A 239,835-nucleotide genomic window follows, 5' to 3' on the forward strand; every position below is an offset into this window, starting at 1 on the left:
AACGATCGTACTCGAGTACCGTAGTTTTTTAAACTCCACCTTGGCCTAAAAGAGAATATCAAATGACAAGCTATAAAGAGAAAATTGTCTGGGTTGGTACGAGAGGTCGATATGTCAGATAGCGGTTCGGTAATCTAGAGAGCAGAATAGTATTCATCCATTAGAACATGCCTGTAATTCAGCCCTCACCGCAAGAGGTCAGCTATAGTCAATTAGTCAGTTAATTGCACCTCCCACATTAAAAAGGGCGTCCAGAGATCGCCTTGCGATGGGTAATTCTCTAGAGCGCTTTCACGACAGTCAGTCAATCGATCGACAGATTATATTTTCACCAGCCCAAGACACACACAATACGATGTAATGAGCAGATAGGGGAGGGGGCGCCGAACGACCGACCAACCAGTTGGGGTCTCTCGAACAGGCATCCACCTCGATCTAGTGCCCGATGTTATTCTTTCTTCGTCGGTCCTTTTTTAGAAGCTATTTCATTCTTCATCCGGTATTTTTGTCGCCATAAAAACAACTACACGGGAGACGAGTAGCCCAGAATAATCTCCGAAGGCGGGAATCAACCAGGGCGACCTACTTGCATGGCGCCGACGCCTACCACCACAGTTTCGATACAATCGAACAAATTTTGACTGAGGTCCTGCCTTACAATACTCTGACTCTGATAGAATACACTCATTTATCCTCCCGACCACAATCAACTCCGCTCGGGCCTATATCATGGACGGCTGACCTCACATCGCAAAACGCTGCATTAGTCGTCAATAACACACCGCACAGGATAACGCGATAGTCACTGGGAACATTGGTAATGAATTTATTTTGATTGCATTTCATATCGACCATGAACAGCGTAAAAGAGAAAATTCGCCATCCGACGACAGACCATGATAGCATTCACATCGCGCGAAAACAAGAACAAACAGCTCATCCAAGACCTCGAAACCAAACGCAAACAGTCGATCGACCGATGCCAAAACAGAGACGCCATTGCAGTAATTAAAAATCAAAACGAGGTCCAACACATACGTAGCCGGGTGCAATATAAGCGTCAGCGTCGAATAGTGGAGTTTTGAGCTCACCGCTCCATCGACAAAGACCGCGCACCGATAATAATCTGCGACATTTTAACGTCAAAAAACATACCCTTCCCGAGTCTTGGCAGCAATACAACACCGGTAAGTGCAAATGGCTAATTTTTCTCCGCTACGGAGAAATACCTCCGCACGGAACTGCGACGTTAACAGACTAGCAGAATAAGGCAACAGATAGCGCGGCGTAAAACGCGTGAAAAAATACTCTGCGACTCCCGGAACGTCAGGCGTCGAGCATGTTTCCTGATAATAAGCAAAAAAACAAACAATATAACGGGTAAGACGCAAGAAAAGGATAGAAATTTGTTCCGAATCTCTTTGTCATGATACGCGGGTGGCACGACGAGGCTAGACATGGGAGGACAGCTCTCGGTTTTCTTTCACGACTGAAAAGGAAGAATTACTTTTTGCGTACATCAATGCGCATTCAGGGGCCTTCCGTTACTGATACTGTCCGAATACCGCCGGCCGGAAAGGGGCGATTACATTGCCGTCAATACCTTTTCACATCCAAGTTACAGAGTTATGCCAGAGTTAGAGAATGTTTTGCCTTCATTCACTCCACTCAGTACTCAAGCAGGTTTCGACTACTAGCCACTTCTTGGTGAAGTGTGTCAGCTATCAGACCACTGCCACTTCAACTTATCAGCAAAACTCACTTGACTTTTAAGAAATTGTCATAACAACGGAGCGAAACAGCCCTGCATCACGGCCGATTGAACGTGTTTACTGTATTGTAAGTTGCCACCTCTGATTAATTGCCACTAAGAAAACGACTAAATCTACTATTTGAAACTACTTCAGGTCGTGAGAGAGTTGTTTTTAGTTGATATCATGATCCCGCAAAACACCATTCACTAGCGCTCACCTTCAAGCTCTTCATAACTCGGCAACTCGGAGACGTGTCCAAGGGCTTCACTGTACGAGGGCGGCGTACGCTTCTTCTCGGGCGACCCTGAGCAAGCGAGACAAATCAGTCTTTAAATCACCGAGATATTAGCGACGTAGCGCGTTTCGGTAAGATTTTTGACTACTCGTAATTACCAGAGAATAAAGACGCATGGGTGTATTGGCAAAGGCCTGTAAAGCTACTTAATCTGCTTTAAGCTAATAAAGAATGGCTGGGGTAAGGCTACGCCTCGTTACTTCAATTTGAGCCTGCTTCTTACAACTGTTGCGGTCGCTGAATTGCCTATATCATCATAGACCTAGAGCTATATTCCTTTTGTCTTCCAGTGCTGCAAAGTTCTATGAGTTTTCCAATGTAAATAGATGCGATTTTGAAGTAGTATAACTATATCGCTTGAAAGCACCAAATTGATCCAGAAGATTGCACAATATCGTTGAAGGCCTTACGAGATCGCTAAATACAGTGTGGTATATCCGTTGCTGTAGATAAATAGAACCAACTATGGCAGCTATATCCAGAAAAGTCGCATTAGATATGACCGAGAGACTAGCCCCATCTGGCGCATACAAATACGACTCCTAAATGATTGAATCCCGTAATTAACATTTTTTACTTTTGTGCACGCGAAAAAATTTCCTTTTACGAAGCTTGGAAGGCAAGGTTACTTACAGATTACAGCTTATTTGTTCCCCAGGCATCGAATGACAGGATTTCTTACCTTTACTTATCCCGTTGCGTTGAATGTCGGAAGGCGTTTCGGACGATTTTGACGAGCTTGTCGGCGAGACTTCGACTGCGGTCAGCCGCTCGTTGATCGATTCCAGGCTGAAATTTAGAACGCAATATCTGAAAACGTTCAGGTAGCGGACCAACGTGACAGATTAGACTATCTGCTCAAAGTCCGCCACCGTTGACTAAATCTACATTGCGAGACAACTTATAGGAACATTTTTCAATCCTTACGGCTTCGACAAGTGGTATAGACACGTTTCGGAAATTGCTACTGCTAATTGTAATCTAGTATAGCCGGCCCCAAAGAATTTGTGCTTGAATCTGCTCCTATTGTTTCGTCATTTTATCAGGGCGTAAGAACTCAAAGCACAAGCATCCGCACTCACTCTTCAGTAAGTTGTTGCAAACCGCCGGCGTCTTTACTCTGCCGGTGATAATGAGACGTATGATTGGTTGTGGCGTTCGGCCTGCTAGTCCACACTGTTAAAACAAAACACCAAGGTAAACCAAACGCGCCAAAATCAGACTTGTACAAACTACTGTTCTTCTTAGTAGTTCTAGTTTTAGTTGAAGTTGCAGATTTTGTAAAGCGAGTAGTTCTAGTTGCAAATTTCGAAAAGGGACTGGTCATAGTTCGGCAATTTGAAAATTTTGATAAGTTTGCTGAAAAAAGTGCACGACCATACCTTGCATGGCAAACTGCTGATTCTCCTTATCCAAATCGGTCACGGACCACTCCTGGGACTTGCGTCTCGAAACCGGTTTCGGGCCCGCCTTAAGCGGCGACCGGACCGACCCGAAATCACCGTAGTAACCCCCCTGCGTTGGACTATACATATTTTGAGTCATGGCTATCTGCGGATTGACCGGGTCACTGTAGCCTGCCCCGACTGAATACGAGGATTGGTGTTTCGGCAGTTCGTTATCGTGGACCGGATACCGGCCCATAGGGGCGGCGTTGTTCTGATGTAGCGGCAAGTTATGGGGCCTGGCGGGGTACGGTCTGTGGTTTGGCGACGGCGGGTATGGCCTGTTATAGTCCGGCATGGCAGGTGGACCGGCCCGGTCTAGGATAACATACGTGTCTGACGACGGCGTGGTCGGAACAGAGTGACCTCCACTGTAGGCTACAACCGGGGATGACAAATATGGCCTGACTGCCGGGGAACTGCCCCGGACAAAAGTCCTTTGGTCTGTTTCCGTGTATTCAAACGTGTGACTAAATTCTTTTTTCGTCGCGTAAACCTGCCCGGGGCTTTCGGCGGGGCAGTATTCTAAATTGTCGCCTTTCACGCGAAACGACGTTTCCGGGTATTCCTTCATTTTCGGAGGGTAATAATATTGGAACTGCGCCGGGGCTTGTTGGTCGGGGTAAAAATACTGCGCCTCGGCGTGAACGATCGGGGCTGAATTTTTTCGGAAATTCGGGTAGCCCCGAGGCTGCTCGCCGACGGTGTTGGACCTGGACCGGTGGTGGGGGTGGATTTCCTGCGGAAAATGCCCGGTCGTTTTCCTCCTGGCCAGAGGGTCGTATTGTTCGGCAGGGTAGGGCCGCCACTGATTATTCATTTGCTCGTAGTACCCGTGTATATCTTGGTAGGCGGGCGGCTTTTTGTGGCGAAGATCTATGTCAAAAAGTCTAGCCTTCTGGGATCGGTCGGCCGGGTCTATAACGGCCGAGGGGTGGTTTTCTTGTGTCAGCGGGGCACCCCTTATACCCCTAGAGCCATATAAAAAAGCTTGCTTTGTGTCGTCCTTGTCCCCGGTCTGCGGCCGTGCCGAGTCCAGGCTGCTGCTCGACGAGTACATCCCGGACCGGCCCAGGTCCGGGTCTTTCTTACGGTGGCGCCTGCCACCGTCCACTCGATCATCTAAAGACGACCTCGAGTTTAGGGACTCGCGGCTGCCTCGGACACCTTGTTTTTCGCCTTGGTTTCGGCCGGGCTGACGGAGCTGGGCGCCGCGTGGGGCAGGCGGAGGTTTGCTGCCCCGGTCGGTCTTGGCGCGGCCTTGGCGGGGAGGATGGTGGTACATGGCTGTGAGAAAGGCGAAATATGAGATTAGAAATATGCTGCGAATAGCCATTGCCATAAGAATGGATGGGCAAACTTGGGCAATTTTTTTTGACATGTCAAAATAAGTCCAAATTTTGGTGTAAAGTCAGAAATTGTTTACAAAGTAGATGTTTGCACTGTCAGTGAACTTATCATTTGACATTTAACAGCTTGTAGCCTACTTTATAGGCGGCATTATCTGTTCATTGTGAATCAAAAATGATCAAATGAGACAAATAGGCTAACATGGTGTTATGCTCAACGTACCGCAATATTCGAACTGAAGCAAGACTGCTTGGGTATTTGTTTTTCTATCAAGAAGCGCATGATGAAAAATTGTGACGTAGACACCATTGTCAGAATGAAGCGACACGGTGTGTCGCCAGTGTTGCCGGTCAACAACTGCTGCTGTTGAACGTTCTTTCTCCATCTTTGACAAGCCACTTAGTAAGGACAGACAATTTCTACCCGATAATGTAGCTAAGTATCTTTCGTTGTACTACAACAAATTTTAATTATTCTACCATAATGCGTGAAGTAACTACTGGAATTCTTCATAGGTTCAGATTCAAAGTTTTTTCGTGTGAAAATTTGTCAGTTTTTGAGTCAAAACTGTTTCTTAATGCCAGACAAATCCAACCAGAAATGAAGATAAGTAGTACAATTATAACATTATGTGCGAAAACACCTAAATTACATACATGAGGTCAAGTTTTTTATGGTAAAAATATGTCAAAATTTGGATTTTTAGGTAAAAAAAAATCGCACTAATTATACGTAGTAGCTTTCGAGTATCACTCTTTATCACGTCATAAGAGTGTTGTTGAGGTGAAAACATGAAACATGTACCTTTTATGTGTGAAATAGAAAGTAGCATGGGGTATGTTTACATCACCTTTGCGATAATCACACAGAGTATATATACTACACGAGTAATCGGTATCAGCTTACCTTTATTATTGCTGTGATTGTTGTTTTCATGCGCGAGGCTATGCGAGCTGTCGCTGCTGCTCATACTGCCCTGTAAAAGAAGACGTGTTCGGATTAAGTGATCGCGAGCGTTAACATTCGAAGACAAACACTGGACTTCCCCCCCCCCCCGCAGGTATCGAGGCATAAAGCTGTAACACTGCTTCATGGGGAATGAGCAAGCCCCCCAGTACACTCGATGCAATATTGAGCAGTATAGAAGCAGGGTCATGGCCAAATGTGATTTCATATTTTTAGTGCTTGGTTAGTCTTCGGTATTTCCAGAAGTTCTAGCATATTACTATCAATATGACAGAAAGCTTAAGCGATCTCTTCACCCCGATTATTAATATACATTGCTCTTTCCAATTCTCTACTAGTTGCTGACGATTACCCCTGACGGGTTCATTTCAATGCGGAAACACTATGAAGCTGTATATTGAAGTTATGTACCTTCAATAAGCTCTTCAAAACTGAATGTGCAGTAGCGCATATTACAATAAGTCACAACTGCATTCGAATTGACGGTTACAAAGTTGTTCGATGCATATAATCCGTGTATTATATTATCATACAATTTGGCCATGACGTCTATGTATTTTCACGGCCAAACATAGTGTGGCCGTAATATATGTACAGATTTGGCAACCCTGTATTATATTCATAGATGATTCATTACCTTGGAAACAAGAGTCTCGTGCCTGTTCTGCGTTCCCGGCGACGAATGCGACGAAGACAGCTCCTGACTGCTCATCGATTCTGTGGCGCCTTCCTTGGAACTTTGCTTGCTGCTCGGATAGGAGCTGTTGTCGCTCTCTTCCGATAGCGCCAGAAGTTTCTTGATCGCGTGCGGTGAGCTAGTGCCTGTCGCAAAGAAACACGGAGAGATATCAGAAATCCGTTTCAGCACGAGAGTATTACCACACGCAAAAAAACATGAACACCGAAAACTCAAAATCGATTCTAATACTTTTAAAAAGTAGTAGTCTCAGCAAGTAACACTGGCGAAAGAATCACGAAAGCAATCAAATAGAAAAACACATCAGCAAGACGACTACGGCTCAGCTCACCAAACTTTGGCAGCGACGAATTGGGCACCTTCTTCCTCGTGACCTGCGCCAGCATGCCGGCCGGCGCGTAAATGTGCGGCTCAGAGTTGTTCCTGCCCTGCGACGAGGCTTTCGCGAGCGAGCTGCCGGGCGGAAGGGTTTTCGAAGACCTCGACGGCGAGTCCGTCTTCTCCGTCTTTCTCTTCAGGTGGGCGGAGGACACTGGGACAAATCAGACGTGGTCAAATTAGTCATAAGTAGAATTAGCGATTTACAGGCAAGTAAAGCTAAGTAGGCTAATGTAATTCTGCCAGACATGGGATAAACAAACTTACTGGTGACCGGCTCCACTTGCTTCGACATCTCCATCAATTTCTCCTCGTCAGTCTCGATCGAGAGGTTGGACATGTACTGCTTCACTCTTCTGGCGTTGACGGCGTCCTCGTACATTCTACACAAGGATTGCACGAGTGTCAAACACGGTCGGACGCAGCAATAGATGCCCACACACCAGAGATATTCTCAGATTTACATAGCAAGCGTTGAGAGGGTTAGCAGACTACTCGTAAAATCAGATTATGCATCACACAGACCCTGCGCTTATTCAACCGCACCAGCATTAGCATAACATTACCCCACCGCACACTAGGATTCTATAGAGCAGTGGACGGCAACCTCTGGTTGGTGAAAAGTTTGTATGCTTTTACAAGTTATGTGAAGCTTTGGTATCATAGCGGTCAAACATCACTGATAAGTGCAAGTTTTTGCAAGCTTTTTCACACTTTCCGACAGCTTCCTAAATACTCAGAAGTTATGTGGTGCTTTCAGCTGCATGGAGGGATCTTTTCACGCAATTTTTTGCAAGTTTTTTCGATTTTTCCAATTTCTTACTGGAATTATTTGACACTATATGTAAATATATCGCTTCAATATTTCACTGTCGTTTAAATTTGAGGTCCTTTCTGATTTGACGTACATTCAGGCTAGACCGCCGAAAAATATATTTTCACTGGGTCAAGTTTTTCAGGCTATTGATTTTGTTGAAGTCGCCAGCATTGAGTTTTGCTACAGTGCCTTGGATACGGATCGATTCGAGTATCGAGTATCCTAATAATTTCAAGGAACTTGTTCATAAATGCAACTTTTGTGAAAAATAAGTGCAACTTTCCACTACTGCAACAAAAACTTGCCCGTACCACAATTAAAAAAAATTCTAGTTTCATCTTTATAATCGATGTATGTTACTGGCAGTGGCGCAAACAGGGGGCTGTTTCGTATGTCTGAACACCCCCCTTCCGGAATCGAACACACCTCGCCTTTCAAAATCGTGGTAAGTTGAGAGTGACTTTTAATTTGACTCTGCCAAATTTTTTGATGAAAGTTGTGCCAGGATACCCTGACCTATGTGTAAAATACGATTCGCGATCATTAAACCCACAATTTCCGAAAGACATTACACGTCCCGATAAAAAAATTCGAATTAAAATGTCATCTCACTTGCGCGCGTTGCCAAACGAGGACCTTCGGTTCTTCCTCGTCAGAGTCTGGTAGATGTTCGACTTCTCCACATCCGCGCTCGCGGCGCTAAACGCAAAAAACGGGCAAGTTCGCACGACGCAAATTATCGGCACGTGAAACACGACGGCTTACGTGGACGACGAAAAAATCTGCGAAGACTCGGCCGAGCACAATCGACAAACGTTGCGGATCTCCCTGCCCATCATCCTCATCTTTTCGAAATTCACGAGACCCTCCACTTTTGTGTCGTTACCTGAAACGCGAGATTCTTTTTTCACATCCGGTCAAAATTTCCGCGCGGATTTTGCTGGAAGTCTCGTATACTTGGCCTCTGCTGAACCACCAGGGTTAGATGGAACCGCAGTTTAAAATCTGCTCAGTCTTGTATCAATAACAGGATTTAAACTTGAATCAACTATGCTCGTTTTCTGGCGAAAACCGATCGCACTACAAGATATGATGGATTTGAATTAATAATTATTTTAGATTTGGATTTCATTTTCATCTCCATGCAACTGCCAAACAATTATCAACCATTTTGGACTTGGATTTATACATGACACAAATCTAAAATCCAGAACAGCATTTAAAAATATTATTATACAATTCAAAAATACATTTATTATTTAAATATAATAAAACCAGAAGCTTTTCGAGCTGCCATACGTTTGCATAACGAATATATTATTAAAATATAGCCTATATTAAATTCGTTCATCTCTGTCCACAGCACATACCCAAATGCAAGAAGGTCAGGTCCTTCTTGATCACCGGGATGTACGGGATCACCGGCGGCTGAGACGCAAAGTCCGACAGCAGCGTGCGGTACTTTGACATGTTCCGCGACGGGTCCATCAGGGCCTGGAGGTCTTCAAAAGTGCGCTGGATCTTCATCGGCACTTTCTCCCAGGACTGTTTCATGCGCGACACGGCCCGGTATCCAAGACCGCTATATACATACGAGAGAATGTTACTTTTCAGGCGATCCATTTGTGGGCAAAGATGGTCAAAGTAGCCAGTATTGCTACAGTAACCAGTGAATTTGGCATTTGGTGGCTCGTAATCCTACCTCTACGCTAACCTCAATATTTAACCCCCACCGAAACCTAATGTTATGTTCTTGATCTTGTTTGAACAATAACTCATACGACGAGGTTGCAATATGAAATCAGTATATTGTACAGCAGAATAACTTTAAGGCAGCGACACGATCCAGAGAGCAGTTAAATGAAAGACCACGAGACAACAGAACACAGGATATAAATACAAGCACGACACACGAGGAAATAATGATTGGCGGTAATTACTAATCCTATAGAAAGAAAGAGTTGTACGACACTAAAACGTAAATGCACGAACATAACAGTCCTCCCCTATAAGTTGAGAGGGTTGCCCACATTTACGTAGGTCTGTAGAAATCGGTTTGCTTTCTGTTCCTGAGAGGATAACGTCTGCCCGACGATCGAGCAGGACTAGCTGCAGGACGTTGTGCCCTGTTCCTAACCAATGGTTGCTCAGCTTGTGACTGTTGAGGCTGAACAACTTCCTGTGTGGCTGTATTATTGCCAGCTGAAATCAAGCGTGGTTGGAGTTGGTTCTTGTGCCTTCTCCAATACCCCTGATCTGTTTTTATAATGTACACAACACGCCCCAGTATTTCCGTCACCACGCCAGCAACCCACTTTGGTCCGCTTCGGTAACTGCGAGCGTAAACCGAGGAACCAATCTCGAAATGAGTGACTGATTGTCCAGGCGTAACGGGTTTCGATTTGTCGAAGGGCGAGCACAAACTTAACAAATTGCGCGGCTGTTGACCATGTAAAATCTCGGCAGGCGTTTTCCAGTCTATGCCCGGGTGCGGTGCACATCGGTAAGTAGCGAGAAGTGTTTGGAGCGCGAAGTTAATATCTTTTCCCCCGTCGCAATTTTTTATCATTCCGGCTTTCAAAGTCTGGACGAAACGCTCCGCTTCCCCGTTTGATGCAGGGTGAAAAGACGGTGATACGAGATGGCTGATTGCCAAATTAGAACAAAACGTATCGAATTCATTCGATGTGAATTGCGGTCCGCCATCCGTGACGATTGTTATGGGCAAGCCTTCAATAGAGAAGACTTCCCTCAAAGCGTTGACCACACACAATGTTGTGGTAGATCCGGCATTCATTACTTTAACGAAAGGATATTTCGAATGCGCATCGACGATGACAAGAAACATCTTATTGTTCATTGGACCTGCGAAATCCAAGTGAATTCGTTCAAAGCTTTCAGAAGTTTTAGGCCATTCGCGATACTGACGATCAGGCGCTTTCATTACCTTACGGCAAGCGTCGCAACTCTTAACGAGATTTTCAATGTCGCGATTAATGGAAGGCCATGCGATGTAACGTCGAGCCATCTGCTTCATTTTCGCGATACCCCAATGTCCTTCGTGCAACAATGATAAGACTCGCGAGCGAAGTGACTGCGGAATTACTACGCGCTGAAAACCATCAATATTGAGCATGACTATGTCTTCGTGCAGAGAAAGCGAATGTTTGCGAGTCGAAAACCAAGAAAAATCATCAATGTGCGTCTTTGGATTCCAATTACCATGAGTGACAGATAATTTTACTATTTTCATGGTTTTGTCCTTCAGCGTCGCGTCGCGAATTTCATTGCGAGTTAACGGTAAACCATCGAATGCCATATTAATAGCGTGAACGACCTCCGCGTTTTCACGAATTTCCAGTTCGTCAAACTCAGGGTCTGGACCCTTTGGTAGGCGAGATAAACCGTCGGCGTTTCCGTGCTGATTGTCGGTTTATAGCGAATATCGTATTGGTAAGCCATGAGCGTTAGTGCCCATCGCTGTAAGCGTTGCGCTGTAATCACGGGAATTTTCTTGTCCGGCGAGAAAATAGCTAAAAGCGGTTTGTGGTCCGTTACCAGCGTAAATTTTCTACCATACAAGAATTGACGAAATTTAGTGACTCCGTAAATGATTGACAGAGCTTCCTTCTCGATTTGAGAGTAGGATTTTTGCGAATCTGAAAGCGTTTTCGATGCGTGCGCGATCGGTCTCTCTTCGCCATTGTGCTCGATTGAGAGGACAGCGCCGATTCCGAATTGAGAAGCATCCGTCGACAAAGTGAGCTGCTTGTTTACATCATAATGAGCTAACTGCGTAGCGTCGATTACGTCGTTTTTGAGAATGCGAAAAGCTGCGTCACAGTCCGTATTCCAAATGAATTTCGCGTCTTTTTGAAGAAGACGGTACAAGGCAGCGGCTTTATTCGTAAAATTAGGAATAAACGCGCGATAATAATTGACTTTGCCCAGGAATGCCTGTAGCTGGCGAACATCCTGAGGTTTAGGCAACTGTTTGATTGCTTCAACGGATTTGTGAGACGGGCGTTTGCCGTCCTTGTCGATTATGTGACCAAGGTACTCGATACTACTTTTGAAAAATTCACATTTAGCGAAGTTGACGGTGAAACCGTATTCGGTGAGGCGCTCAAAGAGTAGCGATAAGTTGCGAAAATGGTCGCATTCATCAATGCCAGTAACGATTATGTCATCGATAAAACTAGCAACACCGGGTAAGCCGGCGACCATGGCATCAATACAGCGTTGAAAATTTGCGGGACTAGTTGCGACTCCGAAACACATGCGTCGATAACGGAATAGACCAAATTGCGTGTTGACGACACACAAATTCTTTGCATCATCATCTAATTCTAGCTGAAAATAAGCATTGGCAAGATCAATTTTCGTGAAAATACAACCACCCTGTAACTTGTGAAGGATTTCATCCAAGGAGGAGGGCAGGGGATGTTGATCTATCTGAATTTGTTGATTCAATGCTTTGAAATCACCACAAATGCGTACTGATCCATTTGATTTAGTGACGGCAACAATTGGTGCTGCCCAATCACTGTAATTGATTGGTTCGAGGATACCTTGATTGACTAATCTATCCAATTCAGTTTGAACAGCGATTTGCCTTGCGAAAGGCAAAGGGCGTGGCTTGTTGAATACGGGCTTGGCATTAGGTTTCAATTGAATTGTCACCTTCGTCTTGGTGCATCGTCCTAATACATTAGAGAAAACGGAGGGAAATTTGGACTGAAAAGATACCAATTTGTCGTTCGAATCAGAAATGTCAATAGTATTACATGATTGCGATTTGACCATCTGCGAGGAAATTGCATCCAAAGCAGACGTTCCCTTAGCGGTCATGGAGAAAGCATCGCTCCAATCGAGACTAAAAATGTTTTGCCCACGGTGTTCGTCGAGAACTACCAATCTTAAGCCAACTCGAACTTCAGAACCCTCGAGACTAAAAATGTTTTGCCCACGGTGTTCGTCGAGAACTACCAATCTTAAGCCAACTCGAACTTCAGAACCCACCTGCACAGTTACAGTGCAAATACCTTTCACTTTCAAAGGCTTGTCGCCATACGCTACGAAAGAGCAATGGTATGCTGAGAGTTTCGGAGAGCCCAAAGTTTTGTACCCAGTCAATCCCACCATGGCGGAGGGTGCACCAGTGTCCCACTGTGTCGGCAACGGAATGCCGTTGATGCTGGAGTTGATCCAGAGCTGGTTTCCTACGCGTCGATATAGTTGATCGATGTCGAAGGAGAGGAGCGGCACTGAGCAGAAATTGACGGATGTGACCTGTTGCGTGATACTAGGTTTGGTAGACATGCACACAGGTTTGATATGACCTTTACGACCACATTTCTGACATACTGAATGTCGATATTGACAGTCTTTTCTCTGGTGATCGATGAAACAGCGGCTGCAGGATTTCAGTCTTTCCGGGAAGTTGCCTTGGATGGATTTGGAAGGTTTTTTCCCCTTCTGATAACTTCCCGTCATCTTGTTGACGATAGAAGTGTCTTTACCGCTACTCTCGCCCTGGATAACCCTATCAGTTTCCAGCGTTCTCACGTATGTTGCGGCTACTTTGAGAACGTCGTCGAGGGATGGATTGGTTCGTGTTAGACAATGCCGTCTCACATCCGCGTGCGGCGTTTCTTTAATGATGAGATCACGCATTAGCTCATCAACGTAGCTCTGATCACAGCCATCTCTTGAGCATGTGAAGTTGCAATCCTTGGAGATTCCGCGTAGAGTTGCGATCCAATCGGCGTACGATTGTCCCGGTTGCATTTTACAGTTGTAAAATTCGTACCTTGCTGCCTGCACATGAATGGAGTCTTTGAAGTGTGTAGACAACTTCTCAGTCAACTCGTCGAAGGTTTGCGCACTGACATCAGCAGCACCAAACAAATTACGTAGGAGCGAGTACGTTTCAGGTCCAACCCATGAGAGTAGACACGCTCTTCTCTTCTCCATGTTGGAAATACCGTAAATTGCTAGGTGATGGTTGAATCGTTGCAGATACTGGTCCCATTTCTCCTTTGATTTTACAAACGAATCAAACTTGGGAGCGGCTGCTTCAGATGTTGACGCACCGGGATTCAACCTTTGCGTCAATTGCGCCATTTCTGTCATGACTTTTGCCATTGCTTCGTCATGCTTCGCTTGTTGTTGCACCATCATCTCTTGCTGCTTCTCCAGACTTTTCAAAATACTTGCTTCCATGATGTATCTCAGTCGCAGAAAAAAACTTTGAATCCGACTTCTGACACCAATTGTTATGTTCTTGATCTTGTTTGAACAATAACTCATACGACGAGGTTGCAATATGAAATCAGTATATTGTACAGCAGAATAACTTAAAGGCAGCGACACGATCCAGAGTGCAGTTAAATGAAAGACCACGAGACAACAGAACACAGGATATAAATACAAGCACGACACACGAGGAAATAATGATTGGCGGTAATTACTAATCCTATAGAAAGAAAGAGTTGTACGACACTAAAACGTAAATGCACGAACATAACACCTAACCCCTAACCAGAATACATCAATACATACATAGCAAGTGGCGAATTCACCTAGTGCCGTATACCACAATTCACATTGGTATTTTGTGACCAATTCATTTTAAATTTATTAACATGGCATACGTTCAGCACTTCAGAGGTGGCTGCATTTGAAATTGCGAGAAGCATCTTCGTGATTATCACAAAACACATTCAATTCAATTTATTGCTAAAATTTTCATCATGTAAACACACCGCAGGACTGCGAAACAAAGAAAGATAGGAAGGTGTCGAAACGACATGGAGTAGTCATCGAAATCAGACACCCACCCGGCCTAAACGATGTAAAAAAGGAGGCTTGTACGCTGAATGAGAAGTAAAAGAAGATAATATAAAAGGACAGGTGACAATAAAAGGTGGTATGTGTCGGAAGGTACAGTGTATTTTTATTAGAGTCTTAGAAAATATGCCTAGTTACCATGACACAGCCATACAGGGGCTGTTTCACGCGATTCTTATGACAGTTTCGCTCATAAAACCCATGCAAACTTGTCCGAAAACTACTATCTACTTTTCATACTCCAAATTGGAAATATAAAAAATGAACATTCCTGTTACCAATTCATATTGAAAAAAAATTTAACGCATAATCTACATTTGTGGCCTTAAACACGGAGCAACACAAGTTCTCCATATGTCAAATTCATCAATACGGCCGCTTGCATCATTCTGACTTGGAGCAATTGACATTTCATGAATGGAAATGCCATTCGAAAGAATCCATGACTAAGCAGTGTAGCCCGCAATTATATAATATCGTCAGCAACGACTCCAATTTGTTTATAAAGGATCTCAAATTGACATTACCGAAACACAGGCTAAACGGCGCTTCCTGCATATTATGTACAGACCACGCAAATGCTTGCTATTAACAACTTTGCTGATTCCCGTTATTAACTAACGATACAAGCATTTACATTCGCCGGTAACGCATACCATGGAGACTCAAAGTCAAACCAGTCCACAGTACATAAGAATGCCGTTGGATATTTCATTGAAGTGAAACATATTTTGTTCATGCAAGTGTCTAGATACACAAATTCGAATTGCAAAAATACGGCATATCAAAATTTTTCTCGCTGGTAATTAAAATATATGCAACGACAAGCACAGCAGCCAAATTTCCACCTGCCGCTAACTCCCCAGAATGTGGTAACCCTGTCACAAACCTTATAATCGCAAAAGTGGAATTGAGGTTCTTCAACGATTTGCAATGGTGCGCGATTTTCGTAAAATGCTTGATCATTTTCGATCGTCTGAGCGCGTTGGGTTCCATGCATATCGTCGACACCACCCAGAAGAGTTCCTTGTTTACCAGATCTGTAGGAACGGACGGACATACAAATCATTACCGGAAAAAACGTCCGAAATTTCACATCCCGAAAACCGCTAGATAAATTACAAAATCCGCTATATAAATAATTTCCACGATACAATAAATAACACCAGGAAGTACTAGCACAGAAGGGTAATTTCAAAATTTTATCACCCTGACCTCATTTCACACATGACTTTTAGCAGATGACGACAATGCAATTAGCATACAGGATAGGAGTAACGACTATTGCTGCGATCTCAGCCATTGTTGCGTCGTTACATCACTTCCCGCTACTGGGAAAAAATCATTATTTAGTCCATCGGTATCAGTGGGAAGCCAGTGATATCTGGAGTATTGACACTGGACGGTTTCAACTGAACGATTAGATGATTGCAAAAAATTCAAAGTAATATTACATTATGCGAGGCAAAACATCTAACCGTAAATGCATATCCTAGCACGTCTTATCTTGGAACTACAACTGGGCACAATGATTCTCATAAAATAATACACTCATTGCCACTAACAGGTAATTAATCATCGAAGATTATAGTTTTGATTCTATATTCCACCATGGAAGTCTGTAATGAAATATCTGTGAGGCCGTGATCAACTCAAAGCGTTGTCACAAACACAAAATCATTTGGTACGGTCGAAAAAATACCAAATAATCTTTACTGAGATGCATATTTTTTGTGGTTGCATTAAAGGTACATATATTTGAACTTTCCGCCAATCTACCAATCGACGGAGCAGACAGCCACCGCATAACATTCTAGACTGCCACAAGCAAAATATACTGAGAGGCTTACTTTCAAAGGCGCGGAAGTTATCCAGCCCCTTTTCATTCAATTTGAACAAATCGTCGATAAAATCAGTTTGCTCGACCGTGCGGAACAGCTCGTAGTCTTGAATAGTTAGTTGTAGCGCGACCTGTAGAGTAGATTATTCCCCGTGTGCAATTAGAAATTAAGCAATATAAAAACGGGAGATGCCATGATCGAATAATTGATGACCTAGTAAAAGGAAGTTTAGGGTTTACTACGATAACAGCAGCACCGATATGTGCCACGGTGTCACACTTACACAAAACCAACTAAGCAACAGCTGATCAACGGCACAATCAGACAATTACCTAAAAATTCTAAAATGTATTTGAAGTTCTTAATTAGTATTAGGGAATAAAGCTGGATTCAGGTTGAGGGTAGATTGCGCAAACCATAATTTTCAAGTATATAATACCGAAATTCATTTTCGGTACCGGTATAGGTAATGGGAATAGGACGATATATATTTTGTCCTCTTTGTTTTGCGGCGTATATACCGACTCATGATATACATACAAGCGATCTGCGCATATGCATGCCAGAGTGTATGATGTGCATATGCCGCTGGACAAGGCAGGTGCAGATATAGCCTTGTATGCAATGGAAGGTGTATTGTTTTACATGCTGTGGACATCTAGATAGAGGCTGAAAAACAATACCAGCAAGGTTTTGAAGCGTCAGCAATTTATGAAAGCCTCACCATCACTCACAGTAAGACAAAGGGCAAAGAAGGACAATAAACAATACAGGTCACATTGCTGACAGAATGACCATCGAAACAATAAATTGTAATTTCTGCAAAGTCGACAAAAATAATCTGCATCTAGTGTTTCACGTACTAGTAGCTATCACACATCAGGCTTGGATCATATATGTTCTAGATTGCATGTATTCAATATTTCGTTTAGTTAGCTAGATTCACTGGTCATACATGCCAAATAGAACTTGAATATTGTCTGTATTTATTGGCACTAGACAAATGACATCTTGCGTCACTTAACCCACACGTACATATCTGTAGACATAAAGTTATTACATAATAATTCTTTGAAATGAAAAAGCACCTCAAAGCAATCAAGATCCAGGAAGGAATAATTTGCTTCCTTCAGCAGATCCGGTATATTTTCATCTGGCAGTAATTGTTCGCTTTCCAAATCGTTTTTCAGATAGTATCTGAACAACAGACACATTCATAATGCCACAATAGACCAAGTAGCCTACGCACGCTCTCTTACCTTACGCTCAACGGAATGTTTGAAAGGTTTGACCATTTGGCGGGAAGCTTGGACTGCTTGACAAAAGTTTCATTTTGCACGCTGACCTGAAGAGGTGGCATAAAAAATTTGATGACTTGTAAGATTTACTTCGTCATGGGCGAGAGCCAGCAGTGGTCTAAAATGAAGGGCCTGTTAAGTAGTTTTAAGAAGTATATTTGATCTTTCCAACAACACAAAATGACCGACAGTAAAAATAGAGCAATTTTTGAATATATATTACGTTGATAGGATACAGGGGCTATTTCATACAGTTGTTAAGCTGACTCCACTCATGATAGTGATGCAAACCAATCCAAAAATCACTTTCTACTTTGCAAAAGCCAACCCGAAGTGCTGCCGTGAGGTACAAAACTTGTACCAACCTACTTGTATACTCAATTGAGCAGAAGTACTCATTATCGACCACCCCTGGCAATAACACACATCGCGTCGAACTCTCAGACTTACTTTACGGAGAGAAAAGGTCTTGAATATATCGCCGGACATCCCGAACTCTTTACACGCCGCGTTGATCGCTTCTTCCGCGGTCGTGTCAGGATTTACGAATACAAAACGGAACGTTTGATCGGCCTTAAAAACTTTGATTACGTCTTCCGGACAATCTGCTAACAAGAATAAGTTGAATAAGATTAGGGTCTTTGGAAAACCATAACATAGGTCGTGGAAAGATACCATTTTTCTCCAGTGAACCTTATTGCATGAGATCCTCAAAGAATGCCACCAGACTTTCAAAAATAATGTGTAAAGTCTGTACCAGTATTGAGAAAAATAATGCCACCGCAACATTTTGCGACATGTACCATGCCTACGACATCTTTACTATAGCAGAGTATCATGACAGGCCTGTGTGTTGAAAATATGCAAAGCGATCTTGAAACCACAACCACAGGGAGGCAAGTCCACCAAAGTATAAAAAGAAACTCAATATGAGAATAATGAAACGTAGGAACCAGGAAATTTTGTGGAAAGTAGTCAACAAGATGTGGTAAAGCATTAGTGAAGGATAACATCCGTGTCAATGTAAACTTATCCTAAGCAGTCTATTCGATAATGGAGCAGAATAGTGACCGCTGTATATTTTCATACTTTCCGTTGAACTGAAATGCTACAGAGGAATGTTGTTTACAAAGGCGCAAAGGTCCAACTACAAAACCAGGCTAGATCCAGATCGAATGATGGACGAATCACAAGAAATTTGCAATATCAAATACTACGTTAATTCCATAAAAACACGCTAGCCAAGGAAGACGTAATAAGTCTCACATCATGATTTGGAGACCAAATCCTATAAAATATACACGGAAGACACCAAACTTTGCAACCGACAAATTCCCACAAATGCAAAACAAGTACAAATCACAAATTCAAAATAGCTTTCCGGAAAACTTACATCACCATAGCGGCCAATTATAGGCTACGAGTAGCTCCAGGAATTCTCTCACGCATTTGTCACAAAAAGAATCATTAATTTTATTGCACTCGGATAGGTAATTTTAATCACAGACAACAGCAAAAGCGACAGTGGAGCCTCCATCCCACGTCATTCCAAGTCACCTGTTACGTGAGTCTCCTGCCTGGCGGTGGCGCCAACCGACACCAAATCGGGAATACTCGAGCTCAACGCCGCAGAGCGTTTCATGCCTTTGTTGCAGTCGGCCGTGGCCGACGAATACCGCAAGAAGGAGTCGTCCTTGGCGCCGTCCGGTTCTTCGCTACTGTACAATGCAACAACGTGTGACGCTCGGATCGTTAGCTGCGCAGTCGGCAAACGATAAACTAATCTCGAAACGTCAATTCCAGTGCTTTACGACACACGCATGCAAAAGCAAAAGTCCTGCGCAAAAGTAAATTTCAACTTAATAAGCAAGCCAACTTGGGTTAGTGCAGTAGATCTGCCTGATTTACTGGTTAAAATAATCCCTGTGCCTGCCGTATATCTGTCTTACAGGGAAAACTGTCACTTCGCTGTAGTAATATCCTGTAATATTATATATACTATGCTAAAGCAACTGCATCTCATTTGCAAATTCTGTAGTCTGCTTCACAGATAGCACAATACACTATTAATTTACTGCAGTTAGATCCTGTCTGCACAATTCAAGTCGACTAATAATATCAAAGAGAAAGCCAAGATACATATTCAAGGAGCCAAAAACATATTCAAGGAAATCGAGTTTACAACTTAAAATTCGACATCATAAAACTAGACTTTCAAAAGGTAGACATTAGTTTGGCGTATTTACTGCAGCCGCAACGATGTATCAGTAGCAGAAATTATTTTAACCAACATGCGATTACCCATGCAACCAGTTGAGTATTTTAGCAAATTATAAAAGTCTGTAACGAAATAAAGAAGACATATCAGTTACGAAGTTTTTACTAGGTTGTAACAGCTTGAGCATGAATTTGAAGTTTGCAACTTCGGTGAGCTTACAGACATTCTCTCCATTAAACAAAAACATGGTAAATATACATAACTAAATAGCAAAGTTGTTGCTCCTGTACTGATAACTGTAACAGACACCGGCGGTTGATTGGCAACGATGTTGTGATACTAATAAAGATGTACTGTCATTACCAAGATCTACAATTCCGGAATCGTTCGAAAACCCTCAAAACGCCCTACACGCCACGAACATCGACACTCTCACAATCTGCCAACGAAAAACGACCATGCAAAAGAAAATACACAGACCCATAAAACATCAAGGTAAAGTAAATCCTCCGGTGCTCAAACCTAGTAACTAATCATAAAACCCGCATCCTGTACTGCAAAGACACCTGTCGGCCTTGTTACGACGCCCTGCATGCAAAAGCGGAAACGGAAAGTCCACATCAACTGAGACCGAGGTTATTGCGATGCAATCATACGGAAATAAACCGGGTAGCACAGATTTCGCTCGCAAAATCAAAATGCCGCGACCCTCCGCCTTACATCGCCCCTCCGCCGCCGTGCGTTTCGTAATACTCTTTGAAAGACTGTTCCTTTCGCCAGGGGAACATCTTCGTTTTGACTTTGTTCATCTTATCCAGCGCACGACGCCCCAACGTGCCGGCTGAAGATTTCGACACGCCATGAAAAGACAGGTTAAATTTGATCCACAGAACTGACACCTGGCTTGGAGTTCGTGTATCGAGCAATAGGTACCCAGCTTTTGACCACATACGCAAAACGGTTAGGGTTTTCATTAAATTGTTCTAAATATGTACGTCTGTTCGTAATAATCGGGCGTGCTTGTAAAGAAGGCAATAAGCTTCAGTACATCAACACAAGTTAACAATTCGTGCCATGTGACAGAATATTGTAGAGCAGGGATACTTAAACTGGTGCCCATGGACTCGTAGGTCAGTGGACGGCAACTGGTGGTCCGCGAGGAGTTCGTTACTGGTCCACGAAAAGTTCGTGCACACTTTGGCATAGTAGTCAAGATCACTGATAAAAACTGAAGGAGAATTGACTTAATCTCTCAATCAAAACATAGGTGTTACAAGCCCTACTGTGCACCCAACCGGCCTTATACTTTGAGGCGCAATCTATTTTCAACGACGTTGAACATTGTTTTTTTTAGCCGAACCCTTACGTAGGGGGTCCGCAGACTAGTTTCAAGGGGTCAGTGAAAGGCCAGCGTGGAAACTATAAAACTATATTGTCCTTAGTTGTTAGATCTTTGTTGATAGTACTGTCTTATTCTCAGTTCTCACCACAAATCACGATAGCCACACGGATGATAAAAACACTAACAGCTACATTTCAACCGGTAAACAGGCCTTGACGAGACCCGGGCGACAAGACATTTTTTTGTCGTCAGCCTTCCATATTTCGCATTCATGGCATCCACGCAACAGGCAACCACCCAAAAAATATAAAAATGTATAGAGTTCTGTCTTAAAAAGAGGATAAAAACCTCTGTGTGTAGAGATAATTGTATGCTCATTAACACTTGATTGAATTCAAAAATACAAATCCCGCAAATTAGCAGCTTACAGAAAACGATTTCGATTTTACCGGCGATTTTCATGGAAAATGCGTAACAAACAGCTAATTATAAAAACTGGATGTACTTAATAATACCACTAATAAACTCTCGGAAAAAAATAATCAATTTCCAGTTAGAACTAGCCCTAACATCACCATCACTTTCAATTACAAGCATTGGTCGAATACAGAAGATGAGAAGAATCCTAATTGCCCACATGGACACACCGTATCGCAAATTGGCAACTTGGTGATACAACCCTTTTCACATTTTCATATGATGTTGTTTATTTTTGTCTTTGATATTTTTTTGAGGCATATACAGATACACCGACTCATGGTATACATACACACAATCTGTGCATATGCATACAACAAGTGCATATGACCATGGACAAGAAAGGTGCAGATATAGCCTTGTAAGGCTTTCAAAATCATGCACCACTCCGCCATGCTATCCCGGTAATGCCGAGTGCCAAGCAGGGAAGCCATGGATACCAGCGGTACTAATCAGGTCTTTGGTCTGACCCGGCCGGGGATTTAGGAACAAAGTTTAGTAACAAACACGACTCTTAATTACCTTTCTTGCCCTTCCCGTCGTACAAATCCGTTTCTGAAGTGAACGATGACATCTTCGATATTTTTGACACCTGCAACGTCGCAGACTGGGAAAAGGGGAGGTCGTCTTTGCTCTTGCTCTGCTTATACATGTTTGGATTCTTCATTTCTGACATCATCGCTTTGAACGCTGTCGAACCAAATTGGAAGGTTCATACATTGTGCCTCGCGTATTACATTTGAATTCCAAGTATACACTCTATCATGATAAATGCCTCAATCGAGTACCCAAGCTAAAGCATAGGAGACGCCTCTTCCAGAACATTGTGATAGAAATGTGTCTTGTATAGAAACAATGGAATAAGCTACATTCAAACATTTTTACCCACTGGAATAGAAGTACTGTGCCGAATCTCATTAGTTGAAACGAGATATTGAAATATACCCGCCTCCTGTGTACAGCAATTGAAAATCTGATAATAAATGGTAACATGCATTGCACACCTGCACACATATTTGAGCTATTAGCAATAGATAGGGAGCGATGGAGGTTTTGTAATACACAAGCTCAAGAAGACTGAAGTTAGTCAGATGTAATGTGAATTACAAATGTAAACTGCAAGCTTGGTTATTCATCTGAGATTGCCAGCTATCTTATTTAACATAACATGAATTTGTTTGCATTATTAACTTGTTCTGACGTTTATCAACCCTTTCCCAAGATCCATACCTATTCCTTTAAAAAAAGATAAATGCAGAAAACCACACTACTTCCGACATAAAAGCCATATTCACTGAATCACTGTGTAACTAATAAACACGACATCGTCTGAGTGCCTGTATTTATAGCGGGGTTAGCCTTACCGAAAAGATTGGTCTTCACCGTCAACGTCAGATCTGTGTTCTTCCTCAAAATAGCCTGGGCTTGCTCTAGGTCTAACTTCTCAAAATTTTGTCCGTTTACGTTCAATAGTTGATCGCCTTTGAACAGAAAATGAAATCCATTACAGAACTATGCGGGATATTCTTTGGCAAACTTACCTCTCTTCACTCCTTTCTCCATGGCGTTCGAATTCAGCGACACTTTAGAAACGTAAATCGGGTAGCCGTGAATGCCGCCCATAATACTGATACCCAGGTCTTCCGCGTTTGAAGATCTCGTCTGTTTTGAAAAAGAGTTACGTCATTACATAGGATCGCTATGTCGGCACCATGAAAATAAAACCACAAGCGTGGCTGCCGTGGTAGGGCTGTTCAAAAATAACCTTTTTTCCTTAATCTTGCGGGCTACGTGATTAAATCGGAGTTGTTCCTGTTTTTCGATGAAAATTGTTGGATTATCCACCGATCAAGGATAATCCCAGAATTATCAAAGAAAAACTGAAATAACTGCACTTTTACGGCTTGGAATTGAGTCAAATTTGTTTTGCATAGTTTTTGAAGACAGCCCAACAATTTCATGGGCTTGCAGAAAAATTTGAAAAAAAAATTTTTTGCGTTTCTGGGCAAATTCGAAATTTTCAAACTCTACAAAAATCGTGAATATTGGTTGGAATGAATTCAAATTTGGTGTGCGTTGTTTTTTAAGGCAACCTAACGATTTAATCACGTAGCCCGCAAGATTAAGGAAAAAAGGTTATTTTTGAACAGCCCAGTGCCGTGGTTTGACGGCCGCATGACTCGACTCGAGTCTATCTGTGTATTGACTCGACTTGGACTCGAGTCATTGCTCATGACTCGAACCAAGTCATATGACTCGAGACTCAAACGGCCAAGACCGACATTTCATTATAAATTCGAAGAATAGTAAAGTAACCACACTAATGGGATTTCGTGTATTGCTACTGGTAATTGAAATGCGATCAAAATCTGCTAAAAGTGAGGAAAATTGGTATATTATAAATGCTAACCATTTGATATCACAAAAAAGTGAGTTTAACAAGACTTTAACTGGTAACTGAGGAGTCAACACAATGACTTGGACTCGGACTCGAGTCATAATACCATGACTCGGACTTGACCCTTTGGTCGATGACTTGGACTTGACTCGGTGGTGAATTGAAAATGACTCGACTTGACTCGAGTCAAAACTATAAAAGTGAGTTTGACTTGTGACTTGGTTACAACCCTGTGCCAGCGTCACAGGATACTGGAAGACCTGTCGATTGACCTTTGATAAAATGGATTCGGCATGCTAAAATCGACACTTGGTGAATTTGGCACGAGAAATGTAATATCAATAATTATTCTCACGAAATATACGGCACTTGGTGAATTCGGCCCTTGTTATGTATGTAATAATGTATTCGGGTTAGGGGTTAATTTACGGTTAGCGGTTGGGCAAGGTGTTAGGGTCGGTGTAGGTTGAGATCCGGGTCCGCCAAGTGTCAATCGACTTCACCGGTAACCAAAATATACATTGTGTATCAACATCTCCATTCCAAAACTAGCGGCCCTCACAATTTTCACCACTCTCGGTTTCGCCTTGGTGCTGCACGCAATATTGAACAGCACGCATTCCCCGCTTTTTTTGCTCTGGCGCAGTTTCTCTTCAAATTTCTCGAGCAATTCCATCATGCACACGTCCTCTTCGAAGTCATTGAAATGATTGTTGACCCAGAGCAAAATAACTCTTGTGATCTGCCACAAACACGGTATTTGCGTAAGCGATTTCGGTGTAGACTCATAAAACGAAAATGCACACCTTCGGTTTATGTTTGTCTTCGTCAAACCATTTTAAGAGATGTTCGCAAATTTCCCTGCGCTGATTCCAGAACGCTCGGTACGTCAGAAGAAAGTCCTCGGCGTAGGTGTTGTCGATGGAGTTCTCCTCCAACAAGTGTTTATGCAAAGACGAAGGCGTGCCCTGAATTCATAGTGATTTCAGAGGAAGATACTACCAAGCATTGCCGCAGTATTGTCGTATTTGCATGGCTGCTGTTTTCATGGCCTAATAGTTAAGATCTGGCAGTATTTTCAAACGGTTAGCAACGAACAAAAGTAAATCACGACCAAACTGTGTTCCACCATGAAAATGAATAGACTTTACGTCCTAATTGCCCGGTGAATGGTACCAAACAACTCTGTGACAGTCAATTCACGGCGCAGATACGACTTATATGCACCAATGCTCATCCAGTTTTCCATGATACCGGTATTATTAGTTAACAACTACTACTACTACTTCTAGAAAGGACCATGCATAATCAAACAAAACAAGTACAAAATGACAAATCCCTCTATGAAATCACTGGGTTACTAGAATTTGTCTATATTCAAGTCCATTTGGCCGTAAAGGCTCTTGGTGTGATCTGACCCCGATTATTTGCAGAATGACTTAAATCATAAACTACAAGACAAAGAAAGATTGTTTCAGCCGCAAGTGAGTTGGAAGCATGCACATTGCACACAGATGCAGGCTGCTGTCCGGTCACTCAAGCCGTTCATCTTTGAATGGCAGTGTCGTTACGATATCAAAATTCAAAATACATTCGAGGTTATGATGGATAAAAAATCATTTCGAGTTGGCGTGAATACTGCAGTACGAGGATTGTCAGCAGATGAAGACCAGTACAGTATTGTGATACGTCAAAGGCAAACGATGAACAAATTATTCCAATACAATAGGTGCAAATAATCTTATCTGATGAGAATACGGGATTGGATCTGGACTCATTTGCATCTCAACATAAACAACAATTTTAACATTTCAACGCATCACAGGACTGCGATACCACGAAAAGATAGGAAGGCGTCGAAACGACCTGCCGGCACATAGTGACAAAATCCCAAATCATCATTCGTACTATGACGAACCAATTGTTTCGGGTCCAAAGATCACGCATCCAATTTCTGCCGAGTCAGGCCAGAATCGAATTTTCGAAGGCTACGATATGATACTGCAGAAAATCCACCCACCCGAATAACAATATCCCCCGTCCGTCCTCCATCGGCCTCCCTTTTCTCCTTGACCATCTCCAACTTCTCGTCGGTACCGTAAATAAACTCCATGTTCTCCTTCCCTTGCGTCAAAACCTCAAAGTAGTGCTGCTGCTTGATGCAGACAAACTGGAAAGCGCGGAGGAAAAACGGTTACAAACGGGTTTGAGATTGACGGCGTACCGCAATCATACTTGGCATTCGTCCACGCTCGTGTACATGACACCTTTGTGATGCTGAGGCTGCAGGTTGGGCTCGACGCCGAAACTGTCGCCCATACCCAACACTTTCACTTCGTCGCTGTCCGAATACAAGACATGCACGGACCCGTTTATGATGACAGACCATGAATCCAGCTGAAAACGAATTGTGAATTGGAAGAAAAATTGTCTGAGTACGACAGGAGTTGAGATTGCACATATCTGGGCCAGGATGTAGACCAAGGGTGCCAAACATCGGGCCCCGGACAATTTAGTATGGCCCGTGAAGCATTAGCCGTCTTGAAATATTATTTCCTTGGAAGTATTTATCAATAAGAATCTCAACTTTTGAGAGAAATGTGCTGGATAATACAATCATTTTATCATTTACTGAGCAAATATGGAGTTGCAAAGTATGTTTGTTGCGGCAAAGAGATTCTTTATCCTCCCCCCTTCTAAAGAAGTGAGTTGGGCTCGCAGTGGCCGCTCAATGATCTGTTTTCGGCTGTGACCCGGAATAAAATCCATGGAAACCCGAATCCGAACCATTTCAATCTCTTGTATTTTTCAGAACACAAAAGCAGGGCCAACACTGCATTACAACAAAGGGAGCATAGTAATACGCCAACCTATGTCGTCGTCACCTGGTGTTTATGACTGTATTGAATTGGCCAATCATTTCATCTCTGCACACTCCATTGATTGATTGACTCTACTGAAGTAGTACATACAAAAATATCCAGGCCTTTGGATGAATATGTTTCATTATGGAGAAATTTGTCAGTTGCTACTGAATCTTCATCTTGTAGAATAGCGTCAGTAATTGGCATTTTATAAAGTTACAGGGAGCTGCTGGTTGCTGACCCCGGATATCGAACCATAAACCACATAGTGGAGCAAGTGGCACAAAATTTTATTCCAGCGGGGCGAACATTTACGGAAGAAAAACTCCCAGAGTGCTCGTGATTACGAACTGATGAATTCTGCCAATCATGAATCACACATCCTCCGCCATTGTGAGGCACATCACGTTGTCGCGGAACTGGCTACGGAGGTAGGAAACATCACGGTACCAGTTCATTGTCATGCAAGAGTATGGTCTCGGCTTTCTCGGCTTGCGCGAACACCATCACTTTGCACAGCTTCCTCCTGGTGTGCTCGGTAATGTTTGAGAACGCTTGCAGGCTCCGCGTAAATTCGAATAGCGTGTCTAAACGGCAAGGTTGACACACTGTCATCTTTCCTGTTACGCCGGGAAGTTGATAATCATTGTTTGATGTCCACTGCCACAGGATCAGATCAACGCGGCGCTTCCCCGTTTCCGGGGATGGGTAACATTGGATCGCGTTCATTCAAATCCAAATAATATAAACACTCCAAACTTATTAGTAACGTATCAGTGTTACTCAGGGTTGTAACCAAGTCACAAGGCTCCGAGTCACAAGTCAATGTCACTTTTACAGTTTTGACTCGAGTCAAGTCGAGTCATTTCAATTCACCACCGAGTCAAGTCCGAGTCCAAGTCAGCGAGCAGAGGGTCGAGTCCGAGTCATGGAATTATGACTCGAGTCCGAGTCCAAGTCATTGTGTTGACTGCTCAATTTCCAGTTAAAGTCTTTTGAAACCCACTTTTATAACTCTGTTTGGTGATATCAAATGTTTCGCATTTATAATATACTAATTTTCCTCACTTTTAGCAGTTTCTGGTCGCATTTTCAAGTACCAGTTCCAACAGACGAAATCTCAATAGTGTGTTGGCTTCGAAATTACAATGAAATGTCGGTCTTGGCCGTCTGAGTCTCGAGTCAATGACTTGGTTCGAGTCGAGCCATTTCCGTATTTTGAAAAAATGACTCGAGTTAAGTTGAGTCATCAGAAAATCGTGACTCGAGTCATTACAACCCTGGTGTTACTTGAAAAATTTCAGTCCTAACCAAGGTGAGAAGCATCGGACCCAGAAGTCTGTAGTTTTTGCTTCTCGTTAAAATAGAACTACAACAACAGATAGTGTCCTCAACCCGCATTTTATTACATGCATTTCAAAGTTGTACCATGAACAATGTGGTTTCTCTTGATTACAGAGATATATCCGTGGATCAGAGTGGGTTGACATCCCATGGACTTACTCGATCATGATCAGTCACATTGCATAGTGTATATGATAAGATTTATCATCTGTTCTGCACATATCAAGTAGAGGAACCATTATAAACTCTATTGTTTCACTTTGAGACAGCTACCATGACGTTACAATTAAAACCGCTTCAGAGCCAAAGAAATCATTCCTGTCGATTTGACATTAAGATAAGCTGATCGGATTAAAGTCGTCCATCACTTACTGGTACGCTCAACACACAGCGTCGATATCACAACACAACCATCAAACAAATCATCATAAACACAGGCGATATGCGTGAAGTTACAAAACTAGTCTCCCACGCGCTAAGTCACAACACCAAGTCTTCTAGATGTAATTGACAGAAAAAATTTTACCGCCAAGCTACAAACTCCGAACCCAAGTTTCAATATCACACGAAGTGGCATCCACTAAATTATGCTCATCAGCAAGATAAAGAAAACCGAGATGCTAGTATCAGTTTTGGGGTCGATGAATTATTCGATCAGTTCAATTCTGCGCCAGCTACAGTAGCAGAAAGGCAGCAAAAAACATGATTAAAAACACAGTGAGCTAATTGAACTTGTTTGAACTACGTAACACGTATTGCTGTTGCTCAAGGTGCCATTTTCTCTCAATAATACTTTTTAATCTGAGTGAATAGTTAGCGATGCAAGCATGTTGCACATGACAATTCTTGAAGCAAAATAACACCGACAAAGTGTAATCGCACAGTAATAGTCGGTAAATTGTCCAAACTCACAAATAGATTGGTCGAGACCGACAAAGCACATTGCACGGCTTGACTAAAAGTCTTATTTAAAGCAAATTACAGCATATTGAGCAAAACAAACAGATCAAATTCAAACAGACTACGTCCTTGGCTTTTTATCCTCTCATATTCATGTAATGGATTCCTTAAATCTACATGATCGCACGACAACATATCAAGAACGATATGACGTCAACAAACAAAACTGAAACTACAGCCAATAACTAATTAGCCATTTCATTTCACAGACTCGGCAGAGGCCGTTAAAAAGCACGGATACATACCGTGGTCATCTTCATTTCTATCATCGAGGTCCTTCTTCAAAGCGTCGATGACCAGATCCTTGATGACAGAGGAGGAAGAATGCAAAGAAATACTGTCGTCGTGCTCCTCGATATCGTAGTTATATTCCCCGTCTTCCATGTCGTCCGCCTTCAGATTTTCCTGGCTGACAAACTCGCTTCCTTGCGACGAATCCCACGATTCCCGACTGGCGATGGACTGAGACTCCGAGCCCGGCTCGTGACCGAGTTTCGTACGTCGCGATCTGTGGCTTCGCATCGGCGATGCCTGGGTGTAAAAAAAGTGAAAGTATTCAATTAAACGTCCATCTGACCATCTGCATTGCATGAATTCTCCATTAGCAGTTGCACTTTCAAAACAATTAGGGCCATCGTCAGGCAAAACCAAGATTTGATGAAATCGACTGCTGGAGTTCGAGTTTAGTGATTTATTTTGACGTGTCAGAAAAAGTCAAAAAAACTTTGCAGCCTGCATTTCGTTTGTAGCGTAGATGTTTGCACTGTCGGTAAACTTACATTTTGACATTTTACATCTTGTAGCCTACTTCATAGGTCAACGGTCAAATGAAACAAATACGTTGACATGGTGTTACGCTCAAGGTACCGCAATATCCTAACTGAAGCAATGCTGCGTGGGCATTGGCTCTATATCATGAAGGGCATGATGAAAAATTGTGACGTAGATAACATTGTCAGAATGAAGCCAGCCAACAAACAACTGCTGCAGTGCTGTTGAACGTTCTTTCTCCGTTTTTTGCAAGCTACTTAGTAAGGACGGACACTTATTCTACCCGAGAATGTAGGAAAGTGTCTTTCGACTGCAACCAATTCGAATTATTTCTACCACAATGCGTGATGTAACAACTGCAATTCTTCACAGGTCCAGATTTCGTTATGAAAATATTCATCAGTTTTTCAAGTCAAAAGGATTTTCAGGCTAAACTACTTCACAAGGACAGACAGTAACAACCTGAAATGAAGATAAGTAGTACAATTCTAACATCATGTGCGAAAACACCTAATTTTTAATTTTTAGGTGAAAATAATCGCCCTACTCATAAGAGAATGGGTGATGTCGAAAATTCAAATTTACTATCATAAAGAATATTATGCCCCTTCTCCACCACATCAAAGACAGTTTGATATTTTTTCTACCATTCATTTCATTGCACTTGTGAAAATGCTCGATTTTTATCACTGCAGAAAAGAGATTTCCGCTAATATACTCAGCTTTTTACTGCATAGAAAGTACAAGTCTAGTTGATAAGATAACTGACGAAGGGGCATATAATATAAGTGCTTGACAAAATAGCGTCTCATTACTCGAATTATGCCAATTTATACTTCATGACTGTAATGCTAACTTGTTCTCTGATTTCGTCAAATTTCGCGAGATGATTCCATAGAACCGGTGTGCTAACTGGTTGAATCCGAAAACTGCTTACATTATTGTGTATGCGCTATTCAATTTGTTTGTTGTTAAGAGTATGGTTGATGAAGCAATAAAAATATCTCACTCACTCCCCCGTTAAGTAACAGCAAAAGTCTATGCAAACACAACATGCAAGTAGCCACCACGTTGACTAAAATCTATTCATGACCCGGCAACTCCCACTGCACACTTCAAGGAAGCGCCCACCTCCACATTATTACTCCCATCTTCACCAGTGTTGGATGAAACGCTTTTCAATGGTGAACCATGGTGGGCAGATTCGTTATTTTGTTGGTTCCCAATTATCATCGCTGTCTCGTCATCTGGATAATCAATCTAAAAACAAAGCAGTAACCTGCCAGTTGAACATAGAAATGTGCATAGATATGTGTTGTGCAGTCAAAATGCAAGCTGTGAGAACGAGAGTCTGTTTCTGTGGTGAATGGCAGTATCATTAGGACACAAGTCATACCATGGAATATCATGCCAACAAGGCAAAGGGCAATCAATCAATCAAGGCATTACTTGCCAGTTACTACAAATGATAGTTCAAACAATTGCCCATTGACTGGATACATCAATGCATCACGATCTGATATCCTTATATTTATATGCAAACATACCGGCAGATCAATGAACTAACCAACATAGACCAGAACACTCCTTGCAAAGTACGTCAGCACATGGTTGTAGCACATCAAAACGGCAACATTGCGCACAGCAGTCATAAAGCACCTTCGAGCAATTCATAACACATTGACAATTGGTCATCAACACCAGTCACCACATGTGGCTGGATTCATTTACTATTTCTCAAGACAATGTGAGTGTGTGAAGTAATTCATTCCCACCATTGCCATTTGCAATTTATATATATCATCAAAGCTTCGAATTATAATGGTGATGTGATAATGTGATGGCATTAATGAGACTTGAATGTTTGAACGTTATAGGCAACTAGGCAGATGCTACACAAATACACGATCTTTTATATTCGGATATGTAATAATTCATTTGTATCATTAGTTTTACACATAAACAGTTCCGTTGGAGAATCGCAACCCTAACCTTGAAACCATGAAAACTTGAAGTGACAAACCATAAATTTCATACCCTAATCCCAATGACAACACTAGGTACGAAACTACTAAGATGGCACATTTTGAATAGGCCCTTGGCATGAAAAATTCACTGTGCAAGAAACAAGTTGAATAGGTAAGCCAAAACCAAACGGATGACTCAAAGAGCACAACTGCAATACACCTCCCACCGCCAACAGTACATTACGCCTCTGCAAGAGTCATACCACCGAAACATAAAATGAATTCAGTAAGACTCCTACCACAATCATTTCAGACTGCTCCAGCACCAGGCATTGTGTGCCTCTGAGTTTCATTCCTGGTATTCGCTTTCCAAAACTGGAAAATGAAAGTAGCAACACATAACACAATAGAAGTATGACACTAGGAATACTTGAATTGAATCTAATTTTCAAAAATTTCAAGCCATGTCGCGAATACAATGGCAATGCATCCAGTCAGTAATTTTCCTCCACTAAAATTCAGTCACAGTTCACATGTGTAATAAACAAATACATTGGCGTTGCAAGCAACACATCCAACCGTGTTGGTATCAGCTCATTTTTAGGTTGCATTATTCAAGGTAGTCCTAGAAACGAACTAGAGATTTACTGATTTCTCATCAAAACATTCCTCAGAATGTTACAAAAGCTACAATGCAATATCACTACTTGACACCGAAATCACAGATCCAGCAATATTATTAAGGCTAACCGCAATAATGCAAAATGCTTTGCTTTATGACTATAGAAAAAACTATCAGGACACACGAATTTTACATAACTGTAGGCTACGCAACAATCGACAATACGTAAATCGATCAAATTGGACACTGGACATAGTATAGATTCTTTTGAATTAGGTTCTGGTATTCACCAGTTAACAAGCTAGCATTAAACACATGGCCTTGTGACCTTTCTGTCACCTTCAAATTTTCTTCATCGATTATTTTGCGTTACACTATCATGTGATGTCTGTGTGGTCAGGAATCCAACTCATCTAACGTCTACAAACATCCAAGGTAGTACGCCGAAAATTCTATGGTTAAACATGAAATTGATAATAGCAATCCCCATCATCAGAATATTGTCATACTCATGACATTAATAATATGACGCTACCGATGATTCCAATTGGTACATCCTCTCATTTTCATTGAATTCACACCGCACGTACCATTCCCAAAACATGATGCATACTGGTAACAAAATGACAACAAGAACTAAGAATTACGAGTCTGAAGTAGTTGGGAAACTTATATTAATCAAGCCAATCCGATAAAGTGCATTTTGATAATGCTACAAGAATTTGCCAAAGTTCATTTTAATTTTTAGATTAGATTCAGAAGATTTGCACACAACGTCACAAAAAGTCTTTTAGCTATTGCAGGCTGCATGAAGTATACATTTTTCCAAGATCAATATTTATAAACATTCATTCATTATTCTCTGTTCAGTAGCAATTCCTATTAAGTAATCTCTCAAATTCACGAAACATGTCAGGAGACTGAAGATCTCACACATTGACATTTGCAATGCAGCATAAATCGGCATGTTACATCAATAACATCATTGCCAAAACTAAAAATAAGCATTAAAAGCATCGAAAAAGCAGTGAAATGCTAGAAAACGCACAACACTTGACAACTCTTTCCCTAAGTAGCAATAATAAATCAGTTTTTCTTATGAATTAAGGACAAAAACATGACATTTTGAATTGACTGGCCAGTTATTTCATTGCAGAATCTTCACACCCATCAACACCGTTGACCTGTTACCTAAACTAATGTTGCGGTAACTGGTCAAGCTACTGCAGCAGCACTAGGCTATTCGATTTGATATCTGAAGGTATATCTCAATTTGCAACAAAATATCTGCCACATTGAAATGTCAACAAGTTGTTTTCCATGCATTTGAATTTCTCAAATTGAATTTAAAATGATTTCAATTCTACTCCATATATTTTCTGATTTGGAAATTCCTGTATACCGGAAGAAAGCAAAGACAGTCTTGTACAAGGACATACTTGTAATTTACTGCTTAATGCATCATGGATATTTCGGAACATTGTAAGATTAAAGACAAAGGATTCCAATCCACAACACCTCAGTCACTTTACAATGACAAAAAAGGCTACATGGAATGAGATACAATTATTGAATATTGTACAGAATTTAAAAACACCATCAGTTGAAGTTACAATTCAAAACTCATACTAGAGCTAGATATGAAATAAATTTGTACAACAGACCTGGTGTTCCGTAAGAACATGGAGCCTTGTATGAATATAGATCCAGAAAGCAAAATAAACCAACATGTGCATGGATCATCTTTTCTGTTGAAACAAAGATTGAGAACCGTTAGTGATACATAATATATCCAATACGATACAGACATTTACTTCCGCGTCATATAAGCAAACAGCAATAACTAGATGGCCAAATGCATTTCCCAAAAATTCAATCAGCACTTACGAATTACGTCAATCGGAGTAATTTGCAGTTTGATCATGTCAAACCTCTATAATTAGTCGTTAAGACCTGATCAGAATTAACACCATATTCCGTTGTCAAATAGGGACTGAACAAAGTCGGAGGGAATGCAGAAATTTGCTAAAATTAGACACTTACAGACAGTTGTGAAAGTAAGAAAATTACACAACACAAGACACAGAAAATTAGAAATGCTAATATGACTAAATCATGTCAGCTTTGAGAAACACTAAACACATACACAAGCCAGACCTTTCTCAGACATTAAACCACACACTTGCTTCAATTTCCCAGATTGCATAGGTACGAACATACCATTGAATAGTATATTCATATTGAAATGAACCTGAATGTTGTCAGCTGACATTCGTCAGGGGTAATCATCAGCAACTAGTCAGAATACCAGATCCTGCTATAAGCTAAACCCGAACAAAAACGTGTAATGGTGCATTCACTCCGTCAGAGGGGCTGTCTTTTGTCACAGTCCTTACCCACAGGACAATTCCAAACAGCATAAACCAGATCACAACAGGTACTACACATGCAATAGCAAGATCAAGGGAACAGACTTTCTTTCTGAGCTCTAAATATAACAAATGATGGACCCAGGTTCGTAATTTAAACTAGGATGACTATAATATCCATAGATAATAAATATATCAATGAAGAACTGACAAGAAGTCAAAGCTGTTTGTGAAAGAAGACAAATAGCAAATTAACAAGGAGGTAGATCATTCGAGTGAACAGAAATATTCCATATGACCTAAAACTACTATCGGTAGCACAACATCAACTAGTGAATAAGCCCCTGCATGTTGAATGTTAAAAATAGTACTGCGTCACTGAACAACAGGCGTTGGTTTTGTGTTATCAGCAAAATCACCACGAATAAGTCACCTGTAACTTTCTAGAAATTTGACGTTGAAATTTTGAATAACTGTCCTTCCCTATTTTTACACACACATGCAATAATGCGTAAGAAGGCATAATATAACATAACATAACCTAACAACATTGCAATGAAACGAATGGGTCACAAATTTTAAATCCTACAAAAATCAATAAGGGTATGGTCTTACGTGTAAAGTATTTCATTTGCATCATGCCTTTCGTATCGTACTTGAGCAGCTAGACTTCTCAGCTTTTGCTCTCGCAAATTACAGAGTGCCTCGAATCGATGAAGTCGCGAAAATATAATTTCCAGATCCTTAAAATACCATCAAGTTCATTCCTCACACACAGAATAGTAAATCGAGTGATTTCCATATTGGGCTCTGGTGATAATTGTCCATCTACTTGGCCTGACTAACCATTCGAATTCAATGGGCTCTTTCATGTGCAAAGGGAAATCTAATTAGTAATTAGGCTGTATAAAACTACAATTCGTACCCCTGAATCAGTATAATGGCGTTTTTCTGTAGCCTAGGTAACGCAGACACCGGCTTGTAGAATGATGTATATTGGATAGTCTTTTGTTAACCAGTTTTGGAAAATTGCTCGGTACATATGGTGACTCTGATCTTTCATCAACATACATTATACAGCCATGATATTAATGTAAGCTCCGCCAAGACAACACCGACATGGATATCTTGATATACATTCAAATTGATAGTCGAAAGCCGTAATCATAACGCCTAACCAGCTAGTAGTGAGAGCCGCATTTCCAAACGAGACATGCAACATAATCAGCACAGTGAAAATACACTTTACATCTGGCTATATTAATAATTGAAACGGCCAGATTGAACCCAGCGACGTAACTGAACATTTGTTGGAACTATCCGGTCATCATTTGCAGGCTTATTCCAGATATAAGACAGGTCAAACTACGTCTTAAAAAACAGAATGAGTTTGATCCAAGGCATTGCCAACTAAGCAGCAATGACTCATTAAGCTCATTACTGCTATTTATGAATTGTATTCTGTAATGGTCGGAAACACCTTATCCATCAGTCCGCAATCACATATGATTCAAGGTTGAGTCAACACATATGTGGAATATCGATGTTGATCTGTGATGAAACGGAACAGACAAAACTCACCTGTTGAGCACGCTGAATTGGATTCTTTTTCAAGGCATGCAAAAACACCTCATCTTGACTTGACAAAGACATCTCAGAAAAACATACCGGTACCAAATTATTCCCTTACAACTAATTACATGTCAACGCATATCACCTGCAAAATGGGACAACGTAAGTTGATCGAATCTCGGTTTCTGCAACGCAGATATACAAAATTGAATTAAATGATAACAACAGGCTCCAGCATAGTGTTGCATAGTTTGCTTAAAACCGATTTCAGCTCAAGTTTGTCGTTTATTTATTTATTTTTCTGATAAGAGACACAAGCCCGGTACCTAGTGCCGATGCATTGTAATGTAGTAACATTATTGGAAGTGGTGTCTTTCACAAAAGTAAAGCCGCCCTCAAAATCAATGAAAGAAAGGCAATCAAGTGCCAAAATGTCACAGCAGTTCAGAATACTATAATGTGATGACATGAGCGACATCATCCACAAAAATTTCAGACCATCAGTAGTCGTTTTTAGCGGCATGTATAATTATCCATACCGAACAGTATCACCACCGATCCATTTAATTGCAGTAATTATATACATTCAGATATCCTCAAGACACAAGTCTGTCCTGAAAACTTCTTTGTGGGAAGCCGTTACATGAATACTATAAAGACAAAGGATTTTTACCAGTCTGGGGAGTCAAAAAACGAAACTGCCAAATAAGCAAGACATAGTATAAAACCAAACAATTTTAGTGACTTAGGCAAATTTCATCATAGTCATATGTTTAACGAATTGTTGCCGAGAAAGCCACGTTTGGGTTTGACACGACCCAAGCATAGATGACAGTAGCTGATTCTAATCTGATCAACAGAAAAAAAAATGTAATTTAGCATATGCAACTAACTTCGCAATCTTGAATACCTTGCACTACTAACTGTTCAGAACAGCTTTGAAGTGCTAGGCTACAAACATGATTACCAGTGTTAATACAATTAAATCAGATAAGCTATACAAGCAGCAGTACAGACAGGTAGGTCAACCATGAAAATTTACTAACACAAAGTCGCTAACTTGAAGATATATAATCCATGGTGATATCTATGAAAAAAATGTTTAAAATGAAAACATCAAAAAGATATTATTATAATTTTCAAATAAGCCCTGCCATAAACCTAATAATTTACTGTTTGTAATTATCCATTAGTTTAATTCCAAGTAACTTGATTAACCGATCTCAAGTCAAACTGTGTAACAAACGTGATGAACTAAACTGGACCCATAGGTTCATTAACTTCACAGATAGGAGTGGGCGAAAACATTTCGAACCAAGGGCTGGCTCCGAATAATAGTACACAAAAAGCCATACTATACCATGTGAAATATGTAAATACAGAATCCATGTAAAAAAGTCAAAGAAAAGATGCTGGTAGGTAGTAGCCACCATATGTTATTTCATGTTCCTAACATGGTATATTGACTGGATTAGTATGAATTAGATACATCAAACCAGTTACTAAAATCACACATCTGAATGAAAGAAATAGCATACAGTTACCACAATGTTCAACAGTTGACAGGCTCCTACACTTGAATGTGCTAACACAACCCTGGAAGCAGTCATTCCATTGCAGGGAGCGTTTATGAAGCTAATGCACAGCATGTGAAGCTATGAAGCTATTGCACAGCATGTGAAGCAATTATAAGGACTGCCAACGAAATTCAATGAATAGGAAGTCTCCGTGTTAGGCGTTAACTTACTCAGTGAAATGACGATGGTGTATTCAACAGTTACACAAGATCACTAGTGTGGAAATAAATTGGAATTAGTAATGGTAAGCTGTTTTACACCTGTCAATGAAATAAGATTTAGTATTCCAAATTCCAATGGCTTATTGGCAAGTGAACATTGCCAGGTTATCCATCCTCCACAGTATACTTGATGGTGTGAACAAGTGGATTTATCATATTCTTTCCATATCTATTGTATATATCATACTGTATTCGATTTATCAAACTGATTATATTCACCATCCTTGGTTGGTAATCAAGCATGACAAAAACAAGGAACAAATGTATCAACATGTTGCTTATACACTATAGATAATCTACATTAGAAACCTAGATGTAAAAACAACTAGCTAATTATGTGTCATTGTGATGCTCAGATTACATTTAAGAAAAGTAACTGTAACTAATCCCATTGAATGAACCATTCTAAGGGGCATTTTGGATCTGCTATTATTTTCACATTGTAGTAGAGAATTATAAGTAAAAAAGTTAAAAGTGAGTAAACGCATCTTGATGTGTTCATAGGGTATCACCGACTTAAATGTCATAAATTCTAATGATGGTATTACGTTTGTTGTTATCAAGGCATGAACCATGGTATGAGTCATGGTAAGATTCAGCAAATTCATTATCCTCAAGTCATACAATCTGTATCAGCAGTCGACACAAATAACATTGAAATTCAGTAGCAGCATATTCTATAAAGTAGGTTACTTATGCAATGATCACATCCCCAAAAAATAGTGGTCTTATAAATATGGAGCAAGGCGAGCAAGATAAGAACAATTCGATAGTACTACAACCAAGATAACAGGAATGAAACAGACAAACATAGCCTATCTAGACCTAGAAAATGAGAAACATGCCATTAGAATTGCTTCGCTATAAGTATACCGGGAATTTCAGATCTCATCACTCCGACATTATAATACAAACAAACCAAAAACAAGTCTGGAATTAAAAGGTTGTAGTTTCTTAGTGGAAAAGTTATTTCGAACTAATGCTTCTTCATTAGGTTTCATTGCTTCATGATTATTATTGGGTGGATTACAAAATGATAGAGTATGGCAACAGAACTTTTGAGCCAATCGCCATATGATGGGTTATAGGAACTTGCGTTATAGGAACTCGACTCACAAGCAATAGCCCTTGCCCGTATTTCTTACACTTACATTCATTCCTGAAATTTGCAACAGTGAGAGGTTACAAGTATATAGCTGCTTGGAATTATCGCTGTTCTCTATTTTAACGTTCTCTAATCGACAATTGGGAACCAACGAGTCTATACCGGTGCTCCGCAACCCATGTATCACGAGACAATAATAGGTGTGTTGCGGTTCGACTATTCATTATGTAAACTGAACAAATATTCTTTTTCCTGCTCAAGAAGACCTTTCAACAACTGTAAATTTTCACTTTAAAACAGCTAGAAACAACGAGATTTCATAATAAACATAAATATACTATAATTCCTGTAAAATATGGCTACGAACACATTTGTATTGCAAAAGTATGACGGCAACTTTTCCGCAATTACTACAGAAAACTACAATTATATCCTGAATCTTTTTGCAACCAATGGTGAAATGCCTTTAAAAAAACATTGAAATTCTGCATCAAGTCCGAACAACATATTTGTGCCAAGTATTTTATCTTTGTAATTGATCAAAAATCATACACAAGAACTTTGAATTGCTCTTTACCACAATGTCATAACACAAAATTATTAAAAGTATGAATTTTCGAACTTACAGGCATTTGTTATAAGGCAAGTCGTAAGGCTTTTAAAAGCGAATCAGCTATAGCAACATGAAAAATTATCGCTTGCTAAAATAGTCATGTTCTTTACACGAAATACATTCAGTGATAGGCTACCATATGGAATATATCAAGACAAATAACTAAATAATTACACATTTGGTTTGGATCTGTTCAGTGTTCAGTGGGATGTGGTGTTTCTCAATTAACATTCATACAGAAGATGTCTTTTACGGAACAAACATCACATTTTCTACACTTTGGCATGCAACTGTATTTCTGCATGACAAAACACATCATGATGTACAGAAAATAGTGATTAAAACAATAGTCCAGTACATTCACACGCTCTGCGAAAGCAACACATGCCCTTGCAATTCTATCCACCCTGGCCAAACAATTGATGTGTGAAAAATTAAATTAGGAATGACATACTATGGATCAGGTCATGGTTTGAAATGACATCATTCCATGATAGGCAGACTAACTGCTTTGGATAGTATTATATAAGCACTCTCAATAATACACACAGCTACAAGCCGACATCTTCTTATTTAAAATCCTTGTAATTTTCTAATGATATCATGATTATAAAACTACAAAAACACACCTATTAACAACAAAGCTGCTTCTTTCAACTCTAATAATTCCTTTAGCCGTTCAGCTATAACCACACACCAGCACATGTATATAGGCTACTTGGACAATTGGCATGAAAACCAGTTCTCAGCAATGCATCCCTTTCACTCCCATCTGTATTTCAAATAGCGCATGCCATCGAAGAAGCATAATACACAGTTATAACATTCATGAGATGAGTATCAGGGATATCTAAAACTAGATATCCCTAATGCATATGAGGGTAATCTTAGAGCTGGCAGCCAGAGCGCAAAGCTTAATTAAACACGTTTTCAGATCAATCATTTGCATCACCGAAATCTGTAAATGCGCGACGACGAAAACTATACTCTGAATCGGACGTTTTCGCGTTACAGCGATTGATACGACGGAAAATACTCAAGAGAGTTACGGGGAACACGGCTCGACTTAGCCACAGTCAGTAATAGGCGATAATCGACCATCAAGCTCAGACGCCCCTATTGTTCAAAACAATGTAAATTTTGAACTTTGAGGTGGATTTTAGGGGGGTTCCAGTGCCCGGACTAGATTTTCATTCATATTTACGGAATCAGTGTTAAAATATCGTTCGATTGAGACCGGTTCAATTTAATTTTGCGCTCTGGCCGTCAGCTATATAAGATTACCTCTTATAAAGCATATTTATTAGAATGATATCGACTATGTCAATACAGTAAAAATTGGACGTGAGCTCATCGTCGTACAGAATTTGAATAAGCTTTTCAATGAACTCTTATCTGCTTGAGCGACTGTTGGTAAATACGGAGAATGCAATTCGAAAATTAAAAATGAAAGAGATATAGTGTGGTGTAACAATGGTATAAAAATAACAATGAAAGATTAGCAATGCCAATTTCAATCTCCATATTTACTGACAGTGGATCCCGATGAGAGTCAGTTTCGAAGCCTAAGGATGAATAAATATACAATTACGATTATTACGAATGTATTGTTTGTTCCAAAATTTAGGACCATGTAGAGGTTGACCCTTCATTACCTTAATAGTGTATCAGACAACACAGTGCAGGCCTTATCGTGTCTCTTTGTTCTATAACTCAACACGTACTCAATATTGAGCCCCTATAACTGATGAGACCAATAGCCGTTACTTGAGGTAAAGAACTGCTAGAATATTTGTAATGCACAGTATGGGAGGGTGCCTTCCTTCACTGAGTCATTCAGAGTCCTTCCTTACTTTCTTTGCATTGCATTGCAATTCATGTCATATCTGGAATTGATCAACATGGAAGTACATTCTGTTACACGTTAGCTTTCCCAGCCTACCCTCAACCCTTACTACGGTATATATATTTTCCTCGTTACCGGCAGTCCGGCACTACCGGTATATTTCGTATCAGAAATGAGCGAATAATCTTTACGTCATTGAAACAATCATAGGTACTACAGGTACCGACAATGCATATACTTTGTGCATAGACAATCACGTTGAAACAATGGCATAGAGCGAAAGAGAGATATAAATACAAAGGTGAGATAATGCGCGAGTATGAAAGCTTTAGTTTTCCCTTCTCTGTAATCTCTTTAGGCAAAATAACTTACGTAACACACATACTACCGCCACCAAGAACTACAATATACCTAATAAGGCTTATTTCTGTTACAACTCTTCGCTAAAAAAGTCGAGGAAAGTCAAAAGCTTGAAAAGACGGGCGGACAAAAACGCCGCCTGTTTGTTACAATGGCGGCATTTCAAGAAATAGGTGGCATAGGTCAACCCGCGATGTGTACGTTGGGAACATTAAATATTTCCAGTTTCTTTTACTAAAAAAAGTACAGTGCGATGGAATAACAATCACTAATAAATCGTCAGATTATGTTTTTATCCGATGAAGACACTCGACACGACACAATATAATGTAATTAAGAGATAGGAGGAAGCTAAAACGACCAGTTGGGGTCTCTTAATCTGGCATCTCCCTCGGCCTAATGCCAGATGTTAGTGTTTTCCACTGAGCTAGTTAAGAGAGAGAGAGAGATATGATATTCTTTTTCGCCTGCACCATCGAGATGCTTTGACGACGGAGTTGCGATACGGCCCCATGAGGTCATCTAGTCTGCGCCCCCGTTTTTTTTTCTCCTCCATGCTATCCGTGATTGCTGAGCGCCTAGCAGGATAGCTGCGGATACCAATTGCCGAGTCTTTGGTATAACCCGGCCGGGGATCGAACCTACGACCTACCGCTCGAGAAGCCGGACGCACAACCGTTACACCATCCCGCTCGCTCGCTTAGTCTTCATTCCGCGGTCCTTCTAGCTAGAAGTTCATTTCTTGCTCTTTCCATTCTCGTTCTCTATGAGTACGTTCTGCATCGGGTCTTGCTCTTGGCTCTGGGCGATACGGGGGAAGAGGAACCCAGAAAATGTCCATCGGCGGGAATCGAACTCAGGCCGTCGGCGTAAAATGGCATTGCAGTCAATCAATCAATCAGTTTTATTAATATTTTCATCATTTCAAAACATCACAAAACTGCGATACAATGAAAATATAGGAAGGTGTCGAAACAACTTGGAGTAGCCTTTAAGATCAGACACCCACCTTACAGCTCACCACTTCGTTTACTGTCAGTTTTGGGATATGTTTTGCATTAATTTTATGAGTGAAATCGTCATCACGATTGGTCTTGGCAAACGCTACTTCTATCTGCTGACTATATTATATAGGCTACTTCGACCAATGATGCAAATTTCTCATTTTATGTATAATGCCAGCCAAGGAATAATATAAAACGTAATTCCTCCTATAAATGCCGAATACGGTATAGAACAGAGGTGACCAATATTTTAGGCCAAGGGGCAGCATGAGATTTACGAACTATTGCGCGGGCCGTATGCACTTGCTGTGAGTTGATGTTCTTTTTTCAGTCGTCCGATAGGGAAGAACCGGATTAGGTAACGGTAAATAGAGGACATTATATTAGGCTACTACGCATCAAAATCGATAGCAATTATGTCAAAAATCTGTATCGTCCTAGCCGCGCCAAGCGCGATTTTTTTTCAATGTGGAGGAATTCGTTGAATAATAATGTTAGTTGCATGTATTGTGGGTCGCCATTGTCTGCCGCTGGGCTCATTTGGCCAGGACATGATTAATCGGCGCTTGGGCAGATAAATATCGAGGATTTCAATGAACATGCGTCTGTCATTTTGTGCAAATTAAGGTTTCATCGCCGACGATCTTTCTGCGAGTGCAGACGCGAACTCGCACGTCGGACGACACGTTCTCTCATAATTGCGAATAGCCTAGTTAGACTCAATTCTGTATATTTAATTGTCACGAGGAGGCACAAAGCAAGAAATCGAATGACAATAAATCGCGCGATAAGTGCTAAGAAAATTTCAAGTCAAATGAATCTGCCACAAAATATTTTACTATGGTCAATTGGTAACATACAAATATCTACGAAATGTGGATGCGATCTGTGGCTGGCTACGCCAATGCGTCGGAACTGATGTTTCAATCATCAACATCCCAAAGTTCGCGGTCAGGCTAATCAAATTGGTCTTGCGAGTTCACAATAAATTACCTGGGAAATTTATTATTTTAATATTATAACTGATTTCGAGAATTACCTCACGGGCCACTCAAAACCAGCTTTCTCGCGGGTCACGGGTATAGAACCTCTTAAAACACCGGCCACGAATACATGGTATTACCGTACGTATAATACCAGCGTTCAAGTCAGCAACAGCCGCACCCGACCCCCCTCAATTGGGGCGGGGGGGGAGCGAGTTCGGAGGGGCCCCGAAATAATTCGCGAATCAACCTAAGTTATAGTTTTTGGGGAAATATATTAAACTTTAAAATTTTCTTCGCCCGTCGCGCGATTTAATATCGCTGGATACCATGATTTTATATTGGGTCATATAGGCTACTGTATAGCCTGTAGGCCTACCTCCAAAAGTGAACTACGCTTCATTTGTAAAAATAGCCTTTTCGACGCCCGTGATTACCACACCACGACACATCAAGACATATAGGTTTCGGCTTACAAGCGATTCCGCGGCTCGCCGAGGAGAAAACCTCAGACATACATGACGGTCGCATGTGGCAGCTAGAAACCTTCGATACGTAGGTCATAATTATGTCCAAATGCCAGAGGTGGTCAGCAGTAACGAAGTACTTCTACTTTTCCGAAGTACTCAAAGTAGTTTTCCTCTACTTCTGGTACTTACTCAAGTAGATCTTATTTACGCTGCTTCTACTTCGTAATATTTTGTGATCTACTTACTTACTTTTTGCTATATTCAGCGTGTCATGTAGAAGTAATTTAATCCTCCAATCAGGAAGATAGCCTGAGGAATTTCGGGGCTGTTTTCACGGAGTTTCAAAATTTAATTTCCATAAAAGTTGAGTAAAGCCCAGAATTTTCGTTGCGCTTCGCGGACAGTGGATATGGAGTAACCAGCAGTATGATTTCACGAAAGTATCGGTAAATATAATTTAGGTAGCGGGTTGCGTGGTTCGCCCTTCACACCGCATTGTCGCCCATATGAAATATTTCATCACAGTATATACGGCTCATCATAATGTTTGAAACTAATGTTTCGCAATCTAGCATTTGCTCATCATATCATATAATCTAGCAGTCCATGGCGTGTCCTAATCTGGAAAAGTGGACTCTGACATTTTTTAGTTTTAGAACTGTTAACATACCAGCACGTTTCAATCTTTCTGGACTAAAGACATGAAATGAATTTTCCGCTTTTAGAAGTAGTATTTATATTTCAATTTAAATTTCCAGTATCATACTTTGAGTTTTAAATCAGTTCTTTTGTCTGGATAACATAATGTGTTAAAGTATAAAAGCAAGTGTAGTAATATGCCTTACCGGAAATAAAGCTACACAATATCGCATTTTTACGATCCACCATATTTTTTATTGACGTTAACCAATCGTGCAAAGTGTTTACACCCTATACTATACAACTTCTCTGCATTGCTCTTCGACTAAACTACGGACTTTATAATATGGGGGAGGGCGCCATATCATGATATTTTCTAAAACGTACTGTTCGAGTAAACAGAGGATTAGTGTCGCATTTCCATATCAATACAATCATTTTCATCCCATGATGCGGACGAATATGCTTATGCTGTCTAAAATCGGATACCTCCTGGTATGCATGAATATGAATCAAGCTCTGCACCTTTCACATAGCTCAATTTGCAGCTTTTAACATTCCACGCGAACGATAATTACGATCGTTTTCACAACTACTTATACTTACTTGAGTAGATTTAAAGTCAGTCAATTCTACTTCTACTTGAAGTAGTTTTAGGTTGCTTATGGAAGAAGTACTTCTACTAGTACGTGAGTAGATTTTTTCCGGGCTACTTCTACTTCTACTTGAGTAGCTTTTTGACTACTTTGACCACCTTTGTCATCCGCCGAATCAGCAGATTCAGATCAATAACAACTTAAATATAATAATTGTGGCATTGTAATATAAATGTCCAGTCGCCGAAGAATCCATTTGTGTTACAACTGTGGAGCGTACCCCTATAATCAACTTTAATATGCGATAATATCATGGATAAAAGAGACCAATAACGACCCATGATGCAACTAACTATACATCAAGGGGATAACATTAATATGCCAATATTGTTGCCATCAGGGTTGTGATGACTCGAGTCATGACTCGACTCGAGTCGGGCTCGAGTCACGATTTTTTGATGACTCGACTAGACTCGAGTCATTTTCTCAAAATACGGAAATGACTCGACTCGACTCGAGTCAATTTGTGTATTGACTCGACTTGGACTCGAGTCATTGCGCATGACTCGAACCAAGTCATATGACTCGAGATTCAGCCGGCCAAGACCGAAATTTCATTGTATTTTCGAAGAACAGTAAAGTAACCACTCCATTGGGATTACGTCTGTTGGTACTGGTACTTGAAAATACGACCAGAAACTGTTAAAAGTGAGGAAAATTAGTATATTATAAATGCGAACCATTCGATATCACCAAACAGAGTTATAAGAGTGGCTTTAACAGAATTTTAACTGGAAACTGAGCAGTCAATACAATGACTTGGACTCGGACTCGAGTCATAATACCATGACTCGGAATCGAACCTCTGCTCGATGACTTGGACTCGGACGTGACTCGGTGGTGAATTTAAAATGACTCGACTTGACTCGAGTCGAAACCGTAAAAGTGAGAATGACTTGTGACTCGGAACTTTGTGACTTGGTTACAACCCTGGTTGCCATACCGACCTGATTAGACAGCTAAACTACGCAATGCAACGCAAGCTACGACCCTTTGACATATATATTGATAGTATGCTGCGTCCGTGATTGTACCAAGTCACTGTGTTCCGAGTAACAAGCTCTTCGCTAATTTTAACGTTAGACCCGACTCAACTCGAGTCGTTTTTATTTTATCAACCAGTTAGTCCGAGTTCGAGTAATTATGCGAAAGGTCGCGCCCAAGTCCAAGTCACAATTTTCAGTCACGAATCATCAACAGGTCATGTTTTATCATCCTCATCGTTTGCTAGTATCCTGGTTGCGTTTTGTAATATGACGATAAGGGGGAGCGAAATCTTTCACCATCATAAGGCGGGGTTTTAAAAAGTTTGAATATCACAGCGGGATAGCTGCAACGAGATTGACATAATTTAGATCACGGGTGGGATTTCAGATTGGCCACTCCATTTTTAATTATTTCAGTATTGTGCTAATAAAAAACGATTCAGGCGTGTCTTAGGTAGATTCGTTGTCTGTATGCGTAGAATTTATATTTTATCTACACATAGTAGAAGTGTGTTTGAAGATAACATGGTTATGATGCTGTCAGCATGGTGTGTCCTGGAACTTAACCAAAAGTGGAATTATCAAATCTATGAGCGGATCGCTGCTCACAGATTTAAATTTCAATCCATCATCATCATCATCATTGGTTTATTAGCAATTTTATCAGTTCAATACACCACAAAAATGCGATACAATGAAAAGACAGGAAGATGTCGAAGCGACAAGGAGTAGTCTATGGAATCTGACACCCACCCTGGCCTAGGCGATGTAAAGAGGAGGCATGCACACTGAATGAAAGTAAAGAAGATAGTATAGAAGAAGAATGCGACAAGAAATAGGGCGGCATGTCATGGGAAGCGAGATCGATAGGTCAGTCGTGGTCCGGTAATCTTGAGGATGGACTGTATTTATTTAGTAGTAATTGCTTGTATTTCGACTTGAATGTGGACATGCTCGTCGACTGTCGGATGGCCGGCGGGATACTGTTCCACACATCAGGTCCGGCATATTTGATGGAGCGATGATCTTTTCGGTCGATCATATGATATTTGGACGACGTGGACGCGCGTGTGTTGTACTTGTGCGCTTTTGATTCAGAGGTAAAGAAGTCATTGAAATATTCGGGGCAACGACCGCAGTGAAACTGATACATAAACTTGGCGATTTCTAGTTTCCGCATATCTTCTATGTTTAGGACGCCGAATCTCTTCAGCAGCGACTTATTGGATGGGCAGCCAGGCCCCTTTGGGACCCTAGCTATGATTCGGAGCACTTTATGCTGTAGTTTCTGCAGCGGCTTGAGTGCAGTTTTACTGGCAGCCCCCCAACAGAGGATGCCATAATGTAACTTCGATTGGGGATTGATTAAGGATTTAAAGAGTATCAGAAGAACCCATGCTGGCATGAAGCGCCCAAGGCTGTAGAACAGGCCGCACTTCGGTGATAATTCAGTTTCTAGGGACTGAATATGACTCTTCCAGGACATGTTCGAGTCCAGTAAAACTCCGAGATATTTGGCATTATCTGTGTTGGAAACGGGCTGACCAGCGATATTAACGGTTAGGTTATTTTTTGAATTAACTGTCAGCAATTGCGATTTCGAGGCGTTTATGCAAAGGTTGTTCTGGGCCGTCCACTCATGGACTTTGGGCATTTGGTCACCAGTCAGGGCATCCAGCTCTGCCGTCGAAGATGCGGAAGAGAGGAGGTGAGTATCATCAGCGAACAGTGTGGTGTTCAATGAGGAGGTTTCAAAAATGTCGTTGACATATAAGGTGAAAAGGACCGGTCCAAGTACTGAGCCCTGGGGCACACCACAGGTCACCGGGTGAGGAGTGGACAAGGTGTCTGAGATTGCAACCATTTGTTGGCGTCCTGTTCTAAGAATCGGGCCAACCGACTTTCATCTCTATAGTTCTGAAAAATTGGTGATTGAGGTCCGCCAGCCTATGAAATCTCGCCACTATATATGTTTCTGACGCGTGTACGATATCATCAAAGCAATGTTTGGCTTGTTTTAAATAACACATATATTATCTCCATGTCCTCACTATATAATCAATTAAAAATTAATATTGCGTTTTGGTTTATAATTCCAATTTTATGTAGTGCGGCCCGCGAATGGATTCAGATGTTGAATGCGGCCCGCGAGCTCAAAAGTTTGCCCACCCTTGTCGTATAGAGTATTCCACCGCATGGTAGCTTTTGAAAATGATGTGCTGATAGCGAAGTTTGATGCGAGCAGCTTCAGGATTTCGGAGTAGTTTCAGAGGGAATTTTAAGTTCTGGGATCAGAAATAAGATATGTGCCAGTTAAATATTGTCGAATATTTGAGCATGAACAATGATTGAACAAGAACATGAACAATGAACATCCAACATCCGCATGCGGCCCGCGGTCTGCGTGTTTGAGGACGCTGCTCTAGTAGGTCAGTGGTTCTGAACAGTGGGTCCGCGAAGCATTTCAGGGGCTCCGCCAAGCCCTAAATTTGCAACATGATTGATTATTACGAGGCTGTTTCGCTTCATTACTGCTACAACATCATGGATTCACATCAACAGAATTGCCATCTGAGATGAAGTATCCTATACTGTGCAAAATTGCTATAGCCTATACTGATACAATCATATTCCTGTTTAGAGATGTTTTGTTGGGGTTTTGTGGAAAAACTAAAAAAGTTAGAATAGCACAGGTCTATCAACGCGACTTCAAATGTTTACAAAATTCATTTTTCCCGTGACATAGCCTGCATATATAACCAGTAACCACTATTCCAGAACTACTTCATAATGAGCTGATAGTTAGAAATGACTAGGATGGACGTTATATGTGTGTCTCAATTTTGGTGGTATATATATGTTGCGATCATACCCAAAGGGGTCGTCGGAAGCGTTGTCAGGTGAAATACCATTCGCCACCACCTATCTTTGTGTGTGTGTGTGAGCTCGAGAGAGAGAGAGAGAGAGAGAGAGAGAGAGAGAGAGAGAGAGAGAGAGAGAGAGAGAGAGAGAGAGAGAGAGAGAGAGAGAGAGAGAGAGAGAGAGAGAGAGAGATCAGATTTATTTTTGCCTGCACCAGTTGGTTGGTTTATTAGCAACTTTTATCAGTTTGTAGCGCACAAAAATGCGATACAGAGAAAAGATAGGAAGGTATCGAAGCGACTTGGAGTAGTCTTTGGAATCAGACACCCACCTTGGACCAAGCTTATATACCGATAATCAATCTGGGTACCGTAATTGTCGATGGTGGTGCATTTAACCACTTGGATTCTCATCAATAGTCAAAATAGTTTACCTGCGTCCCAATTTATCTCATTCAGAATTAAATAGTATATTCATATTGAAATGAACCCGAATATTTTCGGCTGACACTCGTCAGGGGTAATCGTCAGCAACTAGTACATTGTATATCATTGTATATCAACAATCGTATCACAAAATATGACGTCACCAGCATGAAATTTCGAATGAGAGAGCGTTCAATGTACTATTTTTAGGTGATACACGAACTCCTTTTGTTGACAGAGTTTTGGTTGGTGTATTTTGATAAAAGTTGATTCCAAGGCACACAAATGGAATTGTGAACGGCCTCGACCTACGATTCGAAATCGGTCGTCTCGATAATTATTCGCACAAATCGGATTATCCAACAGATGTTTGCCGATGGCAGAATTAATTGCCTTTGATCGATCAGCATCAATCTTAAGTGGATGAGTTAAGGGTGAGCTTTTCACATCGCGTGACGCACGTGTTCTGATAAATCTGGGGACATGTTGGTTTATGCGGTCCTGCAGACGTCTTGACGTTCTTCCCACGTAGCCACAATCACAGTGGCACCTATATTCGTACACTACATTACTTTGTTGAAGTGCAGGAAGCACGTCTTTGCGTGTTGAAGGGAGCAGTTGTGTTGTTGTAAAAATCACATTGGTTTTGACTGTATCGTAACATTTACCGACAGCAGAAATCAATTGTTTTTCAAAGCGGGTGGAAATGGGGCCAATCCAAGGTAGATGGATATAAACATCTTTTATTGTTCGTGCGGTGGGCTCTGTTCTGCGTTGAATTCAGAATTTGCGTTTCCGAATCCACGGTCGTCCGAATTTACTGGCCGACCAGCGATCACGCAATCCAAGCGGTGATACTTCCGCTATCCATGACATTGTAAGGTAGTAGATATAGATAGTCTGTTTTCAGGAATACTTCTCTCTAGTTGCTTTGACTTCGGGAGAAAGGCGTTTCTGTACAGGTGTAAATTCTCATTGATTGTGACTACTTTTTGCAGAATTAGTGCGAGTAATACCTGTTAGCTTATTGTGTGTAACAGCTACGTTCTCACATATTTGATTTGGAATCTGGATCCATAAGAAGATTAGGATTCTGGACAAATTCCAAATAATTACCACAAAAACGTAACGTGAATTTAGGTTTATTGGTCGTATAGAATATTTATGGTACATGTATTTCGCTGTTGAAATATTAATTGCAGATACTAAATTCAATATAAACAATTTAAAATACAATTCTACTGTGATAATTTATTGAAACGCTTGGTACACGTTCCTACCGATTCCGATTCGTCAACAAATCATAATGGCTGCCTATAGTATAGAACCATGTAAAACTGTGCTATCGCTTCGGTTGTACTGTTCAATCATGTGTATAGCTGTGCTCCTTTTTATCTTATATCTTAACCGTCAATTGTGCCAAAAGAAGAGTTTTGAGTTGTGACATTTCATACCGTAGGCCTTCATTATTTGTTTGAAATAAGAAATGCTGTTACTGGAGTAAGCAACTTCTAAAATGTAGGGAAAGAAATTCATACTGCGCTTAAACTGTGCAGCTACTCTATTAGTGTATGGCGTGGCTTTTTTGATCAGATCACAGATGAATAACTCAGATGTCTTCCACTGTACTACAGGTATTTTTCACTAAGAATGATACAATTTTACTGTTCGTGGCTCGTGTCGTTATTTCTTACACTTGATTGATTGTAATTATGTTGTATTTGTTCACAAATATAAAGCATCCGCGTACCGGTACTCATTTGGTAATGATTCTCATGTTTAATTCATCACTAGGGCGATTTTTTGTTACCTAAAAAAAGTAAATTTTGAAGTAAAAAATCAAAATTTTGACATTTTTTACCTTGAAAAACCAAATTTTGACCTAACGTATGCAAATTAGGTGTTTTCCCACATAATGTTAGAATTGTACTACTTATCTTCATTTATGCTTGGAACTGTCTGTCCTTACGAAGTAGCTTGGCCTGGAAAAACTTTTTTGACTCAAAAACTGACAAATTTTTACATGAAAAAACTTAATTTTTACGAAACCTGGCCCTGTGAAGAATTCCAGTATTTACATCACGCAGTATGGTAGAAATGATTAGAATTTGTTGTAGTACAACGAAAGATACTTTCCTACATTGTCGGGTAGAAAGTGTCTGTCCTTGCTAATAGTTTGCCAATAATGGAGAAAGAACGTTCAACAGCAGCAGTTGTTGGCTGACAACAATGGAGTTGTGCGTACACTGCTGGTGACACACTGTGTTGCTTAATTCTGGCAATAGTGTCTACATCACAATTTTTCATCCTGCGTTTCTTGATATGAGAACCATGCAATTCTCACGCAGTCTTGCTTCAGTTAGGATATTGCGGTGAACATCATGTCAACCTATTTGTGTTATTTTAATGTTTATGCTTCATAATGAGCAGACAATGGGCCGTCTACAGAGGTAGGCCTAAAAAGTAGTCGACAAGCTGTAAAATGTCAAATGATAAGTTCACCAACAGTGCAAAATCTACGATACAAACGACTTCGTCAAAAATTTTGACATTTTTTGACATGTCAAAAAAAATCACCCTATTCATCACATTGTAATTCAATAATTTCCTTATTTAAATAGGCTACAAAATGCAGTTGAATTGATTATAAACATTAAACAACCTCTATGCTTGGTTTAGATTTATCTGATGAGCAGTAAGATAGTGTGCGACAATATAACTTGTTGTTGTTTTAACCTTGTTGGTGTCTCTAGAACACATTCAGCTGTGATAAACTCGCCTGACGGTGTGCATTGAATGAGTATTTGAATAATACATACTCCTACCATATATTCATATTTCCCATATTTTATTCATGTCACTATTGTCAGTGTCTTGAGGTGAGTCGCAGTAGGTTTAATCAGAGGCTGCATATTTGAAAATAACACAAATAGGACCTCATTCCACTCTTACTTGGTAAATCATTGTCTAGTTCCTTGGCATAGTTCTGAAAATTGCAGAAGTTGAATTGTAGCCTATGTAATATATGATGTTCATTGTCGGTGATTCCGTGAGCACAAAATATGTGTGTGTTCTATAAAATGAAAAAGAAAATGTATTTGAGCGTTGAGCCTCTTGTCCCTCTAAATTTCGATTGCTGGCGCTGTGACTTGAATACTATTATGTCATGTTGCTGACCTAATATCATGTAGGCCTAATCATTTTTATCAAAAATTTTAACCCAATATTACTGACCTTGGTCCCCGATCTTCTAAAATCACCACAACTCTTCCACCTCCATTAAACATTCCGGCATATTAGAAGAGTTTAACTTGTCTGGTCTCAATAATTCTCATTTAAGGAATTGCCAAGTTACAATACTTGATAAATTTCGATACAAAAATAAATATCTGTTAATTATAGAGATCACATACCACTTGAGCATAATTTTTGGGAATTTTTCTGTAATGTGTATATGATATCTTGTTCTATTAGATGAATATGAATTGTCGGCTAGATCTGTTTGGGAATTTGCGGCACGAGAACTCATGTTAAAAGATTTTAAGCATGGCAGAGCCATTTTAATCACTTTTCCTTATGTGATATTCGTTCCCTCTATATACCTGTACTTAAATTTGTAAATATAGGCCTACCTTGCTGTTGATGTTCATGAATATAAATTCTGGTGGAGGGGGGGGGGGGGTGGCTCGGGGTTGAAAGCGTGATTTCAAGGTAGCATATATGGCAATGAACAAAAACTTGCCACGGGCAGTAGATGTGTGTAGCACCTTGCCATGCTTTGCAACGATGCTGTTAGATTATAACCTTTTGATCGAACTCAAATATTGTTTAGCTAGTAATCACTGTTATTACTGATTGCTTATTTTTTCGGCATTGACATGAAGATTTTTCAACTTGGAACCAGGCTTTTTCGTGACTTATTTACGAGCTTGAAGATGGTTTACAACCGACTGCTATTGCACTTTTGGCATAGCCTGATATCTAGGTCGATTAGGGAACTTGATCCTTATGCCCACATTAGGCTGCTATTCAGCATTCAAATCGTTTGATTCCATGAGGTTCAAAGTTGAAAATTCTACTTTGTTATCTTTGAAAATATCATTCAGGTATGTGGAGATTCGCAAGTACCGGTATTTAATATTTCCATGTCTTGGATTTCAGACCATCTGTGATAGTGAAATTATGGTGAAGATTATTATAAAGCTTCAATAGGGGCATTGTTAAGAAATGTACTTGACATTTCGTGTGCCTGGAGTTATATAAATTCAATTTACATAGTTCATTTCACATATACGGACCTACCGACTTGTGCAGATCTGTGGAAAGTCTACCTCGTCAAGGTATGTAAATTTAATGAAATGGCTTCTGAATTTTTTCAAAACTCTATTAAATATCAAACTTGAGATGCACCTGTTATTTTGTGATGTGATTTTCAAGCGTTACAACAAAGATCGAATTAAGGAATTAAATTATGTTACCGTTTGAAATATGAAGGGTTAGATTTAAAGCGAATTTAGGTGTCATTGTCGATTGTTTGTTGACGCCAAGTTTGGTCCGCCTCGTATATTTAATCTGGCGATGTCGGCGAAACCTTGTAATTTTCAAGTACATGACTCTAACGTTGCGTTTTATTGATGTTTTCTCTTCACTCCGCAGTATTCTTTAAAATGCAGTCTTAATTTTTGGTCTGACTGGATTGCTCCAGGTCATAAATACCAAGCGAGATTGGCCTTTTCTCCTACCACTTGATAGATCTATGTAAACACCTGATTACCTTGCTTGATTTTTTCGAATGCCCATGGGTCATGTAAAGCATGGCTGATTGCTACCTTACAAAATGGTCACTGTAATAATAGTAATATGGGGAATTTTAATCGAGAAAATATTCACATTGGCCACTTGACGGAATCATGAAGCGTGACATTGGCTTTGATTGTTTCAGAATTCCCCGTGTGCTATCTATAGCTTAGTAACAGCGATAGAGTGATTACAAATTGGTCATAAAACTGAAAATTGTGAAAACATCCATGATGACACGTGTTGTATCAACTAGTCATTTCATTATGCGGTGTTTTAACATTTTGGTTTTGGAACTAATTCATGCATACACGTTTTAGACAAAGAAGGCAAATCATGAAAAAAGCCGGAAAACAGGAAAACTTGAAATATGCACACGCCGAAGTTCAGGATCAATTTGCCAAATTCCTAGCTGTTGTCCTTGAAAATCAAAACGGTAAAATGGGACTTGTTCGGACATGATTTCGATATATAAATCTGTGTCTTGCCTATTAGGCGCAGAGCTGCAATGTTGTGTGACGTACAGCAAACCGTGCGGCTGCATTAGGAAGTACGTCTTGGGCGGTGAGAAATGGAAAGAGGACTCGAGCCTACAGCTGAAAAACGCAGATGATTTGTATGCATTCGCTTGTATGGATCTTTCAAGCCTGCTAATCAATTACTATTTTAAACCAGCGATGCTGCTGCAGTAATAACTCGGGATAAGTCTATCGTTTCAAACCCGCAAGTTGAGCGTGCTAAGGAACTGCTGGGTGTTTATGAGCATGCGGCAGAGCTGAAAAAAGAGAAATGCTACGCATTCGATCATGTCGAGGTAGAAGGAAAATCGTTGAAAGAATTAAGGTATCCGTATACGAATTCATCCTATTTATTAGGGAAATAATGGTTCAAGTCATCCACAAAGGGGTATGATCGGACTCGGGAACGGGCGGAAAAGGTCAAAGAAGTACGAAGAATATGTTTTGCAGATGAGAAGCAAGCTGCGGAACCAGTACGCGCTGTGCGAAAAAGCCGCGCAAAAGTTGCTCGGCTACTCCATAAATTTTCTGTACAAAAAGTTGAGAACGAATCCTCAGGTAATTTGCTGTTTGTAGTTTGATATTTCCAGCGGTGTTGGTGCAGTGACTCATTCGTACAATGTTGCTTCAGCTTGTTCGTTAGGCATTGTCACGATACTACACATGTCGTTTTGTGCTGTATCTGCGCATATTGCATCATGTCATAGTATGATTAGTCTCGCCCTAGGTGCTAAATATGAGTAGCTCTGTATCTCGTTACCGCACTGTGGCGTGGCCTGATGAATATTGCATTCCTTGATGACCCCGGAATCTGTGCTTCCTGCTATCTTCACATTAGTCGTATGCTTTATGAAACACGATCTAACCCTGGTCTTATCTGAAACTTTGATAGTGAGAGATATGTCTATCAGGAGTTTGATGAACTGTTATATGATACTTGTCCAGTGACGTATTATGCCGTATTGTTTGTATGTAACTTATGAAGTACTGGTACATAATATTTATTTGTGACCCCCATGGTTATCAGACTTATTTCTCAATCATGCTGCAGTTTTCTAGTCATTACATTGAAATTGTTGTCTCCGTTTTCAGAAAACCTCTCGATTAGTCGCAACGAACAAGGCAGAAAGGGCTTCCAAAGCTCCGAGACATCTTATTCCCCTGGAAGAACTTCGGGAAATGGGCAGGAAACCCAGCGGAACGGTAAACTACATACCTATACCGTAATTGCTTTGTGATGCATGCTTAAAATTTAGTTAAGACACAGGAATGAGGGTAGGGTACTGGTTTGCAAATCACCTATTCATGGAAATTTGTAAAGTCTGACTAATTTCGGTATCCGAGTATTGAACGTGAACTCCTGCGCGTAACTTGTCTTTGTATGGGAAGATTATTGCAAAGGCACTGCAAACAGGATGTCAATTCAGTGTGGCGACAAACGTACGGAATTGCCCAATGCTCATTGTGCCAACCAAGGCTTGGCAGTTAATTTTTAGCCCTCTCACTGCCTTCAGATTCAATGGATATAGTATTTTGTCTATTACTGTTTTAAGTAAAATCAAGCAACTCGGGTTCAATCACGCTTTTAAGTTTCTGATGTCACCAGTTGAGAGAAAATATTCACCGACTCTACATCCTAATCAACCAGGAGCGAGTTACTGGTTATCGAACCCAATTTGCACCGACGCTGAATTCCGTCGCTTTTTCTAGAACCAGTGCTGCGGCAGGAATTGCATAAGCCGCCTGGCGGCACAACATTTCGGTAAGATCGAAGATTGGAGACGGAGGTTGGAGGGCAGCGGACAGAGAGTCGCCCAAGAAATTGTTGCGGAAGTGTTGCGTGCTTCCACTTGTGAGTATTACTACAACAATGCATCAGGGTTATTTCTCTGTCGTCCTGTTGTGTTTCATTGGCTAATCGGGGCACGAGTCCCAAAAATTTCAGCAGGGACTGTCATTGTTTAGCTGTTGTGATTTACTTTTCAATAGACGACATTTCAGACATTGTAGTACTGAATAAATGTAAACATTTGATGGCTATGCTACAACGCATGGTAAATAGTACAGGGATAAACTCAGTTCTTAGGCAAGCAAATAAATTGTAGTTTGATTGAATATTTCTACCAAGAGTATGACATCGCTTTTTCTGTTATTAGTGAATTGTTTATTGGCGCTTAACATATTCAATTCGAAAGATTACTTCAGATTACCAATGTTTGTTCATTATGAGTATCTGATGAACATGTTTTAGTGAATACGTTATTGTATAGCGATAGGAGTTTTTAAGGATATATAATATTTGTTCAAAGTTTGCGCAAATTTGAATTGTAGTTAGCGGTGTTGGACATTTGATGGAGCGCAAGTTTGTGTACCTATTCCTTGACCATGATGTGCGAGCATTAGTGACAATTGCCTATATTTTTGGTACCAATAACGCATTTGTAGTACAGAACATTTGATGACTTCTTCATACAATCGCATTTATAGGCCTACTCCTCTGTTCAATACAACAGTCCTGCATTACCAGTGCCTTTTTAAGATAAAGTTCACCTCACCACAGTAACCATTTAGTATAAATGTATCTTTTGTTTACTCTTGGCAATAACGATAATAAATGTGATGGAAAGTGATTTTTAGTTGGTATGTAATATCAACATAGAAGATTGACATTACTTCTGACAAATTATCTGCCATTTGGGCATTCATTGAAATATTCGGTGCCTAAGGTTTGTTATTGATTTACTGCACCGTAACTGAGAACGCGACTGGTACTAGTACTACTATGTTAGCTGGCTAGTCAGCTAGCGTGTTAAAAAATTCACGGCGATTGATCTTGAGCTATTTTCACATGAAATTATGATTCATGCATTTAACTTCTGAATTTGCCTGTCATGTACCTATGCATGTAACGGAATCTATAAACAAAACCTACACGCTAGCGTCGTGATATAACTCACTTTCTATGCGATACTGATAGATTGTACATCACATTGATTACTGACTCCCGCCAATTCTTCTTTACAGCGTCTTTGGATGGTCAAAGCAACTTCTGTCAGAATTTAGTGCACTGGGTGACTGGGTGTAGTTTTAAGAAGATCCGGCGTGTTAGGGACCATCTAAAGAAGGACCCGTCCTCTCTACCAGAACACGGGTTGAAGAAATATTGGAAGGTGCAGATCTTGTTAATGACGATCTACTGTGCTGATTCATGCTTGCAATCGTAATATCAACAGTACTACTGCCCCTAATTTGGAGTGATCTGTGTAACTATATTCTAGTTCTGTTGTCCGATGTTCAAGAAGTTGCATTGGTAGATGGTGTTAATTCCTGGCATTTAGGACCGATCCGCCTTGAAGCGTAGCAATATTCTGGTACCAAAAAGGCTTCTCGATAACTAGTATTTGTATTATTGATTAAACTTATTATAGTTATGGAATTAGTAATTGTTACATCGTAGTCATTGCAGGTCTATGTTATGAGATATGTATATAGATGAGATCTACTGATGCCGTCTCAACACATCTTCCTTCTAATGCCTTGCCGTTACTGTTATGACATTATAACAGCCGTAATCAGTAAGCACTGGATGCTCGCTCAAATTTGGAACGCACTCGTATGTGTTATTGCCTATTGGCCATTTGTAAATTTTCTTTTTCGCGCTGGCGTTTTAGTGATCCCCAAGAATCTCCGGGTCCAGCCTCAACTTTTTTTCACGAGTTTTGAGAGGTGTGTCTGATTCAGGATCTCAATATTGTGTTATGATTCTTCAATCATGTCGCTGCTGAATGTTTTGCTATCGTTTCAACGTCTTGCAACGCGTAAAGACATGCTTCCCGCATTTCAACAAAGTAATGTAGTTTATCAATTTAAGTGCCACTGTGATTGTGGCTACGTGGAAAGGAACGCATAAATCAGCATGTCCCTAGATTTATTAGAACACGCGTTTCACGCTCGGTGAAAATCTCACCCTCGACTCACCCCTCGAGCTTGATGCGCAGCAATCTTAGGCTAATTCTGCCATTGGCAAGCATCTGTTGGATAATCTTGCTTGTGCGAAAAATTATCGAGACGACAGATTTCGCATCGTCGGAAGTGGCTATTCACACTTTCATTTGTGTGCCTCTGAGTCGACTTTTATCAAAATACATCGGCCAAGGCTGTGTCAACAAAAGGAGTTCATGTACCATCTTAAAATAGTACATTGAATGCTCTCTTATTTGAAATTTTGAGCTGGTGACGTCTTATTTTGTGATACGATTGTTGATATACGATGTTCCTTCCAATTCTCTGCTAGATGCTGACGATTATCCCTGACGAGTGTCAGCCGAAAATGTTCAGGTTCATTTCAATATGAATATACTATTCAATTGTATATTGAAGTTCTGGACATCCAAGAAGCTCTTCAATTCAACTTTGTAAAATGATATTCAAATTGATTACTGCCTGGCAAGCTAACATCCTAGCAAGCTAACATTTCGCTATTGTAGAATTTGCATTGTGGATTATCGCTCTAAATCGAATCCTTCAAACACTTTGTAAATCTGATATTTTTATTCACAGGATAAAGTGAAAAACAAGCCCAAGCACGAGCAACATCCGAAAGTTCCAAAAACGGAAAGGAAAGAATTTCCAAACGGAGAAGCGATGCCAGGCGACGCCAACTCGTTCTACGGGATGTACCAACCCAACCCCATACAATTGCAGCCCGCCGAAATGGAAATGCAATACGGCCACATGATGGATCCGCACTACAGACTGATGGGCAAAATGCCGCAGCCGTCCAAGCTCACCCATCTACCGTCGAACGACGCTGGTAACGGGGTGCAAGCGCCGTGGCCCGGCACAAACAGTAACAACAGCAACAACATGCTACAGCTGGGCAGAGCGTACGGCGGGGAGAACGAAATCAAACCGGCGCACATGCAGCAAATGCCGCCGACTTACCTACACCCGATGACTGTGTCGCAGGACGCGAAATCGCATTCTAGACCGATCGCTAACAACCCTCAGCCTTTTCAATACCACTCTATTCCTGAGAATAATGCGTCTATCGCGACGCATTACGGCCAGCCGCAAAATCAAATGCCGCGGTCCTATCAGGACGGTACGTCTCAAGGCACCGCCAGCAACACACATCAGTACATGAATCAACAGCCAAACAACTACACGCAGCCACCGGCGTCGAGAGGTAGCGTGATACTGCACACGGACTGCTCGCAAGTCCCAGGCAACCCCAACGAACACATGCAGTACCCCATGAACGCATCCGCGAGGCAGCACGATGTGTTCAACCAGGCTATGCCGCACAACATAACAGGTCACAACGACATGATAAGCATGAGTCTGAATTCGCAAGTAGCGCAGCAGTATTATATAGCGACCCCGACTAATTTCCACGATAACGAGTTCCTGCAAGGGAACATGTCTTCAGGGTTGACTCCGTTCATACTGTCTAGCGGCGATCCCAGCATGCTCGACAACGGCAGAAACGGCGACCATTACAAGCAGCCTTTTTACATACTCAGCCCGGTGCCTACCGACGGAGGTTTCACTGCTAATGACATGAAAAACTTCCAGTCTATTCCTTTAACGCCGGTTCAGATTTTACACACGCCTTGTCTGCCGCAGGGTAAAAATCAAGAGCAAGGAAACGGCAAGCAAGACCAGTTTCTTTTTCCGCTCTCTCTCGCGAGCGCCGAGTCCTTCCACGGGGGCGAATATGTTAAGATGAACACGGTCGAAACCACGTCGGCTAATGTCGCGAATACGATGCATTTGGCGTCTGTGCCGAAGAGCATCGGTATGGTGAATTACGGTGGTTGGAATGCCCCTAATAAAACAACGGGGAGTGAAGCTAGCGCTCAATACACTGCTGCTGATTCGGCAGGTAAAATGTCAGGCGCCAATATGTATCAAGGCCCGCCTAATATCACATTAGAGCAGCCGCGCATCGGGCCAGCACCGGTAGGCGCTGGGTTAAAGAACAGGCAGCAACCTGGACAGGCGTCGGGCATGGACGCAAGTCGGATGCAAATGTACCAACAGAATACCTCCACTTGTATGGGTGGCAAACAAATGGATGACAATCAGAGCAATCTACAAGCGAACGTGGATAAGGGGCAGGACCAGGACGCGGAGAAAGACGGTATCGTGACCCCGAAAATTATCAGAGACGCTCTTTCGAGGTCGACCGGTGTCAAAAAGATGCCTGAAAGTGGGGCATCAGTCCCGGCGTATAATATACCGTCCACTATGAAAACAGGCAAGGACGAAATTATGGTCGTCGATGACGATGAAGAACAATGTGCCCCGATCAATTCTCGTCTGAAACGATTTAGTCGGGACCGGCTGCGCGCCACTATTGACAGCCCCAACATTGTCCTTACTCCGTTCACCCCGTTAACCCCGAGCGTCATGCCGTTAGTGGTTGTGCCGGATTCTGGCGAGGAAAACGCGGACGAAACCGGCTCGGACACGAGCGGTCAGCATAAAGACGGCAGCGTGTTTCAGTTTCCGCCAACGCACGTTAGCAGACGCAGGGCGGCCATACGCTTGCAAGGTCCAACTATATCTGAAAACGGGGTGTGTAAGACGAAAGACCCGAAAGACAGCCCCAAAACGCCAGGACCTTTCCCGGTCTGTGATAATAACGCGACGGAGAAAGCCAGCGAGAATTCAGAAGAAGTTGAAAAAAATACGGGGAAAAGTTCTAAATCGCCCGCGCTGATGTTGCGTGGAATTGAACAACCGATCGACAGCGACAAACAAACGACAGGCAAACAGCCCGTCGAAAACGCAGATCAATCGGAACTGGCAAGTCCAATCGACATCACAGATGACGATAAGCTCAACACTCCCAATCAGCCAATCAACACTCCAAACTCGTTAAACACGCCCACTCAGTTACACACCCCTAATCAAGAATTGAAAACACCCACCGACTCTCCGCTTAAAGTGCCGTCGCTGAAAAGAAAACGCGACCCTTCGCCTGTTGACGCCGGGGCGGTCGAAGAACCGGGCCAGTCCAAGTCTGCGGGCGGGGCTAAAAATTTGAGATTTCATTGTTTCACCCCGAAAGACTTCACGGAAGGTGGAGTTAATTGCTCGGCTTTCAGGAAGCCGACTGAATTCGCGTCAACCCCCACTGAGTCGTCGATACTGCAGCGACGCAGGCGCCCACGCAAGCAGCCCCGCCCGTCCTCTGTCACTAACCCGGGAGACGGTGACCAGGGGTCCGATATCGAGTGTCAGGAATTATCAGACACGCCAGACGATGATAGATTACGGCTTCCGACCGGGGCGGGCGTCGCTAAAATGCACACGCCGGCGCTACAGATCTTGTCCAGGATGCAAGACGGAAATTTCATCGTGCTCGGTAACCCGGGCATGGACGGGCAGAGCCCCGCCTTGCAAATGGCAAACCCGTCTTTTCTCACTATCGCCCAGAATCCGGGCGAATCTTCTGAAGGCGGGGTGCAAATACCGTCCCAGCAACTTAACACGCCAATACTGCTACAGCCGGCGTTTGTCACCCCGACCGGGTCAGGGTTGTTTCGGAAGATATCGCCAGGGTCGTCGCATGTAAGCAGCGCTAACAGGCAGCAAGTGTTTACTTTTCACCCAGGCGGTATTGTGACCCCGAATTTTCAAGATAGGAGGACCGGTGATGAAGATAAAGGCGGTGTGTCTGAGGATAGCAAAGGTGGTAAAGCCGGTAAGCCGCCTGGTAAAAGTAAGCCGGGACAGGACTACGAGGGTGGATACTATGTCTCTTCACAACGCGAAAGCGGATTGGAGACTCCGTCTCATTTGAAAGTGGTGACTCCGAGTCTTGTGTCCGGTAATTCGGCCGCTGCCTCTGAAAGTATGCAGATATTCAACTTTCCGAATGCCTCGACGACTACAAACGCACCAGCATCCAATTCAAACGTCGATAATGTAGCTAGTTGCGCTCCGGAAACTTCTACGGCGTCTGCAGGCTTGAAAACTTCTTCAGCGGGCCCCGTGAAGCCGATGGGCCAGGTCGTGTTTTTGCCAACGGAAATGATACCGTCTGTGCTGCGGCCTAAATTGTCGGGGGGCGACGCCAAGGGAGCAGGGGAGGGCGACTCGGAAGCGGAAGATGAAGAGAAGAGTGATTCCACGCCAGCTCACTTCAAACACGGTCTGAATCCGGTGGCTATTGCGCCCGGTGTCATGGATGGAGGGAATATTCAGGTATACTAAAGTTGTGTAGCCTCAAGGGATGAAATTTGCCTTTGTCATCCGCAAATTTTGGGCTCGGATGTTGTGTAGTAGTCATTATTGGTAATCACGTAGAAGTAGAAGTAACAATGTAAATTTGTACTCTAGTACAACTTGAAATGAATTGTGAAGTAGATGTGGTCTGAAATCCTAACTACTAGAGTGCAAGTAGCCGAAATCTCATCTTTTAGGCAATATCAGGCCTAGAATACTTACCTTTTCTACTGACTTTGAAATCGCTGCTAACATATTTACTCGAGTGGAAATTTATGACATCATAGGACAAGTTTTTGCAACTTTTTTTACAACTTGCGGAGCTTCCTAAATACTCGTAAGATATGTGGAATGCTGTTTTAAGCTGTTTGAAGGAATCTTATAGTGCAACTTTTTTCAACTTTTGTCCATATTTTTCATGCAACTTTTTCGATTTTTCATGAAAGTATTCTCGATTTTGGTGAAATACACGGTCGAATTCGACTGAAACACCGTAAATCAGCACCGAAGTAACGCTTTTATGGGTATTTCGGGAACTGAGCCGGAAAATTGACCTTTTTTTAAGTCAACCGAGCAAAATGTGGTCAAAATGCAATTCTGCAACTTTTTTCGAAAATAAATGAATAAATGCAACTTTCCACGGATTTAACCGCAACAAAAACTTGCCCTAGTCATCACTTACGATGCTACTTCTGGATTTCCGACGTGTCCGCCTCTGGGATTTTATCTGTGTTCACCTCATTGAAATGGATGCCCGAGGTCACGGAATTGTTCAAAAACGTTCGCACCACCCTCTAATTTTTCAGCTGCCCCTAATGAGTTTCGTCATGCGCACTTGACAGCAACTCGGGAAGAGATATTTTTAATGATTTTGTTTGTTGCATTTGTGAAGAGTCCGATTTAAATTTGATTTCTGCTTTCAGACTCCGACGATGATCAACCTCGTCAGCCCGTCGCTGCAGACTCCCAACTCGCCTATGGTCTTGTATCAATTGAACAAGAACCATTTCCTTAGCGGAGCCAAGAACCAATCTCCGTTGTCAGCCAAGTATGCATTTGTTCTTTTTGCATTTCGACAGTGTCTTGAGTATCAGGAATCTCGAAACAGCCTAGATTGGCAAGCAAGCTACAAACGTTTTCGTGCAGTAGTTATCGTGACTCAGCATGTCAACACTGCACCATGTCAAGTACTCCCGATCTGGAAATGCCAAATTATTTTTTCATGATGTAGGCTAAATTGTAACTGTCGTTATTTTTGTTGCGGTCATGAAAAAGCACATTGAATAATTATATATTAATAATGCAGTTACGATATCTTAACTGATGTCCGTGCATTCGAATCACTCAGGGTCTCGATTTTGCCCAATCCTTCTGGTTATTAGTCCCTAAAGGGGCACTGCACTCTAAAAATGATGTGGTCTCAAATTGAAGGGCTAAACGAAAAAAAAAATTTGGCCACAGCCGTTTTCTTCCGAACGCCACCGTAATGGAGCGGCAATTTATTGAAATTCCCACTAAAACTTCACGCTCCAGCAGTCACGCAGAGATCAAACTTTATATAGTTGTTAGCCGATGTTATGAAGGAAATATGTCGTACACGCCAAGGTGGTTTAGATACCGCGTTCAACGGAAGATGTCCAGTCAGGAGATTTATGTCGAAATCGGGCCTAGTGTAGTCTATTTCTTTAGGACAGAAATAGATCATGTCCTATTCTTATGTGTAAAACATTGTTTATGTATAAAACTGTTAGACATGATCTATTTCTGTCCCAAAGAAATAGAATACACTGGTAAAAAATGACCAAACCAATGCAGTCGAAGAATCATGATTAGTAAAAACAAGAACAGCAGTCCTCGTCTTCTCCATCGGTGAGACTGGGCGGCTTGAAGGAATGCTGTTTCTGTCTTGTTATTTACACTCATTTTACAATCGTTATGTTTAATTGTCTGTTCTCACCCCCAGCACATCAACTCCGCCCATGCTATTGTTGCAACGCGGAAGCAGCAGTTCCCTGTTGAAGTCTGCACTCATGAAAAGCATGCCGGTGTTTCAATTTCCGCCGCTGTCCAGTTCCGGAGCGCCTAACGATACGGCTGCGTCCAGCGCCACAAGCTCCGTCTCCACAGCGACGTCGAGGTTTGTACGGTCTAGGATTGGAATATCGTATTTCGATCTTAACCCGATTGCTTTTCACTGCAGTGATGAAGCTACGTCATCTGCAGCAGTTCCTGCGTCGTCGGCGACTGCGGTATCTGTGATTCGTGGCCCCGGCCAAAGTGTGTCCACGCCGGCTACTGGGAATTGAGGTGATCCGGTCCGAGCGAATTGGATGAAGGTGATATATCAAGTGCTAATATTTTGAAGTACTCAGATAGACTTTGCCTACTACTACTCAGGGCTGATATAACTCGAGTCATGATTTTTTAATGACTCGATTTGACTCGAGTCATTTTTATAAATATGTAAAATGGCTCGACTCGAGACAATTTTTGTATTGGCTCGACTTGTACTCGAGTCATTGTACATGACTCGAGACTAGGACGGCCAAGACTTACTTTTCATCGTAACTTCGAAGAATAGTCGAGTTACCACATTATTGGTATTTTGTCTATCAGTGTCTATCAGTCCTGACTTGGAAAATCGGGTCGGAAGCCGTTAAGACTGAGGAAAATTAGTATAATATAGATGCGAGCCATTCTATATCACTCGAGAATGGTTGAAAAAAAGTGGATTGAACTGAAAACTGAACCGTGAACTTGGAGTTGGACTCGAGTCAAAACACTATGACTCGGACTCGGCCTTCTACTAGCTGGACTCGGTCTTGACTCGGTGATGAATTGAAAATAACTCGACTTGGCTTGAGGTAAAACTATAAAAGTGAGATTGTCCTGTGACTCGGAACCTTGTGACTTGGTTACAACCCTGCTACTACTCACTACTTTTCCCGTCTTTGTATATGTGTGTTTATGGGAAGAAAAATGTATATTGAGGAAGGGTGCTTTGGCAGCGCAGAAATTACTTTCCCAGATCCCGAGACGCATTTATATCGTCACCTTTGCTTTTACCGATATACCGCCGTTAACGTGATGAATAGTGAGCACTATATAATTACTGTCCAATTATGTTAATGTTGCGTCAAAATATTTTAAGGAGTCCGGTCGCGTTTAGTTCAAGCGGTCGGACAATCGTGCGCCGACGGAAACGGGCGTATCTTATCAAATTGCCGGGGTTCATTTTCTAACGGAAAACCTGCCGACGAAGAATGCTGCCCGTTGCACCGATTTGAGGTGTATCGATCATTTCCTGAAGATATTGTTAGCGGTTAATTCTTATCAAGTCAAACACTATTATTGTGTGCCATAGTTTTGAGGCCGCCCGTTTCGCGACCGAAACCGTCTGGGTTGCAAAATGCCGAAGAGCATTGAATTTATTTTAATGAACTCGATTTCTGTTGAAAAGGTGCTCCGTGGTTCATTTCAATAATTGTATTCCTATTTTTCTTTGTTATTCTCATTGTAAAGTTCCGCAATTGCACTACCCTCGCTTCCATTTCATATAATCCGCTGTACAGTGCGATAATCCTTTTCCGAGCTTTCTTTTTCGCGTTGCCGTTCAGTACTGACATCGCGACGGATACTCCTGATACGAGTACTTGAATGCATCTTTAGCCCCGCGACATCAATATATGTGGTTCACCAATGCTCAGTGAAAATCTTTTTCGTCTCACCTTTGGTATCTTTGTATAGTGTTCTTTATGGGTCTTGTGTTGACTTATGGCCGTGAAATAAATATTTCTCAGTATCTTTCTGAACAGCTGCGTTTTGTCGTTTGCGAAGGTGGGGTGGGTTGTAGTCGGTAAAAATGTGACGGGAATGCTTTAAGACGGTGGTTCCAAAACTTTCCAGTCTGCCACTCAAGTCGACGCATCGAAATAAGGCGCTGTTAATGTTGCTATACAACGTTTTTACGGTCATATTTGAGATATAAAAGATGCAAATGACTATGTATAGTCAGCACCGTAACTGCCGCACCCCAAACCCCCCAATTGGGGGGGCCCGAGCTCGAAAGGGGGCCCAAAATTATTTCGTGAATTAGCATAAATCATATTGAATTTTTTCGCGCTGCGCGCGAATTCAAGTAGCCATTTTTCTATATTATTGGGTATTGGGCCTTTACCGCGTCACGACCCACCAAGACATACCATCAAGTTTTAGGCCATATAACATGCGACTCAAAGAAGTGTGTCAGAACGATCGGCAGCGAGAAAAGCTTGGCCGAAAAGGTCTATGCTCTTATGCAGACCGACGACTTCGTTATAGGCTATACAAAATACATATAGGTTTAATTGTCCATAGGCGCCTGAATGACTGGCGCCGAATGTTCCTGTCTTTGCAATCTGAACTTCACAAGACAAATACCATCCCGCTGGAAAAATTTTATGCCAGTGAAGAAATACCAATTTGAAATCGTGTGCGTCTCTTAGTTTAGAAGCCTACGTTTGGGCGATTCTATATTTTTTGATATAGCAGACTGGAAGTCACGAAATAACATCATGTAACGAAGTCATATCAACGGGTCCGCCGCCCGAAGATGTTTAATCAATATTTACGGGCCCTTCCGTTTTCAAGACACTTCACTCAGCTCTACCGGTAAAGCTAATTACGTGAGTAGAGAGGACAATAAATTGATAGCATAATATATATGCAATCGCCGATCTGATTGACCGATTTTATCATAAATTATCGAAAATTTTCGCGCTTCGCGCTGGCTCACATTACAGTACTGATAATTTCGTGACAAACGCGAACAACGTGATGGGGGCCTGACGAGGTGCTGTTTCGTTCCTGCCACCGGGTATATGCCCGAAAATGTTCAATTATTATTGAGTGGTCCTACCTTTTCAAACACACCTCACTCAGCTCTACCGGCAAATCTGATTACGTCAGCAGAGAGAGGATAAAAATTGATAAGAAATATGCATTTCCCGATCATACTGCCCGATGAAATCAGGAATTCTAGAAAATTTCCGCGCTTAGGCGACAAAAGCTGATTCACTAAACAAACTCCCAATAATAATGATGAATAGTGATAAACAGTGCATCGCCGGAGGGGGGGTCTGGGGGGCGAAGCCCCCCAGAAGTTCGGTCTATAACCCTATGGGGGGCCCAAGACCAAAGTTTTGGGGGGGGGCTGACGAAGTGCTGTTACGGCCCTGTGTATAGTCTTACGCAACGCAGTTATAAGAAATGTGTGTCTCATGCGATTTCAAATTGGGGAGCAATCGGGATTATTCGGTTCCAACCATTTCGACGATTGGACACGGATTCTTTCTGGCAACTATAGACGGTCATTTTGGCCAAGGTTTTATCGCCGCCAATCATTTTGGCACCGCACTTTGCCCAACCAAGTTGGTCTTCAAGTGTGCTCCTGCTCATCTGGATGGGTCAGCCTCGAAATAGTCCCGCACGTTGCACATCCCTAGACTAAAGCATCCCAACGGTCTGCGACAGAAATATATCGTTATTTCACAATGGTGAATGTAGTTGGATTCATTTTTGTAAATTATAGGCTACGTATTTAAATAAATGTGGGGCCGGCATTTGCGACGCAGCTGTTTCTACCCTGACCGAGAATTATACCCATGTTGGTTAGGCCTACGGCTTTCCAGAGAAGTCCGTGTCAGTCACATCTTATCATAACATTAAACCAATTTGTATAATGTAAACATCGGCTCATTTTCATATTCAAACCCTATTGTCGCTTTGCAACGTGTCTCGATTATTGGATATAGTAGGGAAGATGTGCTACCGATGGATCACTGGGACCGAAAATACTTGACAAATTCTTCATGATAATTCCATGATTACCAGGGTTGTAATGACTCGAGTCATTTTCTCAAAATACGGAAATGACTCGACTCGAGTCAATCTGTGTATTGACTCGACTTGGACTCGAGTCATCGCGCATGACTCGAATCAAGTCATATGACTCGAGACTCAGACAGCCAAGACCGACATTTCATTGTAATTTCGAAGAATAGTAAGGTAATCACACTATCGGGATTTCGTCTATTGGTATTGGTACTTGAAAATGCGACCAGAAACTGCTAAATTAGCATATTATAAATTCGAACCATTCGATATCACCAAACAGAGTTATAAAAAGTGGCTTTAACAAAGACTTTAACTGGAAACTGAGCTTGAGCAGTCAACACAATAACTTGGACTCGGACTCGAGTCACTATACCATAACTCGGACTCGACCCTCTGCTCATCGATGACTTGGACTCGGACTTGACTCGGTGGTGAATTGAAAATGACTCGACTTGACTCGAGTCAAAACTATAAAAGTGAGATTGACTTGTGACTCGGAGCGGAGCCATGTGACTTGGTTACAACCCTGATGATTACACTCCGTGAATTTGTCTACAATTACATCATGGCAGAATCTTTCCTCGCATACAAAAAACTACGACGTCCGCGAGTTATAAAGTCTCTGACAGACTTTTTCTGTTTTGGGGGGTGCGTAAAATAAATGTCGATGGACGCATACTTTTTTCTTCGTTACCTTCAACATTAACAAACCAGCAATAATTTTAAATGTGAAGTCTAGCATAGGCGCCGAGTTACGGGGTGGCGGGGTGGCGCAGCCACCCCATGACGCATTTATGGGGTGGCGGCCACCCCATACAATAAGATTAAAAGCCCGCTGTCTGCGATTTCAAATCAGCCCGTGGTAGTGCGTAAATGCCAACTATTTACCATTAACCGGTACGCGCGCGAATGATTGAATACGCAGCTTCGTTGGCCAGGGATATCCCTGTGTTTAGATATCCCTGTCGTTGGCGACGACGAACTAGTGCTTTTAACGCCCCAATAAATTGTAATCCGTGATTAGCAATCAGACGATCGAAGCAACCTCGCTTACGACGTCGATTTCGACACCCTTGCGATGAGAAACACCATCTTCTTCTCTCTCGACAGACGGCGAATTCAACCGCTCCTTCTCTTAATTAAATTGTATTTGCGCCCATATTTGTTTACAAAATAATTCTTGAGTTAGTTCCGTGATAGTCTCTTTAATTGTAGGCTTGGAGCGCGAAATAGGACAGTGTGTTTGTGTATACCTGCGAATTGAAAGTCATTCATGCGCAAATGCGCAGTGCGCATATTCATTACTCTAACAAGGCTTTGTCAACTTTTATCGGGAAATGCAACACTGCAACTCAAATGTCGTTATAGTGAGCAAACGATTGTCCCGATGTTAGACTTGGAAACCCATTGCGCTGTATACGCAAGTTGTGGAATCACCGATTAGATGCACGCTTCCTCGTTTGCTATCATCATAGGCCACTAATTCGTGTCTGCTTTATACACTCGTATTCCCTTGGTGTCACTTGTCAAGTGTTTGATTTGCTAATAATATTGCGCATTGTGCAGTGCACGGCGTTGAATAACGTTGTCAAAAATTGATACAAAACGATATTCTCGGTGTTGCAAATTCTGAATTTATTCTATTAGTTTGAACGGGAGCCTTCTATGTCCCAATAAACTTAATTGCTGGACGGACTCTATCGAGCGCAACCATATCGCGAATCGAATTTCAAACCTTTGGGATATTTATTTCTATTGATAAGGTCGCGGCATGCGCCCATATTGCTCTTACTGCAATAACACGTGGATGATTAAAAGCGCACCATTTTACCATCAAATTCGACTGGCTGATCGGGGCCTACGTAGGCCGTGGCGCGTTGTCGGCATAAGCCAGAGAGTTTCTCGTTTATAACCAGAATTCCCGTCCCTTTGAAATGCCAATTCACTTATTCGTATTATCGATGCTGCGCACTGCAAATTAGCGAGAATCATTTGCATGCGAAACGAGTCATCGATATCTAATGTGCACTCAAGTCGGTGGTTTGAAGCGAGTCCGCGTACAGGACTGCTACCGTCCGCAGAAACACTTCTGCGTCTGAACAAATTGTTGTTATTGACGAATCTGAGTATTTAGGTATGGCGCACCCTGTAATTGTAATTATTGCAATTTCGTTATCAGCGCAACTTTGCCGACCGACTGTCCAGTCCGATAAAATTGATCACTACTATGTATTTCGCATAGGGTACTGATGCTGATTCAGCAAACTAACGATCCTTATTAGATATACCAATTCGACCTCATTGTTAGAAACGTAGATTTCATCGCGCGCTGTGAGAAACACAATCTCCTATCGCGATTTGACGACCATATATACGTCCGCCTTCTACAAATTAAAGGGCATTAATTATTTGCACCGACGAGGGCCGCAAGCCGCGTTTAATATATTTTGTGAACCATGCTTTGCGAACGTAGATCAGAAAATGCAGCGATGCAGTCAAAATCATGTTTTAATCAGCAACCAATTGTCGCGATGTGAGCTACTCAATACTACAGTGGTTCTCAACCTTTTTGACCTCGCGGCACACTTTGGAAAAGAAAAATAGTGCGCGGCACACCAGCACATTGATTCCGAAATTTTTTGGCTTACGGTATGTTCAAACTACCAGAATACTTAGCAGCACCCACTCCAATAGCAACGCTGAGTAATGTGACCACATCTGCAGTCAATTCAAATTGTTTCCGTATTAAATTAAACAGTTCTCGCGAAAACAAAACAATTCATTGAATTTAATCACAAACATACTCAGTGCGAAATTTGCGCTTGATTTCTAGCGCATATCAATGTCTAGACGCAAAATTCCTAATGCTACGAAGTGGTATGCAGATGAACACAGCGAGATTGAACGGCTCATTGAATTTGGGTTACGGTCCCGCTTTATATTTGGAAAAAGGCAATGTTACGGCCATTTTTGACCGGCTTGTCCAGCGCTAAATTCGTTAAAACGGGTTTCAATGAAAAGCTGCTGCTTTCCTGATTACGAAAATATAAATTCTATTTTTCTCATAGCCCTGGAACCCCTTTATCAAGCCTCGAATTTTGCATCGTCGTGAGGTTTAGCATTGTGACGCAATCATTCTGTCTGGCTCTTGCTCATGAGATGCAGTCTCGTTTTGCCAGACAAGATTGTTGCGTCACAGTCTCACAAAACCAATTTTCTTTATTCTTATTCCTTAGCTGTCGAGTAGTGTGCATAGTGCTCTCATAATCAAACCGCGCCAATCGCGAAACTTTTTCAAAATTAATGAATGAGTTCGGCCAATACTAATGTCCCTTGCATATATTGCGGGTTGCATATGTACAGTACATACACCACTGGGCTCATTCGGCAAACACAGGATTATTCCAATATATTGATATCGACGATTTTGGTGAAGATGCGCCTATCATTTTGTGCCAAGATTTCATCGCCGACCATCTTTCTGCGAGTGTAGACGCGAAGTCGGATGTTGAACGACACGTTCTCTCATAATTGCTAATATAGTCAAATTACGTAAATAAGGCGTATTTTTATAGTCAGAAGGGGTACTAAAAGCAAGAAATTGAGTGACAATAAATCGCACGAAGTGCTTAGAAAAATATATTGTATATATTGTAACTAATTTCGCGAATAATCTCGTAGGCCACTCAAAATCTTCTCTCGGGCGACGGGTTAGCTGCCACTGATTTAGATTATTCATCGTTTGCTATGGACTAGAGCAGAGGTGGGCAACCTTTTTGGCGTCCACGGCCGCATTTCGAATACTTCGGCGCCATACGGCCGCCAGCCATATGTGAGTTGACTAAAAAAATCTCAATCTTCCGTTTTGAATCCCGAAATACCCGTTAACGTTATTTGGGTTGATAAAGTCAACCATACCCATTGTCGTCGCGAATGCCGAAATCCACATTTCACGCCACTTTAGTGCAATCCACAAGCATAAAGACGCGGTATAATTGCCTACGAAGACATTTGGCCGCCCTCGGAGGACATTTTAGCTTTGTTTAAAAACTTAATTTTCACTAATCTTATCATATCTAATAAATACCAAACATATTTTGAAACGAATATATTTAAGGAAAGTCTCTAACATTGAAATCAGTGACTTCCTTGATTTTGCATACGAGATGACAAACTTGCAAAATTGGGAACCTCACGCGACACCATAAGTCTTAGTTGCGACTCTAGGTTTCCGTTCAGTAAGCGAGTTCGGTACTCGTTTTTCAGGTATTCCATTTGCGAAAAGGCAGACTCGCACACGTAAGTGCTTCCGAAAATAACAAGAGTTTCTCTAGCCAATTCTCGCAAAAGTGGATATTCATGGGCCATTTTCCACGTGTCAATCAAATTCTCCTCGCACTTGAACTTTGTCACAAGCTGCTCATCATTCTTCAATTCCAACAGCTCCATCTTAAGGTGTGGCGGTGCACTTTCCGTTTCCACCAGGTGTGGAAAGGCAACAAGTCGTAATGTATGTGATATTTTTTGGAAATCTTTGAAACGATCTGCGAAATCCTGCAACACAGTATCGAAAATCCCCGAAATTAAAGTGATCGGAATCTTTTCTACCTTTATTTCGCAGCTGTCGATGAGAGACTTAAGTTGTGTAAAATGGGAAAAATCACGCTGCTGAATATGAAGTTTAAGGAGACGACATTTGTCACGAAAATCCGATACTTTTTTGTACATGGTGCATATCGTTGCTTCTTTTCCTTGTAGGCTTCGGTTTAAAATGTTAACATGGGACAGAAAATCCACAAGAAACGCCAAATATATGACAAAGCGCTCATTTTGTAAGGGGCAGTCTTTATTTTTTGTGGAATAAAATTCCAGTATTTCTTCTCGCAACTGTAGAACACGACGAGATGTGTCTCCTTGGGACAACCAACGTACTGCGGCGTGGTAGAGAATGTCTTCTGCCGACGTTTCGCGCTCTTGCAGAAGTTCTTGAAATTGCCTATGATGAAGACCATTTGCACGAATGTACAAGATGATGCGATTGACGTCTTTCAGAGTGTCATTTAAGGCAACAGATTTGACACTTAGGGCTTCTTGGTGGATAATACAATGAAGGTTTGTGAGCTGGTTATTATCGTACTCTTTCGACACGAATTCTGAAAATCTTGTCACAAAGCCATTTGTGTTACCTATCATTGCAGGTGCTCCATCTGTACAAATACCGCGAAGATTTTTCAAGTCTAATCCATTGCGAATGCAAGCATTCTTAACAGCCCCAAATATGTCTTCGCCACGAGTGTGGGTGGAGAGTGTTTCCATTGAGAGCAGATCTTCGCAGAACTCAAAATTTGGAGACAGAGAGCGAATGAAGATCAATAGTTGTGCAGAGTCCTTAATGTCAGTCGATTCGTCGATAGCCAGTGAAAATAAAGTTGCTTCCTCATTAACCTTTGTCTGTATGGAGATCGTCAACTGTTTGGCGATATCATCTTGCCGACGCTGAATTGTACGACGCGAGAGAGGAATTGGAGAATATTCAGTTTCCTTACCAGGATGAATGCACCTAACAACGTCCACGAGACATCGCTTATGTAGTTCGCCATCTGAATAAGGCTTTCCCGCTGAACCAAGATGATATGCGACTATATAAGACGCTTCGCACAACTTATTTTTCGACTGAATGAAAGCTGATATGCAAGATGTCTGCATTTGCACACTTTTCTTCAAACTTTCGAGACGACTTTTCCTCGACTCACCCACCATTTTTGCGTACTTGTGTGACACATGACGACGAAAACGCTGCCTTGCATTATCTCCTTTAACAGTTTTGACCACTTGATTGCATATCAGACACATCATAGTATGGGCTGCCGTTTCTACCATAAAATAATCCAACTCCCATTTGATATTAAATGCCCTCTTCTCCTCTGTTACTGTTCTTTTTCGTTTTACTGGCATATTGCGATGTAGACCAACTTTATAATGTAATTGGGCTATAAGGAAAAAGTTTTGTGTCAATGTATTATTCTCTTTCCGTTTGCTCAATACACCCACACCCACTCAATGTTATCCGCTTACCAAGGCTTTTATAACTACGGTTCAACCTATCGCAGTATCGCCAATAGGCCCCTCACATTTGGACTTCGCGACAAGACTGACTAAGCTTAGTCCTTGGTCCTCATACTTAACCGACATTGGCGAAGTGTGACGTAACAATGCAATAAGAAAACGCTAGGCGAAGTCAGCTTTACCGGCAACCGGTAGTCATGACAAGTGACGACTGGAAATAAAATTATCCAATTCACTGAAGGCGTTACACAGACAATTACGGGTTCATGTTAATGGAAACTTTCAAGATTGTATAGAAACTCCTTCTGTCCACATACATGAGGATTGATCAATTTCATAATGGTTGACTCCAATACATACAGATAAGAAGCAGATCTATATTTAGCAATCATTATTGTGGCCTCAACTCTCGATAAAGTGCACGATAGTCGCATATTCGTATCGCAGGAAGCCTAATAAGCAAATCTGAAATTGAAGAACCCGGACGAAGACGGGGCTCGTTCACTTTCGGACCAAAAACACATTCTCCCCGTAAGGATGTAGTGAGTTTGGTCCGAAAGTGAACGAGCCCCGCAGGTCCGTCTTTTAGTGGGTAGATTGCAGTATTATATCATAGTGTCCTATATGGTGTCGACACAAGCAAATCTCACGGTTCAATGAAATTGTATCACGTCACAATTTCCATTTGGCTACAGGCAATTTAACGGTCATTTTTGACCGGCTTGCCGAGCATTAAATTTGATGAATCGGGTATCAATCGAAAGCTGACTCTGCACTGATTACGAAAATATAAATTTTATTCCACTCATGGCCCTGGAACCCCCACAATCAGCCCCAAATTATTCATTGTTAAGTAGATTGGCAGTGTGACGCAACAATGCTGTCTGGCGAAACGAGAGACTAGCTCAAGAGCAAGGATGCGGCCGAGCGGCGAGAGTGGGATCAGCTGACGTCGCAGCAATAGCAATGAGCAATCGCGTCGCAGAGAAACGCTGCGCTCTTTATACTTTTTCTATGCGCTTCGGTACAAGCGAGCACGCCTTATCAGCCTTTCCTTGACTTTTAAGGGTAGACCTGGGTCCACAGAATGTATTAGGGCCCTACCAATTTTCGCGCAATATCCTTCAGCTGATAGAGATATGTAGGCTACGTCTAAATAGTCTACATTGGATATGTCACATTATTATGATATCGATTGCCTTAGCCCGCTAGTTGCGTAGGGCTCCAGAGACGCGTGGCGCTGTTGATACTTTCTATAGGCACTTCGCTAAAAGCGAGCACACACCAGCCTTTCCTCGACTTTTAAGGGTAGAACTGGGTCCACAGAATGTATTTGGGACCTACGAATTTTCCTGCAATATCATTCGACTTATAGAGATCCTTCCGTCTAGGTATAGCTATATACATTAAATATTGTATTAGCCCGCTTGTAGTGTCGGTCCCCAGAGGCAGGTTGCGCTGTTGATGGCGGGTGTCGCTGTCGATACTTCCTATAGTCGCACACATTACGAGCCTTTCGTTTACCTGTAATAATAGTGGTACATAGAATGCATTAGGGCCTTATGAACCTTCACGCATTCTTCTGCAACTTATAGATCTTTCCGTCTATGCAGCTATAAACAATAAATATGTCAGTGTCAGATTATGAGGTCTACTGGCTTAGTCCGGAAATAATGCAGGATTTACTGGCGATTAATGACGAGGATTAGGCACCGAGAGTATCTTCCCGGCTATCAGTCGGGTCTACAGCAACGGTAACCAACGCAGATGTTGCGAATTCGCTGATTGCTTTAGGAATAAATGACATGACCTTCACTCCGTATGGGCACCAAACTGTAAAGAATTGGATGATGGATTTCGAGAAATCCCGCAACAAAGACAGGCTGGCCAATGGCCGTGCAGCAGGGCAAACACTGTTTACATGCGGCTGAGTTTTTTTTATCAAGAGTCTGGAAGAGCAGATGATGCTTCGCATTTATTGCTGAAAATTATAAAACAAATAATGTATAAAGAACAAGACACGTCGGAGAAATGGAAAGGTGGGGAGATAACATCATATGAGTGCGACACACTAGAATACCTTGGCGGATACGCAATAAAAAAAGCGATTTCAAAATTCAGTGGAAACAATGTAATAAAAATTCTTTCTACTAAACCGAAAGATGGCAGCTTTATTACGCTAATGGAAAAGAAATCCGGATCTCTCCATTGTCCTTCAGAGGATCTGCTCAGTTTAATGCAAAAAATTTATCACTTGCTCAGCATTGAATTCAGCCGTCGGCCGGACAGCATCGATACCCGTGACTTTATTGAATCACTGATGACTAATTCTTATTATCAGTCCTTTATTCGAAAGATTGAACAGACGATGCTGCCAGAATCAGATCCCGAGTTGATGGAAAGAGTACTGACTTATAGCCTACATATCTCTATCAGCTGAAGGATATCGCGCGAAAATTGGTAGGGCCCTAATACATTCTGTGGACCCAGGTCTACCCTTAAAAGTCAAGGAAAGGCTGATAAGGCGTGCTCGCTTGTACCGAAGCGCATAGAAAAAGTATAAACAGCGCAGCGTTTCTCTGCGACGCGATTGCTCATTGCTATTGCCGCGACGTCAGCTGATCCCACTCTCGCCGCTCGGCCGCATCCTTGCTCTTGAGCTAGTCTCTCGTTTCGCCAGACAGCATTGTTGCGTCACACTGCCAATCTACTTAACAATGAATAATTTTGGGCTGATTGTGGGGGTTCCAGGGCCATGAGTGGAATAAAATTTATATTTTCGTAATCAGTGCAGAGTCAGCTTTCGATTGATACCCGATTCATCAAATTTAATGCTCGGCAAGCCGGTCAAAAATGACCGTTAAATTGCCTGTAGCCAAATGGAAATTGTGACGTGATACAATTTCATTGAACCGTGAGATTTGCTTGTGTCGACACCATATAGGACACTATGATTATATTATGTCGATTGAAGCAGCTGGAAACGCAGTCACAGAGTATGCAGTGAAAGAGTTTACCACAGTGATTTAACAATACCCTCCATCGTCGTAATAAGTTTTATCATACATGTAACATATGATCCATCAACACACGGCCGCCAGCACATGCATTTCACATCACGCGCTCACGGCCGCACAATTATGCCTCCACGGCCGCATGCGGCCGTACGGCCGCAGGTTGCCCACCCCTGGACTAGAGTTATTTTGCGCATAATTTCGAAGAACGCGCTCGCGGCACACTTGCGAGACGTAAACGGCACACTAGTGTGCCGCGGCACACCGGTTGAGAACCACTGCAATACTAAGTAAAAACCCATTGTGTTGGCGGTAAGGGATAATTACTGATTGGCAGCGCGCGTTTGTACCGTAATCATAATTCTTGTCTGTCTTTCGTGTTCCAGAATTGTCGCGCTGCGTTACTGCTCAGTCCAGTGACAAATGCCGAGCGCGCGACGATCAATGAACTAAATTCGCAATCATCTCAGCGGGAGATCGCGTCGCGTTGCATTGTGCGATGGGATATGCGTGCAGCCGTGCACAGACCAATTTCGCTAATTGGTCGCGGCCCCGCGTAACACTGATTTATAATACGTCTTATTGAATTGCAACGGAATATTAGCGTCAGAATGGTCATTTCGAAAGGACGGGGTTTTGAGTTTCAAAAGGGGGGGGGGAGGTTCCTACACCACCCTGGCTACACGCCTGCCGCCACCCCATGCACAAATAAAAGTCGGCGCCTATGAGTCTAGGGCTTGTACGCTGCTTAGGGCTACATTTAAAACAAAAATAAATATAAAACAAACATGTTTAAAACTAAGGCCCTTGTTTAAAACATGTTTTTTATTGTTTTTTTTTAAAGCCCTGGCGTCGCGAATATTCAATTCTGACGTCATAGGGGATTGAAAATTGAAAATATAGGGTAAATATAGCACCTTAGCTGTTGACCGACTATTTTGAGGGTTCCAACCATCACGTCGGATATATCAAGTGGTATAATTGTCCGTAGGCTCAAACAACATGTTTTTTATGGAATGTTTTTTACAGAATTATGGCATGATTTTGCAACTAAAGAAAACATAATTTTGTTTTTTAAAAAGGCCTTTGTATAAAACACTGTTTAGAACTTGTGTTTTGAAGTGTTTTAAACAACCATTTGTTTTAAGTGCATGTGAAACCCTAATAGCGGCCGTCAGCTACCCCGGCAATACTGGTTTGATTCCAGTTAGTATAGCGTGGTAGGTTTATCTGGGCTCCTGCTCATCTGAGCCTCTCGATCTTACGGCAACAAAAAGTCCACAGAAAGGGCCCGGTTAAGGAGGTACTGAAAGAAGCGAATGGCAAGGGAAAGACAGCCGAATAAAGCTCAACACATTTTTTTTAGTCAACCGACCACGAAGTGGGAAAATTCACCATTTTTTCAGGATTTTCCTCTGGCATTGCAAGTCTGAAAAAAGTCAAAAAAGATGACGAATCCTCAGGACGTATGGTAACCCTAATTACGGCATCCTCCTATATATGTTCGTTACATCGCATTGTGTATCGCATTGCTGTACATTTTGTGTGTCTTCATTGGATAAAAATGTATAATCATACGATCAAATTAAATTATATTTCATGAATTGCCACAACGTAGAGAAAGTATGTCACAGGGGGCAGAGAGAGTCGGTAGTTCGGTCCGCATTTGCTCAACATTAGGCTACGGTGTCTCCGAAAGTTGCAAACGGCCAGAAATGGCTCGCATCAGTAGCCTACGTGGCGCCTACCCTATACCCCTGTATCGATTAGTTCAGTGCTTTTTCAACCTGTGGGATGGTGCGCACTTGAGCGGATGAGAAATTGCAGTGCGGACGACAAACGTGGTGCAGATCAGTGCGGGTGAAAATTGCACACAATTTTTACTTTTTCTGACATGGAATAATTCAAATAAATTTAGTTGGATGTTGGTAGCCCGCAGTAACTCGGTAATTTTTTGTCATACAATTTTTGTCAAATACAATGAAAAGACAGAAAGTAATCGAATCGGCCTGATGAAGTCTGTCAATCAAACAAACAAACTAGCAATTCTATAACAATAAAAAAACTTGTCAAAGTGAGGCATGCACACTGAGTCAAAAATAATCGTATAAAATAGGCAAAGCGAATAAAATAGAAAGGCTTGAGTTCGTACGATAGACGTAGGATGGTATCGATTACGTACCTTATACTTTTGCGATTTCGACGCAAGAATTTCGTTGATAAAGAGAATGTGTTGCCTGCGTTTATGATGTTTTCACTAACTAAATGATGAAGATGCGCGAAAAATCTAATTTGACGTAATTCAATAATTAATTATCTACATAATGATAATATATAATCTAGTCTACTGCCCTAAATAATGGAAGTAGTGTGAATATAAGGAGAGTTCTAGTGTTCGCCGAAATTATGTCATTTTTTTTGCAAAATCCACATTCGATCATTGTTCGGAGGCCTTTTGCTGCCTCTCGAGTATCGCTGTGTTGCGACGGAACAAAAGTCGGAAATAAGTGATAGCAATCTGGATAACCGATTTCTCGCTATAGCCAATGAAGTTCCAGCGATAGTTGTCTGATTGTAGGCCACGATTTATGTAAAGTTGTACAATGTAGGCCTACATCTAGGCCTCATAATTTTATCCGGATGGGGCGAGGCAACGTGGAACGCTTTCTGATTTAAGTAGAGAGAAACCACAATCCACGTTGTCTTGGCCGCCTGCTGTTGCAAAAAAGCAATCGGTGTGAAATTCTCATACCATCAAATGAGTTGTCTCTTGTATCTGAGGTATCTGCGACACGTGTAATTTCGTTACATGTTAACTCGGATTAAAATTATCTGTAGTATCGAACGCTGTTTTGAAATCTTGCTATAAAGGAATATTTAGGTCGTATCGCCTAGGGCGTGCCAGTAGACACGTACTCGCCGTGAGTCAAAACACGCACGAATGCTAAAATTCTTCATGTAAGTGAAAATACAATGATGCTATTCTTTTCACGATTCATTATTCGGATTTAACACTTATCGAACAGGTAAAGCATACTATAAACCGCGAAAAAATGTAAATAACACTGTGGACGGTCGAACGATCAACAGTTCAACATGCCATATAACACTGAAAATTTTGGCAATTCAGAGGGCGGGCAAAATTTATAACACTGTTGATAATAGGATGAACAAAGGAATAGGAAATAAAAATCCATAATGTCACGGGCGAGCCAACATTTCAGTGATGTTCAGTGATCATCGTCGGCTGGGATACCGTTGTTACCATCTTCTTCGGACGATCCAGTGTGGAAACCGTCGTCTCTTGATGAACACTGTGACTCATCATCGCCAAAATCACTATGCGAGATTGTGCTTCGATCTTCCTCGTCTTGCTCACTGATATTCGGCGATTGGTCTCCTCTACACTGCTTTACTGAGCTGTTGAAATAATCGAAAAATGCCATGTAACGCGACAAGTAATTGGGCGGTTGCAGTAGAGGAACGATCACTCCTGTCTGCAATGGGGAGATGTACGGTGTCGAGTAGCAAGGATGGAAGACGCTGCTAATTTGTTGGGGTGCGTGCGAGTATCTTTGACTGCCAATGATTCCTGCGCTATCTTGATATTCCGATGAAACCCGTTTTTTTCCGGAATCAGCAGTCGGTTTCTCTCGATCAGCTGAAGTCTTGACTGATTCGCAAATAGCCGGAGCTTTGTCGGCTTGACGAATCGTTGGTGTTGAATCCTTGTCGGATAAGACTCCTTCAAATAATGAGATTTCATAAGTCATTAGGATGCTTTTCGAAATCGCGTTTTCCCGATGCTTATAAACGAACTATGAACTTTATCAATAGGTAACGAACCCAGAGAGATTGTATTGTAGCCTACAACTAGGAACTTCTCATACTAGACCAGTGGTTCCCAAACGGTGGGGAATTCCCCACTGGTGGGGAATTTCGGGGTTTCTGGTGGGGAATGGACTCACTTTTTAAACAATATTTACAGTAATATTCTCCTTTATTGAATGTCGTTTTGAAATGCCGAGCGAATATTTCATAGCTCATTTGCAATTCAGCGATTCATATCATCTGTGACTCCAATTAGCGAGAATCGCCTGGATAGCGACACGCGATCTCCAGAAATGTTTTTATTCATTTGTACACCATCATCGGTCACGAAACGCAGTGATAGAAAAATTCTGATTCGTTGTAATAAGAGCTTATATTGCTAACATGTATTCAAGGGAGATCATGGACTCGCTAATTTATAGCACATCCGAACTTGTTACAAATGAAATTACATATTTATGTTATTTCAAGTTCTTTTAGTAGGCTATTGTGTGAAAGTGTAGTTTACGGCGGTTTATATACATATCGCCCTCATCAGTTCATCAACATCAGTAAGTTTATCTGACCCATGTATTATTCGGCATTTACGTGTGTAAATTGATGCTTCCCCGCAACATCTGGAAAATTTTCAAACCCCTCCTATTTTTCTGTTGGCTGCGCGCCGGGGTAGATACATATATTTACGGAGGGGCGTTTACGGATACCAGTTCACCGCTGCGTTAATTTTATTGTGTGCTGATCGATTCCTGGGATCTTAACAATCACCAATAGCACGTAATATTTACTAAGCAAAGTCTTGCAAAATTTTATTGGAGGTAGCACTTTAAAGGGTAGATATGGATATAGAGATTTTAGGTGGGGAATGAAGGCTCGGAAGAAATCGGACGTGGGGAATTACGATAAAAAGGTTGGGAACCACTGTACTAGACACAGCAGTCGGACGCTCGTCATTAATTACAAGAAGCCGTCCGCGGTGCCAGCAATTACGTCCTGTGAATGTTGTGGGATGGGAAGGATGCAGCACGCATTTCGATTGTGATTACAAGGCCGATTTAAAAATTCACATCGATTTGAGGTATAAGTGTTCGAATATAATCGGCATCACACGCGTTGCGTTTCGACACAATTCTACCTTTTGAAGTTTCTGGAATCTTGGCGCTTTTATACTATATAGGCTACCTAACCTATATGTAGGAATAGGATGCGCATTTTCTCATCGTCTCTGGCACCATAGAGATTACCATGGAGGGAAATAAGATTTTGAGTGCCGGATTTGGATTGGCATACGATTTCAGGATTTTAAATTGTAATCTCGACCAGAATTTCGGTTTCAAATTATATTTGATAACTGATATATATGTACTCCGAGTATTTCTATGGGCGAATATTTCATCAAATGTGAAAAAGCGATACTTGCACCTATTTATATGATAAAAATCGAAGTTCGTCACATTCGATTGCAATTCGAATGAAAACAATTATAGTTAGTACGTAATTGCCAGAAAATTGTGCACCACAAGTTGGGGTGAATCTTGACAGATTTATATAATTCTTACCGTTGTTTCTAAGAAAATTCCTCAACAATTCATTTTCTCTTTGCAGCATCTTATTGCTGTTCGTTAGGTATTGCACCTCAGTCTCCAACAATTGCATTCTTGCCTTCTGTCGATCTCTGGCACGTTGCGCTGAGAGTTGGTTCCGCAACTTCTTTTTCGTGACTTTATCAAAGGTTTCATCGAATAATCCTCCCATCGTATGTGCTCTGAACGCATATGAGAATATGTTACAACTTGGATATCCCATTTGTCGCCACTGCACGCAATTGCGATTGGCGTACTGGTGAGTGGCGGGGAAGTGTATCTGCGCAATCTTATAGCCTATTCATTCCTCAATCCTTCATCAGCTTTAGCAATCAGAATTAAGGAAACTTACCGGATAAATCTTTCACATTTACGTCGGAGAACCAATAGCGTAACAGCTTCAGTCTTAGCTCAGCTTATAGAATGACCTGACCTACTTGACAGCATTAGAAGATATTTATGTTTAGTTTCACATTCCTGCCCGCCGGCGTATAAAGCACATGCTGCATCGTGCTGGCAACACGTCATTCGCAATGATGTTTAATATGTTGTATAATAAGCGAAACAAAATCGTTTATCAAACTTTAATATCACAAAATATTCATTGTATGCATGCAATGTACGTTGACGTTTGAATATAGGAATGTGTCTCTGGCGTATCTATATATATATGGATGTATTTATTCCCGGTACTATTTATGTATTCAATGCGAATGCTTCACAATGCTGCACAATGTGCATACCTATTTTCAAGGTTTACACATCCCTCTAGGGCGGTGGTTCCCAAACGGTGGGGAATTCAATGGTTTCTGGTGGGGAATAGACGCATTTTTTCAAAATTATCCACAGGACAGTATTCATATTCACGTAGGTAGACACATGCGCAATTACCGTTACCAGGTAGCTGCTCTGGAATGTATGTATCGAACATTATATTGCGTGTTGTTCACAAAACCTCATTTTGAACTCTGGGTGGCCAATGATGGCGTCACAAACAAATCCAGCACGACTAGTTTGACGTGAAATAACGCTTTCGCGAAATTTTGAGCGTTACTGGTATCCGTTGACAATACGTTTTACGTTATTGGGTACTCATCCCCCACGAAAATACGTAGAATTTATAGAAATGGAGACTTCGGCGTCGGCGATTACTGTGCCACGACGCACCAAGACATATGAAGTTATAGGCCATATAACATGCGTGTGTGCCAGAACGATCAGCAGCGAGTAGACCTAGGCCGAGAAGGAATGCCCTTTTGGTGACCGAAAACTTCTATATATATACAATATACATATATGTTTAATTGTCCATAGGCGGCTAAATGGCTGGCTCCGAATGTTCCTGTCCTGGCGATCTGAGCCCCACAGGACAAATGCGATTCCGCAGGGAAAAATTATTTGCCAGTAAAGCAATACAAATTTGAAATCGTGCGTGCCTTTTACTTTTGTCGCTTTCCATATCTTTTGACATAGCAGGGCAACGGGTCTGCCCGAAGATGTTCAATTCATATTTAGGGGTCGTACCTTTTCCAAGACACCTCACTCAGCTCTACCGGTAAATATGATTACGTGAGCAGAGAGGGGATAAAAATTGATAGCAAATTATAACCCAAACCCAATCATATTGACCGAATCAAACATTAATTATCTAAATTTTTCGCGCCTAGCGCGTTTACGGTCCTGGTGGGGAATGAAGGCTCGGAATAAATTTGAAGTGGGGAATGAAGACAAAAAGGTTGGGAACCACTGCTCTAGGGGGCCAGCGCAATGCTCAATACGTTGACTATGTCCCTAAAATTGGAATTACATACTGTAATCGAACATAAGGACGTATACTAAACAATTTTAGGGCCAATGAAACGAAGATGCATTTTAAATTCTGTGAGGGCAGTTCCACGCAGTTTTTTTTATCGCACTTCACTGCAAAATGCACATCCAATTTTCATTCTTGTTGCGTCGATGCATATAAGATATTAGCAAGTCGCTTAATTGTGGATAATAGCCACGATAATGCTATCATACCCGTCAATAAGCGACAATGGGATCGGCGTGTCGAATTATAACTCAACTATAATTCCCGTACGGTAGAGTGCATAATTCACGAGAAATTTTTTATTCCAACTTAGAGGCGTTTACGTCTTGATGTATAAAAGTATTATGTACCATAGGGGTGTCCCTTGTTTGTCGTCAGATTATATTTTCATCTGCCCAAGACACGCAATATATAATCCGATGTAATAAACAGATAGGAGGATCCCGAAACGACCAGTTGCGGTCTCTCAAGCGGGCATCCACCTCGGTCTAGTGCCCGATGTCACAGTCTTCCTCGATGTAATCTTTCTTCGTCGGTCTTTTAGACGCTATTTGTTGTTCCTTTTTTCATCGGGTCCTTTGCTAGGCTTTTTTGTCGCCGTAAGAACAGCGACTCCGACGAGGAGCCCGGAAAAACTCCGTCGGCGGGAGTTGAACCCAGGCAGCCGGCGTAGACTAGAAATGTGACAGGACGATGGATTTCGCAGTTGCAATTGCACATCAAACATCCAGCGAATATTCGTAAGTATTAACTACTAAGTATCTAACAAACGCGCTATACCAGGTGTCGGAAACAGCTCGCGAGCCGCATATATGGCTCTTAGGGTTAGTTCGGATATCAATAATTTTCACTATCCAGATAACGGATATATCCGTATATTTGGAATTTAGCTAACCGGTTAACCGGATAGTGAATCCTAAGTGAGATAATCGATTTCACGAGGTCTGCATGAAAAATGGATCACAAAATCATTACACAGTGTAATTGCAGCTTCCTCCTTATAAAGCACGCCGCATCAATAGTGGCATCCTATAGCCGGGATCGGAGTTTTGTAACAAAGAGCCCACACGTATTAAATGCTCTTTCTGCTTCCACAAAATGGGCTGAATTATAGTAGTCTAAGCAAGTCTGAATATAGTAAGCAGCGCTTCCTTTTTGCCCATTCTTCTGTTTAGGTGTCCAGTAGGCCTACTGGAAGGACGAGTAGCTGATACCGGAATTGAGGCAGACATGATAGCTCACTCTAATTCCTCCATGAGAAATTCACATGATCAGGTCCGTAGCCAGCCGAAAAATAAGGGGGGTGGCAGGGGGGGGGCAAGGGGGGTGACAGTGGCGTAGCCGGTAGTTTTAAGGGGGTCAGAATTTTCTTTTCTAAACCCTAAAATTTATGTAAAATATTGCCTGCTGACAATTGCTCATTTATCAGTCCAACGCAGTACCTTTTTCTATAATAAGGCAAATACGCTTCCTTCAAAAGAGGTCTACATCGAACAAATCTAATCCGTCGAGTTCAATACGAAGTTTGTATGAATATAGAAACAAAGTTGGAGTCTCGCCGGCGACCAATATCATCGCGAATTCGCCGAACGCGATATCGTACGCCTTGAATTGGATAAGGCCCTAATTGATGATTGATCGTGCGTTGATAGATCAGAGAGAAAATTAGATATACCGGCTTTGGCTGTATGACCATTGACAATGCAGTTTTCAAATCCATCTTCTCTTTCTTATCATAGGAGTGAAATTGACTCCCTTGGAATTCAAATACAAAAATTACAAACATATAGCGATCTAGTATCTTATACATTCCCGATTGTAAGGTAGCTTGCAGGCATAGCCGTTAAAAGGTAGTCTTGTAGCGCAACAGGGCAGCGTTATGTTACCGCCTAAGGATTGTAAAATTTGCTCTCCGTCACTGATCTTGCTATATCTAGGTTTAGACTCGGAGGAACTGATTGAACCGTGTGACTGCCAGTAGAATAACTGAGGTATGTGCCTACCTCGCGCGCTCTCCACTGATTCATTGGAAATAAGCCACTTCACTGTAAAAACTTGTTACTGACGAAGAAACAGCATATTCGTACTTTGACTGTTGTCTACAATTGTTGGTTTTGCTCTAAAAATGCACATGTTGATTGCCTTTAGTGTCTGAAAATGTATAGTATGGCTTTCATCCCTCACGGAAAAAAGATAAAAAAGATATGTAGCTTGGAGGTTCCCGATCCCTGTAAACAGTAATCAATTTAATACCAACATGTTTAAAATAAGGCCCTTGTTTAAAACATGTTTTTTATAGTTTTTTCAAAGTCATGACGTCATGGTAGATTGACATTGACCATCGAAAATATAGGGTAAACATAGCTCCTTTGACGAAATATCTATACGTACTATAGCTGTTGAACCGACTATTTTGAGGGTTCCGACCCTCCCACATCGTAGACGTCGTCTATATCGGGTGGTAATTGTCCGTAGGCTCAGAGAACATGTTTTAAACAAAGTGTTTTAAGCAGCCATTTGTTTTAAATGCAACCACACCTGTAGCAATACTAAAGTGTCGCATGCTCAACTAGTGTCTGGAAACCGACTGGGTTAGTATGGGTCTTATAACCTCACATCAATTGTACACATAAAATATGGCGCATGCGATGAATCCTCTCGAATTCGTGCCCCCGCGATCACCATTAATATTCATTATTAGGGCAAGTTTTTGCAACTTTTGTAACTTTATTTTACAGCTTTCGGCAGCTTCCTAAATACTCGTAAGATATGTAGAATGCTGTTTTAAACTGTTTGAAGGAATCTTATAGTGCAACTTTTTGCAACTTTTGTCCATTTTTTCTATGCAACTTTTTGCAACTTTCTCGATTTTTCATGAAAGTATTTTCGATTTTGGTGAAATACACGGCCAAATTCGACTGAAACACCGTAAATCAGCACCGAAGTAACGCTTTTACGGGTATTTCGGAAGCTGAGCCGGAAAATTGACCTTTTATTTAGTCAACCGAGCAAAATGTGTTCAAAATGCAACTTCTGCAATTTTTCAACTTTTTTCAAAAATAAATGCAACTTTCCACGGTTTTAACTGCAACAAAAACTTGTCCTATTCATTATCATTTAGTTAAGACATTGTCAATTGCAATGTCTCATCAAATATTCCAATTGTAGTCTATCAAGACATATAGATTAATATATTACGGAATCTATGAAAGTCTGATATGGTGGAGGTTCAAATCGAATGACTGAACGACTGATGGGCGTTTATAGGGTGGTGACAACCTCATCCCTATTACGGTTTCCAAAAGAATAGCCTATTTCTGACGCGAGGGTTCTTAAACTTTTTAGACCGCAACCCAAATTTGGTTATATTTCATCTCGCGACCCAAGCGTCACGCATCGACTCGACATGAATGGATTTTTAATGTCAGTATGCCACGTATTTACGGGCATGTATGAAATAGAGAAGGTGCAGACAACCATAGTTGTACGCAATGCAGTTATATGAAACATGTGTGACGCACGCGATTTCAAATCGGGGTGCATTATTTTCATCTGAGGGCAACATATGTATTTGCAGGGCTCATATTGCAAGGACTACAGCAGTGGTTCCCAACCTTTTTCGACTCATCGCCATCTTATCAATCTCGAAACAAATTTTCGCCCCGCCCCCATATTTACGGATCCGAAAAAGAAGACATATATAAACGGGAAATATATATACTTAACACTGGTCGCTGGTAAATTTACTAAAAAAATGTCATTTTTCCGAGGTTGTACGTGCTCGGAAAACCCGGTTTCCGCGTCTAGTTTCCGTTGAGTTGACCTTTTTTCGCATCATAATCAGAATAAGCCGCCTTAACGTGCATTTTTTGGCCGTGTTGATTAAATCTCACTGGACGTCCTAACATTTTCGCCTCCCTGGCCCACATTTGGCATTTCGCCCCCTTGGTTCTCGATATCGCCCACGTTCGGAACCACTGGACTAGGGTATTCGGTGCAGACCATTTCGAAGATTGGGCATATCAATACCAGCCCCCAGCAACTGTTATTTTAGGCCATGGTTTTATCGCATTTATCCTGCGTTTTAGCACCGCCAAAACTTTATCTTCGAGTGTCTCGACGCAGGCGGGAAGGGCGGCATCGAGATATCGCTACACGCCCCTACCTAGACTAATGCAGCCCAACGGTCTCCGGCGGCGTTAAGCGAAACTAGGGATTCTCTGCTCTTTTACAATTGCGAATAAAGGGGATTCATTTCTCAAAATTGTGCGTAGGGTACTGAAAAAATATCGGGTGTGGCAGTTTCGGCTGCGCCATTTCCTTCCCTCTACCCTGCCCGAGTATTACCCACTTAAGTTAGACATTTCCATGCAAACAAATGTCAGACGAATCTTATCTTGACATGAAACCAATTTCTGTAATACAAAGTGGAGGGATGGTGTGAACGTGAGGTTCACGTTCGCGTTCTGTGTGTGAACCTCCGAAATTTAGAGGTTCACGTTCAAACGAACCTTGGTAGGTTCTGCACTGTGAACCTTTTTCATATATTACGATTTTCACTTCATTATATCATCTTTGATTGAAATTTATTACATTTCAACTGCGGGCCACTAAATGCATGGCGCTCGCAGCATAAAAATTAACACTAAACGAGCATTAGGGCTGTTCAAAAATAACCTTTTTTCCTGAATCTTGCGGGCCACTGTTTTTGAAGACAGCGCAACAATTTCATGGGGTTGGAAGGAAAATTTCAAAAAAATTTTTTTTTGCATTTTTAGGCAAATTCAAAATTTTCAAACTCTACGAAATCGGCGAATATTGGTTGGAATGAATTCAAATTTTGTGTGCGTCGTTTTTTAAGGCAACCTAACGATTTAATCAAGTAACCTGCAAGATTCAGGAAAAAAGGTTATTTTTGAACAGCCCTAACGAGCATGCACCTTGAAAATCTCAAAAATTTTAATTGCTTTACAAAAGTTTGCTCGAATATTTAGTGACTCTTTGCTTTGAGCTTGACCCGCAATCACACAACATCAACAGTGAAATACGCTAAATGTCGGTAGTCAGTGAATGATGCTCAATTGCTCAATGCTCATCATGCTCATTCAACCAATCAATGAAGTTGATATCGTTGTCTGATGCAAAATATCTAGCAGGCGTACGGTGTCAATCTTCATTTCATATGTTCATTGTATCATAAAAACCAAATCCGTGCGGTTGGGGTGTTGTCTACTGCTGTATAACTTGTTAATGGGGTAATATCGGCAGCAAGTATATAAACTCGTTTTACACTCTGCTCAATATCCACGTAGCAATACGCAGACGTCAAATACATTGTCCATAGTCTGGCCTACACCGTTAATAAGGCGTAAGCTTATATTCCCTTGCAAGTCATCGTCGAAATTGTTGGCAAAGCCACGGAAGATATTGATTTTATGGGATTATTTATTATATCATTTGATTGCCCCAGTTGATACATTTATGGACGTTTAAAACGTCAATGTACTTCAGCATTGTGTCATTTTATATGTATCGTGTAGATTGCACATTAGTATAGGCTATCACTTCATTGAAATGTAGGGTTGGAATTAGCAATATGACGTCACGTGACGTCATGAGGCTCACGTTCGTGTTCACACAGAACCTTTCAGAGGTTCACACCATTGGTCGGACCATTTTCATTATCACGTCATTGTAGTAACGACTTTTCAGCGTGTCTCGCTGACTGCCTATAGTAGGCCTACTCAACACAGTGACCTTGTACTGGTACAAACCAAGCGCATGATATCGCGCGAGGCGCGAAGAAATTTTGTTGTTGCAAGAAATTTAGACCGGGTCTGGGTCGCAACCCATACTTCAAGAACACCTGCTGGTGTATGGGATAATGATTAATGACAAATAATAGTTGTCCGCCATCAATTCATATGTATTATTGAGAGCTGAACAGCACGGTGCTGCCGTTATAGTGTTCTACCGATATTTTCTACCTAATACTGATATAATAGAAGGGACATTGAGATCGATAACCGATTACCGCATGGTAATGATAAGAGATTAAAAACGCACAGACAAATAGCGTTCGTCTAAAAATCAAGCCGCTTATCGCTCGAAATCTTGAACAGTGCTCGTAATTGTTATAAGTACAGCGCATAGTTGATTATTATTATAGTCGGTGTATTTCCTCCGTACCGCAACGGGATACTTATGACGCCCAATACATGTGCGTGTTCTACATTGCAGATAATCGGCAAACTTGATTTCGACCGCATGACCTTATTTCAGAGTATTCTATCAAATTGAGTTAGTTTAGTATCAAGAGTCGTGATATTACAGCTCAAGTCGGTCGGTAATACTACCTTTTGAATGTCGAGGTCGAGTAATGAATGTCAGTGACGTTTTAAAAGATTTGTTTATTTTCGATGCGTTGGAATTGATGGTATAGTGACTGCTCAGGTGCTCACTGATTGGACCACGTTCACGGAGGTTGCTTCACTTGATTCAATCAGATAAGAGCACGTGCACAACGAAAAAAGGAATTTTGATGTAGGCCCTACATATCAGAGATGCCACTGGGATATTTCGGAAAAACCCAGATGTGGAGGCGAAATAAACCCAGAAAAACCCAGATCCTATATTTCACGCAAAAGACACGAGATAGCTGTGAAAGTGGAGCCTGATAGTCGTCGAATGCACTCATACAGTCATTGAAGCCTTTGATATTGAATTTACAACAGTTCAAAATACACATTTTGCTTGGTTAATACTGCGAATCGCACAAAAAACATGTTATTTTCGTCTCGACACATCGCAATGCAACAATTGGGGCGCAGCGTGAATACTTAATAGTGTACCGGTACTAATTATATCATCGCGCTGCGAAATTTCAATGCAATGCCATCCATTCCCTATTTCTAAGGATGATTTCATGTATTTTCAGTGGACTGGACGGATTGAAAGTAGCTTTCGATTGATTAATCCTACGACAGTCACTTTTATTTGGAATAATCACAGACCAATGTATAGTGAAAATATATACCGTAACTGCCAAATCATGAAATTCAGGGTTAGGGTTAGAATGTGCTGATAACCAATGCCTCTGATTAACTTGCTAGGGGTGTCCAACTAACTAACTCTCTCTCTCTCTCTCTCTGAGTGTCCCTGTTGGAACTATAAATATACTCAGATAACAATAGGATTGTATTAGTCGAATCATCACTTGGTCTGTTCATGTGCTTGTGCATACCATACAATTACATGATATTTATCGATACATGCCGAATTGTTCACCAAGTGCCGACTTCGCTACTGGCAATCGTCCTAATGAACATGACTTTCTGCGACCTGGAAGTTACCATTCAATGAAGCTCCATCGCATCAAGCGGAAGCCTCTTATTTTAGTAGTGAAATAGATTCTCAACACTTTGTCGTTACAATAACAGCAAAATCCATCGACAATGGCGAACTGAAGTGAGTGGATTTTGCGATATTGCGTCCATACGAATCTAATAATTAATTTTTGAGCGTAAAACTGACCTGGCGAACTGGATGTTGAAAAAACCCAGATTTCAAGGATAAAAACCCAGAAACCCAGGTGATGCTCAAAAAACCCAGATCTGGGTGGAAAAACCCAGGAGTGGCATCTCTGCTACATATCATTTAGGCCACTAGCACGTGTATCACGAGACAGCTCCCATTTATACTCTCAGATGACGCAGGCTGAGAAGTGGTTTGAACCGGTAACTTCCATTGGAAAGAATATGCCGCAGACATCGATGCTTATCGATGAATATTCATTCGCTTTCCAGACATTACGACATGTCGGGTTGCCGCAGCCGATAAGTGCTCACTGCTCTGTGATCTGAACAATGATTGGGGTGAAGTCTTGCGTCGGATGCCCTTCCTCCCACAATCCTGCCGATATCCGAGCTCGGGTCGGCACTGGTTTAATTCACCAAATACTAGATTCTTGGGAGACAGAGAGCAGGAATTGAACGCGAGGCCTCTGGTTTGCGATACCTGCATGTGGGCTACGGTGATAATCACCCATATCATAATATTGTGGGGATCGATTTATAGCGATGGGCCTTTTGCTGTATAGTTTTAAAACCCGCGATGGGGTAAATTGTGATGTTCGGCGAGCTTCACCTTAAGCCGATCTTCATAATGATGTCACGATCGTGCCAAACCAAACGAAGTAGAGAAGGGATATTCTCACACAATAATGAAATTAGTATAGTGTTTATCTCTGTCATATCTCTCATTTGATGCTTTCTTATATAATGTCTGTAGGCCCATAGGTACAGTTAGGGTTGCATTTAAAACAAAACAAAAAACAAAAACAAACATGGCCCCCAATTTTTTTAAAAGGCATTATATAAAAATTTATTTTAAACAAAGTGTTTTAACAACACCTTTTATTATAAATGCAACCATACTACAGTGGTGCACTCAGCGAAAGAGAAGAAAAAATACTGATCCGGCTCCGGCCAAAATTGAAAAAACCCTGCCGGATATCCAATCGGGCTCCGGTCCATGCTCCGCACTAATTCACACCAATGTACCACCCGTGATCTAGGGGTTTCTTTGTTTTGTGAATCGTACATCTGGGGTACGTGAATCCATACAGAACCTACCTCACCGCGATATAAATCAGACACAACATTTGAATACATATGGCAGGCACGTAGGATTTGTAACCGAAGTATAATTCTGAGTTGGGTTCTGTCTTCGTGTGCCCGCTACGAGTATATGTTCGATGATGGTTTGATTGATATGTTCCAAGTCGTTTCGGCTCCTATCCTACATATATTTTCATTGTATCCCAATAGTGCGCTGTTTTGAAGCGATAAAGTGTAGTTCATAAGTGGATATCCGTCTATTATACATTGATCTTTCGTAGAGCCTACGAATAAATTTGTCGTCACCCGTCTGTGCTGCGTAGAGTTTTTCGATATTTCATTTCACAAGGCATACACGTATTATCCAATCAGTACAAGACACGACATCTAAACCATATTGATTGGAACAGCGATACGTAGTTACGAATCTGTTGATTTGCTACGAGGCATGATCCGAGCACGTGTCTTGGCGAGACAACAGCGCGTGCATTTTTTCGTCAGGTTCGGTTGGTGGCATTGGCACGTGCACAAAACGAGGAAAGATTACAAAGATATACTCCTCGCATACGTAACTATAAATAAGGCATCAAAATGAATAGAATCAGGCTGCTCACAGTCTGACAGCGGATACCGTAGATATCGCGATCAACCACCGTTCATACACAACATTTTAACCCGACGTATGCCTAATCAGGGCGATTATTTTTTGATATCGCAAAGTCAAAATTTTGTCAAAATTTCAATGTCAGGTCAAAATATTTTGTCGAACTACATTTCGTTGCTGTCTTGGAGGCTGCACTGTCGGTTCGGGTGTTCAAAATGACTTTTTTTCTCAAATTATACTGGCTACTCGATAAAATTGTTAGGTTACCTAATTGAAGCCTGCACGCCAAATTTGGTTCCATTCCAACCAGTAGCCGCATTGCTACAGGAGAAGAAAGTTTTTGATTTATTATAAAAAAATGAATAATTTTTTTAACAAATTTCTGTTCACCCATATCAAATTGCTAGCGATGCTCACAAAATTTGGCTCAATTCCAACCAGCGGAAGCCGAGTTATTGCCGTCAAAATTTTTTGGATTTGGATAAAATAGTATTTACGGTGACTAATTCTTTAAATATTTATTATAGTTGTGCCGTACCGTAAATACTATTTTATTCAAATCCAAATTTTTCGACATCAATAACACAGCCTGCGCTGGTTGGAATTGAGCAAAATTTGGTGAACGTCGATTCTATAGACAACCGACCAATTTCGTGGGGTAAACAGAAGATTTTGAATTTTTTTCATTTATTTTTATATATAATAAATAAAAACTTTTTCTGCTGTAGCAATGCGGCTACGGGTTGTAATTGAACCAAATTTGGTGTGCAGGATTCAATCAGGTAACGCAGTGGTTCTCAACCGGTGTGCCGCGGCAAGTGTGCTATTTACGTCTCGCCAGTGTGCCACGAAAGATTTTTTCGAAATTTTTGAAGTTATGTGCTAAATAGCTCTATAGTCTATAGTAAACGATCAATAATCAAAAACGGGCTCGATGGGAAGCTTGTACGCTTGACAAATCGAAATTGCTGTCATGCAGACAATCAACATCCCCCAAGAATTTGCTGTAGCCTGCCACGAAGGTTAAATAAAGTTTTGCACATTGCTTTGATTGGACGCAGAGAAGAGCAGACATGGCGGCGCCTGTATGACAATGCAGTTTTCAAATCCTCATCGCCTTTCTAATCACCATCGAGAAATGAATTCCCTTGGAAGTGATGTTCACGTTTACAAAATTCGAATTACAAACAATAGACATCCACATTGCGATTGTCAGGCAGCGTGTCGGCACTACCGTTAAAATGTAGGCTCGGGACGCAACGTTATGTTAGTGGCAACGAATTTGAGAATTGTGAAGTAAAGTTGATCTAATTACATCAGTTGACAAATTTCCCGCGGTTATTATCTTGGTTTGTTGGAACTACAATTGAACTGCATGTGGCTGGCCCTGCCAGTAGAACTATTGAGGTATTGCTATCCTCACTCGTGCTATACGATCTGCGTGGAAATGCGTTTGACATCCATGTACAGTTGTACACGCCCCTAAGCATCCGTATTCGCTTATGGCCAATATGGCGATCACGTGTTCTATATGATGGTTAATTACATCGACGATGCGGCAGTGAGCAGAGTTTATTGCCGAAGAAATCTATGAAATATGTTATATAAGCGCAGATCAAAGTTTCAACGAGATCGCAAAAGGCTAGTTATGTGGGCGCAGAGGTAATAACTAAAAATTCAAATCCTCACACGGAAGCGTTATTCTTCGGCTTGCACTAAAATTCTAACATAATCTTTGGGACCAAAGCTGCGGAAGAATTCCCGTTTCAAATGATACCATTCGTAGACGTATTTATGACATGTGCGCAGATATGAAGATAGCGTAATTTCTTCTTTGAAGCTGAGCAAATCCTAGTTGAATGATCCGAAGAGGTAGGAGTACCTCGTCAGAGACCCGGTGTATACGACTGTGGGTACTGCTAAGTATTCTGGTAGTTCTCAGGTGCCGTAAGCCAAGAAAAGTTGAGAACCGAGTGTGCCGCGAACCATTTTTCATTTTCAAAGGGTGCCGCTAGGTCAAAAAGGTTGAGAACCACTAACAATTTTATCAAGTAGTCAGTAGATTTGCAAAAGTCATTTTTGAACATCCTACTGTCGGCGGACTTATTTTTTGACACTTTACACCAGTGGTTCTCAACCACGGGTCCGCAAAGCATTTTCAGGGGGTCCGCGAGGCCTCAAAATAGTTGATAAGCTATTTTGTATATTTTTAAATTCGAAAAGTCACGAGGCAGTTTCGCTTCATTACTAGTAAAACAGCCGAGCTCACATCCACAGAAGGGCCGTCTGAGATGAAATATCCTACTGTGCAGACTCATTTTAATTGGTAAATATCTAGTAGCCTACTGATACAGACATTTTGCTGCTTAGAGATGCTTAATTGGGGATTGTGGAAAAATAGTTGGATGAGTAGGATATGGTCAATCACGGTGACTCCGATATATTTACAAATATCCATTTTCTCCTGTCATATAGCCTACATATCCATTCTTTCCATAGCAACTGCTGCTAGATAGAAATCACTAGGCTGCTTGACGTTATATGTTCATTAAAAAAATTGTTTGTCAATTTAGGTGCCATATTTGTTGCGATCGCACCCAAATGAGTCTTTGGATTTCGCTTTAAAATAATGGAAGTCAACCAAATTTCTAGATGAATAGTATGATCTTGTTTTCAAGAAAACTCATTTAGTTGCTGTTTATAACTAAGCCTACAGTTATCACTTGCAGATGACGATTGCAAGATGTGGGGGTCCGGGGGTGGGGGGTGGTCGGTGACGGTCCAAAAGGAGTCAGCGAGAACAAAAAGGTTCAGAACCACTGCTTTACACCTTGTAGCCTACTTTACAGGCTTCTGTGGAAAACATGTCCGTTTGTTTCATTCACACAATTGGTGCTTATCAACACTTGGGTAATTCGCTCCCGCACAGCAATTTCATATATTCGTGTCTTTTGAGGTCTTTTCGTGAGAAGCACGCTATTCCAAGTTGGTATTTCTATATGGTTAGCATCATTTTTATCTTCTGATCGCGTCCGTACTGCGGGGCTCAGATTGCCAAGGGCGCTACTATGAAGTAGTGCATTGAATCGCGCGCCGCGCGAAGAAAATTTCGAGATTATTTAAAATTCAATTAAACAAAAATTCAATGTGCCTGTCGACGACCGCCAACACGTACTAATTTCATTACGTGTCACGGCCGCACAAATTTCCTTCTACGGCCGCAGGTGGCCCACCCCTGTCCTAGACTCACGATCGCTGGAATTACTTCGCTTTGACTTTGGTGAAATCCACTGTCATCTACGCAGGCGAACGTCGTTTGATTACCGCCAGTAGTTCAAAAGCGCCGCATGTTTATTTCTTGTGATTTTTCGCCCACCTCTGTCGCTCGTTCTTTCGACTTCTAAAAAGTCCAGAGAAACCCCGATGAAGGAGGTACACAGTGAATCGAAAGAAAAGTGCAAAGAATAGCGTCTAAAACAGGGGTGTCAAGCTCAATTTGGATTGTGGGCCGGATTGGAACCTTCAGATCGCTCGCGGGCCGGGCCAGCCAAATGGTTCCAAAATGTTTCCTTAAATCAATGCCCTTGTTTTTAATTGTAATACTTCATTATAAAGTCTATATATTCGGGTTAGCATATTTTGGAAATCTAAAAAGAGGACACTTTTTCAGAATTTTCAAACTTGCAAAACCGGAGTAGAATTCTCAAAAAATGGTACATTTATCCCACTTTGCGGTTGGTTGACTAAAAAAAAGGTCAACTCTCCACTCGGCCCACGAAATACCCGCCGGAGCGTCACTTCGGTGGTAATTCGCGGCATCTCAGTCGAATTTTGCTATAAATATGACCAAAATTCTCAAAAAAATTTGATTTGAATAAAATAGTATTTACGGTGACCGATTCTTTGTTTATTTATTATAGTTGCGCTCACCGTAAATACTATTTTATTCAAATCAAAATTTATTATTATTTATTTTTATATAATAAATTGAAACTTTCTTCTCCTGTAGCAAAGCGGTTACTGGCTGGAATTGAACCAAATTTGGTGTGTAGGCTTAAATTGGGTAACCTAACAATTTTATCAAGTAGCCAGTACGATTTGAGAAAAAAAGTCATTTTTGAAGAGCCCTAATATATATATATTACATTATTGAATTATGAATTTCCAAATCATCCCTAAGTCATTTCAAGGTCAGAAGTAGGAAGCAACATGTAGGCTATGGCAAGTCATTTTGGAAAGCAGATTCGCCAGGGGCATAAAAACCTGTATCAGGTAATTTCGGGTGACCAATTACATGTTTGCAGGCACATCGGTGACAAAATTGGACCAATTGTGAAACTATAATAACTGTCACCTCACCTTGTTAAGTCATACGCAACTGATGCAAAATTGTAGAGGATAATAATGACTCAATTCGTGTACCGCTAACCCACATTTTACTTCACCAAATTTTGTTAGCCTGAAGGTAAGTGGAATGGCTTCATAAAATGTTGAGGAATTGGGATCTGCCTAACAAACACTGCTTTAGTAACTACTGTAAACCGACAAATTAGGTCGTGCACATCGAATGAAGAAGAAGTACTTCGTTATTGAATATATTAGTTTAAAACTTTGATGTAGTCATCAGTGTGAACTGTGAACGCACCGATTTCTTGGTCTGCGCGTGGCGTAAATGAGGATCATCAGACCATGTAAATTGTATACCATTAGGTAGGGTTCTGGTTTAAATCAGTGCGATTCATTTCAGGTTTAAACGAAAAGACACACACACATATAGGCTATGTAGGCTATATCTATCGAAGTTTTCGGTCAGCATAGGGGCAGTCTTTTTCGGCCAAGGTTTTCCCGCTGTCGATCGTTCTAGCACATTTCTCGGAATCGCATGTTACATGGTCTAAAACTTCATATGTCTTGGTGTGGCCGACGCCGAAATCCCCATTTCTATAAATCATGCGTTTTTTTTCTTGGGAGAAGGTTGCCCAATAATCAGGATATTTGGCAGCATTAAATCTCGCGCAGCTCATAATTTCGAAGACGTTTACCAAATTTAAAAAACTCCATAATTTATAGTAATTCACGAAATAATTTTGGGCCCACTTAGAGCTCGCCCCCATCGGTTGGGGAACTTGATGTGCGCAGTTACGGTCGTGGCCTTGACGTGCAATGGACCAGACACTGCCAAGACAGAGACGCTTAAAAACGGCATATAGCGTCCCCAAAAGATCAATCTTTAGGACGAGATAGTCTTTCAGCTAGTAAAATGTCAATATCAATTCATTGTTCGCTGGAAAACGTTGTCAGTTATCGTGCGCAGCTCATAGTTCAAAATATAATGACGTTTATGATCATGACATTTCTTGTTGCATTTGTACTTAATAAAATATTACTTCTTTTGTGGTTACCATGACCATCGCTCATATAGTGAGCAGTGAGTACGGGATTGTACTACGTATTGAGATAAAGTTTTCAAAACGAAGTTGCTCAACTGTGTGACCTGTTTTATGTCGATATTGCATTTTTGCGGACCGAATCCTCTACGAAATTTCAAAAGTGACCCTCGACCCGTTTTGAGTTGGCGACCCGTGCACAATATAGCTCTCTTGCATGGCTGAAAACTTTTTCCGGTAGAGCTGGTGTTGCAGTCATGCCTACGAGTTCTCGAGGCAGAAGCCTTTGAGATGAGAAAAAACATTTTATCTTTTCCAGTGACTAGAAACCAGAGGTGGTTTCGAAGTACTTCTACGTTTTTTAAGCACCAAAGTAGTTTTCCGCTACTTGGGTAGCCTACTTACTCACCGGTAAAACTTTCTGGACTAGAGACATGAAATATCTTTTCCACTTTTTAGAAGTAGTATTTACATTTCTCTTTTAATTCCCCGTATGATACTTTGAGTTCTAATTAGTTTCAGTTATTTTGTCTGGAGAACATACATATGTTGAAGTATAAAAGCAAGTGTAGAAATGCATTTCTTTTCCGAAAATAAAGCTACACTACAGAGCATTTTTACGGTCCACCATAATTTTTTATCAAGTTTACTAATCGCGCAAAGTGTTAACACCGTAGCCTATCTGATACAACTTCTCCGTATTGCTCTTCGACTAAACTGCGGACCTTATGATATGGGGGAAGGCGCCATGCCATGATATTTTCTAAAACGGGCTGTTCAAGTAAACAGAGGATTAGTATCGCATTTTTATATCATGCGGAAGAATGCTTATATGCTGTCGAAAATTGTTACCTCCTTGGATGCATCAATATGAATCCATCCCTGCATCTTTCGCATAGCTCAATTTGCAGCTTTTGACAGTCCATGCGAACGAATTACGATCGCTTTCACTACTTAGCCTACCTACTTGAGTATATTTAAAGCCAGCCAATTCTACTTTTACTTCAAGTAGTTTTAGGTTGTGTCGCAGTATAATGGGTTGTGTCCTGGTGAGTAGAAGTATAGCTAACCAAAGTATTATAGGTTTAGCTGGCTGACTACTTAACCTGGAGTCCTGTACTGTTCCTGGTGAGATCTTCTTAAGACGCCGTTATACGCAAGACATACGAGTATATTTTACACGTTGTTACAAGTAGGTTTAGCAAATGAGTCTACTGATTCTCTCGAATCAGTAGTTTTATACTAGAGGCAAATTACTCTAGAACAGGATGTCTCTCAGTTTCGAGATATACACATTTCATGGTTGAACGACAACAGAGGTCTGTTACACAATCCCTTCAATGAAAGGGAAACTTAATTAGTTAATTAAGTGGAAAAGCCAATTACACAACCATGAAATAATAACATAAATTCAAGATGTGGAGTCCAATAAAATTACGGAAAGGGTCTACTAATAGATCAGGGATCTCCGCCGCCCCTAATAGGAGGCACTTGAATAGGCATGAAAGTGTCTAGGTAATTATACAACGACCCTTGTAGTGACTCTACAAAGTTACACGGAATATCGAAACAATGACAAGGAATTGAGTCTAATTTTTGATTAAACAAATTCATAATGTCAGAACGTAGTTTTCTACAGCTTTTCTAATGTACAAGGTTGCCCATAACGAAACACAACCAATTTTTTAGCCTAACAAAAGCACAACACAATTTTTAGCCTCCAACATACCAGGCAATTGTAGCCTAAGAAAATACGAGACTAACACAAGATCGAACAATAGCAAAGGCATTAGGCCTATAATCTTTTTGTTTACTTAAGTGGCGTTGCATTAGTAAGGTTTTTATTACTGACTTTCAAATATACAAGTCAACCTAATTGAAAATACACTGCACAACATCTAACACTAACAGAACTAAATAATTCTAGCCTAACAAAATTGCTAGAATAACACAATACAATACATCCCAGTAGGCTCAAATATCAAGTGTGTTACATCTGCCAAGGCTGGGAGGCTATCCAACTGCAAAACAAGTCCGTGGCCACCGAGATATACAATGTGGCCATTACATAAACTGATTATACTTCGATCAGTATAATTAAGACTGGGTATAAATCGACGTATACCTCAGTCTATCTCGCGCGCGGTGCACATCTGCTACTCATAGCTGAGGGATATATCTGCCTGCTGTAGCATATACAAAGCAGGTTTCAAATGGGGTCTGGCTCTTCTTTTCGGTGTGGAAAACAGCGTAAGATATGTTTGAATTCCCGGCTGGTCGGGCTTGAACAGACTTCAGGGAATTGGCGCTCGCAGTACCATAACTGCATATTTCGTACGTGGCGACATAATCGGTCGATTGATGTAGAGAGCGGTATTACGTCGGTAATCTGCTGTGGACATGTGGTCAACCATCAGCATCATTTTGCCGCAGTTGGTAGTGTACTGTCGGCGTCAACCGTTTCCCAATTTCTCGTTCCGTTGCGAATCGGTACCGTTGATTTCGTATCACGCAATTTATGCCAGAATTGTTCCCCAAGTCCACCGAAACGTTCGATGTCCCTTTGGCTATGAGAGCTTGATGCACCGGAAGCGAAGGCGAGGTTGGAACGTGCATGCGCAATCTGAAACAGCACACGACAGCCAGCATCACTTTGAAAAGGACTTAACAACTAGGCTTAGCACGAATACGACACAAGAGAAACAAACAACAATATATAAAATAAATGTCTCCAAAGCCCTGTAACTACAAGCTATATGGTCTTATGGAGGGTAATTACTTGACGTGAAGAGGTGGTAAAAGTACCAGTAGTTTTGAAAACAGTCGCAATTCGTTTGCATGAACTGTCAACCTTTGGGCGATTATTATAGGCCAACGTTAATCAAAATGTTGGCTCGTAAATTTTACCATTTAGTGTATCCTTATTCCGTAAAATGGAGAAATTACTATACTGGTACTTGACTGTATACTTCAAGATGTATGTTTTGAAGACAAAAGAATTGGAGTATTTAAAACCAAGTATGATTGTCGGAATTGAAAGAGAAACATAATAGCACGTTTTAAAGTGGAAAATATATTTCACGTCTTTTATCCATAAGTTTCAAAGGTGGTCTGCTAAAACAGGTGCAACTTAAAAGAACAACACTGGAGTTCACTTATCTTATTAGCACGTGTCAAGGCTGCTAGATTACGATACAAAGGGTAATTGCCCGATTGCAAAACGGTAGTGTCTAGCGTTCTGATGGCCCTAGTTACTGTGATGAAATTTGATATGGGCGACAATGCCGTATGAGCGGAACAACGCAATACGGAACCCAATTTATATTCACCGACATTCCGCGGAAAACATATTTGTCCCTTACACGACTGTGCGCGAAGCGAAAAAATCCTGGCTTCACTGGACTTTGATGAAATTAATGTCGGTACTCCGTGCAACAGACCTGAAATTCCCCAGGCTATCTTCCTTATTGGAGGATCACACTACTTCTACTTGACAACTGAATAGCGAAAAGTAAGTAAGTAGTTCACAAAATATTATGAAGTAGAAGTAGAAGTAGAGAAAAGCATATCTAGAAGTACTTCGTGACGGTCTACCTCTTGTTGACGTGACGTAAGGCAGGTAATTCGGTAATTACAATAGAAATAAACAAAGGCTGCACCTAACAGCATTTAAGGCCGTAAAGGTGTAATAACGATTGGCGATATGAGAAGCATACCACTCACGCAAGTACTGAATTTAAAAAAAAAACATGCGGAGAGATAAGTATGATAAAATGCTATCATAAACCTTCCAGGCTAAGGATCCACCTTACTGGACAATCTAAGAACGTCTGTAAGCTACGTGGCGCGTCGATTCAACTATATACTTTACAATCATGTAATGAGATTGGAATTTGAGTTACAGACGCATTCTGCGAAATGAGAATGCCCTATTATTGAACATTTTCCGTGGGATACGGATATTTAGAATATTTGAACCGAAATGAGCTGTCCCGTTATCTATACTAGGTAGCTATTCGTGATAAGTTTTGCCCGAAACGCACTATTGTTTTAGCAGATAATCTCCCGTTGGGCAAGAACAACTTTCCTGTACTACGACAGTCTGTCTAAAACATTGTTCAGCCTGAATTACATCGCCAGCTTGACGAACCGTGGGCCCTTTGGTTGGTGTCAAGTATAATGCGGCGTTCGTATTTTAGTGGGAGCAGTGATTTTCGAATAGCATACATTTGCTGTTCCGGTTTACATTCAAATGCGTTCAAATTGGACACAAGACTACGGTACCAAAGATCAGATAGATCTTTTACCTCTTGTATCGTTGCCAGTAGAAGACGTATATGCTCGGAGTGATACGATTGAAACTTGCTGCAGCTGTTCAACCGACAATCGTCGCTCCTCTCCTACTTTACAACGCTGCCAGTGACGGCAACTCAATTCTTGTAGCATATGGATACGCCGAGTACAACTTGGCTATTTTTATCATCACAGTTGGGTAACGGTATCTAGATAATGCACCATAGTCCCAATTTACCGTAGCTAATTTGTTTCGGCAATGTCCTTTGAATGGAGACACATTTTGACATATCACTCTGGTCGGATCGTAAAGCTAAGGTCAGGGTGTCATAACGATATCTAAGTCATGAACAATCAATTACGCAGAACCCTATATGTCCACTGGGCGCTCAAGGCCATCCCAGTGTCGTATGAAATCGAATATGGCGCGTTACTGAGCCAACTTCACTAATCTACCCAAGCGAACGCAATGAGCGCTCTAGGGTATCTCAAAAATAAATCAGTTTAGCAAAAAATTCAAAATTCGCATTAACGCGAGAACACGCCAACGTGAGAGGTGAAAGCAAATTCAAAACCACTTCCTGTATCGAGGCGCGTGAACATGTACGCCTGTAGAAGCAGTTAAAAATGGACGGCGTGCAATTCTAATTACAACGTCCTGAGTCTGCGATAAGCGCTGTATCGCTGAGAAATGTGAAAGGCAAAACCAATTTAATAAGTTTGCCTAAATGTCAAAATTTAGCTCGCACAATTTACTTTGTCAAGCCTGTAAGAGGATCTGAGACAATTCTGTATGAAAAAAAAACGAGCACGTTTTTTAAATTTGAATTAACCGCGCAAGGTAAAATCTCGCGGAGTATATCCTGTTCGCGACACGTATACGTCGTGTTCGGTATCGCGGGAAACAGGAAAAGGTTTCATGTAACTCGAATTTGAGTGGGAGCAATCATGTTCGTTTCAAATTGCGGTCGTCTGGCTGCAAAAATAATAATTTTCCCGCGGTCTCTAAATTGCGACATGTATGGAAAACGTGTCTCTGACGTATAACGTCCACGTGGTATCGACTGCACCACGCCCATGGCTGAATCGGTGAAATAAAACATGGCGCTTTTAAGGCCAAAAGGAAATCATGTTCACGAAACAGTCTCATGTAAAATGGACCCCGTAAAACTAAAGACAGAAACAAAAATAACACGGTCAAACTCCGAAGCGGGCAAAGCCAGTACACCACACCAAACGCAGGATTGCTGTATACAGATTCTACCACAATTAAAAATCCTGAACCTGCACTGATTCTGTCAATTTTTTACAAAAATCAATCCAGTGCCAAGAGCGAACATCTGTACACTGGCGTGCTTTTTTATCGTAACTCATGTGGCGCCCAATGTGACGCCAGCACATAATGTGCCTTTTCGCGGAAGACGTAAGCGAGCTTTTGATTGAATTAAAAAGCTGTAATTCTATCCGAATTCGACTGAGAGCCAATTTGAAAGGCATGAATCGCACGGTTTGCGCACAAGCGCCCAAGCCCGCTTCATTATTCTGCTGTGCACTATCTAACATTTGAGCAGAAATAAATTGGGCCATAGTTAGCAGCGCGTAAACTGGACGCAAGCGTAATCTAGTCAATACATCAAGTTGTGCGGCGCGCGCGTTTGTATTCAACTGCGATTTCTCGTCAAAAATAAAACTGTCCTTGACGACGTTGGTGGCAATTTGTGAATTAACATTTAAAATCAAACTATCCCACCAACGTTCAACGTTAGCGTGAGTATCAACTACTTCGTCACGCAAAGCGGAAATATCTAATTTATGATCCTCAATATCACTTATATTAGACACGCTCTGTGAAGCTGAATCACATATAACCACAGGAAAGATCAAATCTGAGAAGTTATCGCTGTTAGACACATCGTCATTCATTCCGTTAATCTTACCTGGTAAAGCTCTTACGCTTAACAATGTTAGGGATATCAACGTTAGAATTAACGACTGTAGGTAGGTGTAGTTACTAGCCAAGGAGACAAAACATGCGCACAATATCTAATAATATACAACATGCAATACACGAAATGGCTAGGGAATTATAGGCTGTCGCGATACTTATTTCAGAATGCAATGTAAGCACGTACCGTATATTGAATAATGTCCGGAAAATTGATAGTTCGATGGCAACGTCGAAAGTCCTCGTACTCAACGTAGTAGCGTTTAAGATATCACTCGGGGCACCATGTCGCAGTATAATGGGTTGTGTCCTGGTGAGTAGAAGTATAGCTAACCAAAGTATTATAGGGTTAGCTGGCTGACTACTTAACCTGGAGTTCTGTACTGTATCCTGGTGAGATCTTCTTAAGACGCCGATATACGCAAGACATACGAATATATTTCAGACGTTGTTACAAGTAGGTTTAGCAAATGAGTCTACTGATTCTCTCGAATCAGTAGTTTTATACTAGAGGCAAATTACTCTAGAACAGGATGTCTCTCAGTTTCGAGATATACACATTTCATGGTTGAACGACAACAGAGGTCTGTTACAGTTGCTTTTAAAAGTACTACTTCTACTCATACGTGAGTAGATTTTTTTCGTCGTTGCTTCTACTTGAATAGCTTTCTTGACTACTTTGACCACCTCTGCTCAAAACATCACAGTCCATGCTCGCACTCTCCGTTTTGAAATATTTCCCCACCTCATCCTCTGATATATATTCTTTGGTTAGATCTGAAGCAATCGCCCTCATGGTGTAGTTGAGGGCATGAAAGTGAACAAGCCTGTGTTAACTATCACTTTTTCTTCGCTGCTGTTCTGTTCCTGATCGAAACTGGAATGTTTTTCGCAGACTACAAGCTACTATGCCAGCATGGCTTTTCATTTTAATTCCATCGCGCTGATTTATTTTCTGGGGAGATGCGTGAATCTGGTTCGCAGACTACAAGCTACTATGCCAGCATGGCTTTTCATTTTTATTCCATCACGCTGATTTATTGCGGCTGTTTTATTTTCTGGGGAGATGCGTGAATCTGGTTCGCAGACTACAAGCTACTATGCCAGCAATCAGCATGGCTTTTCATTTCAATTCCATCGCGCTGATTTATTGCGGCTGTTTTATTTTCTGGGGAGATGCGTGAATCTGGTTCGCAGACTACAAGCTACTATGCCAGCATGGCTTTTCATTTTTATTCCATCGCGCTGATTTATTTCGGCTGTTTTATTTTCTGGGGAGATGCGTGAATGTGGCTTATTATCGGACAACCATGTGCAATTGTGCATTGAACGATGTACATAAATCGGACGTTGTTTTTCACATCCAGACACCACTACAGATATCATCAATGATACATGTGCTAGGCATAAGCATGATTCAGCATTGACTCAACATTAGGGTTGAATTATTGCTTCGATTAAAATCGATTTTAATCAGAGGCAAAATGAACCAGAACCATACGTACTCTTAAGAGGTGTTGTCCTCTTTTTTAATCAATTAAAAGTGTCCTCGCAGGGCGTCCAAATGTCGATCAAAAACTCGACTTCAACGCAGCGAACGACCGAGTTGGCGAGACAAGCAACGAAAAATACGGCGCGATGGATATTTCAGTAGAGATGGGAAAGATGACCCTATTTTTAGCGAACACAGTATACTATTGGCCATTTTTTTCAAAATTACCGGTTTTCCTTTCCGATACTTGAGCTTTCGCAATTTTTGAAAAGTGTAATCTTTTTCAAATCTCAAAATATGGTAACCCCGCGTTAGGTGTAATGATCTTCACGTTTATACTCAACACACGAGACCTTAATTCAGGGGTTCTCAACTTACCTTGTATAACGGGCCGCATTTTAACAGCAAATGACGTTGCGGGCCGCACAACATTATTTCCATGTATTTGTGGGCTACTAGTCAATCTAGGCTACTGTAGCCTATTTACCAGTCGTATACGGCCGCATGGTACATTTTTATGCATTCTAAAGCAGTGTTCGTAAGTTTTCAGTTGTCGTTTTCTGTGAGAATATTATCTTCCAGCGGCGCAAGTATAACCCGTCATTGAGCGTGTATTGCAGAGGTCTCAAACTCAAACGTGTTCGCGGGCCAATTTCTTAGTTTTGATGACGCCGCGGGCCGCACCACCAATAATAGGGATATTCAACGTAGAATTTCTAAGTAGGCTTCGTTTGACGGGAGCTTGAAGACAGGCATTCCACAAACTTCGTGAAAATGTAATTTACTATTGTGTTATTCACGCTTGACACGGAAAAAATCATATTTTCAAATATTTGAATAAAACTGTTGTTATGCCGGGAATTATTTGTTCAAATAATCAGTTATAGACATCATGCGAGAGGGTGAATCATGATCATGACATCGTCAAACTGTCGGGTTATAATAATGCAGCTTGTTAGCCTTTGACATGCCTCAATTTTATGTAGAATATTTTGAAATATATACTGAAGATCGATCTGATAACAGAGCATTTGAGCGGTGTAACCTAATACGGGTTATGATATAGTCTTGATAAGTAGGCTATTGTTACTATGTCATTGCAAAATTCAAATAAAATCAGCGTCATATTTTGCCTTTGATTATTATTGGAACATATCAATAACAACTTGAATATAATCATTATTGAGCCATAGTAATAGCATTGTTATTTAACCTTAGCGATCGTACCCCTCGTGCTTCCAATAAGATTTCTCGTAGCACCTGGACATTTTCAACGCAATTTCTGATTTTACCTTTATTAAAATTAGAAAGCCCATACACGTAAAATCGCGCGTAGCGCGAAGAACATTTTCCAGTTGAATATAGGCCTAATTCCACAATACATCTCGTACCCCATGATGTGGTGCTCCGTACCACGAAGGGGTCTGCGGACCCTGGTTAAGAACCCATGGAATAGAAATGTCTAATCACCGATGAATTCATTGGTGTTACAGCTATGGACAGGGATTTCTAAAAGTTTTAGAAATCCCTGGCTATGGAGTGTACTACTATACCTAACTCGCCACCGATAATAACATGGATAAAGAGATCGGACAACACCCAGCATGTAACCAACTATATGTCGCGGGGGTCACACAATGCCGATGGTTGCCATACTGACATGATTAGATAGCTATATATACCCTACGCAACGCAAGCTTTTGATATGTTACTATTCCTCATGAAAGTTCCATAGATTGTTGCATCCGTAGGATTGGCAAGTCACCGCTCCGAGTCGCAAGTCCTTCTCCGATTTTAACGTTTGATTCGACTCAACTCGAGTAATTTTTATTTAATCACCCAGTCAATCCGAAATCGAGTAATTTTACGAAAGGTCGCACAAAGCCAAATCACAATTTTCAGTCACGAATCATCAACGGGTCATGCTTTATCATCATGAACTAGAAATGTGACGTAATAGCTGATCTTCTACCGCAGGGGTTCTCAACCCGCGGCCCGCGGGCCGCATGCGGCCCGCAGACGTTTATTTTGTGGCCCGCGACGTCTTTCATCATAAACGCAAGTACTACTGACACAGTATTGTTACAAATTAATTTAAATACTTAGCACTATTATTGCACCGTTTTTGTTTCGTTTGATTACTCATTTTTGAATGCAGTGTTTCTCAAACTGGGGCGCGCGCCCCGTTGGGGCGTGAAAGCATCTGAAGGGGGGGCGAAACTGAGGTCGTCTCAAAAAAATGTTCGCGCTGCGCGCAATTTATCTCCAATCATTGTTATTTCACTGTATAGTCTGGTTTCATATTTGAGAATTCTCTCATCAACAGCCATAACCTTCCATGCCATCAAACTAGCCGTTTGTATTGCTAGCATAAGGTTGCATATATTACGTAAGGTTGTTATAAGGTTGTCATAAGGTTGTTATATGGCGTTAGGGGGCTCGAAATTTTTCCCTATAAAAAAGGGGCGTATCTAAAAGAGTTTGATAACCACTGCTTTAATGGGGTGTTTCTTGATATATGCTCGACTTCAGATTGTTATTGTTTTGAATCGGTATTCGGCTGGACTCGGATTCATGAGAATCCTGCTATTTAGTACGCCTAAACTTTTAAAGAGTGTTTGACTCACTGCGAACGATTGTTGAGATTGCCGACTACGTTACAGACGCATCGTTCAAAATTGCTTGGAATATGGCTAAACCAAGAAATCTGCTATAAAAGGTGTGATTTCAATAAAACCTTAACATTATGTGCGAATATTTGCTGTTTCCTGAACTTAGCAGCAAGGACAACATCACCTGACAAATTTCTAAGATACAGTCGCATATGATTCAATCGTGACGAGACGAGTAACATCAATGCCAGTCGATCTTTTATCGCAAGTTCTGAAACACGTTGCCGTGTAGACTACTTTAACCCAGCCTCGGACGAATCCACCAACTTTGCATAATATATGCAGAGGAAATGCTGGCTGGACAAACGTGGGGAGGGGACCAGCTAAAAATATCAACTTGACAAAGCGGGATTCTGTAACTATTGGTGCAGAGCCCCTGGTATGGAAGGAAATGATAAGGGGTGATTGGTTTGCTCAGAAATTGCCCCGAACGCCAGACTTCTTCTCGTATCGTTCAGAGCTCAATGCGATAATGGCCTCTGTAACGCAAAAGTTACCGTAATTTATACTTGCTCGCTCACGCATTGAAACAGAGAGGTCGGTTCTCTGGGGGTAGCGTTTGAAGTTGCATATACCGACTTGGCAACGGATGCAAAGCACGCTCCATGAAAAGATTTACTTACGCCGCTAGAAGATAGGCCTACATATTCTCACCACAAGCAGCAGCTGCAAACTTACGAACGCTGTCCATTAATACTTTATAATGCATAAAAATATACTAAATGCCCGTATACGACTGGTAAATAGGCTACAGTAGCTTAAATTTAATAGTAGCCCACAAATACATGGTAATATTGTTCTGCGGCCCGCAGCGTCTTTTGCTGTTAAAATGCGGCCCGTCATACAAGGGAAGTTGAGAACCCCTGTTCTACCGCATGGTAGCTTCTAAAAGTGATGTGATAATGTAGTTTGTTGAGATTTCAGTGTTTTTATAGCAGTTTTAGGGTGAACTTCAAGTTCTTATATCTAAAAAAGATATGTGGCACTGGAATATATTGTCGAATAGTTGAAATTCAAAAATACCGTCGCGGGCCGCACAAAATGCTCTCGCGGGCCGCATGCGGCCCGCGGGCCGCGTGTTTGAGACCTCTGGTGTATTGTATCAGTTGCCAAGTTGGTATATCCATCTTCAAACCCTTCCACTAGAGAACCGAACTCTCTGTTTCAATACTTGAGCGAGCAAGTATATAATTACGGTAACTTTTTCGTTACAAAGGCCATTATCACATTGAGCTCTCAGTGATATGAGAAGAAGTCTGGCGTTCGGGTCATTTCTGAACAAATCAATCAACTCTACTCCTTTTCTTCCATGGCTGGAGCCCTGAACTAATAGTCGTACAGATAGGAGTCAGCTTTGTTGATGTTTTTCGCTCGGCCCTCCCAGCGTATGCCATGCCAGCATTTCTACTCTGATAAAAATCACTCAGCTAATTATAGCTTTGCAGTGTCTGTGGAGTCAGTGGATTCGTCCGATGCTATACTAAAGTTGTTTACGCGGCAACGTATTTCAGAACATGCGATGAAAGATCGACTGACATTGCTGTTACTGTTTTAGTTACGGTTCAATCAGACAACTGTAGCTTCAACATTTGTCAGGTGATGTTGTCCTTGCTGTTAAAGTCTGGAAGCAGCGAATATTCGCACAGTATGTTTAAGTTTTATTGAAATGACACCTTCTCTGGCAAATTACATGGATTTAGCGATATTCCAAGCAATTTTGAACCATGCGTCCGTAACATCGTCGACAATTTTAACAATGCCTCGGAATATGGATTGGTGGGCTTGACACCTATCTAGCAATGTTTTTCTAACATCAGGCGATACGTATAACTTGAGAAGAAAGTGTCGAGGTATAATTTTAAGCTTCAACACTTCATTACGACAACTGATCTTCGACAAATATGTCAAATCGAGTTTTCCATTTATATCTGAGAAAGCAAATCAACTGTTCCACGCAGACTTACAAACCCAGTTCCCGCTGTTTAATTTCCCCTTCCTTGTTCTTGTATCTGTTCAAACCGCTCGCGGTGAATGAAACATTCTTTAAAAGTGTACCACACAACAGAATTGTCTTGAACCAGAGTCCAGCCGAATACCGATTCAAAACAATAACAATCTACACTCGAGCATATATCAAGAAACCAGAATACATCAAAGAATCAGTAATCAAACGAGACAGAGACGGCGCGATAAGAAAGCTAAGTAGCTAAATTAATATGTAACAATATCGTGCCAGTAGAAATTGCGTTTATAATGAAAGATGACGCGGGCCACAAAATAACCGTCTGCGGGCCGCATGCGGCCCGCGGGTTGAGAACCCCTGCCTTAATTGGTCGTTTCAGCATCCCCTTATCTGTTCATTACATCGCATCGCACATTGTGTGTTTCTTGAACGGATGACAATATACAATCTGACGAGCCAAAGCAGCCATCTATGCTGCATAAGTAGACGTTACGTTGTGAAATTAAATTTGATTACAAGTGGAAGAAGCGATTCGTGAAATATGTCACTACTTGAGTAGAATACCAAATTGAAAGTCATCTGAAATAGAGATTGCGAGATGTCGCATACTTTTGTAAGCCAGTCACCTGTGACAATCTTTTAAGTTGAAAGATGCATCGTTGGACGTCTAACGTAGCATGAGTGATGGCGCCATCAATCAGTGCAAATTTAGAAATAGTATTCCCACTCCGTTACTATGATAGCCATAATTAACTACTATATGTGATCCAAATAAATGCAAACATTATTTCTTACTTGACAATATTTGAACGGCTTTTTGGAGGTACAGAATATCAATATACAATTGAATAGTATATTCACTTGACAATATCTAAAATCTAATAGATTAAGAAGTTTGATTGTGAAAATAGCTGAAGTAGAATCAGATGAGTATTCCGAAGGAGGCAACCTTCTTAGAGCAACGAACCTCGAGAACTTTTTTTTTCTCGCAGAATTACTTCCTACAGACGGCAAATTGTCACTTGCGAGATGAATTTGTGCATAAACAAAAATAACTGCTTAAATGCTTTTGCGAATGAATCATAAGGTCACATGGTAACATAGTCCTCATTAATCTCGCCTCGCTTTGTTTCAATTTTTGCCCCAAATTTGTGCCATCAAGATTTGCAACAAACAGAATAAATATATCAATAATAATTAAATCTTTTTAAACTTTCGTTGACACATGTCTGAATTGAGGCAAGACAAGTGCAAATCAAATACACAGAAGTTTCGTAAATAGCAATTGATTCATCTGAAAAATAATAACAAAACCACAACATTCGACATCATATCAAAGAAATCCGTGCACATTTCGGGGTGTTCTTCCAGTCAGATCAGCCTTAATCATAAACTCCAAGCATTCTATTCCTCAATCTCTCTATATCACAGTCGGGTACCTCCACATACCCCGCAACCTTCATAGTAAGGTCCGCGTTGCCAGACGACATTTTCCTAATCAAAGACGCAAAACCGAGCATTTCCGAAACAGGAGCCGTGGCAGATACATGCTTCTCTTGAGCGTCTCCTTCAATCTGAAGTATTTCCGCGTGTTTTTGGGCCAAACATTTCAAAACGTCAGGAAGTCTTTCGCCGTTAGTGATGACGTGTATATCCATGATCGGCTCCAGCACACCACATTGCGTCCTTTGTAATAACTCGGTAGTCATACAAGCTGCAGCTGCTGTAATGATTGTGGGTGGTGATTTGGTAATTACCTTCAAATCTAAAACTTTGATTTCTGTGTGAATCAACGGGAATCCCAGCAAAGGACCACTGGCACAAGCCTGACGGATTCCATCCTTTACCGCTTTTGCAATATCTGCAGAAGCTGAAATATTGGAAAATTTGATAGAACAATCGTCCACTTTGGCATTAGGATTGATAGATAACGCCAGACTAATATTATGTGTCCTTTCTAGTAACTTTTTTTCATACACCATAGAATCTTTTATTTTAGAATTAACTTTTTCTCTGTATGCTACTTGAATAGGCCCGATGTAGCACTTGAGATTAAATTCTTTTCGCAGTCTCTCAACTAGTATATCCATGTGCAATTCACCCATTCCGCACAGTGTAGTCTGACCAGACGTGGCATCGGTTTTGACTTGAATTGAGGGGTCCTCACGAGTAATAATTGTAAGGCAAATTTCCAAAGCTTTTGCTTCTGTAGGGCTGCCGGCTTCTATTGTACAGAAATATACTGGCTGTGGTATGCTTATGGTATCGAGGATATTTCCATTGTCCTTTTTGCTTGAATGTAGTGTATCACCAGTCGCAGTATTTTTCAGCCCGGTAACTGCTACAATATCGCCTTCACATGCGTTTGATATCGGTTGGTATTCATCTGCAAAAACTCGAAATATAGCATGCGGGGTTTCCTCTTCAGATTTGGATGCGTTGTAGATCATATTTTTAGAATGAATACTTCCAGACAAAACACGGATGAATACAACTGGCCCCAATTGTTTGTGGTGTATAACCTTGAAGGCATAAGCAATTAATTTATCACTGACATTTACCGATGATGCTATTCGGGAATTGTAATGAGCCGGCAAGAAGTCTGTAACTGCATCCAGCAGGAAGTTAACACCAATGTCTTTGTAAGCGCTTCCACATAGCACTGGAACAAGGTCGTTATTCATTACAGCTTTCGAGATGGAGCTTTTCAGGATGTTGGATGGAAATTTGCAGACATCATCCGAATACATACCAAGATACAATTCGGCAATATCATCATCGATATCTGATAATTTTTCGATTAGATTCTTGCGAATGATCACACATTCATCAAATATATCATTATGTACGTGTTTGTCTAGTTCTGTTTCAAATACATCATCACCTTCCTTGCCTGTTATTCTCATGTCTACAGCATCTGCTACACAATGGAATTCATTATCGTTGATAATCGGATAATGCATTATGAGTGTATTAGCTAAGAGATGATTTTCTAGTGTTGTGATCGATGCAAAGTAATCTGCTCCAGGTTTATCCATTTTGTTAACAAACACAATCCTAGGGATTTGTAATTTGTCGGCCTGCCGCCACACCATCCTGGTCTGCGCTTCTACTCCACGTGTGCCATCAACGATAGCAACCGCACCGTCCAGAACATATAAAGCTCTCTCGACTTCAATAGTAAAATCTACATGACCCGGTGTATCGATTAGATTTATGAAATACTTTTTCCAATCGAAACTTACGGCGGCACTTTGAACGGTGATACCACGGTCGCGTTCTGACGGGAGATAGTCTGTCACAGTGTTTCCCGAATCCACTTTACCCATTCTTCGTATTTTTCCGGCGTGATAAAGCATATTTTCAGTTGTGGTCGTTTTTCCAGCGTCAATGTGTGCAATAATGCCGATATTGCGAATTTTCGCGTAGTTTTCATGTTGGTTCGAGTACCATCGGCGTCCGAATTGCAGAGCAGCCCGAACAATTTTGTGAGTCATTATGCAAGTTTGTTTGACAGATGGCTTCATGCTACCGCATTAAATGCCGTATGCTGTTAGTCTAAGGCTCTTCCTATGGAGAGATGCAACTGAGATAATATTGTACCCTATAGCTTCATCTCGTATCAGCCCAGCGTCTGCCATAGAGGTCGTACATCATTCTTTTTCACGACAGAAATACAAAACAATAACGTCAATAACAAGTAAACAAACCAACGTGCAAAAGCGAATCAAAGCACGAACACTAAAGAACGGACTTCTTTGCGGGATAGTACGGGTCACTGAATTCTCATTGATTTTCAAATTGTGTACTTATTTAGCGTCAAGAAATCTGATGACCTCGTACATAAATATCTATTTTTATATTAACGACTTTAGCCTTATCTTTTACAGGGTACATACGATGTCAAAATTGCAGCAAAATACTCCCCCTACTGACGAGTGACGAACGGCTGATTTACGAGTTTGCGGCACATCAGGAGGGCATTCTGCAAAGTTTGAGTGGGAGTGTACGCTTTACGGTTAGGCCGTGCAAATGATAAATGAAGCCGAATTCGATCCAGCTCGAATTGTATTGTATCAAAAATGAATAGTGCGTTCCGACTGTATGCAAAAGAATATTCTAGAGATATCGTATGTAGCTTCAAGCAGTATATCATATGGACTAACTATAAAAAACGCAGTGAACATAAACACTGAACGGGCGCACCATCGCAATTGCGGCACCGAAGTGATCTTTGATATTTTGGGATTTGCTATAATACAGTATTATCAGAAATTTTTCAAACAAACCTGACATTGTTATTTTCCTTGTCACAGTGCAATATCATGATAGTTTTTGAAAATTTAATCGATTGTTGTTGGCGACATGTTTGTCCCTAAATATTTTGTAACCTGCCTTGGTTTGTAGGGGGTTATGTTATGCGTTCGCCACAGTTAGGCCCGTGGCTTTGAGTCTGTTGAATTTCTCATTTTTTATATGACCTAGAAGTTACAATGGATGCCACTGGCATGCTGAGTGTGTTACTGCTGGTGCACTGAAATTTCTGAAACAATGGTTATTTCATCGCAAGTTTTCTCTATAAATGTACACAATTTTCCATATTATTCATGCCGCATGGCCGTAAACCTACCTTGGACTTGGAATTTATGGTAGAAGTCGAGACGGAGTGTTTCAATCAACACAATCACATTTGAAATTTGTTAAGTAGGCCTAAACATTGTGATAGAAAGTTGTCGTTTCTTCATTGAGTGCAAAAGGTTTCCAAAACGTTAATTATGATTTCTTCATATGTGAAATTGTATTTAAAGTAGCCTGTGGAATTGAAAAATAAGATGGTGAGAACACTACAAATTATTGGCAACAGTCATCCTTGTTGAAATATTTGGTAATAGGCCACAAGCCACCATAAATCATTTGTAGCAATTATGACTGATCATCCAATGGTAATCAGGGTAATCACAGCCAATCACGTGTAACCACTTGGGTAGGGTTGACACAGAAACACTTTCTGAAAATGTATTTGAGTAATCAGAATGAATACCGATTCTGATAGTTGACCGATAATTTAAAAACTATACCAATTTGTCTTTTAGTGCAGATACTATGAAATGATGTAGGCCACCCCGTTCGTACCAATATCTTCTATTGAGACCGTTTTTGTGCCGAGTCAACACTGGCATCATGGCTGCATCTTTCAACGCAACTCTTCTAAATCGACTGTTGGATGCAACCAGGGAATGCCAAACGCAGTACTCCACCAACGGTCAAATTATGACCGAACGGAATAGCAACGTTTCCTGCGTTTGCCGTCAGTTCGAAGAAGTTATATCGCACGGATTAAAACGCAAGCAGGTACCAAGCAGCATCTACACGATACAGAGTGTCACTGGGTTACAACTTCTTGACCAACAACATCCCGAACCTGTGTTTTGGCATATTGTCAAAAGCCATCTAAGTAAGCATGAATTGGACCGATTTTCCAATCTCTACCACATAACGTCGGATGTAGGTAGAGGCAGAGCGTGGCTGCGTAGCGCGCTCAATGAGCATTCGCTCGAAAGAACTTTTCAAATGATTTTAGGGGATGTTGCCACACTTGGAGCCTATTACACGTCTGATGCCTTTTTGATGGATAAAGAGAAGTCTAGTTTGCTGCCTCAAATTGCCGGCGGTCTTCGAAGCGTGATGTTCTCTATTAAGATAGACGATCCAGCGCTCAATAACTCTTTGCAGATTTCAAGCGCAAAGTCAGAACGTGGTGCTAACCCTATTCTAGGACATGTCATATCTATTCCATTTCTCGGTGCGGAAGTCGGGATGGAGGAATTTCCGGAAGCATCGCTAACTACTTCCTCTAGTGCTCCGGCTTCTGGATTTAAAATCCAGAAAAAAGATAGGAAAAAAACGAAGAAGACTAAAATCATACAGTTCTCTCATAGCGGTCAACAGCTTCCCGCAGAAATATTTGAAAAAAAAGAGAAATCAAGCTCGTTTTCGTCACCCACCAAGGATTTCTCTCATCTCGGAAATTCCTCCGCTACTGAAACATCGGAAGCGCAGGACTCCATTTATCGGCCATCTGAGTTATCGGAATATGCCGGTGCCGCGTCTTCTGAGATAGAAATACAGCACGCTGGAACGTCTTTTGAGTATCGCGATGGTCCGAGAGATAGTGGCAATGGTGTCAAATACGGGTATTCATATGACAGCCATCTATCCAACGCTTCGTTGCCTAGTAATGAAAACGACACGGCCGTCTCTATCGATTTGAACGAAGACGAAGACAGCCTCGGGATTGGAGCTTCTGACACGAATTTCATGCTAGAATTGAGATTAGACGGTGGGTCTGAAGTGTCTTCGATTGACGGTGCTAGCGGCGGTTCGGTCGATCTTGGCGCGGCAAACCTACAGAACGTGGACCTACGACTGGGGAAATTAACGACGAGCGAAGAATCACGTTCGTCTGACGAGAAATCGATGTCAAGTCCCCGCGAATCGCCTTACCGATCGCCGTCCAAATTATCGTCCCCTCCTCAGCAGAACTATGCCGTCGAAGGGGATAACGACTTGAAAAAAGCGTTGGTCGTGCTGTTGCAGAGAAAAGACGAGCTTGGTGAAGAATGCAACGCGCTAAAAGATTTACTAGACGCCGAACGCGCCCGTTCTGCAGACCTACACGCCGAGAACGAACGATTGAAATCTCAACTGGAGGAATACATGCAAAATAATACAATTGATAACAAACGCCAGCTGCAAGAAAATGAAGTTCTCAGGAGTCAACTCAAACGATACGTCGGCGCCGTGCAAGCTCTGCAGCACGGAAAGGTGTCCGGCGAGCCGATATTGTCAGATGACGCGTCGGAAGCCTCTGCCGCGCAGGAAGGTGGTGCCGGTGAGTGCTTCGTGAATAATTGATTGTGAATTGGCAGATTCCTCGCGTGAATAATTGTCGTCGTGCACGAAGAAGATAGGTGCTCGAAAATATTGAGTGTTCCGAGTGTGAGATATACTTTGACAATAGCGACAAACTTGAGAATGCACAAGGCCATGAAAACCTATACTAGCCGTAACTGTGTTTATGTCTGTCTTTTTTTTGTACTCAAATACAGGACTCAAAAGCTATACAATTAGTTTCTCGGCCATTTTTTACCACGTGCCACCTCCAGGTTCTATGATTTTGCTGCATATCAACAAATTAACGGAAAGTATATAGGATTACTAACATGGGTGGGAACAAGGCAAACTTTAATGTGATGCTCGCAATTGTTTCTTCTCCACAAGTTGATCTAGGCGGGCTGGAACTGAGTCGACTGACACTGACACAAAGTATTTAACTATGCGTTTGATGAAGACATTTCTTACATTAAAAGAAATTACGTTAACAAATTGGGAAGCTTGTAATGCATTCCGTGCGTACCACCTCACATGATGTACCACCGGTTGAGAACCACTTAGAACTTAGTTCAACACCAGGGGTTTCATGGTTTATGTGCCACAAATTTTATAGATTCATATTAGTATGGCTGGGGAAATGAAGTCTCCATCTATCTCTCATAGACAAATCTAGCCAATCAACAACGGCTTACCCCTTATATAATATTCACTGCACAGTTTGAGCAGCTACAAGATATCGCTATGTGACTTATTAATATCACTAGCCTGGGCATTAGGTGTCTGTAAATTTGCTTTAGCATTTAACACATCGACCACCCGACTGTGTAATCATAGTAGGACTAACATGACTGCGCAACTGGAGCAATAAAATTGGCATGGTGACGTGAATGGGTCGTGATCTTCTGATTTTATTCAGGGGTAATAGACGAAAAGGTGTACGAACAAAAGCTGATCGACGTAACGGAAATGCATGGCGAACTGATGGAGTTCACGGAGTCGTTGCATACGAGATTCCTGTCTGCTCTGGCTTTGATCCACAAGATGCATGACGAACTGGTTGCTTTGCGCGGTCCGCTACCTACTGACAACGTGATCAAAGCAATTGAAGTCGACAAGCAATCTTTGAATCTGACGTCATTACCTTCTCTACCGAAAGCACTCATTAACGTGTGGGTGCCGTCGGCTTTCTTGCAAGGTTCCGGTCCCGAGTCGCACCACGTCTACCAGGTATGGGTGTCGCGATGTTTTATCGATTTATGGCACTAGTTCGCTTGCAATCTCATATTTTTTTAAATTTCTTTTATGGCCATTCCAAGACTGTGGTGACTAGTGTTGAGAGATGTTCAGAAATTAAATTATTTTGTCTGTCCATTGTGCACCTGATTAACCGGGGATTAGCTTGCAGGATAATTGTGAATTAAGGTCATTTCTATACCACTGACTTGGTTTTGATTCAGGGGGTTTACCAATCAGCTGTTGTGGCAATTTCTCTGCTAAAAAGATGGATACCGGACTGTAGCTGATCTATCCATAATCTACTGTCCGTATGATAGAATATAATGTTAGTATTTGTATATTGTATAATTGTATATGGCCCTCTGTTAGCCGTGTGCTATGTGAATTTCGTATCTGAAAAAGGTGTTATCAAATTTAAGTTGAGCTTCATGAACTGCCATGGATTTAACTTCGGACAATAGTGGGATTTGAAAGTTAGCTACCTATGCCTGTGTTATAAGCTCTTGCTCGGTTTGTTTCTGAAAGTGCTTTGTCAACAGCTGATTTGGTATTTACATATTTATTTTTCGATTGTTGCAAACAGAGTGTGTTTGTATGACTGTTTTTCTCTGCGCAGATATTCTGTTGACCTGTTTTCTCAATGGAAACTGTTATTTGATAAAGTCTTTTTACTGAATTCAGGTTAATTCGTTTGATTTTGTAAGGAGCTGGGATGTTGATTTACTGTGACTGCCAATTGAACTTGGGAAGTGACACACTTTCCTATCAAAATCTAAAGGTCACTGGTTGGTACTACGCTTATAGCAAATAAATAATATCAAGATTAATATATTGGCACCACCGCTCCAGTATGTCATCCAGGTTACTTTTTAGTAAAGATTCTGTGCTTTCATGGCAGATATACACTTGTCTTGGTGATGATGAATGGAACGTCTACCGCAGATTCTCTGATTTTTACGTCCTGCATAACTCGCTTTGTAAACCTTTTCCGGAAGTGAAGAAGTTTGGATTTCCCCGTAAAAAGGTAAAATTTAACAATTGTCAATGATTGTCATCATGTCGTTGATGAAAGATGATTGTTTTGAATGTCACGCGCTGTGTCACATCCTGCAGTACGCGCTCCTTGACGTCAGTGTCCGTGTGTTGTTTGTGTCATAGAGGATGCCGTGAATACGAACAATGCGATAAAAATTGTTCGAGGCATCATATGATATATATGCACAAAATACATTATTCGGGACAGATGGCATATGTGGTACAACGCAATTCTGTTGCTATATTGCATCCAGATTTAATTGCTGTACAGGTAATGATATTATGGTAGGTATATTTACAAGGAAGGTAAATTGAGAATGTTTCTACAAAATGCTTAAACGTGATACCTTGGTAGCTTTCACACCCTATTTAACGTCCACTTGCGAATTAAGGTCTTACGTTTATATATAACGTCTGCTATCAGCGCAACCAAGCATACAGAAGGCTTGGTATACGATAGATTCCCTATAGTTCTGGAGCAGTGGTTCCCAACCTTCTTCGACTCAAATTTTTGCCCCCTCCCTATATTTGGGGGTCCAAACAACAGGACATTTAAACGAGAAATCTATTCACCTAACTCTGATCGCTGGTGAATTGACTGAAAAAGGTCATTTTTCCAAGACCGTGCTCGGAAAAGCGGTTAACTTTTGCGTCATATGCAGAATAAGCCGACTTCACGTGTATTTTTAGGCTATGTTAGTTGAATATCTCTCTCTCGATGTTCTAACATTTTCGCCCCCAGTCTCCCCCTTCTTTAAATCGCCCACTGGAGGGCGATATCACCCACGTTGGAGGAACCACAGTTCTGGTCGCTGGAGTGATGAATTTCACTTAGGGGTCCTTCATAGTCCAGCTGTCCACCTTATCTGTTGGGAGCCGCCATCTGTCGAAATATTCATGGGGGCCCAGAAGCAGTGGAATCTACTACCGGAGTACAAGTATTGCTGTAAAATAATACTCTAGTATGCCTCTTTCTCTAACTGACCTAACGCCTACAGACACGAGCGGGGTAGAAGGCTTAAGAGGTGGTAACTGGTCAGTAACGAAGTGCTTCTACTTTTTTAAATCACTCTCGAGTAGATTTGCTTACTTTAGACTACTTCCACATCTACTTGACCAGTTTTTAGGTAAAAGTACTTTGTTTTGAAAAGTAGGAAGAGTTTTGGGGCATATTTCCATCACTTTTACTAGTGAAGTCGTCATGAAAACTTCGTGAAATGCTTCTGCGTCACAGTGACTAAATATACATTTCAAGATTTGTAGTGCCAGTAACTCATTTTGTGTCAGTCTTGGGTGGAGAATATAAAGTTAGGTGATCCGGGAAAACGCTAATCATGTGATTAAAAATTGCTAATCATGGCGCATTTTAGGCAGAGATCTTAAAGTTAGCTGATAAATAGCTAATCGCGACGCACAAAGTTGGATAAGGTTAGTTACTCGCCATTATTACTTGAGGTATCCCGAGTTTCCAATCAAGTGGTGTTGGATCATAATGCTGTTGCATCGTAATGCAAAACGTGTTATTGATTGTCAGTTTTCAATTTGTTGAGTGAAACAGATGAAGATACTGTAACTGTAATAGATAGAATTATCGTCATTGTAAAATGAAAGTCATATGTTATCATTACGGTACAGCGAAGAAACGATTATAGAATATTGATAGATATAAATGACATATATCGACCAACAATGGTGCGTACGTAATTCGTTGATTGTCTGGTTGTTTAGTGAAGCTATTACCGAGGAGACAATCGTCACGGTAATTATCGGAATTATTTGTGTGTGGAATGTTACGCAGTGTACAATTTGTGTATAGACAGGGCCGTAACAGCACTTCGTCAGGCCCCCCCCAAAACTTTGGTCTTGGGCCCCCATATAGGGTTATAAGCCGAACCCCAGACCCCCCTCTGGCGATACCCTGTTTACTGCTATTTATCATATTGTTGGGAGTTTGTTTAGTGAATCAGCTTTTGTCGCCTAAGCGCGCGAAGCGCGGAAAATTTCTAGAATTCATGATTGAATCGGTTAGTATGATCGGGAATTGCATATATATTGTTATCAATTTTTATCTTCTCTCTGCTCACTTAATCAGATTTGCCGGTAGAGCTGAGTGAGGTGTGTTTCAAAAGGTAGGACGACTCAATAATAATTAAACATCTTCGGGCGTATACCCATTGGCAGGAACGAAACAGTACCTCGTCAGGCCCCCAAAAACGTGGGTCTTGGGCTCCCATAGGGTGAAAAACGACCCCCGCATCACGTTGTTCGCGTTTGTCACGAAATCATCTGTACTGTATCGTAAGGCAGCGCGAAAATTTTCGATAATTTATGATAAAATCGGTCAATCAGATCGGCGATTGCATATATATTATGCTACCAATTTATTGTCCTCTCTACTCACGTAATTAGATTCACCGGTAGAGCCGAGTGAAGTGTCTTGAAAACGGGAGGGCCCGTAAATAATAATTGAACATCTTCGGCGGGCGGACCCGTTGATATGACTTCGTTACATGATGTTATTTCGTGACTTCCAGTCTGCTATAACATAAAATATAGAATCGCCCAAACGTGAGCTTGTAAACTAAGAGACGCACACGATTTCAAATTGGTATTTCTTCACTGGCATAAATTTTTTCCCAGCGGGATGGTATTTGTCTTGTGAGGTTCAGATTGCAAAGACAGCAACATTCGGCGCCAGTCATTTAGGCGCCTATGGACAATTAAACCTATATGTATTTTGTATATATAACGAAGTCTTCGGTCAGCATAAGGGCATAGACCTTTTCGGCCAAGGTTTTCTCACTACCGATCGTTCTGGCACACTTCTTGGAGTCGCATGTTATATGGCCCAAAACTTGATTGTATGTCTTGGTGGGTCGTGGCGCGGTAATGGCCCAATACCCAATAATAAAGACAAATGGCTACTGGAATTCGCGCCCGGCGCGAAAAAATTTTGAAAAATTTGCATAAATTTTTGAAAAATACTCTATGATTTATGCTAATTCACGAAATAATTTTGGGCCCCCTTCGAGCTCGGCCCCCCCCCCAATTGGGGGTTTGGGATGCGGCAGTTACGGTGCTGTGTATAGATAACTAGTTATTCATAGTTTGCTCTGGTATATTGAATCAGGAGAGTAAAACTAACTTTATTGCTGCGATCAACAGTTTCCTTAATCGCGGATTTTTGATCCTCACGAATGCGACAATCCTACTTATGATCTCCGCCCTGATTACCTGTTATAAGTAGTCGACCACTACATCAAAATCTACCTATTAAAGGTCCTTGCTTGGTATTTCTCAGATCTCTTATTTTCCAGTCGTAACTGAATAGAAATTTACGGCGTTGCTTCTGCCTCTATTACTTGACTAGCAACGTTGACTAATTAGACCACCACTGGATGGCGTATCATCAGCAAACGCTTCTTTGAACTCTTCCTTGAAACACATTTCTAAGCGTTACTGGCTGTAACTGATTTGATAATAATTGAAGGCTGTAAAAATCGAATGCAGTAGCCTACTCTCATTTCAGAATATAGGAAATCGAAATAGCAAGATCGTCGAGGAGCGACGTAAAGCTTTCCAGGGCTATCTTCGCCTGGTGATGCATATCCTGATTCAGAAGAATAGCCGCCTGGCCGCCGACCCCACGAAAAAGACTCTGGTGCATATCTTGCCGTTCTTTAGCGATAGCGATTCCCAGTGCCGTGTGATCGTCGGAAAGCATAAGTGAACGAGATTTCTGCCTTTATTCGCCATCCACGCCGTTTTAACCTCATTGCTCCCTAAATGCCCGTGCGGCATTGCAATCAAACCGAAGTGCAATCTTTGTTATTCTCATACGTTCATTTGATTTGTGTGATTTTTAGCTGCTAATAAAATGATCATATTGCATTATATACGTTGATACGTGGGAAATTTTTATTACTGGCTAGAGGATTACTGGCTTCACACTTCTCATGAAAAGATCGCAACTTGTACAAGAGGTGCCGTCTCGCAGAGATGCATCACAGTTCACAATTGATACTAGATCAGTGGTTCCCAACCTTTTTCGACTCATCGCCCCCTTGTCTATATCGAAACACGTTTTCGACCCCCATATTTACGGATCCGAAAAAAGAGACGAAAAGGCAAGATTTATTCACCCAACCCTAATCGATGGTGAATTTACTAAAAAAAGGCCATTTTTTCCGAGGTGGTAGGCTAGGTAAGTGACTCCTAAACTTTTTGCTTGTGGCTTGCCAGAAAAATTATAAAACGCTCGTGGCACACTAACAAGCAATGTGGCTTTGAGAAATGATTTACGTGGTAATGCGATGGTCAATTGGGGATGCTCATGCACGAACAAACATATATGCGACCAAGACGAAGTTACATTGGATTGTTGACGACATACCCGTATTACGTCCTCAATTTCAAGCAGTCTTTCTCGTGCACGGCTTTAAGAATCGTTGAGATAGTCACGGAGATACAAATAGGTATGCAGCTCAGATCGCGTATGCCTATCATGATAGATGCCATACCGAGCGAGATAGTGTAATGGTTATGCGTCCGGCTTCTCGAGCGGTAGGTCGTGGGTTCGATTCCCGGCCGGGTCATATCAAAGACTCGAAAAATGGTATCCGCAGCTATCCTGCTAGGCGCTCAGCAATCACGGATAGCATGGAGGAGAAAAAAACGGGGGCGCAGACTAGATGACCTCATGGGGCCGTATCGCAACTCCGTCGCCAAAGCATCTCGACGGTGCAGGCGAGAAAGAATATCATATCTCTCTCTCTCTCATGCAAATCATGATTTGAAATGAGATGAGACAACCATTTTTGTGGAAACGGCGTTTTAAAAAAACGTTTGTTTCGTATATAATCATAGTGTTCTATGGTTATATAGGAAACAAACTTTTTTTTTAAAACGCCGTTTCCTTAGAACACTATGGTCAAAGTATAGATAGGCCTAACTAACCTACGGAGGTTAGTTATCTATAGTCAAAGCCGTCAGGCAGATGTGGGGTATTTGTGATGTGTAATCGATATAATATATCAATGAGCTGTTCTTCAATGAGATCGCTTCAAAATGGACTGACTATACCCATCTAGAATTGTGAAATACATCGTGAGACGAAATATTGCAATGCAAATTGAAGTCCAGGCAGGACTAGCTTCACAAAGAGCGGGCAACGTATCTTCGACACATAGCAGCCCGGTCAACGTGATAATTAACCTACACCTATGCCACTGATGTCATGATTGGTCCCCACATATGCGCTTATTGATCAGATATGAAGCGTTTAGCGTTAGAGAGTGTCTTTTCCGCATGTGCCTGCCTTCGTGCCTTGATTTAAATAAATTACAAAAATATTCGCGGCACACCTGAGAACCTGTGGCGGCACACAGTTTGGGAATCACTGTAGTAGGTTCTCGGAAAATCGGTTTCCGCGTCTGCTTTCCGTTGAATTGACCTCTTTTTCGGGTCACATGCAAAATAAGCCGCCTTCACGTGCATTTTTTGGCCGTGTTATTTAAATATATATCCCGCTGGACGTTCTAACATTTTCGCCCCCTTGTTTATCAAAATCGTCCCTTGGGGGGGGGGCGATATCGCCCACGTTGGAAACCACTGTAGGCTACCACTGCCCGTTCTATTAACCAGGCGGAGCGCTGCACTTCAAAAATCATGCCGGTGCGTTGTCTGGTCATAATACTGTGTACTTGAGGTGCCACAGGGGGTGGGGCACATTTTTACTTTGCTGCGCGATGAGGTAGGCGGGCCAAATATATACGCTGATCAGTTTCGAGGATTCTGAACCATGTCACATTCACGTCCGCGATTATGTTACTTTGCCTGCCTCAGTGACTGTTCGCTATTTATGACAAGATATTATTCGAAAGGGCTATTCAAGTCGACATACAAGCAATTTCTTCTAAATGAATACTAGTCAGCCTTCAGGATTACCGGACCACATCGATTTCGCCACATGCCACCTCATTTTGTTGCTTGCCTTTTATATTCTCTGCTTTACTTTTCATTCAGTGTGCAATGTACATTGTACGTACAGTACATATGCCTTAATTTTCTCTACTTCGCGTAGGCAAAGGTGGGTGTCGGAAGACTACTCCAAAGTCGTTTCGACACCTTCCTATCTTTTCATTGTATCGCAGTGTTGTGCATGGTGTTTTGAAATGATGAAAATCTTAATAAACTGATACTGATTATTATGATTAGGGTTACCATATTTAGAGTTCCGCAAAACAGGAGACTTTTACGAGCTACAATAGAAATAATAGCGGGCGAGGAAACGGGAAATTCAAAAATATTTCGGGAAATATTATTCGGTCATTTTTCTCCAACGTCACTCTCGAAGACCCGCTCCCGCGTAAAATCGGTTGGCTATCATATTCACAACGCCTGTTTAGTGTATACTGTCTCCTCCTCGACACGATCGAAGATCCATTGTGGCGTCTATACGACTTCATCAGATTAGATTTTCTCGAACACAATATTTTATTAATAAATGCTGATAGGAGCGGAGGATGTAGGTCTTGTTTGATTCATGAGTCGAAGTGGGTTATTATTACAAAATCCATGCATTTCGGAATCCATCTACTCGGCCATCAGCATCCAAGTTACTCATGTGTTACACATCGTGCTTCTGATTTCTCGTTTTCGCAGATTGCGTCATCGGTGGTCATCAAATGATCGTTATTTTGGTACCGATTAAAACCGCCGACCTTTGATCTCTGTGCTGCTAAATTGTAGTGTCCGTTACTTAAAATTCACTCCAAATAGGATATCCAATATCCAATCCAAAATAGATTACTTACCAGAACATGGCGGCGCCTACGTCCGCTAGGCGGTAATAGCGAGTTACTTGGATCAGATTTGATTTCGGTAGTGATATTGCCACACTTCGCAGCACAATGTTCGGTACATGCTCTGACGCTTTATATAAATTCATCATAATTAAGGTTTACGATTACAGTGATATGTTACTTGAAAATTAGGGATATATTCCTCTGCAAATTATCGCAAATACATAATTTCACTAGAAACCGAAACGAGTGCCGTTTTGTCCGCTTGACCACAGTGGAATATTTCGCGCCCCCTATCAACGGTGGCACTCAAGGTGTTATGGCTGTTCAGACACTTCTCAAATATCTAAATCCGACTACGAGGTGCGGATGTAAATGACGCAGAGCGAGAAAAAACTTTCAGTTTAATATTTTGTTAAACATAATCATGTGCAATGGTAGCTCGTAGCACAGATAGGCCTATTCTAGCGATTTTGGTGCCTAATCCCTTCTACCCCCTGAGCTTAGCTCAAACGTACCTTACCATCAGCTAAATAAAAAACCATTGACACAACTACACACCTTTACAATAGTTACACTTCAGTCAGGAACATCCTCTGATTAGTGCAACCTTCGGTAGTCAAAATCTAGCATCGGCGTGTGGATAGTATGACGAAAATATTACATTTCAAATTCTTTTACTTTTCATTCGGTGTGCATGCGCAATTATGCATGCCTCCTCTTTACATCACGTAGGCTCAGGGGGTGTCTGATCTCAAAGACTACTTCAAGTCGTTTCGATACCTTCCTATCTTTTCATTTTATCGCAGTCTTGTGGTGTTTTTAAATGATGAAATTTTAATGATAAACCGAATTGAACTGAATTTAAAATGGAAATATAATTAGGAAGATTGTCATTGTTGGAGCTTGGAAGTCTCGGCACAAATTAAACTCATTCCTAGTTCAAGAAAAATTTCTCTCGGGCGGCTTCGCACCTCCCCGCTGATGCCTCCACGCTCGCCAGTTTGAGAACCACCAGCCTATGCTTATTGGACACTAATGCAATTCTAATATACATCAAAGTACTCGCGAAAAATAAAAACATGGATGTTGGACTATATTGACCTGGTTTCATTCCGTTATCAACTCGACACTCACCTGCACTGGAAAAATACTTGATCAGAGTCGGCACTACCGTTCTTCCAATCGAAAACTCGGATAGCTAATTTTACATGGTGTGATTCGCCGTTCTGAAGCACACTGACGAATATTTCATTTGTGGGACACCTGGAATCGAAAGTGTGATGACTTGTGCGTGGCATGAAACAACTGCTATGGTTTCATGAAATCCTTACCCGTCTTGCAGAAGTTGTTGCACGACTGTGGTCTCATCGAGAGCATCTTTTACCCAACAATCATCAGCTCTAAGTGACATTGAAGAGAACTGAGAGATTTTCATCGTTTCAAGATCAATTGACGCGTATAGAAGTTCCCCTGAAAGGTTTTATGGATGGAGGGCTGGTGTTTTAGGTTACAAGTGAATCTGGCATTTTAAATTATATGCCTATTTGTATAATATTATAATACGAATAGGTTAGGGAGGGTTACCATACGTCCTCTTTTAAGAGGATTTGTCCTCTTTTTTTACTTTTTTGAAAGTGTCCTCGGAGGACGCCATTTTGTCCTCTTTTTTGAAAATTTAGGTCAGATTTAGAGCAAATTGCGAGTGACATGCCGTAAATTAGGACATAAGTGACGCTCCGGCGGGCGAAAAGTTGACCTTTTTTTTAGTCATCCACCTAGCAATGTGGAAAGAAAAACGGTATTTTGAGCTCTGAGCGGAAAGATGACCTGTTTTAGTCAACCGATCACAAAGTGGGAAAAATTCACCGGTTTTTGAGAATTCTCCTCCGGTTTTGCAAGTCTCAAATTTCTGAAAAAGTGTCCACTTTTTAGATTTCCAAAATATGGTAAGCCTAGTATAGGTATATACGAAAATGAATATTTCACAGAATATGAGCGTGAATTGTGAATTGTGATACGGCACTTCTTGAATTCTGCATGTCGGCACTTGGTATGTATGTATTACCAGGGCTGGTCAAAGTAGTCATCGTCTGTACTCAAGTAGAAATAGAAGTACCGATTTACAAGTAAGAAAAAATATTATAGGCTGAGAATAGTCATATTCAGTCCCTGACACTAAATTATCACCGTAGTGTGGCCTGTTCTACAGCCTTAGACGTTTCATGCCATCCTGGGTTCTTCTGATACTCATTAAATCCTTAATCCAATCGAAGTTACAATATAGCATCCTCTGCTAGGGGGCTGCTGGTAAAACTGCACTCGAGCCACTGCAAAAACTACAACATAACGTACTCCGTGTCATATCTAGGGCCGCAAAGGGGCCTGGTCGTCCATCAGACAAGTCGCCGCTAAAGAGATTTGGTGTCCTAAACATAGAAGATATGCGAAAACTAGAAATCGCCAAGTTTATGTATCACTTCCACTGCGGTCATTGCCCGAATATTTCAATGGCTTCTTTACCTCGGAATCAAAAGCGCACAAGTACAACACACGCGTGTCTACGTCGTTCAAATGTCATATGATCGACAGAAAAGACAATCGCTCTACCAAATATGCCGGACCTGACGTGTGGAACAGTATCCCGCAGGCCAGCCGACAGTCGACGGGCATGTCCACATTCAAGTCGAAATACAAGCAATTTCTACCAAATAAATACTAGCCCGCCCATACGATTTCCTGGCCACGACCTGACCTATCGATCTCACCTCCCTTGGCATACCACCCAATTTTTGTCGCTTGCGTTTTATTATACTATATCTTCTTTTACTTTTCAAAGACAACTCAAAGTCGTTTCGACACCTTCCTTTTTTTTCATTGCATCACATTTTTGTGGTGTATTGAACTGTTAAGAAATTGCTAATAAAACTCGAGTTTTGCAGAAAAAAATGAAAACTGTGAATTATAAATATAAGTAGGCGAATCTACCTAAAGTATATTTCGAAAAGTAGAAGTACTTCGTTACTGACCACCTCTGTGCGTGCATTACTCTTGATGTATTCGGGCTAATGGTTAGGGTGGGGAGGGATAGGTTAGGATTAGGGGCCACCAAGTGTCAAATTGACCAAGTGTGCGATATTGACGGTAGGGTGGCATTTTATGGAATTTCCGCCGTGGAAATCAAAAGAATTAGTTCAGAAAGAACATCGAGTGGCATTTGATTCAATGGATTTAGTAAGTCGTAAAATCCACCATATAGCATGAGTTATACGAGTAAGCAGCCAACTCCATCGTCACATAAAGCTGATAACCGAGAGATCTTCATATAAATATCTCGTTCTATGGTTAATTTGAAAATACGAATTGGCGTTGTAAAAGCATACAACTGCATAGGCAATACCTTGAGAGATTTTGGGAGATACTCTGAATCGACGTGACGATAGGAAACTGTCATCGCGATAAAGAAACATTTTAGCCTTGAAGGCTTCGACCACTCGCTGCTCGGTGATCACCCTGCAAATTATAATATTATACGTAAGGCGTGGTTCGAAGATAAACAACGTTCATCTGAAATAATTCCGCGAGGCTCGGGAACTAAGCCTACTCAACCTTAATTTGGGCTGAATTCCAAAGCCAAGACCGACTGAAGATTTGATTTGCTTGTTGTATACGCACGATATGTCCACAAGAACCACAGTTGCGTCGAAGAAACCATCCGATAACTTCCAAAGTACTTTGTTTCGAATTGTCAGTTTGTCGTCGGATACCTAAATAATGAACGATGGACAGTGAACACAAATAGACCACTTGGACCTGCCTGCGACGTACATTTGTGCCCAGTGCAAACCCTCAGAGGTGGTCAGTAACGGAGTACTTCTACTTTTGGGAAGTACTCAAGTAGTTTTCCTCTACTTCTGGTACTTACTCACGTAGATCTGATTTTCTCTACTTCTACTTCTACTTCGTAATATTTTGTGATCTACTTACTTACTTTTCGCTATTTTCAGTTTGTCAAGTATAGAAGTAGTTTAATCCCCCAATACAAAAGATAGCCTGATGAATTTGGGGGCTGTTTTCACGGAGTACCAACATTTTTTATTCATAAAAGTCAAGTAAAGCCCAGAAATTTTGTTGCGCTTAGCGCACAGTAGTTGTGGAGTGACGAATATGTTTTCACGAAAGAATAATGGAATATAATCTAGGTACCGGATTGCTTTGTTATGCTCACACCGCATTGTCGCCCATATCAAATATTTTATCACAGTAGACTACATAACGTTTGAAAATACCGTTTTGCAATCTAGCAATTGCCTATCACATCGTAATCTAGCAGCCCATGACGTGTCCTGCTAATCTGGAAAATACGGCTTTTTTAAACGTTATACCTGTTTTAGCAGACCACCTTTGAAGCTTTATGAACAAAAGACATGAAATAAATTTTCCGCTTTTTAGAAGTGGTATTTGTATTTCACTTTCAAATCTGAGTATCATGCTTTGAGTTTTAATTACTTCCAGTTCTTTTGTCTGCAGAACATATATGTTGAAGCATAAAAGTAAGTGTAGTAATGCCTCCATTTTCCGAAGTTAAAGCTACACCAAATATAAATTTTACGATCCACAATATTTGTTATTAACGTATAAACGTTGAAGGTTGAAACCGTATCCGATACAGCTTCTCCGTATTGCCCTTCTCCTAAACTTGGGGTCTTGTAATATGGGGTAGGGTAGGGGGCCATGCCATAATATTATCTAAAACGGGATCTTCTAGTAAACAAAGGGTTAGTATCGCATTTCACATCAATACTATAATTTGCATCCCATGATGCGAAAGAATGCTTATTCTGTCGAAAATTGATACCTTCTGGGATGATCAATACGAATCAAGCTCTCTGCACCTTCCGCATAGCTCAATTTGCAGCTTTTGACAGTCCATGGGAACGAATTAAGACTGTTTTCAAAACTACTTACTTACTTGAGTAGATTTAAAGTCAGTCAATTCTACTTCTACTTCAAGTAGTTTTAGGTGGCATATGGTAAAAGTACTTCTACTTGTACTTGAGTAGATTTTTTCGTCCCTACTTCTACTTCTACTTGAGTAGCTTTCTTGACTAGTTTGACCGCCTCTGCAAACCCTTCACAAGACTGCTGGCAATGATCTACAATATGATAGAACATCGTAATATATGTGGTCCAAGTGTTCTTAACTAGGGGTCCGTGGACCCATTGGGGGCAAGAAGCACCAAATATCAGGGGTACGGGATGCATGGTGGAATACGCAATCTGGAGCCAAAAATTATTTTGCAAACCAACGAAAAGTGGAATATGTTCTGGCCAGATTTAATCAACTAATTCAATCCTCTTGTTGATATATTTTATAAGTATTATCATAAGTTGTGTCGAAATGTACAGGGGGAACGATAAACTTTATTGACAGCTCAAAAGGTACGAGCGCTAATAGGCTAAGAAACACTAAGTCCAACGGGATACCATATAGCGAGCTGTTACAGTCGTTGGTTATTGAAATATGGGCTCCTCGGAGAGTCCATGCGGTGGTGGTACAAAAATAGGGTGTCTATTACATATCAGAAAACGCCCGTCAACCAATAAGATACCAACTACTTATTTTCGTGGCGATTCTGCAGGTAATCCACTTACATCTATTTGCGAACCACAACTTTTATCGATTGGAGGGGGCAGAGCGAGAAAGAACATGCTTCCCTGCTTATTCGCGAAACATTGTTCCGATTCTGTGTTTTGGAAATGGATAAGGCCAACATCCGGTATCAAGCCATCGTCAACCACAAGCCCTTCATGAAATTGTATGGTTATTGAATCATCGCCACATTTGAGGTCTGGCTCCCCTATAACAGAAATGTTGTAGATATTACATAACATATATAGCGGATATCCAGGACGGAAACAACAATTCGTCCGTCCCCGTAACTTCGGTCTTCGGGGTTCGGTCCCTAGAGGGTGGTCAATCTGACATTTAGGATATCAGAGACTGTGGCGTCACATTCGCTACCTCAAACAATAAAATAATGATGTCATAATAATCATACTTGCTTTGTCACAAAAGTTTGCTCGAAATATCCAGCTTTCTGTTTGTGAATATTTGGTGACTCTTTGCTGTGAGCTGGACCCGCAATCACACAGCATCAACAGCGAAATACATTACATGTAAGTAGTCAGCGAATGATGCTTATTCAACCAATCAATGAAATTGATATCGTTGTCTGATGTAACAAATCTAGCAGGCGCACAAATGGCATGCGTGCCGGGGGTTGCCGACCTCTGGCGTAAACTTATATTCCCTTGCAGTCCTCGTCGAAATTGTTGGCAAAGCGACGAAAGATATTGATTTTATTGGATTATTATATCATTAGATTGCCTCAGTTGATACATTTGGCGACGTTTAAAACGTCAATATGTACTTCAGCATTGTGGAATTATGAGGCCCGAGTTGTCGCTATAGGTATCGTGTACATTTTTATAGGCTATCACTTCACTGAAATGTAGGGTTGGAATTAGCAATATGATGTCACGTGACGTCATGAGGTTCACGTTCGCGTTCACACAGAACCTTTCAAAAACGTTCGCTTTCACACGAACCTGAATCTTTAAGATTTCATATTACTTAATTTGTGGTCACTATGCCCATCGCCTATGTTAGGCAGCACAGCGTAAAACTTTTTAAAACATGGTTGCCTATTTTATATCGATATTGAATTTATGCGACCCGCGGACGCTACGAAATTTGAAGAGTCCCGCGACCCGTTTTGAGTTGGCAACCCCTGATCTAAATAATACCGTATAGCTTAATGTCAGAATTGCACCATAACTACTGCAGCGCCAATTACCTTATATTATAACCTTACACTTTGGATGTTGTAGATCAGAACTAGGACGTGTGGGCTGTCTGATTGTCTGACTGAAGATTACTCCAAGTCGTTTCGACACCTTCCTATCTTTTCGTTGAATCGCAATATGGTGTTTTTTTATGAAATGATGAAAACAATGATAAAACAAGCCAGAATCCGGATGCACAATGCAGTACAGGCATATAGATATGCTTGTTGGCATTCAGCTATGCTGCCGGTAGCTTTAAATAATAGTTTTGATGGGAGTGTTTTCGAGCCTTTGTGTATCTCATTTCTAGTGTAGCCTCGACCGCTGAGTATAGCTCGTGAGATTGATTGATTGATTGCTTACGTGTTGCTTGGAGTTTGGTCTGATGGACGTGTGCAATTGGCCGGCATATCGCATGTGACGGTGGAGAGAGTTCGAGTTTTGTTGTTGTGTTGCTGTTGCGTGTGTCCTTGTGCCAATTTTTGTTTTAAACTTTGTAACAATCTTCGCATCGCATACTTACCATACAAGCAGTTTCTCCCCGAGTATCCTTCTGAGCACACGCATCTGTAGCCATACAGCATATCCTCACTCGGTATGCAGGTCCCTCCATTCAAGCAAGGTGAGGAATCGCATGGACAAATTCCTGAACCGCATATCTGCAAGTTTCAACAAGGATATGCGACGCGGTACCTAAATATTTAGTCGTCCTGTTACATAAGTACACATTGCACTTTACCTGAATTTCCCTGTCCAATCCCTGGCAAATGGGCGAGCCCATCACGCCTCCTGTGCACATTCGGGTTCTCATGCGTCTTCCATTATTACCACAAGAAACTGTACACGAGCTCCATGTTCCCCAAATAGCCCAGCCGAGTCGACCTGCGACGATGAGATTGCTGGTAGAATTAGTGTGTGAGCTCTTGGTTATAGCTATAGTATTCACCGATTGAACCGATGAACGACTGTGACTGAAAGCATTTCGGTCCACCAACTTCTTGCCACGTTTCCTGATGGCAACATTTGAACCGCTCACACATAGCCCTTCAACGCGGACACTTTCGGATTGTTTCCGTCAATGTAAACACAAGTATTTGCATAGAAACCTGTCCACTGTTCTTTGATCACCGCACGGTAAACGATTGTGTACTTCCTGGTGTACACATGATTTGTAAATCCGTCTGTTTGATGCAATCACGAATCCCTCTGGCCCAATTATACCTGGTGAAAGAATTGCGGTATACATATCTCTCGTGGTTCTGTTAAATCAGGGGCAAACTTGAGAATATAAATGTAGTCATTCCCATTGAATTAGTGGTCTCAAACACGCGGGCCGCGTCGAAAGCAAGTGTAAAAAACAATTTCATTCAAATATTTATAAATGTGATTTTTCGTGCCGGGCGTGCTACTTGTGTACGTTAATCAAGCCACAAACTCCTTCCGAATAAGCCTTTCAAATATGCGAGAATCTCGAAAATGATTACTGATAGGTTTCATTTAGTTTTAATGTCTGCAAATTGACATCAGATCCGAAGTAAGCACCATATATTTAGCTAGAAAGCATGGTTCTTGTTAGTGGAACTTCAATTTTCCAGACAATAGTTTTTTTTAAGCTATATGCAGGGAGCCGAAACAGGGACATTTGGGCGTGAGAGAGCCACATGCAGCTACGAAGTCGTGGGTAGCCAACCCATGTATCAGATTAGAGTTAGACGCATGTTAAAATACATACCGTAGATATCGCGTACATTCTTTTGGCAATCTTTTTGTGACTCACAAGTGCGGAATTCTTGGTCGGTGATGTTGCAACTGGATTCCTTCGAGGTACCGACGCCGAGACAACTTCTCACACGCGTTTGCACTCCATCGCGACCGCATGTTTGTGTACAAGCTCCCCATTCCCCCCACGAGGACCAGGTAGCACCATTGTCATCAGCTGAGAATGTAACTGTTTAACATATAAGAAATCTGAAGTTTATCGGGCACTCATTTCATAAATGCAATATGGGAGAAATGGAGTTTCGCGATGCATAACAATACTCTCCCTGTCAAATAACCGTGATCATCATTCCGTATTAAACGAGATTGTAAATGATTCACCACTCTAATAGATTTAAGAAATGTCATTCCGCAGTCTACCAACCAAGCTATACTGCGATACACCACGCAATTGGAACGTTCGTCTATATTTACCGAAAAATTGATAACGCTTCAAAAATTTTGTCTCGATTTTCGACAGCATTTTCGATAGCTAAATAGGCTTATCTGCAATAGCATACTTTTTGGACACTCCCGTTGGCCCATCCATACATCAGGAGTTTTCACAATTTGCAAATGAGCGATCTATACGTACCAGCATAACATAAAGACACCGCGATTTATCCATCAATCTGGGATAATTCTTGTAGTAATCACTGGTATTTATTTTCTGTCTCCGCAACCCCAAAGAATAGGCAAACGAGGCCATTTGGGGTCGCGACCCCTACTTTGGTAACTTCTGTTACAGTTAATAGATCGCGATTGATGAAATGAGCACCACTAAATAATTCTACTGCGTAGTGTCGGTGGTTATGTGGGCGTAACGCTTCATACCTCCAGATGAGCAGCGTCGTAAAAACAAACTCCTCCCAAAGGTTTCTTTCGTGGCGACGATTTCGCATAAAGGTCTGCATTCCTTCAACCACAATTCACCGTTTGCTGCATTCTTCGGGAATCCCGTTGAAATTTCGAATCCTTCATGGTGGTCACCAACGATAGCCTTATCATTAGAAGCATATACAGAAATGAGCCTCCTCTGTGCGTAACAGCAAGCTTCCATTTTCCTCACAGTACAAGGCTCTAGAGTCGCGCAAGTTGCCTGAGCATCTCCATACTTCTTGAAATAATAAGGTTCGTTGTCCTTCTCCCTTCGCAAGAACTGCATGGCAGTGAGGCCTGATACTTTTACGAAACGACAGCCGGCAGTCGATGACGCTAAAGACGAGGGACAGATGCTGAACCCGATCGAAAATCTTCCTGTCACTTACTCACTCACTGTGGTCAGGTTCCTTCCCAGAATGAGGAAAATCGAAGTCATCTGCATCCATTGGCGGTAATCCATAGCAGCACAGATATCAATTTATTTCTGTCCAATTCTGTTACAGCAAGAAATAGTTGTAAACTCAAACATGCCACTCGTTCTTAACGATGGTGTTACTACCTAATAATGTAACGAGGGTAACGCCCTTATAATTACCGATAAGTTAAGTTGGTATCATGAAATCAAAGGCTATTAAATTGCGGTATACAGCGCATGTCGCCTCCATTTATAGGCCCAATGCACAATGCACATGCAGTTGCACACTCCCCAATATCGTTCAAGGCCTACTAAACAGTATCGTAACCGAAACCCCACAAAATTTCGGATGCGGGTAAATTCACGAAACGGTGCAACATTATACAAATTACAATGCTGGAAAAGTCAAGACTGTGGCGATCTTGCGGCCCATATTCGTAATTTCAAGATGTCGGCTAATCTACACAATAAGAGTTGACCTGGAGTGCTCAAAAGCTCGCAAGACATACGCCATGACGTGCAAGATAAGCGTTCGCATGGGCTATGAGCGAGTGCAATGAGAAAATTCATGTACTGTCAGGATATATAGTACACAGACCTTGTTATTCTTGTCAATGGTTTATTATAGTCAGAGGCGGATCCACACACGTGGAAACGAAAGCCCTGCATTGTCCGCAATAATTACAACTGAACGTAAACAGTAGTTTTTCGCGAATGCGGTTCCGATGCAATTATCAGGATTAAAAGATTACTTCAAACGTGTGCCGAGCAACAGTTTACAACGACCAAGGGGCATGCCGTTTTCTGCACAGAGGTGTGATTAACCGTGAATTTCTTTGAAATGCAACCGTTTGTTTCCGTTGAAATCGAACATTTTGTCTTAATATTCCAAAGCAGTTGTTGCGATGATATATTGGTACATCATTTAAAAATTGTGAGTTTCACGAAAAAAGCCTTTAATCATTCATAAATTTCCTAAATAATATATTTTCTCTTAATTTCCCTTTATAAATCGCACATATATCGGTAAAATTACCAACAATAACACCATTTTAAATTCCGAGAATGAGTAATAGAGATACAAATTATCATCAGTTTAGGTACAGCAAAGCATATATATGCTCATTTCTCAGTTGCTCACATGTGTTGTATGCATTTCTAATAATGCTGAGAACATAAGACCTACTTGTTTATCTTCCACGTATTGGTGCGGAATATAGAATGACTAGGTCTGGCTGCCACCCAAGGCCATGATTTATTTTCTTGGGATAGATCGGGAAGGTGTCTGTTCACGGGCTTCGATAGAACTAAACAATCCCACGATTTGTTTGATGGTAATGTATATATGTCCGATCACTGTGGCAATAGTGCGAGCGTTCCGTATTCGCTTCACCCATAAACCCGCAATAAGTCGTTTCATCATTTTTGAGGTAGATTTCCATTGGAGGTTATCATTTCATCAAATCACGAAGTCGACACTCCACACACAATATAACGAAAAGTTTCAGAATCTTCTTATAACCGATCTTATCACTATCACCTATGTGCAATAGCTGTATTGCGATTTTGGTACGTTACACGTTTTTCGTGCTTTATTACGGGAAAGTATATGAGATCAAATGTTATGATACTGACAATAGCAGACGCATCTACCGCGGGACCCCGTTCACGTAATATTCGAAATCTCAATAGTACTGGTGGTATATTCACATTTACAACATGATTGTCGTCCACAGTATCTCACCGTCGAGACGCCTAGAATTGTTTTGGGCTAAACATCCGCTGAATAGATTTTCGCTACGTTTGCTATGTTAAGATCTCCGATTCCATTTCATTACAGCCTAGCCCCAGAGTAATTTACAGCTGACTAGGCGGCCTGGTAGGTAACATATATTCTGCGTCATTGCTTCAGATATATATTATTGAATTATGTATGAGAACGAAATATTATGAGCTGAATATGTAGGCGATGTTGATAGTGTTTCTTCTGTGAATTCTCACAATCAACATGGAACTACTAAAAGGTCTTCCTGGCATAAGCGTTAGGAGGCGAGAGGTGCAGCCGTCGCCTCCCGGAAAGTACAGTAACGTGACGGAATTGAATGTATTTTATCCGCATCCAAGGAGCTCACCTTTAAGCTCTCACCAGTACTTTTCTGCGTCTCGGTTCGGCCATCGAGCGAACTCTACTACACTGCAGCTTAGGCCGGACTGCTTGGTCCAAGGCACGTCTGTTACCGCAACGCAATCTGACCCGAGATCGATTTTAAAGCGACCAAAAGACTTTACGAGCCCCGAACATTCTGGGAGTAAGATATTTCTTGACTATAATATCGCCCAAGCGAATCACCAATCGTCGAACTCTTTCGGTAAAGTCGCCCGTAAAGCTGCGTCGAGTCAGTCACCGCGAGATCTTGCCAAAAGGAGATCCAAAAATGTCACGTTCAATTTGGATGAAGAGGAAATGAAATTAAAAACGGCGAACCCATGGTCTGTTAGCATTTCGAACGTGTCGCGGCCTATGTTATTGAAGAGAAGGGCTTCTATTCCAGAACACAGGTAGGGCTATACTTGACGTAATCCACTGGTGCAACTATCAGGTATATGTCGTGCGGGAGTGTTGGTTATTCACGATCTTGGTGATTGTCTGACCGAAGCGGAATTGTCAAATGTATAGTTTCGTTAATATCGCATTTCACGCAAAGAATCACACCAACTACCTATCTGCAGTTGGCATCGATTACGTTAGTGATTCTTACAGTATTGGTCGCGAAGGGTATAAATTTTGATCGCTACCGCACCTGACCTACCGCCTAATGTACGTAATATGTGCATTGTGCATCATTTAAATTTAGTCGCGTAATGATCGATCTTCTGTGGTTGCCTTGATCGTTCCCAAGCCTACTGTGTTAGGTACCATGTCCAATAAGTGATAGGTCCATCAAAGATGTTATGATGAGATGGCCTGATGATAAAAATGTGTCAACCCCTGTATGCAAGTCGGTTTGATGTCACAATTAAGTTGGTCTGACAATAGATTTGTCTGCAAAGCTCCAAAGATCGCGGTATAGCGGTAAAGGTTATTGTGGTTGCTCCAGGTATATTGGAATCGCTTACACGTATCGGACGAAACTAAAACAATATATCCCTTAGTGAAACGAACACAATTCCAAATTCGCCTTTCGACATGGGGCTCATTATTTTCCTCTGTGAGACTCATTTCAGACGTGCGGCTCAAGCTGCGAGAGCTGGACTATTCGCGCCGGTCATTTCGGCGCCAGTGACATATTAATGTCGAACGTTTTGGCTTACATGCGTCGGTTATTATATTTCAATGTTTTATCGACGCAAATCATTTCGGTCACGCACACAGCGCACGGAGTCGCATGTTGTCGAATCGTGTGTCTCCTCGCGTGAAAATGCCCAGCGCCAAAATGCTGGTTCATATAAAATATTCGCGGTCTGACAGGCTGCACAGTGCACACTCCGAGAGTAAAGCATCCAAACGGTTTCATACGATATCAGGTTGCCGTATATATGTATTTTATGGGTTTCCCAGAATCAAGAATTAGGTAACCGGTAAGTCCCGCGGAGCGCGAGAAAATGTTTAGGATAACTGCTGAAACCTGCCCCAAAAAGACTCCGTATGATGTTGATTTATCAAATTATTTTAGCTTTTTCCATTTTGAAAACTTATGTGAAATATTTTGCAACAGAATATGATTATAATATGTCGTGTTTTTCAAATCATTTGGCGTGCCATGAAAAATCATCTCGCGTGCCACACATGGCACGCGTGCCGGGGATTGACGACCCCTGGATTAGATACAACCAGAGAAGCGTGCTATGCTCCCGTTTCTCAGAGTTTAAATAGATCGCTGTGTACCTGTAGCCTAAATTGTACTGTACAAATGCTTTACAATCGTATGGAGTTTCTCATATAAGAACCTTGACATTGAGCGGCTGTTGAAAGCTTACTGGTTCACTTTTAGTTACCAGCTATTACCATCAGAGCTCAATCTCAATCAACATGTATGGAGAATGTTGAATTGTTCATATTCTGGTCTTGCCTTCAACATCTCTTCGTCAGGGATATTGGTGTTGAGGTAATCTGTTCAATGAATACCTTCACTATTCATGGACCTAATTAATTTAATCAACAAATGACTTCTCAATAAAATCAGTTAGACATACGCAACTCGAGGATGCCGGATATCCCCGATATAACTTTTCTCGTTGCTACATATAGAATTGGTATCGCCACCATACTTGAAATGAAACACGGAATGGTTATGTGAGCGTGACATGTGGAAGGCGCATGCACGCGAAGTCAGCAATTATACACCCCTACAGGCCTACACCAGGACTCTAGGCTTCGAGGTCTTTTTAACAGGACAATGCGAGTAATGTGTGGAATCCGAGTCGAGTGTTAGTATGAAACGATTTGAATCGATTCCGATTAGATACATGACCTCATGCGACGTCATAATCGTATTAGGATAGTCGGCAGCTCTCACAAGGAATCGAACCTGTCAAGTGCCCGATTTTCCAAGCCCTTTCGTAACCATCGCCCCAGCAGTCTGATGCGTAATGCTTGATCAATCATTGATCACCCAATTTGACATTCTTATTGATAGCACTTCCTCTATCATGCTGAATGTTTTCGGTCAATCTCTCTCGATTTACGCGATCTTGATGCCATTACAAATGGTGTTTTGAAATAATGAACGGAGTTATCAAAATTATTAGCTCTCAAAGTAGCAATAATCCGAGTCTTCTCCATTCCGGGCTCAACTGTTATTAAGATACTCGAATTATCCCCATAATGTTACAATATATATATTGCATGAAACTCCAAGAAGGCACGAACGGCCGCAGACGCAATTTAATGGAACTTTCCCCCTCACCTATCGATATATCCGATTCTATGTCTTCTGCAGTTAATGTGTACTTCGGGCTGGCAACTGGCGATAAACTTGACTGAACTATACAGAATACAGTAATACACAACCGAAAGCGTTGGATAGTGGATAATTGCTATTTGTTACGACTGGAGACCAATGTTCCCTCTAAGCTGCGACGACGATTGACGACCATTTCAAATGTACACATGTACAATTGTACATCATTAATTTAATCAGTAATTCGTAACGAGACGAAGAGACACCATCTCTGTTTGTAGAAAATGTATTAAAATGCGATAAAAAAAACTCGATTCCGCCGAAGCAAACGTCAGAGTTTCGCAAAATATGGGGAAATCGGGAGTCGAGTCAAAGTGATGACTTTTTTAGAATTATTTTTAGTCAACATTACACAACCACCAGCCGTGGCAACCCTGTGTTACGCACTCTTGGCCAAGGGACCGCGCAGTGAGTTGGTGAGTTTGCGCAGACTCGTGACAAATTAGAGGGAACATTGCTGGAGACTGACCGTGATATATCGGTGCTGTTATCTGTTTTCCTAGGTATCGACCAATTCTGAACAACAGGTACGATATATGTTGGCCTGTCCAATAACGTCATTACTTCATCTACCGCGCACTTCGGTCATTACTACCAACGCAAATTCTTACTACCATAAAATGTGGATTTTATCGCTCGGCTGCTACGAACCATAATAAGGGAGGGTATACGGTCAGACTAATAAACGCCCGATAGGCTATTTCCGGTATGCCAAAACATTGCCGTGGTCAGATCATATAGCCCATGGTCAGTTGGTCACGTTCAGATTATCTACTCTTGACCTATAAAAGGCAATATTTGTGCTTGCGACGGAAGATGATGTGAGGATTATTTTCTGATTTCAGTTCTGCAGAAATGATATATGAAGATCATGTACAACAGTGGTTCCCAAACTTTTCTGAGCTACCATCCCCTGGACAACGAACAAAGTACCAGCGCCCCTCGACCCCCCTCCACCACAACTAAATGATAAAGCCAAAGTTTTTTTCTATTGGTCTATTACCTATTACGGGCTTATTACTGATTCCATACAGTGCCATTTTCACCTTTATCAGATTTCATCAGCACCAAAAATGGATAAATTCGAGTCATAAAACTTGAGGAAGCCTATGTTCATCAATTATAAGCCATATCTTTTCTCGTATAACCAGAACAATCGCGGGACAGGGTCGCATCATCACCGTTGGAAACAGAGAGTAAATTCGCGGAAGACAGTTTTCCTTAAAGCCATCGCACCCTACTGTGCACTGTGCAGCGATATAAAAGTTCAAATACATCGTCGTTCTCACCACACAACCACGCTTTCAGGTGATTCTGTCGACTGCTGAACCGGTCCATTGATGGGCAGGATATATATTGTTAAGTAACAATGGAATTTTCCGTTACAGCGGTTTGAACAGACCATCATCGCCAACAACAAAACCTATATTGACATGATGATGGCGATGACACCGTTTCGCAGACCTGTTAACTAGATTGGAGCTGGTCAAATATAGAGATAGCTTGCATATAAATAATCTCTCTTTGTTCCCGAATCAGACGGATTATCACATTGAATAGAACTGCAGGATATCCCAACTCAGTAAGATGTCGAAATGGATCTTTCTGGATTAGTAGTCCGTCACTAAGTAGCGTGAGAGACATTTAGATGGATAGTGTTTTCGGATTCCGATCTAGACAGATCTGTAGTAGGATATACGCTTATTAACCCTGAAATGCAATTTACGTGTATAGATTGTGTACCCATGGTCTCGCAAATAGGCTTATGCTCATTGACTGCGACGCAGAGTGCCAACAAGTGACAAGCATCAAATCTTACTTTCATGACACAATGACCACAATAGCATTAACCATCGAGGCACAGAGATATCAGAGAAAATAGCCCTTTCTTTGCATACCTTCGAATAAACACAGCATTATAGGCAGGCCGTGTTATTTTTGGCATATGCCAAAACTGCCAAAAATAGCTTATTTTTGGCATTTTTCAATTTTTATTTTTGGCAGTTTTGGCATCGACCTCTAAATAAACATTTTAAGACTCGAATTAGTCATAAAAACGCTTTATTTGGGTCAGTTTATCAATAGAGACCAAACAATGTGCAGCTTCCACATATAATCAGTACCAACAAACAATAAGAAAAAGAAAAAACCTACCGATTACATAGGTTAATAACATCAAACCAAACCACAAAATGGGCAGTATCCATTCGTAATCGGTGCCAATAAGCAAAAAGAATGAGAAGCCTAACAAACACGCTCAACACCTGATCGTTACAGCTTTTGAATAGACTTAAATTGTTTGCACTGTAACAGTGCTTCCGAACTCAGGTCAGCAAAGTTTCTCCTGAACTAATTTTTTGTCCAACGAATCTGGGAAATATCGGCTTCAACAGTAGCCGTTGAGGGAAAGAATGTTGCCAGTCCTCCACAAAAGGTTTCCCGAGCTTCAAAATTTTGGAGGGCAGAACCGCCTTCCTAGCATCATGAAAAGAGATCACTGCGCATGTGCCATCGATCTCATCGCGGAGAGAATTTTCTTCCCAATACTTCTCCAGGAGTTGCCTGTGTTGTCTCTCAACACATTCTATTTTGTAGCGCGACCATCCCATCTCCATCAGTCTACCGATATATTTTAGGAGGACTTTTGTCACGTCAGATGGCTTTAATATTATCAACTCACATGGAAGAGTCCTGGGAAGGTTAGCTTGTTTAAGAACATTAACGCAACAAGACTGTCTGGCAAATCGAGAAATAGCCGGACTGTTTGTTGTGTCACAATGTTCAATTCGATCACAATGCAAAAATCGTGGTTGAATTTGGGGGTTCCAGATCCATGAGCAGAATACAATTTATATTTTAGTAATCAGTACAGCGGGAGCTTTCCATTGATACCCGTTTTATCAAATTTAGCGCTCGGCAAGCCGGTCAAAAATGGCCGTGAAATTGCCTTTGGACAAATGGAAAGTATGACGTAAACCAAATGCAGTCAGCCGTTCAATCTCGCTGTGCCCACACCATTTAGGACACCATGCTTTCTACCCTAATGGGTAGGCTGGACCCGTAGAGTAAGAAACCTGCCCTTCACACACGCTCTTCTCGCGTGTAATGCGGTCCTGTTAACACAACACCATGAAAGAAATACACTATTGGCAGGCCGTGTTATTTTTGGCATATGCCAAAAATTAAGTTATTTTTGGCATTTTTGGCATTTTTATTTTTGGCAGTTTTGGCATCTGGCTCCTAAAATGCCAAAAATAACACGGCCTGATTATAGGTCATAATTTCCAGCTTATCCGTGGGATAAATCTATAATTTATTACTTTCCGTTTTCAAGGTCAAGAAATAGCAGTCGAGAAAATATGTCGCAAAGAGATCGTCGAATATATTACCTGCCACTTCTGCTCAAAGGAAGATCAAGACGAACAAGAGTAAGTATTGGAATGATTGGGCACAGTGCCCAATGTTCCCCGGTCATATTTCCGGTTAACAGGAATCGCACCGTTAGAATAACAAACGCGGTGATTACAGCGCATAAAAAGCACAACATCAGCGCGGAAGCTATAAAATATATATTATATTGCAAGAGCAGATTTACGTGCGATAACCTTCGCGATAGCGGTGTACATTGTCAGGAAGCTGGTTTTGATATATTGGCTTTGAATAAATTGTTTCCGAAACCCCTATAGCTGTTACCAGTCATTACTTCTAAAATTGCATTTACTATCGATCCCTCAAACATTAAAATGTAATTCATGCACGCTGAGAGCGAACGCGGAAATCTTGGATACAATTTTTAACATGTTTTGACCATAGTCATATATATGTATAGGACAGCCGGTTTCGAAGCGAGCGCGGACCAGTATAGCCCAGACACACGCCATTCACACTTACAACATATATTTTATTGACAAAAATATAGTTCCAATGCGTTCTCATCGGCGTGGAAGCCTCGAAACCCCGATTATTCATGTTCGTACTATTTTTGATGACGCCTAGCTGGCACGTCATTATTATTGTTATGACGTCATATTATGTGCAACTCGAATAGATGACTCGGTATCGAATCAGCCAGACACGATATTTTGCATCGCCATACTCACAATCAGCGGTGGTCAAAGTAGCCAGCGTTGGTACCAAGTAGAATTAGAAGTAACGCCGTAATAAGTAGCCATTCCCAAAACATGCCAAAACTACTTCACGTGTAAGAAGAAAATGACGGTTCGAAAAGCACTCAAGTAAGCAGTTTCAAAAATTAGATTGCGTCGAGGATTATATAGTTTTGACAGTTAAACGGAGTTGTAAATTTTTCAAATTGCTTGATGCATTTTCGAAATCAACCGCAACTAACAAACTGAATGCGCAAATAGCCAGGCATGGTGTTGTATGAAAGTATGGTATGGTATGGTATGGAACTAAATATCGGTATGGAATATGGAAATGTCCAAGTATGGTATGGTATGAAAATTTTCAAGTATGGTATGGAAGTTGTTTTCCTTCTACTCCTTCATACTTTGGTGGCAGTTTTGCCAGAACCACGACAATGATAGTACTTTCGACTTATCAAATTGATTGCATACCTCAGAAAATCGTTCACTGTCTAGTGTCTATCTAATATCTATGTTCATTGTTCGTATCTCTCGCCCACCGCGGTCATTTATTTGAAGACAACGAACTTGTACAACGCGCATATGAAGGAAAATAATATTAATGATAATAAATTGTTCAATCTGAATATCATAAAACGAATGACATTGGACCGCTGAAGCGTTGCAATTTGCATTTCGCGTAACGTAACTTCCGCTCCGTAAACCACCAAGAGGACTTTCAAAGTCGTAGACTCTGAGAATGGAGTAGTTACATGAATATTTATATCAAATTGTTGATCATGGAAATAATTTCCTTCGCTTTTATAGGATGATCATCACGCAGCCTCGGAACGACGTTAGCTAATGAGTGTTATGAACCACAGATTGGCGGGGAAATTGGAAATTTGACCCGTTGTCGCAAAATCCCTAATGATTGTAGCGATGTCAAATCATATTTTAAGATTATTCTAATCCATGGGTGGGCAATTTATTTTTCCCGGCGAGCCAAATGTGAGGCAGAAGATACGTTGGCGGGCCGAGACAAAATTTAGACTATGTTTTGCGGCGTGCAGCTTTATTTCTAAATTGAAAGCAGTGAACTACAGTTGCTATAGCTAAGTGGATGCGTCAATATTAGGTTTGGAAAAATAGCCTTGCTGTTTTGCTCGCTTCGCCAGCAAGTCCGCATCAGCCAAGTATATGAATTCACTGCATGCTTTGTTCATAATGTCGGACTCAAATTATATTCCTTAAACGCGGAGACCTGATCGGTGCTCAACATAAACTAAAAAAGATCGGTTGACGGCAAAATTCAGTAAACATATATTTAGCGCTCCAAATCTTGTTGAAATGTAAGCCTCCGGCTTCAGCTTCATCTTTCATTGCGTGACATAACATCGTTTATGAGTACGCATGATGTGACGCGCATCACGTGCACTGATTGCCATATTTTACGAATGGGATTCGCAATCGCATGATGTAACAGTTTAAAGCACAGACCTGTCAACAAACAAGATTTGAAATTTAATATATCAACAGTGAATTGTAGCTTTAATTGTTGCGGCATAATTCGCTATCTTTGCTTTATTTTGAACCCGGATTACTCACACGACTTACATATAGTACGTAATCACGGTATACATAAATAAACTATTTGAAGAGATCATTGGATGTACAGAACTTAAATACACTATTTAATAGACAGACGGACAGACAGACACTTATTGAATCGTCAAACATAAAATTTGACTGGGGTGAGGATATGACGTATAAAGGCTTTGTTACTTGTCCCCTCCAATATAATCTAGACTTCAATTAAGCAAACGCATTTCCAGATCAGTTTATATAGTTTTATCACCCTCTAACATTAATTAATAGATTTTATAGTATAAATTCCAAGGAACTTTTCGCATGCCGCACGATGCCCAGGTCTGTTCCGATGTTTTATGTAATTTTGTAGATGATGTTACTGCTAGCAATGCGTTACCACACCAGATTTTGTCATGGGGTTCTGTTGGAATTCCCGAATAACCCCTTGTGTATTGTATATATTGTATACGTTCCGTCTTCGATGACTGGGCAATGGGCATCCTACAACGCTGCCGACGACAAATGACCCAAAGAAATAGGGAATATCATATCATTGGTGCATTAGAGCTGTTTATTGTAATTTAATTTCTTCCAAGTAATTAGAATATAAACGCCGGATCATTTCCACATATGAAAAGTAGAATATTATCTGAGAGATTGGGCAACTGCGAAAGTATGGAAAAAGTATCAAATATGGTATGGAAGAGTGTTGCTACGGTATGGAAAATTGTAAGTATGGTATGGAACGATTGAGGCGTGTATGGAGAATGGAAATTTCCCGTACCATTCCATATCATACCATGCCCTGCCAATAGGTGCAACTTTCGAAAATGTTTCAAGTCACAGATACGTTTCGGACAGTCGTTATAACAATTTCGCGCATAAAAAGGACGCACCCATATCCGCAAATTACTTTCTACTTCACAAAACCCACCGTTTAAAAAGTAAATGGTCTTGTCTAAAGAGCTACTTTCAGAGTACTATTGCAAGTAGGCAAAAGCTACTTGAGTACTGCGAAAAGGTACAAGTATACTTTGTAACTGACTGCCTCTTCTCATATGATCGAATATAGATTTCGTTCAGCTTACATTACATCACAGTTTCGTTGATGGCACTATAATTAACAACTATACATATATTATTCAATAGATAGTCATATCCGTTTCAAATCTAGAGATATTGATAAGGTTATATTTTATAGGTAACGATGCCTTCAACGGCCGAACCAGCGCAACGAGTTGGGAAAGCAACAGCGTCCGTGTCGATTACGGATGGCAACAAGACGCCCAGACTTCGTGCGATGGCAGGCGATTATCGGCGAAGTCTGCATTACACTTCGCTCTCGAACAGTGAACTTCGGCATTGAATTCTTTCACGAACCCCTCATCAACTGGATCAGACACGCTCCAGTTAATATCAGTCCCGTGACAATGGTATTCTCCACGACATCACGATGTCACAATCTATTTTCGAAACCTTATTAAACTGAAAAGCGAAATGATGGGTTATGATCATGAGTGTCTATCGTACGCAGGCATGAATAACATAGCCTACGCATCACGGGAAGATTACGGGAGGTCCATACACGGAAATATGAAAATTTCTGAATTGCGATTCTCTCTTTCACGGTCGTTGCGATTACGTCATTTCAAGACGTTCGCATTCTGAAAATTGTAATTTTTCTCCTTTTACGGAAAAAGTGTAGCTCACCATCAATTTTGCCCTAGAGGCAAATAGAAGTTATAATCGTACGAGAGAAGCATCTCGCAAACACTACTGGTAGAACAAAGAACTTTTGAGAGAACAACAACAGCGTCCTATGCCGTGTTAACAAGCATGCACTTCACTAGTTTCCCTGGCTATATTTTTTTCTTGTTAAGCGTATCGATGGTTGTGTATAATAATGTTATGTTATCCCACGCTCTCATTCGGGCTTCTGCTTAATTGTAAAACTTGTACTTGTAAAACAACATAAATTTGCCGTAACCAGAATTGAAATTCTCGCCTGGATCTAGATTGCTGTGTACAACTCAATAGATCTGAGAGATCTTATCTTATCGCAACCGCATTCGATTGTTGTCAAGAGAAAGCATATGCTAAGCTAGCGAAAAATAGCCGTGAAGATGCTTGGTAGACACTCTTGGTGATACTGATAACAACAATATCAATGACAGACACATACTTTGCACAACAGGGGGTAGTATGGTCATGGGAATAACTGATATGAATTGGGATAGGCACTGTAATTCATTTCACACTTGGCGGGTATAGTCTACGACAGGGGTGGGCAAACTACGGCCCGCGGGCCGCATGCGGCCCGCAACACCATTTTGTGCGGCCCGCGAGTGTCTAAAGAAACTTAATAAAAATATTGATAAAACGCGTACTAAAAATCGAATTAATGCAGGAACTTGATTAAACTTTTTCGTGGTATATTTCGCCATGATTTAAGGCAGTGGTTCTCAAACTGGAGGCGGGAAAGCATCTGGAGGAGGGCGTGAAGCTGAGCTCGACTGAAAATTTTTTTCGCGCTCAGCGCGATTTGCATGTCATTCATCATTACATGCTCTGTATTTAAGTAAGCATTTCATATTTTAAAATCTCTCATCCACAGTAGTAATATTCCATGCCATCAAATTACCCGTTAGGTTTGCTAGCATCCTGGTTGCGTCTAGTGATATTACGATAAGGGGTACGCGAAATCTTTCACGATCATAAGGGGGGGGGGAGTGTCTTAAGAAGTTTGAGAATGACTGTTCTAAGGTAAATACTGCCTATATTATATAGTATCTTTAATTTCTGGCGCGAGAGCCCGATCTCAAGGCCCCCGCAGTTTGAAAGGTTTCAACTACTCAACATCACAGAAATCCTAAACGAGATTGACATAATTCGGATTGGATTGGCCACTCCAGTTTTACTTATTTCAGTGATGTGCTTATAAAAAACGATTCGCGCGTGTCTCAGGCAGATTCGTTCTCTGTATGCGTAGAATTGGGTATTTATATTTTATCTACACATAGTAGAAGCGTGCTTGAAGCTTACATGGTTATGATGCTGTCAGCGTATAGTGTGTCCTGGAACTGGACCAAAAGTGGAATTAGTAAATCTATGCGCAGATCGATGCTCACAGATTTAAATTTTAATCCGGTTCTAAGAATCGGGACAACCGACTTCATCTCCATAGTTTTTACAAATTGGTTATTAATTGGTCGACCAGCCTATGAAATCTTGTCACTGTTTCTGGCGCGTATCAAACAATGTTTGGGTTGTTTTAATAAGCATATATATTATCTCCATGTCATCACTATATAATCAAATACCAATAATACGTTTTGGTTAAAATCCCAATTTTATATAGTGCGGCCCGCGAACGGATTCAGATGTTGAATGCGGCCCGCGGGCTCAAAAGTTTGCCCACCCCTGGTCTACGACCAACGTATTATTGAATTATCGATAAATACGTCCGCAAAGTATCTTTTTAATCCGTATCCCTACCACTATATGCATGCGCAAATCAGCATTTACATTATAACAAAGGATCGCGATCCTTCGAGGTGAATGAAAAGCTAGTAAGTTAATAGATAAAACGCTCCATCCGAATCATCTAGAATAGAGGCGCGTGGTGTAATTTTTGGAATTCCGACACGACATGCCATTGAACTGTAACGTTGACGGTCGGAAATACTTTGCTTCGCTCAATCATGCATTGGGGCCACCTTCTCGGCTACTAACTGAACTTCGTGCGAGAGATCGAGGAGGCGGCGTACTCATAGATCACAGTTCATTGAGCATTTTTGAATTAGGACCTGAGAGAATTAAAGAGACAAAGCCAAAAGCAGACTTTTACTCGTCCTGCCTCACGTCTGATTCACTTTTCTTATAGAGCGTGTGAGATTTCAGCAAATTGGACCGTCATACAATCAGTCAGCTCTTTGAGAGTGCGGAATCATGAACGCTCCACACCCGTTTTGTGAAAAAACAATACACCGATGGGTTGCTCACCAACACTACGTCATATCTCTTGCGCAATGACGAACTGGTAGGAATGGAGAACTTGATGGTAGTTGAAGACTTGTATTTTAGCTGGTTTTATTTATAACCACCATGCGCAATGTTAACACCTACGCAAGGTACGTCATAGTTTTTGAGTTGACAAACTATCTCTGCCGTTCCGTGAGATAGATTATATCCTAACCCATCTACAAATGCGCTTACACGGTTCACAGGAATAACGCTATGTACGTCATCTGCCGATCTGACGACCATCACCCCAATAACACGATTAAGACCTATACGCTCTGATCGCAATAATGGCCCTTTGTAAACGCGCGCTCGTCGACCAAAATTGATAGATAAAACCAACGATTAGTTCACAGTAATTAGCGCGCATTCTCATCACGATACCGAATTGGTAACCCTGTGCCCAGGTGGCTGGCTGCAAGGTGTTTCGACACCTTCCTATCTTGTCACTGTATCGAAGTCTTGTGGTGTTTCGAAATGATGAAATTCTTAATATAACTGATACTGGATAAGCAAGTTTTGACTAGAGGTCGACCGATTATCGAGGGCGATATTTAGAGCTTGTTTCCCGATTATCGATATCGGCTTATGAAGGCCGATATCGCGGCCGATATTTTATATTTATAAAACATTCAAAAATTTCGGAAATTCAGTGGTCCGTGTTTTCAATCTTAAGAAATCGACGACGCAAAGGGCGATATATGACAGATTTACTCTTGCAGGACGAGTTTAGCTGGGTGAGCATGCAGAGAAACTATGCTGCCTGCATTACAATCTATCTTTTCTGAACTGATCTGCAATTCTGTATCATATTTTGCTTTTTGGCTTATCCCAAATTTCATCGAATGTTCACAATTAAGCAATAATTCTTTTCAATTTCAGTTTTCTCATTTGTTGTTCAGCTTTCTGTGGCATGAACAAGTGCCATCTTGCCTAATATATAATATTTTTGGTGAAATTGTTCTCTGCTCCTTCCATATTAATATCGGCCTATGATATCGGTATCGGCCTGTGAAAATCAATATCGGTCGACCTCTAGTTTTGACCAGCATACAGCACCCTTTGCGATTGAAGTCACGGTTCCAGTAAGTTGGTCTCGTGAAAACTAATCATCGTCGGGCACAAGAGTAATGATTTTATCCGACATGTTACGGCAGTGAAAAGCACCGCGTTTCCATATGGCACTGTCCTAATCGCTGGTTGTATTACCCCGAAGATCAAGCACAGAAACACCTGGACGCTCTCACGAAAAGCTATGACGTACACAATGAGATGCTTGCGCGTCGCTTGATAATACACCTACGGACATAATTAATATGACACCAACCTAAATCACCAAGAAAATGCCAGTATTCCTCGATGTCCTTTATTCAAAAACTTCAATAAAGACGCAGTTCACTCTCAATAAAACCAGCAAGAAAGGTAGCCAACAAGTTTCCTGAACAAGGAGGCTAGGACAAAACGCAATTAAAAAGACAAACGGATGTGTTGAAAAACTATGAAAACAAAGCTGGAGTCGCTGAATCGAAAGAAGAGACAAGTGATCAAGGTAGCGTATAAGTCGATCTTCGTGCGGCAACATCGAAGAACGGGCTGTGCAATATGGCCAGTACAAGCATTGTCGTCGAGGCCCAACGGCTGCAGCATGATCCATATTAGATATATTCAGCTCCGGAGTGTTTGGGTTTAGGTGGGTTGTAGGCGTATGCTGTTCTTCTGTCATCTTCATCGTCGTCAACGCTCCAAGAAGAACAACACATCAGGGCTCCACCGAGTACCAATATAACCATTCCAACCTGTAAAGAATAGTAAAATCAATACATGTCGACAGGCACACGGAACATAACGAGCTTACCCATCCGACAAACAGGGCGTCACCGTATACATAACGTACTCCACCGGTCGAACTGGTGAGAGGATTGTTGTAGTCGTTCAGAACATTGGCTGCGAACCAAGAGACGGCTATTCCCACGGCGACACCGGAGACCAGGTGAAGCACACCTGATATCACGACCTACAAATGATAAGAATTCAGTGTAATGCATTAGGTAACAAACAGCCAACCGATTGTGGTATCAATGAATTTTACGGGGCTGCACTATTTGGTCATATTAGTAATATAGACCAGTGGTTCTCAACCTTTTTCGCCTCGCGGACCGGTAAAATTTCAAAAAATGCCTAGCGGACCGGTGAACTGTCAAAATTGAAATGAAGCCAAAATGTAGAGCATGCAACCGTTTTTGGCAATTATATGATGCTAGAGAGTGACATTTGGAGGGTTTTTTCGTATTTAATAATATTCATGATGGCATCCATGGGATTTTATGGTAGTGAGTCTGCCAAGTCGAGGTAAAATTGCCTTGTCCAGATAAACGTGCTACCGCTGAGAGTCGTTTACAGTCTTTCGCGCCAAAGGCCGTGGGTTTAAATGGCCACGCCAACTCAATACCGACCGACAATATCAAGAGAAGAAGAGTATCTGAGTCAAACCAAGCACCTTGTCGTGCTACCTTGCTCATTGCCCACTGCCACCAGACGCAGGCTACTCCGGCAACTGCGAATACAGTGCGTGCCGCAAGAAAACACATTACAGCAGCTATACCGGCCATCCGCAAATCCGGGCCGAAAAAGCACTTCGTCAGCCCACCCCCAAAAACGTTGATCTTGGGGCCCCCACAGGGCGATACGCCAAACTTCCGGGGGCTTCGCCCCAAGACCCTACACTTGGGTTGATATTTTCACCTGTACTTGTGATCACATCCATTCTACTCAGCGTAAGCAGGGAGTTTACGTAGCTTACGGCGACAACGGCGACAATTTTCGATCATTTACGACTGAAGCGCTTTTCTCGCAGTCGAATTTTATGCCCAAATTTCGGAGTCCCCTATGTTAACCTAAACTTCTTTATGTGTGGATACGTCGTGGTGCGGCAATGGCTGACGCCGAAATGCCTATAAATCATGCGTATTTCTCAGAGAAGGGCACCTAATAAGCAAGACATTTAGGAACACTAAATCGTGCAAGCCCGAAAAGAAATTGAAAAATGTTGGAAAAAGTTTTAAATAAAACGCTATGATTTATATTCATTTGCGAAATAATTTTGGGCCCTTTTCAAGCTCGGCCCCTCTCCAATTGGGCGGTTTGGGGTGCCCCAGTTACGGTCCTGCACAAAATAAATGAATCGAAAACCAATGATCAAACTGCGCTGTTTAGCGATGAGTGAGCTCGTATCTGTTCTGTATTTGTCGCTCGCATGTCGTCAAATGAAACGTCTTGATCTTTAAGTCAAATCGAACATGTTTCTAGCCCTAATGTTACCTCACGAAGTTTTGAGTCGTTTTATTTATTTTATCAAAGGACAAGCCTTCAACATTGCATCTTGAAATTAAAGTATAAAATTGTAATATTCCTCGCGGACCGGCAGGAATGTCGTCGCGGACCGGCGGTTGAGAACCACTGATATAGACTGTAGAACATGAAACTATCGTCCTGTAGTGCATTGGATTATGTGCAACTCCATTGCACAGTGGAAATTCTTGACATGTCCAACAATTCCGATGCGAAACGTCACTTCAAAGTAGTCCGATTAAAAAACAACTCCTCATTCCTCAAGCTCGCGCTTGTGGTAACCATGAAAACATCCTTTGTGAGATAGCATCGATTGAGACGGCAGCACATTATTGCGTTACAATGTTTTCGCATGGATGATTCACTGTAACTGCCTACGTGAGCGAAATCTACGGTATTATTTTGACAAGCCCCTTGGGTTGTGAATCGCTACCCGCATAAACAGGTCGAATCTCTTTATTGCTTGTACACACAAAATCCACCTGGATATATTCCGATTTTCGAATTGATGATCACGGGAGGCGCCAAGACACGACGCACAAAACAATAATTGGCAATATTTTGGCAAGCTATTTCCGAAATGACTCCCACACTATTAAGCATCATTATTATAGTTCAATCGTGTGAAGATATAGATCCTATTCCTGTGACTGAGCCATTATACTGGATTTTTAGTCGCCACAACGTCAAAGGCAGAAATAGCGGATCGTATCTGGGTGATCGATTACGCAATGACGACGTGATAGATAAATCACACGATGATTACTCACCAGTCTAGCTTTCATCCTGGGATTGTCTGCTCCGACCGTCGTACAGTTCAATCCCAAAGTGCTCAAGATTATCCCGATGAAGCCAAGCGCAATGGCGAGACATGTCATAGCTCTTGCGCCCTGCAAAACGAAAGACGAATATGGTTATTTACAAAATCATCCAATGTAGTTTAGAAGTTGAAATGACCTGTAATGGGACGGGAAGTCCAAGGAAGAATGAATCGTAGTCGTTGCAGGTCCAATGTCCAGTCGCTTGATACGTACATTGAACCCACAGGCCTGTGGTTCTCATAATTGCTTCAATCACTTCACCTGAAGCGTTGCACGTACAGTGGTTAATAGTTTGTCTTGATATAAACCGCTGCCATTCGATTTTCCTTACCTTCCAAATCATTTTTCCTCCATACGGGCAGCGCGCAAGTTATAACCGCCATTATCCATCCGATCACTGTGACCACAAATCCACATACTTGTAACGCTCCGTTCACCATTTTTATTCAATGAACAGTATTTAAATCTCAAAATAATCTAGTTGTATTTATAAAAAATGTATTTAGTTATTCAGAATGAAAAGAATCCTGTACGTTCAGAAACCGCCGGATCCTAACGGAATCTCGCCCTTGAGACAATATTGAGAGCCTAGTAAACGATAACGATACAGTATACTCCCTTGAGTTAACAGTCTTCAAACATACTTCAGCTTCCTCAAAGCTGTCGCGCTATGTCACTATCAACTAACAAATACCCCGAATGAAGTCAACAGTCGACGACGCCCTAAATTCGTGCTCACGCGCTTTCGATCTCTATCACAAAGGATAAAACCCAGCTTCTCTCCACAGGGGTCCCTTCTCTCGCTGCCATCCCACTAAGAAACAGGCTTATAAGCGCGTTTCAATGGTTTCAAATGAAAATGAGTCAAGAGGGTAAAAAGCTCTTAGAAATCCAATAGACCGTAATAGCGCTCGACTTCGCTATTAACACTCTATCCCCTTGCTCTTCTCCCGTAACTATTTCCAACACTTCAGTAGCCAAGTGGAACGACACCACCTTCCGCCGTACATTGAAAACAATGAAGGATAATGGGTGTAACTAAGCCCTATTCCCCGACGCAGTGCGGTAAGGCTAATTGACTGTCACCCGGTCCAAATCATTAGGTAATGATTGCCAAAAGGCAAAGCCGCTTAACAAGATTTCATCGACGTCGGTCAACATTTTATTTAGCATACAAAGAAATTAAATTGGTCAGTAAATCCAAAGTCAAATCAAACCCAAAACGCGGACAGTCAAAATGCGGAGATATGAACGGATAGATTGCGAAAATGATGCAATGTCCAGAGCAGGAATATATCCATTATCCATAGAAAATACGACGGAGAGATTGTACTGTAGATGCTTGTTTCTGTGGTTTGTAACTCGCCAGAAAGCTCGACAGAGCTTTCGGGGTGTGTATCGAGCAGTTCATTGCGCTCACGTACGTGTCTTACACATACTCCTGACTGTGCTTGTTTACTGGAGGCCGGTAGACGTATCCTCTGGAGTTGTCTTCGTCGTCTCCGCCGCAAGCGGTGCAGACAGCGATGATTCCGCCGACGATCAGTAAGAAGCCACCGCCCCATCCGAGGAAGAGAGCTTCACCAAAAATTTGCCTATACAAAATACCCCGTTTACAGATCATGGTCATTCAATATGAATTTATGACTCTGAATTAATTGAATATGAACCCGACTATTTTCGGCTGACACTCGCCAGGGGGAGTTGCTGACGATATTATACCCCTAACGGGTGTACTTTGAAGTTCTGTACCTCCAAGAGACTCTAGATCAGCGGTTCTCAACCGGGGGTCCGCGAAACATTTTCAGGGGGTCCGCGAAGCCTTAAAATATTTGACAACCTAATGTGTACTTTTTTAAATTAGGAAAATCACGAGGCAGAGACGCTTCATTACTAGTAAAACTTCAGAGGTCACATCGACAGAGTGGCCTTCTGAGACGAAATATCCTACTGTGCAGACTCATTTTAATTGCTAAATTGCCAATAGCCCACTGATACAAACATTTTGCTGTTTGGAGATGTTTTGTTGGGGATTTTGGGAAAGAAAAATTGGAGGAGTAAGGTCGATCAAGGTGACTTCGAAATGTTTAAAAGAAAACGTTTTTTTCTGTACTACATAACCATTTTTTCCATGATAACTTCAAGATAAGCTGCTAGATAAAAAATGACCAGGCTTGTTTGTCAATTTGTTGCGATCGTACCCAAATGTGTCGTCGGAAGCGTTCCGCATAATTATTACATTCGCCACGATCTATATTTGTGGTAATGGATATTTGGCACTCGCTCATGTCAAATCGAAGACGTGGATTTTCAAGACACGACCACTTATTGCATAAAATGCAGTTGCGGAATTCTCTTTCAAATAATAGAAGTCAACCCAATTTCTACATGAATATTATGGTCTTATTTTTAAGAAAAGTCATTTTGATGATGCTTATTGTTACGTGGCTTTATTGTATGTGTTATGATGATGATTCCCTGTAGAGTAGTAAGGTATGACGTCATTTCTTAGCTATGTGTATGATTATATTACTCGTGCTTGACCGCTTATTCTCTTATCTCATCTCTGGTTGATGGCACAAGGGATGCCATAATAAATGTACAGCAAGAAATATTTATCACTAAGGCTACAGGTATCATTTTCTCAAGACAGATGACTTTTGCACGATAATTGAGTTAAATTTGAACTAAAACTTCGTGGGGGGTCTGCGGGGTCCGTGAAGGTCCGAAAGGTGTTCGCGAAGACAAAAAGGTTGAGAACCACTGCTCTAGATTATTCAATGTACCGGTGGCATCATTTGCGCAATGGTTATCTGAATTGAGGGTCCGTGTCTTAATCTCCCTCAGAACGCATACCAGGCCTACCGAAAGCTGAAATTTGGTGATTCTTGATTGTTTGCTGTCTCGTGGCTAGCCATAAAAAATGTCGCTGGAATGAATCCGATTGGACAATTGCCAATAGGGCCAATGAGATACATCAGTACCGAACTATCGACGGTTGAATTATACCACACTAACACGAAAATTGTTTAATCTGTTGATTTCCGCCCTATACTGTAATGTTATAAGTTATCGACACTTTCCGGTACCACGTTGTGCATTCACACGCGTTCCAGTCGGTCGAGATAAATGCACCACGTCATATGAATATATATCCAAGGGCTGTCGTGAATTAGGGTTTCGAGTAAACGCTAGTAGGCTGCATGTAAACATAAACCACTACACTTGTGCGATATATCTCCATATGAAATGGTGCATTTTGCTCATTTACACCAACTAGAACGGGTGTAATTGTACAGGCCGAGTTGCGTACCAGAGAGCGACGCCGGACGCTGCGCCCCATTGCGAAAATTGGTAACAACACCTATTTTCCACCCGTATATTTACAACGTATTTTTGACAGGACATTAATTGGTAATAGCGATTGTTGAACATAATATGTTGTCCAGTCATATGGCGTTGGCTTGCATTGATTGGCCATGTCCAAGAGGTTAATGAATCGCATTGAAATATAACTAAAGACGGTAGCATGGCCACTGGGCAGTGAGCACGCTTATGCTTGTGTACTTAACACGATCCTGTTACGGCCTTCACACGAGTTTGATTGATAGACCAGCAATCATATTTATAGTTACCTTCGAGTATTTCGCTGGCTGGTGAGCAGTCGAGCCGTCTCAAATTCGTAGTTTTGATGAATGTTATTGGCATACCAAGATGCTCCAGCCAAAATGCACAAGCCTCCCAGCGCACCGACTGCGCCCGCCACCAAACGGAGACGTCTCTGATGAATACAAGAGAAACGTCATGCAGTGTTCGTTGAAATATTCTGGGATTTTCATCATCGAACCTTCAGACTGTTGTCGGAATTTAGGACGCCGTCCATACCGATTATCGCAAGTGCCGTTCCCATTATGCCAAACACGATTGCCGTCACCCCGAATCCACGAGCTACACAAGACATAAGACGACTTTATTATCATCACATCATCATGATACTTCCGTAATTATCTATGGAAACCAACCAGCTTGAAGCATAGTTTCCAATCCCAAGAAAAATGTGTTATAATCATCGCACTCCCAGTTTCCGGTATTGTATGATACACATTTCAGCCATAGACCTTTATGCTGTAATATAAAATGGCTATGTTCATATTTTTGTAAAATGGGTTGTGCTTGCTCAATGCTCAGACGGACAGACGTGAGTGTGTGAGATATCCGTAGCCAGGTTTCATAGAGCAGATGTATACTCATGTTATATTCTAGGGGTGGATTTGTATAAGGTGCGAATGGGGTTTGTAGCATCCCTCGATTTTCTGATTCAGAATATTGTGCTGTTATCGAGACTGACAACTCTTCGATCTGTGATTCAAATCCATCACAATTGGCGTGGCGCTGTAATTAGCTTATTTCTTGGCCTTCGGAAGTCATTCCCCGAAGGCATGAGTCCACACATCAAACCTCACCTGGAGGCAGCGTCGTGGTGTTACCATAGTGTCCTAAATAGCGTGGACACGAGATTGAACGGCTCACCGCATTCGGAAAACGTCATATTTTCCATTTGGCTAAAGGCAATTTTACGGCCACTTTTGACCGCCTTGCCGAGCGCTAAATTTTATAAAACGGGTATCAATGAAAATCTGCTACTGTACTAATTACGGAAATATAAATTTGAGTCTACTCATGGCCCTGGAACCCCCAAAATCAGCCTCGAATTTTGCATTATCGAGTTTGGCATTGTGACGTGACAATCATAGCTGTAAAACGTGACTGCAGCTAAGGAGAAAGGTCCATACTGCCTTGTTGCGTCACAATGCTAAACTCCATCACAATGCGAAATTTGAGGCTGATTTTGGGGGGTTCCAGGGCGTCGAGAGCATAAAATTTATATTTTCGTAATAAGTACAGCGTGAGCTTTCCATTGATACCTATTTTGTCAAATTTAGCGCTCGACAAGCCGGTCAAAAATGGCCGTAAAATGCCTTTGGCCAAATGGCAAATGCAGTGAGCCGTTCAATCTCGCTGTGTCCACACCATTTAGGACACTATGGTGTTACACTGTGAAATACTGGCGTAAACGGAAATCCGACTCTTTAGCTCCCCGGTCAAGTGTATTGAAATTACAACATCAGGAACTGGTTGAATTGATTCGATCCGATACACTTGCATAACCATATGAAGATTAAAATCATGAAACGCATACCTTCGTTTCGTCATATGCCGTAAAAAGTCGCCGGGTGGATGATTTACAGAAAATGCTACAGGTTGTGAAGGTATTACGTTATTAATGGTGGGACAACTAATAGCATTGTTCATAATGTGCATATTATATTATTTTTATTTCTCCACAGATCAGTACGATTACCGCGGCTTCAAATCATACATTGGCAATCTAACTGCAAATCTTGTCAACGAGTCTGATCACATTAATAATCTTGAACATATAAATCAACTATAATAAGACAATACTGGTTTCAAGGAGGAATTATGTTTTGATTAGATACGTTTTTACCTTCTATAGAATTATGAGTACATGCAATTTGGTTACAGAGAAAGCGCGTTACACCACTGTAAATTTTTGACCCGAGCGGAGTCTGTTACAATCCGCGAGTGTAGATGCGTTTTTCGAAATCGCAATAATGGCGCGACGGCGACATAGTACACCTCCAGATCGCTTCGAGTATTGTTTCAAGAATTGTATGTCGTCTTTTGGAGTGTTGATTACGTTATAATAAGTTTGTAGCGATAGCTAACAGTTTTCAATGCATATCAATAGTTATCTACATAAAAATATTTCAACAACAATTCAATTTCAACATTCACTTTCAATTCACGAAATTGCTATTAGGAATACTCACATTGACGATATTGTCGTTAACTGTGTCAGAAGGGTCACTCTTCTCCCAATAAGGTATTCCGACAGAGATGCAAGTGAGCATAAATCCAAAAAACATCAAAATCACCGTTGCTACCTGAGCTCCGTTCATATTGCCACACAATGTTGAAGATGAGCTATTCACTAATGTTCTATACCTTTCTGAAACCAAGTGAAATATTAATATCATAACATCCCTGTCTCTTGCACTGCTCCTTCGAATGATCCGAGCACGGAACTGTTGAATTTTGGTGAATTATTGATAGAGGAAGTCTGTGTTTTCAAAAAGAGAATCTCCTACTCGCCACTTCTCCCGCGCGATTCTTGCATACACCACGAACACGGTATCTCCACACCTTAAAATCGACGTTTATCAACCACGCTTCATCTATAGCCTGGGGCCCTTCTTCCGAATGAGTGGACTAGCTTATGTATCACGAGAAATTCCACTTTAAATTGAACGATCACATGGAATGACATAGCGTCTTGTTGGAGAATTAACCCTCTTCCATGCGGTGCCGCTACGAAATACATTACATACCGCCTTTAATTACATATAATTGCAGATCAATTTGAGTATTCCTATGCTTTTCAATAAACCGCGTATGAACCTGCGCTTTGCCTTCTTATTGATAACGCGATAGCAAACCAGTAATCACGATTATTTCACAATGACAGTTGAGAGGCGCGTTGAACTGGTAAATTTGCCACGGTTATTTGTGATTTCTACTAAATCACCGTGTTTTCGTTGTCAAGTTGAAGTGATCTCTATACCTAATGTTCGATTCGTTGAAATCGCAAGGCGCTGAACAAACCTCCAGGCAATGAGCACCGTTCCACTTTCAATTACTAATATTACATCATGTGCATCGAATCAACTTACGTAATTACCGCCCTCCAAAAACTATAGAAATTTAGATTATCTTCCGGCGCAATGCAAGCAAGACCCGCTATTTTAGAAGCTTGTTACATATTTCAACCTGTAATTTTGGATCACGAAATCCAATGCCCAAAAAGAGATGGAAAATATGATGCGATCAAATCGGGATGGCGCCCAAATAATATCGAATTGAGCCCAATTTCAGCGCAACATCCGGTCTGTTTTTGGAATTTCGGGTCGAAGTGTAATTCTAACGACTTCAGCGAAATAAACTCGTATATTCTTTAGCATGATACAGACAATAATATTTTTAACTCTTGGAAATTAAATTGACTCAACAAAGACACGACAGGAAATAAGTTAAGTTGGCTCTATTTCATTTTACGACAATGTCTATATAGCCCGAAGCGCCAAACGTTACACGAACTCGGTCCTATCTCTGTGAAGATAGCAATGCAAACTGTACAACCCTGACTTAATTGTAGCATCTTATCGGACGTATAAGGTAAACAAGTTCAACAAAGAAACTACAAAAAGTGACGGTCCTGATTCCAGCAATTTATATATGAGCATTGTGCATCATCCCAAGATAGATGACGCCTTCTTCAGAATTTAGAACTCGGTCAAATCGTCGGGCAACACACAACTTTCAAGATCTACGATGCAGGGCACAACTCATCCCTCCTTGCATTATTATCAATTGTTGTAAACACAGTACTGATGTGAGTAGATTTATGGGTGATAGCGGGTTGTGGCGACCTTGCTTACAGGCATTCGATATATCCTTGATGTATATGCGCATTCATGTAATACGAATGTATGAACTCCGACCTAAATAAATGAGTACAAAATATAATGTATAATCTATACTTTTCGTAGGCTAGAGGATCAAATATATTTGGGCACCGCAAACATCAGGTATTGTAGATTTCCAATAAGAATTAAGTAGCTATCTGGAATGGAATACATAAATACGACATTTCATTGCACAATGTACTTTGTACGACTGGGAAGGTATACAGTATACATCCTTCCCAGTCGTTTCGTCCGCCATAGAAAACGTAGGTAGCACTTGTTCCCCATTCTGACATCTAGCGGTAGTCATCATCTCTCGCTAGATCTGAAGCTCACAACCTACTTTTGACGATCCCATCCTGTTCGTATCATCATCATTGGTTCATTAGCAATTTTATCAGTTCAATACACCACAAAATGCGATGCAATGAAAAGATAGGAAGGTGTCGAAGCGATTTGGAGTAGTCTATGAAATCAGACACCCACCTTGGCCTAGGGCCAAAGGATGCCTTATTGTAACTTTGGTTGGACTAAGGATTTAAAGCAGGGGTTCTCAACCCGTGGCCCGCGGGCCGCATGCGGCCCGCAGACGTTTATTTTGCGGCCCGCGACATCTTTTATTATAAAAGCAATTTACTGACACGGTATTGTTACAAATAGATTTAGATACTTAGCTCTTTTATTGCACCGTCTCTGTTTCATTTCATTAGGCCTACTTGTTATTGAAAGCAGTGGCTCTCAAACTGGGTGCGCGCCCCGTGGGGCCTGAAAGCATCTGAAGGGGGCGCGAAGCTGCGGTCAACTAAAAAAATTTTGCGCTGCGCGCAGTTTATCTCCAGTTCATAATTATTGCTCTGTGTATAGTCCGAATTTTATATTTGAGTATACTCTCATCAACAGTCATAACCTTCCATGCCACCAAACTAGCCGTTGGTATTGCTAGCATTCTTGTTGCATTTTGTGATATGACGATAAGGGGGCACGAAATTTTTCCCTATCACAATCACAAAGAGGTGTGTGTCTAAAAAAGTTGCCGCACAGACTACTTTAACCCAGCCTTGGTCGAATCCACCGACATTGCATAACTAATTATCTGGTTGAAATTTATCAGAGTGGACATGTATGTAGAGGAAATGCTGACTGGGCAAACGCGGGGAGGGGGCTAGCGAAAAATATCAAACTGACAAAGCTGACTTTTGTAACTATTGCTGCAGGGCCCCAGGTATTGAAGGAAAGGAGAATGGTTGATTGGTTTGCTCGGAAATGGCCCGGAACACCAGACTTCTTCTCATATCACTCACAGCTCAATGTGCTAATGGCCTCCGTAACGCAAAAGTTACCGAAATTTTATACTGACTCGCTCACGCATTGAAACAGAGAGTTCGGTTCTCTGGTGGAATGGTTTGAAGTTGCAAATACCGACATAGCAACGAATGCAATGCACGCTCCGTGAAGGGATTTACTTGTGCCGCTAGAAGATACATCGTCTCACAACTAGCAGCAGCTGCAAACCTACGAACGCTGTCCATTATAATGCATAAAAGCGTACTAAATGCCCGTATACGACTGGTAAATAGGCTACAGCAGCCTAAATCTAACATTCGCCCACAAATACATATTAATATTGTTCTGCGGCCCGCAGCGTCTTCTGCTGTTAAAATGCGGCCCGTTATACAAGGGAAGTTGAGAACCCCTGATTTAAAGAGTATCAGAAGAACCCAGGCTGGCATGAAGCGTCGAAGGCTTTAGAACATGCCGCACTTCGGTGATAATTTAGTGTAGAGGGACTGAATATGACTCTTCCAGGACCAATGTTCCCTCTAATTTTTGAAAAGTCTGCGCACACTCACCAACTCACTGCGCAGACCCTTGGACAACGGTGCGTGACGACTAAAAAAAAAGTCATCACTTCGGATTTTTTGTGCGCAACTCAGATTTTCTGTGCGCAGAGACCGCTTCAGCACTGCGCATTTGCGCACGTGCGCAGCTTAAAGGGAACATTGTCCAGGACATGTCCGAGTCCAATAAAACCCCGAGATATTCGGCATTATCTGTGTTGGAAACGGGCTGACCAGCGATGTTAACGGTTAGGTTATTTTTTGAATTTACTGTCAGCATTCGGGATTTCGAGGCGTTTATGCAAAGGTTATTTTGGGTCGTCCACTGGTGCACTTTGGGCATTTGGTCACCAGTCAGGGCATCCATAGCTCTGCCGTCGAAGATGCGGAAGAGAGGAGGTGATTATCATCAGCGAACAGTGTCGTGTTCAATGAGGAGGTTTCAAAGACGTCGTTGACGTGACGGTGAAGAGGACCGGTCCAAGTACTGAGCCTTAAGGTACACCACAGGGTACCAGGTGAGGTGAGGACAAGGTGTTTGAGATTGCAACCATTTGTTGGCGTCCAGTGAGGCAGCTTTTCATTAGATCAAGTTGTGGGCCCCGAAAACCAATGATGATGATGATGGTATCACTATACAAGAGGGATAGGCCAGGTAAACGATGGAAGTATAGCCTCCCGGGAGCTGGTCGTGATTAACATAGTCGAGCAATTGCTAAGAAGAGGTTTCTCAAAATTGCCTGAGTGCAAGCGTTGTCTAATCCTATAGTACAGGATTAGGTCTAGGTAGGTTACGAAAGCTCATGCAATCGAAAAAGTTGTGTATTCACACCTGTGTACCACCCGTGACTTACGCGTGTGAATATACACCCGTCGTCAACGAAGCGAGAATATACCTCGGACTTATACCATGGTATAAAACTATAAACCAAGCACAATAGTATAATCCAAATGATAGGTGAGTGGGCTTACGATAGAACGTCTTAATTCGCCAACATAAGTGGAAGTTAAGTTAGTACTATCACTATATAGCAGTGATGGTTCTCAAACTTTTTAGACACTCCCCCTTTATGATAGTGAAGAAATTCGCGCCACCCTTATCGTCATATCGCAGAATGCAACCAGAATGCTAGCAGCCCCCAACGGATAGTTTGATGACATGTTGGTGAGAGAATTCTAAAATACGGAATTCGGACCATACTCAGAGTAATAACTATGAATAGGAAGTAAATCGCGCGGGCGCCTGGTCGGGAGAGGAGATCTAGGATGGTGCTTCTCAGCACATGCTAGGCGCGTAGCCAGCCGAAAAATTAGGGGGATTTGGATTTTTTTCAAATTTACCAATATAGCATCAATTGAATTCGGGTCAAGTACATGTGCAAATGGCGATCATATAATATCTTCGTATCGACGATTTTAAGCGTGTGATAGGCTTTACCAAAGAGTCCGGGAGTGCTGTCAATTAGTGAGTCCCTGATCTCTGGCGAACAATTAAATACGCGCGCGTATTACGCAGTCTCGGCTACAGTTTTCGCAAATCAAAATGTCCGAACTCGATGGCACCGATTTCAAACCTTTGTCGTATTTCAGAACTCGAGACATGATACACATCTTATGATCGTTACGTTCAAGTATTCGCGGGAATCAATTTCGCACGTTAAAGTCTGTTTGCAGCGATTCGATGTTATTCAGTTTCGCGATGTCGCTTTTTAATCAATATGACATAAAACAATCACTAATTAGCGTAAACTCGCCTGCATTGTCTCCAAACCAGCGAGAGATAGGAGCCAAAGCATGCTAGGCCCGAGACGCGATAGTTAGGCCATAGGCCAGCAATGATATCTTTCACTCCAGGCCTATTGCAGATGCTATTATGTAGGCCAGCGATGACATCATGCACACCAGGCCGAAGCCGCCTATGGAGATGCGATTGCTCAGTTAAGCGATGATATAGTGTGAACTGATGGGCCCATTGCAGATGCGATTGTTGAAGCCTGCGGAACCAGGCTTGATCGCGGCGCGATAAATCAGGCTATAGCGACTACTGCCACGCGCACGAGAATGAATGACCTAATTTCGCGACCATCTCAGCGGGAGATCATCACAGATTCTTCTCGCAAATCCGCAACGCGGAACACTGATTACACAATTATTGAATTGCAACTGAATATTAGAGTTAGAATGATCATTTCAAAATGACGGAGTTCACGTTGCAAATAGGGATGTTCGAACCCCGAAGCCCCCGCGCCTGAGACACGCGCGTATCGAAATCGAAGACGTCTCTAACGAGGTCGCATCGATTGGCCTGATTACTAATTACTGGTCACAAATCACTTGGGCGTTTGAGCATTTTGTACGAGGTGGCCGCCACCTCGTAAATATGGTCACGAGGTGGCTACGCCACCTCGTAAGTCGGTGCCTATGAGTCTGGTAAATGGTAAAATTTGAGGAGCGTTTTTCATACGACATAGACCTGTCAAGGTGATAGCAGTGTTGGGATGACTCGAGTCATGACTTGACTCGAGTCAGACTCGAGTCACCTTTTCACATGACTTATATGACTTGACTCGAGTCACTTTTGCTAAAATGACTTGACTTGACTCGGCGTATCAGAAATGTGGATTGACTCGTGACTCGGAGCAAAATTCACGAGTCAATTTCAAGTCATCAAGTAATCGGTGTCGATAAAAATCACTGTATCTTGCATATGTTCGCGAAACGCTTGTGTAACCCGTGAGAGCGACCAATCATTCAATGACCATGCGTTTCTCTGAGCCTCGGTTATTCTCTCACAAATAAATTGACCGCAAACGAAGTGATCAAAGCTTACAGCTTACGTTGTCGTAACTCTAGTAGTAAAGTAATAGAATAGCAAAATGTCTATTTCTGTTCTTGCCTTAACGAAATCTCTTGTTTTATTGAAATTGAAGTCGAATATAGTTTATATAGTCGTCAACCATTGGCGCAGGCTCGAATGGTATCATATCTATTTGTAAATGGGTATAATGTATTGCATCTTATCAATTAGTTTCTCTATTCTCTATTCTGGCTGGTAACTCTAAACTTAAGCTGTGCAATCACGTAGTTCAACAGTTCTGCCCTATGTGGCCGATACAGCGCCTTCTTGTGTTTATATATAACTCTATATTCGTTCATCACTCAAACTGTCTTTCAGACGGCTAGCAAATTGCAATGACGTAATCATGCCTCATACATACTTCGTAAAGACAACTTGACTTGACTCGAGTCACCTTTGAAAATCAATTGACTTGACTCGACTCAAAATGTGCAATGACTCGAAATGACTCGTGACTCGAAGGTAGTGACTTGATCCCAACACTGGGTGATAGGCTGGTTTCAAGCCGTCTGTTCCCACGATAAGATTAAGTGAAGGGGGATCTGCGTTTCAGCGCATTAGATAATTTTCAAGGGAAAGTCCCATATGCATGTGACATCTCGAACTTGAATTTTTTTATACAGAACCCTCCTCGCACACACTGCAGTTCGGAATGCGGCCCACTCGATACCCACTTGCCACTAATCCTCACAGGTGGAAATTACACGCAGCAAGCTGTCGATTTATTATTAGGTACGCACAGACCACGACGCACAGAAACATGAAGAATATCATAATATCGATGCAACCTATTGATATATAATTCAACAGAGACAATCCAGTTTGCAGTCACCGCCACCGGCGGGACATCTACATCCGGCTTTATAGTTGTCCCGGGACATACATCGGTCAATTGCACTAAATAGGGTGAGTGCACATTGCCAAATTGATATTTACAGGAGTGCAGGCTAGAAGACGGATAGAGACGAATTCCAGAAACGACAGAATTCATGAATCCGCATTGGTGTCCACGGTTTGGCTACAAATCTAGTAATACCTCACAAGGTATTATGGCGCATTCGTCAAACCAGCATTTACTAACCAATACCCGATTTTCTGCGTAAGACTTCAGAATTTACCGAGTAAGATATTTTCGCCGTGAGACCACGAGATAATAGGATATATTCCGTTCGCGGCATTGGTGTGTGAGACATAGCACTCGAACGATGGACGCTTAGAAATAGATATACAAGGGTCTAGTAATATAGCATATTATGTACAGTAGAAAAACAAAAACACACTGCCTCTGCAATATACGGCCGCACGCACACGCAGAAGATTGAAAGGTAGAGATATAATACAAAAGGGTGGAAAAATTACTGCGCGAACACGCGACTCCTCGACAATCTGGCGCTTCTTGCCTGTCGAGATCCGCTGAGCAATCTCACAAACAAATGTAGAACCACAGTACACAATAAAAATATCGTAGGCCTTCCGAAACCGCATCAGAGCAGAAACGGGTTAGAATCCTGCTGCGTCTTCATCCCCATATTGCTCGGAGAATGCTGATTGAACCCGGATCCGGCCGGTGGTATCAGACTGCCGTTCATACCGGGGTTCATCATGGGGTTCATCATAGGCTGCATCATCGGGTAGCTCATAACTGGGGCTGGCTGACTTGGGTAATGCACGCCCGGCATCGGTTGAACCCCAAACGCGGGAGTGTTCATCATCTGCGGCTGGTGTACAAGCCCCGGAGTGTTGGAAGCGGGGAACATGGTCGTCGTCCGCAACTGATTCATGCTGGGTTGAGGTGGGGGTTGCGGAAACTGGTACAGAGGCGGCTCGGGCTTGTTTGTCATCAGGAACGGATTACTCGGTGGTTTCGTGGGCGGTATCAGAGTGTCAAGATTCACGAGGTCGGCCGCGTTGCCCAGGAACGCGTCGGCCGGCTGTTTCGGCTTCAAACTCGGCGACTTGTCTTCGGTTACGTTGAGCGCATCGAAATTCTTCAAAAGGTCGCCTGTGCCCGAGCTGGCGGGCTGTAACGTCGCGCCGTTCGTGTCGCTGGTTAATCCGGCAAACGGGTCGAACGCTACTTCCGCGGGTTTTTTCGCCACTTGCGAATACACCGGATCTGTTGTGTCTTCGGCGGGCCAAGCGAGTTGTGTCGAACTCTGTAAAACAGCGACGAATCGTGAAATATGCGCGCGAGTTGCGACCAGGACTGGGGCGCAACGATTTAAGCACTAATTGTAAAGATTAGGCTCAAGTAGTGTTAGTCTACGTTTTGTTGATGTAACAAAAATATATGCCCGTCGCATTCAGCAACGAAAAAATATACTGAGTGCCAAGTGCTGAATTCATCAAGCGTCGCATTCAATATGCCGATTACAGCAAGTGGCCTAAACCGTACCTCACAATTCATGCGCACCATTCAGTGAAACGTTCATTTTCAAATTCACTAATACAATATTGATGAATCACTCGAATATTAATAATAATATTCATTTCAATTCTAATACCAAATTCACCCAGTGCTGATTTCACAGGCAACCGTTCTATACATTCTTCCCGTCGTGTGAGCCCCAAAACCTTGGTTGTTCGGAACTCGGAATTGGAACAGGCTGCGTAAGTGCGTAAAGCCACGCGCGTTCGACGGGACGGCATTTATGCGAGTTTGTGATTGGCCTTTGGCGTTGTCGAAAAACGCTATGATATTAGCAAGGTCAAGAAGTGGAAAATTATTTACGATGACATGTAACCACCATTCTTTTCCTCGTGGCCGTAAAAAGGAGACATTTTTTGGACTATCCAGATCATCATTACTGCTATAAGTGGTAATCTAATACTCGCCTCTAAGCAGAATTGAATGACACGGTACTCAATTATGCCGTGCCCCAGTTATGACACAAGACCAGATCGTCAGCAAGGTAAGGAGAAAGTGACAGGTCATATCAAAGTGAATCATCAAAACAAACAACGTATTAATGTGTAGCTGTGTGTCTAAAGCGAGTGTTACAGATATACTCGCAATTGTACAAGTACGGCGGATAATGTTTGTATTTCTCAGTAGACATAGGAATACTCGCCTGGTGATAGAAATTAGTGTAAGGCTGTAAAATTCAAATATCAACAATGCGATTTGGTGGTCTTTTTAGTTTCTACAGAGTCAAAATACAGGGCTACTCAAGTGGAACCTCCGCATTCAATCAGGGATAAAATTCCACCCAGACCAGAAAACCACATCGAAAAACCAGGTAATTCACAAGTTAAACGGCAGCATACACCGCGGCGTGGTCTACACAAAGATTGCAATATTTCATAACTGTACGATAGAACAATGGTCGTCATCGCCTTATGGAAACACAACAGTCATCAATTATGTATTGACCTGATAACGCACGGCTCTGAAAGTACGTAGTACGTCTTCGGTAAAAGTAAATAACAAACATCTGGCCGGGATGTTACAATTCGTATTGTGATGTAAGTAACGAGCGATGTGTCATAATTGAAATGGTGAAAGGTGACTGGATTACTGCAATTCGCTGCTACTGAATAGGGCCTACCTGTACATTTGTTTCAAATCAAGTCAAGAGATTTTTTTTAGTTCTTGGCGCTCAGAGATATGCCAGGCAAGTAAACAAGAGAATGATCCTTCAAGCAATAAACTAATAAAGCAAACAGCACTCCATCGCTACCAATCTGCACACACATGTAAAGGCAACGCATCTTTAAAAGGACATCAACATATTATTAAATCAATAAGCCACTTCGTATCTGGGGATCAATACCTACTTTCCCAGTAGATATTTCCAATATCTTACCTGGTCTGCCGATCCCCAGGGATCCGTACTAGACTGAAAAGCGGCAGCTTGCTGAGGGGCCGGTGTATTGGCACTCGGCGCTTTCCACGGGTCAGCCACTGGCGTTGGCTGTGGCGGTGCCAGAAGCGGCAATCCAAAAGGATCGGTTTGAGGTTGTGTTGCTGGCGGCTGTTGGGGATTACCGGTGGTCTTCGTCCTGAAATACAAATGAAAGTAACTTTTGACGCAATGCCCACGCAAGCGTATCAACTAATTGCACTGTTCTACAACACAGACACTTTGTCATATTACTCTCATCTTGATAGCGTTTGGGAGGGAGAGCTCCCTTGATTCTTCCTAGGCCAGTGGTTCTCAAACTTTTTCAGACACGGACCCCTTTATGATAGTGAAAAATTTCGCGCCCCCCTTATCGTCACATCACAGAATACGACCAGAATGCTGGAAATCCCAACAGATAGTTTGATGGCGTGGAAGGTTGTGAGTGTTGATGAGAGAATTCTCAAATATGAAATTCGGAATAAGTAAAGAGCTAAAACTATGTTTTTGAGGTAAAATTTTTCTCAGTTGACCGCAGCTTCGCGCCCTCCAGTTCGAGAAGCACTGTCCTAGGCAACTCTATTGACCTTCGAAATGATTTTGATATGGAGATGCAAAGGAACCGTTAGGTTATCCAGTTAACATCATCATTTTTCCTCTTATCCATGCGTGCTCAGGCCCTTGCAGGGAAGCTGCTGATAAGATTAAGCCATTGGAATGACTCAGCTCTACCATACACTACCTCATGAATTCATTCCAAAAATATTGATTTGCCGTCAGCGTTATTCCGAAATGGCAATATACAGGAGTTGCACACATGATTACTTGTGTTAGAATAGATTTAACTTGTATCTATAGGCTATAAGACGTGGTCAACACAGAGTTACAATGAGCATTTCCTCTCCACTCATCAGAATATTCCATATACAAACTATACATTCTTCTAATATTTGAAGAGCTTCTTGGAGGTACAGAACTTCAATATACAATTGAATAATTCAATATTCATATTGAAATGAACCAGAATATTTTCAGCCGGCACTCGTCAGGGGTAATCGTCAGCAACTGGTAGAGAATGGGAAAGAACATTGTATATCAACAATCGTATCACAAAATATGTCACCAGCATGAAATTTCGAATGAGAGAGCGTCCAATGTCTTATTTTTAGGTGGTAGCCTACACAAACTCCTTTTGTTGACAGAGTTCTTCAGAACCAAGCATGAACCAATTTTGAACATTAGGCCTACAAACCAGTCCTCGCAAAACTTTGTAGGCGAAAAATTGTAAATAGTATCCTACAACCGTCACAATGGCCTGCCAAGCTACCGGTATATAGCCTACATTGGCCACACTATGTCATTGCTCATTGCTTATTGCTGCTAAGGTAACATAGGAAGAATTGGCCAATTCAATTCAAGAAGTATGGGGAATAAAAGTGAAGAGCGATGAAAAGATGATTGCCACTATTCCAATGTGTTGTATGCAGCTGATGGCACCTTCTAGCCAAGTTCATTGAGTTTACTTATAGCAGGGTTGCTTCTTGTAGTCTAGAAAAAAGCACCTCTATTAACATATGCCATCATCTGCTTTCGCTCTCTTCAACATTGCATATTACATCACGAACATGCACCAGAAAGTGGCTTGTTAACCACAATATAGTGCAACCATACGTCAGTGAGTATCAACCACTGAGGTTAGGAACCGCTAGAATGCAGAATTCTCATAAAGATTCATTGTTAAGCTCGGGCTCGAACTCATAAAATTGATTTCAAGCTGGTATTCTTTCGACATCATTTGGGAATATTAAATACAAAAGTCTGAGGTACGTACTACCTATCCCATCCCTGGTATATAATATTTGAGCATCAAGTCCCATTCCAATGTCTTGGTGCTAGCCTAGGGGTCGTCAACCTTCAACGCAAAAAGCTTCATCCATAATATCATCACATAACAGCGAACCAGAGCCTTCAACCTTATCTCATTCCTAAAACGACAATGACAGACACACTTACAGTTTTTGAGTTTTATTACACATATTCCGAAGTATTTATGACATCAAAAACTGGTCCAGTGATTTTAAACTACTCATAGTGATCTGAAATCTTATTTGTGGAACCTGTGGCAGTTCCAGTAACATTAAACTAATCACGTTGCGTGCGTCTGATGCTTTCCACGCTAACGCAGGATGGACACAGGATACGGTATCATGAATTAATCAAAATGAACGTGGGCAAATCTCAATATTATTTCATTCCATGCTTGAGTGCTTCTGTTTCAAACGACTACCGAGATCTTTTTGAGAGTTGCTACCGAGCACTAATATTAATGTATTTCGTTTTCTGGTAGTAGCAAGAATTTTCGCAACAGTACATCGAGACTAGTGCATAACCCTTTTTCAGCTTAAATAAACTTGACCAGAAAATTATATTTACACTGCAAGTAAGTCAATATAAGATATACATTTTGGGGAGTGAGTTTTGACTTGTCATGTTCTCTTCCATCTTATCCAGTGCGGTGTATGGTGGCTACGGTAGCGAAGAAATGAGAAATTTTATCAATAGTGTATTGTGTGAACAATATCTTGCTGTAATGACAGCAAGCATACTTCCAGATACCGATACCAATTGCAAGGCGCAGTTCCGAGCGCTATCACACTATAAGATAGCTACTGATAGAGACTGGTTTAATTGCCCTCTACAACATGTACTAACAAACCCTACCTATACAATGATGATGATATGGCTGCATGCAGTTGAAACCTTATTTTCCAAGTCTTCAAGACCTATTGTGAGCTAGGAAACATTCAACCTCAAAGGAGTCGTTTTTAGCAACGCACAGGCACTATTACTGAACTCACAGTACGTCAAAATCACTTGTAAAATGCAACCTGGTAAACAATCTCAAGATTGCCCAACCATAACAATACTATGCTATAGCCTACTTTGGAACAACATAAACTGATTTGCACATCCGACATCTAAGTTGTGTTGGCCTCAGTGAGAGCAAGTTGTTTGCAACCGTTGCTGTTGTGAAGATAGACACATGATTCACTCATTTCCCGTTCAAGACTATGACAATGAGAAATGGAGAGAAATTTGAAGTTATTTACACCGACTGGCTGGAGTTGGTTTGCAAGGTGACGCCTTTGATGCTTTCGTTCAGACCCCAGAAATTTTTCGGAATAATTCGCAAGATTTCAGAAATAATCCTGTACCTTATTGTACGATGCTTCCAAATACAGACACTTCCTATCCAAACACAAAAATTCCAATTTAGTCAAAAGCCCCACAGCAATGGTGATAGATTTCGTATTACCGGTTGAAAACCACCAGCCGTGAACATATCAGAACATTGGCGACAGACAAAAATAGGAAATGAATTCCATTATTACAGCCAACGAGCCTCAAGTTGTAGGCTTATCAGGCTAGAAAATTAGTATTGACAGAGACAAGTACTGAAATGAAATTAGAAATCCAGATGAAAGGTCGCCTAACACAAACTTGACGAAAATAAAAGGCACTTCAACATTAGAAGGATAATTATAGTTGACATTAATGGCATTAGACATGATTCTAGTGCTCTAATCTATGGTCTACTAACTAACTCCAATTGAGAAGTAGGATCGACTGGCACAAAGTAATAATAATCTGTATAGATATCCGAATACATGCATCAGATGGAAATATACTCATCAAATATTCAGTGGAAGTTACCAAATTCAACTGTGGAAAGAGAGAAATATTCATGTCATTGACTCTAAGCTACTAATAATCCAACAAATGAGCCAGCGCGAAGAAGAATTCTATGATTGATTTGCACCGAATCAACGACAGACTATCTATCAATAAATGTGCTTAGCGTGAATCATGACAGGCATACCTCATGAAATGTTCAGAACGGTGACATGGTAAGCATTATCGTAAATTCGAAGGATTGTAGTTTACTGGAATCACCAACAGTGCAATCTCAAATTTTTCATTCTTTCAAGGCACTTTTCATTTGTTAGGCCAATATGCGGAGTGGTGTGCCTCACACTCTGTGTGTAGTGCAATGTGAGCGCAATAGAGAAATAAAATGTATACACTAATATCCCACAAAGTGTTTCCTAATATGTTCTGGTTCGATTGTCACTAGCAATTGTTGGATAGACATTTCCAGACAAAACAATCGACAAACAGATTCTGTGATGGCAATATAGAGTGCAGGTACATCCACAGCAATGTGTTCCCGACTGTCAAACTATTTGTAAGCATCTATTGAGATTCGTGGACACCTTCATTACGGTATTCAAATACGGTAGCGTATATTCAAGGTGAATGCCATGGTATGGGTAACTATTAACTAATATGCTTTGGTAAATTGATGGTCCAGAATCGGATATCAACCAAGTACATAATTCCATTTCAAACAGCACAATATCAACAAGAGATACTTCTGACTGACAGTTATTTGGGAAGTTGCCACAAGAAGGGGGTTTACAAACACAATATGAATGGCTCGAACATTACCAAATAGCCTCCTCATTTTAACAGGGGCAAGATCAAGCCAGTGTACGGCCATCGTGTTCATGCAGATCAGTGAAAATTTTCAACGATAACTCCCTATATGGAAGCAACATCACAAAATCCTTGTTAATTACCATCACAAGTGATGCACTGGACATTTCAAACTATAATTCCATGCTGAAATAATAACAGCGCAAAATCATAAGGAGATGGCAGCTGGTTGGGCTATGATTTACGACTGGGTGCAAAAACTTTCAAAACTGAGGTTACTATTGCTACCAATCCTTAGTTGGTTAGTCATCAGAGATATGGATCCCATTCTGACACTAATAGGCAACATAGTTTCTCAGAAAACCGCGCTGTCATTCTGACTAATATTCGTGTTAGATGGATATTCAATGGCAGATTAGTCAACGACAGTGGCTTTCATAGCAGGCTTGTAACCTGGTTATGAGACTTTGATTTGTAAATAAGTCATGAGACTCTTGACAATTCAGCTACAACATGGAAAAGATAAGACACTGGTAAAATCTGAAACACAATCTATTTAGCAACATGACAGACCAGCTTGCAAAAAACGCCACTTTGAATACTAATCTTTCAAATTTCAATAACCTAATTCAGAATCAGGACTAATAAAATGAAAATAGCTCATAAAATTCGTAAATAGTCCTTCCACTACTCTCAACAATGTGAATCCCAATATCAATAGAAAGTTAAGGGTAATATGATAAAACAAATCTTGTGCAAAGAAAATGATTATTATCAATACCAGCACATAGAGCAAGGTTTTCTTCACATGACAAAACCATTAAGGAATATCAGATACAAAACTTACACCCATATCTGCAAAACCTACAAACATCGGGATCAGTTGGACAGCACAGCATACAATTTCAGAAACCCCAAGAGCAAATTGGTGTTACTGAATAAGTCACAGATGCTTAAGTTATCATACAAAGCCAACCACATAGAAGCAATCCGACATCGAATAATAGAGTGTTATCAACATTTAGGCTCAATAACCATCAAGTCAATACCAGCATAACTATCCGTATCTGACCTCCGAATGATGACCAGTCGTCGCACAATAGGGCTCTTCAAAAACGACTAATTTTTTCAAATCGTACTGGGTGATAAAATTGTTAGGTTACCTAATTCAAGCCTACACACCAAATTTGGTTCAATTCCAACCAGTAGCCGCATTGCTACAGGAGAAGAAAGTTTCTATTCATTATAAAAAAATAAATAGAAATAAATTTGAAAATTTTCTGTTCACCCGATGAAAGTGTTAGGTTGTGTATAGACGATGTTCACCAAATTTGGTTGAAATCCAACCAGTGGAAGTGGGGAGTTACGGCCGTCGAAAAATTTGGATTATGAATAAAATAGTATTTACAGTGACCAATTCTTTAATTATTTATTATAGTGGTGCCCACCGTAAATACTATTTTATTCAAATCCAAATTTTTCGACGGCAATAACCCCGCTTCCACTGGTTGGAATTTAACCAAATTTGGTGAGCATCGTTTCTATACACAACTTAACACCTTCAGGGTGTGAACAGAAAATTTTCAAATTTTTTGCTATTTATTTTTATATAATAAATAGAAACTTTCTTCTCCTGTAGCAATGCGGCTACTGGTTGGAATTGAACCAAATTTGGTGTGTAGGCTTAAATTAGGTAACCTAACAATTTTATCAGCCAGTACGGTTTGAGGAAAAAAGTCATTTTTGAAGAGCCCTATTGTACAATGTACAATCCAACCTGATATTCATAAACACTAGGTTACCCAAATTGATGAAAAAGCAACTGACCTATCCCAAGGATCAGAAAGCTGTGCGGCGGCGGCAGTCAGGTCCATCAGACCACCTGGATTTCTCGCTGGCGAAGCTGGCTTTGGGTCATTGACGCTTTTTTGGAGCGCCATCTTCAGTCGGATATCGTCACTGTCTTCCACTTTTTTCTCCTGTTCTGCCTCTTCCTTGCTCATGGCAAGAGCCAGCTGCAGCTGCATTTCCTCTTCGCCGACAGTCTGGGGCCGAGCCTTTGCAAGCAGATATTGAGATATAGCAGATATACAGATAAAAAATTTGTTTTGGAGTAGACAGGGTAGCTGAATTTTGGATGATCTAATGAAAAGATCAATTGAGTTTAATGATCAACCAATAGGGCTCTGGGAAAATTCATATAAAAGTGTCAGTATCGATAGGGAATGGTGAAAATGTAAAATCACCAGTCGATTCGATACTGTGAATTCAGAAATTAGTTCAATTTGATAAGAAGATGATTTGCAAACACTTTAATCAGAAGATGTGTAAGCAACCTGCAGTTTGGATTTTCTTATAGCAGAAATCAATGCAATACTCCCTTTGACTTTATTATTCATAGGCTTATTCTTTAGCATCATCAACACTCTCGGATAAAGTTGGTGCTATCATTTATGCCCTTTCAATTTCTTTCTATGCGGGCATAAATGTTTTTATAAAAAAGTTTCGGTCGACTATACAAGTCAAATTCTCCCCCATTCTATCATCGCCTCCAAAGGGTTTTGAGTAAAAGTCCCACTGCGAATACTATACCGACCTGAGCCTCTCAAGTGTTCAAAGTTGATCTACATTCTATATTTCAAAATATATCATTCAAACACCATATAGACTAGCTAGCCTATGTACTAGTAAAATATATTCATTATACCAGATCAAACCAAAGTAATTAGGAGTCAATCAGTTATGCAGGTGATAGAGTCGAAATGCAGATACTCTTGATCTTAATATCACATGATGTAACATAGCTTACCTGTTCGATTTCGCTAGCCGGGACAGCACTACCTTCGGATTGGGGTGGCCGGAGCATGTCAGGAGTTCTGTGGGCCTTGGGTGCTGCGCTTCCATGACCGAATGCAACCTTGATACAAAAGGGGAAATTGAAATATATCATTATGAACTCAGATTTGCTTCAGTTGGTGCATGGTTCACACATTTCAACATACTAAAAACTATGCTTATGTGGAATTGTGGATAGACACTGTGAAATTCAAACCTTAAACAATGGCTTGAAATTGTCTTCAAGAGTGGAATAGTCCGATGAAAAATATGTTCACTACCCCACTCCGTACACAAAAAACCTAAGTGGTATCTCTTTATTGCTTACCAACTTTATTGTTGTGTGTTGTATGTCCCCTCACAAGCGCTATAACTACTCATCTGGCCATACTGATTGATCATGGTCATCAAACATAGTCCACCAAATATCTCATTTGAGTAGCATAATAGATAATATTACGATAATTTGGTCATGCAACGAATTTGGTCACCGCTATCAGCTGGCTACTGTACTAAAAATCATTTTGCTAACCTCTAGTTCATAATCATGCACTTAGGCTACTAGCACTGCCCCAGATTTTGTAGACAAAATCCCAACTCTACAGGCAATAATTAGAGAACAGAAACGAGCTGATTAGCTGCTAGCAACAGACATTTTTTCAAGACCACCCTGCACAATTTAGCAAGCTATTTTGCACTAAACCACTAGCCTCATTAGTTCCGGAATCCCTCAATTTTTTTCTTCTTGGCCTTTATCTCAAATTAAGTAACATTTGTGACTACATTGCATTATTGACAGCTTGTCGCAACAGTGAAATGAGTCAATCTCTATAACATAAATAATCAAAATCTTATGGCGATACATTTGAACACAGCAAAAGTACACCAATTTGAAGACGAAAACACAGAAATGCAGAATTCTGAGTTTTCAGAACACTAACTATTCTTTGACAGGCACAAAAATGTCCAGAGACTGTTGAACAAATAACTTGCTGCCTGAGATAAATATTTGCCAGCAAGTCGCAACCACAACAGGTCAATAGTAACCAGGCCTGCCTTATCTAAAATAAAATTTTCTCTCAACCCGCATGTCTCTGCTAAACATATGCATTCATAACAAATTCCCCAAGGCCTTAAAATGTCTTTGTGCTTCAAATAAATACAAACAGTCTATTGACAGTCTCAGCACAAAGGATTTCTAAGCAACAAAATTCACACTTCAGGTAAACATTTAAAAAACAAGGGTAGATGAAGATACAGCAACACAAACAAGAAAACTTACCTCTCTATTACTGCCGATACCCGTTGTGGCTTGGGCGAATCTTTCTTTAGCTTTCATCGCTCTTGCTCTTTCTGTTTTCAACCGTTCGTCGTCCTTGAGAAGAGCTACGAGCTGCTTCGACTTTTCCCTGACGTTAAGTCCCTGATCTTTACCGTCGCGGTCAAAGAATTGAAAATCTTTCAAAGTCTGTATTGCGAAAATATTCTCTTTGCACTGCTGCGCAACCCTTTCCGAGCCGGTTTTAATCAAGTAATCCAGCAGCGTCAAAGCTTTGTAAACATGCCTCCAATTCTTCCCGTGGTCGTTAATGCGCTTCCATATCATCGCCATAATATCGGAGAAGGCGGAGACATGGTATGTCATATCGGCGATTTCGCTCATTAGCGAGCTGGAAGGTCCCCAAGCATCGTTGGATGTGGCTTCACGAACTTTGACCTCGGCGTCCGTGTAATTACGCACAACGTTCATAAGATTCCGCCGCATTGCCATCTTTTTTAGCTACCTAATCCTACATTTAAATAAAATCAATCTCTAGACACGATATCAAAAGAACTGATCACACTGTCATTGATTACGCTAACGGAAAAATTCTTCAAAATGAGCCTGTACTGATGAAAGTTCAGCCGACTTTCACAAACTACTGCCAAATTTTGTAGATAATCCATCAGGCGTCTTCCCTAAACACAAAAATGTAATACCAGAAATAACAAAATAGTTGTTTTGATAGTTTGAAGGGACCATTTCTATAATCCTACCTATGACCTGACAATACACCCATGGCCACTAATTCAGTATAATTCACTTGGTTTCATATGGATATGGCAAAGAAAACATTGATTGACAAATAGGACTCATTATATTGTTTACAGACTAATCCCGTAGAGCTGCTTCGTTTTTGAGCAAGTAGCGACCACCACACCATATTGAATTACTGATTTTAGCAATAGCAATTCATTTTTATGCATTAGCGATTATTCCTATTTCGCACTCAGTTCAAATTACGTAAATAGTTTTGCAGCAATTAGTGTAATGTTCTCAATATAATGTACGAGATCCAAGGCATTCCTAGAAAGTGCCGCAGTTTTGATATCAGCAGTAAGCTCACTAAGCTGGCAACCTATCAAAGCATCAACAGTAGATCAGTACTTGCTGTTACTCTAAATTTGCCGCATAACCACAACAGTAATGCAGAATATGTGATATTGTTTGGAATAAGTTGGATCAGCCAAATGGCCGCGAGGCATTCTAGTCATATATTGTTAAATATGTGAATACTACAGTGTTGTTAATGACATTATCGGTAACACAATTATGTTAAAAGTAGCCTACAGTATACCTACTGACTGCGACATATTATATCAGTTCAAAAAGTGAAATCAGAATTTTAATATAGTCTTTCATAAAATGAGTAATCAATTGCAATATGGTGAATGGCTTCGACATATAATTCTAGAAGATAAAAAGAAGTGAGAACACCTTCGATCCCAAACATCAATCAGAATCCATAGCTAATAAAAATATAACGGTAAGATGATGGTGATGCAATGGTGCAATCGTAGGGTGGAGCCCAATTCTTCTCCTCAACTAAGTACTGCTTAAATGCGAATCTCCACTCAACTAAAAATCGATTGGTACTCAGCGTTGAGTGCGCGCCAATTCTCTCTGCTCAGTTAAGTATCGATTTCCATGCGCCGTTTTCCGAGATAGCGTTGCCAGATTTGTTTTCGCCTTCGACTGGACACGCGTGAACGATTTTGTCATGACACCACGACGCTATTGTCCCTATTTCGTCACTGACCTACAAAGCAGACGCAGTTCTCACTGATTTATCTAAATGCAATGAATACCCTCAGCTGATCCACACTCTTTGAAGATAACCCAATAGAAATATATAACTCCCTGAAGATACCCGAAACGTTCCTATGCCCCACAGAAGTATATTTACAAGACGCTACAAACCCATTCGAAATTTATGAAGATAAGTTTCACAGCAGGCGAACACGTAAGTGCAGGCCTGAAAAAACAAAATAAATGCATCTATATCGTGAAAACAAATTGAAAAATTACCAGATTTTCAGGATTTATTTCCAATTCTCTTTGAACCATTCACTTTGCCCCTCTACCATTCAAATTCCCGAGGTACCCAGACCCACCCGACATTTTCTCCCTTAAATATTCAGTATTTCTTGTTTCCAATAGCTTATTGCTGCTATCGTCTAAATTGGCTTGAAGGCATAGCGACTCCATCCCAACACTGATATTACCATGCAGGAACTCTATCAGCTGATCGAGGTTCATGCTAGGGGTCTGTTCAAGAAGCTTCGTCTATTTAATTGTGGGAAGAGCATGCGTAATATTAATAATAATCATTAAGTCATATTTTTCATCTGTACAGTGTACAAGTCACACACAATGTACAATGCGATAAGACACAATGCGATGTAATGAACAGATATGAGGATATCGAACGACACGCAGTTGCGATCTTTTTTTATACTGACATCCACCTCGGCGGCTTGGCCTAGAGTGCCCGATGTCACAGTTCTTTTCGATGTTGATCTTTCTGAAGCCACGGCCCTTTCTAGTTCTTTCCATTCCTTGTGAGCGCTTTCTTTCGTCGGGTCTTTTTCTGGGCTTTTTGTCGTCGTAAGAACGGCGACGGCGGGGGATGCTAGCGCATTGAGACTGCAGAAGTTACCATTCCGGTATACCGAGATGCCGTACGACAAGAAGTCGAAAGGGTACAGAAGATAATTACAAATGCAATTATAAACACAACATCCGTCCAAGCGCCACTGATGTCATTCGCTCAGCAGAGCCACACATCTAGAAATAGTGTACCCAAACCCATATACGACAATACCGGTACTCCGGTATTTGGCGGGTGTTGCCTGCAGTTGGCTGCTCGACCGTGAAAATTGACACTTAAGTCTGGTGGTGCGCTGACTTAGATTTGAGTGCCGATCTGGACGCATTTGAGTGTGAGTATACTTTTTGGCGTGAGTTGAGTAACGAAATCGTTGCTGAGTAGAGAATCGCCACTCAGCAGAGAAATTGGGCTCCACCCGTAATCACACACTGCATATGAATATGGCAGCAGCATCAAGTCTTCCAATGAATCTGGGGTGAGTCACACGATCAATGAAAACCAATCGAATCATTCTGGTACATGAATGGAGTATGCGGATAATTTATTAGTAGTTTTATGTGATGAAGTTACAGCACTGAAATATATACACAGCTGGAGGAGGGGAAAGCAGTTTATTCTCGCCACCATCAATTGGGCATACACATAACGCAAGGCTATCAACAGAATCAATGAGTCGTAACTGCAATGAAAGTCTATCGAAGTGTCTGTAATCGGTATAGGTACAAAGTAGGCTACATATCATACCGCTACTTTACACTTCTACATCAAATTTATAACAATGCAATGAAACCTTTTCAACAATTAAACCTTCAAGCAATTTTACCATTGCACCATCAAAATCTTCATTGTTATCACTTATCAGTAAGTGCCATATTGTTTTCAAAAAACTGTGCCTAACGTTGGCGCTGGGTAGAGTAACTCCAGACAAGGAAATCATTTGTACTTCCTTTCACTGCAGTGTTTATATTATTCATAAAATCAGGCTTCTTATGACATACCGGTAGTTCTAATTTTAAAAGACATTCAATCAAGAAAGTTGTGGAAAACACTATTTAAAAATACGGGAAAATTGTCTAGGCCTTTCCTGTAGGATATTCTAGCCCACTGGTTCTGAAACTGTTTTAGACACGCCCCCCTTATGATAGTGAAAAATTTTGCGCCCCCCTTATCGTCATATCACAAAATGTAACCGAATGCTAGCAATCCCAACCGATAGTTAGATTGCATGGAAGGTTTTGACTGTTCTGTTGATGATAGAATTCTAAAATATGAAATTAGGACTATACACAAAGCAATAACTATGTATTTGAGGTAATTCGCGCATAGCGTGAAAATATTTGTCAGTTGACCGCAGCTTCGCGCCCCCCTTCAAGTGCTTTCACACCCCTAGTTTGAGAACCACTGCTCTAGCTAAATTACCAAATTCTCCTTCTTCATGGATTTTTGGTTGTCTATAAATTTGACACATCTTGATTTTTGATCAATGATAACTCTGTTTGACTCACATTCCATTCATATTATCAGCAACTCGGAACTTATAATGAACAACATATGCCGTTGAGATTACCCCACTGGCAGTCCCAGCAAAAATTAGGCCTGTTGCTGACATATTGGTCATACGCAAATCGCAATATCTTGTGCTTTTATAAATAGGCACTTCTTGCCTATGTTATCATGTTTTGTTGTGGAATTTATTGCACATTCTTATAAGAATGTGATAAATATAAAAATACTTCCCTATAATATCTCCACCTATTTTGACATGTTTAACTGCTTCTTATCATATTTTGGCTAACTCTTAATCGCATGAACCTATATTTCTTTCAAAGGCCATTTTGTGAGTCATTGCCAAAACTTGGTGATGCACTGATAAACTGATTGTGTAACTATATGAAATGATAGCTTCCAATGTCCACAATGACCTCGTGCTGATAAAAAAACACGGGGCAAAACTTGGGACGTGAAATTTTAGTAAATACCTACGGATCACAGGGAGAGCCAAGCGAGATTTTTGCCACAGGTTCAGGACAAATGTAAGTTAATTGTTGATAACTTTTGAACCTATGGCTCACATGCCAAAAAGCTTCGGGTGATAGAAGTTCTAATGACTCTCGATATGAAATGATTCCCCGCTTGGTCGATGGGCCAAGTTCAAGTAGTGATAATCGTTGATATCCTTGCGAATATATTTTATAGTGAATTAGTACAAGTACAATTTTATAGATCCTCATCATATACAAATGATAGTCTTGCGTTTTATGCACTTTAAGAAGTATATAACTTTAATTAATCAAGAAATGCACGTAAGGCAGTGACTGTCAATATAGTGGGCTGCTGCAATGCTCAGGAAATATGGAAAGTTACAAATAATTCATTTTTGATTATTTAACAGAACTTTGCGAAATTGCTGAATAGTGATTACCATTCAAAGTTGGAATTCAATATTCCCCGATTAGGTATACTGTATGGTAGACTAATAGGTTACATACAAACCAGATAAATTACAAGAACTGGTACGGTAGGCCTACTTCATAAAGTCTTCATGCATATATTCGAAACACACCATCGACGTACGACTGGTTCACTGGTATAATACTAATCTTTATGGATAACCAGTAATGCATCAAAATAATGTTAAAAAGGTATTAATTTATATTTAATCAATAGATAGCCAACGCCTAATTGGACTCAATGTCTAATCATCTATTACCAGGATCCTTCTAATACAATATACACAAATAAAACTAACTCTTGGCACATAAACATACTAGTATGCTGGATATATCTATTAAAAATTTATATGCTACATTGCATTCATACGTATTGATATTGTGATATTGGTTAATAGGCCTGTACACAAATATAGATTGAAAGGTATGATAATTTAAATTGGCAATATATTATTACCTTACTGGAGTGGAATGCCACAGTATCCGTACCATTCTGATCAAGCAATAGCGTAAATAGGAAATTCAGCCTGATACCTCACTAACGAGAGTTAAGTAACAAACTGATTATCATGAGAACGAAAGCGAAACCGAGATCAATCCTCCGGTGAAAGGCAGCGGATATAGTACAGAGTACAGACGAGGGAGTGGAAATGGAAAACACAACTTGCAGCAGTCGAGCTGCCGCGAGGCATTTTCCGCCTCTGACCATGAGGCCTATAACTTGATTGCGGCATTCTCGGTGGTGTCCATTCTCGGTAATGTCCATTCTCGGTATTGTCCATTCTCGGTATTGTCCATTCTCGGTAATGTCCATTCTCGGTATTGTCCTTCTCGGTAATAGCATTCTTGGTAATAGCATTCTCGGTATTGACCGGACACCTTTGAGGGCCGTACCATGATTAACATAATATGTACTACAGATGAGGTGGTCAAAGTAGTCAAGAAAGCTACTCAAGTCGAAGTAGCGAAGAAAAAAATATACTCAAGTACGAATAGAAGTACTTCTTCCATAAGCAACCTAAAACTAATTGAAGTAGAAGTAGAATTCACTGACTTTAAAACTACTCGAGTAAGTATAAGTAGTTGTGAAAACGATCCTAATTTGTTCACATGGACTGTATAAAGGTACAAATTGAGCTATGCGAAATGTGACGAGCTTGATTCATATTGATGCATACAAGCATAGGTATCCAATTTTCGATAGCATACGCAGTCGTCCACATCATATGATGAAAATGATAGGATCGATATGGAAATGCGATACTTATCCTGTTTTCTCGAACAGCACGTTTTAGAAAATAGCATGGTATGGCGCCATCCCCCATATTATAAGGTCCGTAGTTTAGTCGAAGAGCAATACGGAGAAGTTGTACAGGATACGGTGTAAACACTTTGCGCGATTATAGTAAATGTTAATGAAAAATATGCTGGACCGTAAAAATGCCATATTGTGTAGCTTTATTTCCGGAAATTAAAGGCATTACTACACTTGCTTTTATACTTCAACATGTATGTTATCCATACAAAAGAACTGATATCAATTATAACTCAAAGTATATGATACTGGGAATTGAAAATGAAACATAAATACTAGTTCTAAAAGTGGAACACGTATTTCATGCTTTTAGTCCAGAAAGTTTCAAAGGTGGTATGCTGAAACAGCTCTAAAACTAACAAAAAATGTCAGAGTCATTTGTCAGAGACCCAAGAATGTAGAAGGTCCTTATATTCTTTGTGAGAGACTACATGAGGTTTTTGAGAGTATATGTCTTAAATGTCCCAAGGTTGTGTGTTCGAGCAACAAATTTTGAACGTTCATAAAAATGTTTTTTGAGAAGGCGGATATTCATGAATATATCCGCGGTAGGCAGAGCTTGGATTAAAGCAGGGCTGGCCAACCTTTTAGGCCAAAGGGCCACATTCGATTGACGAACTCTTGCGCGGGCCAGTATCCGCGCGAAGCGCGAAAATTTTTTGAAGTTTATAGGTCAATAATATTGTCACTTGACTATATTGCGGGCCTGCTGTATATCGCTAGGCTAAGTTTGCGAGGACTGGGCTATTCGGCGCATGGACATATCGATATCGAAAGCTGTGACCAACATGCGTCAATCATTTCGTGCCTAGGTTTCACGGTGGACGGTCTTACTGCGAGCGCAAACGCAAGGTCGCATATGATGAACGACACTTTGTCTCGTAATCGCGAATATAGTTAGACTCAATCTGATACATTAGGTGTTCTTCCATTTTCACAAAAGGGCAACAATATTAAAAACAAGAAATCGAGTAACAACATATTGCGCTAAGCTTGTAGAAAATTTTTACCTTTGATAAATCTATCGCAAATTATTCTGCTTTATTGTAGTGTACGAAGATGTACCAATATATGTATGGCTGATGGATCTGTCAATGCGTCGGAACTGATATTTTAGTCATCACATCTCAAGTATTGCGGCCAGACTAATCAAATTTTTGGTTGGCCTTGCAAGCTCAAAATCTGTGCAGTCCATTTTTGATGATATTAGAAATTTCGGAAATTACCTGGCGGGCCACTCAAAACCTTCTCGCGGGCCACGGGTTGGCCGGCCCTGGATTAAAGGGTTGAGACAGCAAAAGAACTGTTGTTATCGGCTGAACATTTGGGGGACAGAGATCATTTTGAAATGTTATAATTTTTGCAGTGGCTCGAGTGCAGTTTTACTGGCAGCTCCCCCATCAGAGGATGTCATTATAGAATATAAACATTCTATAATGTCATATTGTAACTTCGATTGGATTAAGGATTTAAGGACTATAAGTCAGTAACGAAGCGCTTCTATTTTTTGAAGTACTTGAAGTGGATTTTGCCTACTCGCACTACTTTTCAAGTAGTTATGATTTTAGACTACTTCTACTTCTACTTGACAGTTTTCAGTTTTTTAGAAAAAATTGGAGTAGAATACTTACTTACTTACTTGTGTTGTGAACCATATCCCACCTCTTTTTACTTGAGTAGAAATTCCGACGTTACTTCTACTTCTACTTGAGTAGCGACGTTGACTACTTTGACCACCTCTGTTCGTAAGATATACCCTTGAATCAATAAAACAAACGATTTGAAACAAAGTGGTTTTCAACGTCGTATTGTCACTCCTGATATACTAATAAATCAGGACACATTTTGTAGAATAGTGTCATTCATACGAATAAGCAGCGCATTTAAAGAAATGCTCAAACCAGCTAGGACCAAATCTGAATAGGCCGAACGCATCCAAATATAGTCAAAGCTGTGAGTCATTGGCTACAAAAGAGGCGTGTAGCCTAAACTGTTAACCGCGGAGAAAAATATGCGGCCCACGAAGTGCTAATTTTGAATGGTGTCCGACCCTTGAAAAGGGTTTCTAATATCTTATGGTGTGATAGGTGGTCAGTAGGCCTATTACGGAGTACTTCAAGTAGATTTTACCTACTCGTACTCTTTCCTAAGTGGCTATGATTTAAATTACTTCTTCTACTTCACAGTTTTCCGTTTTTTTCTGTTGGGGGGGGGGGGGAATTAGACTTTTACAATACTTCATGTTTTACTTACTCGTAGTAAAGTATTTAAGTAGAAATTTACGGCATTCTACTTCTACTTAAGTACCGACGGCGACTATACTTTGACCACCTTTGGTGTAGGTATTGGACTTCTTAATCTAAAGATTGGACTAGTAAGAAATAGGCCTTTACCTAATGCACTAAAATCATCACCACAAGATTGCGATGTGATGAAAAGATCGGAAGGAAGGCGTCGAAACGACACGGAGTAGTCTTTGAAATCAGACACCATTCACTATAAAGTATGCATATTCGTAGTTTGCAAATGAATATTTATTGCCAAATGTCCAAGACCCCGTAGTCCGATCACAGGCTTCTAGAGTTACCATATTTTGAGATCCGGAATGTTGGGCACTTTTTACAAATCACACAATAAGTCACTTACCGGACCACGGAGATCATGTTGTGTTGACTAAAAAAGGTAAACTCGACTTACGAATGATCGACTTTACCACAATGCTACGGTTTTTTTAATCCACCATGTCCATTACATATGGTAACCCTATACTTTATAAAATATCAAGGCTGTGGCCCGATATCGAATTTTATTTTTTGAAGTATCCAAAAAGTCTCCAAGAACCTTCTATGTTTTAAAACTGCGCACGTTTACTGCAAAAACCCTTGTTGCTTTTTTAATGTTTATTGATTTGACGATAGGGAGAGGGTGCGCGATTTTGGTACTGTAAGCAATGCGAGGGACGGGACTGGAATTCTTTTCTTAATCTAAGGGAGAACCACCGCTTTTTCCTGAGCTCGAGTTACTTGCTCTATACTGGCACCCAGTGGCCAATCGTTGCTAGTAGTCACGGTACACGCTATTAAAGGATAATCCAGGAATTTACTCGTATCCGTATGCAGTTTTGTTGCTTTCTCATTCTGCTTTGGAAGATAGCTGCAGCCTGCAGACAGAGAGTAAATACTGTTACATTGTTATATTTATGTAGTGGAAAGTAAATTTACTGTCGAATCAGTTGCAGTAATGACAAGAAAGATGTTTTCTATGTATGTCACTCCACCGTCTAATCTAATCAGCAGACGAGATGATGGGGTCCCATTGCTGTGTTCTGATTCTGATTCTATGAGGGATGAGAAGAAGCATAAGTTCATAAGTACCTCTATTGATCGACTGGTATTGTCTTTAACTGCACCAAGCTGTCTCGACCACTTTCTTTTCAATGTATTGCAATTTGTGTAATATCCGGAATCGAAATACTTACCGTATACCGTAATACAAATGGTGATGATGTTGATTAGGATTGCAGTATATTGATGTACCAAATAATTTTCCTTCTATTTAATTTAAATATTCAATATATAGCGACTGCTTTACCAAGTATAAATTTGGAACATATTCCCATTATTCATTTGAAATATTCATACCAGGCCTAGAATTCCATCAGATCTCCAGATTAGTAAACATATTTAGGAAATGGCGGACGATATTGAAGATGATCTTGACTGGCTTATTGGAGACGACGACCATGATAAGGTACACGGTCATATGGAGACTAATCTTCCGATAGATTTCTGTATTGGAAAATGTTAATTAGAAATTGCTACTCTAGCGGAACATTGTATTTAAAAGTATTTTTTATATACATACTGATAATGAATTTAGTTAAGGCGACCTTTTGGGCGAATGTATTACTTAACTGACTGATGTACACTATTAATTAATATGAAAATGTATTCTATTCTCGCAGGGCAAAGAAAGCAAAGAAAGCAATGAAGAACATAGTAATGGAGATCATTCTAGGGATAAAAATTCTGATGACGAGGTCCCTGAAAACAACATAGGTATCAACACTATTTTCACATGCATTTTTATTCCTAATTGATGCTTCTAGTTTGCAACTCTTGACCATTTTAGAGTCATGGCCCACTTTCTGTTTGCAACTCTTGACCATTTTAGAGTCATGGCCCACTTACTGTTTGCAAATATTGTGATACCCATCCAAGTTTTTTTCAATGTATTGAGAGACATCTGTCTTTGCGATGTATCAGCGACTAGTAAACAAACTTTTGATCTGCATGATGTATGACGATTTGGAAATATTTGATTACTATTTGTACTGATGTTTTGGAACCGCATTTCTTGATGTTGCTGTAAACCGTATTTTGTTATAATGTCATGATTATGATAGCCACTAAATTATATCTAATATATAGGCTCACGGCATTTACTGATGCACACTCTTGATGAAAATCTGCCTAAAAACCAATATAATATGAATAGTTTCCTCGCGACATATTGTATTCTCAGTACTATTCAAGTAGGCTACTAGGCTATTTGGCTGTCCATTATTTTCTTACTATTATAGTCTCAATCCATCTGTCAAAAGTCAAATATTAATTCCTTTTTTAAGAGTGTTCACCGGTATTAGAAAATCGTGAAGCGTTATCTTAACATTAGTTTACCGTAGTATATAATGTAATTACTATTATTCACAATTAAAATTTCATCGTTCAATTCTGTATCAAGTTAAAAGTACAAAAAACAGACTCGATCAAAATTCTGTTGAAACAAATCATAGGTTTTAATTTATTTGTATGAAAATGAATCTTTACCGATAGGCTGTTAACTCTCCGAATAGACCTCATCTGAATAAAGGTGAAGTTATAATACTTTATAGACAATTAGATACCGTCTATATTTCAAGTGCCATCGATTGCACTGCATGAGCGTTTATTTTTGGATGTAATTGTTTATAATTTCGTTGTGTTATCCAATGCCCATTTTCTTTCAGAAACTGACGACGAAGACGATGGTCTGACGCCGGCAGAACGAGACATCTTGGAGAGAAATACCCTTTTAAATGATGCTTCGGACAGAGAAGATTATGACCTCAAAGATAAAGTCGAGAAAGTAAAGCTACAATCGCAATGTCAATTAAATACTGCAAAGCAGCGTCTGGCAGTTTATTGTAGCATAATCTTGTAGGTTGCAATTGTCGCATCATAGCGTTAAATTTTACGTCCACCATTGCCAGTAATTTTATGTAGAAATATATTTTACGTCACATCTCAACCACGTCGGCATCAAATCCAATGATTGCATTTGTCTGTTTTCGGTATGTTTAGTTTGAGTTTCAACATGCTTCGTTAATGATTCTCTTCACTGTTGTCTGTACCAAAGAAATGCATTTGTCTTTTTCTAAAGCATTCTTGATTGCGCTACGGCCGTCTCCATATGGATCGGAAAATGATAGGCTACGCGTACTTGATGAATAATTGATATATTGTCACATTCAGGCTAACGCTGACTTGGAAAGTCTGAAGGCACTCGATTCGTCGAGAGAGACCAGGGTTATGTTCAAGAAAAAACTTGTTGAAGTTGAAGCGCCCCCTCCGGATTACAGCTCAGACTCATCCTCATCGTCCTCGAGTGATTCCGATCACAGCTCAAAGTAAACATTTTTTATTATATCGAGACATATTTGTTGTGTCGCTGTGATCTCCGATTAGGGTCGGATTGATGCTACTAGTCGGTCATCGTGTATATTACAGAGCCTGAAATGGTGGTATATGGTATAGGTTATAAGGTCAGGGTTTCTCAACTATAGTCTTCCAAATGACGACCTTACTTGAAAGGTCGTATCACATCTCCATCGTGAAAGCATCTCGATGATGCAGGCGAAAATAAATCTGATATCTCTCTTGCTCTCTCTCTCCACTCATCGGGGTTGGCAATTTGGGAAGATATAGATAGCATAGATAACTAACCTACGGATAGATACGCAACACCCGTCGCCACGCTTGCTTGCCCGGAGCGAATTACTGCTCAGCAATCTGAACGCAACACAATTGCTAATCCCATAGCCGACGACCCGCTTGCTTAAATTCAATAAGTTGATCTTATTGGAAAGCTACTGTCGCACTGATTTCGATAATATAGATTGAAACCCAATCAGGGCAATGGAACTCCCTTGAAATACTGACTGAAAGTCTGATAATCGGCATTGTTCTAAACAATCGCAGCGACGCAGCACAATGACCGTAACAATGGCCCTTGCATGGCTGCGATTGTTCAGAACAATGCCGATTTTCAAACTTTGAGGTGTATTTCAAGGGGGTTTCATTGCCCTGTTAAAATTTTAACGTATATTTTCGGAATCAGTGCGACAGTAGCTTTCAAATAAAATCAACTTCATTGAAGTTAAGCATGCGGGTCGTCAGCTATGGGATTAGCAATTTTGTTGCGTTTAGATTGCTGAGCAGTAATCACCTCCGAGCAAGCAAGCGTGACGGCGGGTGTTGCGTATCTATCCATAGGTTAGTTATCTATAGATTGAGTGTCGGGCTTCTTGGCCGGTAGGTCGTTGGTTCAAACCCCGGCCGGGTCACACCAAACACCTGATCAGTGAAACTGATATCTGTGGCGCTCAGCATTTCCGGGATAGCATGTAGGGGTGGTGCAAGACTTAGAAAGCCTTATAAGGCTATTTCGCACCTTCCTTGTCCAGCGGCATATGCACATCATGCACTCATGAGACTCTCACGAGACAGTGTATATGCCACAAAGACATTAAGGAAAAAACGTCCTTTTCCTATTCATAGGCGCTATGTGTACTGGGTAGGCCTATGATCTTTCAGAAAATTATGAGCTCACATTAGGTTTTGTGTGCGTTGTTAAAACTCAATTTTCAGCCAAGTTCTCACTTTTAGCCTATTTTACGACATACAGAGGTAGACGCTCTGTTAAGAGACCATAATTGGTCGTTTTGACATCCTCCTACATGTTCATTGCATCGTACTGTGTCTTGTGTATCGCATGCAGGCTACATTGTGCGTCTTGAGTGGAAGAAAATATAAAAGCTCAAGGTTATTATTATGATTAGGGTCACCGAACGACTCTTCATGCTTTAATGGCCCAGGGATTGTGATTGAAACCTTTCCGTTTATTTGAAATTTCATCTCACCATTTCAAAGATCTAGTCCCTATGGCAAAACAGGAAGGAAAAACAAAAACACTGGATTAGATGTTATCATCTCTAAAAATGAAAAACATCGATGGCATATGAAATTTTTTCTCTATTTTCCGCCTCGCCCGGATAGGAACGAAGAACAAGCCGCACAGAATAAGAAAATCGCGTTTGATTTGGAAGACAAACAAGACGACAGTGAGGATGTGCTCGTCGAAAAGGGAGGCAGGTTCGAATGGATGAGCGACACGACAGGCAGCGAGCCGGAAGACAATTACAAAAGCCAGTCAATTTCATCCGCAAAGAAGGAACATCCTGTCAGACCCCGCTCTGCTCCTATAGGCAAATCAAAATCACAATTTCAACAGCCAAGCCCCAGAGAGCGGCCATCTTCCGCTTCCAGGTCTCACGAATATTCGCACATCAAGGTTTGTAATTCTGACTCGTCATAGAGACGTAGCAAGAGATAATTGTGGTCGCTGGCATATCAAAATTAGTGATGATAATTGTTACTGAATTAAGTTTGTAGGTGCATCTGCTTGATCAAATTTTTAAAGTACGGTACTAAAGTAAAGAATGTCAAAATATGTTTATGTAGTAGGGAAAGCAAATTTACGCCATGTGTGTCAATGGCTGATTGTCTGAACATCCTTAATATTGATGAAGGTATAATATTTATTGTGTGTCCAAGGCTGTGCCACACGTTTATTGGCATCATAAATTCAAATTGATATTGATTCTCCAATTATCTCTATGCCCATCGGTTGATGCGGGTTTAATAAATTTTAGTTTAGACCTGACAAGCCATCAAATTTATTTATGGTAGACAAATTATTATCCAGCTGTAAGAATTATTATATGTTAAAATGGATAATTACAGGTACTCAATTTAAATTATTTGTATACGTTGTAACTACTCCGTAACTGATGAATGTTAATCGTACATTGTAACCTAATAGCTAGGTCTGGCAATAGAAGGGTGCATGGACCATGTATATATATTGTGCAATTGATGATGTATTTCCTTCCTAACCAGGATTCTCCATTGACTAAATCAAGGTTCTAATTTACTGCATTAAGAATCATCCATCAACCAAATACTTTAATCTACCCTCTTAACGTTTGATGACATAGTCTTTGAATCAGGAGGCCTGATCATTTAATAAACCATCTATTTTGTAAGAAATTTCCCATGAGATGTGGACACGAACTTGAAAATTTCTTTGGCAAGTTCTGAAATAGAACCATATTGCAGTAGGGGTGCAGTCATAACCACACAAAACATAGTTTCAATGACTTCACGTGATTATCCCATACGGAGTTCAGATCAGTTTATTAACAATTTCATCAGATCAATATGCCACAAGATTGTATACAATGAAAAGATAGGAAGGTGTTGAAACGACTTGGAGTAGTCTTTGAAATCAGACACCCTCCTGGGCCTAGGCGATGGAAAGAGGAGGCATGCATACTGAATGAAATCTAAAAGAAGATAAATAACAGAACAAGCGACAGAATGAGTTGGCATGTGACGGAAGGCGAGATCGATTTGTCAGATCATGGTCCGGTAGTCTTGACGGCTGACTAATATTTATTCGGTAGAAGCGGCTTGTTAGGTCAAATATTTCTTCTAACACTAAACCAAATATACCTGTGAACTGTAACCAATTGTATTGTATTCTTGAACCGATACATAAAACAATCGATCAGTTCCAGAAGCTGCAGGAATGGTTCATATTTATGTTTCTATTTTGTCTATGTCACAAGAAGAACCTTGCAGAAGGCAACCATAAACCAACTACCGTAAATAAATACACTCTCCAGCTAATCAATAAATAGTAGCATGTAGTTGCATACTATAGGGTTTGGAGAAGGTGGCATCTTTGGAAAGCTTACTAGCTTTGGGGACACCATGTTTCTTTGTAATTTATCTTGTCGAAGGCTAACAGCAGCTTAACACAGCGCACTGAAATATTGCCTGAAATATACTGACTCTGAAATGAAAGTTTTTCAATGTTATCAAACTTGACTTTGACTTTATCGCAGAGCCCGTACGCGATGTCTCCCGAAATGAAGGAACTGATGCGGAAACGGCAAGCTGCCCGTGCCGCACGGGAAGAGGAGGAGAGAGCGCAGGAGCGAGCGCGAGAGGAGCAAAACAGAAAGAACTCGGAAGACGCTTGGAAGGCCTGGCTTGAGAAGAAGGACCAGGAGGTGATGGAGAGGAAAAAGAAAAAGCAGGAGGAGGAGGAGAAGAAACAATTGAATTATGTGAGAATAGTGGTGTTGTTATCTCAACGGTTCACCGAGCTGGATTCATTACACGGTTACCAGTGAATTCGACACCTGGCAGCCCCTTCTCTCTACCCCAACCTACTTTTACACTAAGCCTAAGCTAACCTAAACCCTAATACATAGGCTAGGCCTACCTACATACCAAGTTATGAAGTCACCCTTAATTCGGTGAAAGATTCATTTCCAATATTAAATACAATATTGATGGATCGCTTTCGTAATAATAATATCTATTACATTTGTGATGCAAAATTCACAATGTCTTGTGTAACTTTGCGGGGATTGTGGAAGTGGTTACCTTGTTTCCTTTACTTTGTGAACTGTAATTTGTGGTAATTAGAGCCTGGGCGCTAACTTTTTCCAGGCAACCGAAGTTTCTCCATGCCTTCCAGAGGTGGTCAAAGTAGTCAGCATTGGTACTCAAGTAGGAATAGAAGAAACGTCATAAATCTCCATGATTCAGGGTTTACTTCGCCCAGTTGTTATGATAATTTCGCACACAAAGGTGATGCGAACATACCCCTACTATACCTTACTATAGTAAGTAGTTTTGTCTTCATAAACGCCAAGTACGAGCTGAAATATTTGGAAGAAGTAGTACTTGCTGGCCACCTATATCTGTGAAACAAAAATACTTCTACACAAAATCGATAGTGTGACAAAATAAGCAGATCCATCCATCTATGTCATCCCGGGTCCTGTAAGGTTTCGAGCATTTCTAAATCTCAGCAACTGTGGTTTGATATATGTTTTGTTGTTTTCTGAACGTTTTCATTGCTGCTGTGCTGAATTATTATTTATTTTCTTTGTCAGTTATGACAAGACTTGCCAAGTGTGTAAATATTTATTGCCAAGCTTTCAAATTCAGCCGTGGATCACCTGATGCCTTGGCCGTAAAGCCTATCCCATAAGAAAGTAAAACTCTGATGGACAAATCAATATTGGACTTTATTCTACTTCTATTTGCTCTTCTCATAACGACCAAGCCAAACGTGTTGTGCTGATTCATTCGTTTCCACTGCCAAAAGGAAAGCAGGAGTATTGCCCACGCTCAAAACTTTGTCACCAGCTGATTTGATGACCTAACGGTCGTATCATTGGCCCCCATTTCACAAAACAAACATGAAACCTCTCTTGTTTTTGGAAATAAATTTCTTCTTCTCCTGCTTGAGAGGCAGAAAAGCGTCTCATTTCAAAATCCTTTTGTGCTGGGTTTGAAGAGAACACGGAATTCCCGGTTATACCTTTAAAAGTACTGACAATCCTCTAGCAGTGGTCGGGAACCTATGGCTCGCGAGCCATATATGGCTCTTTTGGGTATAAGATATGGCTCTTTCCCAAATATTTATTTTTGTACTGAATTGATAAGTATTGCAGCGAATTGTTTGTAAATTTTCATCGCGGCCAGAATAATTATTCTCGTGGCTGTATAAACATGTCTTTGAGAGGTAAAGACAATGTCGTCTTCAGGTTTAGGGGCTCGGACCCCTTCTTTTCAAAATCATCATACTTAAGTTAGTGTCACGCCGGCGGTCAATATCATTCGCGAATTCTATATGTACCAGACTTGAAACCTTGAATTGCGCGATACATTGATTAATCAAAGAGCATAGCAGACATGGCGACGCCAATTTCAAAACGCAGTTTTCAAATACGCATTGTCCTCCTGATTTACGGCGCGAAATAACTGTTGTGGATGTGACAATTGCAAACTCGAATTACAAACAGCGTCATAGCTACCCACGTTCTTGATTGGTAAGTATAGCTCTGTGTAGTACCGGCGATAAAATGTAGGCGTGTAGAGCAGGGGTGGCCAACCTGTGGCCCTAAGAGGGAATTTGTGTGGCCGTAGACACGTAATTCAATTAGTATGTGTTGGCGGCAGTCGACATGCAATTTGAATTTACGAATTGACTCCCGATTTTATGAAAGATTTTGATTATTCTTGAAATTTTCTTAGCGCTGCGCGCGATTCAGTGCGACTACATTTTTCGATTTTAATATAATTCCTTTGCAATCAGAGCCCTCCAATACAGATGCGAAAATCAGTGGAAAATAATGCCCCTCATATGGAAATACGAACTCGGAATCACGTGCTCCTCACTATACCACCAATCCTGATGGGAGGTCAAGAAATAACAGCATACAACAAAGTGACTAATAACAATTGGCCCACCCGAAGATGCATCATAATTTATAACTTGCTCTGAATTTTCGAAAACACCCCTACATCAACTATATGCCGGTGAATCTGATCACACAGGATGAGAAAGGATAAATGTTTGATAGTAATATGTAAAACTACTAATATCAATTACGAAATTCATAAGCGAACCTGAAAAAGTTTTCGCGCTCCGCGCGACTATGAGCCCTCCCTTCCCTAACATTACCAGTGACCACTCGCGAGTTTGGTGCGCATAGTATAGGCTTACCATACGTCCTCTTTTAAGAGGATTTGTCCTCTTTTTTGACGTTTTTGAAAGTGTCCTCGGAGGACGCCCTTTTGTCCTCTTTTTTGAGATTTTGTCCTCTTTTTTGAAAATTTAGGCAGATTTAAAGCAAATTGCGAGTGATATGCCGCATATTAGCACAGAAGTGAAGCTCCGGCGGGTATTTCGGAGTGAAAAACGGTGATTTTAGCTCTGAGCGAAAATATGACTTTTTTTTTTTTTTTTTTTTTTTTTAGTCATCCACCTGGCAATGTGGAGAGAAAAAGGGTATTTTGAGCTCTGAGCGGAAAAGATGACCTTTTTTTTTAGTCAACCGATCACAAAGTGGGAAAAATTAACCGGATTTCGAGAATTTGCAAGTTGCGAATTTCTGAAAAAGTGTCCTCTTTTTTGATTTCTAAAATATGGTAAGCCTAGCATAGTAAGCCTATCAATAAATAGATTAGTCCGGAGTTCACCAGGAATGAACATAGACACTTTAACCTGGGTATTTGCCGTTCAGCTCGTTCATTACGACTATGTCCTGAAATGCGGCCGTAGGCTACATGAGTAGTCGAAATGCAGCCGTGAATGGCAAAAAGGTTGGCCACCCCTGGTGTAGAGCAACGTTATGTTACCGCCGAATACTTTGAGAATTGAGAAGTCGATTAGTATTCAGATTTTCGGAATCAGTGTGACAGTCAGATTCGGTTCATATCAGTCATATTAAATTCTAAGCTACTTACGATGAATTGCGTTATCAATGGTGAGGCTTGGCCCTTCTGTGCCGTGCCTCTCGTTTCGAGCTTTATTTTTGAACAATAAATACCGATTTTTACAGAGAAAATATGGCGCACACGAGGAATCTCATGTAGTGAGTTCGAATTTGTGCTATCATGACGTCACGAATTTTCAATTGTGACGTAACAGTTGATTTGCATATATGGCTCTTTGGGAGTTGAGATGGAAAAAATTGGGCCAATATGGCTCTTCGGACAAAAAAGGTTCCCGACCACTGCTCTAAACCTATAATAATGAACCAATCATTGGAAAAGTTTGCCAATAATGGATTTTGATTACGCTACAGAGAAAGAGAGACATTTATCGATTTGTCAAACATGAAAGGATATCACATTAGTGTAGCTTGAAAATAATATCAAAATAAATTTAGCGGTGTAACGGTGATCATACCTTGAAAGGTTACAAATGTGACATAGCAAATTTGTTGTGGTTGATTGGAATGAACTGGATCGAAATTTATTCGTCCATAGTTAGAAACAAAGTTTGTAAATACGACTATAAACGTCATCTATTGGGTGTGAAGCAAAACGCAAGGTCATCCCTGCCAGACTTTGTTTCAATTATGCTCTTGCAAAAGGATCCCAAGCAGGAGGCCGACGAAGCGTACCAGGTCTGGCTCAAAGAAAAGAGAAAGCAGAGGAAGAAAGATCGCATCGAAGAACAGCAACGGCGGCTGGAAGTGGACGAGGGGTGGTACAGAAGGTGAAATTCAGTATTACTTACCAAAACTAAACCATGGTATTTTGACCTATATCGAAGTCATGGATTATTTTCCAACTGCCATGGTTTGAATGAAAATATTTTCAAATATCTCGATGATGTTTTCGGGGTCAGATATGCCCAAAGATACGACTGAATGCAAATAAAGACTGTTCCAAATATATATCGCAAATCAACACAAAAAGCTGCTACCACATGCCACTTAACGAAAATTGAAAGCATGGTAAACATTTGTATTGATTACAGCAGTGATACTGGTCTTCTGAACATTGATGCTACCGCACACCCTGGCTAAACTTTGATCTTAAAGTGGGTCATATGGGGGTGCTGAAGAGTGATAGTGTAACATTATACAGATATAATTCTAATTGCAAATTTACTTTTGGCCCAAATTTTCAAATCTTCTGAATTTTTGACGGTAAGCAATATGCTTCCTCAAATGCAGTGGTCGTTATAATATATGTTGTTGTGTATGGTATTTGTCGACTACATTGGTCATTTACACCAGGCCATTATCTATTCCTTACTTTTGATTCCGTAGCTGCCGACTTGTAGCACAGCCCACTTCTAGGCTTATTTAAGACACCGCTTACGCGGATCAGATGACGAGAAGGAGCTTGGATAAACCTCCAACAGGTAGGTGGGAATTCTGGAGTCATTTACTCCAGGCCATTTTTCTTCGTTTTTATTCCGTAGCTGCCGACTTGTAGCACGACCCACTTCTAAGCTTTTATAAGATGATGGCGAGGAGAATAGATAAACCTCAAACACTTAGCGAGGAGTTCTGTGGTCGCCCTTGGTCGGACTCGAACCCACAACCAATTGGTGTTGCAGCTGTGAATTATACCACTACGGCATCTCGCCACCCTATAATATACGTGAGATGTCGATTACTTGCTTTTGTGCATTATGTGTGGCCACAGTCGCCCTCAATGCATGCATGCATGCAATCATCAGGGATTTTCTCAGAAATATGTCGGAACTAGGTATGATAAACTGAACCGCGTAAGCGGCGTCTTAAAAAAAGCCTAGGAGTGGCTGTGCTTCAAGTCGGCGTGAACGAAGTCATAATAAAGAATATCGCCTGGTTCAGTCGACAAAATCCGTGAATACAACAAACAACAACCCAGCAGTGATCCACTGACACATCTCCACATACGTTATAATCGTTTTTCAGAGACCGAAAAGATTGCGATCTGGCGTACAAGAGATGGCTGCGGCAAAAGCAAAAGGAATCGCAGAGTCCCAAGACGACAGACAAAAAGCACATACAACAGTCTCGCGCCGATATTTACCGCATGCGGCAGCTCCAAAGATTAATTATGTCAATTAGAACATCCCAAAAACGCTGATCGCGCTGACTGCTGACGTTTTCTGCGCTGTGCAAGTCTTTGTATTTGTGTTTCCTATCAATTCTCATTTTCAATTGCAAATTGTCGAAGGTAATTGATGTTTCTGTGTTCTGATTAGATGGAGATTCTAATCTAATCTCCATGCGGAGCATTGTGGCTTAATCCTCCCTGTTAGATGTATGTCGCCATCAATACTTTGGAGTTATGGCAGTGCGCCAGTCACTATGTACTGTTACATCAGCCCGATTGTGGCCGTATAAGTGTATATTGATGTGTTTGTCAACTTTAATTCCACCATCAATACTTACCTGATTTACTTGTAAGTAAGATGTGAATTATGCGCTGCTAATTCAGTGGTAATGGTCAATTACTTAGCCATAATATGTAATCTCAACAGGCGTAGTTCTGGCAATGCCGGAATGGTCTTTACTTTGAATGTGTGACGAACATACACGGAAGCCGCTAAAAAAGACTGCGAGAAAGATGAATTTAGGTCGGCTTTGCAATGTAACGTCTTACTTTCGATATTTAGGACCCCTATTGGAGAATATTCCTAATCGCCACAGTGATCACACTGAATATCTGAAGACCCGGATTCTGTACACAGCATGTATATACTGAAGTTTTTATTATTTACACCTGGTAACTGTGTTTGAAACATCCTATGTGCCTTCGATAAGGTATGTGTAACTTTACGTGGCCTGTCGTAGGTTACTGAGTAGCACCATGTATAGTAATATGTGGTTTGTGCTTTCCATGACCCATCATTGTCTTGTCGCTAAAGATTAATGTCTATTTCTATAAAATTACCTAAAACTGCTACTTTCTTTCCTATATATGCTATGGGTATATTTGTATGATTGTCGTTGTCAAGTAGGCTGCAACAGCGTATGTTGTGCGCCTATTTTCTATACCCCAAATATATTCAATGTTTATCTACCAAACCCGTTGTGGCGCTAGGAAGTGCATTTTGATTCCGACAAGTTGCTTGGCGGAAAGACGCAACCAGGGTAAGGAATGGTGCACATTGCACAATGCACATGCGTGGACGCTGGAACATCTTTAATTACGCACGTATGGATGACTCGTAAGCGCTGTCATCTGTAGGATTAAAGGCTGCAGGTCTGCTTTACCTGGACGGAACAAACACGTGAGAGTCACGGTACGGTACTGTCTTTACAGTGATAGCTGTTGTTCATGGTATTTGCCGACTACTGTGGTCATTTACACCAGGCTAATCTTATTCCATAGCTGCCGACGTAGCACAACCCACTTCTAGGCTTCTATAAGATGATGACGAGGAGCATAAATATACCTTCAACACTTCAGTAGGAATTCTGGAGTTGCCCCTGGTCGGACTCGAAACCGCAACCCATTGGTGTTGCAGCTGTGGATTATACCACTCCGCTATCTCGCCACCTTTACAGTGGTGATTTATTCATGTAGGACGAGGTAGACCATCAACCCTGAAGTGTGTCCTCCGTTTTCAGTAAATCGAAAATGTCCTACTTTTTGGCAATACGTCTCCCTTTATAGCTCTGACAGCCAGGCCAATCGACAGTCACACCAATATAAGACTCTATAAAAAGACTCCATAAGTGACGCGAAATCTGTAATGTGTAAGTCCGTGCGGGCCTTTCGGGAGTCGGAATGTAAAAATACCTTTTTTAGTCAACACAAGAGGCTTTTCAGTAAAAATATTCAAATCAGCAGTTCTCTACTCCGGTAATCTAACTTCTATGATGTCTAAAAGGTGTCCAACTTTCCGGATCCCAAAATATGGTAGGCTAACCCTACTATATGAAAAATATGCATGGACTATATATAGGTATACCACTACGCCGCCCTTACGATTCACATTAAAGATAGTTGGCGCATTACTCTCATTCCCGAGAATAAACGAGACGTCATCTCGCTTACCCGAAAAAATGCCTTATTATGCCAAGACCTAATCGACCATTGGTCCATTGCTGAGCAATTTCAAAAATTCCGACTGTTTCTCTGCACTTTGTCTTGTAATCCCGTTGAAGCGTACCGAATCGTCGCAATTAGATAACATCCCGGGGTGATATTGAAACCTTAAGATTCATTTTGCCACCGCAACGCGAATACCCTTGCGGCCATTGATGCCAAATAATATCCGGAAATTGCTTGGGTTATCTTGATTGCGGCGTCGGGTTACGTTGCCTGTTGACGCATCTGCGCTTTTGACACACATTTTTCGTGTCGGCAAGGCTGCCGTTTTTATTTTTCGAGAGCGCAGGGAATATACTCAATATTGCAACAGACGTCGTGGATATTACACAGTAACTTGGCGAACTTGGACCTCATCCGTATACTCTTGCGCTATTTTCTCCATAGTTCTGAACACTATCGATGGCTAATTGGCTATATACGCCCGTGATTTTACCGTGTCTGCGTATGTGATTCTACCACAAGAATGACTGAAGGACACAGCCTATTCAACCATATTCCACTCCGAGCTCAGTGTATATTCGTGCACTTATGGTGATAAATTCCACCGCGCACATAAGTTTAAGCCCCAGAAAAATCGCATATTAACCGGGCTAGGTATCAAATATATAAATTGTCACTCGTGTGGCCGTGTTGTAGGTTGGAATGTAGCGTGGAACATTTGAAATATCGGCGTATTTACCACGCGCAGATACGAATTGTCAAAAATGAAAATGTCATGTTGAAGGATCATGCACATATGTACATTGTACAATTGTTCACCGGTTGTCCGTACATTAACATGATTGAACATAAATTTGTGAATGCAGCCTGAAAGCTCTGACTATTTAGGGTTCAGATGAGAATCGGAACATTTCTCGACGTAAAGCGACTATTTCAAACAATAACAATATTAATAAACACTCGGCTTATGTTTGCTTCTTGCCAATACAATTTGACATAAGCTCGTCAAGAACGCTTGGTACCAATTGATTTTTCACTATAACAATTGTGATGTTATCAAAATCCGGACATCGCAGAAGTAATACGAATGCGATGAAAAGTTTTCAAACATGTTCTCATCGTAACTGCAATAGCTATACTTACTCTGCGCACGCGCATGTATCATGATGCTGGGTGTAGAATTGTAGATATTGACCGATAGTATTGTTTTGTTATCTATCCACAACTGTGTTACGTACAGCATCGTCGCTATATTTATTCGCAAATCGCAAGATCATATTTTGCGCCTCGTTAACCGAAAGTCCTTCAGTCGTCACTGCGCTCATTCGAGCTGGGGCAACTCAGTGTTTATTATCACATGACAATGCCGTATCGCTATGCTGTCGTCTCTGCTTGGCACTTGCTGGCATCGGCCTTCATGTCATGTCGCCACTTTTACGAGACCTTGTCGTAATTAAATGCCAGCGCTCGCGAATTTTTGCGATGCTTCTTCGGTGAATTAACGCGTTTGCGCTTTGAGTCGTGTTTGCGTCTCCGGCGCCCTGTCGAAGACCTCGATTTTCCGCATCGGCGTCTGCCTTTCTTATCGTCAGGGTTCTTCCTTTTGAACTTTTTCCGACAATTCTTTCGCTTTCTCTTTCTTCTCGGGCCTACGCAATTTTCGAAGTTATTGTCAGTTACCGCGATAGAATTGATACAAAGACATCCTCAAACTTCTTTTTACATTAAAAATTCCAAAGCGTAAAAATTAAGTACTCTTAAAATGTAGCGTTACTTCACTATATCTGACAAGCTCAGCCCGCCTTATGCGTGTGTTATATATATGTATTGGGTCAGATGTAGACTATACTTCTACAATACGTTCGAACCGCTTTTCAAGTCATATTGGAAAGTCGCTACATTCCAAATAACTTCAATGATATTTCCAATGGACTGGACAGCTTTGCGAGACAAGGAGTCGGGGGGTTGGGAGATGATGGGCACAAGTCAATTGTAATCATGTCAAAGTAGGCGTCCTCCTTTCAATTTTGTGAAAACGAGGACGCACGGTAACCCTACGTAAGAGTAACGCTGTAAACTTATATTTAAGTACAAGAATATAGGTAGTGCTAGAGATTTCCAAGGCATGGAAAAACTATTTAATTAAGAAAAGGAGTCTAAAAGGTGCTCAATTAAGTAGAAGTTGGTGTATATAGTCTCTACCTCCAAGAAGCTCTTCAATTAATTTATTTTACCTGTATGAGGTGGAGGACCATTCCACGATTCGTCATCCGCGTGATCCTGGATATCTTTTGGCGTGACATCCAACGAGAGAAAAAGAGACCTTTTCGGCGTTCCGTTGCCTTTTTTCGATACTCTCTTTCCCTTTCTCGGCGTCGAATACCCGTTGCTCCCGGATAATGTTAAATATCGCCTATACGTCAATGAAATGTAGGCATCGTGCGTGCTGGGCTCGTATTCATGGAGAAAGCTTGTTTCGTTATTATCGGGATCCTCCTGTCAATAGAAGGATTCGTTGTGGAGTGAAGTTTATCGGTTAAGAGGTCAAAGCAACAATTCTGACTGATCAAAGTGTCGATAAGGAATTTTCATTCACATAATGTAATATAACTAAAACGAACAGACCCTACACGCCAACACCAAAGTCTGACTGATGGAAGACGGCAGGCGGAGACGTGTGGACTAAAATCATTGATTACCGTTGCATTAAAATTCTTGAAAATTATTAAAATCTGGACGTGATATATTAGATATTCGTGACCATTAATATAGCAGTTTATATCGAGATGCGCGCGGAATCCGAATAACCGTACATCCATATTATAATTCTATAGCACCATCGTTATATGGGCCTATGGGTGATCAAGTATGTAAAGAAGTCTTACCGTTGTGTATAGTCGGCCTCGAGATGTCATAGCAAGATAGCGCCGAGAAGATTTTCCTTGAATTTTGATCTCTGTTTGTCCGTCAACGTAGCCGATGCTTTTTAGAAAGATCATACCTAATACGAAATGGATTAAAGCGATATTAGTATTAAATTTGAATGACGCTGGCGAGTTTACATAATTAATAGGAGTCGGTTCAAATTCAACGTACATAATTGCGTCATATTTCCGTTACGTAATAGATTCAGATTCGATATCATGGTGCCGCTTCAGGTCTTAAGGCATTAGACTTTTCTTTCCATAGTACGGGACAGAATATGAGCGGTTTACGTGAAATATCAGATCGAATTGCGTCATGAATGAATCGAAATATACACGAAAACCTTCAAATTTTCAAAACAATGTATGGTATTGGATTGCTCGATTTCGGCTAATGCTCGATATTAAAATGGTACTAACGCCATTCGTGGAAATTTCATGCTGAGAGAGATTACGAGTCAAAAAGTAAACCAACCCTATTGCTGATATTGTAGGCGAGTGCTACAATGAAGTATCAAGATCAAGTGTAGACTGTGGAGGCGTAAGTGAAACCGTGGTCGCGAAACTTCTATCATTGCTATTGCTACGTCATAATCACCAACAGTACATGGATTATTCAGGTACCAAGTACAGTGATGCTCTATTAGTCTATTACTTGGGAATTCGTGAGATTGGATCTCAACTTCAGAAAGCAACTTATTTTGACTCATCAATACGGCAAGCATGTTACTAGTCTTTGAATGAGACTTCGCCAGCATGTAGCATCAAGTGGGGCAGGTGGGACATAATTCGCGGGAGAATAAATTGATTTCAATTCAACATGATCCACTTCAACAATTATCAGCAGTTAGCGACAGTCCGAATATTCGCAGATGACCCTCGAAAACATATTTCAAGTTGCCACTCTTCACTGAAAACGATGATTTGCTAGAAGTGACATTTTTTATACAGAATGCACGCGAGTTATTGTGTATTTCTCATCATTGAACAATTCCAAATACTCTGAGAGGCAATGATATTGGATTCCAGGTATAATCCACAGTAACATTGTGCATGAGAGTGAGAGGGGTATGAGACCGATGGACCAAAATCGCAGAATATAGTTTCGCGCTCTGGGAACAGCAGAGCTTTTGGTGGCTCAACACGTCGGTAAAAGGATTACCTACGCTGAGCGTATCCAGGAATCTGCATCTTCTCAAACAATATTTATTACCAGTTACAAATTGTTGCTCATAAGCGAGTCATCGACCCCTGCCGGTTGGGCCCAAAGACACATGATCTGGGTCTAATGAGAAATACATTCAAATACTCGAACATTCCACAATTTCTTGCTGTCTTTTATAATCCAAGCTACAGAAACCCAAAAAAGTTTGGTAGTTACAGTCAAGAAACGGATATTATTATTTGAAATGAAATGACACTTCGATTCAACCTCATCTATGGGTCGAACGAAAACTTCGTTTGTTTGCAATCAGCGTGAAAATGGTGAAATGTAAAACTATATACAGCTAGAAAGCTACCGTTGCTTTGACTCGAAGGTTTCTAACAAAGATGTTTACGTCTACCCGAATTTTATTTTGCTGCTCAAAAATAGAAAATGGATGTCACAGACCCCATAACTCGCTCGAATCGGAGTTAATTGCGTGCGAGGTAAGCAATTTCCTGCACGCAATTATAAAATTGACAGAGTGAAACGATATGTTTATCGTAAAAAGTTATCGAATTATATTTCCAGTCCCATTGCGCCGTCGGAACCACATCTCCTGCTGCCACTAAGCACGGATCGAGTTTTTTTTTCAACTTGAGGTCAGTAACATAAATACTTTTGTGTTATGTTCCGTGTAGCCCAGATAATGATATTATTTGTACAGGGATATACAAATCGCTGCGCTTACTTTTATCGACGGGGTATATTAGTAGAAACGGTCTAATTGTTGCTGGGAACAAAACTTCACGAAGTTGAGCTCATCAAATATAAATTTAATATGTAAGGCGGTACCGGCATATTATCTGAGTTATTGAGTCGAATATTATTCTACGGAGTAATTGCATACTTCTTTAGGTAGTCAATGTTCTACAAAACTATTCATTATGCGATATGTATATGCAATTATATGCGCCAGTTCAATAGAACGCTGTTGTTTCTAAGGGTCAAGGGTTTACGTAGATATGTAAACATGTATAGATGCATCAAGCATGTTCTCAGTCAATCGTTATGTGATATATTATATTAGTGATTAGTATCCGAAGATATGGTTATTTTCTACAGCGATACAAACGCCCGAAACTCATTTTCACTTAAGTATGATTGGTTTTGAAGATGCCAAAGTATACTAAATAACTAGTTTGACCCTAAATGCACGGTGATAAATAATTTATAGACGGATTAACTCGCGATTCACCGCATGCCAGATTTGGCGGTGTTATTACACAACACATTAAATGTTCCAATGCAGTACAAGATAGCAGTCACGGATATCTCCGAGTCATTTTTGGGATGCTGCAAAGCGTAAATCCATCATTTAGCGGTTAACCGTACGTGTTTATGAATTTATGAGTGCGCGATTGCTTCAATTAACCTATTGCAGTGCTGCTACATGGAATCTAGGATTTCTAAACAGATAGCGGTATACGAACTTATATTACATATGTCGGGGTTTTTGCCAATGATTACGAATGTGTGGCAGTAGCCGCAGTGCCACCTCTAGGCCCGACCCGAAGATTGACATAACAAAAATATGATGAAGTAACGAGTAATTTGTAAATTTAACACCCCACGTCATTCAATTGCCTTAATCTATATTTTTGTTGTTGACAGCATTCTCACAAAGTGCAACGAAATGGGTATGGCCGAAAAAACACCAAATTGTCTTTAACCAAGCGGAGAGTTGGCATTATTGTCTTTGTGATCGCATAAAAGCTACATTATGCACACTCTTGCGACGTCATCATGAACAGGACCGTACCTGCCGCACCCCAAACTCCCCAATAGGGGGGAGGCGAGCTCGAAGGGGGCCCAAAATTATTTCGTGAATTAGCATAAATTATAGAGTATTTTTTGAAAATTTATGCAACTTTTACAAAAAAATTTCGCGCTGGGCGCGATTTCTAGTTGCCAAATATCTTGATTTTGGGGTAGTCTTTTCCCAAGAAAAAATACGCAAGATTTATATAAATGGGCATATCGGCGTTGGTCATTACCGCGCCACAATGCACCAAGACATAAAGTTTTAGGCCATGTAACATGCGACTCCAAGAAGAACTCCTACAGTTTTCAAGACACCTCATTCAGCTCTACCGGTAAATCTGATTACGTGAGCAGAGAGGACAAGAAATTGATAGCAATAGATATGCAATTCTCGATCTTATTGACTGATTTTATCATGAATTATCGAAAATTTTCGCGCTTAGCGCGATTAGGCGGGAAAGCTACCTCAAAGTTCGGTTTATCATCATATGGGGGGCCCAAGACCAACGTTTTTTTTTTGAGGGGGGGCTGACGAAGTGCTGTTACGGTCCTGATCATGAGTATACTTGACTCTGAATCAAATTCCTCGGGTACTCAATTTTAGCAGCCCTAGTCTTTACAGTACGGATAACAACTACCGGTAATATTTTCGACTATAGACGCTGATGACAGGCAGACTTGGACAACTAGATAATTCTAGTTGTCCAGTTTCACTAGATTAAAGCGAAATGCCAGTAATCTAATTCTTATCTAATTTAGAAAAGCTGAAAATTTTCTAGTTGTCCAAGTATGTGACAGGGCTCACAACACCCTTTATTTATACTCACAATATTTATTGAAGATTGGGGTCCCGGAAACTTTGCCATCCGGTAGGATTTGAAGCAGCGAGCTTGAAGACTTGTGGTAAAGTTTTTTAGCGGTCGTTCCCCGACCAAAAAACGTAATCATATCCATGGACGGTCCGCTAGGAATTCTCGAGTCAAATACGAAACCGAAAGGGTACGAGCGCTTCTCGCGCGAGTGCAATTCATGTCCATTTTGGTCTTGTGTTATAGTCGAGTCAGCATCAACGGCCGTAGAAGATGCCGTGGTATCGTAACCTGTCGCGTTCTGTCCTTGCTCAATTCGCAGTGAACCGGAATGTGAGTGTCCGAGGTCCAATATCCAGGATAAGATTCGATGGCTGATAGTTTCTGTACTGCTCGGCCCTTTTGAGTAGCTGATCGGTTGTCCAGCCGTTTCAGAAATCATATTTGCGATAACGAAGAGGATCAGAAGTAGCGTATACTTTAATTCTTCATGAGCCACGCATAACATTTTAACTGAGCCTTTATCAGAACGGCGGTCATGCTGAGCGCGCCCGTTTATGTCACATCTGGTTTCACATCAGAGACTAACTGAAAGTGTTGTTTGTTACGATATTTATTCTGTGAAAATTAGCGATCACTTAAAAACGTCAGATTGAAAATATGACAGCACGGTCTGCATACGGTGATCGCTAGAACGTGCCAATCTGTTTACCGTTACACACGGCAAAGGGTATCTAGGCTACCGCAGTCGTAGCTCCAAGTTGTTTATACCGGGTGGATTTACGAATGAGAGGTATGTGCGACGGCACAGCGGTTGCAAATGATGTTGACTAATACTAAATCCGGTGATTTTAAAGATGTATATATTCGGAAGCTCAAACTCTAATAATAATAATAGAAACAGGGTTTTGGTGACATATTACGACTGACTATCATCGAAAGTGTAACGAAGTAATATATAGATATAGATCAAGAAGTCGTCTGCATCAGTTCATCGCATCTCAACATCATCAACATTCATTAATTCGCTCGTTTATTTACTCCATCATTTTGAAAATGTCATAAGATTGCGACACCATGAAACTTGAATAGACACGAAGAAATTGTCAAAGCTGTCTATACGGAGCGGCAAAGGAGCCAGCAGTGATGGGCTGAAATTTCGTTTTTCACACTGTACCGTCATTTCAGTACTGAACACATTTCCTTAGTCCTCTTTTCGAAACGCCCCTACCGTAAATTTCAAAGTGTTACTAATGGTCGCAGAAAAACCTATACTTGAGCAATTAGATTCTCACGTATCTTGCAGCGCTGATCCGCGCGATTATTGCCGACGTACATTCTCCGCAATAATGCCTGCATTATGAGATGGAACGAATCTGATTTTTCAATATGTACTATTGGTGAAGATGAGAGGAATCTAAATTCGAACTATTCACTATGCGCGCTTTTACACCACGCATGACATCCGACAGCTGGTTAATTGGGGATATCGGAGGCATGTATCTGCCTACGGCAAACGATCAATTCGAAACGATCGCATTTTTGTGATTCATCAGTGCTGCTTTTTGCTGTTGAAGTAAATTACTGAAATTTACTGAGTAACGCGACAAAATCACCGGTAAATGTCGATAGCATCGGAGATGAGACGATATCACAGGACAGTGGGCCGGGGCACATACTCGAAGTAAATGAGATGCATCATTCGAACGTCAACTATAATCATCAAAGGCCTTTCAATCACCACTGCATGAAATTAGCACGCTTTCCCGCATTAGAACACGCATACATAGTGTGCCTCGTGCAGTATGACAGCGGGTAGGCGGAAAAGTGACTTCTTGAGAGGAAGATTGCCAATACTAGCCGGTTATGACATACCAAATTCACCCAATCATTTCATTATTCAGTTCACTACCCCAACTCATGCTTTTACCTTCAAGTCGGCCCTGTCTATTTTTCATATTTTTATTGAATTACACTGAGCCTACATGTATCCGATTATTTTCACTGAATGGGCAATTGTGCATGTGCAATGTTCTTTCAATATGATCTTTTTATTACCATTTGGAGGCGTGGTTCGACTTCATCAAGTAGTTCACACTCCTCCATTGCATCGCAGATTCGCGATCTCGTGATGTATTTGAACTGATAAATTTAATACCTTGACAATCGAACAAACACGTTATTGGGTCACATACGTCTTGACTATACAATACATATATGCTACAGTGGAACCAAGATTCTGACACTCTTCATCTAAATTTTGTAGCCTACTATCGGATGTCGGCGACGTGCGATGGTGTGAAACTTTTTGGTCAAATTCCTACCACCTGCGACGAATGCTTGGTATTGTATAAGTGAAACAGGCACTCGTCCCCAAGTTATGCGTATAACATAAGCATCACTTATCTAGTTAGTACTTATTACAGAATACAGAGCCCCGCCTTAAGAATTAAGGCTGAGGAGTGCCCTAATTCTGCCTTGACACAAGGTGTGCGGTGGTCTTCACATTTTCATATGACATATGTAATTACATTGAGGCGCATTTAATTTGGAATGGTCAGTCTTGGCCATATTCAACCCCGACAATAATGTTTCCACTTTAATCCCCGACTCTAAAAGTTCATTGCTACTTGCTAGTCTGCACATCTTGAAGTCGCGATAGTGGTATAATCGAAAACCTGCTTCAGATGAACTCATAATATTATCCATAATGACTACTTTTATCAAGGAAAATTGACATGACTAGGCTCACTGCATAATTATCATCCAACTTTATAAAGCTTGTCGCCTGATAAATTTTCTAGCAAGCTCAACGCTGGCGGTAGATTGCGAAATATAATAAGGGAGTAGCTACGGAAAGTCAGGACAAACAGATCGGTGTTTGATAAGGTTTACTCTTACCTTTCCTTCGTGTTATGGTCACAACAAATGCAAACATACTCAATGAAACTACAAAGAATTTCAATGCGTGTCATTCACTTTCGTATCAGTAATTTATTTCCGAAGTCGGAAATATCTTTTGCGGGATAACGGGGGTTTCGCTTGGCAGTAAGAAAGGATTAATATATATATGTATATTATATGCATTGCATACACAAGCACATCACTTTCAGTTAGAAAATAGCGTCAGTCGATTAGCGGTTCTCATCATTTGTAATCATAACAAACGACGGTCGAAGACGCCGAATCAGTTTCGCCGGGAGCAAGACGCCCACGCACGAATATTAGGGGCTATAAGTCACTGTCGAACGATCTACACGCATGAAACTCTCCTATCCTAAATCTATCTTGCGAGGGCATACTATCCTGTCAATGCTGAACATTTGCGTGCTGTCGCGTTAATCGCCCAATCTATCTATGTGGAAAGTTATACATCATGCAATCCGCGTCAACAGTACGAAAGCCTTCAATAAAAGAGGAAAATTATATTTTGTTATTGTCTCTAGCGCCAGTGGAGCTGTTCTAACGACAGCCCTTGTGGCTTAGTAAACCCCAAGCAATTAGAGAAAGTTACATTCTCCAATCCGACGATTCCCGTGCCACAATTATTCCCAAGTCCATTTTCGGGTCGGGTTACAGCCCAACGCCACTGAAATCGGCGACTAAACGCAGATCGACCTCAACACTGGTACTGGCTGATATTCGGCATCGCAACACTTAATGTGTCAAGTGCCAAAATGTGCTATTGATAAGTGGTACACGATACAATAGCATAACTAGAACGACATATTGTTCGCGTTCTGGTGAATATGATGTTATTCGGACGAAATCTAACGCGTCTAAACCAAATTGATGTGCTAGTTTAGAGTAATATCCGTGCGAATACGCAAGGCAAGTAATCCGTCTGTCTGAGCTCACCGACTCTACCGAAAGGCAAGGTCAAAATCTCAATATGCGATGATGGATATCTCTATTATTTCGAAGTAAAGATATGGCATATACTTTGGTACCGCAGCAATAAAACAACACTCGAACAGGCAAAAGAAAACGGGCTAAAATACAGAACGGAAGCAGCGTGAGGATTACATGATGCCGAAGGTAACAATGATATATTTACAAATAAGCAGGTAGGAATATTTGAAATAGGCAAATGATAGCTATGAACACCCGAATGACGCATCAGGTAGGTAATACTTCAGCAATCTCGCTTAGACCTTCATTAGCTGTCGTGGACTTGTAATTAGGAACCAGATTGTCAGTCTCAAATATACTTCAACGAGGACAGTGGGGCAACACAGAAAATCGGGCATTTTATCCCCAAATAATGATCTCAAAAATACAAAGACAATGTCCAAAATGATGTATCACACGTCCAGTTCCCCGCAAGTACGCCCATGTGATCATGTCCGTCCTATACATACGAGCGAGGATGTCGAAACAATTCCACAGACCAGGTGATCTTGACGTCATAAATAATGACGTCACAACGTACAGACGAGAATCGGCGCACCCGTTGTCTAAATTTTCGGACATATAGTATTGCTACAAGATGACATAAGTAAAACATTGACCTGCGGGTTTGTCTTGGATAATTTTCTGGCCACGGGCGAAATTATCTTTATCACCGAATATCTAAATTTTGCGGCCCAAAGTAATTTTTCTAATCTCGTCCTGTCGCATTATTACAGAGATGGTCACTGACGCCCGAGAGGGCTACTTTTTAGACTACTGGCAGTTTTTTAGGATAAATTACCAACTTCTTACACTTTCGATTTTGTAAAGTATAGATTGCTTTGGGATATGTTTTCATCACTTTTACGAGTGAAATTGTCGCGGCGACCGGGAGAAAGAGTCCTGTATCACGGTCACTTGATATATTTTCGAAAATTGCACCTATTTGTAGCGTCATTGGTCATTTTGCGTCAGTCTCGATGATGAACCTGGCTGTTTTAAAAGTGTCCACACCGATCCACCACTAAAGCACTTGTGTGTACTTTACAGATCTTCATCTTAGACTTCTACTCGAGGTAGATCTGATTGTGTTTGAAATTGCTACTTCGACTTGTAATCGAATAGAAATTCACGGCCTTTGACCACATCATATGAACTGGACTTTCAGTAATAGTATCGATATCCATATGAACAATGAACAGGAAAAATAGGGTTAGCAGAAAAGCAGCAAGCGAAGCACCGACGCAAGCTCGCAAAACACTCTAGAGCAGTGGTTCTTAACAGGAACACCATGAGTGCATGGTGTGCATATGCCGCTGGACAAGGATGGGGCAGATATAGCCTTGTAAGGCTTCCTAAGGTTTGCACCACGCCGCCATGCTATCCCGGTAATGCATCATCGCCAGGTGGGGATGTTACGGATACCAGTGTTACTAATCAGGTCTTTGGTCTGAACCGGCCAGGGATCCAACCTACAACCTACCGATCAAGAAGCCGGACGCTTCACCATTACGCTACCTTATCAGGGCTTCTGTTGAGATCAAGGCTCGCACATATGATTTGTGATGATATGCTAGGGTTACCGTACGGCCTCTTTCAAGAGGATTTGTTCTCTTTTTTGACTTTTTTCAAGTGTCCTCGGAGGACGCCCAAATGTCCTACTCCGAAAATTTTGGTCAAATATAGGGTAAAATTCGACCGAGATATAGCAAATCATTACTCAAGTAACGTTCAGGCGGGTATTTCGAGAGTTGAGCCTGGAAGTTGACCTAAAGTGTATATTTCTGCAGTCGAGTTAGAAAATGACCTTTTTTTAGTCAACCAACCACAAAGTCGGGGAAAAAACTTACTTTTACAAATTTTACTCCAGCATTGTAAGTCTGAAAATTTTGAAAGTGACCTATTTTCAATTATCCATAACACGATAACCCTATGATATGCCCGGTGCCCGCCTTAGCCATTTTGTACACTGAGTAATGTATAGTTATGTATTAGATGTGTATCATGAATAATATTTGTCTTTATCACACAGCGAACATTTTGGGTTCCGCAAAGGCTAGCAGATTAACCTAAGTGTTCCGCGGCTCAGTGAAGGTTAATAACCACTGCTCTTGAGAAACTGAACAAACCGCAATGCGAAGGTAGTCTCGAAAGACGGCATGGCAGTGCGAAAAGTGCATAGAATAAAAAAGTTAGTTATATGAATGCTGTTAATAGTGCGGGAAGTATTAGCGAAAATAAAATAAACACTGCAATGTGAAATCTACAAAAACGTTAAAATCTCAGTGATCAAATAGTTGACTTCGTTATAAAAAGTCTGGCGCATGCGCCTGCCGTTGTGCCCCACGCCTTCGAAGCGTTTGCCGTTGCGCGATATGGAGCGGATTTTCTCGGCGATGTCTTTGAAGGCGTCGGCTCGCGAGAGCAGAGTTTGGTTCGCCAGGTTCACGGCTTGGTTGTGCAAACGCTCCAGCGTAGTCGTGGCTTCCTCCGTTGTGACCTGTCGGAAATTGACGCGTCATTAGCGGAAGCCCAAGAGAGGCATGTCGAATTTGGCAGTTTGCGAATTTCGAATTGTATATGTAATAACCATAGTAAGAGCTTCTTAGATGTACAGAAATTACAATTGAATAGTATAATCATATTGAAATGGAGCCGGATATTTTCGGCTGACACTCGTCAGGGGTAATCGTCAGCAACTAGTAGAGAATTGAAAAGAACATCGCATATCAACAATCGTATCACCAGATATGACGTATACATTTAACTTATGTATTAATAAATTCGATCCCGCCTTCCATGACCTGCCACCCATTTCTTGTTGCTTGCGGTTTTCTATACTATCTTCTATACTTTTCATTCAGTGTACATGCCTCCTCTTTACATCGCCTAGGCCAAGGTGGGTGTCTAATTCCACAGATTACTCCAAGTCGCTTCGACACCTTCCTATCGTTTCATTGTATCGCATTTTTGTGGTGCTTTGAACTGATAAAATTGCTAATAAACCAATGATGATGATGATGATGAATATGAGCGACTGAATGTGAACTGTTATATATGCCCCTTGATGAATTCGGCATTCACTATATACATATTGATGTATCCATGTAAGGCAGTGGTTCTTAACCTTGCCTCCAGCGCCCCCCAAGGGGCGCTGGCGATATTGAAGGGGGCGGAAACGCTTAGGGGGCGATATGGGGGGCGCTGGAGAAAAATGGCTTCGCAGTAGATGATGCGGTGGTAGGACATATCCCTAATGAGTATTCAGAGCAAATTAATACTGAAAACTTCGATATATAGGTTTAATTGTCCATGGGCACCTAAATGACTGGCACCGAATGTTCCTGTCTTGGCAATCTGAACTCCAGAAGACGAATTCCATCTGGCAGGGAAAAATTACATACCAGTGAAGAAATCCCAATTTGAAATCGTGTGCGTCTTTTAGTTTAGTACGATTGGGCGACAGGCATATCTAAAGCTAGATATTCCTGTTGGGCGATATCCCTGTTGGGTGATTCTATATTTGTTTGATATAGCAGACAGGAGGTCACGAAATAACATCATGCAACGAAGTCATACAAACGGGTTCGTCCGCCCGAATATGTTTAATTATTAGTTACTGGCCCTACAGTTTCCAAGACACCTCACAATGTTCGCTCTACGTTTTGACGAGTCTGCGCACACTCAACAACTCACTGCGCCGACCCTTGGACAACGGTGCGTAATGACTAAAAAGAGGTCACAACTTCGGATTTGTTGTGCGCAACGTAGATTTTCTGTGCGCAGAGACCGAGACAGCACTGCGCACGTGCGCAACTTAGAGGGAACATTGCACCTCACTCAGCTCTAACGGCAAATCTATGGTAACGTGAGCAGAGAGGACAAAAAATTGATTACAATATATATGCAATTCCCGATCTTACTGACCGATTTTATCATGAATTAACGGAAGTTTTCGCGCTTCGCACTGGCTCGCTAAACAGTACAGCTGATTTCGTGGCTAGAGCGAAGAACGTGATGGGGGACAGTCGGTTTATCACCCTATGGGAGCCCAAGATCCAAGTTTTTTCGGGGGGCCTGACAAAATGCCGTTTCGTTCCTGCCAACGGGTATACGTCCGAAGATGTATAATTATTATTGAGGGGTCCTACCTTTTCAATCACACATCAATCAGCTCTACCGGTAAATCTGTTTAGGTGAGCAGAGAGAGGATAAAAATTGATATCAATATACATGCAATTCACGATCAAATTGACCAATTCAATCATTAATTATTGAATTTTTTCGCGCTGCGCGCGTCTAGGCGAGAATAGTTGGATCAATAAACGGACACCTAATGTAGATGACTAGTATCAGCAAATAGCGGATAGCCGAAGGAGGGTCTGGGGGCTAAGCCCCCCGGAAGTCTGGCTTATCACCCGATGGGGGGCCCAAGACCAACGTTTTTTTTTGGGGGGGGGGCTGAGGAAGTGCTGTTACGGCCCTGGTAACGAATATTGTATTGTAACGATAAATATTGTAACGAATTGTACCTACGGGCACGCCCGAATATGTTTAATTAAAAATTACGTGCCCTTTATTTACCCATACAACAGCTCACTCAGCGCTACTGGTAAATCTGATTACGTGGGCTAAGAGGATAAAAAGTTTATAGCGACTTATATATGTAATTACCAACTATTCATTAATGCATTATAGAAAATTTTGGTACCTTAGGGCGACAAGGCCACACAAACTTTGCCTACCATCAAAATCACGCTACGGCGTTCTTGGGGGCGAAGCCCTCAGAAATTTGGTTTATCACGCTATGGGTGCACAAGGCAATCGTTTTAAGGGGGTTGACGAAGTGCTGTCATGGCCCTCCCTCTTAGTCATTGTCTTTATTACATTCCTCACAATAGGAGGTTGGGGGGCGCTGGAGGAAAAAAGGTTAAGAACCACTGATGTAAGGGGTATTCGAATGAAGGGCCGCCAAGTCCAGAATTCACCAAGTGCCCAATTCACTAAGTGCCGAATCATTGTTAAAGATATATACAGCACGATACACACATCGCAAGCAGCCCTTCGTTAGCAACAAGAAACAAACACCCACCTGCCCGTTAATCCAAGACTGCAAGAAAGCTTTTGCCGCCAAGCAAGTCTTCCGAAACGACTTCTTTAAATCACTATCTGCCACTTTACGCTGACGACCGCTTTTCGGCGACCTTTGACCCACAAACACCTCCTCCCCGCCCCTCTGGCCCTGGTCTTTGGCAGCGTGGCGATACTCTGGCACGGTCTGCACTTGCAGCGGAGTGGAAGACAGAGACGAGTGCCTGCGCTGGTGGAAGCCAACATTCTCCATGGACCGGACTGGGCCGAAAGGTTTCCCGGGCGTCGTCCAATGAGGCGATGGCGGGGCAGAGCTGACGTGGTCGAAAGAGCGACGGAGTCCCATGCCCGGTTTACCTGCGAAAAAGTGTTCGGGTCGGGTTGCTCTGGGCTGGCCCCCGTCCGTGTCATCCCCGCTGGATCGGTTGTGAGAGCCCCGCCGTTTCAGGACCGGTTCGCTGTTTTGCCGCTGCGGTAGTAGCAGTAAAGCCGCGATATTTTTGATATCAAAGCGGTCATCGTTATCAACTGCTCTATTTGTGAGTTCGCAGCTGTTGGTTTGCCGTAACTGCCTCGGATTTGCGACCGGTTCGATTCTGAATCCTTCGTTGCTATTGCTTGAAAGCGTTCTTTGCTTGGTCTTGGGCGGTAGGACATTGTCACGATGTTGGGACGTTCGGTTGTTGGCGTCGTGGTGTCGGCCGTTTTCAATGTCGGCAATGTCTTCTTCGATGCACGCAAATTTTTCTGAGATTTTGTCCAGCGCAGCACCTGCGTGGTTGTAAGTAGTGAGTGCTGTGTCCAGGGTTGTAATGACTCGACTCGAGTCACGATTTTATGATGACTCGACTTGACTCGAGTCATCTTCTAAAAATATGGAAATGACTCGACTCGAGTCAATTTCTGTATTGACTCGACTTGGACTCGAGTCATTGCGCATGACTCGAGCCAAGTCATATGACTCGAGACGCAGACCGCCAAGACCTACATTTCATTGTAATTTCAAAGAATAGTAAAGTAACCACACTATTTGGATTTCGTCTATTCGTACTGGTACTTGAAAATGCGACCAGAAACTGCTAAAAGTGAGGAAAATTAGCATATTATAAATGAGAACCATTCGATATCACCAAGCAGAGTTATAAAAGGTGGGTTTAACATGACATTAACAGGAATCTGAACAGTCAACATAGTGACTTGGATTCGACTCGAGTCATAATACCGTGACTCGGACTCGACCCTATTTTCGCTGACTTGGACTCGGACTTGACTCGATGGTTAATTGAAAATGACTCGACTTGACTCGAGTCAAAACTATAAAACTGAGATTGACTTGTGACTCGGTGCCTTATGACTTGGTTACAACCCTGGCTGTGTCTAACCGGAACTAACATGATGACGGTAACGGCTTATACGGCATTATTGGTCATAATTTTAAGCGAGTGGACGCGCGATACTTGACATAGATTCTGCACTATTTTCAGTTGTTTTGTGTTTGTTTTTGAGGCAGAATTTTATCCGGGACCATTACTGGGACCAGCGAATACACTTGGCATGTCATGATTTGGTCGTACAGCTGGTATAGAGCAGTGGTTCCAAACGTGGGCGGTCTCGCCTCCCAGTTGGAAATTTTGATAAAGAAGGGGGTAAAAATACCAAAGGGTGCGATTGGGGGCAAAAAGTTAGAACGTTCAGAGAGATATAATAATAAACAAGGCCAAAAAATGCATGTGAATATGGCATATTCTGCACGTGACGCAAAATTTGACTCAGCGGAAAGCAGGCGTTGAAACCGGTTTTCCGAGCACCTACTCGGAAAAATGACTTTTTCTAGTCAATTCACCAGCGATCAGAGTTAAGTGAATAATTTTCCCGTCTATATATCCTCTTTTTTGGGTCTGTAAATATGGGGGCGGAAATTTGTGTCGAGCTTGATGAGGGGGGCAATGACTCGAAAAAGGTTGGGAACCCCTAGTCCAGACTCTGCCAGTATTTTGATTAGATCTTTAGACTAAAGAAGAGTTTGATCCAGGGTTGTAACCAAGTCACAAGGTTCCGAGTCAGAAGTCAATCTCACTTTTATAGTTTTGACTCGAGTCAAGATAGTCGTTTTCAATTCACCACCGAGTAAATCCGAGACTGAGCTATCTGTGACTTCATGTCATTTTCATTTTAAAAGTTAAATTGCTACTTTTCGACATGCCTGCTACTTCTACTTGTGACGGAGCAGAGATTTACAGCGTTTGTTCGACATTCACAATAGTGTCGCGAATGACTGCTTTGGCCTCTGGCAGTTTCTCATGCCGGAAGGTATTGGCGAGGTCAAATGGAAAAGGTATATTTACCGAGTTCTTTGAAAGATATTTCTTCAGATTCGGTGACATCTGTTTCTTCGGTGCTAGGCAATTGCTTCTCGAAAGTACCAGACTGACCAGACGTTTCAACGGAACCGCTCGAATTTGTCTCCGGTACTAAGCAAAAAAAGAATGACAATATCGCAGCAGCATTAGATGAGATGGTGAGTGGTGACTGTGATAGCATGAATTGAGGTTTCAATCCAAAACTGATATTGGATTCTTACCGGGCTTGATGCACCGTTGAATTAAATCTGGCATTTCAAGTTGTTTCCCTTCGTTGGCATTGCTGCGAAGAAGCATAAACGTGTGTTAAAGAGAAAAAAACGCAGCAAAGGCTATTGTTAATTAACCGGTGTGTCTACATTAGAAAATGAGAAGGAAGATATAAATCCAGTAGGTATGTTATTTTCAAGCGCCACTGAACATGTGAAGCACCGGTGTAGTCATGTGTAACAGCAAGCAAATTGTTTGGGTGAAGCCGCAAAATACCCAATTTGTTTTCCTCAGCGCACAACGATACATAATGATGAAACGTCATGATTGCAAATTGCATCTTTGTAAACAATACAAAATAACTAAATGACACTACAAATAGACACAATTTTTTAAAACATACAGCTATTTCAGGGGCTATTTGCCCAATCGTGACAATTTCACTTGAAAGTTGATGCAAACATAATCCAAACCAACTTTTTACCTTCACGAAGTTAAAAGTGTCAGAAAGATGCAGTTTTGCCCTGAAGACTGTCGAGTAGAAGAGGAAGTATTGTAAAAACATAACCATTCGAGTAAATAGTGCTGGTAAGCCAAAATTACGGAATAACTCGAAGAGAAGAAGCGCTTCGTTACCGACCACCATTGATTTGATGACTACACACTGTCACTACACAGTAGTTAGTCTCTTGCACACTCTTACTGCTCTTGCTTAGCATGCGTATCAAGTTATGAAAAAATTAATGATAACCAGGCACGTAGGAAGCGGCAGTGTAACAAACCACGAGCATCCGTACCTGTCCTCTGAGATATCCGGCAGCGAAGGTTGCTCCGGTAGTTCCGGAGCGACGTTGCTCTCGTCAAAGATGTCCTCGAGTTCAGCCAGAATTTCACAAAAGTCTGGTCGGTCTTCGGCATCCCATTCCCAACCTGAGCGCGAAACAAACACGCGAGAATAATAATACATTTTTCTTCTCCGCATTGTTGTCACATTCGTCAGATCAGATGGAATACTAAGTTTAATATTCGACAGAGCAATTGAGAACTTATAAATATTGTGTATTTTGGTCTGCACCACTGCACGGCTGCAGTATTTTGATGGAGATTGACAACTAGCAGTGTCGAGGGAAGGGGTGTTAGTGGGAATACTGTGGGTACCAGTTAAACCAGCAATAACTTGACCTGATTCGAAGCAGCAGATTTTGCACTATATTTAGGTAGGATTGGATTTGGATTTTGCACGGTCCAGTGTCAGATTGTTTTGGACTTTTGCAGAGTCTACACATCTACAGCTTGTTATATATTGTGACTTAACCACGAAGGCCCCTGACAGATTTAGGTCTCAGAATAGGCGATTTCTTCGACGATAGACGGATAAACTTGTTCAGGACGTGCTCAGGATATTTTTGCAAAATCCACTTGTATCTGGGCCTGACACTACCAATTAAGAAGCCAGACGCTTAACCGCTACGCCGCCTCGTCGTCGGTTTTACATTGAAGTACGTTAAGAAGTACCCAGTACATTACTACATAACTACTCTAGAATATTATATGCATATGGCTAATTCCATTATAACTTAACAGTGTGTCATTCCATTGCGTAATTGGTCATAATAGTAGTTGTGGTGGGCAGCAGTGCACAGCTGCTCACCGTAACTACTATTATAACCAATTACTCAATCCAAAGATGCATTTTTTTGTCATTTCCTTGCGGAATAGAGATTAATTTAAAAATCTAATTTTCAAAGTACATTTTGCAATAATTTTTTTTGTGTAAATGGAATCCTACATGGATTTTCAAGTCCGCTCCCCCCCCAATTTTGTTTCGTCCGTAACTTTTTTTTCTTCAAGATTAGAGCGAAAATGTTGATTTTTTTCAATTCCTTGACCTCCAAATTGTACAATTAGGCATTTTAGTTCAGGGGTTCTCAGCCCTTTCTTGGCCGTGGCCCATTTTCCGGTTTAAAAATGTGCTGTGGCCCACCTGATATACTAGAGTCATAATCCTGTTTAATGCGTCGTCATGGACAGCGCCGATATGCCTAGATATGAGCATTTTTCTCTAACAGATGATATTTAAATCTCGATCTCCCGGGATAAGAAATCGTGCGAAGCACGAAAAAATTTTAAGTTGAATAAATATCCTTAAACAAACGACCAACGAAATAATCTTGGGCCCCTTCGAGCTCCCCCAATTGGGGGTGTGGGTGCGGCAGTTACAGCCCTGGTAGATCATAAGCTAGAACTCCTAAGTAGATTATTTTCGTCCCCTGCTCCATTCGCGTCGCGAAACACAATGATCAGATCCCCGCACTGTGTGATTGGGACTTCAGTGATACTATTGTGGGGAATATTATAATCATTCTGGGCCAGCATAGAACATTCATTGGTGAATGGGGTACTGCAGAGAAGTGGAGAAAGATTTTTCAATATGCATGATGTACTATTTGTATGTCTTGTACCAAAACAACTGAAGTTGCGATGTCTGAATATTCAATCCAATGATACAATCAATTCCTCTGACTCTCTCAATATGTACAATGATATCCAGGCCGGACATTTGAAACCAACTTCTAAGATTAATGATAAATCCTCAATCCATTAAGATTCGTTGAGGTGGTGCAGTATACCTCCGCCAGAAGTTGCAAATAATTTGCAATTATGGCTATTTTTAGCTTGCAATAATACGGCCTGCCGAAGTACAGTAAATCTGTACATCAATTGCACTTCATTGCGAGTTCATTGCATACCCCTTTGAACGGCATACGACATATGACCCTGCCGGAATACTTGGTAACTTCAGCATTATCTTCCAGTTATTATACGCTTGAAATTATTTTAGGTACTGTTAGCTGTAGGTTGTCATAGCCAGTAGAAAAAAGTCACCGTTTCTCCCAAACGTTTCCGATTTGTACGTGCCACTACGTCTAATCAGAGTTGGATGAAAAGCTTTATGTAGCCTACGTATAATTCGATAATACGAATATATTTTTAGCGAATATAACTAAACTTACAATAATTCTGAAATTTTCTAAATAGCTCTGTGGCCCACCTCAAAATGCTCTGTGGCCCACCAGTGGGCCATGGCCCACCCTTTGAGAACCCCTGTTTTAGTTGATTCTCCACCATCATTACAGAAAAAAAAAGGATTTTAAAGATTTTTGCATGCAGCGCCACCTAGTGACATAATAATTTTGAATCGCATTATTTTTTGAACCACTGGAAATTTTCCAATTCAATTTTCTTTATGTACCCAGAAATAAAAAAAGAACAACATTTGTAAATGTTGGACAATTCTGAGGGTATGCATTACAAATATCAGAAAATTTGCTAATTTATAATGGAATGAGTCATATATTAGGCTAGTGTACATGTACTTGTACACATTCTGGTATGTTGTGAACCAAGCAGACCAAAAAATAAGGACACATGATATCCAGTGGGTAGGATGATGAATCTAAATTGCACGTTTTTGCGCAATTATGACGCGCAACATGTCAATATCGACGTAAGACGTTTACTCACATTTTGCCATGTGTTCATACACAGATGGCGAGCAATCGGCTGGCCGCTCCATGCGGTAGCCTTCTTCCAGTTTCTCGAAAATGAGAGACAGGTCCATTCCCGGATAGGGCGGAGCACCGTACGTGAATATCTCCCACAAAAGTATCCCAAACGCTGTAGACGTAAAAGATAAATATCCATCACATTTCGAACAGAAAAAATGCACGCAAAGTAGAAACTAGTAAAAATCTTTTGATGATTGGTCTACGTATAATTAGAAATTCCTTCTCCTGAAGACACATTTCTTATTACATAGTCTCAATTGCAATAACAAATGAACAAATCAGTGAAGAACTAACTAAACTTCACTAAATTTTACAAATTACAACTTACTTCTATGCTATTTGAATAGTATATTCATATTGAAATAAACCAGAATATTTTTGATGACATTTGTCAGGTGTAATCGTCAGCACCTCTACGAGCGTCAGCCGAAAATATTCGGGTTCATTTCAATCTATACCATTCAATCGTATATTGATGTTCTGTAAATCCACGAAGCATTTCTACAGCAATAAAACTGGTAAGTCACACAAGAAATGGCACAAAATCAAAACATAGTTCGAGACCCAACACGCACAGACGTAGAACGACCCAGGCATTGACCAGAAAATAACTGTTATGTAACTCACATTAATAGCAGGGTCGATAAGTAAGATTCTGCATTTCTTAAAATACTTTTGTAAGATCGCATACTTACACCATACATCTGACTTCGTAGAAAATCGGTTGTAAGCAAGACTCTCCGGGGCGGTCCATTTGATTGGAAATTTGGTCCCGGCGCGTGCCGTGTAGTCGTCACAACTGGGCATCAGTCTCGACAGTCCGAAATCAGCGACTTTGACATGATTGTTTTCCTTAACGAGGCAATTTCTCGCGGCCAGATCTCTGGAACGTTCAGAGATGTAGCAATACATTGTTTTTGCGTAGCAATAGAATGTTTTTGCGTAGCAATCAATATATTGGTATCAGTCTAACATCGACAGACGTTATAGTAGGTTCATATCGAAATGGATTGCTTTACAGGGCTGCATCACAGCTGTTGGCCAATTGAAACAATTGCCTATGCGCAATAACTCATTCCGTGACAATTAGCAATACTGTTGCTTTTTCTATGTAGGTTAGGGCTCTTCAAAAATGATTTTTTTCTCAAATCGTACTGGCTACTTGATAAAATTGTTAGGTTATCTAATTTAAGCCTACACACAAAATTTGGTTCAATTCCAGCCAGTAATCGCTTTGCTACAGGAGAAGAAAGTTTCTATTTATTATATAAAAATAAATAATAAAAAATTTGAAAATGTTCTGTTCACCCCATGAAAGTGTTAGGCTATCTATAGAAACGATGCTCACCAAACTATAATAAATAAACAAAGAATCGGTCACCGTAAATACTATTTTATTCAAATCCAAATTTTTCGACGGCAATAACTCCGCTTCCACTGGTTGGAATTGAACCAAATTTGGTGAGCATAGTTTCTATAGACAGCCTAACACTTTCATGGGGTGAACAGAAAATTTTCAAATTTTTTATTATTTATTTTTATATAATAAATAGAAACTTTCATCTCGTGTAGCAAAGCGGTTACTGGCTGGAATTGAACCAAATTTTGTGTGTAGGCTTAAATTAGGTAACCTAACAATTTTATCAAGTAGCCAGTACGATTTGAGAAAAAAAGTCATTTTTGAAGAGCCCTAATGTAGGTCCACTACTGTGACTACAATGCATCGTATACATAATATTTGACATATCAGACATAAAATCCAGCCAATTCCAGATTTGACGTACCGGTACTAGAAACTATATTTTATATGCTTGGTATATAGAAAAGAAATCAACAATGGACAAAATTCAGATTTTAGTATAAATCTGAGGAGATGATAAATAACCTCCAAGATCTATAAAGTTTAAACCAGAAAAGCAAGTCTTAAGCTGTCAATTGCAATTGCCTTTATTGCTAGTTTTGGTCCATTCAGTCATTTCAAGCCCAATATCCATACTAGGCCGACTGATGACATTGTAAAACTTCAGCTGGTAGCTTCAGTTGGAAAAAGAATATTAGCCAGTCACTAGATACATTCATTTTACAATGAGGACACAAATCCTAGCAGGTAAAATAACAGGCCTACCTACATATTTTTCAAAGACCACTCATATATCAGGAGATAATGGAAATGTGATGATAGTACGTGGTGTAGATAGAAAAAGAATTCAAAATATCTACCAAAACACAGATAGATCTATAATGACCGTGCCTTACAAGCTGCACAAATGCCTGCAAAAATCTCACCAATGAGTGATGCTAAACAGAAGAGTGAATAAAACATTCTACGAGATGAAAATGCAATGTGACACATAGTCTGGGAATGCAAATTGTATTCCTACATAAAGCTTAGTGGTTTAACAGTCTTACTATCAGGTTAATTACCATATCATAGCTTGACTAGTTCAATAATGAGGATAATTATTCCCCTACGATAGCATCAGCTTGCCAAGACCAAAGAAGGTAATTTGCATGCTACTATCTTACTGTTACTTGCCTGAAAATTGATACACCCTCGCTACACCACATTTAGCAATACTAAACCTAATATATTAGGTCAGTCATCAGCCTAAAAAATACTAAAGCAATAATACCTGTGTATATAGTTTCTTTTCTCGAGATACTCCATCGCTGAAGCTACTTGCGTTGAAATGTAAAGTAAAGCAACACGGTGAACATGGTTCTTATCACACGTCCTCAGGTATTGCAATAAACTTCCATGGCTCATAAACTCGGTGACAATGTAGAATGGGGGTTCTCTGGTACAAACGCCTGCAAAACATATCGTTCCTCAATCCAATGAACCTGAGAAGAATTCTGTTGCGCTGGATAACTTCTAGGCTACTTTAAATACGTTTCTATTGCTTCGGCCTTCAGTTCAGATATATAGAAAGTATTCGAATCATTTCCCCAAACTAATGCAATGAGTAACTAAATACTCCTACTCAAGGGCTATTCATGTCAATAGCTTCTACTTACAGCGTGTACTCATGTTACAGGTAGATTTAGGTGGTGATACTTCTACTGGAACAGCTATTCAACTGTATTCTTCGAGAATCTACCCACATGTTGGTCAGCCCTCGGTAGTAAACATTTTTCATGATTGGTTCTAGTTCTACGGTTGCCAATTGTTTATATGGACCGAGAGTTGAAGAACAATAATTTATTTTGGTACCATATTTCCTGCATAGCTGAAAATGCAGACAGACATGGGTAAAATACTTCACCCTCTACTAACTAGGCGAAAAATTGGGAATGAATCAGTGCAAGCCGACATTGAGTAATATAATCTATGAGTGCAAATTTACATATATTTATATTTTATAGGATACTATATCATCCACACGCAAATAAATATATCGCCACAGTGGAATCAGAGTAGCATAGGTCCATTTTGAGAGAATTATGTATTTATATAGTTTCATCTTCTTTCGGCCATATCTGGGCCATGATTAACTTTGAAACAATGAGACAAACATAACACGTTAACAACGGCTAAGATATAGCATATATGAAACTTTCACAAAAACTTGATTTTCTCAGATGTCCATGTCTATTTTAAAAATTGTTTGGTCCATAAGTTAGGCTACTTTGATTCCACAGACCACAGTGACAATAGATTTCAGATAGTAAACACACAAAATGCATGCAGAATGCGGAGCCATTTTGATTGTGAGGATTTTACATTTTTACATGCTGGTATCCTTGCCAAGAATAATACCTGGTGCACTGTTTTCAGCAGCCTACTTGATTCACAAAATTTGGATCAAATATCCTTTGAAATCTCAAGACCTCCAAACAATTCGTTTCAACCGCGATCCTTTACTAGAAACTTCATCAACCAATCACATCAATGATAGATGAATATGATCAAGATAGTAATTGTCAACATTTTCAATCAGTCATTCCAAAACATACCAAGCAGCTGCACGAGGTGAGGATGGGTTATGCACTTCATAACAGCGGCCTCTTTCATGAAATCGTCAACACTCATGGTGTCCTCCTTCAGGGTTTTAACAGCTACCTTCCTGTTGTACCTGCAGTAAAACACAGCCCGTATTCAAGATTACTTGGCAGTGTCGGACGCATTGCACAGGCTGAGAATACCGTTTCCAAACTGCTTCATAAACATCTCCGTACTGGCCACCTCCCAATTTCTGCTTCATCAGAAGATCCATTCGACTCATCTCCCAGTGGTCTATTTCGGCCGACTGCGATGACAGCAGATTCTGTTAAAATTTGAAAAAAAGTCTTCACTTTTCCTGAACTGAATTGGTAGCTATTTTTCAAGTTTTATATTTCAATATTATGCTCAAAAATCAGTCACCCTTGGCTCTTTTTATACAAATTATTGCATTCACAAATAGTACATGTCCCTATTTTTATGTCTATGCATTATAAAATGAGTTTGAAGGTAATATGATAGCCTACTGTGTGCAATGAGGGCAAAAACGGAGGTACACATACTTTTTCGGAATACTCGTGAAGGTTTTGCGTACTATCACTTAATTACTCGAGTGATCATGTTTTAGAATACTTCCACTCCCGTTTGAACAGTTTTTTAGGCAAAACAACTTACTTACAATTTGGATTTTGAATAGCAGAAAGGAGTTTTGGGATTTATGAGCTTGTAATCATCACTTTTACGAGTGAAATCGTCATAAGAACTGCGTGACATAGCCCTCGCATCATTGTAACGTAATATATTTTCGAAGACTGTATCTATTTGTCATGTCATGTCTGTCCCCTTGTATTAGTCAAGCATGTCCATTTGTCCACATACATATTGAAATGCAAGCAATTTCTTCTGAATTAATACTAGTCTACCCTCAAGATTAGCGGACCACAATCTGACATATCGACCTCCCCTACCGCCACATCCAACATTCATTTTGTAGCTTACTTTCATGTTTTCCTTTCTTTTATCCAGTGTGCATGCCCCTTATTTACATGCTGTAGGCCAAGGTGGGTGTCTGATTAAAAGACTACTCCAAGTCGTTTTTGCACCCTCCTATCTTTTCATTATATCGCAATCGTGTGGTGTGTTGATTTGATAAAAATTTTAATAAAATTACGATGACATCTACATATTGCGAAAGTAGCCACCCCGACCATGTTTTCTTTTTAAGCTACTTACGGGAGTACTTTTCAGGCATTCATTTTCTATTTCCACTCGAAGTAGTTTCGACATGCCTTGGAAACCTCTAATGGCTACGTCTGCTTGCAACTCAGTAGAAATTTACAGCGTTACTTCTGATTCTACTTGAGTAGCAAAGTCGACTACTTCGACCGCCTCTGAAAGCGGGATAGGGTACAAAATGCAATTATTTGGGTCTTTCCATTTTAAAATAGTTGAACATGTGACGGTACAGGACCATCTACCATAGGATATGGCTAAGCCATATTCAAGAAAATCTGCTGTAGCAGACTACTTCCATTTAAGACACAGCACACAGAAAGTGAAATTGGAATTATTGACATTTTGCAGCAACACAAATATATATTGACAGGAAATGCAATAACAAGTCTCTGCGTATAAGTTACCTCTGGCATTGTTTTGCTGGATGCCGCATACTGCAATACAGTCACGAGACCATCTGTATTGAAGGAATGGTGATGAATCAGTTCCGGCAGAGTTCGAAACCGCTGGTCCGCAGATATGTAGTATTTCTAGAATTGGGAATGACAGGGTTATCCACATTGTGTCATATTTACTATGAAATGACATCCTATTCATCGCACTACTTACTTTCGACGGGTCAACATAGATTCTGTAATGATAAACTCTGTCTTCGTAACGTACCGAGACTGATAACTGGCCAGGACAACTCTCGGAATCTCTCACCTAGAATAAGCATATTTGTATATCAATGGCATTTAAGAGAGAGAGAGAGAGAGAGAGAGCCAGAGAGGAGTCATTTATCATCACAAATATTTCAATTACAAAACTCACATGTTTTATAAGACAAAAATTTGATTGAATGCATTCCGCAAAATGATGTTCAGGAAAGAATAACAAATATTAGTAGGGATATACGTTTATTATATCGAGTTCATTGTGGATATACATGTGAATACAACATACCGTAAAACAATGAGCACTGCAAAGAACAGGTTAAATATTGTAAGTAATATAAGTAATTAAAGGTAGATCAAAACACAAATATATAGCCGACTGGTTGAAGCTACATAACAAGCAAAATATCAGTAGTATCATCTATCATACATAATAATTGAATCATCTTGAAAGATATACTGCACGAGTGTTACATCCCTATGTAGTATGCCTATTGAAGATCGTTGGAAAAGGAGAATGAATGTGCTCAAGTGTGCTTTCACAAGGCAACGTACCAGAAAGCTTCCGTTTACACCACTGCTTAGTAGATATTCCGCTCCAGATCTAGATAATGCGCCGTGATACCATATTTGCTGCTTGAAACTTGTAGCCGGAGTGATATAATTAGTTGGAACCCACCCACGGGGACCAGTGGGCGCCCCATGATCCAAATTCAATATTTGTGCTTCGCACCACTCCCCCGTGTGATTGAGTTGTGACACTTTCAATAGGCAACCTGAAAATTGCAGAATGTTCGAGATCTTTATGTACTTTATGTACGAGATCAGTAGTAGGCCTACCAACCTTTTGTGATTGAAAGCTGATTGCTGCCGCCTGATGTGAAGTCGTACAAAGCAACAAAAATGTCATCTTCATACTCGAACGGCATTATTCCAATGAATGCATGAACAACCTTGGGACATGCTCTAAAAACTTTGCCACAAAATACAAAATTTACCACCCTATTATCTCCTGTTATAAACAAGTCTATAAGAGTGAAGAGACATGATACAATGGCTATACAAGCCTACTATGATCTTCATAGTATAAATACCGTCCATTGCTTGTGCAGGCTATTTGAATCTAGATTAAAAAATCTTATGTGTGTGCAAAATCGTAATGACAACACGATGCAGGAGTCAGAACCTGCTTTTGCATATATATGCCTATCACTGATCAAAAATAAGACTGGATGCGTTGAAACTATAGGTTAGTTGTATGTACAGTACATAAAGAATTCATCATAATTATTTTACATTGTTATCTGATCTCATTGTAGGTAGGCCGGGTCTGGTCTGCTTCTGACGTCCCATCTATTGCTATTGTGAAGCAACAAATTCAACCGAAGTGCGGGCAGGTAGCAAAGCCTGGTGGCCGTCTCAGTTTTCCGAAAATTCGCAAATTCCACAATACAGTGATTAGATGTGTCACTGTGTGGGGCAGGGCCGGCCAACCCGTGGCCCGCGAGAAGGTTTTGAGTGGCCCGCGAAGGAATTTCCGAAATTTCTAATATCACCAAAATGGATTGCACAGATTGTAAACTTGCAAGGTCAAACAAAAATTTCATTAGTGTCTGGCACTCGAGATGTGATGACTAAAATATCAGTTCCGGCGCTTTGGCAGATCCATCAGCCAGTCACATATTGGTAGATATTCGTACGCTACAATAAAGCAGAATAATTTGCGATGGGTTTATCAAATCTACAAATTTTGGACAAGCTTCGCGCAACATGTTGTCACTTGATTTCTTGTTTTTGATATTGTTGCCCCTTTGTGAAAATGAAAGAACGCCTAATGTATCAGATTGAGTCTAACTTTATTCGCGATTACGAGGCAAAGCGTCGTTCAACATATGCGACCTTGCGTTTGCGCTCGCAGTAAGACCGTCGACTATGAAACCTAGGCATAAAATAATTGACGCATTTCCTATATCCAAGTGTTGGAGGTTTTTCTAGGCTACTCCTCGCCAGCTCATCCGCGTAAGCGGTGTCTTACAAAAAGCCTAGAAGTGGGCCGTGATGTAAGTCGGCAGTTACGGAATATAAATAAAGAATATCGATCTGGTGTAAATGACCATAGTAGTCGACAAACACCATGAATACCTCAAAACCAACCAACCAATAGACGCATGCTGGTCGCAGCTTTCGATATCGATATGTCCAGGCGCCGCGTAGCCCTCTAGCCCAGTCCTCGCAAATTTAGCCCAGCGAATTACAGCAGGCCCGCAATATAGTCAAGTGACAATATTATTGACCTATGAACTTAAAAAAAATTCGCGCTTCGCGCGGCTGGTGGCCCGCGCAATAGTTCGTCAATCAAATGTGGCCCTTTGGCTGAAAAGGTTGGCCAGCCCTGGTGTGGGGCGTCCATACGCACGGACTGTCCTTACTCTCATTCTTCACATAGCGACTAACTGACTGTCCTAAACTCCTAATTGCACATCAGACGTACCGTAAAATGTGCTTATTTTACACTCAGCATCTACCTTGAGCTTAGGGATTAGCGAATATTCAACGCAATTAATCAATCAGCTGATACTGCACAGCAGAGATGAGCGGATTTGAAATTTCCATGTCCTAATCCAATCCAAATCTTCAAATCCTAATCCTGATCCAGAAATTTTGTATATTTTAATCCTAATACTAATCCGATTCAAACTTGGAATTGCACTTGGATATATATAATTCTGTAAAAAGAAACGCTAAATGAGTTCCAAAGTACATGAAGTAACTTTGGTAGGACGTAAAACATGGTCGCCGTTCGCCACAGGTGGCCACAGGACACCAACATCCCCGAAAATCGGTTAATCCAATCCTAATCCTAATCCATTAAAGAAAAAATTTCAAATCGCAATCCAATGCAAATCCGGCAAAATTTCACAAATCCGGTTTTCCCAAATCCTAATTCTAATCCATGCTCATGTCTGCAACTGCAGCGGTACAGCACACACAGGGACCTGTCAAGCGCCAACATCGCATTGCGCTACCCGCAAATAAATATCAACTTCATCATCGACATTTTTGGAAATACACCTGATCCGGATTTTGATCAAATCAAATCCGGAAAAGAATCCGGTGGTTGTTTTTTCGAAATATGGATAATCATTGACATCGCATTGTACAGTTCGGAATTCGGATCATTAGCAATTTTATCAGTTCAATACAGCACAAAAATACGATTCAATGGAAAGATAGGAAGATGTCGAAATGACCGGAGTAGTCTTAGGAATCAGACATCCACCTTGGCCTAGGCGATGTAAAGAGGAGGCATGCACATTGCACACTGAATGAAAAGTAAAAGAAGATAGTATAGAAAAAAGCAAGAGACAAAAATGGGGCGGCATGTCATGGAAGGCGAGATCGATAGGTCAGGTCGTGATCCGGTAATCTTGAAGAGGGAGTAGTATTTTAGCCTGTATTTCGACTTGAATGTGGACATGCTCGTCGACTGTCGGCGGTATACTGTTCCACACATCAGGTCCGGCATATTTGACAGAGCGATGATCTTGTCGGTCGATCATATGATATTTGGACGACGTGGAGGCGCGTGTGTTGTAGCAGAGGTGGTCAAAGTAGTCAAGAAAGCTACTCAAGTAGAAGTAAAGTAGCGACGAAAAAATCTACTCAAGTACGAGTAGAAGTACTTCTTCCATAAGCAACATACAACTACTTGAAGTAGAAGAAGAATTGACTGATTCGTTCACATAGATTGTAAAAAGGTGCAAATTGAGCTATGCGAAAGGTGACGAGCTTGATTCATATTGATGCATACCAGCAGGTATCCAATTTTCGATAGCATAAGCATTCGTCCACATCATGGGATGAAAATGATAGTATTGATATGGAAATGCGATACTTATCCTCTGGTTTCTCGAACAGCACGTTTTAGAAAACAGCATGGTATGGCGCCATCCCCCATAGTTTCGTCGAAGAACAATACGGAGAAGTTGTATAGGATACGGTGTAAAGACTTTGCGCGATTATTTAACGTTAATAAAAATATGGGGGACCGTAAAAAATGCCATATTGTGTAGCTTTATTTCCGGAAATTAAAGGCATTACTACACTTGCTTTTATACTTCAACATGTATTTTATCCAGACAAAAGAGATGATATTAATCATAACTCAAAGAATATGATACTGGGAATTTAAAATATAACATAAATACTACTTCTAAAAGCAGAACACGTTTTCATGCCTTCAGTCCAGACTGTTTCGAAGGTGGTAGCCTATGCTAAAACAGCACTAAAACTATCAAAAAAGTCAGAGTCCACTTTTCCAGGTTAGGACGCGCCATGGACATGCTAGATTACGATATGACAAGGAAATGATAGATTTCGAAACATCAGTTTCAAACGATATGATGAGCCGTATATACTTGTGATGAATTATTTCATATGGGCGAAGGGCGACAATGGGGTGTGAACGCAGGGACATCCAGATATCCCTGTGTGAACAGAACCACGCCAACCCGCTACCTAAATTATATTCATCGATACTTTCGTGAAATCATACTGGTAACGCTCGTATCCACTGCGCGCGAAGCGCGACGAAAATTCTGGGCTTTACGCAACTTCTATGAAAATTAAATGTTGATGCTCCGTGAAAACAGCCCCGAAATACCTCAGGTTATCTTCCTGATTGGAAGATTGAACTACTTCTACTTGACAATCTGAAAATAGCGAAAGTAAGTAAGTAGGTCACAAAATATTACGAAGTAGAAGTAAAAGTAGCGAAAATCAGATCTACTTGAGTAAGTACCAGAAGTAGAGGAAAACTACTTGAGAACTTCGAAAAAGTAGAACTACTTCGTTACTGACCACCTCTTGTTGTAGCCTACTTGTGCGCTTCTGATTCTGAGGTAAAGAAAGTCATTGAAATATTTAGGGGAGAAATAATATTTGTCGCAAAAATAATTTGGCAAATTTCAAATATATGATACCTTTTTAATTATTACGCCACTGTGTGCCACCAATTTTAGTGTTCTGGGCGCAATTTCTTGCTGATAAGCGCTGAAATCGATGGGTTATCTTGCATTACTTTACATTCAATGCTCATACCTCTTATTTACATGCTCTGTAGGCCAAGGTAGTTGTCTAATTTAAAATACCACTCCAAGTCGTTTCGACCTTTTTCAATGTTTTTATTCTATTGTCATCTAGTGGTGTTTTGATCGAAATTCTAAATAAACGAACTAACGAATGAGGCGTGTGAATATGTCATAACTTAAGGTTACCATATGGCTGAAAATGGGTATAAATGACGCTAAACAGCAAATACGGACGTTCGAGAGGGTAATTCGGGAGTCGATCGAAAGTGACGACCTTTTTGTGGAATGGTAAAATTTCTGTACCCCGAATGGCTTGATCACCACATTATATGAGCACATGCGACGTAACCAGGAGCACGAAAGCCTTATGCCCTTCCCAATATTCGACTTCGACATGCACTCATATCGCCCAGCCACCGTTAATAAATGTTCACTACCTAGTCCCAATTTTAAGTCCGCCCCCAAGTTCGTTTTGACTACGCCTATGTTTGTATAAGTGGGTGCAACTGATAGAGCAGACCGACTCGATGCACCAAACCAAACGCTAGATGGCGATGATAATTAAGAAGGTAGCTAGGCCACTTAGGCCAGCAGGTGTAAGTTGTTGCATATTTCACGACGAAAAATGAATGGAAACACTGCAGATTCGTCGAATAATTGGTAAATGTAGTTTACGACCAGTCGACCACGCTCGATTCGGAGACCAAGTGGGCATATTCCTCTTCGCGCCAAAATAGCGATCTGTAGATCTGCCCTTCTTTATCGTTGATACAAATACCTTGCACGATGAATTAACCATGATTCTACTCTCGTTATTTTGTTTGCTCATAAGTGTGCGCATTGAATTTTGCCGTCACTTTTATGGACGCCTCACTCGCTTTTTGACCCAACACCAATCAAACACAAACATTATAGACATGTTTTTGGAATATATTACGAATGTGTAATCGTAAACTGAAATTTACTTCATCAAGCGATTGCATTTATAGGAACACATGAACGTATGGAACTGCTCGAGTTGAGGCCCAAAGTGGACGTTGACATCAATAACACAAAAATCGTACACTTCCACACAAGGTAAAGGCCCCGCGAAGGGCATAAACTACAACATGTAGAACGGATAAACGTAACATTACACAATTCTAGGGAGTATTATGTATATATTGTATTCGCAAAGGTGATATTGCTGTTGAATGATTTCTCAGTCGTAAACATAGGGTTCAAATCAATGAAAAGAGTGACTGATGAAAGCCAAGGTACATTTCCTGCACAGTTCGATCCATCGATCTGAAGAACCGTAGACTCAACACTTACCGTATTATTTACGAAATGCAAGTGCAAAAACTAATATCCGAAAACTGGAATGTTGAATTTTAAATGCGAAAAGCACACTTATACGTAAACACAGGTTGAACCACCAGTTTATTTTTAACATATGGACCTATACACGAATTGACCAGATCATCGCCGTGTATATCAGCACTGGGAAGTATACTCAAATAAGGTAACGGGGTATCTATATATCATTTTGT

The 239,835-nt window shown here is 41.1% G+C and overlaps 13 protein-coding genes and 2 long non-coding RNA genes across 22 annotated transcripts; 4 read left to right on the forward strand and 11 right to left on the reverse strand.

Annotated features, from left to right (window-relative positions):
• Window positions 1-802: 802 nt before the first annotated feature.
• Window positions 803-37,557, reverse strand: LOC145459063 (rap guanine nucleotide exchange factor 2-like). Its single transcript, XM_080337655.1, has 33 exons — window positions 36,607-37,557; window positions 35,641-35,768; window positions 34,321-34,404; window positions 32,334-32,409; window positions 31,199-31,327; window positions 29,542-29,827; window positions 27,443-27,579; window positions 26,364-26,525; window positions 26,149-26,298; window positions 24,935-25,096; window positions 24,691-24,870; window positions 23,272-23,392; window positions 23,095-23,211; window positions 22,253-22,420; window positions 20,632-20,752; window positions 19,251-19,411; window positions 18,144-18,301; window positions 17,655-17,740; window positions 17,484-17,592; window positions 16,405-16,525; window positions 15,444-15,594; window positions 9,073-9,284; window positions 8,468-8,588; window positions 8,315-8,401; window positions 7,153-7,268; window positions 6,839-7,039; window positions 6,448-6,632; window positions 5,751-5,820; window positions 3,432-4,781; window positions 3,132-3,225; window positions 2,732-2,838; window positions 1,972-2,058; window positions 803-1,489 (listed from the first exon to the last, which is right to left on the reverse strand). The coding sequence occupies exons 1-33, from the start codon at window positions 36,676-36,678 to the stop codon at window positions 1,452-1,454; spliced, it is 5,547 nt and encodes a 1,848-aa protein (XP_080193781.1). The 5' UTR covers window positions 36,679-37,557; the 3' UTR covers window positions 803-1,451.
• A 16,485-nt stretch (window positions 37,558-54,042) lies between these two features.
• LOC145458442 (uncharacterized) lies at window positions 54,043-67,709 on the forward strand. 2 transcript variants are annotated; one of them, XM_080336810.1, is made up of 13 exons: window positions 54,043-54,684; window positions 55,462-55,577; window positions 55,637-55,757; window positions 55,817-55,984; window positions 56,046-56,217; window positions 56,752-56,862; window positions 57,370-57,511; window positions 58,684-58,829; window positions 60,220-63,876; window positions 64,821-64,945; window positions 65,861-66,034; window positions 66,098-66,233; window positions 67,049-67,709. In XM_080336810.1, the coding sequence occupies exons 2-12, from the start codon at window positions 55,478-55,480 to the stop codon at window positions 66,201-66,203; spliced, it is 5,022 nt and encodes a 1,673-aa protein (XP_080192936.1). In that variant the 5' UTR covers window positions 54,043-54,684; window positions 55,462-55,477; the 3' UTR covers window positions 66,204-66,233; window positions 67,049-67,709. The 2 variants fall into 2 exon arrangements, with proteins under 2 accessions (XP_080192936.1, XP_080192937.1); XM_080336811.1 differs by having other exon boundaries at window positions 55,817-55,955; window positions 56,017-56,217.
• Window positions 67,710-81,835: 14,126 nt separating this feature from the next.
• On the reverse strand, window positions 81,836-84,738 carry LOC145459046 (uncharacterized). The gene is made up of 3 exons (XM_080337625.1): window positions 84,615-84,738; window positions 84,239-84,444; window positions 81,836-82,596 (listed from the first exon to the last, which is right to left on the reverse strand). The coding sequence occupies exons 2-3, from the start codon at window positions 84,432-84,434 to the stop codon at window positions 82,082-82,084; spliced, it is 711 nt and encodes a 236-aa protein (XP_080193751.1). The 5' UTR covers window positions 84,435-84,444; window positions 84,615-84,738; the 3' UTR covers window positions 81,836-82,081.
• A 13,223-nt stretch (window positions 84,739-97,961) lies between these two features.
• On the reverse strand, window positions 97,962-101,700 carry LOC145459067 (uncharacterized). Its single transcript, XR_013921265.1, has 2 exons — window positions 101,094-101,700; window positions 97,962-98,697 (listed from the first exon to the last, which is right to left on the reverse strand). It is a non-coding gene; the product is annotated as an uncharacterized LOC145459067 (long non-coding RNA).
• A 134-nt stretch (window positions 101,701-101,834) lies between these two features.
• LOC145459066 (uncharacterized) lies at window positions 101,835-107,512 on the reverse strand. The gene is made up of 2 exons (XR_013921264.1): window positions 107,110-107,512; window positions 101,835-103,335 (listed from the first exon to the last, which is right to left on the reverse strand). It is a non-coding gene; the product is annotated as an uncharacterized LOC145459066 (long non-coding RNA).
• A 6,031-nt stretch (window positions 107,513-113,543) lies between these two features.
• Window positions 113,544-116,775, reverse strand: LOC145459065 (ribosome-releasing factor 2, mitochondrial-like). The gene has a single exon (XM_080337658.1). It carries the CDS (start codon window positions 116,574-116,576, stop codon window positions 114,432-114,434), a length of 2,145 nt encoding a protein of 714 aa, XP_080193784.1. The 5' UTR covers window positions 116,577-116,775; the 3' UTR covers window positions 113,544-114,431.
• Window positions 116,776-117,344: 569 nt separating this feature from the next.
• LOC145459064 (sorting nexin-29-like) lies at window positions 117,345-126,108 on the forward strand. The gene is made up of 4 exons (XM_080337657.1): window positions 117,345-119,941; window positions 120,860-121,170; window positions 122,078-122,203; window positions 125,744-126,108. The coding sequence occupies exons 1-4, from the start codon at window positions 118,231-118,233 to the stop codon at window positions 125,942-125,944; spliced, it is 2,349 nt and encodes a 782-aa protein (XP_080193783.1). The 5' UTR covers window positions 117,345-118,230; the 3' UTR covers window positions 125,945-126,108.
• A 2,563-nt stretch (window positions 126,109-128,671) lies between these two features.
• Window positions 128,672-139,111, reverse strand: LOC145459151 (uncharacterized). 4 transcript variants are annotated; one of them, XM_080337778.1, is made up of 15 exons: window positions 138,897-139,111; window positions 138,694-138,839; window positions 138,459-138,624; window positions 137,599-137,802; window positions 136,973-137,087; window positions 136,813-136,910; window positions 136,606-136,748; window positions 136,390-136,525; window positions 134,673-134,878; window positions 132,627-132,784; window positions 132,418-132,530; window positions 130,352-130,490; window positions 130,155-130,283; window positions 129,030-129,147; window positions 128,672-128,953 (listed from the first exon to the last, which is right to left on the reverse strand). In XM_080337778.1, exons 1-15 carry the CDS (start codon window positions 138,964-138,966, stop codon window positions 128,897-128,899), a joined length of 1,998 nt encoding a protein of 665 aa, XP_080193904.1. In that variant the 5' UTR covers window positions 138,967-139,111; the 3' UTR covers window positions 128,672-128,896. The 4 variants fall into 4 exon arrangements, with proteins under 4 accessions (XP_080193904.1, XP_080193905.1, XP_080193903.1 ...); XM_080337779.1 differs by having other exon boundaries at window positions 137,599-137,814; window positions 138,901-139,109; XM_080337777.1 differs by having other exon boundaries at window positions 128,672-128,950; window positions 137,599-137,814; window positions 138,897-139,108.
• A 1,668-nt stretch (window positions 139,112-140,779) lies between these two features.
• On the forward strand, window positions 140,780-151,625 carry LOC145458922 (uncharacterized). The gene is made up of 3 exons (XM_080337434.1): window positions 140,780-141,480; window positions 147,217-147,310; window positions 150,759-151,625. The coding sequence occupies exons 1-3, from the start codon at window positions 140,930-140,932 to the stop codon at window positions 150,921-150,923; spliced, it is 810 nt and encodes a 269-aa protein (XP_080193560.1). The 5' UTR covers window positions 140,780-140,929; the 3' UTR covers window positions 150,924-151,625.
• Window positions 151,626-154,774: 3,149 nt separating this feature from the next.
• On the forward strand, window positions 154,775-204,583 carry LOC145458845 (uncharacterized). Of its 4 annotated transcripts, none has more exons than XM_080337345.1 (9): window positions 154,775-154,785; window positions 192,502-192,609; window positions 192,824-192,917; window positions 193,868-193,986; window positions 194,373-194,527; window positions 196,176-196,470; window positions 198,089-198,313; window positions 202,145-202,269; window positions 203,465-204,583. In XM_080337345.1, the coding sequence occupies exons 2-9, from the start codon at window positions 192,550-192,552 to the stop codon at window positions 203,637-203,639; spliced, it is 1,248 nt and encodes a 415-aa protein (XP_080193471.1). In that variant the 5' UTR covers window positions 154,775-154,785; window positions 192,502-192,549; the 3' UTR covers window positions 203,640-204,583. The 4 variants fall into 4 exon arrangements, with proteins under 4 accessions (XP_080193471.1, XP_080193469.1, XP_080193470.1 ...); XM_080337343.1 differs by lacking the exon at window positions 154,775-154,785 and adding an exon at window positions 191,822-192,032 and having other exon boundaries at window positions 192,547-192,609; XM_080337344.1 differs by lacking the exon at window positions 154,775-154,785 and adding an exon at window positions 191,823-192,032 and having other exon boundaries at window positions 192,547-192,616; window positions 192,840-192,917.
• On the reverse strand, window positions 154,930-158,255 carry LOC145458849 (claudin-7-like). The gene is made up of 5 exons (XM_080337350.1): window positions 158,078-158,255; window positions 157,883-158,007; window positions 157,696-157,815; window positions 155,433-155,591; window positions 154,930-155,373 (listed from the first exon to the last, which is right to left on the reverse strand). Exons 1-5 carry the CDS (start codon window positions 158,184-158,186, stop codon window positions 155,233-155,235), a joined length of 654 nt encoding a protein of 217 aa, XP_080193476.1. The 5' UTR covers window positions 158,187-158,255; the 3' UTR covers window positions 154,930-155,232.
• On the reverse strand, window positions 158,886-163,810 carry LOC145458848 (claudin-1-like). The gene is made up of 5 exons (XM_080337349.1): window positions 163,602-163,810; window positions 161,769-161,871; window positions 161,594-161,694; window positions 161,382-161,527; window positions 158,886-159,341 (listed from the first exon to the last, which is right to left on the reverse strand). The coding sequence occupies exons 1-5, from the start codon at window positions 163,806-163,808 to the stop codon at window positions 159,176-159,178; spliced, it is 723 nt and encodes a 240-aa protein (XP_080193475.1). The 5' UTR covers window positions 163,809-163,810; the 3' UTR covers window positions 158,886-159,175.
• On the reverse strand, window positions 170,694-183,009 carry LOC145458843 (epsin-2-like). The gene is made up of 5 exons (XM_080337341.1): window positions 182,445-183,009; window positions 181,137-181,244; window positions 180,155-180,384; window positions 173,795-173,990; window positions 170,694-172,144 (listed from the first exon to the last, which is right to left on the reverse strand). Exons 1-5 carry the CDS (start codon window positions 182,931-182,933, stop codon window positions 171,473-171,475), a joined length of 1,695 nt encoding a protein of 564 aa, XP_080193467.1. The 5' UTR covers window positions 182,934-183,009; the 3' UTR covers window positions 170,694-171,472.
• Window positions 204,584-206,747: 2,164 nt separating the features above from the next.
• Window positions 206,748-213,893, reverse strand: LOC145459422 (uncharacterized). The gene is made up of 4 exons (XM_080338059.1): window positions 212,276-213,893; window positions 208,442-208,557; window positions 207,791-208,052; window positions 206,748-207,205 (listed from the first exon to the last, which is right to left on the reverse strand). The coding sequence occupies exons 1-4, from the start codon at window positions 212,763-212,765 to the stop codon at window positions 206,991-206,993; spliced, it is 1,083 nt and encodes a 360-aa protein (XP_080194185.1). The 5' UTR covers window positions 212,766-213,893; the 3' UTR covers window positions 206,748-206,990.
• Window positions 213,894-216,150: 2,257 nt separating this feature from the next.
• On the reverse strand, window positions 216,151-234,668 carry LOC145458841 (tyrosine-protein kinase ABL1-like). Its single transcript, XM_080337336.1, has 14 exons — window positions 234,058-234,668; window positions 233,769-233,989; window positions 233,167-233,262; window positions 232,962-233,087; window positions 231,525-231,646; window positions 231,336-231,454; window positions 230,012-230,189; window positions 228,074-228,261; window positions 227,335-227,487; window positions 224,607-224,739; window positions 223,821-223,882; window positions 223,585-223,710; window positions 221,241-222,010; window positions 216,151-218,648 (listed from the first exon to the last, which is right to left on the reverse strand). The coding sequence occupies exons 1-14, from the start codon at window positions 234,140-234,142 to the stop codon at window positions 218,412-218,414; spliced, it is 2,616 nt and encodes an 871-aa protein (XP_080193462.1). The 5' UTR covers window positions 234,143-234,668; the 3' UTR covers window positions 216,151-218,411.
• Window positions 234,669-239,835: the final 5,167 nt, after the last annotated feature.

This window comes from Botryllus schlosseri, chromosome 16, assembly GCF_051294905.1.
Source record: "Botryllus schlosseri isolate E-star chromosome 16, Bs_hap1, whole genome shotgun sequence".
Taxonomy (NCBI): Eukaryota; Metazoa; Chordata; class Ascidiacea; order Stolidobranchia; family Styelidae; genus Botryllus; species Botryllus schlosseri.

Bases quoted from the DNA above. Each gene is read 5' to 3' on its own strand.
- LOC145459151 (XM_080337776.1), bottom strand. From the start codon at position 138,966: ATGGATTACCGCCAATGGATGCAGATGACTTCGATTTTCCTCATTCTG. The intron at 136,911-136,972 runs GTTTCTATGCAA...TCCGCGTTGAAG, and splicing joins GATCAAAGAACAGTGGACAG to GGCTATGTGTGAGCGGTTCA. The intron at 132,531-132,626 runs GTTGAGTAGGCT...TATAATTTGCAG, and splicing joins GGAATTCAGCCCAAATTAAG to GGTGATCACCGAGCAGCGAG.
- LOC145459065 (XM_080337658.1), bottom strand. From the start codon at position 116,576: ATGAAGCCATCTGTCAAACAAACTTGCATAATGACTCACAAAATTGTT.
- LOC145458849 (XM_080337350.1), bottom strand. From the start codon at position 158,186: ATGGTGAACGGAGCGTTACAAGTATGTGGATTTGTGGTCACAGTGATC. The intron at 158,008-158,077 runs GTAAGGAAAATC...GCAACGCTTCAG, and splicing joins GAGGAAAAATGATTTGGAAG to GTGAAGTGATTGAAGCAATT. The intron at 155,374-155,432 runs GTAAGCTCGTTA...TATTCTTTACAG, and splicing joins ACGCCCTGTTTGTCGGATGG to GTTGGAATGGTTATATTGGT.
- LOC145458843 (XM_080337341.1), bottom strand. From the start codon at position 182,933: ATGGCAATGCGGCGGAATCTTATGAACGTTGTGCGTAATTACACGGAC. The intron at 181,245-182,444 runs GTAAGTTTTCTT...TTTTGTATCAAG, and splicing joins GTATCGGCAGTAATAGAGAG to GTTGCATTCGGTCATGGAAG. The intron at 172,145-173,794 runs GTAAGATATTGG...GCTGTTTTACAG, and splicing joins CCTGGGGATCGGCAGACCAG to AGTTCGACACAACTCGCTTG.
- LOC145458442 (XM_080336810.1), top strand. From the start codon at position 55,478: ATGAAAAAAGCCGGAAAACAGGAAAACTTGAAATATGCACACGCCGAA. The intron at 56,218-56,751 runs GTAATTTGCTGT...CTCCGTTTTCAG, and splicing joins AGTTGAGAACGAATCCTCAG to AAAACCTCTCGATTAGTCGC. The intron at 63,877-64,820 runs GTATACTAAAGT...TTCTGCTTTCAG, and splicing joins TGGATGGAGGGAATATTCAG to ACTCCGACGATGATCAACCT.
- LOC145459063 (XM_080337655.1), bottom strand. From the start codon at position 36,678: ATGTCTTTGTCAAGTCAAGATGAGGTGTTTTTGCATGCCTTGAAAAAG. The intron at 27,580-29,541 runs GTATGTATCCGT...CTTGCCGTTTAG, and splicing joins TAGAAATGAAGATGACCACG to ACACGCTATTCGAATTTACG. The intron at 22,421-23,094 runs GTAAGGCTAACC...TTGGTTCGACAG, and splicing joins GGTGAAGACCAATCTTTTCG to CGTTCAAAGCGATGATGTCA.
- LOC145458845 (XM_080337343.1), top strand. From the start codon at position 191,973: ATGCAGTTTTGTTGCTTTCTCATTCTGCTTTGGAAGATAGCTGCAGCC. The intron at 192,033-192,546 runs GTAAATACTGTT...AAACATATTTAG, and splicing joins CTGCAGCCTGCAGACAGAGA to GAAATGGCGGACGATATTGA. The intron at 194,528-196,175 runs GTAAACATTTTT...TCGCCCGGATAG, and splicing joins GATTCCGATCACAGCTCAAA to GAACGAAGAACAAGCCGCAC.
- LOC145458848 (XM_080337349.1), bottom strand. From the start codon at position 163,808: ATGATATTAATATTTCACTTGGTTTCAGAAAGGTATAGAACATTAGTG. The intron at 161,872-163,601 runs GTGAGTATTCCT...TTTATATTACAG, and splicing joins TTAACGACAATATCGTCAAT to CATAAAGGTCTATGGCTGAA. The intron at 159,342-161,381 runs GTAACTATAAAT...TATTTTGTATAG, and splicing joins AGCCAGCGAAATACTCGAAG to GCAAATTTTTGGTGAAGCTC.
- LOC145459046 (XM_080337625.1), bottom strand. From the start codon at position 84,434: ATGGGAGGATTATTCGATGAAACCTTTGATAAAGTCACGAAAAAGAAG. The intron at 82,597-84,238 runs GTAAGAATTATA...CATTATTTGAAG, and splicing joins GAATTTTCTTAGAAACAACG to GAGTCTTATCCGACAAGGAT.
- LOC145459422 (XM_080338059.1), bottom strand. From the start codon at position 212,765: ATGTTATGCGTGGCTCATGAAGAATTAAAGTATACGCTACTTCTGATC. The intron at 208,053-208,441 runs GTAAGACTTCTT...TTCTATTGACAG, and splicing joins GAGGCCGACTATACACAACG to GAGGATCCCGATAATAACGA. The intron at 207,206-207,790 runs GTAAAATAAATT...AAAATTGCGTAG, and splicing joins TGGTCCTCCACCTCATACAG to GCCCGAGAAGAAAGAGAAAG.
- LOC145459064 (XM_080337657.1), top strand. From the start codon at position 118,231: ATGGCTGCATCTTTCAACGCAACTCTTCTAAATCGACTGTTGGATGCA. The intron at 119,942-120,859 runs GTGAGTGCTTCG...GATTTTATTCAG, and splicing joins CGCGCAGGAAGGTGGTGCCG to GGGTAATAGACGAAAAGGTG. The intron at 122,204-125,743 runs GTAAAATTTAAC...CTCTCATTTCAG, and splicing joins TTGGATTTCCCCGTAAAAAG to AATATAGGAAATCGAAATAG.
- LOC145458922 (XM_080337434.1), top strand. From the start codon at position 140,930: ATGGAACTACTAAAAGGTCTTCCTGGCATAAGCGTTAGGAGGCGAGAG. The intron at 141,481-147,216 runs GTAGGGCTATAC...TCCGTTTTCAAG, and splicing joins GCTTCTATTCCAGAACACAG to GTCAAGAAATAGCAGTCGAG. The intron at 147,311-150,758 runs GTAAGTATTGGA...TATATTTTATAG, and splicing joins GAAGATCAAGACGAACAAGA to GTAACGATGCCTTCAACGGC.
- LOC145458841 (XM_080337336.1), bottom strand. From the start codon at position 234,142: ATGCCGTTCGAGTATGAAGATGACATTTTTGTTGCTTTGTACGACTTC. The intron at 231,647-232,961 runs GTAACTTATACG...AAATTTTAACAG, and splicing joins CCAGCAAAACAATGCCAGAG to AATCTGCTGTCATCGCAGTC. The intron at 228,262-230,011 runs GTATTATTGCTT...TGAACGTTCCAG, and splicing joins AAAAGAAACTATATACACAG to AGATCTGGCCGCGAGAAATT.